This window comes from Ammospiza nelsoni, chromosome 20, assembly GCF_027579445.1.
Source record: "Ammospiza nelsoni isolate bAmmNel1 chromosome 20, bAmmNel1.pri, whole genome shotgun sequence".
In the NCBI taxonomy this organism is placed as follows: domain Eukaryota; kingdom Metazoa; phylum Chordata; class Aves; order Passeriformes; family Passerellidae; genus Ammospiza; species Ammospiza nelsoni.
The window spans coordinates 10,894,321-11,178,075 of NC_080652.1; the positions used below are offsets into that span (position 1 = coordinate 10,894,321).

Consider the following 283,755-nt stretch of genomic DNA (forward strand, 5'->3'; position numbering starts at 1 on the left):
GGGCTCCGCTGTCCCCGTGCCCTGCCCTGCCCGGGCTCCGCTGCCCCCGTGCCCGGCGCTGCCCTGCCCGGGCTCCGCTGTCCCCGTGCCCTGCCCTGCCCGGGCTCCGCTGTCCCCGTGCCCGGCGCTGCCCTGCCCGGGCTCCGCTGCCCCCCTGCCCTGCCCTGCCCGGGCTCCGCTGTCCCCCTGCCCTGCCCTGCCCGGGCTCCGCTGCCCCCCTGCCCTGCCTGCCCGGGCTCCGCTGCCCCCGTGCCCGGCGCTGCCTCGGAGCCGCGCGGGGGCTGCGGGGCCGGGGCTGCCGCTGCCTGCAGGACCCGGGCGGACCAGGCTGGATTTAATGAGCGCGTCTTTACTGACAGATTCATTATTTGTGTTCGGTCGCTTCAAGTCAAAACTGATTAGTTACACTTACTGCAGCAAAGATTTAATGATTTTATTGTTTATCTTCAATTTATTTTGATTAACATCTCCGTTCTTTTCATTGCAAGTGCAATTAGGTGTAATATAACGGCGACTACTTTAATTTTGCTGAAATTAAGATGAATAAGTGACGGATTATGGCACTTTGTTTAACAAATAAATCATAGTTAAGAGGACTGTATTAGTAATAAATGAAAAAACAGGCAATCTAATTAAAATGCACGGAGCTGATTGTTCAAGTTTCCAGAAATGTAATGAATTTTCATTTTGGAAATCAGCTAGATTTCGGTGTAGTACTTATGTATTGACAGCAGGATGACAGAAAGACACATTATTTTGTAAATCATCTTAATTTATTTTATTATATTGGTAGAAGGAAGTACAAGCAATGAAATGAAGATGCACATTTAATTTTTTTAGGAGCTAGGATTATTTTGTCAGAAAACACTGCAATTAAGGTATGGTAAAAAAAGAGACTGAGGGGTTGAAATGAGGGGAAAACTCATTAGTTCAATTCTGACATGTTCAGACTTCAGCATTTTCTGCAACAGATGAATATTCTCCAGGTCCCAGCCACAATTTTCTTTCAAGTTCATAAGATTCAATTCACTGCCACACAGCCACAGCCTCAAGACGTAAGATGGAAAAAAGAACTAACATGAAGAAAACTGAACTCAACAAACAGTGAGCAAATCAAGATTGCTCTAGCCAAGCATCCCAAATCATGGGGCAAGTAGCAGGGCAGCAATCCCAGAGCCAGCTTACTGTGGGGGTCGGATGGGCTTAACTCCTGATTGAGGAAAACCAAGAGGAAAACGAACCCTTCAGAATCAGAAACTTTATCCCTCTGATGTTTAAAAGACCTTGTATTTGACAGGACAGCTTTGAAGATAAAGACTGAAGCACTCTCCAGCTACAGGCTTTTCAGCACCCCACACTGCTGCCTGCAATGCACTTCAGTTTCGCACAGTTCACTCGTGGAGAGAGGAGGCAGGGGAGACATTTCTGACTATATTGTGCTGTTTCTCGATGCCACTGTGTCTGCCCAGGCTCTCTTTACAGAGCCTGCAAGAGCTGGGCTCCATTCTGCGCATTTCCATCATCCCTCTTTCCCACCCCACTGCACACTGGCCAGTTGCTCTCAGATGGCCAGATGTGAATGTGGGAGTTCAGACAGGCGCTGCCACCCCTGGCTGCAGCCCAGGACGTTGGCACAGAGCGAGGATGAGAAGGGACTGCTCCCTTTTCCTTAAGTGCAATATTCTTTTTGGGGGGGAGTGTAGGAGGATTTTATTCCAGAGACTAAGGTTAAAGGAGATTTAAACAGAGCAATATATACTCTGTTATGACCTTATTTTGATGTTTTTCCCCCTATGTATTAGGAACTGGGGGGCGACGTGTGGCCAGGAGAGAAGAGAGGAAACAGAGAATGCAATTCCTACAATCACAAAATCTGCAAAAGAGTACTTTGTTCTTCCTAAACTTTTAAGCCCTCTTCTTCTATTACTGTTTCTCTTGTAACTGCTTTAAAACGCTTTTTCAGATATTCAGAAGAAAGCCATCATTGAAAGAGGTACTTATTAGGATTTAGTAGCAATTTTTGAGGGTTTTTTCCTACTTCATTTAGAGCTTTATTAGTGTACACTTCTTGAAATACAAGAATTTCAGTAGCAATGCCAATTTGTTTCAAACAAGGAGCTTCCTCATAGCTTAAAAAGGGACCTAATATCATATTTTAACAAATGTCTGCAAAAAAAAGAAAACTGAAAAATAATTCCTGTCCTATAGGCATAGCGGGAAAAATCACTGAGGTTAGTTTTTATTGGTGTAAAATAAATAAAGGGAAGGAGGAAGTGAAGTGAGCATCTTGTAATGCCTCCTTTCTTTGTTCTAGATTATATGATCAGATCAACTCATTACATTAAAATAAGTAGCTCTTCCTAAGAGTACAAAACCAAATAAAAAGATAAATCTGGATTCCTTTAGCAAGGCAGTATACCAACTTATTTGCAAATGTTTCTGGTTATCTCAATCCCTCTTCTAATATTAGTTTTCAATATTTAATAAATAAATGGATGGTAGGTAAAGAGAGAACAAGAGGGGGAGATAGAGAAGAAATGATGCTAATGACCAAATCAACCTGTAAAAAGCAGCCCTGCTCTGACTGGAGCCCCCGTCATCAGCTGAGTGTCATGTAGGAGAGCCCGAGGAGCCGGGGGAGGCTGTGAGGGCTTGCTGAGCTGGGGACTGGCAGCACCATTGCTTTGAAAGGGCCGTGATTGATTTGTCACCAGAGGCCCATTTGACTGGGCGAAAAGCCTTTCTGATCTCCATCTCTCTCTGCCTCCTTACCTCTGCTGTCCCCTCTCCCTTCTCCTCGCTGGGAGGCTGGCACAGCAGCTGGGCAAGGGGGCTGCAGCTGGGGCTGACACACAGCTAAAGGGCTGAAGGTCACGGCTGCTGAAACTCTGTAAGGACTGGCAGGGGACATCCAGCTCATCCCACTTCTCCCGTTCTGTCTTGCCTTTAGAACTCCAGAGGTTTGCAAAGCCCCCAGTACACATCCACACAAATACACCAGCACTCCATTCCCCAAGCAGAGACACAACCAAAGCCTCTCTCTGCCTCTCTCCTTGCCTCTGCCTCTGCCTCTCTCGCACACACTCACACACTCTCTCTCACACACACACACACACACACACACACGCACACGCACTCTGTCTCCCCACCCCTTCCACCTTCCTGTTATCTGGCTGGCAGAAACCTCTAGATCTACAAATATTAATTACAAAGGACAACGAAAGGTAAGAAGGCGTCAATTATCCAAAGGTGTCGTGATGTTATTTCAAGTCAATTGCAAATGTGCGAGGGGGAAGATTTCGCCCCAGTGATTCCTGTCTGCTTGGCTGATGGGGACCGGAGCTGATTCCCTCCCAGAACTGCTGCAGCTATGCCTTAAACCACACACTTTCCAGCAGGAGCCATCAGCATGGGCCTTTCTGAATTCTCTTTTTATTTCATTCATTAAGGGCATTAGGCAAGTTGGAATTTGTATGAAAAGGATCCTATGGGAATACTGTCTCCAGGGTAGGTATTTTCATGACTTTCCACATCCTGGGGCTCTCTCTGCATCTCTTCTCTTTCTCTTTCTCTTCTGTTAGATGGAGCTTTAAAGGAGGCTGCCCTCATCTTCCACCTAATCTGGGGAAAGGAAGTATTTTGAGCTGCATATATTGAGTGACAAAATATTTTATTTCTTTTATGAAGTGGAAGCTACTAAGAAATTGTGGAACCTTTCCTGCTTAATTTTGTTAATGGGCTTTGTATTACTATTATTCCTATTCCTGTGTTCAGGTTTTTCTCACAGAGGAGTTTCTAATGACAATTGCCTTCATTATCCAAAAAGAAAGAGATAGCAGACTGGACAACAGCAAAATAATATTAATCAAACAAAGGCAGAGTTTAAATTAAAAGGTCTGTTGTGTTCTCATAAAAGCAGGACAATCTCAATACTCTAGCTCATTTCACTTGGCAAAAGAACGTGGCATCAGTTTTTTAACTTTAAAATAGTTTAATGAACACGAATGGAGAAATAATTTTTCTGTGTATTTAGCAGTCTATAAAGAAGAGAGAATGCTTTAACTTTGATCGCCACAATTAGTTCCCTGGGTATCTAGAGGGGAACAGGGCAGCCCTGGGAGCCTCAGTTCTTTAGATACAAAAGCATTTAGATCGCTTTAGAGCAGTTAATCCTGAGACTGGCTAGGGTCCCTTTTGTTTTCTAACTCCATTGTGGGTTTTGTTCAGTTTTTTCTATTCGCATGATTGACTGCCCAATGGATGCTAATTATCCAAATGTCGCTTCTGTCCTTTGAGTGACTTTCTATGTATTATGGGCAACTGTCATGCATTCTGTCATTCTATATCATATTACATGTATTATCATATGAAAATGGTACTCTGCATAAAGGAAGGTGTCTGAACCAGCAGATGCTGCAGATATTTAGAGGACTTGCCTAATTTGAATGGATTTTCTATAGAAAAAATGGTCAGAAAGCATATAGGGGAGAGTCAGAAATGGAAAGTTTATCAGGTAATTATTTTTGTCCTTTTGCTGTTTACATGATAATGTACAAGGCATTAACTGTCTCTGCTTCTGAAATCTGCAGCCACCTTCCTCCTCCCGAACCAGGCAACCCGTCTGTATTTATTAGAGTATGACAGCTTAAGCTAATTAAACTGATATCTGTCTAAAATAATAAGCCCAGAAAGTTAGAATAAACATTATGATTATAAGCAGAAAAGGCAGCTATACAAATGTAGCATCAGTGTTATATTTTAATGATAAACTAAAAATTCCTGTATGAAAAACACTGGACGTAGAATTATGAACAATAATAAAGTTCTGCAAAGAAATTTTTCACTGTAAATATTTTTGCTTAGGTTTTTATCTCTTTCCATGATATTAATAAGGCTGAGGACTAACACAGCTGCGAACGTGAATATTTTTTATTTTATACATATGTGAACATACATTTAAAAGGATATCAAGGGAAAGATTTTTGCTGCAGTTTTTCTGCTAAAATAAACTTAATACACCTCAATGAAATGTGCATGCCAGCACTTAACAGGAATGCAAGATTTATAACGATAGAGCTTTTTAGATTTGCACTCTGGGGTCCATTGAATCCATAGGCACATCCAGAGTTCCCTATCCTAAAATGTGAGGATAGTGTTTTATATTTGCCATTCATATGAAATACTGTGGATATATAACACTGAAATTCATGATCTTGAGCTTCATCAAATATATGTGCAATAAGTTCCCATTAATGGTAAAGCTAAATCATGGGAAATGTGTGCTTTAGGAAATAACACAAAGCTGCCATAGAAAGCCTTGCTCTGCTGTATCAAGGTGCTTTGAAATTTTACATGATCAAATATACATGATCAAGCTGTGCTTGTTAGGGTACGAGGGGCTCCAAATGGTCAATGGCTATTGATCAGGCTGTTAAGTATTTGTTCACGATTCTTTATATCCCAAAAGGTTCAGGGAAATGAACAGTGAAAAATTGCATCAGAGTCCACCTTTGTTTGAGATTGATGTATCAAAACAGAGAATTCATTTGCCAAATCTGTTGGAAAAAATGTGTAGTAAATTATGACATAAAGACTCCATGTACAGAGTATTTCCCTTTTTTTAATTATCTTTGTAATATTTTAAGTGCTAATTAAAAATGTAAAGACAGAGCCTTTGTAGAACATGAATAGTGAATTATTGATAAGAGCAGATTTACACAGCAAAAACAGAGATACAATCATAGCTTATCAGTTGACCTTTACATTTTACTTTACATTTTGCTCATGCCAAAAATTTTTTAACTGAAGTTGCAATAACAGTGATGCAGGAGAATCCATAAAGCAAAAATGGAAATTTCTGTTACTCTTAGAAAATAGCAAATATTACTGAGATCAGTAAGTTACTATCTTTTGCTACCTTTTAGTAATTGAATACATATTACTCTTCATGAAGAGTTCAAATTAAATGTAGTGGGTTTTTAAATTATAATGTCATTTGACAAACATCTCAAAATATTTGAATAATAATTATTCTTTCTTGAGATTTCTACAGTATGTATTTCTACAAGTTCATCATATGTATTGTTTAATTTTAAAATATCTGTAAAGTTGGTTACATCATTCAAAATATTACACATGTTGAAAGAGAATGCTAATGTATAATTCTTGCAAAATCATACAAGGCATACTTTATTTGATTTCATAATACTATACATTACATAAATTCATAAGATCTTTCCTGAGCACAGAAATGTCTGAAGAGAAACTTACTGCACACTACAGAAAACTACTGAACACAAAGAATTATTTCTGCAGATATTTGCCTCTAAGTATTTATAACATATGTCTGTGTCTGAATCTGCAAATAGATAGATGGTTACACACACATATGTTCATCCACACACACACAGCCTCATAATGTGATATATCTTATACATATTTATATAAACAAATTTACATACTGCATCTTTGGAAATCTTCAAACCAGCACTACGTATTTTGTGCCTCATTTTCGGGTGGTAATTCCCTTAAAATTACTTAATATTTTCCAAATGAGAATTACATTGAAAAGCATCAGCCACGCTTATATAAAAAGTTTGCAAAGTATAAAATGAGTAAAATGGTAAAATGTCTGGGATTGGAGAGAAATGCCCTCTCACCTTCTCGTGTCTGACCTGCCACTTAATTAATGTGCTCTTGTCTGGGAGCGGGCAGCTGGAGCGAGGGCAGCTCAGCACAGAGCCTCCAGCACTCCCAAACTTCTCTGTGCATTCAGCTCCTAAAGAAAATCACCTTACTGCAGTCCATGTGTGAGATTTCATTGCCCTGGTTCAGTTTGCATCTTATCTAACTTCCTGCTGCCAGTATTTGCACCCAGGGTTCCCCGTGGGTCCCTGGCCGGTCCCTCCTGTCCCCAGTGCCCAGCTCACACCGTTCCCCCTGTCCATACCTGCACCCAGGGTGCCCTCCTGTCCCCAGTGCCCAGCTCACACCGTTCCCCCTGTCCATACCTGCACCCAGGGTGCCCTCCTGTCCCCAGTGCCCAGCTCACACCGTTCCCCCTGTCCATACCTGCACCCAGGGTGCCCTCCTGTCCCCAGTGCCCAGCTCACACCGTTCCCTCTGTCCATACCTGCACCCAGGGTGCCCTCCTGTCCCCAGTGCCCAGCTCACACCGTTCCCCCTGTCCATACCTGCTCCTGCGCTGGGAAGGGCTGCAGAGCCCGCCGGTGGCATTCAGGTAGTCCAGAGAAGGGTTTGGAGTGACAAAATATTGACTGGATTTGGTATTCACTTATGGAGGATGACGTTAGTGCCACAAAAATCCCTGTGATGTACAGGGAATAGTTAATTAATTAAAGGACCTGCTAATTGCTACTTGAGGTACTGTGCGGAGCTGATGAAGAGTGCTTGGTGCAAGGTTAGGTTCTCGGTTTTGAGTGAACATTTTCATTTAAAAGATTTCTTTAAAGTACATCCTAATTTTTTAATGTTTTTTCAGGTTACTGTATCTAGTTCAGATTCAAGTGTTCAATTGAGCTTCAATTAATTATAATATATAGTCAGGGTTCTTTAGCTGGGATAGATTGATGGAGAAGCTTTGTTTCATTTGGTGCAGGTGGCACTGTTTAATAAGCACAGGAGAGAGTGAATAATGTAGTGTTTGCAAAGAGAAATAAATGCAAAATAGAGAGGTGCAATTAGATCAGCTCAGAGAAATAAAGGATAAATATTAAATGGTCAGGTATCTTGCAAATATCAAATAAAATAGTAATAAGTATCCAGTTGAAAACTGCCATTTAAATTTATGACTATCTAAAAGCACTGCTTTAAAATAAATCTAATGAGCGAGTCTTCTGCCTTCATTAAGCAGGCACATTTCAATATCTGGAAAGCACCAGACTACTAATTTTTAAATGCTACACATTGTTTTTCTGATGCTGAAGTATAAATAGATTCTAAATTTAAAATACAAACACAACTACTTCAAAAATTCATTTCCAAGTTGTATTATAAAATGCCTTAACCTTTGGCATTCTTTTTTTTTTTAATTGGAGCTCTGTTATATTGGGGAAAAAATAATCCCATGGAAAATTAATCTGGGGAAATTTGTAAATCATTATCAGTAATTTACTAGCCAATAAGGGGCTTCTTTGCATGCACTAAAGATGAAAGAAAGTTGCAGAAGATTATTGAAAAGAACAACAAAATTGTGGATTAAAAAAGTAAAAAAACCAGCAAAAATGGAAATCTTCTAATGGCACACAAAACCCCAGTCCAAATATATTGTCCTGAAAATAACAAATAAGAAAAAAGGGAGAAATGTTATTTGACCTTAAAAAAAAAAATCTGGGTATCTGGTAGCTAAGAGGATAGTCCTGTAAGCCACTTAACAAAAGAATGTAAATGTATTAGGCATTTCAGCAACACTTCTGCATCTAAGAATTTCAGCTGTAGACAGATTTTCCACAGACGATTCCCCCCTACTGCTAACCTCTTAAATATACCTATAAAATACAAAATGTTCCAAATCACCTCCAATAAAGGAAGCTTCCTTACATTAAATGCATTGAATATTTGTGTTAGAAATCTGAAGTGCTTTCTGATGTGGTTAAATTCACAAAGAAATGCGGTTGTAGAACAGAAAGGAATGTATTGAGCACATCACTCTGAATATTTGCAGATGGATACAGAGCTGGGAAGTTTACTTATAAAGTATGGAATTAATCATATTCTTGGGCTCTGAGCACTCAGAGGAGGCAGTGCTATTGGAGTCCTTTCTGTACAAACCTTGTTTTTGTCATGCAGCCGTGTTTACCAAATCCCGGTATGCCCAATCGGGGCCGGCTCCCCGAGCCGCGGATTGGCGGATGCTGAACTTGTAAAAGCTTTATGAGGAGCGTTTGCTGCTGCTGCTGCAGCCGGGGTGCCCTGCTGCCAGCCTGGGGCTGTGCACGCTGCAGGGACCCCACGGGGCAGCGGGGCAGCCTCACAACCCACTCAGCTCCTGTGGGCGTTTGGGCAAAGCAGGCTTCACCCAAATAAATAACCTCCCAGTTGGTTAAAAAAATTCAAATCTGTCCATTTACATGAAAAACGTGCTCCTACAAAGGACCTTGCTACCATTATTTGAGCTCTAACTGTAGAGTGATAAGATTAGTCTGCAGTAAACAGATTTAAAATAATTAAAAAGAAGCAGCTACGCTGCTAGATGCAAAAAAGAGAAATTTTTGCGATCTTTGCCATGTCCTGTGCATGAATTTACTGAATTTCTAGTAATTGCCACTTCGTATTTTGTAAAAGTTATTCTAGTTACGTTATTTATTATAGTAGATGCTTGTCAGGCAATCAGATCTAAGCACTTCACAAAAAATGTATATTCCCCAAAATAAAACTCCAAAGCTCTGGTAAATATCCAGCTACTGACTTTCAGAATCGTGTTTTCTGTACCGATTCACTGTAATAAAAATGAACATTTTGTCATCACTTTGGGAAACTGTGCCAAACACCTTAAAACACATGTCACATGCCAACTTTACTTCATTCTTGTCCTCAGGGAATAGATACATCTGGAATCATAATCACAGATAAAAACCTTGACAAAATTGCACATGAGCCCAGCCCTTCTCTCCAACACCTACCTTTTCATAACATTTAATACAATATTAATATCGGTTACTAAAAAGGCTTCCAACCTTTACATTTCTGACATAACATGTTCAAACCCATATTTCACACTTCTTGTTCTGTTTTAAGTTCAGTGGATTTAACAGGACTCTGGAGAGAAGATCATGTGGTTGAAGATTTCCCTCCCTCTTTGACACCCGTAGAGGCAGTTTTGGAATTGTTTAAATAGCTGTGGCTATATAAACTGAAATATGCGAGACATTGGACATCTAATTTCTCTCTCCCATCTATAGATACGTGCTTGTATTTTCCTCTGAAATCAATTGCTTGTACCAGGGAACAACAATTTCAACACAACATGTGGGCAAAACCTTCAGAATATTTTCGTTTTAAACTGTATTTTTTTCTCTTTCCTTCATGTGCCTGGTTTACCAGATAAATACAATTAGCTAGTATATATAATAACAGTATTTGGTCTTTTTTATCTGTGATTGACGGTTTTTCAAATCAAAATAAAACACATTCTTAGTCGATCATCTTCTTGAGAGTGCACTCCTGTTTTGAGCTCGGTTTGCTTCTGAAGACAGCCAGAGATCTCACTCCATCAGGGGTAAATGGTGGAATTATAGATCCAACAGATCCCATACTCTCTGAAAAATGTTTGGCTTAATATTGAATAGCTAATTCCTGAACTGATGCTTTTACTGCATGTTTTTATCAAACCCTCATCAGCTGGTATTGCAAAGAAAAGGAACGAGAAAACTTTGAAAATTTCCATTTATGATTGTGTTTGTAATTAATCCCATGCTGGAAGTACCTCGGGCAGCTCACTGTATGGCTTTGTTTGTGTCAAAATGGGGAGAGCAACCTCTTTTTGTTACATATTTAACAGCTTTGAAAGACATTTTTTTAAACAGCAAATGTACTAGACAGCTTTAAAGCAGAGGACATTAAATAGGGGCCAATTATTCATTCAGCAGCTCTACGTGCATCAAAAACATGCATACCACCAAATTTTCCTGAGACAAACCACCTAATTTCCCATGACTCAGATACCATTTCTGTACTAACTAGATAAGGATAGCAATCATTTACAAAAAGAAAGAGATATAACAAGTTTCCTACCCTGGAATATTTTTAAAAATCTTTTAAAAGACGTTCATTTACAATCTAGGGACAGCGTTGGTGGCAAGAAATGTCCTATTTTTAAATGGAACAGTGTTCCTGGTTAGGATAATTTCATTATTCTCTTTCATTTTCAAATGACCCAAAGTGTCTAAGTCAGTATATAAGAAGTGCAGAAGGTGATCCATGATTGGAGCAATAATTTGCCCAAACCATTTCAAGTGAGACCACGGAGCTGCTGGTCTGTGTGCAGCAACCTGGGGAGAGGAAGAGCTGAGCTGAGCTCCACTTGCTGACAGGAAGCAAACTGGCTCACATTTTAGGAGAACAACATCATTGCCTATAAAAATGAAGAAGAGACAAAATATATAAAACCGGTTAATGTTGTAGTTAACTTGCAAATCAAGTAAATCTGTTGGTACAGTATTTTAGAAATAAACCATAACAGCATCACACCAAACACACATTTCTGAACATATAAGCATTCTGATTTTGATTTAATGGTATCTCAGCGTCAACTATTGCTTCCTTTGCTGGTACACACTTCCTGATGCCTACTGTGAAGGGTGCCCATATTTACAACTGAGTAAGATGATTAATTACACCTTGTCAATCACGGTGCATGAAGACATAACACCACAGCAGACAATGAAGAAGATGCCTGAAGCTACAATTACATTTTAATTCATAGTTTATTGTATGTTCCCATATATTGCAGTCTAATAACCGTAGGGGCATCGAAAACATATGAGATATCAATCACTCTGCCCCCTGGTCTTTCATGTTTATATTATTCCACAGTCTTTAAATTACCATAAGTAGTTGCTTATTTTCTAAGCTTTCTTCTCTTCTGTCTTACCTTTTGCTTCCATTTATCTTTTATTCTTATCATCTTTATCCAACAGCTATAAGTATTTGATGGAAGTTTGTAGCTCACTTAAAATCTGTAACAGACAACCTGAAACCCAGCAATTAGCAAAGACAGCTTAGACTTGTGTTCCTTTGTTGAAGGAGGCGTTGAATCTTTTGTTCTGATTTAGTCACGGTAGCTGGGTGGAAGCTGGTACCTCATTATGTGGTTGGTCTGTTTGTCTGGTAGGTAGCAGATGGTACTGGAGATGACGTTACCAAGAGAGGCAGGGTAGAGAAACTCAAGACCTGTGATTTGTTCACCTGTCACCTATAACAAAATACAGGTTAAAAGACTTTATTATTAGCTGCACCGTTTTTAAATGAAAAACTCTCATTTCAAATGAGCCTGCATTTTATTCTGAAGACGATTTTGCTCCAGCAATTTTTCTGTGGCTCATTATTTGAAAGTATCCTTGATTTTATTCTAAACAATGTAAATGCCATTCATGTGTCAGTGTGTACATTAGCAGCTTTATGTTTACATTCTGTTACTCTCCTTGTGTTTTGGTAGCAAGGGTTGGATGTCTTCTTGTGTTTGTATATCCATTAGAAGATAATCAGAGATATCCTGCGAACTGGAGGCCGTGCCATACTTTTTCAGCGTGCTCTTGGTATTATTGGTTCCATCCACTGAGGCAATTCTGTAACATAAAATACTGTACTTTAATTCTGTTAAATACCTAAAATCTTTTTGATAATTAGCTATGTCTGATAGAGTGTACAAATCCATGACCTTTCTTGACTGCAAAAAGTACGTCATCAATTCGGTGATAGGAAATGAATCTGGTATTGGAACGTTTGAGGACAGCACGGTGCACAGCTGTGAGAAGGATTTCTGCAGCAGTGCTCGAGCAGAGGTGCGCCAGTGCTGTCCCACCTCGGGTCCGTGCTGTCCGGTGAGCAACGATCCACAGCTGCTCCTGGAGGCAAAGCTCCCAGCACAGACGGGGCTGGAAAACCTCTCGCAACTGTACAGAGAAGGGAAAGATGATTTTATTCAGATAAATGCTGTACAGAGCCACTAATGGTGCTGCAGGATTCTAATCTGAATTCAAACATGAACTTCCATTGTTTCCAAGGTCTGATTTTAGGACAGACTTTGGATAGTTCCCACAGATGCCAAATTAGCTTGTATTCTGTATGGTTTCTTGAGGGGTCTTGTGGCTATTTCATATGCATTTCTACAAGAGACACTTTGTTCTCCTCTGTGACATGCAAATGACTGTAACTACTCAGAGCAATCTCAACAGAAAGATGATAAAAAGCATCAATTATTGTAAGAATGGAATGTATAAACCCAGCAAAGTTGGGCTATAAACAGAAGAATTCCAGTTTTAGCAAGGATAATCTTAACTGCACTACACCTGTAAGAGGCAAATCACTCTGTCAGAAAACAACACCTGATGGGAATGAGCAGAGTGATGTAATAATTCATAGGCACGGATGAGGCAGCGAGTCTCATGATCTCAGATGTGCAGTCAGATTTACCTTCCGTTGTGCTACCTTTGCTAACATAATTAGAAGTGCGATATTTGACATCTTTAATACTAATTAGTCCTTCCTTACTACCCACCTCCTGGATAAATATTTAGACACCATAAACAGTCTCCCCGTGCACTCTTTGTTTTTCCTGGAGAGTTTCTAAAGCTTTTCCTCAAGTTCAGAGACCTTCCTGGCCTGGTTTTCTTACAGTCTACTTGGAAATCAGAGATGCAAGAGGCCTTGGTTTGTGGAAGGCTCCACAAACCGGAGCGACTCAAGTTGTTATATTCTAACAGCGAATTTTTTTCATAACGAAGAGTTATTGGGTGCATTCAACTGGTCGTGAATGTTTGGGGTATCGTGAGACAGACTCTAGAACGCCTGCTTCTCGCGCGCTGGAGAAGTTGTGCCCCGGCGCCTCTCCGGCGCCATGGCCCGACGCGTCGCCGACGGTCACCGGGCGGCAAAGGCCGAGGTCGGCGCGGGGCCGGGCGGCTGCCGAGCCCTCGGAGCGAGCGGGGCGCGGCAGGGCTGGCGGTGCGCGGGGACGGCGCGGGGACAGCGCGGGGACACCGCCCGGCCCCGAGCACATGCCGGCGGCCCGGGCGCGGCGCAGCCAATGGCGGCGGGGCAGGACATGATGTCAGAGGGGCTGTAGAAAAGGCGCGGAGCCCCGCGCGGTGCCCGCGCTGCAGACGCGCCGCTCGCAGCTCCGCGGCGGCTCCGCTCCGGCTGCGCTCCCGCCGCGGGCCCCGCGGGCCGCGCCGCTTTAAGGACAGAGGGGGGCCGCCAGTGCCCGTCCCATCTGGTGCCCGTCCAACTCTTCCTCCTTCCCCTTGGCTTTTTCTTTTCCCAATGAGCTCCAGCGGGCTGGGGGAGGAGCGGGGGAAGGAGCAAACTTTGCCCCTGAGCTGCCAGCCCTCTGGACTGTGAGTGCGTACGGTGGGCATCCGCCCCAGCCTCCTGCAGCACCAGCCTGCTCTCCGCCTGCTGCAGCCTCCCTCTCCCTTGCTTTCCTCCTCTAAATTTCGCACAGTACGATGTAAGGGGCTTGTCGTAATTTTTTTTCCTAATTCTTATTTATTTCTCACCGAAGATGGTTTAATTTTTTTTTTATATTTCTACTATTTATTAATCCCTCCCAACCGTAAGCCTGCCCAGCTTTCTGCCAGCTGAGCCAGAGCATAAAGCCTGGGACTGCACCTGGGGCAATGAGCCCCGCACTGAAGAAGCCTCCTAGAGAAATGTGCCGGGGCCGCGCAACAGACTAGATCCAAGCCCCGAAGCTCACACCACCAGTTATCCCCTCTCCCTCATCCCCTTCGCCCGCCTTTTCTGCACCCCGTCCCTTGAAACCTCGGATCAGTGCCTGCGCCGCGCTCCGGAGAGCTCTGCCGGGAAAATCCCGGTGCCCAAGGAGAGACGGGGCGGCCGTGCTAGATGCATGGGGGAGGGCTCCGGTTAATGCAAGTTCTGGGCTCCTGCAGGGACCCCGACAACCGTCAGCAGCAACAGCAACTCGGGCCCTCCTCCTCTGCTTCCTCAGCGATGCTTTTCCACAGCCTTTCCGGCTCGGAGATGCACGGGGTCATCGACGAGATGGATCGGAGAACCAAAAGCGAAGCACCGGCCATCAGCTCGGCTATAGACAGGGGAGAGACGGAAACGGTAGGAGCCGAAGGAATGGGAGAGTCATGCACCCCCCTAAACATGCCAAACCCCTCACAGATACAGCTTTTCCCCTAAAATAACAGACTGGGGGGAAGCGTATGCAAAATACTAAATCAGAAGAAAATTAAGCATAAAGGCACCCTAAAAGATTAAATTAAACCGTGGGGAAAGGCATGAAACTGTTAATTATTAATAATATGCATAGTAATAGTAACACTTGGGTGAAATGAACGGTACTGCTCTTGTGAGAAAACAGATAGACCAGCCTTTTGGTAGCGTCCAAGAACTCCTTCCCTTCCCCCAGCCTGTCCGGCCTTCCAAAGTTTTTAGGAAGAGGCAAAGTGTGGTTTTATACCGGTAACATTTTGGCACAGCAAATTTTTTTGTCTGCAGAATGGAAACACAAACACCAAAGAATCCAATTCTGTGTAATTTTTCAGGTAGGATGCCTTCATGGAGATAGTCGTTATAGCATTTATTTAAGAAAGAAAAAAACAAACACGAGTGTCTTTAAGTTATGGGTTTTTAAAATAATTTTAATATGTGGGTTTGTAAACATGGCAAACAGAACTAGAAGATATGCCTCAGGAAGACGGATGGATGGGAATTTTTATAACTTTACCACATTTCATCTTGTCTGCTGATGCGTAGACCTTGTATATTAATACATTTAGATAATTTAAAAGATGCATTCATCTAACCAGCATTAAGCTGGCAAAGTGGAAGAAATTTTCGAAGTGTCTAAAGTGATTTAGCAATTTATGCATACTATTTTTTTTTAAGAAATTACAATTCCGAAGTGAGATTATCTCATACGTTTATTAAATGCTGTCTTGTAAACTGATACAGGCGTATGCAAGGAAGATCCGTTTTCAGGTTTTCAAACTTCATCTGTATGTGTTCTTTCTTGTAATGTTATATGAAATTTGCTTAAAGGTGACAGTGAGACTATTTAATCTTGAAACATCATCTAGAGAACGGCCTTTGTACTAGAAGGGTGGGATGCGATTTCTAATCTAAATGGTTTTGGTTTTCTTTTAAAAAGTTGATATTTCTCCGTACAATTACACAACATCCAATGATCTTTGCTGGAATAAATATTGTGGCGTGATAGTTTTATATCTATATAATCTGTATGGATACACGTGTGTATGTGACAAATAGTGGGTTGGAATACTAGATCCTTGAATTCCATTTCTAGACCGCAGAATATTTTTGTTACTGGAAGAGCGAAGTAGAAAAAATCGTTATTTAATTTAAAGTGGATTTACAAGAAACTACTTTGGTTATAAAACGATCCCTGCTCGGAGTTCAGTTAATGCCTTAAAGAAACAAGCTACCGGTGGGTTCCTGTGACTAACACCAGTGGAGTGCCAGGGTTTTATTTGTGCGGAGTTCTCCTAGTGGGAATGATGCGGTGCAAACGGGAGCGCTCACAGAGATGGGATTTTGTGATCCCCGCAAGCACAGGATGAAAGCAATGGGTTTGGCATGTGCTGGAAAATCAGCCTCGGTTCATTTCGATTTCCTCCGATTAGCTGTCTTTGCTTTTGCTTTGCGCGAGGATTTAAGGCTCTAGAGGAGGTAAAAGCAAACAAACAACTTCTCCCCCGCCCCGAACCAAAACAAACTGCGCATTGGGCACAGCTGTAAGGAAATGTTTCGGGTGCTCGTGCACAAGAACAATCTGCCGTGGGCTTTTGTGCAAAGCGGGTAAGAGTAAGTTGGGAGCGAAGTGGAAAGCAGCATATTGCAAGGTCTGCCCCGGACGCTGCTCCGCCCGAGCCTCCTCTCCCGAATGCTGTTTTAAGGTGCCTGCTGAAATAAATAAGCATGCTTACACGGTTCCGATATTTCTTCCTCTTTCTTGTTCGGTAGAAGTTGACAGGATATGTATGAATTTGGGGTTTTTTGAAGGTTTTGACTGGATTGGGATTTGACACTAAACTATTAAATTATATAGGGCTTATATTTAGTTTTATTGCTTCCAAGTTTATCCTAGCATAATCTAATGTGCTCTCTTGGTTTTAACCCGCTCTCATTCCTGCACGTTTCCCACTATTTCGTTTTCCTGATTAAACATTCTGCACCTCGGATTTAGTAACGCTCATCTCCTCCGCAGCTTTATTTACTGATCCCTTTAGCGCTTTGGGTCAGAGCAGATCGCGATCCGTGTTGTTTGGAACCAGCTTGCAGAGAGCTGTGTCTGCAGCTCTGTGACTACCGGGGGTTTGATCGTAATTCATTCGGAATTTTATAGCTAGGAAAATACACACACAGACACGCTCCACATACACGCACTCACACAGCATTAACTAGGCAGACACTCTCAATATTTCCGTAATTCTAAATTTTAAAATGATCTATCTGTGATTTGCCCTGCTCTATTATTATTGTGCCTGTTTATTGAACGGCGCCTTTTCTTGGTTTGAGACTGGAAAATCCACCAGAAAAAAAAAGTTCTGGGTCCGGTCTGGACGCCTCCCCTAGAAGCCAGGGTGGTTTTCTGTTTGTCTCGCCCGCCTCCCGCCCCCTCCCGGGAAGGTGGGATGCGGCGGGACCCTGGGGAGCGGGCCCGGGCCGGGCGGGGTGGGGGGCTCGGAGCCCCCGCTGCTCTGCCAGGGGAGCGGCAGCTCGGGCCCGGCCGGCCAGGGGGAGGGGGGAGCCCAGCCGCGCTCCTGAGTTTCTCCCTCTCGCTAACGGTCTGTAATTGTTTTCCCCCAGCAGACCATGCCTTCCATCAGCAGTGACAGGGCTGCCCTGTGCGCCGGCTGCGGGGGTAAAATCTCCGACCGTTATTACCTCCTGGCTGTGGACAAGCAGTGGCACATGCGCTGCCTGAAGTGCTGTGAATGTAAACTCAACCTGGAGTCCGAGCTCACCTGCTTCAGCAAGGACGGCAGCATCTACTGCAAGGAGGACTATTACAGGTACAGCCTGCCCTGGCCGCCGGCCGGGACGGGGGCACTGCCCGCCGCTGCGCCCCGGAACAGAGCCCGTCCTGACGGCACTGCGGAGGGGACCCGTGGCCACGCGTGGGGCAGGCTGCGAGCTCCCGAAACCTCCCCCTGGGGAGGGAGACTGGTGGGGAGGATGAGTCCCGTGCTGCCGAGAGGGGGGCACGGCCCGGGCACGGCTTCCCCCCGGCCTGCTTTGGCTGCTGGGGCCTTCCCCAGGCGTGCCCTGCTCGGCCTCCTGTGCTGGCTGCGGGGCCGGGGCCCGCCGCCGGTGCCTCCTGCGGCCGGGGGTGCGGGCACATTCGCGGCCCGGGGGCCGGTGCCTTTCCTGGTGGGGTCTGGTGGGGCGGGAGCTGCGCTGCGAGGTGGGAAACGGGACGGAGACTCCCGCGCTTCCGTCCCGGGATGCGCGCCCGGCTGGGCTCCGCAAACGTCCCGGCTTTGTGCCGCTGCCCCGGCCGAGGCGGCCGCCCCGGGGCTCGCGGCCCTTTGCCGCCCTCCGGGCAGAACCGGCCAAGGACGGGGTGGGGGCAATGCGCCTCTCACCGTCTCCTCTGGCCTTTCTGTTTTGCAGGAGGTTTTCGGTGCAGAGATGTGCGAGATGTCACCTGGGGATTTCTGCCTCCGAGATGGTCATGAGGGCCAGGGATTTGGTATATCACTTAAATTGCTTCACTTGCACCACTTGCAACAAGATGCTGACCACTGGCGATCACTTTGGCATGAAGGACAATCTGGTGTACTGCCGCCTCCATTTCGAGACTCTCATCCAGGGGGAGTACCAGGTGCATTTCAATCACTCGGATGTAGCCGCTGGGAAGGGCCCGGCTTTGGGAGCGGGCTCTGCCAACACTTTGGGACTGCCTTATTACAATGGCGTGGGGACTGTCCAGAAGGGGAGACCCAGGAAAAGAAAAAGCCCGGGGCCTGGAGCAGATCTGGCAGCCTACAATGCAGGTAAGAGACCCTTCCCCCAGAACAGTTCAAATGGTCTGTTTCTGTTCACTTCCAAAGGGGGATTTCCGTTTATTTTAGCTTAAACTGTTAATAATAGTTTAGCTGCAGCATAATTATTGAGATCAAGTGCTGTCAAACTGCAATTACAGAAGCTAATATTCACTTCAGCTGGAAATAAAATGTTTTGAAGCAAGGTCATCTGGTTAAGGGGAGGGAAGAAGGGGGAGTGCAGCCTGAAATAAAATCTGGAAACCAGAGATTTTAAGTTAGCACTTCAGAGGCCCGTGAATTTTCTTTAGTGGCTACACTCTAAAGCTGCTGACGGGTGAATTGTTCAGCCCTGTCCTGAGCTCTTGCACTCCAAAGCTTTGGAAGGAAAGAGAGAGAGGAGGTGGCCGTTTCCCAGGGGCTGCAGGGGGGCGGTCGGGCTGGCTGTGCCCGGGCAGGGCCCGCGGGCAGCAGGTGTCTGCGGGCAGCACAGAGCCTGCTCGCTCGGGGGCGAGTTCCGCTGGAGTTTTGTTCATGAGAGGTGACTCGGAGAAGAGTCGGGAAACTCGCAGCATCCCCTCTGAACCGAGCCCAGCACAGGAGGGACGGGAGCGAGCCTGGCAGCAGCCAGGGCTCTCTGGATACAGCAGCAAACTTTCCGACGTGTTTCCTCGTTTAACCTCCCCACCGCCACAGCACTGTAATTTTACAGGCAAAGGAATTCGAGCAACCTCCTGCCCCCATCCCTGCTCCCCTCTGCCCCTCGCTCCACTTCTCCGTGTGGCTGCCATCAGAACGGCTGCCATCCCGGGGGCTTCCTGCTCTGCTGCTTGCATGCAACAGGGAAAAATGCTTGGACAAAACAAAATTCTTAGCTGTTGGTTTTATTGGAGGACTTGGAGGCGGAGGAGGGCTGCCCCCAGCCCGGCGTTTCCCGAGCTGGGCGCTCGGGCCGTCCCGCCAGACCCTGACACCGAACTCGTTTCCCTGCGTCGTTCTGTGCCTCGGTGCCCTGTGTGCTTCTCCGCCCGTCTCAAACTGTTTCAGACTGGTTTCTCTTCCAACCTGCCTGCTTCGGACGTGTCCCGTAGGGCACAGATTTACCTTTACCACGTTCTTGTTTCCCGGAGAGGGCGTTCGGTAAAGGCCAAGTTGGCTGCGGTTTGTTCCGAGCCGCGTCTCGGCGCGCCCCGACAGCTGCGGGCTGCGCCGGGCGGCCGCTCCGGCCGCGCGGGAGGAGGAGGAGGAACGGGGGAGGAAGGCGCGGGGGACACCGAGAAGTGCAGGGGTGGCGGGGAGCTCGGGCCGCGGGCCGGGGGAGGCAGCTCGGGACCGGGGGGCTGCGGCTGTTTTGCGCCCGAAGGGAGTAACAACAGCGACGAAATGGGGTGGTTTGTGCTGAAAACGGCAGGGAGAAAAGGCGCATCTCTAACCGCCAAACGCACCTCGGGAACGAATTTGCCAGCCATTATTGGTTGAACTAATTGCTGAATAATTTGGAAGTAGTGCAAAAAGCAGTAGTGGTCCCAGTGGTGAAGGTTGATGAAAAGTGGATGTAGTGTTCTCGCGAATAACAGTTCAGCTTTAAAACATGCATAAAATATACATTTTTCCCGTTAAAAAACGTCTCCTTTTCGGAGGGATTAGCTTTTAATTGTCCTTCCGCTGTCTCCCTGTGCAGGGCAGATGTTCAGATTCAAAGGACCTGTAAACCGAATCAGCGGCATCTGTCCTGGATGGGAGCACAGCCCGAGAAAGTCTCACTGCTCCCTGACGTCCTAAATAAACCGCCTTTAACTGCATTTTGAAAAATTCGTTTACAAAAGAATTGCCGTCTGACTTTTAGTGGTTGTTTAGAGCGTGCTACTGAAACTTTAGAGATCTTCTTTGAGTAACCCTTGGCTTCTTCGCTTAAGCTATTTATCTACTTAACTATTTACTAGACCTATAATCGACTAATTTATGCGGTAATAAGTGCCATTGATCTTGGAAATCAGACTGGGTTACTCGTTGATGTAAAATTCCGCAAACCAGTAAATTATTGCAAAGCCTTGGATTTTGTACCTTTAAAAGATAAACCATCTAAAAATGTGATAGTTTCTCTTTTTATTTTTAGTGGAACTTGTAATTTCCTTCTCAGAAATGCACTACAAATGCATAATGTTGTCATCTGAGGGGATTTGTTCCTGGTGATTTGTGTAGAATAATTTTGTAAATAAATCTACACCCAGAGGTGGTGGGAAAAGGGGGACCCATAAACTTGGCAGAGTCGAGACCGAAATAATTTTGTAAATTGCAGCAAATATTCATCTGCAACACGAATTAGACTGACTTTTTTCTTTTTTCTTTTCCTACTTAAACGAGACTCCGTTTGCAGGGGGATGATGGGTTTAGATGTGGATAGAGCCTGACAAGTGGAAAATGGCTTAGAAGGATGCTGAAACTTCAAAAAGACTTCTTTTTCTTTCTTTTCTTTTCTCTCTCTTTTTTTTTCTTTAAGTGTGTTCCTGTGATCATAATTTCCTCCTTCACTTGTTGGAATGGAGTTTGATGGTTTTTTTAGGTCAGTAAATCAATGGCTGAAAGCTTGCTGAACACAGAAGCACCTGTAAAGAATTCTGAATACTCCCTTTGTGAATTAGACCCCAAACCTCCCACAGTCTGCTATGTTTTATTCATTTGTATCTAGTCTGGCTTTAAGACACTAAAATATCCCGGAAAATGACAGATGTATTGCGCAAACTTGGGGCACGACGGGCTGATAAAATACCCATAATCTGTACAAACAGCCAAGATATTAAGAAACACTTCCTTCCTTTGCTAGCAGGAAGGTGCCTCGTGCTTCGCTGCGGGGTGACGGAGCATCCAGGCGGGGTAGATGTCCAGGCGGATGGGGACGGGGCTGAGGGCGGCTCTTTGCCGGGGATGGGAGGGGAGGCTGCGGAGACGCCGACCCAGCTCCGGGCAGGGCTCGGGGCAGCGCCGGGGACGCCTGGAGCTGACCCCCTCGAGTGGCTGTGTCAAAAGTGGTTTGGGGTTTTTTTCCCTGACAAGAATGCGAAAAGCCTGGAAAGTTTTGTAGAGCGAATCCCTCTTTCCTCCTCCTTTCCCTTGGGACTAAAAGCTCACAAGAAGCTTCCCTGTGACTACTGTGACAGAGCGAGCAGACGGGAATCGCGGCTTAAAACCGGATGTCTTGCAGAGATTTCCTAGGGAAAATTAGGGTTTACCCCTTTCCCCCCCTCCCCTTGCTTCTCCCCCTTCTCTGCCTCCTCCCTGGCTGTGGTCACCTTCGGGCTCCCCGGGCGCATGTGGCCCCTCCCCAGGGGGCTGGGGCTGGGGTCGGGGCCGGGGCAGGCGCAGGGGCTGGGCTGGGGTCGGGGCCGGGGCAGGGCGCGGGCATCGCTCCAGCCCCGAGGGGCGAGCGGGGCCCCGGGAGCGGCCCGCGGGAGGCGGCAGGGCCGGGAGCCCTGGGCAGCGCAGGGGTGCCTGGGCAGCACCCGGGGTCCCTGGGCAGGCTCGGGGTCCCTGGGCAGGCTCGGGGTCCCTGGGCAGCACCCGGGGTCCCTGGGCAGCACCCGGGGTCCCTGGGCAGGCTCGGGGTCCATGGGCAGGCTCGGGGTCCCTGGGCAGCACCCGGGGTCCCTGGGCAGCACCCGGGGTCCCTGGGCAGGCTCGGGGTCCCTGGGCAGCACCCGGGGTGCCTGGGCAGCGCCGGGGTGCCTGGGCAGCGCCAGTGTCCCTGGGCAGCACCCGGGGTCCCTGGGCAGCACCCGGGGTCCCTGGGCAGGCTCGGGGTCCCTGGGCAGCGCCGGGGTGCCTGGGCAGCGCCAGTGTCCCTGGGCAGGCCCGGGAGCGGAGCCCGCCGCAGCCCCTTCCCCCGGCGGGGCGGGCAGCGCGGAGCGCGGCTCGGCCGGGGCCGCCCGGGTTAATCGCGGCGCTCAGGGACTGACCGCGCACTCGCACCGGCCATTCAGCGCCATTCAGCTGGCTTAATTGAGGGGAAAAGCCCTGGCGGCGGTTCCTCCCGCGGGGCCCGGCCCGGCCGCCCCTCCCGGCCCCTTTGTTCTCCCGGCCCGGCCGCGCTCCCCCCGGGGCCACGGCGGCCGCGGGGCCCGGGCCTGGGGCGGCCCCGGGGGGCACCGGGACGCGCGGCCCCTTTGTCCGAGGCGCCCGGGGAAGGCCGGAGGAAGAGGGCTCTAATCCTGCTCTCCTCCGTCCTGGCCTTGCGATGCTCGGCCTGGGCTCCTTAAGGCTCACTGGCTTTATCTCCTCAGAAACACTTGAAATGTCAAGGTTGAGGCAGCGCTGTTGTGTCTGTTGCTCCGTGGCTTGGCGGAGAGACGCTCCTTTTAGTGCTGCCAGGCACCTCAGGAGCAGCCGGGGATACCTTGCCTGCTCCCAGTGCCACAGCTTCACCCATTCTAATGCCTGTGGTGAGAATGTCAGGAATCTGTCCTCTCTATGTATCTTCTCCTTCCTCCAAAGAGAAAAACCATGTCTGTTCCTGTCCCAAGTACCACTCTGAGGGCTCTGTCTCACCTCTGTCCCCTTTGAGGATAAGGGTACCACAAAGTCCTCTACATGCCCCGAACCGAACAACAGATGCGGCTGCACCCCTGCCTGGTCTAGTTAATCACAAGTTCCCTCTCCAGGCAGCAGGAGGTTAAAACACCCCCTTGACTCCGATTACAGAAGGAAAGGGGTGTATGTTCCCGAGCCACTATTGAGAGATAATGCACACACAACGTGTCTCTTGTTTCATCACTCTTTCAGAATCAGGATTAGTTTTCTTTCTTTTGGCGTAATCTAACATGTCAAGCACAAGCTACTAAGAACAAAATTTCCCCCAAAGGAAATTTCTCTTTCTCATCTTCATGTGCCATAATCTTAGCAACCTAGTAACTGCTAAGCACACACTTTGCCCTGAGTCCCAAGCCATGGGGGGCTCTGGTGATCTGAGGGTGAAGCAATGTTCCCAAGTTCTCCCCCTCTAACAGACTTTGTTACAATAGCACCAGCACAGCCTGGTCTATGCTCTTGTTGCTGGGTTTAGGGAGGTGTTATGCATTAATCTGCAAAGGGTATTTTGGCTACCAATGTCAAAACAAAATGTTTTCCTCTTAGTCTGTAGGGATGCAGTGATGCTGCCTGTGGACACCACCATCCTGTGGCCAGGATGGGCTGAGGCTGTGTGTGCTGCCCCTGCTGCACCAGCGGACGTGGGGAGGGCAGTGCCTGGGCTGTGGGGTCTGGGGAAAGGCCTTAGAAATGTTCTAGGGTCAAAAAAGAGACTTGGCACTGCTTCAGAATTTGTTTTATCAAAAAATAGAAGTGAAACACTCATTAATTTAAGGCTCCTCTATTCGACTGGAATTCTACCAATTGTATTTCTGAAATCCCAGCAGGAGCCTGAGATACTGCAATGGAATGGAAATGTTACATATGGATAGTTCAGCAATTCCTTTGGGAGATGCACAGGACACCACAAAAGAACAGGGAAGACAGTGCCTGAAAAACAGAGGGTTGCGTGAGGAGCATGTACAGTGTTAGTTTTACACCCTGATGCCTTTTGCAGAAACTCCTCAGCTCTTAAAATCTCCACTTACACCCTTGGCCCGTTCCGTGTGTCTGTGCCTGCAACACCCATGGACATTGCAGATTCTGTGAGAGATGCAGATAATATTAGACTGAATAAAATAGCCTGTTGGGGATGGTGCCAGGCACCACAACCAAATACAAGAGGGGAATTGGCACCAGCTAGGACTATTTATGTCCTACTGGGTGATGCCTGGGAGCAGCCAAACCGCTTGCACAAGACAGCGAGCGGCACACGCCCTCGTGCACTTTCAAAATCTGTGCTGCAACTTCCATCCCAGACAAGGACATTCTGCCACTCTCAAGTGGTGCATGCCTACTGTTATTTTAATACTATTTTTACTTAGTAGGTAATGAGGTAAAATGCTGAGAAATTCCCAGAGTAAGTTGTTCCTTTTCCCATCAGGGTTTGATGAAAAGCTGACACCCTCATTCCATTCTAAGAGGGTTTAGAATCAGTTTTATATCCTTGGATTCTGAATGTATCTCATTCTCTATGGGACACATTAAAATCCAGCTCCTTGCAGCCCTAGGCTTTGTTTTGTTGCACATTAACAGGAACCAGACCTCAGTCCTGCAGACAGATATTTTGATGCATTTCCTCCTATGTCTGTCTTGTTGTTTCTTGGAGGGTTCAAAAGCCTCTAAGATGACGCACAAAGGTCTTTTCCATTACTAAGATCTAAAATTCTTTGGGTACATTTTAAAAACAAGCATGATTTGGTTTTACATTTCCATAACAGAATTTTCTGTGAGCATTATTATGTTATTTATCCCCTTGCTCTTTATATCAGGAATTGTGGTGATGAAGGAGGCTGGAGCACATGCCACGACTCCAGATGGGCAACTAGGTCCCAGATCTTAAACCCAACAAGATTTGGCTACATCCCAAACAGCTCCATTACTACTCCATTGTTACTCTCTCCCTCGAAGTATCTTACACCTTTTAAATTCAGGTGCTTGCAGTTTTCCATGCTGCAGAAAAACAAGCAGAAATGCTTCTTATGGCCAAAATTTGGCACAAGATCCAGAGGTCTGGAAAGGATTTATACAAATGTATGCACATGCACGCACACACGCACAGAGACACACATTTCTATGTACAGCACCATTTTCTTAGCTACTTTTTAAATTATAGGAGTACAGAAACACAGGAGAGTTTGAGGCTTTGGACACTTTGGGCATATCTGTTAAACAAACGTGCTTTTGGGCTTGGAGCTGAATTTTTGCAGGCCTTGCTCTGTATTGTGCCACAGCTTTTTAGCAGGTTTTGAAAGGCTGAGGATTATAAAGCAGCTACTGTAGCTACTGCAAACCTGCTTAGGGAACCTGCATGCATCTTTACTTAGGAATCTGTGCATTTTATTATCCGTGTGTTTTTTAAATCTGTTTTTAATACATGCCTGTCAGAATGTATGTGTTTTCACTAGGGCTGAGACCCACTGATGGACAATGAATTTAGACAACATAGGTGCATGAGATGTACTCAGTTGTAATTAAACAGCAATAGTGGACAATTGAAAACAAGCCTGTTTTCATGTTTAAGAAACTAACCAACAATTCCCATTCAAAAGAATTTTTGGTTGTTTTTCTCACACTGTGTGGAACAGAGATAGCAATTTTTCATTACTTTTAGCATAAAACTTGTAGGAAATGAAGAGGGACTTGTAGATATTTGGTCAGGAAAAGCTAATTAACAACAGTTTGTTAATGCTAATTTTCAGTTATATTCCTAATTTTATGTTGGATTTAAACTCGGTTCTTAATGTTATTTTAAGAGGGTTTCTATGGTTTGCTGTATGCACAAATAAATGAAAAACTACTTTTGGTCTACAAGATTATTTTGCTTGGCATTCAGTATTTAATACTTCTTGATAATTTTTACAGTGTTCTTTTCTCACAGACCTTCTTCTTCAGCTTGATTTTTGCACGTGTATCAAACACTGCCATTCCTCGATTTCAAAAGGATATGGCAGAAATGATAATTCAAACTAGTATTTGCAAACACTTTTCTAAAAAAATTGAAATATAAACATATAAATAATTAAAAAGATTTTTCATTTGGCATGCCAGTGAATATGTTGTATTAACAGCTTGATTTCTTTAGCTAGTCAGATTATAGTCATAATTTGCTGTCTGGTAGCCACAAACTATTTCTTTTATAGTGTTTCATTTAATGGTCTCCCTTGTACTCTACAGGGTTTAGTTTGATGGAGGAAATAATTATGATTTTAACTAGTCTGTTCCATTGAGATTTAACTGGAGTGTATTGTGCAGTTCTCTTTGTGTGTTCCAGTGCAATTGATGGTGAGACCAAGTACAGTAAAAAAAACCCTTTACAGAGCTGAGGACAGCTACTGTCCTCCTACAGAAGGTGGAGGAAGAGCTCTGTGGAGGTGGAGAAGAGGGGAAAGGAAACAGAGCTGACATTTTAAAAGCCACAGAGGGGAAGGGCAGGGTCCTTGCAGGCTGGTTATTGTGAGGGAATGGCTGGAAGGTGCAGAAATATGATCCAGCTGTGCCCAGGTGGGCAAGAGGCCAATGGCCCCTGGGCTGTGCTCACCCAGTGCTGGCACTGCTGGGGCACCCCAAGGGCTGGGGGCAGCTCTGGGCCACTCGTGGCATGTCCAGGGTAGGGAATGGAGCTGGGAGGGAACGGAGCCCCAGGAGGGGCTGAAGGAGCTGGGCAGGGGCTCAGCCTGGAGCAAAGGAGGCTCAGGGGGCCCTTGTGGCTCTGCACACCTCCTGCCAGGAGGGCACAGCTGGGGACAGTCGGGCTCTGCTCCCAGGGAACAGGGACAGGAGCAGAGGGAACAGCCTCAGGCTGGGCCAGGGGAGGGTCAGGGTGGATATTGGGGAACTTCCCCAAAAGCAGAGGTGAAGCCCCTGTCCTTGGAGGGGTCTCAAAGCCATGTGGATGCGGCACTTGGGACACGGGTTAGTGGTGGCCTCGGCAGTGCTGTGTTAATGGCAGGACACAATGACCTCAGAGGGCTTTTCCAAACCAAACTGCCCTACAAAGCCATGAAATGGAGCAAAGGCAGGTAGGGTTGTGCCAGTACACGCTGCGGTGTGTCATTTTAATTGCTGCACTTGGGGAAATTGGAACAGTATTGGTTGTGGAGCAAGAGATTTAGAGGCCTTTTCCTCTTGTTGCCTTCAGCTTTGAGCTGCAACGAGAACGATGGTGACCACCTGGACAGAGACCAGCAGTACCCCAGCAATCAGAAAACCAAGCGCATGAGGACGTCCTTCAAACACCACCAGCTGCGGACAATGAAGTCGTACTTTGCTATTAACCACAACCCTGATGCCAAGGACTTGAAACAGCTAGCTCAGAAAACTGGCCTCACCAAAAGAGTTCTTCAGGTAAGAGCCGTCCTGTGCCTTGGAAAGTAATCAAAATATCAGTTTTATATTTAAAAAGCCATGGCTTTTGCTGCTTTTCAAGATATCCTTAGTCATTCATACCTTCTCTGAGACTAAGTTAATTCCCAGAAAGTATGAGAAGAGTTATTTCTTTTCAGTTTCTCTCAAGCAGATCACTTGGGTTCTAAATTTAATGAGAATTGTGAAGGTTTGGGGCCCTGTTTGTTTTCCTGGAGTTCTTTAATTCTGGTGCATGTTTTAGCTTCCAAGCTGCTGTACAAAAAAAGTGACTTATTTTAGTTAGTGTGCTCACTGTACATAGAGAGCTTTTAGTTTAGAAATTCAGAAAACATGTCAATGCTTACGTTTGTAAGAAATTAATCAACAGTTTGAATTTGTTTTATCAGGACAAGGAGGAGGGGTTCTTGTTAATAACTGAAGTGGATGCAAATTAAATTTTTCAAAAACTTATAGTTTAGTGACTTAGAATGAAATGAAACTGCACTTTAAAAGTACTTTGTCTTGCTCATGGGAACACACTCCATTTGAGCTATTGTGGGAAGGAAAAGGAACAGTATTAGTTGATTCAGCTGCATTTTAATTCATAGTTCTGACTCAAGAAGTAAATTTTAATGAGCACTTACCCAAATGCCTGTACCTGGAGATAAACTTGGGCATAGAGGAGCCATGGCGTTCCAGGATTTATTTCTGAAAGTTTTAAATGGGTCTTAATTGTAGAAAAAGGATTTGTGACCTTCCTAGAGACAGGTAGGGCTGCGAGCCCCATCCTGGGAAGCATCGTGGACAGCTCACAAGTCACAGCCAAGTGGAGGGCAGGAGAAAACTGCTGAGGAAAACTGAATTCACTGGAGGGACCCTGGAGCTCTCAGAGCTAACACCTGCCAGAAGAAGGAACAAAGGTTTTGTAGGCTTCCCTTTAAAATGACAAACTGTACGTAACGACTTCTGGCTACATCCTCACAGCTGGATTGGGTTTGTTTTTCTGAGCCTGATTTGCTGTGCAGGAACAGACTCCTCTGGCAGGTGAACAGCAGCTGTCCTAAAACCACACACATGGCTGAAGTCATTCACTGCATTGGTCTATCCTTAGACTGACCCTTCTCCTCTGTTTTACCCTCAGAATTCAGAGACTTTGGTAATACCAATTCACACCTGAATTACCTGAGAAACGACACATCAGTGTCTAGGAAGTGTCTTACGATTATCTTTCTGTTCTCTCTTGTCACTCCACACCAACTTTGATTTCCATCTCTCTCTTTTCACTGAATGGGTCTTTCCTTGCCTCTTTTTTCCAAGTTGTTGTCTCTGTTTCTTGCCATTCAGAACATATTTCCTTGTCTCCAAAATTGGACTTCATCCCATTACTCCTCTCTTCCTCCTTCAGCTTCTTCCTTGCTTCACTGCTTCTTCATTTCGTCTTACACGTCACAATTTGCAGTTTTAAAGTTCTTCTTTTGTTTGTTGCAGAACTTCACAATTCCACTAAAGTTTTGTTGTCATTTTGGTATTTGGTGTTTCACTTCTTTTACTCTCAGAGTTAAATACTCCTTTATGTCCAGACTCCTTTAGCTGCAGTGGTGGAAGGCAATAGTTGGTGGTGAGGATGGTTCCCTGGGGATGATGCTGTTGGAGGCAGTTCTAGAGAATGGAGTGACACTTTGTCTGGTATCGCTTGAGTTTTCCCACCTCTTACAAGCACTCTCTAGTCACGGATGTTTTGTTTGAAAATTAATTTGGGCCATGAGAACACAAATTTGTATTTTTTATGTTTCAGAACCTTTCTGCCCAGTTGGTTTATCTCTACCTGTGAGTGACAATTAAGTTCACATATATGAGTTTTAAGGTTGCTCTTTGTTGGGAAAGCTCATCCTGATGCTGGTTACTGAGACAGTGTCACTTGTCAATTCTTTGGAGCCAGAGAGGCTGGCATCCATCTGTGTCACTGATTGAACACAAAGTGATTCACTGGCACTATTGATGGAATCAAGCACCACTAGCACCAGCCTGTCCCACACCCAGAGGTGATTGCAGGTGTAGGGGCACACCTGGCAGGAGCCAGAGCTCTGCCACACTCCCCAGCAGGTATTTGTGAGCTCTGGCACTTTCTGTGTGCTCAGATCTCCATCCAGCTGGTGAGGGATCCTGGCTCTGTGGACACATTTCACAGAATTTATTCTAAGAGGAAATGCAGGGCACAGATCAGGAGAAAGGTGTACCTCCGAAACACACGGAACTGAGCTCCTGGTGATTTAGGGAACAGCAGCAGTGCCCTTGCTGTAGAGACAGCCCCACATGTTGTGTGATGAGGGGACTTTGTAGAGGAGCAGAGAATTTGAGGGTTTTCTAAATGTTCTGTGATACTGGAGTTGGAAGCCCTGGCTGATGTCTTTGCTTTATATACAATTTGTCACCAGCTGCACATGTCCAGTGATGGGATGGCTGGAAATGTAACCCTCTCTTCTCAGAATGCATTTCCTTCAATGTCTTTGTAATGCACACTCAAAGTAGCCACATTCAAATACAGCAAACTTATTTATGTTTTAACACCTATTTTTGTTTTGTTTCCTTCCAATTTAAGTTTGCAGTTTAATTTATATATCTCTTGCACTACAGCTGGGGGACACACGCCCTTTATTGGAAGCTATCATTAGTAATTAACAGCCTCAGCTAATTGAGCTAACTAACATAACTGGCATAAATGCTGCTCTCTGGGGAACTGACCTTTCTGTGTGTGAGTTCAGAAAAGGGAGGTGAAGGTAGGTAGCCCTGAGGAGGTGTGATGTGTTAGCTGTAGGTATGTACCTCTTCTCTCCCCAGGTGTCAGGAATAAGATTATCCACGGCCCAAGCACTTCAGGAACATAAAGCATCATTTTTCAGTGTGTGTCTTGTACACCACTTATTTTTTCTTGAATCAGTCCCCAGTAAAGTCACTACCAGAATCCTACAGAAATCACTGCATGTATTTGGACTCTGATGGTCCAGTTTCCAGTAGTGAACAAGGCTAAAATATTTCCATCCCATGTGGGGATCTATGCTGCCCTTTAGTGAAGGTTGGCTTTGGGCTGCAGGCTCTTCCTGAGCCCCCATTCATTAAACATCTCTTTGAACAGTTGTTAATTACAGCAGAGTCATCACAATGTATGTGCAGTGAGTGAACACAGTCTGCTTTGTGGTGTTACATCCTCCATGTACATCCTCCACTTACTTCTTAGTGAAACTCAGAGAACCTAAATGTCTCCAGGTAGCTGTGTGAATGAGCAAAATTGGTTTAAAATTTTCTTTTTAGCAGAAGCTGTTCACACAGCTAATATGTAACAGATGCAGCAATGGAGGTGTTACAAATCAGAAAATAAAGTTATCTAAAGTGATGATCCCATCAACTTCAGTATCCAAATCCTCTTAGTGAGTTTATTTTCAACACTCCCTTATCAGATTTGTTATTTCATTCCAATTTGACTTGGTAGAGACAAAGAATTTGCTCCACAGATCACTGAAGAGGGAGTGCAATGTTTTCCCCTCAGTAAATCCAATTCTGCCTCAGTGCTGAGTGCCCAGCTCCACGCATGCAGCCCCGCTCGCCGGAGTGTGGCAGCAGCAGTGGAGGGTCCTGCAGCTGCTTCTCATTTTCCACTGGCAGTTTTGGTCTGTATCTTCCCCTTTGATTTGAAATAGCTCAGCCTTGTACTGATGCAGTTGGACGGAAACCCACTAAACACTTCCCAATGATTTTGTTTATTCCTCAGTCCTGAAGGAATTGTGTAATTGATGTGAGATAAGTCCTTCTGGAAGGATTCTTCCAGTTCTGTGTGTCTGGGTGGTAATTTCTGCCTTGCCCTTCCAGGTGCACGGCCTGAGCTGCCCATGGGAGCAGTGGGGCAGCCTCAGGAGCAGCCCCATAACCCCAGGAACAGCCCCACAGCCCCAGGAACAGCCCCACAGCCCCAGGAACAGCCCCATAGCCCCAGGAACAGCTCCAAAGCCCCAGGAACAGCCCCACAGCCCCAGGAACAGCCCCATAGCCCCAGGAACAGCTCCAAAGCCCCAGGAACAGCCCCATAACCCCAGGAACAGCCCCACAGCCCCAGGAACAGCTCCAAAGCCCCAGGAACAGCCCCATAACCCTAGGAACAGCCCCACAGCCCCAGGAACAGCCCCACAGCCCCAGGAACAGCCCCATAGCCCCAGGAACAGCCCCACAGCCCCAGGAACAGCCCCATAACCCCAGGAACAGCCCCTGGAACAGCCCCATAACCCCAGGAACAGCCCCACAGCCCCGGGAACAGCCCCTGGAACAGCCCCATAACCCCAGGAACAGCCCCACAGCCCCAGGAACAGCCCCACAGCCCCAGGAACAGCCCCACAGCCCCAGGAACAGCCCCATAACCCCAGGAACAGCCCCTGGAACAGCCCCATAACCCCAGGAACAGCCCCACAGCCCCGGGAACAGCCCCACAGCCCCTGGAGCAGCCCCATAACCCCAGGAACAGCCCCACAGCCCCGGGAACAGCCCCATAACCCCAGGAACAGCCCCACAGCCCCAGGAACAGCCCCATAACCCCAGGAACAGCCCCACAGCCCCAGGAACAGCCCCATAACCCCAGGAACAGCCCCACAGCCCCTGGAACAGCCCCACAGGCAGAGGAACAGCCCCACAGCCCCTGGAACAGCCCCACAGGCAGAGGAACAGCCCTAGGACAGCCCTGCTCCTCTCCCACCACTCTCTAACACAAAGGCTTTGCTGAGGATGTCAGATTTAAAGCACATGCCAGAATGTCACTATGGTGGAAATAATGTTATCCCTTCTACCACAAGACTAGGTGTTTTCAGAATTCAAAGAATTAGATGTATTTTCAGTAATAATACAAATATTTATTATTATACAATTTCAAAGAGCCTTGTAACCATTAACTGATTAGCCTTGCCAATATTCCAGTGGGGAAGGAAGTAAAAGCAGTCATATAATCTCTATTTTCAGGTAATATTTGCAGGATTATATGATATTTCCATGTCTAACATGAATTGCCACTAATAAAGAGACAATGAACCATGTTGTATGTGCAGCTCCTGAAAGCAGTATGGGTGGTCACTGGTAAGGGCAGCTGAGCTCAGGTTTTCATAGGAGTGGAAGATGAAGGGAAATCCATAAACACCAGGAATCTTTCTCACTTGATGCACTACATCTTACCAGAGAATACCACAGAGTCTCTTGCCCTGGTAAGGTCAAGGAGCAGCTGGACATTTAGGAGAGTGTCATGTTTCCCATATTTGGGACTACTGAATATAAAAATATGGGTATTTAAATGAACATAAATGTGAAATTATGCAGAAGTAAGTGTATCTACAGCTGGCCAACTGGTTTGTCTGTTCTGTTTTAATTATGCCATGGCTACATGAACACACACAGCGACAGCAGCCAGCTCCAAACTCCGTTTCACAGCTCTTATCCTTTATACAGTTGCCAGAAGGTATTTTAAAGAAACCAACCACTAAGTTATTTTGTGGAACAAGTAGAAATGATTTCTGCCTGAAAGGTAAGAAGTCCTACCAAAGTTGCAGTTGCTGTTTTTGCTGTTCCTGAGCAGTTGGTGCTTGAGCCTTTGTGGTTTAAGTGACCAGAACAAAGAGCTTGGCCTCACCCACAGCCCCTGGCACAAGGGGCTCTGCTTGGAACCTGTCAGGCAAAAACATCACTTTGGGCTTTGCCCCTTTTTGACCACATTGCTGGTCTGTAGCAGGGTCACTGCTATACTGGACTCTGATACAATCATGGGAATATTTTTACTTGTGCTGGTTTAAAAGAACTTTTGTATATGAAACTGATAAACAGCCTTTAAATGAGGTGTTTTAACAAAGCAATTGGCAATATAAACTGGTCTAAAATACTGAGCTCTCAGAAAGAAGGACCTGTAGGGATGTGATTTATGCATGGCCCTTGAATTTGTGCCTGAGGATTATTTCCTGGTGGCATTCCCTGGAGAGAGCGTGAGAGACAGGGTGTGCACATTAAAGACCTTTGGCTGAGGGAGAAAGCTTTCCAAGGCAGGAAGAGTGCTCAACAGGGGGAATTTGGAGCTGGAGCATCCCTAGATGTGAAGAAAGGAGGAGAGAGGTGAAGCAGCCGAGGCAGGTCCATCCGCTGGGACTGCAGTGGGAGCTCCGCCCGCCTTCCTTCCTTCCTTCCTTCCTTCCTTGGGCAGCAGGAGCCCGTGGGAAGGCAGGGTGCCCTGGGCTGTGCCAGCAGCACTTTGCTGGGAGATGGATGTGAGGTACAAGGGGGAAACTCCTGATTTTGTGCTCATCAGGTGCACGGTGTTGGCCTCACCCAGACCAGTGCTGCTGGGATCGAGGGCTCTCAGGGATTCTGCATGCTGCCAAATTTCTGTGCATCCTTTCACACACCTTGTGCAGTCAGCTCAGCCTGCCAGCCTCCATGCCCAGCCCGCTCCTGGCCTGGGCACACTGTTTGCAGGGATGGAAGGACAGGGAAGAAGGAATATTCTGCAAGCAGAGGCCGTTTCTCATGGCTAGAACTGTTATCTGTTACCAGTAAAAATGTCTTTCCCAATCCAGTATTGATGAATTTGTGAATATGCTTTTGCATGCTTAAACTCTGCAGGTCTTTAAGTGCTGCACTGTTATATTAAACTGTTTCAGGTTTGGTTTCAAAATGCTCGAGCCAAATTCAGACGGAACCTCTTACGTCAAGAAAACACAGGGGTGGATAAGACTTCAGACTCAACCCTCCAAGCAGGGACCCCATCAGGTCCTGCCTCAGAAATATCCAATGCCTCCATGAGTCCATCCAGCACTCCCACGACTTTAACAGACTTGACTAACCCCACTATGCCAACTGTGACGTCCGTCCTGACATCAGTGCCCGGGAGTCTTGAGGTTCATGAATCTCGAAGTCCTTCACAGACAACTCTTACAAATCTTTTCTGATGACTCTTTCTTAATAATTTCTTTAAAAAAGAAATTATTCTTAGCTGAAATTCCAAGTGTATTTTAATAGAGGCTTTGAGCAACTGACTAACCACAGTTAGGATCTCTCCTAAAAAACAGAAGGAAATGTAGTGTTCTGGTATTATGGAGTATGGACTGAAGAATAACTTGGAAGATCTATTGCAACACAACATTTGTGTAACTGTACAGTTTTGTGGACTGAGCAAGGGAAACAGCAATTAATTTAAGTTGGCTAAAGCTTCTGTATTTTCAAAGACTGCCATGTGCCTTATATACTGTTTTATCTACATTCTTTGGATTCCATGTCCACTTCTCTCTTTTTCTCTCTGTATATTTATGACCAGGGCAAAAAATGTTAAAGAGTTTGTTACTTTGAATAGTCCTAAGCCTTTCATTGGTTGCTTTGTTGTTTTAGAATTTTAAGGTCGAAGTCTGTTCGAATACCAGAATTTGTAAAATCTAACCAGTAATAAAACCACTTATGGAAACTACTTGGTAATGGCTGCAGTTACATTTAACATTAGTGTCACAATCCAGGTAGGCTGACTGGATCCAAAAGGGTTAGAAAAATGCACTTCAAACACAGTGTCTGCCTAGGAAAACCCCTAAATATGATGTACACTTTCCTCTGGTTCCCAAAGTATTTCTGGGTGAGAAATCCAGCTTGTACAACGGTCTAGGTACCTTCATTGTAGAGAAATAATGTTAGTTGCAGGTAGAAGTGATCAGATAATGTTACAACTCAAATAGAAGAACTATGGTTCATTTTGCCACGTGAAGGAAACCTGACTTTGGCCAGCATGCAGGAATCTTGCTTTTGTGCAAGGCTTGTCCCATGTGCTGGAGGCCACAGGGCTCCATCAGCAAGGTGCACACTGGGGGAGCTCTGCCCCAGGAAAGAGGCTGAAGTATTTCAGGTTATTTTACAACACTGGTGGGCAAAGTTGAGGCAAAATTATGTTTTATAAAGTCACAGCCTTACATTTTTTGTAATGTTTTGAAGGAATAAATAGCCAAGGAAGAATATATTATTGACACTAAAAGTGGTTATTCCTTTAATGATTATGGACCTTTCAACACAATTGAATTCCTTCTCCCCAAAAATCTCTGCAGAATAGAACTCATATTTTGAGTTTTTTTCCTATTGTTTTTAAAATTGCTTTTCTGTAATAAAAGAAATACCTCAGCAAAGTTTAAATATGTATAAGAAGGAGTCTACACTATGCTGTTTGCCCAGTAGGTTTAGAGGTTTGGAGTGGTACATAAGATGCAGATGGTTGTTCCTTTTCAAACCTGTTCCAATCAGTTCTTTCAGTCAGATGTTGGGTTGTACTGGCCAGCTCTCTGAAACTAATCCCTCATTCCCATTGGATCAGAATTGCTAAAAGATTATTCTAAATAAACAGCAAGATAGATGCCAAGATTTGTGTCCTTTGCCCTTCTCAGGGCATTGAAGATGATTTTGTAGGCTGGACTTTTTCTGAACAGTGTTCTGGTTTTAAAAACGCTACATTTATTCACCTTTCTGAGCTGCAAATTTGCTATTCTTGTGCAAGCCAAATTCCTATCAAGATCAGGGAGAGATTTCAGAGCATGAGGACTATGGGACAGAAAAGCTGACATAATTGGGTCATTTATTAACCTTTTTAACACTTCAGCTTAAAAAACCCCCGAGGTGAGCTATGGGCAAAGCAGGACAGCCCTCAAGGATGAGAACTGGTTGGGATCTGCGAGAGGGATCGGGGTCTGGTCACCAAACCCACGGCTGCCAGCGTCTGTTGAGTTTATGCACAGTGATGAGACACTAAAAAGGTGGTTTGTGTTGAATTTATAAATGTTACAGGTTTATCCAGGACATTTTTCCTCGTGATCCAAGTGTCTGATAAGGATGTTGTGCTGGTTGGTGGACTGTAACAGGTACATATCTGCCTTTCAAAGCTGTTCTGACACGGACATTCTGCTGTTTGTAACATTTTGTTCATTGTCAATCACCTTGGAGATTTTTTTTTTACATGGTAAGCTGGATCTTTTCTTGATTTAAAAGGCAATTTTGGTCCACTGTTAAATGGTTCCAGGCCATAATTAAAACCCTGTGTATTAACCTGTGAACAGTTTTACAATACCGAATCCTGAAATCTGAAGTGTTACGGCAAATGTAGCGCAGAACAATTCCAATGGTTCTTTAAAATTGTACTGCTATTATTTGTGATCTTGTATCTTAACTACCTGAATCCATGTGGATGGAAATACCTTTCAAATCAATTCTCAATATTGCCTTTTCAAACACCTGACCTTCACGAAGGGGAATACTCTCATGTTAATCTTATCTGAAACCTATACGAGACAATTAGAGAAATTGTCTGGTTTAATCAAATCAGGGATTTTGCATATAAATAAGAGACAATATTCTATGTAGGGTCTTTATGTAGGTGCATTAGGATTCACTCTGGCTCCGATGACCTATGTTGTCCCCATGACTGTTTCAATCCTGTGGTATTGTTTGGTTGTTTAGAGCTTGTTGGTTTTGAATGCTGTACATTTTTTTACTACTGCAATCCTAATGTTTCTTCACATTCTTGTACAGTTCCACATTTGATGTATTAGTCTGAAATTCTGTTAAAAACATGAACAAAAATGGAAATGATATTTCTTTGGAAGTGTATTTTTACTGTATATCTAATTTGAACTAGTTGAACATACTTCTTTACATTTTGCATGATAGGTGTGTAGTTCATTTTTTAAATATGAAAGAGACTTAAAAGTAACTTAGAACAAGAATATAATGAAACTATACAAATATGGAAATACATACAATGATTTGCTACTTTTTGACTCAAGAAGCTTTTTGAAATACATTTTACCTAGTTTATTTAAGATAACACAGATATTCTGTCTCTGAGTTCATACATAATGCAGAATAAGACAAGATTATGTACTAGAAAAACTTTCAGGTCACCTTGGTACTCACCAACACACTGGATTATTCTTGTCAAACAGACAATGGACAATATATTTAAAGAATGCTGATATATTTTGATCTACAGCAGAGAGGGATGGGATGGCTGCAAGTGATATTTAATCACAGCTTAAAATTTATTGACTCTATTAATGGCTACATTTCATAAAACTTAGTTTTTTTATTCAAATTATCTAAGTTTGGGAAGAGAAGACCAAGGATCATTATAGTAATGAAGAAGGTGAATGTGTGCCCTGGAAGCAAAAGTCAATTTATCAAACAGGCTATGGATGCAGAAGGAGCCCCCAAGATATTTTGGTTTTCAAGCTACCTTTTCCTCCTGGCTGTTTAAAACCCCACATAATTAGGCTGCTTTCCTATAAGTGTTTGCTCTTTTTTGTCTGTTGGAAGGAAGCTTAGGCACCTGTAAGAGCAATCTTCATCTAAAGGAAAAGGAGAAAAAGACACAAATCAAACCAAGAATCAAACCAAGCTCCGTACTTAGGTGTGAGTACTTGGGTGGAGTTTCTCCTGCTCCCACAGGGATTTACATTTACCCCTCCTGAGTAAAGAGGATTTACACCATCCCTGGTAGCAGCTAATTTGTGCCTGGCTGGAATCAGCCCGTCCATGGGGTGGCCTGTGCCTCTCTGAGGTCCCTGCAGCTGCTCTTGCACGGGCTGCAGGTGAAACACCTCTGCACACAGCCAAACAAATTCCTGCCAGCATCAGAGCTGTCCATGGCAGGGACACAGAGCCCAGCCAAAATCATTTCCACTGAAGCAGCACATACTGACAGGCCTAACAGATAGAAATTTATATTACTGCCATGTCTGCTCCAATTGTACTCTCCCCCCAACCTTTCAGACTCATTAAACTCGTGCTCCACCATTCCATATGGGAAAACCAGAGCTGAGCTGGACCAGGGCCATGGGAGGCATTTATCAATTCAACAGTTCCTTTTCTCAAGGGCTGGGTAAAAAGATACACTGGCCATTTAATGGATTTCTTCTCAGATTAGGACGAAGTTAGCAGCTCTTTCTGGCCTAATAACTGGATTTTTGTAGCCAGTAAATATTTTTTTGGGTTTTAATTTGAGCAAAACATAGTACTCAAAATACACAATCTGCTATCTCTAAATTCAGACCTTGCAATATCATTTATTGCACTAATGTGTGACGCTGTGCAAATTATTATTTCTGCAGAAAACCACTTCTGTGCAAATTCTTCTTTGCTCTGTAGAAGGCATGGCTCTGCACATGTATTTACACAGCTTGTTTATATGCCACTGTATCAATTTATTACATTGTAAAATTCAGCACTTAACAGGAAGTTACACTTTTTCAACAACGTCTAGAAAAAAGGAAATAATTAAGCTTTTTGTTAAAGAAAGAAATCTGTTCTTTCCCCTGCATAGTTCAGCCCAGCAGCTATGGGTGGGAAAAAGCAACCAAAACAAGAGGGACACAAATATTTAGAAAGCATGACTTCACTCTGTGGGGACCTGTTTTAATTGATAAATCTCAGTGATGCCTCTCTCCAGTGCACCCACATCCAGGGTGGCTGGTGCTGGAAAGCCACAGAGGATCTGCAGCCCTGCAAACACTGAAACCACCACGGGTCCTTCTTGCAGTGCCACCAAACTGCTGAGCTGTTATCTGCCCATGACACAGTCATTACTGTGAATGTCACACTCCTTAGTTACTGCTCAGAACCAGTGAGAAGATCCTCAGGCTTTGGTAATTCAGTGTTCCTAGGAAAGGATGTTGATTTTCCGTGGGATGTTGGCCCAGCACTGAGGGGCAGTGAAGAGGGGCTCCAGTCCATGGGCTGTGTGTGCTGGCTGCAGCCTGTGGCACACAGCCAGAGGTGAATCCTTCCCTCCACAGAGCTAACCCACATTCTCCCAGTGCTCTCCAGGCACAGATCACACCAGCTCTCCTTGATGGCTGATGGCTCTCCTTTGTGGCCTTCATTTCTCTGTCTGTCTTTTCCAGCTCTGCCCCTATTGTGTGTATGGAATTCAGGAATCCTTGTCAGATTAATCTAAAAGCTGTACAATGGTATTTTCTGTTATTCTTTACTCTTCAGCTCCCTGAGTGCAGACAGTTCCTACTCATGTTTTGTGTCCATACTCTCTTTTTCCATCACTCCATTTTATCCCAGAGATTATAGATTGTGCACATCAACACTCACTGGCACTGACAGGATTCTCCAGAGTCCCTTCTGGCTATTCCAGCACAAAAGAGGAGTCTCAGAAAAGACATTGGCAGCTATTTGTAGAACTTTCTCCTCACAAAACAGCTCCAGCTCCTGGGGATCTGTGGTGGGAGCACAAGGTGTGTTGCAGCCACTTACATGCAGGTACCATCATTATCAGCTGCCTTGGAATAGACCAGAAGCTGGCCTGCTTTTACAAGATCTGCATAAAAATATAATCCATTTTAATTCTAGAATTATACTGGAGCTGATGCCAGGCATTAGAGGGAAGAATGTGTTTCTGGCAGGACTCCAGGTATTTCTGTTCTTTCTCTTTCTGCCTGTTGGCTGGAGCAGAGGCCAGGGCAGCCCTCCTGCCTCCTGCTTCCACCACAGACGCTCTGTGGCCAGCACAGGGAGGCTGGCCAGAGGTTACTCACTGTTATATTGAGAAAGTGCTTTGAAGTCCTTGAGTGAACAGTGCCAAAGTGGAGCAAAAGGCAAAGTGGAAGTCATTACACTTCCCATGGGAGGCCATGAGAAAATGGCACTGCAGCAGATGAGTGTGACCACACGTGAGCGCCTCCAGTCTCACCTCTGAGTCCTGACTGCTGCCCATGACAGGAGGGCCTGGGCTGCTTTACTTTGGAGGACAGAAACCACAAACTGCTGCACCTCCCTTTAGGGATTTGCAAGGTATGTGAGAAGGCACAAATCAATCCCACACAACAGCCTCAGAGGAATTGGGATTGGAAGGTACTGAAGGGGATCTCTGTTTCCCAGGAAGGAGGCACTAGATCCTAAGCATGGTACCTGGAGATGAGAATGCAGGGACCTGTGATGCAGGGCTGTGGGAACTGAGCACAGCCAGCACAGGTGTGCCTGAGAGCAGGAGCACTCTGTCCTCTCCCTTCCCTCACAGACAGGTAAGTCCAAGGAGCTGTACAACTGAAGGAAGGCAAAGACCCAGTTCTGTACAAAAGCCACTGAGCAGGGTTTGGGAAGAGCAGAGGGCCTGGAGGCCAGGATTCAGCATTCCCAGGATAAGGAGAAGTCACTGTGTTGGAGGTGATGCCACCTCTGGCCTCCAGGAAGGCTTTTGGTTTGAGGAACAACCTCAGACTCCTGCACAGGTCAGGAGGAAGCCGCTCTGGTGTGTGTGACAATACCTGACAGTCCCACCCTGCCCTGGGGGCTCAGAAGGGAGGAGGTGCAGGAGTGTCAGAGGGCTGTGTGCTCTCCTTCACACTGCCAAGTGCTCTGTCACAAATGTGAAGGACACACACCCAGTATTGCACGTGCTGCCTTTGTGTCCCAAACTGCTCTTTGCTGTTGTAAGCTGGCTCTCTTCATTAAATGTATTTACTTAGCAGCAGATCTGTTGGTACATATGAATAATTGACAAGGAAAATGTCACTTACTGCACGGGTGCCGCACGATTCTGGCTGCTGAGCTTCCAACGCTACAAAGCCTGGAACAGGAAGCTCTAAACCCAATTTCACCTTTTACAGAGTTTAATTTTGGGTATGTTTCTTATCTTCGTGCGTTACCAAACTGTTGAAAGTGACAAAACCAGATGTCATAAAATGCAGGGAAAATGCAGCTGGATTGAACCTCGAGTATTAACAAAGCCAATTCCCTTGACAGACACTAATCTTATACCTTCAAACCCAGGAAAGATTCAGTTAAACTCACAATCGTTTTATAGTCTCTGTAGAACCATAGCAGCTTAGGGATCCTTTGTTATTCCTCCATAAAGAGGAAAGTTATAGTGAAAGTGCCCTTCTTAAGTTGGGTGTTTTTAAATACTAACGTTTATTGCTCTGCAGTTTCTCTTTATGTGTGCACGGAGAACAAGAACACACCTCACTTCACAGGCCTATTTTTGGAAACAATAAAAGAGCCCTCTGTTAATAACTGGTTACTCTTTTGCCATTTGCATGGCTGATCACTGTTAATGACCCAGCTAACAGATTCATTAGGGAGGATGCAAGGCCTGGGTTCTGCAGGATGGGCTGGGGGTGCTCAGGAGTGCAGCAGGTTTGTGCAGAGCTGTCACCTCTCTGGGAAAGCTCCTGTGGTGGGACACACCAAATCCCCTGTCTGGGTCCTTGGGCCAAACCCGTCCATCCCCACCATTCCATTAATTTCCAAAATTGGGCTGATGGGGCCCAGCTGCAGCAATTTCTGTGGATTAACACCAAATCTCCAGATTCTCCTGCTACTGAACATAGTCCTTCCCAGAGCTCCTGCTTTGGGCTTGCAGTTCTCTACATAGAGGCACAGCAGCAGGAACTGTGCTGGTGTTCAGACTTCCCAACAGTTTCTAGGAACGTTTAGGATGTACGAAGAACAAGAAGTAAATACCTAAATAACAGCTCCTTTACTGTCCTTACTGCTTTTGGACACAGACCAAGACTAAAAGCAGCAGTCTGCAACACATGACTGTGGGGGTTTATCAGGAGACCCCCTGATCAGCTCTGTGGAGTCCCCAGGCCCATTCCCAGTTGGTGGCTGCCCCAGCAGCCCTTGGCCCACAGCCTCCAGCCCCAGGCTCAGTGGGATCCCCAAACAGGCAGGTGGAGCTGGCTGGGGAGCCCCCGCATCATCCCCTGACTACTGCATTGAACAAAATATCTCTTAAACAAAGCAGCTGAAACAGCTGTGCCTGTGCTTTCCACAAGACCATCTCTGCTGTTTTAAGGGGGCATGAATGAAAAATGAGTTTATGTGTTCTTGCCATGGCATCTAGATTGTCAAAGTGTTGCACTGTCGACCCCGAGTAAAGGTCTGAATTATGACATAAAAGGAATACCAACAGATCAGTTTGTGTTGTTGCAGAGCTCAGCCATAGATCCGTGTGTAGGGAACACAATACTTTGCTTGCAAGCTGAGCCCTGTGCATCTCACAGGACATTAATGCAAAAGTGGAAAAAATCCAATCTTAATCTTCTAGAGAGTGAAACACTGATACAACATGTCATGCCCTGTCATCACCTGTTGCTAAGGGTTGAGATATTCCCAGTGTCAGAAGGAGACTGTGAATGAGGAGTGCATTTTGATGAGTGCTGAGGAGGGGAGATTCTCAGGAACTGTTGGAAATTCTGCTGTTTTATAGTGTATAAAATATACCTGACCCGAGGCAGCGGATCAGCAGGGCAGGCTGAGGTGCACACACTGAAAACATCTCCTTTTGAGCTACTGACACATTTAGCAGCTGCCAGTCAAGGAGGCGAGCTGATCATCTCTCAAGCAGACCTCCTCACAACCTATTGTTGCAAAGCCTAAAACGTGGCTCCTTCTCCAGCGTTCCCTTGGCCCAGATGGAGCATCTCTTCCAGCTTCATATTCTCCTTGCATTCCTCTTTTCATCTTTTGTGTGCCGCTGTCTCGCTTCCACCTGCCTCCTCCCCACTGCCACCTGCTTGCCTCTGTGCCTTGGGCTGCTTTGTTCGTGTCCCTTGTCCCTGCTCCCCGAGGACGGCAGCCCGGGGTGCATTGTCCCAGGTTGCTCCCCCGGGGCTTTTCTTGCCCGCTCGTTATTGCAAGCGCAGCCTGGCCTTGCGTCACCGGGGCACGGCGGCGCAGACAAAGCCGGAGCGGGGAGGGAAGGAGCCCCAGCAGGCAGGGTGCCAGCACGGCAGTGCACAAACACACACACAGCCCGGCAGGACCGCCGGCCCCCGGGGACAAGCAGGGCCACAGAGGGGCAGCAGCACAGGCCCGGAGCTATGGCAGCTCTCTGCACCTCCACACGGAAACATATGGCAAAGCCAAAGAGTCGCAACATCTTTATTTCATAACCAAACCTCCATCTTGCCATTCAGTTCTGCTGGCAGCTCCCTTGTCAGCTGCAAGAGTGGGGCTGAAGTGCTGCTTCCACCTGCATTTGGCTGAGTCCTTGGATCGTGAAGGGTTCTGTGCTGTGTGTGCCCAGGCCCCTGCCCAGGTGTGCCCCACACAGCTCTGCTGGTACCACCACCATGCAGATCAGTAATATTTACATTGGTAGGGGTTCCATTACTGCTGTTAGTAATAGTAGCAACCTAACACACTGTTTTCTGTGCTGTCTGGGAAACAGGGATTCCATTTCTAGGATTTTATACCAGGGATTGGAAATTACAGTCCCCAAGTGCATCCGATCGCAGCTCAAACTATAATGACAGGATCACAGAATGGTTTGGGTGGGAAGGGACCTCCAAGTCCACAGTTCCAATCCCCTGCCACGGGCAGGGACCCCTCAGCAGTGAGCTGCAGCAGTCCAGGCAGGGCTCACAGGGTGTGCTGGGCCAGCATGGGCCTCTGAAACCACACCTGACACCAGGCCCACACAGTGCACAACCTCCAGGAGCCGCGGGCTACAGGAACAGCGCAGCCTCGCTGCTGCGGCTCCTGAGCGCCACTCCTTGTTCCCCAGGGAGTTTGAGTACAGGATGCAGCCCCTGTCTGCTCTGCAAGAACCTCCTGGGGGTGAAAATGCCCCTATTTCTCTGGAAAGTCAGGCTGAGATTGCCTCCCTCTAAACCACAGAGGCTTTTGCAGCCTCGTTGCCCAAGGAAAAACACGAAGGGAAGTTCTGACTGTGTCACTGCAATAGGGAGGCTCCAGGAGGCCCTGCCCGCTCCCGTGTCACACTCACACAGGGTGACACTTCTGTGTGCTGCCCAGGGCTGCCCAGGGCTCTGCTAAACTCCTGCAGACTTTAACCCCCCTGGTCTGAGGTTCCCTGACCTGGAGAAAGGCCAGAGGCTCCCCCTTTCGCACAGCCTGCCCGAGCCTGCAGTGTGTGTAAAACCTGTACACAGGCAGTACAGCCCCGCGTTCGTGGGCACTGAGCAGAGCCCAGCAGAACTGAAAGGCTCTCAGAAGTGGGGGCTCAGCGAGTCTCATTTAATTATGAGAGTGGTGCTGGCTCGGCTCAGCCCCACCCACATGCCATTTCACGCCTGATTTCTTCTCTGATTTCTTTGGGGAAAGAGAGGGAATTCGAGTGCATGTAATTTGGGTTAACAAGACGCATTATATGCAGCCTCATTCTTGTAAAAACTTTCACAGGGAAATCACCCAACCCATGGAGAGAAAAAATTCTCTCCTTATTGTAATTTTTCCAAGGCTAATCAAACTCTCACCATTATCCTATTGATCACAGGGAAGGTTTGATTTTCTACCGGTTGCCTAGTTAAGGTACAGTAGCTGTTGCTTGGCTTACTCCATGCTGTGAGTACAACAGAGATCAACCCTCCATTTCTATGCTCCTTTTTGTCCCTTTCCTAGATCCCTTTTCCTTCAAAGCTCACCTGCCTTTTGCTTTTGTGGTGCTCTACCCGCATTTTGCCTTCTCCTATATCTGTGGAGCAACAAAAGGTGAAAAGCTAGGTTTGCACAATTAAAATTGTCAGAGTGAGAATGGGGAAAAGCAAAGATCCCGAACAGGTTTGGAAACAGGAGGCAAAGAAAAAGTTAGAGGTGAACGTGGCATCCCCCAACAATACGGACAAAAGGATGCCGTGTCCGGTCCCCGCGGGGGTGAGGAGCACGAACTCCCCCGGCTCGGAGCAGCAATGACAAGCGCGAGCCCTGGGGGCGGTGAGCGGCCCGAGCCGGCTCTGAGCGCCGAGCTCCGACCGTGCCGCTCCCGGCCGCGCTGGGGCCCAGGGAGCGCGGCCGGCTCCGTGTGGAGGCGCGGGCCCGTCCCTCCGGGAGCAGCTGCTGTGTGTCAGCGCGGCACGGAGCCCGGGCACGGCTGCACAAGAGCGCCGTGCTGGGGAAAGGTGCAGGCTTTGCTTTGCCTTCCCATGTGAGGGCTTCTTTGGATGTGTTTTGTGTCCCTTCAAGTCACTTGGGAGTTTCGGAGAGACAGAGAGAATGGCTTTTTCTGTCATTATTTGATAACCAATACAGTTCCCTTTGACCCTCTCCCCTCTTCCCAAAAAAGAAAGACCAGCTCAGCATTGTGTTATTTTTCAAAGCCTTTACAAATTAAGACAGTAACATGGAAATCCTCGTTGGGTTTCAGTTCATACTTCCTCCCATGCTGGGCTGAAATGGGGATTCTTTTGTGATGGCTGTGCTGCTTATTTTTTTAAAACCTCCTGAATTTGGCACACTGCCCTACTTTATTTTCTTTCCATTCTCTAGTGCTGCTCCCATTGGGAGGCTCATTCGCTTCTAATGCACGGTGTTATCTTTTGCAAGTTGAACTCTAAATCCCCGTGTTGTTTTTCCTTGCTTGTTATTCAGGTGTGGGGAATCTTAATGATGTCTCTTTGGCTGGTGGATGCTCTGGCTATGTGGCTTTAATTACTTTTATTAATGTGTTTTATAAAGTAAATTACAGATAAATGTAGATTTTAACTGCAGCTTAGAGGTGGCACATCTGTGAGGCTGCACAGCTTTCATTCGGGGGTGAAAGGCACAGTAACACCTTCCATAGCGAGAGGACGTTCCCAGGTGTGACTGAGAGAAGCTTTACTGAAGCAAAAGCTCCAGAGCGACAAACTGGCACCTGCTGTGCAGAGGGACAGCGAAGGGAGAGGGCAGGGGCAGGACAGCGTGCCAGGCCGTGCTGGCAGCCCCAGCAGGGCAGCGGAGGCAGCAGCCCGGGCTTGGCGTTTGCTGGGGATCCCTCCAAAGCCCCGGGGGCTCTGGCCACGCTCAGTGCCGCTGCTGGGGCCGGTGAGGGCAGGACAAAGGGACCTGCCCGTGGCTCCATGGCCCCAGGGTGCATTCCTGCCCGGGGAATGGGCTCAGGGGCAGCTGGGCAGGCAGTGAGCACTGACCTGGGCAGGGAGAAGGAGAAACACGATTGGCATGGAGAGAGGCTGAATCTCTCCGAGTGCTCCGGACTGAACCAGGATCAGAGGATTTAGCAGAGGAAAATACGTACTGGTGTCTGTAGTTTGTCTGGTGTTTTATTGAACCAAGGGTCCCATGTGAGCCATGCAGTAAGCAAGCAGTAAAATCATCCAACAATGCCTTGAAAACTGTTCTGTCTCTGAACACTGCTCCTCTTGGGCACTGGTTGTGTTCTTCATCCCAGGAGTTCCTGTTACCTTGGACAACACACAGCCATTGCCAAAAATAAATAATGAAAGCTGGATGGTGTCTGAGTCATCGATGTATTGAGAGGATGGAGGCTGGAAAACAAACCGATGGGTTTTACAAAGTGGCAAATCTCCAGGCTGCTCTCGCCTTCCTGAGCCCTTGCCCTTCATTTCTATGCAAGAGACATTCTCGGTTTGGGGGATTCTTACCAGGAGCTTGTGAGAGAAATGTTGAAAAGGGATTTTTCCAGGTTGCCTTTTCCATCTTCCTGCTGCATTAGCTGCAGGTGGTGAAGCTGCTGTTTCGGCATTTCTTCTTCAAAAGCTACATCACGTAATATCGCTGAGATCACAAGGAGATGAGGAGAAAAATGGCCCTATAGGATTTTTGTTAAAAAAGGATCCATCCATAAAAGATGAAAGGTTAAATTGCTTTTAGAAATACAGCAGCGTTTAAACAGGTGAGGATCCTCGGAAACGGAGTTTGGATTCAATAAAGTAGCCATGCAGAAGGGCAGGAGAAAGCCTTTCTTTGGAGGGAAATGTCACACTTTAGTGTTAATAAAATGTCTAGTGGTATAATAATAATGATAGCAATCAGGAGCCTTTATTTTTCACCTGGCAGGGCTGGTTCATGCGTGTTTTTTCAAAGCTACCTGCAATTCAGGAAAGAACAAAAAAAGAATCAGGCATGCATTGACTGAAAAATATCAGAGTGGAAGAGAAGAGAGCCAGAGCGGCCCAAGACTCCTGAATGTGACTGGGGAGATGAAGAGTGTTGATCCCAGGTGGCAGGACATTTTCTTCCTCAGCTTTTTAGATGTTGCCTCCTCGCAGCTGTGTTGTAAAGACATCGCAGGAGATTTACAATCCTAAAAGAACACACAATGAAAATGTCAAAAGGAAAAGGCAATTGCAAACAATAGTTTTGCTCTGGACTGGCCCCCTCTCTATGCTCCTTAGTGGTGATGTAGCACAAAGGCAATGAGCACACAGCATTAGCTACTCTTGCATCTCTTGTATATTTGTCAGGTTTGATGTGTCAGAAGTTGGTGGAACAAAATTTGTTCCCCACCTGCATAGATGACACTTACAGCTTTCTGTGAAAAGAGAGGAAGAGCAGGAAACACTGGTCTTTTAGGGGCAGACAGTGACACCAGAGGGGATAATATATAACACACCAAGAGGTCTAATTATTGATTATCTGTACACATAAAAATGTAAAAATATCACTTTTCTTGCTTGACCTCTTTTCCCCACTAGCAGTTCGAGGCACTGCTGGCTGTGCCTCTGTGGCACCTGGCTGATGTGTCACCCCAGCCATGGCAGGGCAGGGTGGGCAGTGCAGACACTCCCAGCAGTGTGTGACACGTTTGGCATGTGAGGAGCTGCCAGCCCTGCAGTGCTCACGTGTGCAGCTGATCTGCAAGGACCTGGCTGCTGCCTCCCACAGAACCAACAGGCTGCAGGGACTTCTCTGCTCTAAACTCTCCTCCTGGCCTCATGCAGCAGGCCGTGTTAGCTGCAGCACTCATATTTGTACTTTAATATTAACATCAGATCACATACTCCAGCCCTGGGAGCCAAAACTCTTGAACAGTGCTTGCACGCTGCAGCCACAAGCACTCACTCCAGCGTTTCCTTTGAGAGACTCCTCGAGCAGAGATTTGCTGCTCATGCTGGCCCAGAGTGTGTGTTGATGGGGAAGGTGCCAGCTCTTGTCAGTCACTAGTGTTGTCATGAATTAGCAGGGGCCACACAGGGTACAGCCATACGTGTCAGCCTTGTGAATGAGCGCTGGAGCAAGATGCAAGAACGTGAGATCCTGCTAAGACAGAGTAGCAGGGAGGAGAGGAGCTCCTGTGGCCCAGGAGCTGGTGGGTCCTGCTCATCCAGCATGTCCAAAGCACGAGCAGCCTTCCCCCACTCCTCCATCCAGCTGCTGAATAAAACCTGCTGATAGCACTGCTCCTGCAGCAGCTGGGAACATGGGGGACATTTCTGGTGTCAGCAAGGCTTTGTCCTTGGGTTTTGTGGAAAACAGTGGGTTTGTGTATATCGGGACAAATAAAATCACATAGGTCAAAGAGTGTACCAAGTGCTAGTAGTGACACTGCCCCAGATTGTTTGTGTGGCAGAGCTTCTGTCATCCAGAGCTGGAGGCTCTTGGGCATGCTTTGGCCTGGTGCCCCAGAACACACAGCCCTTGTTGGGTTTTACAGCCAGTTAAACTCTAGACATGTTTCTGTGACAGGCTGACTCACCAGTCCCTTCCACCCCTCTGGCTCTGCTTCTAACAACTCGCATGGTTTTGTCACATGCCGTTGGACAATTTCTGGTTTTTCTTAAAGCCCAGCTGTTGGACTCAAGACACTGTGTGAGGAATTGCAGTTGAGACAGCAGGGGAAAAAAAATCCCAGCACTTAGTTTTAAGCTGTTGCTATTTAGTGCTTTGAGTTACTCTTTTGTGGGCTTGTGAATACAAACGCATCAGTTTTAAAAGCACTTACTTGTAACAGCAAAAGAAATCTCACACAGTGGTAGAAGTTAGAAACATTAGGGCAAGTCTAATAAGACTAGAAACCCTCTGCAGTGTGTGCTGCTCATGTTCCAGCAGTTCCACCTTTCACAGCCATGGTGGCTGCTGGGGGGTGTGGACAAACATCCAGCGTTTGTGGCTGTGTGTCCAGCACAGCCCAGAGCTGCTGAGGGCTCTCGCTGTTGATTCAGCAGCAACACACTTGGGAGAGCTCTGGACTTATCTTTTGCCAGGGTAGCGTGGCTTTGTGACTAATTCTGATCCAGAATTTTCCTGGAAAAGAAAAATAACGCCGTGTCCGCCCAGATCCGTGTTGTGCTGCATATATAGTTATCTGTGTATGTGGGTCAAATTCCTTTGCTTCCCTGTGTCCTCTGGCAGGCACACAGTGAAGTATGTGGAATAAATTTACACCCCAAAATCAGAAGCCAGATTACTTTTTTTGAAGAACATCAGACAATTTTCATTCTGAAACTTACATGGTGTGGAAATAAAAATAAGTGAGTAAAAAGAATTTATGTGTTTTGAGCAAAAGATAGTGTTGGCTAGGAAATTTCACTGATGAGGTATTTGCTACCGAACATCACAACTTTGTTCCAGCAGAGCTCAGGACAGCAGAGTTCAGCTTGTGCTGCAAGGCCCCTGGAGGCTTTCCCCTTCACCCTCCTTGGAGTGATGATGTGCTGTGCACAGGTGGGACTCTGGCTGCTCCCAAATTTCTCAGTGCTCTGTTCCAGCAGTGCTCAGGTTTGGCTGTAAAAATGTAGGGGCACTGCCTCTGCTCTTCCTCACTCTCACCAGCACTTTCTCTGGGATCTGGAGAGGCTGAAGCAAATAATAGATACAAATCATGACCAAAGAAGAAATGATTGTCATTGCAAAAATGTATTTATTAATGATCTTCACATAATTCTCTGGGAGTGATATTCTGCAAGACAGAATTGTGATAGATTTTCACCAAATGGGAATATTTCCCTCCAGAAATGTGTAGCATTAAAGGGAGTGAAGAAGCTGAATGTGTTTCCTCCAGTCAGGGAAATGACGGATCAGGGACAAGAGACAATACATTAGTAAACAATATAAAAAATGTACATTTTGTCATTTTGTATTCCTGAGTTATTCTAAATCTGTGAATAAATCGAGAGCTTAAAGTCTCTGGAGCTGTTTTGAAGTCTCTTGCTTTCTATAAATATTGCATTTGCCTCGAGTAAGAATTTCTGACATGTATTAAAAAAAATATACATTAGTAAAGCTTATAAAATAGATATTTGGAATGCTGTTATTGTTATTTTTTATTAAAAATACAGTTTAATGGAACAATTGAGTTCTACTTCAAAGTGTCAAAACTATTTTTCATGCTTTTTTCCCTGTGTTCTTTGAACTTTCTGGTTGAAGCTCTAATTTTCAGCTTTCTGATTTTGTCCCTGTTTGAAGCAGCCATTCCCCTGCACAGATATCGCTCCCTGCTTCCCTTACTGCTCCAGTGGGATCCTCACGCTGGGGGCTGGTGGCAGCTGGCCCTGATTAGCAGAGCTGGGAAGGTCAGGCCCAGCGTGGCCTGCGGACAGCTGGGCAGTGTCACCTCTCTGGAGCAGACCTGAGGAACATCTTACAGCTGCTCCTGGGCTTCTCATGGGGAATTTCGGGGGAAATCAATGCCAACACGAGCCATGGCCTTGGTCAGCCTCACCAAGGGGGCGAGGGCAGGTCTGTAACAAACTGACAAGTGTGGCTGCAAGGGGCGAGTCCTGAGGGTGGTGGCACTGAGAAGACAGCTCCAGATTCTCCCCATTGTGACACGGTTTCCTCGCCCGCTGTTCAATGCAGAGGAGCTGACAGTTATCGTGTGTTTGCAACATTTAGTGCAGCTAAAGTCCAGAATGCTGGTTTTTTTGTGACACTGACCATGTACTGAGCTGACCTCCAGCTCAGGCCACTGGCACCGTGTCTAATTGCACATTCCATATGGAGCTGGCATTAGGCAGCAACACTGGATGCCCTGGCACGGAGCGGCTCGGGGCAGCGTTAGTGTGACCTGCCATCACCTGCACACCTTTCTGGCAGGTGGCTGTGTATTTCAGCACTCAGAGCATGTCTCAGTGAGCCCTGCAGCAGAGGCAGCTCTGGAAGAGCAGTCTGTGTTTCTGAGCTCTGCAGCCGCTTTCCCCATGGTCACAAACGAACAAAACATCCCCGAGCAGCCGCTTGCAGCACTTGGCTCCGTGCTGGAAAACCAGAGCTGGGAGAGCCTTTGGTGAACCTTGGCCAAAGATGGAACACGGCCACGGCCTTGCACGGGTCTGCACACATGCCACCTGCAGAATCACCTGCAGAATTTTCCCTGGTGATGGGAAAATACAGGAAACTTTTACAGGAAAAAATCTTCGCCAGTACATGGCTAACTTCACCTGGAGCAATTTTAAGAATTTGCTGGAGGAAACATTTACAGCTTTAGTTCCAGAAATACACAGGCTGATGCCGAAACTTGCAAGCAACTGACATGAACAGAACATGTGTAACTCACCAGAAAACAAAGTCAATGAACAAAACACAAATAAATAAATAAAACACAATGTAAATGACCAGAACAGGGTAGAGGTTGCAGCCAACACACCGGAGGTTTTATGTGGGTGTTATTTGCACTATGTGGCACCAGCCTGAACCACAGCAGCAATATCAAAGAGCTCTTCAACTTATTCATAATTAGCAGTGGGAATGCCCAGACTTCGTTTTGTGCTCACAAAGGACCACGGGCTGCGTCGAAGGGAACTGGAACTCTTTAATTAACTCCTTTCTAGAGCTTTCCTTTGTTGAGGCTTGCAGGCCCTGGCTGATGGAGGGAGCCCTGTCCCTCCCTTGGGCCGTTCCGGGCGCCCCCGGGGCAGGGCGCGCTGCGGGGCCGGGAGCGGCGGGCCCCGCTCCGCTCCCACAGCACCGCCGCGATCCCACACGCCGCTGCCCCCGGCCGGCCGTGCCCGTGAGGGCAGAGCTCCTCCGCCGCCGCCGCCCCGCAGGGTTCCAGCCCTGCCCTGCGGAAGGTGCCGGAGCTCCTGGAGACGCAGCGGGTCCCGCTGTGAGGGCCGGGGTGGCCGGCAGCCGGTGCCCACCACAGGCTGCCCACAGAGGCCGCAGCGGGGCTGTGGGCGCCGTTCCTGAGGGGGCGCCGGGCTGCTGAGGCCGCCGTGTTCCGATAAGAGGCGTCCCACAGAACTCGGGACCCTGAGGGGCTGCCGGGAGGAAGCTGCGGCATTGCTCAGGTGCAAGGGGCTTTGGGTGAGGCTGTGGCCTCTGCAAAGGGAGTGATTTATCCTCAAGGGGAGGAAATCCCACAACTCGCTTGAGCACTGTGACCGCTCGCGCAGCGGCAGCGGGGGGAAGCTCCGTGAAGCGCCAGCCCTGCGCCGTGCCCTGAGGCGAGCGGCCGTGCCACGGAGGGCACCCAGCGGAGCAGCAGCGGCTTACGGTGGGCACCTTATGAGGAAACAGCGCCCAGAAGCCGACACCAGGTAAGGCTGGAGGGGAAAGCGGCTGGAGGTGTGTGTGGGTGGATGCCCGGTGGCTCCTCAAGGTGGGCTTGGCCCTGCGCGGGCAGGAGGAGGCCATGAGGGCCTGGGTGGGGATGCACAGGGGCCTGGAACTTGGGCTGGCAAGCTCACAGACCTTTATTATGAGGGACCTGGAGTTTGGTGTGTGTCACACCTGAGCCCTGTGGAGATCGGCGGCTGCCAGGCCGGCAGGCAACAGCGGGAGCCGGGCTGTGGGCATGGTGGGGTTTGCCCTGGAGCAGAGTTCAGCTGTACTTCAGGCTGATTTAAAACAAAGGTTTGTGTAAGTCCTGTATTGGTTTGTGTAAGTCCTGTATCGGTTTGTGTAAGTCCTGTATCGGTTTGTGTAAGTCCTGTATCGGCTCTGTGCTTTGGCTGTTTCATGAGGAGGTGCTGGCGCTCCTCGTTTCCCTTCCGTTGCAAGGTGTGAGGGGCCGGCAGTGCTGGCAGGTGCTGCGTTTGGCTGCCTGAGGTGTGCGGGTGCTGCCTGAGGTTTATTTCTGTCTTCTAAATGCCAAGCAGCCTGATGTGGGACAGTCGTGGAGCCAGGCCCAGCAGGGTCAGGGATGCTTAGGCGCTGGGGTTGAGCAGGTTAAGGAAAGGACTGGTGACATGTCACTCTGAAACCTGGAGAGCTGGACAGCCTGTCAGGAGACTCAGTAAACCTCATTTTGACCAGACCACTCCAGCATGTTGGATATCCACTTATTTTCTGATGCTTTCACACAGCAAATCTGCACCAGAGCATCGGAAAGTATGAGGTTAGGTGCAGAGCTGTTCTCTTTGTGCAGTTATGTGAATTGCATCATTATATTTCACTTAGTTTTTATCCACTGCCCACTTGAGTTAGTGACAAAGGATTTCAAGGCTAAGCATGCAAATTAAAGCAAGAGCTGTATTGTTTTTTCAGATACCTGTCAGCCCTTCTTACTCAACCTAACGCAGACTGAATTTGAAAGCAGAGGAGCCAGGGCTGTGGTATTCCTGGCAGAATGATAGCTGACAGGCTCCTCACAGCTCCAGAATAAGAGTCATGTCTGACACAGAGGAACATGTGTTGGCAACCTTGCTTGAGCCACGTTTCCAGAGCTGTAAAGAAACTGGAGCATTTCCAGGGGATGACAGGAAAGCTGCTGTTTTAGGGGAGAGCCAGAGGCCATGTCATTGTCATTCTTCTCAGTTTGGCAGTCTACTCAGATTCCTTGGAAGAGCACCTGAGAGCATTTATGGGACAGGAGAAGTAATAAAAGTTAAAGTGATGGCTCAGTACTAGAAAGAAACTTAGTAATGCAACATTTATGGCTACAAAGGTGCTCCAGCCCTGCATGGGCTTGCTGCCGTTCTTTTGGGGGGCAGAGTAGTGCTGCTGGAGCACAGCCTGTGTGATGAAAACCACAGCAAGACAAGAGCACTTATTTATTTGTTCTTTGGGAATCTGGCGCTGGTAGATGCTGGTGGCCCCTCCATGAGGTGCTTGTCATCCTGTGTGTACTGTGAGTGCATGGTGAGTGCTGCCAGGGGTACTGTGACAGATGGAAAGATCCTGCTTAGTACCAGTGATTCACAATGCTTTGCTTTGCTCAAGATGCATCTGGAAAGCTTCCCAGATTATACATCTGCCCCTTTGACACTGAAGCAGCAGCGCAAGTTGGAGGCCAGAAAGAACAGAAAACAGATTTAGTCTGGGCTGTTCTTTGGGGCAGGGATTGTCTGTCTCCATGCTTGGAAAGCAATTGGAGAGCTACCCCAGCCCAGAACAATTCCTACAGCAATTGCAGGAGAGCTGGGTGCCAGCAAACGTGATTGGGGAAGTTGCAGTGCTGGAACTGAAATTGTTGATTTCCCATCCCTGCAAGTGCTCCAGTCCAGGCTGGATGGGCCTTGGGGTGACCTGGTCCCTGCCCATGGCAGGGGTGGGGAACGAGATGGTTTTAAGGCATTTTCCAACCCAAACCATTCTGGGATTGTTATGATTGTTTAATTCGTTTTGTTGTGATAAAATTTATAAGAATAGAAATTTATTTTAAAGCAAATACAGCCTGGGTGTGAGGGCCTTGCCTGAGCTTTGCTTCTTAGGAAGGTGAGACCAGAAAAGTTCCTTATTCTTCATTGTCCACACTTTTGACACTGAGCAACCTGCCCCATATTAACTTTTGCATTTCTCATCAAGATGCAACAGACTTTAAATAGCATGTGCATGACTGACTCTTTTTTTTTTTACTCCTATGGAGGCTGATATACAAAGTACCTCAAGTGGCAGCTGTCACCGGTGAGGTGGCATTTTTCTTCACTGAGGCTGACAGCAGCTGTCCAGGAGAAGTATGAATGGAATGAGAATGACATCATGTTTATTCAGGAATGACATTCCCAGCCATGGATCAGTGTCAGCAATATTTTGATAAGTTTTAGAATGAGAAAACATTTCTTGAAATGTTCCCTGATTTATCCTTTGTAAAATACACAACACAAAAAATAATTGAAGAGATTGCATGAGGACAAAGCAGGGCTTGCCTATCGTATGTTTCCACACAGTGTTTTATCCGTGCTGCAGACAGTCCGTAGGCACCAGGACTCACAGCAGCTTTAACTCTTGCCAGCCCAGCTGCTTCACTCCATGTGCTTTTCCCTGCACTGCTCCTTGCCCCAGCCCAGTTTGGAACTGGGCATAGTGGATTTCATTGCTGTCAAAGACAACGAGTAGATGTTAGGCAAGTCAGTCAGCCACAGCAAAGGAGGCCTGGACTAGTTTTTAGGATTATCTTTTAGGATACTGGGACAGAAATAGGAACAACTTGGCTTGGTTCTTTCCAGTGCAACTAATGGGACTGGTATCTTAAATATATATAGATGGTTCAGTGGTTCAGTCAGGGTTATCATGTGATGACTGATGAGTCTTTTTGTGGCTGTCTGACCTGGATGAAATCTCTTCTGCTGCTAGAAGCTGTTCATCCTGAAGCCTAATAAAAAGTTTTAGGCATTAAGGACACAACTCAGTGGATTTGAACGCCTGAGTCTCTCAGGCCTGGAGATCTGGTTCTTATCTTTATTGTATTACTTCTTGTGAACTTTCTTTGTACAATGGTACAAGTTGCCTCCTTTACTTCTATGAACACATTTTCTTGTATTTTTTTTATGCCTGGGCTCCTTAATTACATTTTTGCTAATATGCACACACTAAGTTCTGGTCCTTTCTCAGGTCCAGCCACCCAAGCCACTCTCCCCAAACCACATTTTAAGCATTGTTTGAAAACTGGCTGGCAGGGCCACCCACATCAGGAGAGAGCCCAGAATGAGCCCTTGGCTGGGATTGCAGCACAGGCTGCCACAGGCTTTGTTGTTGCTCTCTGACATTAACTAAGAACTGATTGTTATTGTCAGTAGGCTCCAAAATTAGTCCTGAGACACCTGCCTTTTCAGAGCTTCTGACTTGCCCTCTTGTACCTCAGTCAGTCAGACACTGCTGTAAGTGCTGACAGGTCAGGGAGACAAATGTTGGTCTGAATTTTCATTCTGTTTGTAAAATTTGAAGATTTGTGTGTGTCTGCCTAGTAAGAGACATAAAGCAGAAGGACATGTAAGGGTGACCTCACTGCAACTAATACTATAGCTGAGCTGAAAAGAAACAACCCCAGTGTGCGTCGGAGTCAGATGTGCAGCCGGGTGTTAACTTCGCAGCTTTAAATGTATTTGTTCAGTTGTGATCTCCTCCTCATTCTCTCTCTCGCCTCCAGCCTCGGTTCTCTCATGGTATCAGATTCAGCAGGGCTATATTTAATTCGAGTTCAACAGAAGGGCTTATTTAAATATAAACTTGGGGAGTGACAGCGCGCTGGCTCAATGTGCAGGAAGATGGATGTATGGAAGCGGCTGGTGTCTGGAGAAGGGTGGGAGGAGGTCACAGCATGCCATGTGAGCAGCCAGTGCAAACAGCAGATGGGCACCTTACCCTGAGCACAGCCTGAGCTCTGAGCCACTGGGTACCTGCAGACACCTGCTCGAGGTGATGTGACAGTTCAGCACAGGTGCCACTCAGCTGAGAACTTGTCCAGTGTCTCAGCCCTGAGCAGATCCTCAGAGCCACCTGATGCAGGTGTTGAGCTGAACGAGGCCGCCCTGTGAGCTGCTCCCACAGCCCTGGGTGTGACCTGGAGCTCATCAGGAGCACCACAGCGGGATGGGGCTCAGGTAGTGCCTTGTGCTGATGGCTTGGTAAGGGATGCCTGAAGGTGTGGCTGTCTCTGGGGGAGCTGCTTTCCTTCTGATGCTGATTCTGTGCAGGGTGTCAGTTGCTGCAGTCAGGCCGGAAAGCAAACCATAAATAACCGAGTACAGGAGGAGACGTTTCAGGGAAATGTTCCACTGCAGCCTGGAGAGGAATTACTGACTGAATGGATTTTGTCTTCTGTTTTGTAGGTTGTTTCACACCGTTTTTTTAAATCTCAGATTTTTTTTCTAAACGGAGAAATATTTTCATACATCATCATTTGCATTAGCATATGTAATGCCTTTTCTGACCAAAACGACATCATTGTCATGAACTTGCTTCTAGTTTTGACTGAAGGAGGATCTAGAATGTAGAGTACTTTTGTATCCATGACCCGATGCACAGTATGTCAGAAATTCCTGTGTTACACATACACGTGTTCTTTTTCCCATAGCAGAAAAAAGAACTATAAAAAAATATACAATGTTCATCTAATTTACATTTCTAGATACACAGCTTGGGGAGGTGTTGGGAAAGAGCAAAAGCAGTGGCTGAAAGCTCTGGCTTTAGGATCACCATGTTTGCAGAGTGTGAAGCTGCTCCTCTGAGCGTTGAACGAGTCTTACATTAAGTACTGAGGAAGCGGCTGTTTCATCTGTGCAAGCTGTCCAACTCTGGAAAACAGATCACTTGGTTGATCGCTTTACAACTACATGCTAAACATTCTAAACAATTTATGCATTTAAACTGTATGTTTTTCTCTCTCAAAACTTGCTACTCTGCAATGTTCCACAGATCTTGTTTATAACACATTCATCTAAAATTATCTCAGTGCACACAGCACCCTCCTATAGAACAGATGCTATGTAACCTGAAGTTCTGTTTTGATCTCAAATCGACGTGTTTAAGCTACTTGTGTGAATTATAAATTGAAACTAAACTAAGAAAATGAAATTGTGGTTTTTTTTCCATGATGCTTCCACAGTTCAATAGTTCTACTCATTTTAGAGTGCTTTTCTGGTGTGATACTTACAGTTGCTATATAAGGTTTAACTATTTTTATATTTAAGGATCTTCTGGGTTATCTTAAAAAAATCTCTAAAAATTAACCTTTCCCAGCAACATTATTGAACTTTTCTTGGCTATCTTCTCAGTTTGTTTTTTGCATCACTTCTGAATTTAGATGAGATTTATATACAAGAGACATTTTCCTTTGTAATTAGCCTACTTATATGTCTTCAAGCATCTTGAAAGGATGGCTAAGTATCTCAGGAGATTAGCACTTGCATCCTGGGGCCTTTCCATTGCTAAATCGCTGGTTATCATCCTCACATAATTATTCATACTTATTTACTATTTATATTACAATAATTCCTAAAGGAATCTCCCAGGTTGGGCCCTGTGTGCTAGGTGCTGTAAGTGCACGAATGAGACACGTGGGCAGCACTGACCTCCATACTGCTCTGTGAATCTCCTTTCTGTAGGGAGATCACATTTTGCAGTCCCACTCAGCAGAGAGGATGGACAATGGCTTCCCCTTTGCTCCTGTCCTCCTGGCTTCAGAGGCCTGCCAAGACTCTGGAAAAGGTTTTTTTCTGCACTCTTCTGGCCTCAAAATATTTCAGTTTCTTAAGGTCTTGGGTTTCCCTAAGGTGGAAATAAAATGATTTCCCCTCCCAGAACCTTCTGGCTTACAATGGAGCAGTACCTTTTCACTGTCCCTCTTTTGGACACCAATGTTCCTTTATAAGAGGCCCTCATATTCTTATATATGAATGAAGAGCTGAAACCAGGATTGCTTTAAAGCAGAAGTGTCAGATTCACTTTGGTTTCAGTATTTCACTACGGGAAACAAACACATAATCAAAACAGGGGCAGTAACAAGGCTTGTGCTGGGTTTCCCCTGAAACTGAGGCATTGCAAACTCTTTGCCTCTTCAGACCCCTGCAGGGTCCCACAAGAATTGGTTCTTTTCCAGCCTTCCCTAGGTTTATGGGAATTGTGTTTCCTGTTTCCTCGTCCCTCCTGCAGTGAGTAGAGGTGGCAGCTCCTGGCTGTGATCCTGACATTGCTGGGGGCTCATGCCTGCAGGTCTTTGGGAACGAGGGGGAAGAAGGTGAGTGAGAAGGAGAGAGAGCACCTGCTAGCAGTGGGAAAACTACAAAAGCAAATAATGATGCTGTGGCCAGAGTTTCCAGCCAGGTGCAAGGAAACCCAGGAACAAGGAGGCACCTAGCAAGAGCTGCTGCTGGTACACAGCAGGCAGATGGTGCAGACAACCCGACCAGCCATGGTGTCAGCTTCCCCAGCGCTCCCTGCATCAGCCAACGTGTGCTGCAAGGCCATGGGACTTAGTGAGGTCATCAGTCACTTCCAGAGGTGAGCAGCTCTGCCTCCCCTGCACGCCGGGGACGCCAGCCCAGGCTCGACCTGGTGCTAGGGAGAGAGGCAAAGCGTTGGAGAGAAGTGATAGCTGCAGGCCCTGGTGCTGCTAGCGAGAGCCCATTCACAGCTCTGTGCTGGGGAGGCTGAGGCACTGCATGAATGGAGAGGGCTGGTGCAGCCATGCTGAAAGGAATATAAGGAAACTGCTTTTGCATCCAGCACAACTCCAGAAGGACCATGGCTGGGTGAGCAGAATGTGCATTTTCCTGTTGGCTATTGTTTAATTAGGCTGTTGCTGATGCTGACACTGTGTATTTTCTTTGCTCTATCTCCTTTCCTTCTTTATTATTTCCTACTTTGGTTTGATGTTGTTGGTATATAAAATTTAAAGAGCTCTAAATTTTTTTAAAGGCCCCTAAAGGGAGCGGTGCTTTTTTTGTGTTAAAGTCATTACATGAACACCTGTGAACTGTTGAGTTTAATTGGGCTACAGCTGTTGGGGAGCGAGGGGGGATTTATTGGTTTGATAGGCTGTCTTCAGATTGCGGTGTGTTGTCACGCACTGCCCTTCCAACATGTCTCTTTAAACAGAAGCACGTGTGCGTATCAGGTGCTTACTGCTTACGGGGACTGGGATCGTAGGGATGGGCCTGTCCGAGCAGAGTGGATGCTGTGGCCGTGTGAGGACGCAGAGGCAGCCAGCAGAGAGCATGGGAAAGCTGTGTCAGCTGGGGGAGCAGCAGATGGCCGGCTGGCCAGCCCGCCCCGCCGCGCTGGAGGGGCTGCCAAGCTCCCAGAGACATTTCTGAGCAGTGACTGATTGTGCCGTGGGGTTCCTGGGCAGTGCTGGAGAGGACAGGATGCTTCCTAGTGGGAAAGTGAGGTCCTGTCTGGAGCATCACATCTGCATGGGCAGCAGCAGAGGTCACACAAGAACTCTGTTAAGGAGGCAGGCAGCGGGAAAGCCAATAAACCAGGGCACCTCTGGGTCAAGAAGTCCTGCTAAGAAGAGGGATCTCACACACAGCTAGGGCAGTCACCTGAGCTCCACAGGGAACACAGGTTCTGAGATAGGGAGGAGCCATAAGGAAACTGCCAGGGTCCCACTGAGTACCACAGAGGCAGCTTGTGTTTGGTTCATTCTTTCCCGTAGGGTTTGGCCTAGTGAAGAACACCCCTGCCCTCTCCCTGAGGGTGCATGGCATGGGGTGGGGAGGGTGACCCAGGGCGGCCTGAGCTCAGGTGTGCTCTGCCCCTGCAGAGGAGGCAGCTGGTGCTGTGCTCACCCAGCTGGGTGGCACCTTTGGACCCTCATGTCCTCTGGCAGAGCCCTGCAGGCACTTTGTGCCCATTCCCTGCCTGTGGGAGTGTGTCTGTTCTCAGCTGAAATGTCTGATGAGCTGAGAGAATGTTCCTGCTCTCTCTACAAGTGTCCTGTCACCTGCACCTTTGTGCCAGTGTCCAGACTCTCAGGGCCCAGTAGCACCCTGGTTACCAGCTGATTCTCTGCTCTATTGTTCTGAGTCAGTTCACTGTGTGTGTTTGTGAAGGATGTGGACAGAGATACCTCTCTACCGTGCCTCAGGGTGGGGGGAAGGGTAAAAAAATTCCTTTTGATTCCTTTTTTTTCTGTTGTTTTCACACCATTAGAAAATAATTAACCTCCTTAGTGAAAGCATGTCTCCTTTTCACCTGAGTAGGAAAACCTTAAAATATACATACAATATTTTTAACACTAAGCTTAAATTATGCAGTTGCTGCATTTTGATGATAAATATGCAGATGAGAAGATTTCTGCCTCTTTTATCTTGTGGTTCTAACTCTGTCTAAAAACAGATTGTCGCAGTCACCCTAATTCTGAGAAAAACAGCCTTTTGTGCATTGAAAAGCCAAAACAAGCAAGTCTGATGATCAGATCTTCTCTTCCTAGCTGGCATATGTCTGCCATGCTAGTGAAGGAATCACTTATTTCTCATGGTGACGGCAGTTGGTGCCATCAATTCCTGTCAGCTGGGGAAAGGAATGGGAAGCCAAATTCATACACTGGTGATTAATTCTGGGAGCTCACACGAAGAAAGACTCTCTGAATACCACTGGAAAGCGTTGAGATTGCCCATTCTACTGCAATGCAGATATATTCTATACAGATGTGATTAGATAATCCTTGTCTTTCTGCATCCTGGGGAGAGCCCTGAGTGGGAATCCACTCACGTGAGCTCTGGGCTGTAGATGTCCAGAGCAGACCAACACGAGATGGGATGGGTGAGTTGCAGGCATTAGGAAAGGGCTCAGTCAGCACCAGATCTTGTTCTGCATCTGTGCTTACCTCTTCCCTGTAGTTTGGAAAGTCATTGAAGGCCACAACTACTTGAGCAGTTTGTGGACGGGGTGACCCATTCCTCTGTCTGTGGGAGGCAGAGTTTTGGAAAAATCGCATGGTGCTTCCACCTGTTCTTCTCCCCCTTGTCTCATGTTTTCTTATATGTCTTATTGTCATATATACATGCAAGCAGTCATTTTGTCTCCAAAACAGGCCTGGTGCCCTGCTTTTTGGTCTTTCTGGCCATAGTAACATCCTTTCTGGTACTACCTATCACAAGCAACAGCGAGTTGCTGTGTTTGTCATCATCCCTTTGCCTTCTCCTGAGTGATCTCTGTGGTCACTGGCTGTCCTTGGACTGGCCACTCACACCACGAGCTGCAAGCTGGAGGCAGCTGCTGGGGTGCTGGTGGCAGGGCTGACAGCCTTACCTTCCATGTGACACTGAGCACAGCCACAGCAGACAATGCCTGCCAGAGCCAGCCGGGCACATCCTCCTCCTTCCCTACCCAGGAAATGCACTGTGCGTCTCTGACATTGGAAATGTGGGTAGGGAATCTGGCAAAGCACAGCGAACAACACTGAGCAGATCTGGAGTTTATGGGCCCGAGCTCCTAATCCCATCCTTTGATCACTGTGCAGCCCCATGCATTTCTCTGCACACCTGTCAGATTAGTGCTGCAAACATCACCTCAGACCTTACCTCAATCAGCAGAGAGGCTGCGGAGTTGGGACGTACCTGAACTTACACAGATGATGGGCTCTGGTGAAGCCAATTGGCCTTGAGCTACTTGTACAGAAACCCCTGTAATGTCATGGTTTCCAGGTAAACAGCATAAAATCAAAGAAGTGTAAAAGTCTGCAAGGATTGTGAAACCTTGATCCCAGACAGGGTAACTTCTGATTTGACCCGTTCAAATCCCACAGTCAAACATGAAGAGCTTTGGACTCTTAACACCATCTGTGGGAATGTGATCCATTGCCTAGTTTGCAGCTGTTCAGCACTCTTTCAAGATACACTGGAATTGCTAAATTCAATTGAAGTAGGCAGTGAAAGTAAGTGTGAAGGGTTTTAATATCGATCTATGAATATTATAGTGTTCATAGGCAAATAAACACTCTTTTGTTATATTTTTTTGCACATAATGTGCTTTTATTTTAGGCTGAGGAAAACTGTAGTGAAAAGGAACAGAAGGCAAGTCCCCATGACAGCACGGGCTGTGTGTCTGCACACACATGTCTGTCAGTCTTTTGCAAATGGTTGCAGACACTGAAAACAAAAGTAGCTGTACAGAGGAGAGTTCTTACAGCCATACAGATAGAAAATAATGGGCACTCGTGCTTTGGGCTGCATAATCCATTTGCACTCACACTTTCAGATATCTGAAAATACACTTTCTGATCTCCTCAGAAGACCACCCCCCTATTTTAGGCTGTTGGGTAATGAGGGTGAGTCAGCCACATTGGGGCTTCTATTCATCCTATTTCATTGTGCTTAAGCAGGCAGTAGCTACTGGAATTGTACAGGCCATCTCTGCACCAACTCAATAGCGCTGCTTATTTCTCCACCTCTTTTAAAGCCTGTGCAAAAGTAAACCTGCTGGGGCTGTTCATTGGTTTTCTTTTCACTCCATAAGCTTTTCCTTTCCCAAGGAGCCCAGCACCTTGCTGCTAATCGGCTCATATACACAGTATAAAGTAGAACTGTAGGAGATTCTGTGGAGAATCTCCACTAGTTTTTAATGGTTTTTTTAGTATTTTCTTGATTAAAGAGTTCTGTCAGAAGAGCAGTGGTCCTGAGGGCATCTTTCCTCAAGAGACTGTGAACAGTAGTTCCTCCTCTTGGCACCCAGATCTGGTGTCTCCTTTTCAGTACCACGAGTCCTGCATGTTTAGCACATTACAAGTTCTGTTTAAATTGAACTGGTATTTCTGCAGCTGCATCATGTGATCATCCACATTAAAATGGTTGTGCTTGGATTAATAGTTCTTTCTCTACCTTTTGGACTGTAGCTTCCTTTTCCAGGAGGGGCAGGAAATCACATCCTGTGCTTTACATTGGCAGTCTTGGCTCCTTCCCAAAAAAGAGCAGAATCTAGTGCTGCTGATGCTTGCAGCTCAGTAAGACTGTTCAGGGAAATGGAGAGTGTGCTGTCCCCCAGCGGGATGCAGGGGAAGCAGGGGAAGCGACATTTTGACTGAGCTCTGCTGACTTGGGGAGTGTCTCCTGGAGCAGGGACGGTGCTCCCGAAGTTCTGCCGAGCGCAGAGCGCAGCCAGCGGGGTCACGGCCGGGGAACGGCCCTGCCACGGCCCCGTCCAGACAGGAATACACGTGCATGGGCTGCAGGTGCAGGAGCGCAGCACTGCCACTCAAATGCTGGCCCTCCGCAGTGAGCGAGCTCCGGCAGCTGCCGGGGCCGGGCTGCCGGGGGAGGAGCGCCCTCGGAGCTGAGCAAGCCTGGGGGGAGCGGGGCTGCCCGTCACACTGGTTATACATAGCATTAGCATCCTTCCGACATGACGCTTGACACATCTCACTGGCCTCCTAAGTGGAAACCAAGAAGAGTTAAAGCAGCTCCTCTTTGTGTTCAGAGCTCAAGAGATTGTGAATGTTTCTCCAATCTCAGCATTGCTGCTATGCCGTGTTAGTGCGACCACGCCAGGAACCCACGGTGGACACAAACTCTCCCCTTGAGAAGGGCAAATGATTCTACACAGCACAGCCTCTGCCTTTACAAATGGCTGCTTCCAACCTGAGGTTCTCCCTGCTTTTCTCAAAATCTGCTCTTGACACAAGTTATGGATGAGCTGGATATTGTGTTTGTTTGATAGCCAAACGGTGTCGTTTTCCTTATCTAAGTATCTTTGACTTCCTGGTTTTGACCTAAGACAGCCCCACTGTAGTGCAGCCACCCAGCACTCTCTTTGCTGTGCACTGCTTTGGATGTGCCACCTCCAGTGCTCACAGTGCTCCAGTGGAGTGGGCTGCAAGGCTCACAGAAGGGTTTGAAAACCCTAAAAACTAGAGAAGTTGAATGAGAGGCCATGTAAGGATCTACACCAAGAAGCTGTGTGCCTTTTGCAAAACAGAGCAGAGCACAGAGCACCATGAACAGCCAGGCTTTCGCATGCTGGGGTGTGCTTTAGTGAAACCTGATGAAATGCAACAGGATAGAGAGGAAATGAAAGAGTTTGTACAAGCTATAGGGGCAACATATGGCAGACTGGGGATGGGGAGGCCTTGGAGAGCAGTTTGTGGCCACAGAGATACTCAGCTTGTTTTACAGCACAGCTGCTCAGAACAAAAGAGTCTGTCTGGATCGCTCGTGTGTTAGCTAATGCTGGTGACAGGAAGTTTGGGAAATGTCTAAAATATTGCTCATTAAATGGGCAAGTGCAGTGCTCAGGTTTGCAACATACTGATCAAATATATTGGTCATAACGGACACGTCATGAGATGGGTCAACAATTTAAAGGAGTGAATGGAAATGAGGCAAACAGAACCAGGATAGCAAAAGGAAGCAATGTCTTGTTGGTTAGCACACTTTCAGGAGAAATTTTCCAGTGTAAATCCATGTAATTGAAGAAGGCAAAGGAGAGAGGGTATATACGGATGAACCATATGAATGGACCTCAGAGTACCTCAGCTTGGATTCTAGGAAAGTGGATCAATGAAAATATCTTTTTCTGGAGCTGAGATTCACAGTCACAAGGAGCAGATGGTTATTGGGTGTCACAACCAAAGCAACCTTGCCCATGGTGATTACCTGATCTACTGGAGTTTCTGTAATTGAGCCCTGATGGTGCAAAATGTATTGATAAGTTCTATGAAAGTGTAATCTTGGAAATGAATTCTTCTGGTGACAGACTTTGCACATTCAAAACTGGGGATCAGTAGGATCCACTATATTTCAGCTGAATTTGCTATGGGGCATGAAATAGTATCATCAGGTGAGGAAAATATTTTCAGTAATGTTTGCAGGATTTATTCTTTCCTGACATTCTGAAAGTAATAATGGATGAAAAGGGTTTTTGAATCTGGGTACACAGCACTGCTGCTATTTTGAGTGCACAAACAACCCTACTATTGGGGAGCATTAACTTGAATTGCATGAAAATGAGATTTGTTGTGATCAGCTCTGTGTTACAGTCTGTAACTACTGTGCTACAGCATACAAGGGAAATTAACTACCTCAGAGTTTGTTGTGCCCTGTACAGCAGCATGGTAAAATCACAGGTTTTTTTGACATTAAATAAAAATGTATCTATTTTCTATTATATTTGAAGCAAGGGATGTTTCCCCTTGCAGCTAAGGGAGAATTCAGAGCTTTCTGTAAAATTACCATGGCATTGCTGCCTTTGTATTCCTGCAGATGCAGAGCAATTTTGGCCATCCATCTCTCTGGGTGTGGGGTGGGCAGCTGCCTTCAGCATCTTGGCTGGAATTTTGGCTCAGTGTGACCCAGACATTTTGCAGACCCCTGCCACATTGCAGTGCCCATTGCTGACTCCAGCTCCTGGAAAGGATTTCTACTTAGAAAAATCATTGGCATGTAATGAGTGAGGAGTGCTTTACCCAGTCTAGCTTAGATCTTTGCTCAAGAACTGATTCAGGATAATAACAGGCTGAGATAAAATACAAATGGCCACTTTGCTAGACAAAGACAATTGCTTGTGTAGAGCTTTGGCTACCATGCAATTAATTTCTTTTCAGAGCCACGCAGCTAATATGTAACAGTCATTTGCAAGACATTGCTGATTTACATAGTGCCCCCACGTCTCCTGTAGCCAGCACTGAGAAAACGAGATTGGCTGGAGGCTTACAGAGATGTTAGCAATGAATAATACATCATCTGCAATCTGGGCTTCTTTAGCCATGTTATTTGCAGGCTTCAGGGTTTTTTTTCTGGCTTAAGCAATATGTTTTTAGCGGATGTGTCGGAATCTTGTTTTGTCCCTTCTGCCATAGCTGTGCCTGGGATGTTTGGACCTGCGCATTAACACCAGGAGCTGGTTTACACAGTTGGCAGCACGTTTGTAGCTCATCTTTGTGCTGTTTAGTGGTGGGACGGAAACAGGCGGAGGGACGGAACCCGGTGAGGGAACCATCGTGCTTGGTGTGTGTCAGCCCCGCGTCCCCGCCCTCCCGCTGGATTTGGGCGCCCCTGATTTCAGAGCCCTGGAGGAGTCTGGCGGTCAGCGTGCGCAGTTCGGGCTGTGAGTTTGCCATCTAGTGGCTACTGGGTTGGATATCGGCGGCCGGAGCACCCCGGCTAAAGCCGCCTGGTTCAGGCGCTGCTGCCGCTCCCGCTGGACTGGCGGCAGCGCAGGGAGAGCCGCCAGCCGCTGCCCCTTCACCCGCTGCCGTGCTGGTGCTGCTCGCGGCTCCGCTCCCCTTTGCTTAGCGGCTGGCTGGCATTTGAGCTTCGCTTAAAGGTGAAACATGCTGTCAGGCCAAAAAGTCCCGGACTGGAGTCGGAATTTGGAAACATTTGTGTCAGGTTCAGCCCTCCAGGGCCAGGAGCCAGCTCCGTACACAGTCCTGCTGTGCCAGGCTGACGCACTGAGGTTCCTTCCTGGCCTCAGCAGCATCTCAGTCTGGCTGCACTTTCCTGAAGCAGAACCAAATTCTCCCCACTGTAGAGATCCAGCAGCTTATGGTTCAAGTAATTTTCCTCCTGGCTTTGTGAACGAGAGCAAAGCTGTTGTGTTGCTGCCACTAAGTCTCCTGTGCCAAGGAAAGGCTTTTCAGGCTGGTGATCTGCTGTGTGCTCATGTGTATGTATACACAGGTGAGAAAGACTCTCTCTAGTGACATGAAATTGTTTATTTGGAGCAGCCTTTGCCCTGCTGATATCATCACACGGTGCAGTCTGTGTGCTTGGGTGGGACTAGGGAGGAGCACCAGTACAAAGAATAGATTTTAATTTGGGTAGAAAAAAGAGCTGTGCTGGAGAAATGTCCTCTGCCCATTCCCCCACTGGCGTTTACAGGAGTTGCACTTGTTTGCTGTCCCAGGTACCAGAAGAGATGAGGTGCTGCTCTCATGCATGTCTGTTTTGTGCCTGACTCTCTCCTCCATGATCTCATGTGTGAAGCAAAGCTTGCCTACAGGTGGTGATCGAGCCCAAAAAGGCTCATCACTTACCAAAGAATCGTTTGCAGCTATTTGTTTGTCCTCTGCAGCCAGCTTAGTTACTTATTGATATCAAATGTTTGTCTTACCATGTTGTAATGAAAAGGAAGAGATAAAAGCCCTGTTCTTGCTTGAAGTGCCAAATTAGCTAAGAATGGTGACATTCTGCTACTATTTTCTTGTGCTCAGATAGAAAGGCATAAACCATTGCTCTTTATACACTGGGGTAGCTTGTTACGCTGGTACAAGGCTGGTGCGAATGCTTGAACTGTGAGCCAGAAGCATTTGAAGGATTTACTAGACAGTTAAAATACAGGAGATGCTGCCTCGTGCACTGGGCATTGCTCCAGGAGCCAGGATGAAGGAAACATTTCCTCCAGGGTAGCTGCAGTGGAGCCTAAAGCCAGCAACAAGGCCAAGGGTTTGCTTTCAGAAATGTAGTCCTAAGGCACTTGTAGAACATCCTGAAAGAACAAATGCCCATTGTCTGAGCGAGGCAGCACAGGTTCTGCGGTGGGAGCACAGAGGCAGCGCCTGCTCTTGCCAGCAGCCTGCGTGGTGTGGTGCAGCATCTCGGCATCTTCTGGGGGTGCAGGCAGACTGCTCCAGGCAGTCTGGTTGCACAAGTTTCTAGTTTGGGCCCTGCTGCAAGTCAGTGTTTAAAACCCCCAGGGATTTTGTGTAAATGTGCCTTGTAAAATGATGTCTGCAGACATTCTAAGCAGACCACAGCATTTTGATGGAAGCCAGGGTTTGAATCAAAACCACCTCATTTACCTCCAAACCCTGTCTCTCCATCAGACTTGTCTGGATCCCGTTTGAAATGTGTTAATCAGAGAAAAATGACATATGCCTCTACTGTGAGGTCTGTATAAATTTAGTGTGACATTGAGAGAGACCCAGTGCTCCATTCTTCACCAGGCTTGTACTCCTGCTGTAAATGCAGGAAGATTGGAGATTCTTTTTAAATAGCACTACATGTAATATTGGAAATATTTTCTTACAGGTGTGAGAGAACTGTCAATCAAGAAAAGCCATGCTTGTGTTCCTCAGGGTTTTGGGTGGAGGCAGCAGTGAGAGCAGAGGGTTTGCTCTCTGACTTTGCCTAGCTGTTCCTGAGGCAGAACTTGTTATTGGAAACAAGGTGCTCAGATCATGCCCTAGAAGAGGGCTCACTGCATCCTGTTGATAGTGTGACTAAATTCTGTAAGATTTGATGGGAATTTTTTTTCTTCCAGATGCTGAAAGAAATGGCTTTTTGTGCAATTTGAGCTCTTACATTATGAAAGATATTTCTAATCTTTGCGGTTTTGTGAGAACGTTTTAAGACATGAAATGAATTCAGCGAATGGACCACAAACCAGAAGGCAAAGAAAGAAAAAACAAAGTATATTTCTTCTCTCCATTACGTGGTTGATTTGGGGAGGAAGAATGAGTCACTATTTTTTAGCACATAAAAGTGGCTGTGATTACCCCCGTTCCAAACCTGCCAATGTGCGCAGAAGGAAGGAGCTGCACTCAGCACTTGCCCAGGCTCTGTGGAACTGGTCTGCCCTCCCCTGGGAGGTGAGGACACCGGCAATTTCTTGGCAAGGGATGGGAGAAGAGCGCTGAGGCTCTGCCCCCTCCTGTGCCCGAACCAGCGGGGCTGCCCCTCTGCTGGCTCAGCTTCCTGCTCACCATGCCTAACCTACTGAGGAGTCAGTACATTGGAACAAATTCACATGTTGAGTAGTCTCTCATTTTAATTGCTTTCTGTTAGTCAAAATTATCTTGCCTTTTGAGGCAGATAAAATCAGGACAAAGATGGATACATGGGAAGAGCAAGCTTTTAAAGTTAGAGCACACGTCGTTTGTTCAGTGTGAGCTCCCCCTGGAACTGAGAGTTGGAGGAATCCTGCTGGGCTGGAAAACAGTAGTTCATCAGAATAACTACGGAGCTGGGGAGAAGACCGAGGTGGAGGCTTCAGGTCTGCTCTGTTTACAGCCAGGGATGGGAGCAGAATGGTTTTCTCTCTCCTGGGGTTTAGTGCCTGTATAAACTGCCAATATCCCACTTTCCTGGTAAGGGGCTGTTTGTCAAGTCAGAAGGAATCCTTGAAGGCCCTTTTCTTGAACTTAGAGAAAGGTCCCAGCCAGCCCAGAGCTGAAGCAGCATTTTTTGGTTGTAGTTTCCAGATTCATCAAGTTCTGCTTTAATTCTTGGTGCTCACAGTTTTAGTTTCTAAAATCCTGCCACTTCACGATCTCCACCTCTGAGATGCCTATTATCCCCGTTGTGCAATTACTGTGGATCACAGTTGTATCTATTTTTACTCTCTTGTTTTTCCCTTCAGTTTGTAATGCCTCTGGGAGTGAGTTCTGGGAACAATCTGCTTTGGTTTTAAGCTGTATGGTGCTGCCTCCTCTCCCATTATCACTCTCCGGTTTCAATGGCCCCATTGTGCTGTCTGTGCTGGCACTTTGTTTGCTTTGAAGTGTGGGTAAGAAGTTGCTCCGTCCCTCCAGTTTTATTCCGTGACCTGCGGCACTGACCTTCCTGCCGGGAGCGGTGTGACAGAGCGGCCATTGCTGCTGCCCACCTGAGGGCCCTTCAGGGCAGGTACGAGCTGCCGCGGCTTTCCCGCAGCCCCGCCGGCCCCCGCGCCTGCTCCCTGCGCCGGCTTTGCCTTGCTCTGGTCCCTCGTCCTTGGATGAGAGGAGTCGGGGATCCCATGGATCCCATGTTTTTAGTACTTTGACAATGAGAGTTTTTCCTTGTGAAATTTTGGCTTCTGCCATTGATCGAGAGAGACAAAAAATTAATTCCAATGAGGCAAGAAATGCTGTAAAGCAGAATTGTTCTAATGTAATTTCTGACTGCATTAAACTCCTTCCACTGTGCATTTCTCAGGCTTTATTGAATCCCAGCCAATTTCCTTCAGCTTTGTCTCATTTCCCTTCAAAGTTGGCGTTTCTCAGCTCCAAGATATTTGTGTTGCTGCCCTTTCTGCAGACCCTCATCTGCATTTCAAACCTGGTGAGAGATTACCATCCCTGTATCTTAGGTATCTCTGTAGTCATTTAGTACACCTGGCTCGCATCCAGCCCTTGGACGCAGACTTCTCTCTGATCTGGCTGACAGTGTAAAGCAGCTGCTCTCCTGTACTATCCCCAGGAACACAGGCCCTTCCGTAAGCGTCCTGTTGTTTCCCAAATGAAGGAAAATCCCCCCTGGACCACACTGCTTGCCCTGTTGACAGACCTCCCAAGTCTTTTCCCTTCCCTTTCCTTTTCTTAGGCAGCCACAGTCACGCTGCTTGGTGCTCTCCTCGGAGGCTGTAGCTCTGTGCCCATATGTTTGGCTGCAGCCGTGGCAGGTCCCAGGTGCTGAGTGCTCTGCTGGGGCACGGGGACAGGCCAGGGATGAGTCTTTGTGTAGGCAGGCACTTGGATGTGCTTCTGATGAATATGTAAGATCTCACCGTGAGCACTGGGCTAATGAATTGCAGTTCTAGCATTTACTGAAGAAGTGTCACAAACATAATGGGGACAAAATTTGCTTAAAATATGTTTTGAACATCTGTGGCATTTTTCTCCCAGTTTATTCAGCTCTGATTTTTGTGCATCTTATTTATTTTGGACTGTGAAACTACACTAGTTATTTTAACTTTGTTTGTTTGTTTGTTTTGAATAAACTTTCTTTTACTATTCTGGAGACAGAATGGTACCACAAACTGTTTGCCTTACTTCCAGGAGACATTATGTTATTAATGCTTTCTAAAACTTTTGGTTTTATTTCTACTAAAGCTTGGACTCGAAGCCTACAGTTGCTGTTCAGAAGAGAGGTATTAGCTGTGACCCACGTGTACTGTGCGGAATGCAAAGGTGGGATTAGATGGGGAGAGTTTTCAGTGTACTCTGAGTGCACAAATCCTGCAAAGCTCTTATGGTGCTGGTCTCTCCCTGGATGACTCCCTGGCAGAATTTCTCTCAGTCTGCCCTGAAGGCCCATCCCTGAGCTGGTTGGATTGTGCCCTGTGCTCGGGCTGCTGGGGGTGGCAGTGTCCCATCCCCCTGAACTTGTCTCACAAAGCAGTTCTCAATTGAACAGCGTTAGCCCACGTGATGGGTGAATCCAGGTCAGAGAGCATGGTCCCTTCACATCTGCTCCGTGCTTGCTGCTGACATTTTCATTCAGCCTGCCTGTACTGGGCAGCAATGGAGGTCTGTGAAGGGGGGACAGAAACATCTTTCTGCTGGGGGAGGACAATGGCAGGACCTCCCAGTAACTGCAGCTGTGTCGGGGCTCTGAATACAGCGGGCCACTCTTGGCAGTGCTACTGAGGTCTGGCTCTTGGAAAGCAGCACTGTGATTCAGCTGTCACTCACCTCCCAGCAAAGGGAGCTTTGAAAAGGCGCCTCTGCTGCTCTCCTGGAGTAGCAAATATTTCCTAGGCCTGTGCTGCTGAATGGGAGAGATTGCCATTGTCCTCCTTCCCCTCTCAGGCTTGCTGGGCTTGCTCTAAATGGGCCTTTTGCAAGGGAACAATAAGCCCAGCGAAGGGTCCAGGTTGCACATGTCTGAGCAGTGAGAACACTCCAACACTTGTTCATTGGCTCCTGTGATGTGAAAAGCTGTGCTGCCGACAGGGCAGGGGTTTTCCAGCCACAGCTGTGGTTTGTTTTCTCTCTCAGGTTGTGCTGCTTTGGGTGTACATCTGCATGTTTCAACTAATTTCCTAGAAAATATTTTTGCCCCAAGATTTACACTGTCCTCAGAAATCTGTTTCCTTTTGCAGCCGAAGCTCTGTGATGAGTTTGCAGTGAAACTCACCAGGCAGGTGGGAGCTGAGTTCAAATGGCTCTGCTCTGATAAACTTTAGCTAAGGTTTGGTAGAATGTCCCCAAACTTTCTATTGCCTCGTGGTTTTGTGGCAAAACCACATCCACCTCTCTGATTCAAACCTGGCCGAAATCTGTGGCTTGGGCTGACATTCACAATGAGCTTCAGGGCTAGAAGAAGTTGCTTCTCAGGAATCTGTATAGAGACAAAGGTACAATTTTCTTCCTGGACCATGGAACATTTTCTAGTTTTCCTCTGACCTTCTCATGAAACTTTCAGTGTCACAGAATTACACACTGTTTTTCTACACAACTGAGGTTACTCCTGCCCTCTTTCCCCCTGCTGCAGCTGAAATAATGATTTTTGTGTATGTAGCATTGATTTGCAAGAAGGTCTTAGTATTCTGAAGCTTTTATTTATTGAGAAGGAGGACTAGGTCCTACCCAAGGAAGAAATTGGTTTGGTCTCCCATTGGAAGCATTAAGCTGTACAATAGAATACAATAAAAACTTATCACAGGGAGACAAATATAAACATATCGTGTTACAATCTGGATTTCTCATCTGAAAATCAGAAATATAGCCATAATCATCTTTAAAAAAAAAGTATTTTAGTTTTTAGACCCCACCAAGATCCCAAATATAGTAGAATATATTCACTTGCTCTACCTGCAGTATTTCTTTTTAGGGGTCATTTAGCAATGGTGTGTCTAAGAATGCCTTAAGACTAGGAGCAGCATTTGGTGGCTCACAGTGTCCTTACTCCTCCGAAGTGTGGCTGACACGATGGGCTTTGTTTCCCAACATTGCCTGTGTAGATGCCTGAGGGATTGGAGAATTTTTCAGTATATATAATCTCTACTTACATACTCCTACAAATCAATGTCAGCTTTTATTTAAAAACACTATCAGAAAAATTAAGTCTTTCTTCTCTTCAGACATTGGATGGTCTGATTTTTCTCCTGTGCTACTCTTGCTCTAGTGCAATTTCCGCTGGTGCTTTTCCTGATTTAGGCCTGTCTGAGTGAAAGGAGAATCAATGCTGCCTTTGCCAAGTGGCTCGGACTGCAGCCTGGCCGCACCACCCGTCATCAGGAAGTTTGCAGAATTGAGGTGACCGCACCCTGGCTGCGAGTCTGGGGTTCTGCGCTGTGGCGTGTCCTCCAAACGCCAGTGAGGAAAATCTCTTTGGAAGTTTCTGCCTTGCTCATCCCATTTACTGAAACTAAATTTCAGGAAGCTAATCGGGCAGAGAGTGCAAAGGATGAAATGTTAGAAATCAAATTAATGAAGCTGAATCACCAATTTGTGACCTAGAAGACTATTAGGAGTGATCAGAATTAATTAACTCTCCTTTGCAATGCTTCAGAGGAGGCCAGCGAGCATGGAGGCAGGGGACAAGGATGGGATGTGACTACCTGGGCTGGGCTGGCCCCAGCCGGGCTCCAGTGGCCACTCATGGAGCACAATTGGCAGGAGCGGGCAGGAGAGCTGCCATGGTCCATTCCTGTGTCCTGCTCTTCTCTGCTTGCTCAGGGACGTGTGGATGAAGCTGTGAAGAAGCAGCCATCCTGTTATTTGTGATGGAAGTGCAGGGCGATCCAAGGGACTGAGTGGGATTTTGAATTTTCTAGTAGAACGATACTGACAATTCCTAGGAAAGGTCTCATCACTGCTCCCATTCTATGACTTTGTTTCTTTGGCTCAAGCGCTGCTTGCGGGTTGAGGCTAGAGGTATCTGATGGCAAGTGGCCACTTCACATTCCATCTTGGAAGCCTGGCAGCAGCCACCAGAGGCAGAGAACCCATGGCACAAAATCTGACTGGTATTTTCCTGGTTTAATCAAAGCCAGGATTGAGTCCTAAACACTTATAGGGAAAGATGATACATGTATTAAGTTGTAGCTTCTTTTCTTTCAAAGGTCAGAGTTTCAGACAGGTCTGGTTGATAGCTGCCAAAATTAATTGGTCATTTGGGATACTCACTGATATGAAGTCAACTTTTTATTGAAGTGAATGTGAAAGGTAATATCTACTTTAGTAATATTTGGGATTTTTAAAGAAAGTGAATATTTTCCTCACCATTCTTTTTGGGACAAATATGGAGAAAGAAGATACGTAATCATAATTATTTTCACTAACTAGAACTGCAGTGTTTCTTCTTGCATCAATAAATTCTTTTCATATTCTAAACTGCCCATGGGAGGAAGAATTGGTGAAGAGATGGCTCCAGTTTCTTGAATAATGCATTGTTTAGTAAATGGACTGTCCGATCAGGAAATAGTCCTCTGAATATGATCAACATCGACATTGCTGGCTGGACAACTTACAAAGGAGCATTTTGAAATTAATTTGATGATTATGAAAATGTCTTGGATCCTTTGCTGAAGGCTAAATAAACACAATTAAAATATTCTTAGTTTTCAATGTGCTTTGTTCAGTTCATTAAGTGTAACTAGAGCTTCCAGTTATCTGCATTTAGTTTTTCAAAAAATTGGAGGGTATTTTTAGAGCAATGTAAAGCTTATTGCTAATTACACCTGGGGGGGAATCTCATTAGATATTCATTTGCTCTCAGAGCTTAAAACAATTCTAATGAGCTGCATTAGTTGTGATAACACTAACTGACTCTCTCTTGTCTGCTCCCTCTGGCTTGTCTGAAACAAACAAAGATTCTGTGGAGCCTGGAGCTCAGCAAATGTGACCTTGGCTATCTTTTGGGCCAAGGGGAAAGAGGTACAGTCCCGAGGACAGGGAGAGTCTGCTGCAATCACGGCTTGGAGCTGAATGACCTCACAGCCAGGACACCAGAGCAGGGGAGATGCCTTGTCCTGGCCCTGCTGCAGCCCTGGCTGTGCTGGGGAGGGCCAGTCCCCCTTTCCAGCCTTTCCTGCCACCTCTGCTGAAAGGGTGGTTTAAGATCTCATCGAGGCCCTAAGAGGCAGCCTGGAAAGCACCTGTGAGAGGCCTGACTTAGCTTCTCCCCTACAGACTGAACCATCCCTAGGCCATGCCTGGCCAGGTGGGTGCAGCTGGGGAGCTCTTGGACTCAGAAGAATTCAGGAAAACCCAGAGGAGCAGCTGTTTTTCCACTTCACATGGCTGCTGCTCAGAGTAGCCCTCAGTGTAAAGCTTTGTCAGCCAGGCTGTCTGCCTGGAGCAAGGCCATGAAGGGTGACAAGCTTGGTTCTCAGTCCTCTGCTCCACCAGCTGCCAGAAGAATTGCTGCTTTGTTTTGCCTGCGGATTGGAAGGGTTTCTGGCAAGGAACCATCTCTGCCTTGGATGACCTAAACACAGGACAGTGAAAGAGAAGCTGAAGGGAAGAGTTGCCTTGCCTTGCCTTGCTTTGCCTTGGTGGGAAGGACATGGAAGTCAGAACTGTTTTTACTTCTCCCTACACCAGTACATTGTGGATGAACTGGGAAGCCTGTGAAGAGTTCAGTCCTTGCTGGACTTAGAAATTATTTACAGCTGGTCCTTCTATTGCTTCACACTAAGCACCACCAATGACTCAAACTCAAAAACAACTGCCTAAATAAGTGTTGAAGTTGCTCCTTTCCATTTTATAAATGTAGTGTCTTTGTCCAGGGCAATGAGAACACACAGAGAAAACAAACTGCAGCCACTCCCCATGATGGACTGTAACAAGCCCATGAAACTGTGGGAATGTGTTTAAATCAGCTCTTTCTAATCATGCAGAACAACCTATTGGCCTGGGAAAAAGCCTGTTTATGTAGCTCTGTAAGCAACATAGGATATTCATCTCCTCATGTGGTGTGTGAGGAAGCTTCTTGTTCTCACAGGTATCTCAATAAGTGGCGTGGCAGAAAAGTGGCTGTGAGTTGAGACACTCCTTGGAGGCCAGGGAGACTCAATGTGGGTGCAAAGTGGCACACTGAGAGGGTTTACTGCTGCTTCTGGGAGAGGCAGGTAATGGTGTAGGAATGATCACACACAGAGCAGGATATATGGGATTCTTTGGTAATTGGGGACATTTTGGCATTGGAGCTGAGCAGGAGAACAAACTGCCAGAGTCTGCTCGTCAGCAGGAAGAAAAGGGCTGGCTGCAAAGATAGAAACTAATTTTGTTCTAATCTATTGGTTGTAGAGTAGGGGAAAGGCAAGTAGAAATATCAGGCTTGGCTACTGGCAGAGAGAATACACCTGAGTCAGAGAGAAGCTGCCTGGACCAAAGTTGTAAGTAGAAAGGTGGAAACCAGACTTTATTCCTCAAAGGCTAAGAGAGCACAGAAAATGAAGCTTTCAGGGAGCTGAAGGGTGTGAAGTGGATGGTTGGTACCAAACCCCCTACTCCATGGCTCTCTTATTAAAGAGGTTAAAGGAACTGTGGGTCTAAATTGGAAAGGTTTTCACAGGCACTTCACAGAGCTGAAGTGTTTTGCAGGAGATTCCTCAAAGGTGGAAGGCGGACAGCCTCCCACCATTATTTAAGGAACGACCCAGATGTGCACCAGGGTCTTGCAGGGAAGTTCGTTTCCCTTCAGGTGAAGACAAGTCTTAGAAAATGTTTTAATAGATGAAAGGTGGCCTGTTGAGAAACGCACAGCTTGACCAAAGATAGCCAGTATGGTTTCCGGAAAGGACCTTTTCTGCCTCGCTAACTTTTGGAAATTTCTTTTTTTAGAACATACACTCCCGTCGGCATAGACAAGAGGCTAAGCAGGAGTCAGGAGAGGCTTGGATCTTCAGACGGTGTTTGACAGGGTCCCACGTCGGAGGTTAATGTCTAAAGGTGGGGAGTTGGAAAGGGGAAGAATTGGCTCACTGATTGAAAATTGGCCAGAGGACAGGAGCAGAGTGGGGAAAGGAGGCATAAATAGAAGCCTTTCAAGATGAAAGACAAGTTAATAAAGGAGCGTGTACTGTAGGAGACTGCACTGGCAGATCCTGGTCTTTCTGATAGTTACAGTGTATGAAAGACTTGGCTGAGGACATAGAAAGCAAGATTTCCTAGTTTGCAGATCACATCAGATTTGGGAGGAGTGGTGAATAATGAAGAATTCCAATACAGGCAAAGTGGAGATCACTTCTAGGCTTTGATATGATGACAAATACAGACCTAGACAGAGCAAGACATTTTACAGCCACATATTGGGTTACTGGTATCTAACTTCTTTTTAAAGAGTCTGGGATGGTCATTGGTTTTAATACTTCCCAGTAGGTTTTATTTCTTGCCAAGCTGCTGGAAGAGGCTCACCGAGAGTCTGCTTGTGTACATCATAAATTTTATTTTGTGTTTTGGCTGGTAGAACTCATGATAGAACAACTGCACATGTTTGAAAGAGCAAAGGCATCTTGAATTGAAAAGGGCAGAAAGTAAGACTGAATGGACCAGTTTAGAAGGAATATGCAGGGGGTCCTTTGAGGTTCAGCCCAAAGGTCAGAATAGCTCAATGACCTTGGAGAACAAACCAAGTCCACCAAACCCACACAGTAAAACCCATCTGCCTCAAAGTTGAAGTGGCATCTTTCCAGTATGTCTCGTTCCTGCAGTGGTGAACAATGCTAGCCAAGATGAAGCCTTTTAGGAGCTCCAGTCACACTGCACAGCTGGGGAGGTAATTCACATGTCTATGTGTAACCTAAAGGAGCCTGGTTGATGGTGGGGGAGCAGATCTGTGAACTGGTCTATCTTGGCTCTCTTGAATTCAAAGGATCAATGACGTTTTCCACTGTCTCACAGTAAATACTGTGGTGGTGGAAGGAAGGGGTGTCTGTGCTAATGCTTAGGTTAAGTTTCTCTAAGGCAGCTTCAGGCGTTTGGAAAGAACTGATGAAAGAGGGGGATTCTTGGAAGCCAAGTGCTGCGATGAGAGTCAGCCCCCTGCAGCCAGGCTGAGCATCACCTCAGTGCCTCTGCCAAGGCAATGGACACCAGGGCCCCCAGTCTGGGCTGGAACCTGTTTGGAGATTGCTGACATCAGCCACATAAAATCACTGAGCTTGTGGAACGAGATGGAGTTCAGCTGTCTGATTATGGCACAGAGACTCTCCTTGAGACCCATCAGAGCTTCTCCCAAAATGTCTGTTTTGAAAGTTAAACCTCTGAGTGTTTTACATCAATAGTGAAAGTGTCCTCACTGGGGACTCTCCCCAGGCCTACTCCTCAGTGATTTATTTCTTGTCCTCCAACTAGGCTTGTGTAAATTCCTTAGGTTATTTTTTTGGGTACTAATTAACTGTGCAGTAGAAATCATATTATACAACTGGTAATGAGCAAAATCCCAGACACACTCATACACCAACCAAACCTTGGCAAATAGTAATTAGCTCAGGAGTTGATACTCCCTGATTCTGCATTTCATTTTTTTTTTTTTTTCCTGAGGAAAAAAAAGCCCTACATAATGAGCTCTTTGAACCTAAATCAAACAACATTTTCAGTGGGGACAGGTAATGAAATGTTAGTCAAACCCATTGCAATGGGCAGATCAATCACTGCCTTGTAAGATCTGAAAGGAACTCTGAGATAATGGTGGCAGAATGGCTCCCATTGCAAATCTTCCAGTCCCAGCCTCTGTGGCTCACCCAGGTATGGAGCAGGGAGCTCTTTCTTTCAATCCCAGCACTCAGAAAAGCGAGTTGCTGAAAGCAACGGGATTGAGACAAGAAAAGGGCTTTCACTTTTGGATCAAGCCAGCAAATTCTCTGTGCCAAGAGGGAACCTGGAAAGGGTATTAAGTCTAGCAGGAATGTTGAGGGAACTGAATATGTGTTCTTGGCCTCATGGCAACAACAAGGGAGCGTATAAAGCAAACAGTTGTGAGCTACTGAGCTCAGCTGTTCACCAGGGAGATGAACGGTTTGCTGGAGCTCCAGTTTCCACATTAGCATCATACAACAGCCTCATCTATTAGTACAGTGTGCTCTCGTGTCACAGATGCTGTTGCAGCACTGAATCACTTCCCAAGGCACTAACTTTTTAGTTTCTCCTCAGCAATAAGGCTTTTTGGAAAACAAAATATTGGTCCCTCAAGAAATTCTAGTATTTCAGATTTTTTTTTTTTGGTCCTAAATTGTGATTAAAATCAAAATGTTGAAATGTTATATTAGTCACAATAGCTGAAATATTTCAGTTGGGAAAAAACCTGCAAAGTAACATTATCAAACCATTACAAATCTCTTATACTGAAGCATTTCTTTGCAATAATTTCCAAGTGTCAGAGATGATATATAGCAGTAAAGTATATAGAGATACACAGTTCAGAATGGAGGAACAAATTGTTCAGAAGTATTCCTATTTCAAGCTTTGTTGAGCTGCCCACGTTCCCAGGGAGCACTTCTGTTCTTGATGAAATAGCATGTCCTGATTTTTGACATTTGGTCAAAAGCATTTGGAGCATCTCTGCTCAGCAAAAGTGGCTGTGGTGAGGGCAGGCACAGCTCTTGTCACCCAGTTTGTTTAATATTTGTTTTTGCTTCAGCTATAACCCTGAAAGTCTCTTACTCTTGCTGTACCTTTAGCATTATCTCTCTCTGCATTATTACTGCATTATTTGGAAATTAAATCCAGGCTATGACATTTTGTCATGCATGTTTGGAGGATTTGCTTCTGGAGCAGACACTGGCACTGATGGCATCAATGGCTGTTTCAGTGTCCTGGTCCTCTTTACTGACAGGCACTCCTCACCTGTCAGTGTGCTACTTACTCTCCTCCAAATCCATGGGACACTTCATCTGTCTATGTGTCTGTCTGTCTGTCTATCCATGGTCTTCTAACAGGGCTGCTGAGCCTTGGTGCCTGAGAGCACACACCTTAGGTGACATCATTAATCACCTGCCTGATTAGCTGTGCTTTGAATTACTTGAAATACATAAAAGTGCTGCTGGTAATTTGGTTTTTCAGAGTGTTTCCCTGGGATTCAGATCATTGTGCCTGGTCCCTGGAGGTGGAAGGAGGAGCACCATCCCAAAGCAACCTCTGAGGAGGGGTTGTATTTCTGTTTTCTCCTTTCTTGGGCAGAGATGCTGGTGCAGGTTAATCCTTGAGCTGGGCACCTCCACCCTTTGTATTTTATTGTCTGGCATGCATTTTGCAAGCCAAATTGATTAGTGTTCACCAAGGCAAGAGCCCAAGTCTCTTGGCCTCTGCAACAGGCCTTCCCTGACATTCAGACAGCCTCGGGGCCTTTACTATCTTTCTAAACACTTTCCTTCTCTCCTGTAGAGCTGCCTTATTACAGCAATAAAAATAACAAGGTCCCTGCAGACCTCTTTATAAAGAACAATTTAGAGCCAGGAGTAAGTGTGAGGATTGGGATGAAAATAGGCTATCACAGTGCTAATGTGATATACAGGTACGATCTGTGTATTATATTGGCACGGGGAAGTTGTGTGTCTTGGGAAGCAGGGACTCAGTGTGTGACTGGTTTAGGTGGCTGCAGACAGACAGAAACAGTGGGTTTGACACCCACCCTTGGGAAGGGCCTGGGACAGCATGGGGTGACCGTGACAGGTTTGGAATGCTTCTGTCAAATGTAGGAAATGCAAACACCAAAAATAATGTAAATCTATCCAAGGACAATATTAATGTTTAGATGTGTTAGACTGGAACAACAAATACAATATGAAATCCTGGATCTCATGTTATTCCCTCATTTCTGTGGGCATTTTCAAGTCCTTTTCACGGCCTCCATCAGAAGCAGCTGGGTTGAAGAGAGATGTAGAAAACAAAGGCAAAAAGGTGAAACCACTCCAGATCCCACCTCCTACCTCAAGTTTTGCTGTGTGTCTGCCCCTCTGATCTGTGTTGCTTCAGACAGCTGAGGAGACACAGGTACAAAGCAATGGCAGATCAGTTACTGAGCTTGCCCAGGGCAAAGCAGAGGGTTAAATGGCTTGCAGGGGTGGCAAGAAAAGGTAATTGAACCTTTTGCTGCTGGTCTGGGGGAAGAGGAAAGGAGAATGGAGTGGTGTCCCTTATGGAAGAAGTATTTCTGAATTGAGAACCTGCCGGTGGTGGAACTGCTATTTCTTCCAAAGGTCAAAAATCCCAACTGGTACATGGAGCAAAAGAATGGGCTCAGCTGCAGCAGGGGCAAGGGCAGCCACACCATGGAGACAAAAGGCAAGAACTGCAGAAAATGAAAGGATTTTACTCTCCTCTCCTGCTTCATTTCAAATGGAGGGTGAAGACGAAACAGACTAGGATTCCTAAGGAGGATTTCAGGCACGTACATTGCATGCACTTCTGTCGGGAGGGGAGCAGTTTGAAGGATGACTTGTGATACTGGTACTAGCACAATATTTCTGCATTATCTTTATTTTATTTTAAAGACCCTGTATGCATTGCAAGACGTGAAAAAACAGCAGCTGCACACATCAGTGAGGTGGAGCAGATAGAAATATAAAGGCTTATTAACAGAAGGTTGATGTATGAATCACAGCCACATGTTTTTCTCCTCCTGCTCTACACACAATTTTTTTTATTTTATGTTGTTTTTCAGAGGAAGTGAGGTGTTCCTCTGCTTACATAGAAATTTTGAGTACCTGCTGCAGGGCTGTTTTATTCTGTGATCCTTTCTTCCAGAGTGGTTTCTCTCCAATACCTCTCAGTCTGAAAGGCTCCTGCTCTGCCTGGCAGCTGGAGGAGAAAGTGCTCCAAGCACGGGAGCCCTGACAAGGGGGCTCTTCTACTGACTTCCACTGAGGTGTGCTAGATTCCAGTGTTTGCTGTGCAGCTCAGGAGAGCAGGCTCTGCTGGGCAGGAGGAGCTGCCCAGCGCTGGGATTTCCTGTGTGACATCTGCCCTGCCGGCAGTTTGAAACACAGCAACGTGAAGGTCCTGGAAAACCCAGAATGGCTTTACCTGGAAACCTCATTAAAGGGAAATGAAATTGCTCTTGCTCTAACCACACTCAGTGATAGCTGTAGCAGCTTGGCCTGTCACTTCCTGTTGCCACCCTGCTCCTAGGGCTTGGCTTGGCTGAAGAGCTTGCAGTGCTGTGGGACTGCACCCAGAACCTTGGGCGCTTACTTGTCCTGCATCTTCCACATCCAGGTGATTCAAAGCCAATTCTAGTGTTGCAGCTGCATGGACATAGGAGAGGATTGAAGTCTGTTGCTTTCATTTTTAAGGTGTAATGAGAAATTACAATCCCAACTGAGGAATTCAGAGCTGAAACTACACTTTTCAAGGGGTGCAGTAACACCTGGTGATCACAGTGGCAACTCTTGTCCCAGCACAACAGCTGGAGTCTCAGACAGACCCTGGAGGCATTGCACAATTTTATAATAAAAAAGATTGATGTGAAAAAGTGGTTTTGTCACTCAGTATAGCTAAGGGAGAAAAATCAGATGACAGAGGAGGTGCAGTTTGCCATTGTCTGGTGCAATTCACAGAGCCACATGCTTGGTGAACATCTGGCCTCAAGGCTGTCGTGGGGATGGAGGAGGGAGCAGGAGAGGAGTGAAATGAGGCAGCAGGATAAGGCTTTGTCTGAAGACTTTGAAATACAGGTGTACATAATGCTGAAAAAGCAGAATGAATGGTAACCTATTTTGTGGCTTTTTGATGTCTAACTTAGCTGCCAGTTGTGGTAGCAGCTTTGTTGGTAGCTGTCTTAGAACAGAAGGTGTGTTGTTCTTGCTGTCCTGCTCGTGCTGTTGTTGGGAAGAGGGTTTGCTCTGAACATTCTGGATGAAAAGCAGTGGCCCCTCTCTCACCCAGTGACCCCCAGCACCAGCCTCAGAGGCCAGGGCTGAGTTAGAGCCTTTCTTTCAGCAGCAGACTTCATGTCTCACAGACCTGCTTAGAAGTGCCCCAAAGGGCTGAACTTCAGCTGGATGGCCAGAGGGATGTTTTAGCTGTGGGCTTGCCAGTGTTTGCCAGGGGACCAGCTCTGCTGGCACTGAGCTCCACTGTGGCAACAGGCTCTGCCCTGCTGACCTGGCAAGTGGGATGGGCACAGCTTTCGCAGGCCCTGTTCTCCTGGTCCCATCATTGGCCACGTACCTGGGCAGCTGAGGCCAGGGGGAACAGAGTCCTGATTTTGTTTGGCTCAGTACTACTCCATGTCATCCTCTTGTTTTTGTCCTGGCTCATTCCTTGGCTCCTCTAAGATGTAACTTGGCAGGAGCACAATGCCCAGTGCACACACTTGGCAGCCCAGCTCTTGCTCCATGGCTTGAGTGTTGCTAAATGAATGATGCAACTGACTTCTGAATCCAGGCCTCTCTTGCATATTAAGTTACTGTTGCCTCCTCAATATGTTTTTCTGTACTACAGGCAAGTCCCTCTGGTCTTTCTTTGTGCTTTAGTGAGGATTATCTGCCCCCTATAAAAAGCCTACCAGAGCTGTCCAACATTTGGACTGGTCCCAAAGAAACTTAAGGACCCACAGGGCACTGTTTAAAAAATATAAAACAATGTCTTTCTGTGCTATCCTCCACAAAACCTCCTGCTGGCCAGCTGACTTGTACTCCAGGCAGTCACCCTACAGCCCCCAGCTCTCCCAGTGCTGCTCAGCAGGCCATGTAGCACGCCAGGCTGTGGCCAGCAGCACCTCGTTTGTCCGTGGCTGGAGGCGAGCGTGCAGCGCTGCTCTGTGCCTGCCCTGCGAGGGGCGGCTGCCGGGAGCCCCCTGGCAGAGTCTCCTCCTCGACTCGATCGAGGCTTGCGAGCACGAGATTGCTGTAATATTGAGCAAGGTTTTCCAACACATGCTTTTCTCTGGCAAATCGCCACCCACAGTGCCGTGTGCCAACATAACACTTTGACTTAAAGAGGGAAAACTGCCAGATAAATGTTTTAGTTGCAGGCCTGTTTCATTGTTGAATTCTAAAATCTTGGCGAAAGCCTTTGCCAGTGGATGGGGAAGCAGCCTTGCTGTCGATGCTGGTGAATAGGGACTAAAGCAAATGTGCTCAGGGATGACATTTGGTGGACATCACCCACCAGCTAATTACGTTCTGTTCCCTGCCTCTGCACCAAAGGCATGCAGAGTGGATCAGGGACAACGGAGTGAGGGACCCTTTAATTGTCCAGTGATCAGCAAGCTAGAAGATTTCTTGTGATTTTGGGGAATATAGCAGTGATTTGGGGGTACTTTCTGAGTCTGCAGATTGCTTGCTCAGTGAGATGTTGGTCTTTCATGGTTAGGGGGATATGTTCCTGGGATCAAGCAGTGCTTCACTGGGGCAGAACAGTAAAAGAGCCAAAGGAAAATTTTCATTGCACTTGAGTGCCTGTAATGGGGGGGAGCACAGCTCTGCTCCCTCTGTTCCGTGCTGGAACCCACCTGCTGGGGTGTTGCCATCCCCGGGCTCTGTTAGCTGCATGCAGCCTCTCCAGCCACCCTGGACACAGAGAAAATGGGGCTAGGTGCACAGTCCAGGCGCAATGTCATCAGCAGATCATTCTGAAACAACACGGATTAATACTACTTTGCTTCCCTCTGCCTGGAGCTGAAAGCACAAGAGGTGTCAGAAGAATCTGTGCTCTTCTGCCCCAGACCCAGAGAACCAGACATTAGCAAAATGTCAAAGAGTTAAGCAATAGGAAAGAAAATGCTGAACTTCCCTGTGAAAGCACTACTTGCAATAGAAAAATCTACAGTAATTGTTGTTTTCTAAAGAAACCCTTGTTTGCATGGCCTGTGTCTTCCAGGGTAGCCACCTACACAGCTAATCTTCATCAGGGATCATTTATTTTGTTTTCAGATCATTGTCTACACTAATTGTCTTAAACAAGAGTAACTTCCTTTCTCTTTATTCCCTGGTGGTCTTGATAGGTTTTAATTACCTTTAGGTGGTTCCCCGTATAATTGCGCATCAAGTTCATTAATGATCACAATATGTTCACCTAATAGGTTTCCATTAAAATCCAATGGGTTCCCATCAAAATGAGTTATGGGAACTGACAGAAAACTCACTAAAATCCCAGTGTCTTTAGTTACAGTGAATTAAACATTGTGTCTATTAAGAAAGATAAAAAACAAATGTCGAGACAAAAAAAAATCATCTCACAAATTGATAAATTTATTATGTACACAGTTCTGCAGAAACTAGCAAAAGGCTCTTATTGCTTTAGGTCCAGTTGAGCAGTGAAGTTTTGCTACCTTAACCATATCACTGAAGTTCAGCTAAATGAGCAGGAAAGAGAAGCTAACTTCGTTCCAATGCACTGGTTTTGGAGGAACAGAGAAGTCTGGATCCCTTGCTGATCTCAGTTCAATCCACGGAGAGCACAGGGCTGGGTGTGCTGGGAGTGAGGAGCGAGTGCAGGTAAGAGCCAGCCGGGGTGAGAGAACGAGGGGCAAGGCCAGAGTGTGTGGATGGAGCCATTCTGGGCCCTCCTGCCCCTGCACCTTCCGCTACAATCAGGTCTTGCCTCTCTCATTTGCTCCATCCCCTCTCACTTTCCCTCACTCCCAGCTGCTGTAACCTTCTGAGGCCCTGCAGCAAACTGGAGGAGCTATTTTTCCATTCTGGTCTCTTGACCCTTAATCTCTTCAGTGACTGGCAGCCCAGGTGCTTTCCAGGGATGGTTGGAAAGGAGAGGTCATTCCTGCATTTTAACTAGGAATGTCTCGAGGCTGTGAGGTGATGTCAGCCCTGGGGCTGTTTGTATCCTCTCATTCCATCTGGATCTTGTAGGCTAAGAGCATCTTTGAGCTGACAAAGTGCCCAGGACAAACCTTTTCATCTGTACCTGAGCTGCCCCTGCAGTGCTGAGCTCCACTGAGTGGTTCTGCTGCTACATGTGAGCTTCTGCCACTTCTGCTACAGCAAGCAGGACTTTGGAGAAAAAAATCAAACTGCTCTAAATTCCAGTAAGCAAATCTGTGACTCTTCATGGCAACTCCACATTATTCCCAGGTTGTTTGCTATTTTCTCTGTTCTTCCTTCCCTGCTGCCTTCATTATCACGCTGAATATCACCAGGGCAGCATGACAAGAATCTAGAGAGACACATTATTAGGACAGCCGTGTTCATACCTCTGAACTGCAGCGTTTGTTAACAATTCTGAGCTTGAAGAGGGGGAGGATAGCAAAATCTGCTTTGCCAAATTAGAAAGATGTATTTTAACAGCGTGTCTAAGTGACATACGTACTCCAGTGGCTCATAAGTGACACTCAGGGACCTCTATTGCTCCGGCACATAGAAGGCCCCTTGGAGTGGCACAGACTTGGCAGGGGAGTGTCAGATGTGCCCCTCCAGGTGTGCCACGCAGAGCATCTGCACTGTTACCCTGGCCTGCTCTTTGCACTGTAGGTCCTGTTTCCTGTGCCCAGGCAGCCTGGCCCCACACAGCAGTGACAGGGCATCGTAGAGCTCTGTGTACTCAGAGCCAGGACGGTGACTGGCAGAAGAACTTCAGCAGCACTGACCAACAGGCTCCTTAAAACCAGGGGCAAACTTGCAGTCCCTGCTCTGAGCCTGCATGGGCCACGCTGGCAGAGCAGGGGCAGGATGGCAACTGGAGTGGCTGGAACCTCAGGCAGGCGTGTCTGAGGCTGGGATGTCGACACTTCAGTGGGACCTTATGTGACCTTATGCCAAAGGACTTGATTTGTGATGAGTTCAGCTTTCATTTTGTTGCCACAAAGGTTGTCTGCCTTTTAATGTTTGTGAGAATACTGCCATGAGTGCAGAGGGCAGTACCTGTCTGTGTGCATGGACAGCTTCAGTCTGGGCTCAGACTGCCTCACTCTGGTCCTCCATGGAGATTGGCTGCATCGCCTTGAGAAACAGAGCGTGGGAGAGGAAATCTGGGCATTACTTTTCCTCTTTTAATTCCCTTGCGTGTCTGAGTTAGGAATGCAGAGCTGCCGGACACAGACCTGTCCTTTCCTGTTCCAGCCAAATGCCAGCAGCCTTTCAGGGACTCCCCAATACCCTCAGCAGGAGACAGAAAGTGAACAGAACTGGCTTCCTGCCACAGAAGGGCTTTTGTGCCTGTTTCAGGCAGCTTCCTATAGTTCCCTTGGTGCCAAGAGGGGACCAGAGGAAGTTCCTACAGACAGAAATGTGTTATTACTATTTCCTGTTATGAAAAGCTACCAATGCAACAAATCTTAGAGGCTTCATTTGTTTATCTCAAAATCTTAATTTTTTTTTTCACATGTAATTAACTTAGAATTTTTCTCTGCAGTTGCTGGAGGTAATTTAGCATTTTAATTAGGTCTAAGCTACATGCCTGACCTTAGAAAGAAACAAAAACCTGTTTTCTGGCACTTACAAGTAAATAAAATAGTCTCCTCTTGCCATCATCTTTTATTTAGTGCTCCTAAAAGGTACCAGAATGTCAGCTTTGGAGATTGATTCTCCGTCCTAGCCTGGAGACTGTATCTGTTCCTGAGGAGGTCAGTGCTGTTGCTGAAGTGCAGTGGGTTCCTGTGCCATGCTGACCCTATCTGCTTGTTACACTCAGTCACAGCTAAATAAGCATGTGCAAGAGAATGCAGCAAGGGCAGGACATGGAGGGCAGTCTGAGCTTTGCAGAACTGCCTTCTCCCCTCCTCATTCCTTCTTTTTCTGTGCCCTTCCCTCATTCTTTGGCTGCAGATGTTTTCAAGTCATCCTGATTGCACTGGTCTCCAGTTGGTCACATTTTTTGTTGACTGGCTTTTTTTTCTTTCCAGGAACACATGTGCTTTTCTTTCTCTCCAACTCTGTCACTTTTTATTAACTCAAACAAAATGTCGGGAAGCAAACACCTCTTTGAAAATACTTTCAGTCATTTGATATGATACTGTCTGAGAAATGCTGAAACCATTCCAGGGCTCGAAGAGAGCAGACTGTGGTGGTGTCAAGGAGAGCTTTCCAGCACGTGCAGCTGGGGGCACAGCTCCTGTTACAGCCTGTCAGGGCTGGGGTGTGCAGCCCGCTCTGCTGCTGCTGGGAGTTCCAGCAGGGATCGCAGGGCAGCGCCTGCTGCTGCCTTTCAGGCCATGGACAGGGCGTGCACATCACGCAGTCACTTGCCCCGCCTGGCTTCCTGATAATCCTATCCCATTCAAGCCATCTTGTCTCAGCTTGCAGGCAGTATTTTATACATTTGGAACGCTAATATGGGCCAGACAGTGGACAGCTCCACAGTGTCCTTGCCAAAGCTGGATCAGAGCGCCAGTGTGAGTCTGTGGGTCCAGCTGACCTCAGTGCAGTCCGGCTCATTTACATCATTTGAGCGTCTGGAGTATTGGGAATACAGTGGGCTTGGCTTCAGAGCTGAGGAATGGGGACATGGAGATCTGGTCTTGCAGGGTTTGTGCTTTCAGTGAACATAAGGCACCTCCTGGCTGTGACAGGAATTGTGAGTGCTCCGTGCTTCTTAAAACCAGACCTAGTATCTGACTTAACACACCCAGTTGCACAGTAGTGTATCCTCCTTGAGGCAGACTGCACTTAACTTTGGCATGGCCGAAGAGAGACAAAATATTTTAACATTAGGAAGAATATTGATATGTCAAGAGACATTGCCTAGCAGTGCAGACCAAAGTAGGTAGGTGTGAAAGCCACACACAGGAAGGCTGAGCTGTGCTGCAGTGCCTGACTTCTCCTGATGCTGCACGAGAAGGGAAAGCCGTACAACATGTGTGTGGAGCCCCAGCTCTGCTCCATTTTTTATGGAAAAGCTCAGGTGTTGTCCAAGATCAGACATGAGATGTTGTTTGACACATATGACTGCCAGACCAGAGAGGAAAGATTATGTTTTCATATTAACAGTTCTTGGCAAGCTCCAGATATTTCAGCTTTTCATGGTTTGCAGAAGTGCCAAGAATGGAGGCAAACAAAGGGTGAAAAATATTTCATTCATCCTGTGAACAGTGAGTTCAGGGACACCCGTTATTAATTGAGTCAAGTGCAGAGCTCTGGATCCAGCCCTGGGCAGGAGTGCTCTCTTTTGAGACCTGCCTTCTTTGGATCTTTGAAAAGAAGAAGAATGCTTTCTGCATGTGAAAGCAGTAAGTGGGATGGAGCAAATGCAGGGACAATTTAGTGAAACTCTGCTTTCTTGTCAAATTGAGCAGAAGATGTAAGTTTGTACATACCAGAACTGAAAGGCACTTGCACTCCAGAAAACAGTTCATAAATTTCCTTGTGCTCCACACCCTCTCTATAAGGTCCACAGCAGAGAACCCCTTTTTATTGCCAAGGGAGACATATGCCCCAGGAATGCTTTAAGGAATCATAGCTACCTCCTGAATCTTCATTAACCTTCCCCCATTTCAGCACTGGGGCAGTTTCCACTACTATGAAAACTCTTGCAGAGACAATGTTCTGCAAAGCAGGAGTCTTAAGATAACAAAAAAGAGAGTCTTCTTTATTCAAATTATCCTTTGAATTTGGCAAAATTATCGTATGCAAAATAGGGCAAAAAAAGTTATTTGTCATCTCGGTCTGGATTGTCTCATTACTCCTGTAGAATAGTGAGTTTACAAACACTAGTGGTTCTGGGCTTGGTACCCAAACCTGGCTGCTCAGGCACGAATCGCCCTGAGCTGAAGGGTCAGGGGAACTTGTGCCATGGGCAGCACCCTGGGCAGCAGCACTGGCCCTTCTGTCCCCGGCAGCTGTGGGCACAGCACCCTGGGCAGCAGCACTGGCCCTTCTGTCCCCGGCAGCTGTGGGCACAGCACCCTGGGCAGCAGCACTGGCCCTTCTGTCCCTGGCAGCTGTGGGCACAGCACCCTGGGCAGCAGCACTGGCCCTTCTGTCCCCGGCAGCTGCCGCTGGCCGTGTGGGAGCTCCAACCCGGCTGCTGGGGAATTCGGGGGTGACAGCACCACGGCTCAAGCAACACCCTTCATTGTTGTGGTAACATCCAGCAGTACAAGAGCTTTGTTTGGCTTGAAAGGCACAGGTGCAAACTGATGGGGATTTCAAACCTTTGTGAGCAAAATACTTCTTGCTCTTCCAGCCTTGATATATCAGACGAGTTCCAGCTTTCAAAAGCAAAAGGTATCAACAAGCATGAACTGCAGCCAGGCACAGGAGAAGTGGCTTTGCTGAGCAGTGTGTTTCAGTGGAGTGATTTAGGGAATCTCTCTGTGTACAACTTGTGAACTCTGGCTGAGGTTACAGAACTGCTACATGAATGTTTCAAAGAATGTTGTTCCACGTGTCACATATCTTTCAGATCAAGCATAATGGAGGTCCCTTATGTGTGAATAGGTCCTGCTAATATGACAAAAAGGAGGGTTGCAGCCTAGGAAATGCCTCAGATGACTCTGTCTGAGAGCTGGCAGAACTGGAGAGCCAAATAGGGTGTAATGCTGGGCTTAAACACAGCAGAATCTGAGAAGCTGAGGAAGAATTCAGACTCCCTCCTGCACAGAGAAAGTGTGATTAGGAACACAGTGAAGAGATTATGCTTTCATCTGATGGAGAATGTTGTGTCCTTTATGACCCTTGAACCAGCCACATTAAAGGATAACATTTGCATAGGAGAGGAAGAAAGAACTAAAGATATTTTACTGTCCTTTGGAATGAAGAGCTATTTTCTGCTGTCTCCAAACACCATTTCTCAAGCATGCTTCCTGGTGGCTTTCAACAAGCCACTGAGTTACTTTACACACTTAAAAAGCATTCCTGGTAGCCACTTTTCAGTTGCACACATCATTTTTGAGTTAATTCAGTTTCTGCAGACTCATGATAGGCTGCCACGGGCACAGAGAGCTTCAAGTAGCAAGGTGTTGAAGAAGCAGACTGGCTTCTCTGAAGGAAACACAGTGCTTGAAGTACTTCAGTTCTGAAGGCCTCTCTTATCCAGTGGTAATACTGCTGGGAGTAATTGGCAGAGCTAATAGCATGTGCACAGGGAAAGATTTTGCCTGAGTTTCCCTGTGCTCATGTAAATCCAGGTCCAGCTAATAAGAGAAGATGAACACACTGTATGGAATGAGCTCCCCAGGTACAAATGGCAAGATGGATGTTCCCAGCATAGGTGGCACAAAGTGAAGGGAGCACACACATTCAAGGCTCTTTGGAGAGCCCCTCTCCAGAAAACAGAGCGATCTGATTTCTATTATGGGAAGGAAACCAGGGGGCAAAAGCTCAGCTGGTCACTAGAGAATGACCAGCATGCACAGGCAGCATGTCTTGGAAGTGTGCAGGAATGCAGCCTGGACATTCAGTTTGGGATGCCAGCTCTGGGAATGGGCACTTCCCAGGGAGCAGCAGCCAGGGCAGAGTGGTGCCAGGCTGTGCAGTGCAGAGCCATCCCTGAGTGTGCTCACAGTCAGCAGAACCTGTGCTTTGTGCCCTGCTGGGGCTCAGCCAGGGCAGACCCCAGCTGAGGAGCTGGGTAAACACAAGGGGCTGAGCACCACCATGCTCAGAGTGCAGCAGCTGCACAGAGCTGGGATGCTTAAATCCTGCCTAGCACTCCTGCCACGGAGCCCACTTAGTCACTGCAGTGACTGCAGTGTAGGCAAACCCCATTAGAAATAATGCATAAAGGTTAATGAAATACTTGTAGCTGTTTTAATAAGTGATTAATCTTTTATTACATACTGTTACACAGTCCAGCAGAGCAATAGATTGCTTTTAATTGTAGCTTATCATTATCTATGGTAACTTGCTCTGATGTGCTGGTAACCATTTTGAACACATGCTGCTTATATATAACAGGCCAACCACTCCAATTCATTATTTATTAATGCCTTTTGAGCAGTGTAAAATTGGGACTGTAACATGAAGCATAATCAGGGCAGGTTTGTAAAGTGTCTGTGATATTGCAGGACTGGCTGGGAATGCTTGGAAAGATAGCAGTGTTTGGTAGGGACACACACAGCTGGCTGCAGGAGAGTGTGAGCAGTGGGGCTGGGAGTGCTGTAGCACTTTGGGAAATCAGGAATGCTGCCATGCTTATGAGGGAAATTCCAGCTCAGCCTGGTGTGTCTTTCCTTGCATGAGCCCCTAAATGAACAGCTGACCTGGGTCAGCCCTAACAGACAGTGGCCTAACTTTAAACCGTGTGTAGACATCTGTCTTTGGCTACTGCTGGAGATGGGACACTGGCTCCATGAACCTCTGCTGTGGCCACACACGGCTCTGTACCTCTACCAAAACCTGCCAGTGCAATACATGAGTGTCTGTGGAGGCTCCTGCAAGCGTCCTGCAGGGTCTCTGCCATGGTTTGCTGCGTGTTTCCAACTGCAGTGGCAGTTCAAGGATGTGTGACACAGAAGGAGCCCATCTGGCAGTGAGATAAGGGAGTCTCCCTTATGCTCGTGGTTGAATGCAGCCTCCCACTCTTCTGCTTTCAGTGGTGCCTGAAATTTGCCTAGCAGCCCCTTTAGTTTTGGAATGTAGATCAGTGATTTGGATTTACACACTGCCTGGGGTTTGTGTGGCTGTTCTTGCAGTGTGAACATGAGTGTTCAGTTTTTAGGTCTCTGTGCACAGAGAGCAGTTCTTCTCATTGTTATCTCTGCTTAAATAAAAGCTAGTCTAGAAACCTCTGAGCATGAGTCACTATCTCACTCTCTGGGTCTTGAAGTCACTTCTTAGAAAATGAAATGGGGAGATACTGTTGCATCCCTCTGATAATTGTTAGCAAAGAGGGTGATGTGAGTAATGATCTAATTTTAGCACGTTGTGGTTTGAAGTGGCATCAGGCTGGTTGCAGGTCTGCAGTTAGAGTTGGCTGGCATGGGGTATCTGACACAGTCCTCACCAGGACTGAGGCAAGGTGGAAAACAGAGCATGAAGGGGACACTCAGCTCAGGGTGCTTTTTGTTCCATCAGGGAAATGCTGGGTGTTCCAGGACCAAGCAGTCTGGTTACTCTGATCTCACTGTGCTTCAATAAACACCAAAGTGATCATTAGCTCTTAGGAAAATTCCCTCTTTTCAAAGCAGTGTTGCTCTGAGTGGTCCCTTTCCCTGTGTGACCCTGTGGATACATGGGCAGCTGTCACACTGAGTCCCCTTCCCAGTTATTCTCCAGCTTTTGTATTGTACCTGGCTGGATGGGCTGGAATTTGCCACATGATCCTTAAAAGTATCAAAGAAATGAGACAAAGGGCAGGATTCATCCAGCTTATCCATCAGGATTACTTGCATGTGTTTGTTCTCAGCCCAGTTTCTGCTACTTTGCAAATCCCAGGGAGTTGTGGTGATGAAGATTCCTGTGGAGTGGGTAGTCCTCACCCTGTTGAAGAGTCTGTTTGAACAACAAAAATTTTCTTGAAATAGCAACATCAGTGGGCAGAAAAATGTACAAGAGGTTTGGTTTGCCACAGCTTTCCTGAGGAGCAAGGATGTGAGTCAGCTGTAAATAAAGCATTTATAGGGACGCTCACCTTGGGGCAAATGTCTTGCCTAAGGATGCTGAGTTGGGACAGGTGGGGACAGCAGAGGGAGGAACAAAGACACTGGAACCTTCAAAACCAAATTACAGCTCTGCCTTAAGAGAGCATTGCTAACACATTCCTTTTCCTTCAGACTGACTCCAGGTCACACGACCCTTCTGCTTCTGCAGCAGTTTGATGAGTGTGTTTGTTAGTAATCCCATCTCAATGTGTTCTTTTTTCTTATTCCATCCTGCAATTGACTGCTTTTGAGAAACCACAGACTGATGTGGTGCTAAAAACAAGGGCAACACCTTGGATGACAAGAGTGTGCCAAGAAAAGGGTTTCCTTTTTTCTGGAGATGGAGAGAAGGCAGCTGCAGTTCAGCAGGCAAAGAACGCTTTAGATCTAGGAGAATAAAATGCAAACCAATTTTTGTTATTTCAGGATCATGGACCCAGTTCTAGACCTTGTCTGAAAATCTACCGAGTCCTGAAATTATCCTAGGAAGCCTTTCCTGTTGATCCTGGGTCCCACCCATCTGGCAGTCCTCACAGTCACCCCAAACATCTTTGTTTAATGTTTAATTCAATATCTGTAGATAGGTCTCATTCTCATGCTGGAATGAGGACATGGAGGACAAAAAATGGAAGCATACACTGAGAAAATGACCTCTCAAGCACGCACCCACCACTCCTCTCAGCTGGGCCTTGGGGTTTAGGTGCAATGAGAAGCACCAGGGTCTCACTACCCCCTCCAAGTAACATTAAGTATCAATAATGGAAGTGCTTACAGATACCCTGTACAATTCAACCCTTATCTTTTATTTATAGCTGACAAAGCTCAGAGAAGGAAAAAATATCATCATACTTTAAATAATAGAAGGTAGAGGTATTAAAACTACCCAGGCAGTTACAGTAGTTGCAGAAATGTCTCCCAGCAGACCTGAGTGTGTGTACACCGACTGCATTTTTAATTTTTAAAACATATTTCTTTCAAAATTATTCAGCAATACAAGAAAGCCACTTTTATGGGGTGATAAATTACTGTAATAAAGTGTCTTTTGTCCAAGCATACAGACAGAAAGCCATTGCAGGCAGCAGAGACAGGCGTTAGCCCCCAGAGAGCCCAGACCCATAAGCAGAGGAGCATGTTGATTTGTCTCACATGTTTTTAATTACTTTTAGAGCATCCTCTCTGTTTTTTAACTGCAATTTTGCTCTCAGTTAACATTTATATGAAGGTTTGATTTCTCTGTGAGTTTTGAATGCAGCATTAGACCTTTGCACAGGTTCTGGAGGGCTCTGCTGCCCCTTCCCTGCAGCCCAGGATAAATGACTCTGTACCTGTCATTTACGTGCAATTAGAAATACTTTGATAAGATTTATATTCCTTTGAAACTTTAGAAACTTCTTGCGAGCGTTAACTGAAAAAGGAATCGTGAGTGATAATTAGGGGTCTGATGGAGCTCCCTTCAGGGCCAGTGTGTTTTTATCACAGCTCTGTCCATCGCTGCAGCAGGCTGCTGGGTATTGCAGGTGCACATGGAGTCACTCGACTCTCAGTGGACTTAGTGCCAGTGGACACAGGACCTTTCCTTGTCCCTCTGGACAGGAGTGTCAATCTTGTACCCTTTGCATCTCAATTAATCACCAGCATTGTTACTTGGTAAACCCAAGCAGAGTATCTTTAACCCCAGTCCTATATATACCTTATCCATGTTCTGCACGTAATTCTTGCCCCCAAAGCTATGGCGTTTGAACTTCACAGAATAAAGTACATTTAATTGGACCTATTATTTTCTTGCAGAGGCAAAGCCTTTCAGATCAGGCTTCAGCCTCTCTGTGCCAATGAAAATACACACGCCTAATTATTTCCATTTTTCAAAGAACCTCAAAGGCAGCTGATGAAAGGAACCTTTTGCAAAAGCTCACAGCAAACAGAGTGAAGTCACCTAATGTGCAGCGAGAGGAAGCAGTGATCTCCTCCTGTGTGCACGGGGCCAGCGACTCTCTGCAGTGCCTTGAAAGAGGGTGTCTCGCTGTTGCTTTGGAAAAGAAGATTGCTGGGAAATCGCTGAATTCATGTCACCAAAGAGGGTTTTTTTGAGTTTAGAGCTTTTAGGGCATCAAGTCTTTTGAGATAGGACTAAATGTTTTACCATGCTGCTGACACCTGCACTCGCAAGAGGCACAGTCCACTGCCCAGATTATTCAGATGTGTTTCTTCCTCAATTTGAGAACAATTCTCTTCAATTGTAATTTTTATCCTAAGGTCTTCGCCTTCACTGACAATGTATTTTCCTTCTCTAGGTGCTGTGTACATAGTGAGTAAGAATTTGCTGTTGCCCTGAAAGGCTCATGGTTTAATGAGCAGCTCTGTCGATATCAGCAGAGGGTTGTGTGATCAGTGGTTCTGTGCAGTTCCTCCCTCTTGTCCCAGTATTGCCCACTGCAGCCCAACAGCCCCAGACCACCCTCCCCAGGCAGTCCAAGGGTATCTTACTCTCATCTGGCATCTGTTGCCCTTGGCATTGTGTGAGCTGAGACTCCATCCTTTTCTCTTTGGGAGCCAGGTGCCATAACTTAAAACGTAACACAAATTTCCTCCACTTAACAGAGGTTCAAAACCATTCCCTATAATTTTTATCCTACTCAGATTTTAACATACCCCTAGGCCATGGTCTCACCCAGGCAAGTCCCTAAGCCCTTCCCTGTTTCCATGGGCTGGAGGTAGGTCAGACAGACAGACAGACAGACAGACAGACACACACACACACACACACACAAGCGCACACACGGTGATGGACCGGCAGGGAGGAGCCCTCTCGGCTCTCTCCCCCTCCTGAGCCGTGGATTCAGTGCCCTGATGGTCCGGAACGCGCTGTCACTGATCAGTGAGCTGGGAAATCTGGGAGCAGCCCGACAAGGCCCTGCCGGCTCTCTGAGGACTCTGGCAGCTCAGGGATCCCTGTGTGTGCTGCCCAGCGTCTGCCCATGGCATCCCCTCCTGCAAAAGGAGTGCCTTCCCCCGGCGGGGAGGGGAGGGACACAGAGATCTCCTGCCCTTCCTCCCGTGGGAGAGCTGCAGGCCTTTCTGCACCCCTCTCAGCAACACAAGTGTGCCCCAGCTAGGAGGATGGGCAGGGAATGGGATCCCACAGAGTGCTGGACTGCTGCCCAGCTCAGGAGGAGAAGGGAGCAGGTGGGAGCTCAGGCCCCTCCTGCATTTTTTCATACAAAGCAGAGGAAGAGCAGCTCCTGTTCAGCTCTCTACAGACACCTTTGCTCCACTTGACTTCTGCTGGTGTTACTTGTAACTGCTCTCTCTCTCTTTGGCTGTCAGTGGAAAATTGAAAGCTTTTTTCCCCCATCCTTGAAGGAGAGTGTTTATTATGAATTTATCAGAGAGAGCTTTGTATAGGCCCAGACAAAGAGTTTTGTAACAGCAGGACTTACTTGAAACAAAGAGTGAACTTAAATTAAAACTATTATGGGTTTTTTGCTCAGTCTGCAATCGTTTGCTCAACTTTTACTGACTTTCCCTTGTCTATCAGAGGACATTTTTTCATCTGGACTTAAGCCCAGCTGAACTTAAGCACATGCTCAAAGCTAAATATGAGTTAAATTACTGTGCTGAATCAGGCCTTTTCTTCTTTTTGAGTTATTTTGCTGTGAATGCATTTTTGGCGCACATGAATATCAACTGTAGCTGTTATGCTAATAAAGTTGAACCTCCTGATTTTAATATTCTATATTTCTTTTCATTCTACATGGAGACGGTGATGACTTCTTTTGTATCTGAGATTTACATGCAGTCCCATATTTTAACAGTGACACATAATTTACATGTGATTAGATCAAAGTATTTACTTCCACGAGTTTTAAAACAACAAAATCTGATATTGAATATGCCTATTTTCCACACCTTTTAAGTGAATACAGAATGGAAATAGCAGCTTGAAGCAGCAGAAATTTCAAGAGATCTGAATTTAAGAGAGAAATTTCACTGCACTCTCCTCCTTTCAACTGCTGCTGTCATGGCTGGGGAGTGAAAGTGGCAATGTTTTTAGAAATGTTTCATGAAATATTTTATAAGTGCAGTTTAAATTATTTTTAAATTGGGTAATCTGCCAAAGCTTTACATTGTTAACAGAGAAGGAGAAATTGCTGCAGAACTGAGTGGTGCGCTCGGGAAATGGAAGTTTCTGCCGGGAACACACTGTGCTTCCCAGAGAGCATTCCAGCATCTCTTAGCTGTGTCCAGAAGCAGCCCTACCTGGAAAAGGTAAGCATGTTTTCTGAGCAGCACAGGAAATCAAAGTACGTCTGCAAGGAAATTAACCCAGACCATGTGCCCTCCCAAACGGGATCCCCATTCCTTTGGCAGAATTACCGCTGAGCGATGGGTGTCTTGTACTGCCCATTTCCAATCAAATTCAACTGCAGAAATTCAGCATTCCTGAACCTGCTTTTTCTGAAACTCTACTTAAGCCCTCTTTCTGCCAGGTGGGTGAATTGTCGCGGTGGTTTGTATCAAGTCCTCTGTTCGCCTTTCGTTCGACGCCGGCTGAGCGAGTCCGGCAGGGATCCCGACTGGGTGCCCTGGGGCTGCCCCGTCATCCCTGAGCTGGGCACGCACAGCTCCACCTCGTACCAGCTGCGGGGCTGCAGAGGTCACCGGCTGCATTGCAGCTCCTTGCTCCTTTTTGGTTAGGACGGGGCTGAGCAGAGCTCGGGCACTGCCGCCGGCTTCCCGCGGTCCGTCCGTGCAGGGAGCCGTGGGAGCGGCACCTTCACCGCGGGGCCGTGGGCTGCGGAGCGCGGCCCGGGGCTGTCCTGCGGACTCAGCTGCTCGGTGGGATTGGTCTGAGCGGTGTCAGGCCCTTGCAGGAGCGACCCTTCCTTGTTTCAGCACCGCTCGGGGGTGTGGACACGGGCAGGACTCCGCGCGCCTTGTGCAGACCTGAGCCGTGCCGGGCTGGGCCGGGATTGACTTCAAACACTGAGCGAGCCCTAATTCGTCTGTTTTAGAATTCCTCTCCTAACACAAGGGAATGTCTCTCTCCACTCTCTGCCCTGGCACAAAGAGCAGATAATTAATTCTCTAGGGTAGGGATGAGGCTCTGGGGAGGCTCCAGACGCAGAGTCCTGCCCTTGGAGAAGCAGGAACAGCTGCACTGGCCCTCCTGGTTGGGGATTTTTTTCCAGCTTACCCAGATAATAAGATCCTTTCTCCTCTTAACCTCTTACCTAGAGTGCAATTAGGGGTAAACTGAGCCGGCTGCTCTGTAAAGAAAGATGTGTCCTTAACCTGGTAAGAACAACTCCTTAATTATTAAGCCAGCAGTGGGAAGAGTAGTCTGAGTCTGTCTGAGCCAGGTGAGCAGGGGAGCCTGTGAGACTCACCTGGCTCAGTGTGAATGCCACACAGTGCTTTGATGAGATTTCATCTGCTCAACAGGCTCTGTGAAGGAACAAGCTCAGCGAAATGAGTCCTGACCAGAGCACAGAGCCCACCCCTCCCTGCAGACCTGCCCCCAGAGCCCATTAGCACAGTCCGTGCGAGTGCCCAGCAGGGCCACACGTCCTGTCCTGTCCTGCTGGCAGGGCCACACATCCTGTCCTGCCGTGCCCTGCCCAGGGCTGCTGGTGTGAGCAGGTCCCACCCTGTGCGTGTGCACGGTCATGCTGGTTAACCAAATCCAGCAGTCTCTGTGGTGTTCCTGTGGGAGCAGGCACAGTTAAATGGATCACAGGACACTTCCCACCTCTATTATCTGATTTCCCCTGAATGCATTTGTTCAGGCTCTGCTGCTGTTGTTTGGTGACAGCTGTGCTCACCCAACCATTTTCTAAAAGCAGAGCACATCCAGTTTGCCACTTCACCTGGTACAGCAGTGCTCAGGCTTGGGCTGGGGAGCTCCCTGGGAGCTGCCTCTGTGGGAGCACAGGGTAAGGCTGGTGCTGAGGGGTCAGATGGACTTACAGCACCATCATTCCAGTGCAGTGGTCCTGGCGCTTTTCTGTGCAGGTCTTTTGTGAGTTTTCTTTTTTTCTCCTACAGGCAAGTAGCAGACAAGATAAGCTGCTACTGCAGCAGATGACTTACATAAATGTTAATGAGCATCTAATGTGTACATAATTTTCCTGCAAAAGGTGATCAAAGGTAGGAGAGTTTTGACAGGCCTCATTCCAGGGAGCAAAGTGAGGCAATCTCAGCCCAGGGGCCAAAGCTCAGCACTGGAAATGGTGCCTCCAAATGAAGCTGCATTCCAGCTCCATTTGCCTCTTTCAGGCTCCCTTTTTAATCTCTGCTTCAGCTGCCTTTCAAGTGAGCAGGAATTTTTTTTCCCCATGAAAGAAATCCTACTCTCTGAGGCTCCTTTTTACAGTGTGTTGCTGCTAGAGCAGCACCATTCCCATCCTGCTGCACCACCCACCTGCCTGGATACCGTGAGGACCAGCAGCACGTGGGCAGACCTGGGAGCACACGTGTCCCTGTTTGTGCCATCCCTTCCTTCCTGAGGCAAGCTGGGTGGCTGACATGAAGCCCTTTGCTGTCAGACAGAGCACAGGGAGGATGTGAGACACATCCTTAATTTTTGTGAGGGAGTGAAGGCGTCTTCAGCACAGCATCCAGCTATTCCCACAGACCGTCACTGCTTTGTTGTGGGCAGTGTCAGCAAGTCCATGGGCTAGAGAGGCTTTGGGTGTTGAGCTCCTCCAGCACATTGCAGGGCAGGGTTAATGCCTGGCTTGGCTTCTCCAAACCCTGCTGGTGCCCTGTCTGTTGTGCCTGACTCCTCCCTGCCTACAAGCCTGCTCGTGACACACTGTCTATTACTGATCTTTCTTACACCTTTTCTGGGTGTCTCCTTAGTCGTCAGTAGAGCTGAAACTTCCCCATGCCCACCCATTGTAAATGCTGAGCTGGGACCTGAATTAGATGGCATTGCAGTTCAGGGCTGCAGCCTTCATGCTGAACTGCTCCAGATGATAAATACTGGTTGGGCTGATGTCTGTAAAGACTTTACAGCTTCTTCTTAACTGAAAGCAGAGCTTTTCCTTCTGATTTCCTTCTGGTCCCTGGAAAGGGAAAGGAAAGAGGATCCTGCTGAGCCCTGCCTGTCCCCTCTGGATACACCAGACTTGGAGCAGGAGTCCCTGAGTCGCCCTGGCTGGTGCAGATGATTAAAGGGACTCAAATGATTTAAACATCCCATTTCCCATTTCAAGACGTCCATGACCCTGTAAGACAAGATCTGGGAGATTAATTATTGCAGATACTGTTGTCAGCAAATTATGCCTCTTTCTCTGTTATCCCTGATCAGATCATGATAATTACATTTATGCTTTGAAATGACTGAGGTAGTAATGAGGAGCTCTTGGTCTGCAGTTTGTTTGTGACAGGAAGCTGCCAGCCGGTACAATTGAAGTTTGCATTGCTCTGGTTTGACATGCAGTGCACGTGGTAGCATTTCCCTTCCCAAACCAGGGGAGCATAACTCATGGTATCAGGTGCAAAAGCTGGTTTATGAGCCCATAATTCCCTTTGTGGAACATTCTTTCAGGGTGGTTTAGGACTTGCTGGGCTGTGATCATTCCTACCAGTAAACTGGCGTTCCTGGGATGTTCGCTGCAGGCTGATGTCAGAAGAACATTTTATCCCTCAAATAACAGCCTCTACATAGTTTAAAAAACTTTTTTCTGTAATGCAAAAAGTAACAGTGAAAAAATTGAAGCATTAGGCCGTTTTCTTAACAAAAATACTTGGAACATTTCCATTAAAAACATTCCCTAAGAAAAGAACATTTTCATTCCAGACCTCTGATAAGCATATTTTGCACAAACAGTACTTCTCATTTCCTACTCACTTTATGACCAGTCCAGGGTCTGACTCATTCCTGTCCATCCCACCTGGCCACTGGTTACTGGTAAGAAAACAGGCTAATAGAGATGAGAATGGCCAATTTTTCTCTCCAGAGGACAGAGGTCTCTTGTTCTTTGCTGTGGTTGTATTTTCACTGCTTTTTATTGAAACATAAATAGCCTTGAACAGCTCTGCTCTCCTGGAAGCTGACAACTGACTGTAGAGGGACAATGTTATTGTTTCTCTGCAGGTAGTTGAGCAGACACCTTGCAAGTGGAGTAGGAAAGAGGATACGGGGTTATGTATGAGCATGGGCAGCTCAGCCATCTCTGCTGTTAGGTCTGAGATTGAGTTCTGGCAGGAGAGCAGGAATGTGTGACTAAAGAGAAGGAAGTTGTATCTAATAAAAGGCCAGGCGTGGGAAGAGATGGCAATAGAGAGGGTGTTGGGTGAGGAGACAGCCCCTGCCTTCTCGTGCCTGCCACAGCGACCCCCTGTGCCCCTGTGGAAGCAGGGGCAGGGCCGCCCCCTCCTCCCCATCTTGTGTGTGGAGGCAGCAGATTGGTTTCCCTCCTGGTGCTTCCTCGAGCAGCTCTCATGTGGCAGCCTGCCTCGTGCAAATGAGCTGAGCTGCAGCTGGGCAACCAAAAGAGGTCCCAGTTTGCTCCAACAGAGCAGATCTGGCTTGCAGGTGGCCTGCACTGAGTGCCAGCATGCTGGAAACTGCTACCAGGAGCAGGGTGGCAGCCGGAGCTCGCTGGACCTGCAGCAGTGGCTCCGTTACCCGGCGCATTGGAGCCAACTCTGCTCCTCTCAGTTCCCAGGCACGGTGACATATGCTGTCTTAATGCCTCTGGCAAATTGGAATCGGCTAGGCTTTTTCAACAGCCCTTTCATACAAAGGGGTGACATTTTCTGTGCTTTATTCTGGAGCTGGTTTAGGTTGTTAAAAATTAGACCCAGTGGGTAGGAGCTGCCATGCTTCCAGTTCCTTGTGTGGTTACTCTGTATTTTATGACTCTTTTAAAAAAAAATTTATGTTGGTGTAAGGAGAGGAGAACACTGTTTTGAAACAAGTCTGTAACAAGATTGTAACAAGACGTTGAAATAGATCTGGGGAAGTGCAAGTGGTAAATACCTGTCTGAAGAACAAACCCCCCCAGCACCTCGAGGACAAGGCCTCCAGCTGTTCAGTTATTCTGCCTGGATCATGGGCTCCAGCTGTAATTTCTGTTTCACTAGCTTAATTCTACACTTTTTTATACTGGCTTTTGAAAAATGCATATTTATTCTCTGCCATTCCCCATTAGCTGTAAATGCCTTTCAGTGGGTCACACTCTCAAGTGCACTTGTGTTTCTGAAGCTGTGCACGGTGCTGCACTGGGACACTGAACAGCAGTAGGAGACAGGCACCCAGCATGGACCTGGTCCACCCACAGGGCTGAGCCCAAATGGAGCAAACATGGGAACAGCACAGCTCTCTTGTCCTGGCTGAATGTCACACCCAGAGGCACAGACACACACCCCCAACAGCAACAAGTGCACTGCAGGTCTTCACACTCATCTTCCAACATACCCTGGGAATGCAGGGTGTGCTGCCTGCCTTTTCCTTGGATCTTTATCCAATGTTTTCTCTCTCATTTAGTGGAGCAGCTCCTCTTCATGTACCTTGTGGCAAGGCTGGTGGGGTCATTTTCCCAGCAGAGAAACCAAGCAAGGCTATGGAAAGAGATGTGGGGCAAAAAGGTGAATGGAACCCTCTGGACAGGTGTGTTCACAGGGTTTTAAAAGGACATAGCATTGGAGCAGTGGTAGAAATAGAGAGGAATTGGGAGAAACTGCACTGGGCTGGGAAGTGGGGTGTGCACAGTGAATTATTTTTCCCAGGAAGTGGCACTGTTTCAGCCCTGTGACTCTGTGCTGGCCAGAGCATGAGGGTGCAGCAGTGACTGATCCCCTCCTGTTCTGTGCCTGTTCCTGGAACATGTTGCAGTGTCGGAGCAGAGCTTGCACTTCTGTTCTGCAACTATTTCAGACTCTCTGATTCCATATATTGATCACAGATATTCCAGACTGCAGCTCTGCCCTTTTGGCCTGAGGGTGACATTGGCCACAGGCTTGTTCCTGGTGCCTAGACTGGGGAGGCTGAGTGCCTTGTGTGGGAGGGACAGGTTGGGCTGGTGAGTGAGTGATGCTGACTCAGGTGACTTTGAAAATTTCTTTTCCTGATCACTTATGCCAAGGACTGCTCCCTGGAGTCGTCCAATAAATGCAGAGCTGCCCCAGAGGAACGAGTCAAAGGGAATTTGAAGTGCCCTGATGGTGACTGTATTGTGGGGGACAGCACAGAGCAACCTGGGGCTGGGCTGTGGGGCTGTCTCTGTCCTGACCCGCCACAGCCTCAGCTGAAAACAGTCCTGTCCCTTCCCTGGGCCAGGGAAACTGTGCCACACGCTCCTCAAACTCCTTCCCTAAGAAATGCAATGTGGAAAATCCCCTTCCCCTGCTACGTTCACCACAGAGCCCCCCTAGTTGTGGCTCCCTGCCACCATGTCCCCTCACAGTGTCCCTCTGTCTTGCTTGCAGGGAGCATTCTGTCCCTGAGGGTAGGCAGCTCCTGTCATTAAGGGACTGCATCCTTGCTTTTCTGTTTGCCTAGTTCCTGCATTAGCTCAATCCCATGGGCCATGTAGAGGACCTGAAGCTAGAAAGGGTTGATTTGTCTTGTTCTTGCATAGTCTAATGGCTGTTGCCCCTTTATACCATGCTCTGGAGCTTTAGTGAGTCCACTCCGGTCCATTAGATCACCCCACTGAACTGGAGAAAATGAAACGTGTCCTTTCTTTGGCAGTGGCTCTGTAAACAGTAAGAAAAGAAGAGAATTAAGTTCTCCCCAGTAGGCAGATTGCTTTAACAATTATTTACTTTGAGCAGGCATATCTATATTAATTTGCTTTGGGTGTGCTTGGTTTTCTTGATGAAGATTACAGAAGACAAGTTTTAGGGGAAAGCAAATTGCTTAATTGCCGTTCAATACCGGGGGTAGGTCTTGGCTTTCTGCATTTGCAGAGGTTTTTAATAGAAATACTAAGTTTGGGATGAACGAAATATGATTGGAAGTGTGTGTGTATCTGTGGGTATGTGACTAAGCAGCAGCTTATATTTAAGCACATCATTAAGTGGGTTAGTGAGGAGGGCAGAGTTGCTCCACCAGCCCGCTCATCCCTTTCACAGACATGCATGGGTGGGTATTTGTAAGGCTTTTGTTGCAATTTCCTAATGAACAGTGGGAAAGAAATAAATGCTGTGCAAAAGGCATTTCAGGTGTTTCTACCTGGAACAATCCATAGGATTATGGCAGTTCAGTTGCAGTTCAGCTCTGCAAATCTTCAGTCTGAAGACAAGAGATATTTTGTATTTCCTCTTTTAACTTGACATTTGACAACCTGAAATGAAATATCTTCCAGTGGTTGTTTGTGTTAAAGTGTGATTCTGGCAATGCCCTCCCAGATTTCTGTGGTCTTGGTTTTTTCTTTTCAGTGTTCTGCTGCTGAGCATACAAATCATTAAACTTGTTCTTGACTCCTTTGGTAAATTTAATAACTGTTCATGGGACTCGATGAGAGTTTTGTAGGGTTTCATTTTAACTTTCAGCAGAACTTCAGAAGTACCTTTACATTAAGCTTAAATTTCAGACTGTCCTTCAAATTCTGATTTTCACTGAGGAATAGTTTAAATGAGAGGAGGTAGAACAGAAGCCTCAGTGAGTCTCACAGCCCCACATGGACACGGGCACTCTCCGAGCAAGTGCCCAGTCCCAGCCTGGTCTCCGAGTGGGGTGCAGAGCAAAGCAGGACAAAGTGAGGAAGGGCAGCATGTGTCAGTCTCGGCTGCAGGAGCTCTCAGCTCCACGACTCTGACACTGGAGATGAGGCAGAGTTCACTTTTTCCATGCCTGGGTCACAGCCCAGCTGCCCTCCTGGGTGTCACTCAGCCCTGACTGGTGCTATCTTGGAGTTCTTCTGACTTGACTAAAAATAGGCACTCTGGACACCTCCTGAGAGCCCTGGCTTTGCACAAGTCTCTCACTGAGATCTGCAGAGCAGCAAGCACACGAACATTTCTGTTAAAAATCTTCAAATAGAAAGAACTACCTTAGCCTGTGGGATTTTCCCCCTCAGTGCCCAGAGAAACATCTCCTGCCCTGGTCATCCCTGCCGTGCTCGGTACAATGGGGATCTTGCAGAGCTTCCTTATCTGGGAGCACATGGCAGCTCCTGCAGCTTCAGTTGTGAGGGCAGCATAGCAGATGAGCATTAGACCAGGGATCCCACTGTCCTGTGGTTCAGGGACCTGACTGTCCCATGGCCCTGGGGCTCACCACGGGGGCTGTCAGCACGTTCCTTGCTCTGCACAAGGTTTTGTGACTGAACCTCCCTTGGTGCTGCCTCCACCCCAATAGATCAGCTCTGCAAAATGCCTAAATACATGCTTCAAAGCTTTATAAAAAGGTGATAGGTGTCCTAGAATTACCAAACTGAACCCCTTTTTGTTATTTTGCCCTGTAAGCTGGAATAGACCCAGATAATTTCAGCATTTCATAGTGTCATCTTCAGTTTAATACACAAATTACTTAATGTGGAGTTGTGACTGCAGGAACACATTGCTGTTTCCTGTCCTGGTCTTAGCAATATTGAATTTCCCCAGCGCTACCAGGACTCAGCTCCTCATGCCAATCACAGAGATTGGTCATTAAAAATGGGAGACAAGAAAACAAGGAACTGTTCCTGTAAGCCGTGTGCTGCAGCTGATGGGAAAGGCAGGAAGGAGGAGATGGGCTTTGCTCCTAATCAGCCAGAGACGCTGCACACTGCAGAGACAAACCTCACTGTGCTCAACACAGAGCCACAGACCTTGCTGGGGCTGGACCTGGGCCTGTCTGTCCTGGCTCAGCAGCAATCCTGGCATGTTGCTGACACGTTCTCCTTCTCTGCCCACAGAGCTCACACTCCCCGGGTGGCTGCCCTGTCCAAGGTCAGGGGAGGCACAGGGAAGGTTGGACAGCAGACTGGTGCCTGGGGTGGAGGAAGGTGTTTTTATGGAGTTTAGGGAAAGGTTTTAGTTCCACAGCCAGGAAAGCAGCCATGTGCCATGTGCTGTGCCAGGGCTGTGCCCTGAGCTGCCCAGGGGCTGTGGGGGCATGTTGGGCACACCAGGGACTGGCCCAAGTGCCACAACGGCGCTGCTGCAGCAGCACAAACACTCAGCCTGGGGCCCCTGTAGCAGGTTGTGGGAGCACAGCAGGCTCTGCTCCACTCTGACAAGCACAGGGAGTGATTAATGAGCCAGAGAAAACAGGGTGACACATGCAAATACTAGAGATCTACAGAGGAAATGCTGAGGATCAAGTCCACCTTTGTAAACAGAAATATCTCTATTATTGCGGAAGACAAGAAGGGAGCAGAGAAGCTCCGTGAGTTTCCCAGACAGTCTCTAATGATACTTTCTGCAGTTTGCATCAATCCAGATTAAGCTTTGGGCTGACACACACGGGTCCTAACTAGGCTCTCCTCCAATGGAGTTGCGTGTTCCTGTCCCCCGCTTTCCCTGCTGCTGAGCTGGGCTCCATGCCTGACGCGGAGTGTCTGCACATCCCCTGGAGCAGCTAACCCTGCTCCCCTGATTGCTCTGCCAAATGAGGCTCTGGTTTCACTGTGATCAGGAGTGCTGCATTGATGAGGACAGTCTGTGTGCGGGAGGAAGTGGGTTTGGTCTGTAACTTTAGTTGTTCCAGGCAGAAATTGGAGCAGCTCAGAGAACTGCTGAAGGAGGCATTCTTGGTCTCCCAGGGTATCTCTGCCAGTGTAAGGCCACTGACATTGCCAGCCCCTGAGAACTACTGCTTCATTGTGGACTAAGCCTTAAAAACATCTCCCAGTGTGGGAAACAAATCAAAGCAGAGTTGTGGGAAATGGGAAATGCCACTGTAGAAGCCTGGGATGTGCTGAGCCAGGGTGGGATGAATGGTGCACAGCAGTGCTCTTTCGACTGCTGTGTTGAGAGCAGGGAATGTGGCTTCTGGTCCCTCTTAGCCTGGAAAAGTTCACATCAGGTTCTGCAGTCTGCACAGTGCACAGACCAGCCCTGTTAGGGCAAACCTGGGCATTTGGCAGTCCTAGCAATGCTCTGCAGGCACTGCTCACTAACAACTGCTGCTTCTCAGAACATCACCAGCAACTGTATTCTCTTTTGGAAAGAGATTTCATTGAGGCCTCCAAAGAGGAGAGCAGTAATTATGCCTCTGCTCTCCATCTGGGGAGGAAAGCCTTGACCTCCTGGCACATGGTCAGACACTGGAAACTGTTTCCTGCCAATACAAACTTCTGAAAATTTCCCATGTCGCATGAGAGGGGAGGCTTTAGTATGAGATTACAGAGCTGTTTTGGAGCCCGTTTTCTTTAGACAGCAAATACTGATGGAATATCTGTACTCTGGTATAAATAAGGCTGAATAAGGAGGAAGTCCTTGAGCCATACTGCAGTTTGCAGGGACTCATCCACAGACAGTTGTGGATTCTTTTGCATCACCCTGAGACTTCTCCCTGTTCCTGCTGCTCACACAAGTTGTCCCAGGGCTCTGTGGACACCACTGTACAAAAGCAGGCTCTCAACACAGCCTGGTAAACATGGAGAATTGTTCTGGGGCAAGTGGGGACATGATGAGCATGGTTGAACATGCCATGTGTCAGTCAGCAATGCCATACCTTTAGCAGATAAGGGAACAAGGTAATTGACTTTTCCAGGCTTGTGTTACCTGGAAACTTTCTCCCAGGTGGGGAGTCTGCAGTAACACAGAAGTGTTGGTAATTGCGATCAGCATGGTGCACATGCTGCTAAGGTGAAGCCTTCTACCTCTTGAGAAGGCGTGAGCTTGGAAGGGTTCTGGGCTTGATTGTCATTCTAGGCAAGTGTATCCTGACATCCTTTCTTTTTTACTATAAATCAGAAGCAAAATGAATAAATTAGTTATTGAAGTTCCTTGTGGGCTTCATTGATGCGATTGCAGGTGGAAAAGACAGGTAACATAACCAGAGGGAATTGGTGTCAAGGCTGCTCCTTACAGACCCAGATTATGTCACCAATCAGCTGGTGAAATAAAGAGATTTCCCGCGTATATTTAGTAAATCAACATGACAATGTCATATACAATCGGAGTTAATTAGGCAAACCTTCTTGCTGTATGTAGCATACCTCATGCCTTAGAGGTAGAGAGGCTTCTGTCAATGCTGCAGCTCTGGAAGCTCAGGGGGAACGGGCTGGGTGCAGCTTGGTGTTCAGAGGCCTCTCAGCACCCTCCTCCTCCTCCTCCCCGGGTACTGCTCAGGGTGAGCTGGGGCTGGGCGGTTTCATGGCAGCAGCTCTGAGACCGCAGAGGCCTGGCTGTAGCACGGGGCACTGCTGGGGTGTGACACAGCGGGGAGGCAGCAGCCGTGGCTGGGAAGCCTCGTGTTCCCCTCTGCCCCCAGCACTCCCCAGGTTCCCTCAGCGCCCTGTGACTGTGACCTGCTGCACTGCCAGCGGTCTCCGCTTGTCCCCCAAGAGCACACACTGCTCTGGGGTCAAGGAGGGACACGAGTGACAGGAACCCCTGCCCTACTCGAGCTGCTCACAGCTTCCTGCCATGGCTGCAGCAAAAGGCTTTGATCCCTGAGGGCCTTTCCTCGCCCCTGCCCCGGGGAGGACAGGCTGAGTGTAGGGCAGTGGAGGGGCTTGTCCAAGGTCAGCCCGTGTCAGGGCCGGGAGCCCTGCGCCATTTCCTCCTGACCGTGGGGCTCCCATCTGGTTTGATTCAGCTGTCAACCCTGGAGCAGAGAGTGGCAGTAACAAAAGGCTTTTTCAGACGTAATCCCACTAAACGGAGACAATCCTGTTATGTTTCCAGGCGACAGGAATTGAGACTTTAGTGCCAGAGTATGAGGACTCTGCCCTAAGGGCTTTGTTTCAGGACTTAATGTCAGGTGATCTCAGGGCCAGCCTGGTCTTCGTGCCCTAAAGCAGCACAGATTAAGCCCTAAAAATGCATTTTTAAACTGAGAAAAGCCCAAGAGGTGTGATAGACAATCTGGGATGGGGAGGAAACACCAGACCAGCATCCCAGTAAGAGGGATTAGTCTGGCCAAGACAATAGGAGCCGTGAATCTCCGAGGGGCATGGCCTGACGTGCCAGCTGAGGGCTGGGCTGCCCTCCCCATGCCAGCTACACCAGCCTGCCAAAGTTCAAATGTCTGACAAGCATCACACTGCAGCTCCTGTATTCCCAGCCCATGTGTCCCTGATCCCCACCAGAGGCCAGTTAATACCCAATTAACAGGACTCTTTCTAATGAACTGAGCCTTAACTGCCAGCCACTTCATCCTTTAATCTCTCCCAGGCAGTGGAAGGGCTTGGCAGGTGTCACTTCAGGCTGGGGTGATAGGGCAGATGTGGCCTGCCGAAGCACAGCCACATGGTCCCTGTCCCCTCCCTGGGGCCTTCTCCCTGAGACACCACTTACCCCAGGGCAGAGAGAATGTCCCTGTTTCCATGGGCCCTGCAGCTCTGGAGTTCATCTCTCCTTGTCCCTGGAGCTAGGAGCTGTTCCCTGGTCAGGGCAGGTATCCCAGTTTCTCTCAAATGACTGTCTTGGTCAGTCACACTCTGTCAAACACACTCTGTTCTTCTTCCCCTGTTCCCTCTTCCCTTTTGTAGCCATGCTCAGTGTGAAGGACCCAGTGCCACTCTGTGTGCCCACGCAGCCCCAAATGTATGAGTCAGCAGTCCCTTGTGAAAGGCCAAGGATGAAAGGAAAAACGGACTTCACTTGGAGATACAACCATTCTAGAGCCCTCATCAAACAAACTAGGACTGGCTGTCTTAACTTGTAAGTTTTTAGAACAGAGGGAAGCCACACCCCGGTGTCACGGGTCCCCTCAGCACCCCAGAGGGCTGGATCTGGCTGTAGGAAGCCTTAGGGGTGAGCAGCTCTGGAGTTACCGTGGCTTTGGGAGCATCAGGGCAAAGCTGTTCCACTGTGCAGAGCAGCTGCCTTGCTTTACAGACTGGTGTGCAAACCAGACTTTCCCTTCCATGCTCATCCCAAAAGTAGAAATCTGTGATATGGAACAAGTTGGGAAATCCTCTGCACATCCAATCTCAGCTCTCCCAGCCTTATCTCTGCTCACAGAGAGTGTGGGCATGCAATGCACAACAGCCTCGGGCAGGGCAAAGGGTGAAGATGCAGCACAGTGTGGGTGCTGTGGAATTTGGGGTTGGGGCCAAATGAGGCCATGGGGAAAGAAGGATCACATGAATTGTAATTCCTAGAGGCTAGAGACATCCCCTGCTTCTCCTGTGCCTCTCTGGCTTCATGTAGCAGCAGCAGAAGCTGGGGGCGGGTTGTGCTGTAGCCAATCCCACCCTGAGCACCTGATCTACCCGGGAGGTGCCTCAAGCCTCACCAAGAACTGGTTTTCAGTGGGGAGTCTGGGAGAGACAGTGCTTAGCATATGGAAATGATGTTATAGCACTCAAATCATCCTTAAGCTTCTGCAGGCTGGGCTAGCGCAGAGATTGTTTCATTGCATTTTCCTGTTTCTTTCACCTGCAGATCTCGCCATGCATCACATGCACTATTGCAGACACTGTCCTGGGCAGGGCTGGGATAGCATCAGCCCGGCTCACAAAGCGGGAAGTGGAGAGCAGGAATGCATTCAACATTGGCTTCTGTCTCTGTCAGGTGCATGCAAGAAGCTGGGCCAAAAAGTATCTGCTTAAAGCCCCAGAGCAAATGGCTGGAGCAGATCACAGCCACAAAATAGCTCCATCCCATTACTAGGACAGGAGAAAGTGGGAGAATATGATTTCCTAGGTCACAAGGCTTCTCTAGACTTTTGGGGAACTAGTGGCACAGCCCCAGTTTTGGGGAACTGTGGCACAAGCTGCTGGCACTCCTGGTGCTGTGACAGGCTCTAGCCTGGCCTGAATTGTGTCCACTGCCCTGATGTTACACAGAGCCAGGCAGCTCCTGCCGTGTGACACTGCTGTACCCCAGCCTGGCACAGAAAGGTTTGAGCTGTTCACTCACTTGTTTTCTAGAGCTGAAGAAGCAGACTGGATCCTAAGGGGTCACTGAGGATCCTGTGGGATCTATACTAACATATTGCCAGAGCAGCTTGTGCGGCTCCCCCCACTTTGCAGCCAGCAGTGTTGAACAGCAGAATTGAGTGTGAAACAGCTTCCCCGCAGACCCCATTAGCCTGAGCTGGAATTGCCAACATAAGGCCGGGCCCCCAGCCCTGGAGAGATGCTTGAGCTGAACAGTGCATCCTGTCAGAGCTTCCCAAAGCAGGAGGGAGTGAGACTCTATGAGAAACGGCAGTGCCCTTTTTGCTTTTAGGCACAGGGCCACCACTTGCCCTTTGCTTCCAAGCAAAGCCCTGGTCCCTGCCCCATGCCAGCAGGATTCTCTGAAGGATCAGGCTGCACTGAGGGTGTCCTTCTGCCTCTGATGGGGTGGGGCTTCTCTCTGCCTTAATTTCCTCCCAGATGAATTTCTCCTGTGCCTCTAATTAAGCTTCCTCTTTGGCTTAGGACTGTGGACAGTCTGAGCATTTGTAAATTAGCCATCCACCAGACAGGCTTTGTCCAGCTCTCAGCCCTCTAATTACTCTGCTCAGCCCCCAGAGATGAGGGATCTGTAGCAGGCAGACTGAGCAGAGCAGATCAGGTGCGACAGACCCTGCTTGGACAGCAGCCCTGGGAACCACAGTGCTGCTGCCCAGCACAAAGAGCAGCAGGGACACAGCCTGAGCCTGGGCCGAGCAGAGCTCTGTGCTTGCACGTTGGGAAGAAGAAAACTCTTTACTTGCATGTCTGGGCTGTGTCAGAGTCCCCCAGGCCGTGTGTGCCACCAGCCGGTGCTACCCCATGGCCCCACGTCCTGCGGAAGCGCAGAGCTGTGGCAGGTGCCCCTGGGCTGTGCCCAGCCAGCCTGAGCCCAGTCCCCTCCTCCTTGCCAGTGTGCCACTGTGTGCCCTGATCCCAGGGAACAGGAGGTGGCTGTCCCTGACTGAGGCCTTGACCAGCAGCCAGGAGCACCAGAGTAGGTGACTCCAGTTTACTGTCTGACTTCAGAGAGCTCTCTGGGGCAGGACAGCACCGTGAATCAGTGCAGTAGGCTGCTTTGGGAGAGTTCGGACTTTTATATAACACAGCCTATGAGACTCAGTTCGGTGTTTGAAGGAGACACACTGCAAGTCATTTGCAATCTCCTCTGCAGCTTCTTTACCAGCAGAGCTTGAGCAGCCCTTGCTTGAATGTTTGGATTTGTTTACAGAAAGTATTTTTACAATGCAGCAATTTGGGTTTTCTGTTTTTTTAAAAACTAACGTGCAGCCGGAAGTGTTGGGCTCATACACTGAGCTTTGCAAGACAAGGACTAAAGAAACTTGTCTGGCTGGGCTTGACTGGGGAGGCACTGAGAACACAGAGCCCAGTGACTGCTGCTCCGGGTGGAGGCACAGGCAGCCCTGCCCAGCGCCTGGCACTCACTGCCATGGACACAGCAGAGGACAGGGGCATCTCTGGGGGCAGCAGTGTGTTTGCCCTGTCCCCCCTGGGGCAGGGCAGCTGCTGCAGGATCACTCTTTATGCATAGATTAAAAGAAAAAAGTGCTCCTCTCTGAGCTTGCTGCTTTGTCTAAGTCTTGAATGATTTTCTGTCACTAGGTATCAAACTGCAGTTGAAAGGATTTCCCGTTGACATTTAGCAGTATTAAATTACAAAATAACCACAAGTCAGCCACTCAGTATGATATAAACAGTGGGATTTGACAGAGCTTTTTCTGGCCTTGGGGACCAATTTACTCATTTTTACAGTCCCAACTCCAGTCATCCACTGGTAATGCACAGTGCCTTTTGGACACCACCTATTTGGAATTAGAGACACATATGGCAGAGTGTAATTACCTATTTACTCTGCTGCTGAATCAGCAAACTGAGGCTAGTTAACATTACAGCTCATAAGCCCCTTTCATAAACATGGGTCAGTGCTGGAACTGAGCAAAATTAATTCAAAAGAAAGAAAGAATTCCTCTCAAAAGGGAAGCCAAAAAAAAAAAAATCGGATGATTTAACAGGGAAAAAATGGACCCTCAATGCTTTCTGTAAGGAAGAAATCTGAGGAACCCCAGGCAGGCTTCTGGGAGGAGGGGCCTGGACCATCGTTTATTCCCACTGGTGTAAATTGGGAGTAGCTGTGGAAATGTCTTGCTGAAAATCTAAAATAAATGAGAGGGAAATCAGGCACATTGGCCAGAGCTCCGGCTCAGCTCCCTGAGGAAACAGGCAGCTGCTCTGAGCTCTGGGCTCTGCATCCTGCTGCCCCACGGGGTCCAGCTCCTGCCAGGCTTTGTGCTGGCTTTTGGGGCTGGGCCGTGAGTCCCACTTGTTTGCATCGGGAACTTTTTAGCCCCTTGTCAGCAGTGGGCTGAATGTGCACGGGTCCTGGGTGAACACCCCCTCGCAGCCCTGCCCTGCGTAACAACCGGCAGCAGAAAGAGCTCTGCAGCTCCGTGAAGCTCAAACATTTCCTGGTGAGTAAATGCAGAGCAGCCAAGCTGGGGAACGCTGCCCGGGCAGGAACGCTGCGGGGAGGCACCGCTTGGCTGGCACGGCACAGGGGCTTCCCCAGCCCGCGGGCACGGAGAGCCCCAGCCGGTGGCACCCGGACAGCCCCAGAGCTCCCGGAGAGCCCCAGCGGGTGGCACCCGGACAGCCCCAGAGCTCCCGGAGAGCCCCAGCGGGTGGCACCCGGACAGCCCCAGAGCTCCCGGAGAGCCCCAGCCGGTGGCACCTGGACAGCCCCAGCCTGAGGTGCTCCTGAGGCGCTCCACCAGCTGCAGAGGTGGCACTGGTGGCATGTGGAGGAAAGGGCTATCTCCCACCAGTACCAGCTGCTCCCAGCAAGAACCCAGGAGCGGTGTCCTGCCCTCTGGGCAGACCAGCAGAGGGGAATCTGTCCAATGGGTAACTGGATCTCCCAGCCCTGTGTCTCGAGGGCACTGGGAGCTGCTCTGTTCCTGTTAAGTGGTTCATGTTCGGCACTCCGGGGAATTTCAGCGCCCATCCACTCTTGGCTGCAGGATAGAATGGATTCTGTCTTAATCCAGGCACTGGCATGTGGGTGTGGGTGTTGTGTCTTTGTTCCTGGGGTTTGCATATTCACGGTCTCCGATGAATATGAGCATCACAACAGCAGAGCTCAGCGGGACATGACTGGGAATGTTGTGGAGCAGAAAAATGTCCCTGTCAGCCTGGGGTGTGGGAGAGGTGCTCCAGTGTTCTGTAAAGTTTGCCAAGTTGCAGTATGACACGTGTTGGGCTTGTGGCTGAGAAGTGGGGAAAGGTGACCCTTGGGAGGGCAGGGAGGACAGCTGAACAGCTCGGACGTGGAGCTGGATCTCTGCAAGGGCAGTGTGAGCCCCTCGTTCCTCTGGTCACTCCAGTGGCCTGCAGAGCTTGGCAGCTGCTTGGCCGGTCAAGGGCAGGCGAAGGAAGCGGCTTCCCCTCCTCTCCAGATGTGCCAAACAGGCAAAATAATAGGAATATAAGCTGGCAGCAGAAAAGTGAGAGACACTTCTGGAAGGCACCATCTAAAGCTGTAGGAACATGTTTCTCCTCCCACTGACTTTCAGGGCTTTGCAATGATTAAGACACATCACTGCCAGGACTCCTCTGTAAAGCTGCTCTTAGGTGGTTTCCCTGTGGGACAGGGTGAGGTACAGGACTTCACAGGGATCTGAGGTGAGATAGGAGATGAGGTGTTGATCCCTGGCTCCATCCATGGCTGGTCCTGGCTCAGGTGTCTCTCCTGTGGGGAGCTCTGTGGGTCCTGGTGTGGAAAGCACCAGTGAGCTGTGCTGTTCACAGGGCAGGTGGTGGCATGTTGCTACCCCTGGCCTAATTTGAGTCTCACGTGGCTCCTGCTATTCCAAAATGGAAAGGAGCCATTTTAATTTCCTCCCTCTACATTAAATTTGCCATGGTGACCAGTCATTGCCACTAACAGAAGGAGAGAACTGAGTTCCTTGGCTGAAGTGAGGGGCCACAGCTGACAGGGAAGGGAGCATCAAAGCAGGGTGGGCACAGCCACCTGTGTCTTTGCCCTGACAAACCTCATGGTCTGCACAGACAAGTTCCCAGTTGTTCCCAGCACCCTGGTTTGTACAGCTGTGGTTTGGGGACAGCAATGACCATCTGCACTGCAGTGCTACAAAGGCTGATGTTTAACTTGTACTTTAAAGTGCTTCAGGGTAAGACATTACTGTGAAGTGAGTGTGGCATCCTGGAGCAGGGTCCTGCCACCAGCACCACTGGAACAGGAGTGGCCACCAGCTCCTAGAGGTGCACCAACTTGTGCTCCTTCTCTTTTTATTTCCACTCTTCACAGGGCTGGGCATCTCCTGGGCAGGTATGTGGGGAGCTGGGATTTGAACTCGTTAGCTTTGTGCAGCCTGCAGCCTGAACATATGTCTGCAGCCTATGGAGAAACAATTTTGTTTCTTGGTTTGGTTTGGTTTGGTTTGGTTTGGTTTGGTTTGGTTTGGTTTGGTTTGAGAGGAGAGGAGACCAAAGAGAGAAAATGACAAGCACTTGGGAAGACCAGCTTGTTCTGGGTGAGGTGCTGCCCAGTAGGAGCAGCAATGCCTCAGAGGCAGCTGGTGAAACTGTTCCAGGGGGCAGGACTGACATACCCATCCCTCTCACTGAGCTGAGGCCTCATTTGCAAAGAGGAATTGTGCTGGGCAAGCTTCTCTGTGGCTGCTGCTTGGACCTCTCCTGCCTAATGCGTGCGCAAGGCCAACCCATGGTGCGTCTCCAGTTGTGGAGGCCTTGTTTGGTACAAGCAGGAAATAACACAAAATTTCTTCCTTTTTGTCCCATCCTCCCTGCACGGGGACTGTGTGGAGGAGGGGGAGGCTCAGACCATAAAGCTGGGTGACTGGACTCATGTGTCTTTAGTTAATATTCTCACTGCTAGCACGGATTTTTAACTTGAAGCATTAGTTTCTCAATCTGTAAAACAGAGATGGAAACTAGAAGCCTCACAGGAATATTCTACACACTTCAGATGAAATTTGTCTTATCTGAATTCACATCTCCCTGCCTCATCCCCACAGCCCTCTATCTTTTTCTTTCTCTGTGATTTCAGACAGAAATAAATCTTGTTCCAGGCCTAAATTAAAAGACTGCTCAGAAGTCAAATCCCATCTGTGGCATGCCCTGTGACCTGGCAATCTTCCTTTACATCTCTTGAAGCTGGCAACATCCCAGAGTCTCAGGGAAGTTCTGCAGAAAGATTGTCAGGCTCCTGGGATTTAGTTTAGATCAGGATTTCCATCCCCAAAACCTGTTTTGGGGGGAAGGGAGAGAAGAAACAGTTTAACGCAGAGTTCTAAATCGGCCGTGTAAAGTCCATACACTTAAACTGTGAAGTAGTCTCTTTTATATTGGAATTTGTTGGTTTCTCTTAAAGGCTGTGGAAACTTAACTACAAGAAGTCCCCTTTCTCCCACACTTGCTTTCCCTGGGTTCTGTGTTCTCTGAGCATCCTGCCCTGGTGTGCGCTGCAGCCACTGGCAGTGGCGGGGAAGGGGCTGCAGCTTGAAATCCTGAAACTCTGAGAAGTCTGATTTTTTATCTCAAGTAAGTGTTTTTTTAAATGTCTTTATTTAATACCAGCACTTTGAAGTGTCTGCGCACTGCATCAAATGTACCTAAAGAATGCAGAGGAACAAAAATAACAGCAGGAGGCTGTTTTAAAAGCAACAGGAGATGTGATTGCACCAGGGCAGGATCAGGCTCCGGCCCTGCTGCCCTGCAGTAGGGGTGCCAGCACCATCTCCGCAGAGGGAGACAGACTTGGGAGCCACTCCAGGACTTTTCCATGGGAATTCAGCAAGACCTATTTTCTGATGAAGCTGAAGTTGGCAGCACATGTAACCAAGCCAAGGAGTTAACTCCAGAACATGGTGATTTTTAATAAAGTCACAATTGCTGCTCTGTGCTGAATGAGTCATTTTAAAGTCAGTCCCTCATAAAACAATCACTTCCCAGATCCTGCTTCCTTCTATACATGTCTCACCAGCACAGCATGCTTTTATGGCATAAACACCACCTTCGCTTATATTGCTGCTCAACAGTTACTGCTTGTTCTCAGCGATTTCTCAACAGTGAAATCCAGGCCGTGCACAATGCCAGGGAGCAGCATGCTGGGAGGAAGGGCCGGCAGCATCCACATCCAAAGGCAGCGGCGGGAGCCGCCGTTCCGGAGACAAGTGCCCTGCTGTGTGCGTGTGACACCACCCTGCTGGGCACCACGGGTCCCCTGTGCCCTGGGGCCGGGCCGTGCCCTCCCGGCCGTGCCCTCCCGGCCGTGCCCTCCCGGCCGCGGGGCTCAGCACGGACACTCATCTATCTCATCGCTTTCTAGCCCACTGATCTTCTACAAACTTTGGCAAACTGAATTCCGTGTTGGAGCCTCTTTCAGCTGCCTGCCAAATTACATAAAATTGTTTAAAATTGGCCAGTGAGCTAAAAAGATGGGGGGGGAGGGAGCTGGGGGGAGAAGACAGATGGATGGTGTGAATGCAGGAGTCTTGCGTCCTTAGGAAGCCAGGCTTAAAACATTCAGGAAACCGAAGAGGTCTCTGATCCATGAACTCTTTTGTTCCCAGGCACTAATCTACCCAACCAAGCAAGCTGTTGAAGTGCAGGATGATTTAGTTTACTTTGTTTATTTGCTTTTTGAGGAAGTGTGGGCCAAAATGATGGTTGAGAGTATGGCACGTCTCGCATTATTGACTGCGGATCGCAACCTTGTAAAACAGCATTTTTGTGAAATACACTGTGAGCATTTGTAACCTGAACACAAACTGCCAAACACACGTTCACACAACTCTGGTATTTGGTTTAATATGTATATATTTTCTTTTACAATTTGGACCTAATGAAAAACATGTGGTTTGTGCAGAGTAAAAGGAATAATAGAACTTTGTGCCGGCTGCGTCGGTTCCTGCTGGGCATTACTGACCGCATGTGCTCTCTTGCTGCCTTGTGACTCCAGATAGTGTGGAATGACTTGAACATGTTCCTCATCTCCACCCAAACCTGAACATTGCGGTTTTCAAAAACGCTGTTGTCTTGGCAACCTTCCAGATCCTTTCTGGGCATTTAAATCTTGGCTGAAACTAGTGGAGCAAAAGCACGTTCCAAGTATTTTCCCAGGCCTCTAGCACAACACCTGACTGCAACGCTGCTTTATTCTCAATACTCTATTGCTTCAGTTGTCTTTGCTCTTCTTTCAGCAGCAGTGGCACCCCTGTGGTACCTCCCCGTTTCCTTCCGGTTTAAAAGAAAGCCCCATATCTGCCCAGCATTTAGGCCAGGGACACCAAAACATTTTTGTTCTGTGGTTATTCACATCTGAGAACTGCAAACAGTGAGGACAGCGATGCTTCACAGGCTCTCCAGAGAGCTGAGTCAGCACTTTCAACTTCCTGAGTGGTACAGACTTAAGAGGGCATGAAATAGGGCTGCTGCTTTAGAAATGGCACAGAAACCCTACAAATGCAGAAAACTGCTCAAAGAAATGTAAATTTGAATGAGAGCCATTGAAACACACAGGAAAATCTTTCATTGTGAATGTAAATTTAAACAAAATCGTCTACCTCCTGCCTTCCCACACAAAGGAAACCTGCTGCCTCTTCCCTAGGAGAGTGTTTTACCAAGCTCATATGAAACTCTTTTTACAACATCCCTTTGTCTCTCTTGGAACCTGACCAAGAACTGTAAGCCTTTAAAGAGAGCTTTTTGCTTGTTCAGGCCCAAGGGGAGTAGCTGAGTATAAATAATAGATTGGCCTCTTCTGTCTCCAGTGTTTCTGTTCTGCTGCTCCTCACAGACACAACCTGGGAAAGGTGTGGCGGTGCCTGCAGCAGCACAAGAGCAGTTATCTGGTCTCCCTGGAAGAAGCACGATGATAAAGTGAGAAACAGCTGACAGGACCAGAGCTGGTATGTGCAGCCCAGCAGACATGACGTTCCAATTTTGGAAAACTGCAACTGGGGAGACTTGCTAGCTCACTGGACCTTGCTGCTGTTTTCCATACAGGGAGCCTCGGGAGAGCAATGCCTTATCTGTCCAGCCTGCTCAGCAGAAACAGCCCCTCATCCAGGCAGCTGATGGTCAACAGTTAATACCTTTGGAGCATACACCTAGCTAGTGAATAGTGTTAGGGATTTGCAAGGTACAGGCAGGCAACATGAATTTGTTTTTCCAAGGTGAACAGCTCTACCATGTCGTCCTAGAAAGCCACAATTGTCACTTGTTTTCAGTTTTGCCAGTGTTGCATTTTCAGTGTCATCCTTGCCTGTGAGCAGCACTGTTGTAACCCCAGGGGTCTGAGCTGTCCTGCTTCTCACCCGCCCCACTCCCACCCAGCCCTGCCTTTCTTCTCCTTTTATCTTGTGCCTTCTCAACTGTTAAAACCCACCTCCCCACCTTTGCTAACAGCTACCCTTTAACAGTTGTCTCTTCTCCCTCAGTGTCAGATTCTGCCTTGAATTATCAAGTTTGACACTGGCAGTTTGTCAGAACTCCCCAGCCGCTCCTTCTCCACTGCTGTGGGTTGTAGGAAGGGAGGTAGGTGCTGTTGGATAGACCCAAAAGGAAAGTCTGTATTTATCTCTTGGCAAGCAGAATTAGGAACCTGAGGGAGAGTATACAGGCTTCTGCTTACTCCTGCTCCTCAGTTCCCTTCTTGGTCTCTCTGGGCAGATTAAGGCTTTTGTGCTGTTTTTACCAAGGTCAGCGATCTATTCTTTTGTATTTGCTGTTCTCCACTCAATTAGTTGAGGGCGTTTAACATGGATTTTTCATATTTGCATCGCAAATTCCAAATGATCCATGAAAGGCAGCTGTTCAGAAACTTCTGAATTCATTATCCCCAGTGTCTCGAAAGAAACTTTGCCAGCCATTTGACTGGGGCCCTGTGTAGTCAGTATGATAGGAAACTGTCAGTCATTTATAGTCTGCATTGAAGAATTAATGTGATGCTGTGGCATCTGGTTTCCATTTTACATTCCCTGCAGCCTCTTCTTTACCTGACTTGCCATTTACTAATAGTTGTGTTGACTGATCAGTAGGTGGAGAGCTGTGCTGCAGCCCCCCAGGCCTTTGTCAGCAGGGCCATCACAGTCCTTGCACATCTCACTGCTGTGCATGTGCTGTGCACCGCGGAGAACAGCCCATGCCAGCCCACAGCCCCCTCCCTGCTCCCAGGGACACGGGCTGGGAGCGGGCACAGGATGCACAGGTACAGCTGCAGAGCACTCCTGATGCTCTTCTGCGTGACACACGCGCGTGCAAACACACCTCACAATCACATGCACAGGCTCCCAGCTCTGCATTCCCACCCCAGGTCTCAGCTGCATTCCTTGCTGCAGGAACAGCATAGCTGAGAGCCAGAGCCTGCTCTTGCTTTCTCCACTCTTTCCTTCCCTCCTTCCCTCCTTCCTTGGCCTTGCTGGGTGTGACAGGCTGAACAGAGTTGTTTATTGCCTTCGGTTCCCCGTCTAATCAGATCTCTTTCCCTGACATTATGCAGCTCAGCACAAGTACTCCAGGTGGGATGAATCCAGTTCAGTGCCCTCCTCCCACCCTTGGCTGCTCCTATCACTAATGAACTGCAAACAACCATGTTCCCCATGTTCAACCTTCACCCTGTCCGATGCATCCATAATCTAAATATAGGCCATAATTATTCTGCTGGCGTCTTTTGGCCCATTGACAGAACTGACAGTGGCAGAGGTCAGGAGACCCTTTGCACCTTTAATATATTAACCATTATTTAACCATTTCCCTGCCGCTGATTGTTACAGTCTCCCTAACACCCAGTAAATGGCTGGGATTTGTTCTTTGGCTGTTCCAAAGCTGTTCCTTAGTCTGCTCCATTCCTTTACCACTGAATGCTGATTATTTTCTTCCCTCTAATTGGGACACTTGGTTTGTTTATCTGGTTGTGCAATCAAAATGTGAACCCAGGATGCTCTTTTCCAGCCAATGACCTGCATCTCCCCCAGATGCAAATCCCAGTGCCGGAGAAAATGAGTGCAGGAATCGATCTCTTGGCCAATGCACTGTTTCCATGTTGGAAGCAGAGGCACCGACTTTCCATATTATTATTTTTATGGCCCTGTGGAACAAACAGTTGAATATGGTGCTGTGGGAGTGAACAGTGGGGAGAGAAACTAATTTGTGCTGTAAGTAATTTGATCGCAAATCATTTGGAGAATGTAAATTGTAGGGGAGAGATGTCACTCCCGGCAGAAGGTCACCTGTGTCACCTGTCAGACAGTCCCCAGTGGCGATCATGAAAATTTCTTTGTGGGATTATTAATAAATAAACATAATGCTCTGCATTTCTGCAGCACCTTTCAGTGCAGGAACAGAAAGCCCTTCAACCTTAAGAGCTATACTCTGCAATTATTTTAACTTCCTTTCAAAATACTATTTTAAAGGTTAAATTTGTAATTTGTTTGAATGTTTGAATGTTACCATCATAAGATGGTATTAAATTTAAATGACATTATTTCCACCTCCACCCCAGCTCATTTTGAGCTAAAGTGCAATCTCCATTTGACATCTTGATGAATTAAGTGAAGTTACAAGTCATTAGTTCTGAGACGTACTTTAAGTATTTGCAGCGCAGTAGCTCTTGGAAAGCACAACAGTGGTCAGGAATCCAGTGTGCTCCTACAATACACAAAGTTTTTGCACAAAGTCCCACAGAATTTATAGTTTAGTTCAAAACTATGAGCAGCATTAGAAGAGAAAGAAGGTTGGAGGTTGAAATGGTCGTGGGCTGTCCCACAGCACACAGAACACGAAGTTATGATTGCAAAGTTGTTGTGCTGTCAGTCAGCGTGCAGTGACGTGTGGCTGCTCTGCCAGAGGATGGGCCCTGGCTCTGCACCTCGGTGTGGGCATCCCCAGAGCTGTCCACAAGCTACAGGATCACCTGGGACAGGCAAAGAAAAGATGGAAGAAGAGCTGTTGATGTTGTCTGATCCCTGTGTGTTCTGCTACCAATAGTGCCTCATTTTTCATTTGCATTCTTTTGTCTCTGTGGATCCATATGATTAGTCTGAAATGTAAAACCACCCACAGCTTTCTCTGGGCAGGAGTCTCCTTTTGTCCTAGTTTTTTTTTTCACAACAACAAGCACAGCTTGGGTCCTGACTCATGAGTAGGACCAAAAATCCTTCAGTTACCAATCTGTCCTGCTGCCATTAAAGTTTATAGCAAAATTCATCCCACTTTCCTTAGCTGTGAAATGATGCAGCTTTGGTGCTATGAATCAATCTTCAGAGCAAAGGAAGAGAACAAGTCACAAAAGAAAAGTATTACCCAGAATAGATTCCTCAGAAACGATTCCCCGTGCAAGGGGCTGGGAGTGGGAAGGTGCATGCCTGCAGTGTCTGGCAGGATCACCCTGCTAACATCTGGCTGTGAAAGCTGGGGAGCTGTGCCAGCTCCTGTGGAATAACGAGGCGAGCTGACGGAGACAGAGCTGTGCATTCCTGCGAAACTCGCCCGGAACACTTGGAAAGGGTCACCGGGAGGAATGTCAGCACAAACAGGGGCAGGGCCTAGGACTGTTAAAGCCAGAGCTGCTCAATCTGGCTTCAATTGCCTTTCTCCTTCTCTTTTCTCTGTTTCTTTCTTCTCTCCTCTTCTCTGCCTGCTCAAGGAGGGGCATTTGAGCCTCACTAATGACCAGGGACACTATATAAACTATATAAACTGTATAAACAGAGATCAACTTAAGGCAGTTCATTAAGAAAACAGGGAGACAGAGCAATAAAGCTTGTGTCTTGCTTACACAATAATGAAGTACTTAGAAGGGTTTATCTTCACTATCAGCTTAACATATGGTTTGAGTTCACACCTGGGCCCAGGCTCTGCAGTTACCCTGCTGCTCTGCAGCCTCAGTGAGCCACATTCACACCCTGCCCAGAGAAGTGAGAGGGAGGCACCCGAATGAAGGTGCTCCAGAGCCCAGCAGCAAGGGCAGGGTGAGCTCTAACACCAGGCCTTAGTGGCAGCTCCAGACTCGCACAGCTGGAGCAGAGGGACAGCTCCAGGGACAGAGCTGCAGAAAGGAGAGCGTGCGCGTCAATATTCATCCATATATTCATGATCTGTAGGCTTGGGTGCTGTGATGCTCATTATCTAGGCATGACCTTAAAAACTGCACTTGATTGAGAACACGGCAGCCCATCTGCTTGGCAGCCCAGGCTGCTGGGGGCCTCACCCCAGCACGCTGCTCCCTGCACTGCTTCTCTGCTCTGCTGGCATACAGATTGAAGGAACAGGCTTCATCTCCAAACCTTTTGCTGGGGCTGAGACAAGGCATCCACAACCCTTTCTCTCTCAGGAGCACAGTGAGTGCTACCTGTGTGTGCAGGACACATAGCTTACTCTGTGTCTCAGCTCCAATTCCATGCAGCAAACTTCCTCCTCCTCCTCCTCCTCCTCGCCCCAAAATGAGCTGCAACCACAAGACTGGGTGCTTGAAAAACTCCATCTTCCACTTGTCCTTCCACAAAAGCAACAGTAGCAGCTGCCCCACAGCCCCTGTGAGGCAGAGTGGAGCTCATGCTGTAACAGTCTGCAGTTGGGGTGGTGTAGGTACCAGCGAGAGTGTGCAAAGGCTGAGGTGTTCCCTCCACTGGGATGGAGCATCTCTGCCAGCTGTCCTCTCCATGCGGGACAATGAACAAATTCATGAATGAAAATGCTCAATTTCCTGCTCTATGAGAAGAGGACAACAGGCCTCTTCCACTTTTTCTGCACTGCCCCACCCTGGTTTCAACTGACCAGAGAAATTAATGAGAACTGTTTGCTGCCACTTCATCATTTCAAACACACAACCACCAGAAAAGAGGAAGCGATTTTCAGTTTTCTGTCCATGTGAAAAATCCTTCTGCTCCTTCCTCCAGACACCTTCCTGAGCCTGTTTTTGAGCATCCCTTCTTCTTTAAAGGAAAACGTGTCTTTCTTCTAAGCAATTAAACTCTATAAAAAAGGCCATTTTCCCCATCATACTTTCCCATCTCCCCTTTCCTGGATGGCAGTCACATCCTCCAGATCTCACGCTGAGAAGGATATTCTGCCACTGGTCACATCTGGTTCCCTGATGAGATCTGCAGGCGGCCGGGCTGGAGCGTTCTGAGTCACGTGGTGGCTCTCAGTTCCTTATCTGCCCCAACACCGACGCTTTTTAATCTGCCTTGATTCTGTTTCTCTCCTTTCGGAGCACGCTTATCAGTTTGAGACTAAACTGCTGCACAAATGCTCATGAGATCAATCTACAGATCTTAAATATGGTACAAAAGAGGTGTTTCTGTGAGCAATCTGTTGGAGAGATTTTGTGCTGCCTTTTCGCCTCGTTCCACGCTGGTATGCATTCCTTCAGCATTAATGCTTCCTCTGGGACCCAACCTTATGGAAATCTGAGCCGGAGCGTGCAGGCTGCAGCCGCTCTGTGCAGCTCAGCCTGCGTGGAGGGAGCTGCGGCCCTGCCTGTGCAAGGGGCAATCCACAGCCTGGCTTCTCCAGCTACTGCTGGAAGGCTGGCTCTCCTTAAACTCTACAATTTACATTTGAAGAAGAAGGTTATTTTGGGATTGTCTTTATTTTTGCTTGTTTGTTTGTTTTTTGTGTTGCTTTTCCTCCCCTGAAAAAGAACTTCCAGCAGTCTGCTCTCTGTGTGCTATTAGGAATGGAAAATAAATAAGTCAATAGGCATATATTAAGTCAGTAAGGCCAGGAATTTATCGATAATGGACTGAGAATGAAGGATACAGTGACAGTTGCATTTAGCACTCAGGATAAACTAAATCAATCGAATTGACTATATGTTGATTTAAAATCCTTAAAGATTTGGGTCAAGATCGTTGTAGTTTTCCCAAAACGGATTTGTGAATCTCCATACCCACAAGTAACACAGGAATGTTCCTGGTTTAATGTTCTCAGCCCCTGATATTACAGTGCTCCCTTGCTGTGCTTGGCTCTGTTGGATCAATTATCATGAAGTGGCCTCACTCCCAGTGGGTCCGTGCTACAACATTGGGCTGTAAATAGTGAGGAGGCCGAGGGTGCTCTACAATCCTGTGAGTATTGGCTATAAATGCATTAGAGGCATAAAAAATTATTTCTTTGTGTTTTAGGTTAAAAAATAAGTTATTTAAATACTTTTATTTAGGTAATTCTCCATTCCTTACAGACTCACAGTAACTACTAAGAATTCCTCTGGACAGTTGAATCAGTGTGATTTTAAGAAGTGCAGATTAAGATGTACATCAACCCATCCTTGAACTGTATAAGATAATTAACTGATTAAATGAAATTATTAGCTGGGATCTGTGAATGATGCAACCCTCATTTAGATGCGTGTGTATAAAATACATTTTTTACACTTCAGGAGACTTGATCTGTGGCTGATCCTACAGACCCTGAAACACATAAGTAGTAACGTAAACATCTGAAAGTTCTCACTTCAGGGGGTGTTTGAAAGAGAATTTCACACAGAACTGTAGCACAGATATGAACAAAAGTCTATTTCTGTCAAGACTTAATTGAGGAAATTTAATTTTCTTTCTTAACTGAATTGCTGTTGATAATTTAAATTAATTCTGTCTGGTCTGTCTAATTTAGCCATGAAAAACCTGGATCTTGGAGCTGTGCACAAGAATGTAGCAGATTTTAAAAACCAGCTTTACTGAATAGAAAGACGGTAACTTATGGCAGCCTAACAATAGATATTTCTTTGTTGTTTTGATGTAAAGCACTTAAGTTCTTCCACCTCAATCCACTGACATTCTCATTTTAAGAGAAAGAAATGCATTTTTGCAAATGGTATATCAACAGACTTTGGGAAAATTGAGTTTGGAGAAAAAAAATTGAATTAATTTTGTTTCTCTAAGCACTTTCCCATGTTTCAGATTTTGTACTGATAGATTGATGATATGATTTGCTTTAAAACCAGGTGGCCTCTTAGTTTCCATCTGTTGTGTCTATTGCTCTGTCTCTAGTGAGAAGCATTGCAGAGCTGTGCAGGCATCTGCACCCCGGAGAGAAACTCTGTGCCATCAGAAATGCTCCAGGAGAGAGAATCGACTTTCTCTGTCTCTTAAATGTATCAGAAACTCAAGCCCTGGCTCTTGTTTATATTCACCCAAACTGATAGTGAATTTCTATAGCTAGGTGTAAGCAGCTTTATAACAAAACCAAAACTGAGTGATGTTTCCAGAAGAAACAGTTAAAATCTTCCCAAACAACCACGGCAGTTTTGGGTCTCTCTGGATGCTGGAGGTGGCACTGCTTTAGCAAGAAGGTTTTCCTAAAATATGAGTTTCTATGGATAAAAGCCATTTGAGCAAAGATCTACCATCATGTTTCAGGTTCTGTAAAACACACAATTATTTTGAAGTCTGTAAGTGGAGCCTACTGGAAAAAGTGACTTATTTGAACTGAAATGTCTTGGGCAGCAGGTTCCCCACAGCTCTGGTGTAGGTGGGGGTGATGCAATCAGTCGAGAGAGAGGGGACAGAGCAGCAACACGCCACGAGGGCTGCAGGCACTTCCTTGGAACACGGGCAGAGATGCAGAGTGGGGCCTTTCCCGCTGCTCCCGGGAACGCGCTCAGCAAATCCCCGGCGCTGCGGGGCAGGGCGGCTCCGTGTGCCGCTGCCTGCTGCAGACAGCTGCAGCACACCTGGGGCACTGGGAAGCGGCGGGGCCGGGGCACGGGCAGCGCGGGGAGAGCTCGGTCCTGTCCCGAAGCACGGGGCTCACCCACCGCGGGGCCCGGCCTCAGTCCGGGGGACTGGGCTGACCTTCCCCGTCCTGTCCTGCGGGACTGGCTCCCTGCTCGCTGCTAGGGCGCTTCAACTCGTCTGCCCTAGAGGAGTGATCGGAAAGAAGAAAAAGCACTTTAAAGTAGTATTTTTACTAGCAAAGGGCTGCATGGAAATGGTTAGAGTGGCAAAGGCGCTTTTGCTGGCACACCATGTTTCATTTGTGAGCTGCTCTAGGGCTGCTGTTAGCACTGAGCCGTGCCAGCGCTGGGAGCTTCCAGCCGTACCAGCAAACATCTCCACGGAAGTTTGACAAAGGTGACAGCACTTGACAAAATAGGAGCAATTGCCCTGGTCCCGAGCCCCGCCGCTGCGCAGGGACCACTGCTGAGCCTCGCTCGTTTGGTTTGTGTTTATTGCCACGTTCGTGCTCACTTGTGAAAAAAACCTGTTGAATTTGAGGTTCAAATTCAATCTATGCCGAGTACTCATGCCTTAATTTGCAGACTGAGGATTTTCTATCCCAAAAGCTGGATAGATTCTGGAGCCAAACCCGTTCAGGCCGGCTCGTGCAGGAACTCGGCTGCGCCGCACTTGAGGCCCGGGGCTCCGAAACGCCTGGGCCGGACCTGCGATGGGTCCCGCTCCGAGCCGAGCGGCCCCTGCCGCCCTCCCGCAGCCGCGGCGGGAGGGGATGCCGGGCCCGGGGAGCCGGGGGGGGGGAGCGGCGGGCGGCCCTTGGGTCCCGCGGGGCAGCGCCGTGGGGCCGTGGGGCCGTGGGGCCGGGGCCGGGGCCGCTCCAGGTGCGGGGCCGCAGGTGGCGCCGAGCGCGCACGCGCCGCCCCCCGCGCGCGGCCCCCGCCCGGCCTGCGTGGCAGCGGCGGCGCGCGCGCCCGAGCGGCGGCGCGTGCGCGGGAGCGCGGGGCGGGCGCGCGCGCGGCGAAGTTCCGTGCGGGACGCGGCGCCGCTCGCTCGGTCCTGCGGGGCTCCCGCGCCCCCGCGCCGGCACCGCCGCGCCTCCGCCGCGCCGCAGGTGAGACTCGGGGCCCTGCGCTCCGCCGGGCCGCGCCGCCCCGCGCCGGGGGTGTGTGCCCGCCCGCCGCGGGCCCCGGCCCCGCGCGGCGCCTCCGGGCAGCCCCGGCTGGGCCGCGGCACCGAGCGAGGGGCGGCGGGGGGGATCGAGCGGCGGGGCCGCGCGGGAGCGGGGGGTCCGGGCCGCGGGGCCCGCACGTGCCCGGCCGGGAGCGGGAAGCGGCCGGGAGCGGCACCGGGCGGGTCAGCCCGGCGCCGCCGGACGGGCCGAGCGGCGGCCTTGCGACTCGAGCAAAGTTGAGACCGTGGCACCAACACGAGCGTTTGCGCGCTCCGGCGTCGCTCGGAGGCTTGTGGAGGTTTGGGGGGTTTCCATTTCAGCAGCAGCTCTGCTCCGAGCCCACGCTCCCCGTTCCTGCCCCGCGCCCCTCCGAGCGCCGCTGCCCCCGAGCCCGGGATGTGCTCGGCTGTGCCCTCGGCGGTGCCCGGGGCTGGCGCAGGGAGCCCCGGACCCTGGCCGGTGCTGCACGCTGGGGTCTCCTGAGAGCCGTCCCGGCCGTTCCCCGCTCCCTCTGCCGCGCTCTCTCCGAAGGTGGGAGCCCGCGGTAACCCAGCTGCCGGAGGAGGATTACACACGGCGTGGGGAGAGCACATGGTGCAGCTGAACTATCAAATACCATCTTTTCTCTCCAAAGTGTGATTTATGCTTGGTTCGAATAACGGTGAATTTCTGAGCCCATCTGTTTGTCTGCCTGTTCGCACACATGGAATAGCTCTGCCCATGGTGATTGCCTATGGCATTATTGCAGGAGAAGTAGTTTGATAGGAAATATTGTAGCAATTAGAAGTCCAGTGATGCAAGTTCCTGACACATTGAGGCTGTCTTGCTGTCAGTTCTGTATCTCCTTTAAAAGTTCATTTTTTTGGTGAATCACTGTAAGCAACCGTTTAACTTCTGCAGCATTTCTACAGCTTTCACATTTGAGACATCTCTTGACATTGAGTCAAACTCTTTCCACTGTTATTTTTTTCCTGTAGACATTCTTTGTGACAGTCATGTTCTGTTAAGCAACAACAGAAAAAAAGAAGGAACTGCTTTTAGATAAGACTGTTGCTGCCTGTTTCCTCTGGCTCTGAGTCTTAGAGACCTAAAAAAATGGGAGCTGTGAGAAACTTTATTATGATGGAAAAAGAGCATCTTCTGTGGGAAGTGAGATTGTAGATGGAATGTGAGGACTGCTGTCACCCCAAAGGAGTTGTCAGAGCAGAACCAAACTTTTGCTTTCTTAACACCTGTGATGTATAAAATGTTTCTGCTTGTTTAATTTTCCCCTCCTTCCTCTGGAATTCTGTTTTTTGACAAATAGGTATTTTGTGAGAGAGGATGGATGCCTAATTGGAATGTTTTTATATACCTTTTCAAATTCTTCACTGTTCATTTTGTTGGGAGAAAACCAGAGGAAGATTAATAACTTGAACCCCAAGCCCATATTGGGAAACAGGTTTTTTTGTAACACTTGCCCTCTGTGATCCTGCCTGAAAAATTTTATGTCAGTCTATAACACTGATTTATACATTGAAAATATTGAGCCTACACTGGCTTTTTCTTATTTCTTGCAGTTATCGAGGCTGTACTGGAGAAAATAGAGATTCTGATGCTTCTCATGCAATGTATTTTTGGGCTTTATTCACACCTACCTGTTGGTCTGAGGGGCTCTTGCAATGGCTTGAAAGAGGTTTTTACATATTGAATGAGCTGTTGTTTACTCAGAGTAAAATGAGTATTTTTGTTTGAATGGGGGTAGGAGGCAGAAATGCCCGTGTGGTCTTTTCTCCTGCTCTGCCTCTGCTCTCTTGGCTGTAAAATGGGGGTGGTTACCAACAAGTCCCCTTCCTGAACACCTGCAGCTTTCTAGAAGTGTAAAGGATTAATTAATGGATGTATTTTAGCATCTTTTCTTCCTTTATGTGATGCAAAATATATTTGACCTCAAGGCTGTGAAAAATGTATAATAACAACCAACCTGGCAGAACAGACCAACCCGTGTGGCTGCAGCAGCCAACAGCTGGGGCAGGTGGGAGAAATCAAATGTATTCAGTCTGAATTTAAAGCAAGAAAAAAAGGAACTGTGGCTGGAGGAGCAGAGGAAGGACTTGCAGGAAGATTTCAAAAATGAAATTACGAAAGTGGAAATCTGGGCCTTGTAGGACATTTGCTTTGTCCTAAATGAAAGCTTAGATGGGTCCTTAAGGAAAATGAGTTTAATAGCCTAACTTCTGCTTTAGTGTTTGTCATTCTGACTTGCTTTTCTTAGAGGTTCTTGTTGCAAAGGAGGTTGTTCGTGGTGATCTTCAGCAATGAGAACACTAAGTACACGGAACCTCATTTTAGAAGCTGGGCTCACCTTCACCACTGAACAAACCTGTTTCTAATTGCAACTTCCACAGTTTTACTACAGCTCAGCACTTGTATAGACAGACAGTGGTTGTGATGCTTTGTGTGGTTTGAGCACAGAATTATGGTTCTGGAAGTCATGAATGGCCGTTCTGCCCATGACACACACTCCTGCATTTGCCTTGGAAACTCACTGAACCAGTCTGTTTTACCTTTTATGGGCAGCTGGTGACTAACCCAGTGTACACCTCCCCAGGTGCTCGACTGGGGTGTTTGTAGGAAATTATGTGATGTGTGTCCTTGTAGCCAGTATAAATACAAGCTGCAGGAAAAAATCTTGTAATATTGAAGGCAAAAACTTCATAGTCATGCAGCTGAAATATAGTTTCTGGTGATGACCTTGATACCACTTGTCACTGAAGATGCTGACAATGTAGCAAGAGAATGGTGAGCTGCTCTGCTCCTGGCTGTGGGACAGGCACGGAGGCAGAGGAGGCTCTGTGCCCGTGCCACACTCCATGGACTGGGCAGAGTGGCCTTTCCCAGGACACAATCACGTGGAAGTTAAAGGTTGTCTAAAATGGGCAAAGTGAACACTGTCCTCTTAAAGGCAGAGGCCTTGAAAATAGTTTTTTTTCTGTTACCAAACGCTGTTAAGCTGTGTTTATTGTACTCACCCTCTGTAAAGCTTTCAGCACAAGCACACGCCAGTACTCAGGCAGGCCCTGCTGCTCTCCTGGCAGGTCAGGGAGCGCTCTGGGAGATAAGAGCACCTTATCTCCAGCTGATGGGAGCAGTGGGGAGGATTCCGTGTGTCAGCACCAGGCAGTCTCCGTGGGCTCATGTCACTCACTGCTGCTGGCCTGGAGGGTTCCGTGGTGTTCCCAGGCTGGCATTCCCCATCCTGTGGGCTGCCTCAGCTCTCTGTGAACTGCTGTGGAACCAAGGAGCCCAAAGGGGCTGGATTAAATCAGAGAGCTCAGGGCCTGGCTCTTTGTGGCTGGGAAGGGCAGGTGGTGCTTTCCCAAGCTGTGTCCTTGCCTTTTCCCCTGGTGGGACTGAGGGATCCAAGCCTGCTTTTGGGGACTGGGATGGGTGCCCTGGGAACAGGCTGGACTCTGGGTCTCTCCACTTGTGAATTCCATGTTTCACTGCAGAGCTGTGTCTCTAAAGTTAAATGGAGGAACATGTAGTATCTAGGAGGTGAAAGAAGAGTTCAGAGTGTTCAAGCTGAGAGGTGATGGTGGCCCAGTCAGTGTTTTTCTTTTTGAAGAAAAAAACCCAGAAGCCAAAACATTTGCATGCAAAATCTGGATTTAGGTCTGACTGGAAAGTCATAGTGCTTTTTGGAATTGCTGCAGTGTGTCTAAATTACATAGAAAATTAAACTGCACAAAGTACTTATAATTCTTTTCTCCCAGGTTTTGGGGGTGCTGAGGAGGTGTGTGTTTCTAAAGCCGGGCTGGGAGCTGCTGTCCGGAGCTGGCTGCAATGCAGGACGGGTAGAGCTGAGGTTCTGAGTGTGAGACCAAGTGTCAGTTCCAGAGCCTGGCAGTACAGTTTTGTTTAAAACCAGAAAAGCACAAGGAGTTATTTTTAATAGTGGTTCAAATGCAGAAGCCTGTGAAAGTGTCAGATCTTTTTACAGGTAGATAAGTATTTTTCTATCTTGACGTATTTTTTATATGCACCTTGAATTTAATCAAGATTACTTCAAGTTCCAACCTGTTCTAAGTATTTAAACATCTGGACTCACTGTAAGCGCCATTGCTGTCCAGACATGAGGAGGCTCTTGGATTGTTTTTTAACATTTTAAAATATTTCAGCAAAAAGCTGCATTTTCTATTCTGTTAAAACAGTATATGTAGTTTCCAGTGTTAAATCTTGTGACATGGCTTATAACATGGCATGATACAATAAATTGCAAATAATTGTACAGTGTCAGTACAATTAAAGAAATTAAATTTCTAAATTATTTACTTCAGCGTGGTGCTACTTTAAGTGTCTGCTATCAGAGATTCCAGGCAGTGAACAGCTGTCTGTCGCAGATGGGAGAGGAAAAAAACCCTTAGCTTCTTCCTTCTAAAAAGGTTTCCATATAAACCCTGTAGTAATGTAATACAACCTTTTAGTCAAATTTGAGTTTCCTGTTACATGTTTAAGTGAACCGACAGCAGACTCGTATCTATTTGAAACCAAGTGGTGTAAGTGAATGCAACCTTGGGAATTTTGTACTCCAAAGCATTCTTGAAACCTCAGAGATGCTTGTTGAGCTGTCAGATGTATTATTTATTGCATCTTAAAAAAAAAAAAAAGGCCTTGCAGGTAGTTCATGCCTTCTATAGTCTGCTGTGTTTTGGTGAGATCAGGTGGTGCTGTCTGTCCTGTGCTTGCACTGTGTTTCACCCGAGAAAATCGGGTAGTTTAGAGACTGTCAGAAAATCCACATTTTTAGTCAAGTCCAGGTATAAGTAAGTCTGAAAAAAAATTTCAGGTTTCAGGTTGAGTGTTTTCTGCTGAGATCTTGAGATGGCAGAAATGGAGTTTTGCACAGAACTGCATGAAGTTTGGGATTATAAATTGGATGTGCTAGTTCACTGTTCTATGAGCTAGTTCACCATGGCAATTATAAACTTATTAAAACAGTTAAAACATGTCAAATCACAAAGTGCAGAAGATGGTAGGATTATTCTTTTTAAATGACAAAGTTGTTGCTGCTGTTGGTATCCAGTGTCTCGTTTATAGTGATTTCCTTGTTGTCTTTCTTGGTTTAACCCCTCTGGACTATTTATAGGCATTTTACAGTTCTTAATCACTTCTTAAAGTTTTTGTGTTTATTTGTTTTGAGTGACTTTGGTCTCCAGTTCTGGACTCCAACCTTTGAATTGTGCTTCACATGATGAATCAAAGTATGTTCCAGTCCATCCCCAGACCTTGGGCACCAGTCTGGACAGATCAATGCATTTGGTTTAGGAAGGCAATTAATTTTTTTGTTTTATCCAAGTACTGCCTGGTTTGGGCTGTAGTGTGAGGCAGTTCTCTCTGTGAAGCTGTTGAGCTTTCCCTGTTGGGAGCAGCGGTCCCTGCTCGCCTCAGCTCCCCAAGACTGCACCTCTGGGTGGGCTCGTCCCAGTCCAGGGTGTAAAAGGCTTTTTTCTGAATTCAGCAGATGGATGGATGGATTATTTGTATAGCATCAGTTGGAAATGGTGTTGAAATGCTGATTTCCCAAGCGTGGAGATGCTGCTTCCCTTTTGGAAGTGAGCCCTCTTAGCAGGCAGGGGCTGCTCCTGATGTGCTGTTGGTGGTGGCAGGAGGACATATGGGGGTGTATGAACTCAAACCATCCCAAACCAGCCAAGCTGGAGGAACCAAGGGTGACAAACCCGAGTGTGGCAGTGCTGGAGAAAAGGGCAGAGATTCCCCTCAGAGCAGGGTGATAACATTTGGCACTGCACAGCACCTTCCAAAACGAGTGGCTGTCAGAGTGTTCCCTCCAGCCAGGGCAGCACTGCCAGCAGACCTGAGGGACCTTCCAGGGGAGCTTTCAGTGTCTTGTTGCAGTGCATCCTCCCACCTTTCAGCCCAAACACCCTTCCCTGTTTGATGTGGTGGGACTCTGGGACTGGTTGTGCTGTCCCTTTGCGGGAGGCTGTTGCCATCGTGCTCCTCCACGCAGTGTCTGCAGATGAATCACGGTCTCCTCAGCACGTGGGTGGGATTGCAGGGCCAGAAACCGCTCTGATAAGGGCTGTGACCCGGTCCCAGCTCAGCCTGCTGACAGAGCAGGTGTTGCTCCACACCCTGGGGAGGATTTGCAAGTCTTTCCTTTTGCAGAGCTCAGTGACAGATCCTGTTCTCCAGTTACTTTTGTCGTTGGGTCTTTGGGAAGCCCTCTTGCTGAGAGGTGGGAAGTATCCACCAGCCTGTTAAAAACTCATGGTTTTTGGAGTGCATGGAGTTTTAAGTCCCTGCTGAGAGGAAAAGCAGATGCTGGGTGGTTGGGACTGCTGCCTCTGAGAGCTGGGGGTGGCACAGCCCGAGCTCTTTCACCCCTGCTTGGTGGTGCTCACTTCCCACACCACCGCTGTCTCCTGCCTCAAGTGGTCCAGGATAATGTAAGTTCCGATTTTTCTTCTTTCCTTAGAGCCAACTGTCCCCTTTGACTTGGGAGAGTGACTTTTTTCTTAACTTGGTGATTTTTAAACTGTGGAGTCGGAGGGGAAAGTCCCTGCAGAGGGTGCAGTAGTTGGGGAATGCCCACCTACAGCACAGATGACAGCTTCAAAGTACATTCAATACGATCCCTTCAGGAATTTCAGTGTCTTGTTGCTGCCATCCTGTAAAGGCATGAGTTTTCTCCTTGTTGGAACACTGTTTTCCTGTTTTCTTTCCTCTGAATGTGAAGCCTTTCTTGGAGGGTTTGTGGTGGGCTCTGCTTCTTGAGGCAAGTCTCTGTCATTGCAGTGAGGAGAGGGGAGAAAAGCTGTAGGTATTTTAAGTTTCTTTCCCCAAGAGTAGGGTTTCAGGGTACACAGATACTAAACATGAACACAAAAATTCCTTCCTCTTTCATGGAGATTCTGATTAATTCTTTGTGCTGCTGGTGTTTCATTAGCTCTTCTATCAGAGTTGTAAAAAAAATGAGAGCCTCAGAAATATTAAATTGTAACAGAACCCCCCAAGAAACAATTAAAAGGTTTTAAAAAACATGACTGTATTTTAAGGAACCAAGTAAGTCACAACCATGTGTCTGTGTGCCACCCTGTGATCAGCTGGGAAACCCAAGGAGTGACTCTCAGCTGTCAGTGTATTAAGAAGCAGTGCTGCCTTTTGTGGAGTCTGTATATACTGAACTCAGGGCCATGGAGTAAATATTCTTGCTGTGTGTTCATAATCATTCTACTTAGAGTAAGCGCTTCTTGGGTGGGTATTACAAACCTGTTAATCTTTATGGTATTTATAGGGTAATTTTTAACTCTCTTGAGCTCTTTACTTCCTTGTGGGTCAATTACTCAATTTATAACATTGTGTCAGATGTAAGAACTTTACCATCCAAGAGTAAACAGTGTTGGGGATGGTTCTCTACCTGTGTTTGCACTTAGTTCTTTGTGTATTAAGGTATGCAATAACTTATTCTGTGACTGACTTATTGGGATTTCTTTTAGTTCCCGTGGTTTGTGCTTTGAAGTGACTGTAATGTCTTATTTTAGCTTTTCTGCTTCACCACTAATGCAGGAAGAGGGACTGTTCTGCTTTTGCACTTGCCTTGCCACGTGGCTTCCAACTTCCCTGGTCAGGCATAGCTGCACCTGGATTTTGCTGGACTTGAAAAATTTCTTTTGATGAGTTGTAGTGTGTTATTCACAGGTATTAATAAGGTGTCAGCATTGGGGAGATTAGGAAAGAAATGCAGGCTGGGCAGGACTCTTGTTTCCATGAGTAAGCTCATGGTTTTTAATAATCTGATACTACTGAGTTTATGCTTCAACACTGAAGCTTATTAGACCAATAGAAAATGGTTACAGAGGGCAGAATATAGTGGGAAATGTGATTTGTCTCTTATACAGAGCTTGCACATTTAGTTATAATTTTCTTGAAAGGTTAATTCCCAGCTTCTCTTCAGAACATTCTGTGCAGGCCTCTCTGTAGGGAAAAAAAAATGGACCCAATTTAAATAGACAAGTCTTGTGAATCCTGAAAGAATTTGGGCATTTAGCCCAGGAAAGGGAGAGTTCTCTGCAAGAACTTCATTAACCCTGTCTGTCATCAAAATAAGTAATAAAAGTAGCTCTGCAGACATTGTAAAGAACAGATCTTCTTTGTTTTACCCTGTGGCCTTGGTCTGCAAGGTACTGGTGAATGAATCTTGTTCTTTAGGGACAGCTGTGCCCGTGTGGGAGGGGAGATGGAGATGTGCTGCATGCAGGGATACAGAAGCGGGGAGATGAACCAAAGAGCTGCATTTGTTTTTGGAAAACTTGTGCCATCAGTTGCAGGTACTCAGGAATGTGCAGGGAAGCTGACTTTTATTTAGTAGCAATATTGATAATGCAGTCTCACTCACTCACTTTTCCGCCCCAGTTATGCTGGGGTGGAAAACCCACAGATGCTATTTCTAGCATAGCTATTTTTGTAAGTAGAGAAATGTTAAATATTTTTACGTGGAGAAGAGTTTCTGCTTCCGTTTGGCTGTTGCTTGCAGGATCCAGATGCTGTGAAGCACTTCCTGCGATGCCAACATCTGGCTGCCTGCACATTTTGGGTAGAGTTTTATGAGGTGGCTTTGAAGTTGCTTTTGGATTTGAATCACATGAATCTTTGGATTGGCTGGGCTGCACAATTCTCAGCATCATTTCCTTTTCCTTCTGATTATGGGAAATGTAAATACTTCAAGCTGTTGTTCTGATGTTTTGAAGTTGGGGGAACATATATCTCTATTTTCCTCCATTCCTTTTCCCTGGATTAAAGATATAATTTGAGTCTTTAATAGCCAACAGCACGGCTGTAGAGAGAAGCTGCATGAGCCGAGTTGGTTCCAGCAGGTTTTGTGGATTTTGAGCCCATCTGACATGGGCTTGCTCTTGTACTTTGATCTACCTTTCTCAAACATTTCAGAAATTTCAGCAGTATTTCAGAAGTATTTTTGTGAGGTTTGCTTAACACTTCTTGAGTGCTTGGAAGTGTTCTAATTAAAAGATATTTGTAAGTGCTAAGTGGTGGTGTTTCCAATCATATATGTACATAAAGATTTATAGAAAACTTTGTTAAACTTTCTGAGGACGGGCTGGGCTGAATGGATGCCACGTTCAGTGTTTGCCCCTTTAGCAGCAGAGCTGATTGAATTTTTTTTTTAACTTTGGATCTTGGTTCTGGTTTTGTCTTACCAGCTTAAGATGGTCTGTTCACTTGTGCTCCTGTGTGGGATGGTGGTCACTAAAGGTGTCTGACAGGATCCAGCTGTGGAAGCAGTTTGCATTCTTTGCTGTGTCTTATAGAAACTTATTTTAGGGGGTGGTTTGGGTTGAGGGGTTTCACCACAGCCTCAGAACAGTCCATCTGCCCGAGTGCTTGAGTTTTGACTCTTCTCCTTGACAAGGGTTCTTCAGGTGCAGCAGGAGAGTGGAGCTGTGTTTCAGTGTCATTGTCACCTGGCTGGGGGCTCGGAGAGATGTTCCCTCCTGTGCCAGGAGCCAGCCTGGAACGGGGGTGGTGCTGCTGGTACAGACAGTGTGTGTTCCACGGGATGGGACTCATTTCAGTTAGCATTTAATGATGTGAAAATGTCTGGCAGTTTCTGTGAACATTTACGTTATGAATATATTTCCAGCCTATATTTAATCTTCCCTTCATCAGAAATGAATGAATTCCAAGAAGGATAACAGAAGTGTTCTTAAATAATTTGGCTTCGTGTTTGAAAGCTTTATTGCATTATAAATTAAAACGTGAGCATGTTGTCACATGCTTGGTAAGCAGTACAGTAAAATTCCAGGTAGATTTGGTATGTGTTTATTTTTGACATGTGTGTCATTACCAGCAGTGGCCTGAGAGATCTGGCTCTAATGGTTCAAAGGTGATAAAAAATGAATACAGTGAATTTTCTGGAGGGCTCAGAATTCCAACTGCAAGAATATAAATTAAAGTTGGCTTGTTACTTTACTGAAACACACCTAAGTGAAAACTGCTAGGGGAAGAATGCAACCTGCTGTTGCTGTACCATGGTCACAGTATCACCTTTCTTCAGAGGAAGTATTGTCCCTTTAAATGCTGCTGACTGCTATCCATCCTGACTTTTGGATGTGAATATGTATTTGATGTTTACATCCTACACAAACATCACACATAAATATTTACATGTAGTGTTTACTAGGAAATTGAGTGCAGTGGAAGAAGGGGTGGGAATAGTCCAGTTAAGCTGGTGAGAAGGAACATTTACCTTAAAATATGAATCACCAAGTGCTCTTGGAACTGATCCTGGAGCTGTTTAATAGGAGCCCTGTGAAACCATCCCTTGGAATGGATGGATCTGCAGAGCATCTGAAATATGTCCAGAAGACTTAGACAATTATGGTTTTTGGTTCAGGACCAAATTCTAGGGAGCTGGTACTACAACACAGGAAAAAACTGACCAAACAAACCCAACCCGTAATTCTGCTAAAACTTTTAAAACTTAAAACTAAAATTAGAAGTCAGCTGCCTGCCTACCTGGTGAGAGATGGGCACTTGAAATGTTCTCTCAAAAGTGTTGTATTAGCTCAAGTGGCATCCTCAAACACAGTGATCCAGCCAAGCACACTCTGCCCAACCTCGCTATTTTCCAGCCACTGTACTAGATTTTCCCCCAAACCAGAAGACAGAGTATTTGAAGTTACAATGTTGCTTGCTTAGAATGGGAATACAGACCTGAGCTGGGTGTAGGTAGTGATTTGAAACAGAGTGGGATGTTTCATGCAGTTAATTATTGGCAGGAAGCATTTGTTTTATTGACATCCACAGAGAGATGACTCTGCGTAGCTTTAAATAGTTGACTTAATGTCATTTTGCTTCTAGGTATGGAACAGTGAATTATGGTGTCTGTCACAGCATTTGTTTAATGAGTATCAGTTGTTGACAGGGTATGAAAAAGCTCCAGGGCTTTTCAGCCATTTCACGGAAACATTCTCAGTTAGGGGATTTGGGGTCTTTGAGGAGCCCATCCCTTACTGGCTGTTGAAAATCTGGTTTGCACAAAGTCTTAGCAGAAACCCATCTGCATCTGCTCTCAGGGTAAATCCAACCCTCTGAAATGTGAGGTGTGACTAAACCACCATCTTCTCTTCAGTGGTCAGTTTGTTACAAGGACCCTCATCCTTCCCAGGGGGTTACAGATTGCAGGTAACTCACACTGTAATGTTTGTGTGTGTGACTCTAGAGATGCAGTTTCATCGTGATGCTGGGCCTGAAATTCAGAAGCTGTTTCTGGGTGATTTACTGGACTCTGTTTAACAGTTTTTGCTTGAATTCCCTCAGTGCAGCCAGAGCTGTTGGTGAGAGAGGCTCCAGTCCCTCTCACAGGGCAGGGTGGCCGTGCATGACCACCAGCCTCCTCAGGCAGCTCTTGCTGGGCACTTTTTTACTGAATCACATTCTCTAACTGTGCTCTTGCAGTGTTCTCTCCTCAAGCGTTTCAGTGCCATTCCTCGTCTTGTTTTGTTTAACATTCATATTCATTTTTTTTTTCAGTGTTGGCAGGTGTGTATTTCACATTTACATGAGGGGTTTTTGGATGTTAGACTGCTATTTGCTTATGGTAATTTCCAGTCATCATAAGGTGACTGTTGAGAGAGATGAGCAGAGAGGAAAAAAATTGTCAGGCATTTACAGTAAATACTCTCTGCTTTTGGAAACGCTGTCAGAAGTTTAATTGTTAGGTTCAAGTAAGTTTGTCATGTGCCAGACAGAATCAGTCTGCTGTAATGAACGGGTTACGCACTTCACCGGCAAAAAGGGAGAGTGAGAAACCAAGGGATGCTCAGGATTTCCTGTCACCTTGCACTGCAGAAGGAACAGGGTAGGCTTTTTAACCTAGCCTGTAATTAGGTTTTGCATGGAAGCATATATTACTGTGCTCGCTTTGCCAAAGCTCTTCAGTATGATGGATGAGATTTAAAGGTTGATCTGACTAAATTGCAATGAGAATACTAACGACAAAGATATTTCTGTTGTGAACTATTCCTACCAGGCATCATAGCTGTGACAGAAATGGTGTAAAGTAATAGACAATAAAAGTCACTAGAAAATAATATTTTCCTAGGATTGGGCTGCCTTCCCCAGAGCACCTACCCTGAACCACAGCGATAATGTAATCATAAGGCCAGATCATCATTTAAATATATAGGTAATCTCATAGAGTATCCTGGCAGATTTATTTTATGAGCAAGGAAGAGGAAGAATATTATTGGGCAGTAGAGAGGAAGAAAGTGGTGCTGATGTGGTTGTGTTTATTCTGTAAAACAGTTTGCATTGCTGCAGCCTTTGGGGAGCCTGCAGTGAGCAGCACAGTGGCTCCAGGAGGAGTGGCAGCCTGGCTGCCATGGCAGTGCATCCCTGTGGGTATCCCAGCCTGGCTCCCAGGGCAGTGGGTACCCAGGGATGGTACTCCCATCCCTCTGGGTATCCCAGCCTGGCTGCCATGGCAGCGCATCCCTCTGGGTATCCCAGCCTGGCTGCCATGGCAGTGGAAACCCAGGGATGGTACTCCCATCCCTGTGGGTATCACAGCTGCCTGGGGGCCTGGTGGGTGTGCCCTGCTGCCCTACCACACTCCCCATGTGTGGTAAAAGATGGACATTTGTGCATTAGGTTAAGTCGTGTACTTGACTGGTTTTAATCAGCTTGTGGATTTCTGGAACCATATATGACTTGCTGTTTGTTTCTGTTTGTTTTATGCAAGGTGCCCCAACAGACCTGCTTGGCTCCCCCACAAGTCCCTGTGTAGGAGGAGAAGAGAGGCATACAGTGACTGAGGGGGAAGCAGATTTGTGTGTGTGACATATCTGTGCTTTAACTCTCAGTTCTGTGTGTGTGTATCTATGTGTGTGTGTGATGGGCAGCAGCAGGGCTGAGCACAGGGCACACAGAGCAGCTGCTGTGTCTTGCAGGAAGGTGAAAAGTGCTGGTACAGAAAGCAGTTGTAACACTGAGCACAAGCTGCTGCTTTGCTGCCTGCTCAAGAGGTCCTGTCATGTTGATTATACATCTGGGAGCAAATAATTTGGCCTGCAGTTGAGTTGGAGGCATCCTGAGACACATGGTGATACCCGATCAGACTGGGCACAGCTGCTTCACCAGGAGCACCCGGGGCACCGGGGCGGCTGGGACTGAGTGCCAGGATGCTGATGAGGTTCTGCTCCTTAATGAGTGTCTTGTAACTAATGATCCTGGCCTTTGCTACCAAGTGCCCTGGGCTGTTCTGCCCTGAGAATCCCACCTGTCAGGTACCTGCAAGGTATCAGGGGTTTGATGGGATTTTGTGTTTTGCTCTCTACTGATTAGGTGTATGGACACTGGTATGCAGAGAGGAATTGCAGCTGGGGATGTGACAGGGGAGCTGACTGCACAAGAGAGTTTTTGTTTTCCCTGTATTCGGAAAAAACCCAGGTCACCTGTGAGTGCTGCTGCATGGAGTAATAACTGTACAGAGTAAGGTGACAGTAGTGTGGGAGAAGGAGCTGTTCATCCCATGTGGGTTGTGGCCATCTTTCTTGTGATGTTAATGATGATCCTGTTCTTTTATTCACTTTCTGGAAAGCCATGTGATGCTTCACACAATTTAAAGATGTTTTGGTTTACAGTCATAGTCAAGACTCAGTGTTAAAATGTGTGATACTGCAGAACTCTGTAGGAAATTTGGAAGCAGGAATAAAAGGGAAAGTGCAGAGCTAAGACAGTGCCAAGTAAAAACGGGCCAGTGTTCAGAGTGTACCTTGTACCTTTGCTGCTGCAGTGCAGTGCCTGTGTGTTGTTGGCAGCTATTTGAAGATCCTCTGTGCAGCCCCTTCCCGGGGATTCCCCTTCCCTGTCCCTGTGCAGTGCCAAAGCCTGGAATAGCCAAGCTGACAGCCTGGGCAGGACACGCTGTCCCGAGGTGTCAGCGGGCTCCGTGCTGTCATGTGAGCTCTGCTGGATCTCTTTTCAAAGCTGCTATTTTGTTCTTGCTCCTTCCTCTGCTTCCAGCTGCAGCACTTCAAACGAGCAGTGCCCGAGTGCAGCTCCTGCCCTGGCCCTGCCCTGGTGCTGCCTCACAGCAAAGATTGCTCCTCGAGTTTCCTTAGGGCCCCTGGGGACTGCCCAGACTGGGCTGTGGTCAGGCCGTTCAGGTTCCCATGTCCAGAGATAAATCAGTAAATGCCTCCCCTGTTTTTGAGTGTTAGTCCTTCAGAAGGCAGGACACAGTGGATGCCCAGTTTGATCAGTGTCAGGCTGCAGACACTTCAGTGGCACTGCCTGGATGTGTCTGTGCTGGGAATGTGCCCTGTCCAGGTTCCTGTGTTGGAACCAGGCTTTGCTCTGTGTGTGTGGGCTTGGAAGAGCGAGAACGTGTGGCTCTCCCTTCAAGTAAACCTTTCTCCAGATCTTGAATAATAAAATAATTAAGATAGTTCCAGCAGTATAACATAAGGTAGGAATTTCATAGGGCACTTTAGTGTTAGTATTGAGACAGTTTTATCTAGGTATCTTCACGTGGTTACTAATAAACCTACAGATGCTTGAGACTGAAAAGATCTTAAAGCAAATTTCTTCATACTAGCAGTGATTCTCCTTCCCCCACTGGAGTTCATGGTACTGACTTTGAAAAACTGTTTTTTATTGAGAGCAATCCGTGTGTTCACCTGTGTAATGTAGCAGGAGCTGCAGCTCTTTTGTCAGAGTGAAGGTTCATTTGCTTGAGACATGAGAAGAGCCTCTCTCTGCTTTCCCCCTGTGTTATGGTAGCTGGTGTTGGGAAAGATCTGCCAGAGCTAAGGGTTTATTTCACAGACAACTGTTAAAAGAATTGAGCACTACTTGCTGCAGAAATTCTTCTTCATCATATTTTCTCCCCCACTCCCACAAATATTTAAAATACCTTTGTATTTTAAACTAAGACTTAGTCATTGACCAAGTGCCAGGCATGCACTATTAATACACTAATGAGGTCAGGTTGTGTTCTTTCACTGAGTGAATACTTGCCAAAACTCTTGAAATAAGTTTCTGCAAATGCTTGTGTTGGCCACTAAATCTTCCCTTTTCTCCATTAGGCTTCAGTCAGTGCCAAGGACAGGAAAGATGCAACTGGGAATGGCAGGGTGTGGGTAAGGGATGGCCAAAACCTGTGAATGGCCTTTTCTGGGTGTATTTATTGTGCGTGTTCTCTAAGTGCTGTGACTGTGTTTTGGGGCCTGACTTTGCTCGGGGCCAGAGCCTGGCCCCAGAGCTGGTGTGGAGCAGGGAGTGCTGTGATCCAGTCCTGCTTCCCTGAGCAGCTGACAGAATTAGCAGAGTTTGTCCCCGAATCAGGCTTGAACACAAATGGTTCAAGTAGGGGTTTTATTTCCCAGAAGGGCTGGAAAATCTGGGTACATTCATTCTTTCTCTGCAGGCAGGGGAGGTGTCCCACAGCTGCCCCATCACTGTTGCCCACGGTGTTCCTGAAGTGTGTGCACAGCCCTGTCCCTGAGGATCAGTTAATCTGGGATCACAGTGTGGCTCCAGCACTGGAATGCCTCAGCTGCCTCTTGGGCAGCTCTTTACAGCTTCTGCAGCTTCTGGTACCATTTTTGAAGGGGATCAGACTCTCATTTCCCATTGCTGTGTTGGGCTGGCCTGAAACCTCTCCCCTTTCTTTTGCCTCAGCAGAGCTGAGAGGCAGAGTTTGGTATGATACCATGGAAGGGCAGCACAACCATCCTCACCATCTAGGGGACCAGAACAACCCTCTGTGCAAGCTGCCAGGGCAGGAATTCCAGCATGATCCTCAGGTAAGTGCGGGTGTCTCTGATCCCTCTCCCTCTGTCTTTTCTTATCTTCGTTCCATAAAGGTCTCCTGATTTCTTAGCATTTAGCTGCTTTTGTCCCCCTCCTTTTGTTTTTAGTGCAGTTGTAGCAGTTTTAGGGAATATCCAGTTTGGGATTCTACCAGACAGACAGTTTCCTGAACCCACTTTTTGATTATAATAAGAGAAAGAGGAAATAGTTTGAATTTTACTTAAAGCTAGTGTTTTTAAATCATCTTATGAAAACATACTGAGTTGGCTTTCTCATGTCTTTGACTCTTTGAAGAAAAGGCCAAAGTAAAATAGATTATTGTGTAAGTGAATAAATGTATTTTATCTCTTTTTATAGTAAGTGCCAGAGAAGTAATTACCAGATAAAAGAAAAAGCTCATTCTCCATGGAGCTGTAGGCTCCCTGCGAGTCTCTGGAACTCATCCTGCAATGTGTTTTGTCCACACTATAATGAAGTTTCACTGTAGCAGCTCCTCTCTCTTCCTGCCTTTCTGCAGAAGGGAGCTAAAACCAGGATTAACCCACAGTCTGTGTAATCATGAAACTTGGATTTTGTGAATTCTGGCTGCTTGACTTTTCAGCCTGTTTTCTGTTGATCAGAGCAATTCAGTTTTGCCCCTGTGTCGTATTAAGGAATGAACCAAAAGCAGCATGGAAAGCTGTCAGAAAGAAGAGAATTGCAGCAGTGGTGGGATGTGACCATGGGGAGGGCTGGTGAGCCTTTGTTGTTCCCACTGCAGAGGTGAGCAGGGTCCCTGAGCAGAGCAGGGCTGAGCAGGGTCCCCAAGCAGGAGATCAATCCCACTTTCCTTGGGAAAGCTCTGCCAGTGCCCAGCACAGCCTCTGCTGAGGGGGAGTTCTGTGCACACTCTGAATGCGCTGCTGGGAAAGTACCATGGTGTGGAGCAAAGCCCCCTCTCCTAATGTAGCAATTTGTCATATTAAGTCATTTAATAATAATTGAATCCCCTTGATTAATCTCCTAGAATTAGCCAGTTGCATTTTGAGCAATTAGGGTTAATTACTGCCTCATTTGGCAGGATAGTGCCCCTGTAATTATTTCATGAACAAGATTAGGAAGTGTTCCTGTGCAGCAGATACATTCATGGCATCTTGGAGCACATGTTAGAATTTGTAATGACATAGTTAAGTGTAATTAGTAGCTAATAATCTGTGTTCTGCTGTGATGCTGATGCTGAGTGGGCTCATTTTGCTGTATGGTCATTGTTCAGTGAAACCTCCCCTCAACTCTGGTAATACCCAAGTCCTGTTAATGGAGGGCTCTAGTAAACTGTTCTGAGAATGGTCTAATTTGGAATTAGAATTGCAGGAAGACTGCCTTTGGTTTTGCTGTCAAAATAACATAAAAAGACCTGAATAACAAAAATATACAGTCTACCAAGGAACTGGAAAAATGCATATAGAAAAGGCAGTGTTTAGAAGCCTTCCATTGGTGGCATGATAGGGTTGCTGATGACATATTTCTGTTTTTCCATTTTTCAGGAATATATTTATATACACTTTTTCAAATCTCTGATACTTTTTACCTGGATAATCTGAACTTAGATCCTTTCTTTCTTCTGAAAAGTCTGAGTAATGCAGACATGCTGTGTAATGGCTTGTGGGGGGGAGGTTTGGGAAGATAAAATTAACCAAACTGGTCTTATGAGAAATGTCATTAATGGCAGAGATAAAAACTTAAGCAGAAAAAAACAGAACATGAGTTCTTAGAGCCTTGGATGAGGAGGGAGCTTTGTATGGAACAGCCTTCTCTTCCTTGCAGCCCCTTCCTTACAAACTACTGTGCCAGCCCCCAAAAGTCCCGAGCAGCAACTCCTCTCCCAGAAGCTTCTCCTGTAATTATGCTGCTTCCTAAAGCTGCTTTTTTTGTCAGTTCTGACAGAGGTGTTGTTTCTGCTTTATAGCTCATCAGTACAGAATATGAGTCAGGCTTTTCTGTCTTTAACTGCTGTAGTTTAGCTAATAAGATGAAACCTTTGAGTAATGCTGGATACTTAGAAGTTATCTGTAATACAAACATTTTTTTAAAATGTCCAATAAAATGACAGTTTTGGCTTTTGGCTCTCATACCTGCCCAGAAATACCCCAAGGAAGTTCATTAGCAAGAGGGAGAACATTTTCTAGTAATGTTCCAGAATGAAGGTGTTAATTATTTAAGTCTCCAGATTACTTAGTGTGTAAACACTAAGTAACAGTAAGCAATAAAAATTATTTAGGAGTAAATCAGTGATATAAAAATATAGAGTTGTAATTTTTCACTTAGTTTTCATACTAAATAAACACAGTAACTCACTTTTAAATAGCTCTTTTATATACTCACATTTTAGCAGCAGAGCTGTTAAGAGATTATTTCTGTGGTAATTTTAATTTCTTTGTGAATGTCACCTTGTCCTACTGTTTCCAAGCTGGTATTTTTCTCTTCCCTTGTGGCGTAGTAGTACAAATGTCTAGATAGGCCAAGAATATCTGGATATCAGGATAGATCCCAATCATGCTGACAGGGATGCTGAAACTTTGAAACTTAAGCCAAGTTCTTCAGCAGACTTTAATTCCAGCTAACATGTCAGGTGAAGGATATTTTATGACTGTGTAGTCTAATTTTGAAGCTCAAATTGAAAAACCTGATGTATTCTTCAATAATTACTTGGCTACCTGTTTGAAGGATAATCCATATTTTAAAAGTTTCCTCATCTCTTGCAAGCTTAGAAGTTCCTTCTTTAATCAATCTGTTCTACTGTGTTCTCATAAATTCACACTGGAATTTCAGCCTTAAAGTATGCAAAATTCTTTTCAGGTAGGCATTATTGAATGGAGGCAGCTGTATAATTTTGGACATCCTAAAAGGGTTTGAAATACTGATGTTGATAGTAAATCATTGCTTATGGTGTGTGCACGTTCTGCAGGAGGGGCTGGAGCTCCCCCAGTACCACTGCAGATGTCTTTTAAAGGTGAAATTAGTTATAGTAAATGTCACTCAGATGAAGTATGCACTTTAGAAGCAAGGAAACCGTTCCTTTAAAATTAATGATGCATTGCAAATATCAGAAAAAACCTTATATCCAGCGTAAAGATAATTAAAATTCAGGTCAGAAGTGTATGACTTAGTCGGGCTAAATTTTTTAATGAGATTTCAGAAAATTAATTGGGCGAGTATGTTTTTACTCTTCTAAAGAATATTTCATTTCATGGCTCTACAGGAAAGATGCTTTTATTGGCATCTGAAGATTGGACTGTCTGACTTTTTAACTGTTGGTTAACTAATCCTAACAGTTTTTAGGTTGATTACAAATACTCTAAATGCCTGCAGCCCTTTGTGCAGGGCTGACTGGTGCCTGTTGTCCTCATGCCAATCAGCAGTAAAACAACTGACTTGATTATTAATTAACATTAGCACTGGTTTCTGTATTGTGCCAATTAGCAGTGAGCAATCCCCTTTCTCAGCCCTTGGGCTCCCTGTGCCTCTGGGGGAGCAGGGGACAGGCCTGGCTCTGCAATATTTGAGATATTTTGCTTTCACTCTCAGGGTGCTCCTTGGCCCAAAACAAGGGCTCAGAGGCTGCAGGCACAGCTGCTCCCACAGTTCTCTTGGGGCTGGTCAGCTTTTCCCTGGATCTTAAGTCATTACAAAGAGGCAAATGTATTGGCCAAGCAGTAATTGTTCTGGAGATGGAAAGTCTTTCTACAGAAGAGTTTTTTCTTATTCCCCATCCCAAAACACAAATTCTGGACAACTACTCCTGAAGAAAAATAAAACACAACAAATGTGTTCAGGGTGTATAGGCATCCTACCTGCCTGTCCTTAGAAACCTTACAAATTCTGTTCTGCAGACGATCTTGAAACACCTCAAAATTGGAGGCTGAAAGCCCTGGCAGGATTCCTCCTGACGTTCTGACAAGGGCTGCCCTTGCCTGCTTTTGCCAGCTTTGGAATTTCTACTCTGGCACCACTGGTTCCATCTCACAGAGCACATGTGTGCCAGAGGAGATGTCCAGAAGAGCTTGTTCTTGGAATGATCTCTGCATTTCTTCTTCAAAATGAATGAGTTTTTTATTTGCATGAGGAATTCTTTGGCGCTTTTTTTTCATGGAGTAGGAGAAGAATGAGACTTCCTTGTGTGCATGAAGAGAACAGCCTTTGTCTGAAAACAAGTTCTTCCCAGACTGTGCCCTTCCTACAGCTGCCCTGGGAACAGAACTGTGCAAACAGCCCAGTTTTTGTACTGTCCAGGGTTGGGGTTCCTTTTGCTTGGTTGGTTTTTTTCTTCCCTTTTCTTGGCTCATTTAGGTTTGGGTTTGTTTTTTTTTTTTTTTAATTCAAGCTCCATTGTTGACCTTGACACCTGATCTGTAGAGGCAGGGGCTTGATTTTACTGCAGTTATGGAAACCCGAGCCTAAATCTGTCCTAAGAATGAGAAAATGTATTTTTAATGGACAAGTTAGAAGATGACGGTGGTGTCTTACTGCACACAATTGATATCTGTACATGAAACTCTGAGGTTTGCAGAAATAAAGATCATGGGTTTGAATGAATAGGGATTGGTTCTTTGCCAGCTTTCTGAAAAATGATGGTGGTGAGTTGTGGAAGAACTAGAAAGCAGTGGAGAGCCCCATGTGAGGAGTCCTGAACTGATGCAGTGTGTGCCTGGGGAGGCAGCTGGGTCCCAGTGCTCTGGGTGTCCTTGCAGTGCTGCTCAGCAGAGTTTCCTGCCAGCCTTCAGCTACAGCAAGAAGGGAATGTGGCCTGAGATCAGAGGGAGCTTTCTGGTGCTCTTTGGGCTCACCTGAGGATGATTCCTGGTTTGTTCCACAATCGAACATCTCCTGCCCTCTCTGAAAGCTCCGTTACTTTAATTAGGTCTGATAGGTTGTGATAGCCCATGCAAATCTAGGTCATTGCATATGTAAATGTGCAGCTGCAGTCCTGGAGGTGCCAGAACACATCAGCAGAGGTGTCCAGGCATGGGCAGCATCACCCCCAGCACCAGCAGGCTCTGGGGCTCTCCGAGGCCAAGGGGCTGGGGCACATTCCCCTCACACTTGCCTAACATTTGTTTATGCTTTCAAGTTCAGGAGTTGGTAGATATTTCTCAGCTCGTGTTTGAAATATTAATTTACATGTAAGCACTCTTGGTGTAAACGCACACTTTAATGATTTAGGAAAGGTGAGTGGAAACTGTCCTTGATTTCGGTGTGAATTTCTTTCTGAAAAATAAAGTTTTGTAGTAGTTGCCTCATAAAACGCTGTTAGAAGTGCTGCTTCTATTGTGAATGGTGACTGCAAGTTAGAAAAGCTTTTGCTTTGACTGCAGTTAATAGCTGGTGACTTGTTCCAGAGTGCAGGGGAGACAGGAGGGTTCCTAAAGTGAACCATGGCCTGAACTGCTTGAAAGGAGCATGTGGAGAAATGACCTTCCTCTTTCTGTGGGACTTGCCTTCAGAAATAGCTGCAGGTCCTAACACTGGGCTGAAAGCTTTTCCTGCATTTCAGATGCCAGTTCCAGCCCTGTCCTGCTGCATTAGGAAATGGCAGTGCTAGCAATGGTCATTCCTTATGCCTGCAGCCCTCCCAGGACACTTGTGCTGGGCATGGCTGGGCTGCAGCCTGCCTCATCCCTGGGCAGCCCTTCCCCACCCCCTGTGCTGGGAACTTCTCTTTTTGGGGGTTTTGGTGCAAACTCTGAAGTGGCTCAAGATGCTGAAACTCAAAGTGTTCTACTTGGCACGTGTGCTAACTTGGAGTAATTAATTTTGATAATTTCTTTTTTAAGGACTGTTTGGCAGCCGTGCTGTGCCAGAGGAGCCGAGCGGGGCTCCCAGGAGCCCTGGGATCCGTGGAGTCCCCGCTCCTCGTCAGGCTGGGCCTCCCTGCCTGCCTGCCTGTTTACCTGGGGCTGCTGGGCTGCATCTCCCTGCTGACACAGGCAGGCAGAGCTGGTGGGAGGCTGTGGAACGAGCCAGAGCAGTTGGGGATTAATTAGTTACTTACACGGAAGGCAAGACTCTAACTCCTTTTGTAAAGGAGTCCTTTGGCTTCCTCCAGCCCGTGTTGCTGCTACATGTGCCAGGAGTCGGTGTGTTTGTGGTGGGATGTTCTCCACTCCCAGGGCCAAGGCTGAGCCCTTGGCCACGAGCAGGGGAGCAGGAGGGGCCGAGTGGCTCTCTGGGGTCCCTGACTGCCTTTCCTTTGACAGAGACATTTAACGTCGTACCCGTATCGCTGCACCTTGGCAGATTTTCAGATTGAGAAAAAGATCGGCCGAGGCCAGTTCAGCGAGGTTTACAGAGCTACTTGTCTGCTGGACAGGAAACCTGTGGCTCTGAAGAAGGTGCAGGTGAGCATTTCCTGCAGCCCCTGCTTTGGGGTGGGATGGGAACCATCCAGGGCTGGTGAGCCAGGGCTGCCAGCTCTGCCCTGCAGGGTCTGGTCCCTCATCACCCCTCAGGGGCTTCCTGTGTCCACGTCAGGATTGCACAGCACTGCTGCTATTTCATATTTATTTCAAATTTCACCTTTTACTTTGGGAAGAGGGCTCACCAAATAGTTATTAATGTGTGAGACAGCGAGGACCTGTGGCTGTGCTGGTGCCATGAGGAGCTGCCATCCCAACACAGCTGAGCCACAGGAACATGGAAGGAAAAAAGACTGGGGCTTGCTGGTGGAGTTGGAGAAGAATTTGTGAGAACTTGGATGTCAGAAGTGTAGATTTTTTTAAACTTGGCTGAAAGTATTGGACAGTATTGAGAACAGCATTTTGTTTGAAGAAATTTCCCTTTAATCCTTCAACAAATCCTCGAAACTCCCATATCCAGTGATTTACTGATCATTGCAGAATGCATATTAATGCTCAAAGTTATTGTTAATTATTACAGAGAAATCAGTGGAAGCTGTATCTGTTTAAAAGAGAAAAGTAAACATTTTGTCTTTTATTTACTATATGGAATTGATAATAATTAAACCAATGAAAATCACAGCAGCAAATTCACAAACTTGTATCTTTCTTTTTTGTGCTGGTTAGAATATTGCCTATGGGTTTTAAAATTAGTTTTTACCCCAATGTTATCCCTGTGGTGGTTTCAAAATAAAGAAAACATTGATCTTTCTTTGATCTGGGGATTGTGTGAATACTCATTACATCAGAGGATGTACAAACTGGGGAAGGAAACACCAACTGCTTGTTAAAGTATAAAGAAGTATAAAGTACTTTTTTTTTGTTGTTTCATTTTTATCTTCTATGCTTTTGTGTTTGAAGATTTTTGAAATGATGGATGCCAAGGCAAGGCAAGATTGCATTAAAGAAATTGACCTCTTGAAGGTAAGAATTTTTATAATAACTTTTTTATTTTTTTTTTATTTTTCTTTTCTTGGGGTCTTGTTTTTTGTTTGTTTTGTTTTGTGGAAAAAATTGTTTTCAGGTTGGCAAATAAAGCTTACATAGTAAAGGAGAAAGCAGTTTTGGCTGTGCATATCATATATGTGTGTGTATAAATATCATATATGGAAAATGATAATTTAGATAAAGGCTCTGAAACCAGAGTGTGTTTAAGTGATTAAAACAAGTAGTGATTTTGATGCCTTAGTAGCTTATTTTAAATTGTTGGTTAAAAACATGGATGTGTTGCACTTCAAATACCTATTTTTAGTAAATGTAACAGACTGCAAAGGGCTAAAAATTTAGTTTAGCAAGTCAAATTTCATTCTAAAAGTATTAAATAATTACTTCTGTGCCTGTGATTTTGGGGATTTCTGTTCAAATTCATGCAGTTGTAGCCTGAGTCTGTAGGCTGTAGGGAAGGATAAACATGAGCCAGTTGCTCAATATTAAGGAGGAAAATAATGCTGAGGTTTACGTTCAGAAAGAGGATCTGTGGTATTTTTGGGTTCTAGGAAAAAAATAAATTCAAGCATCAGTTGTGAATGTAGGAATGAGCTATACTGAAATGAAAGAGGGGAATTAGTGAAAAAGCCAGCATAACTAATCAGATACTGACATGTACAATTTGTGTGGTTTTGTCCTCCTCCAAAGTTTAATTTGAGCTGTTCTTTTAAGGGGCAAAAGACCTTGAGTACTGTAACCAACATCTGGGGGTTTGTTTCCATTTAATGGGGGGGGAGGGAAATTGGTTGTTGCTTAGGAAGGCATCCTTCAGGACATTGCTTTCAAATGTTTTGTAAGTTTGCAATAGAAGAGGTTGTTTCACTCTGTTTGGGTGGAATTGCTCTTTGCCAAGGACACCTCCAGGGTGCTGTGCCTGTGGGAGATGCTGTTTGTCCCAGGGTTTTGTCTGGAGCAGTTTGGCCCAGGCTGTGGGTGCCCTTGTGGCTCACAGGAGGTGCAGGTGCTGTGCCTGGAGTTGTCCTGACCACCTTGTAACTGCTCCTCTTGCATTCCCTCCCTCTGCAGCAACTGAACCACCCCAACATAATTAAGTATTTGGATTCTTTCATTGAAGACAATGAACTCAACATTGTCCTGGAGCTGGCTGATGCTGGGGATCTCTCTCAGATGATTAAGGTAAGGATGTGTCTGTCCTGGAGGTGCTGCAGACTTCCAGGATTAGGCAGGCCTGAGGCAGTGGGTGAGCACAGCTGGGTTAGAAACACTTTTTTACTCCCCTTGCAGTTTTGCACACCCATGGGTTGCTTCCAGACCTGAACCCAAGTGGCTGGTGGCATTTTAAATACCCCAGCCATGCCCTGAGTTTCTGGTCACTGCTGCAGAGGGAAGTGTCTGTGATCTGGTGGGACACGTGTGTTATTTGCAGGGTTGATTTACCCAGCCCATGATTGATGGGGACATTTAATTACTGTTGGGTTCACTATTCACATCGCCTGTCTGCCACTCTGAAGACATTCAAGGAAGTCTATTGACTTCCTTTGCAATGGGGATTTGGGTTTGAGAAAATGTTTCAAGTACTTGTTCTTCTTTTATGTTGCTCTTAGGAATACTTGTATTGCTGCAAACCAGCTTTAGTTAAGCTGTTACCACCTGCTTTTATATTTTCTTTGACATGTTAATCTTTAGACATACATCCCTTGTGAGAACAGATGTGTTATATCATGTTTGTTAGCACTCTCAACCTTCTCTCTATGTTTTACCTGGTTTTTGCCATCATTATTCTGTAATTATCATAAATGAATGTTTGGGAAGTTCTCCTCCTCCTTGTTGTCACAGTTAAAATATCTTATTAACAGATTTGTTTTCTTTGCCAGCAGAGCCATGAGGCACTAGGCCAAAGGCTGTCGAACAAGTTCCCCATTCAGTCCATAGTCAGTGGCTAAATTTCCAGGATCTGGGAAGATCTGCTGGGTGTGAGAGGAGAGCCCCTGGGCGAGTGCTGGGAGCAGCAGTTGGCAGAGTCACCCTGGGACAGCCCTGGAGCTCCAGTGCAGCCTCCCCCGAGGGGGAAGGGTTGCTGGGGGGGCACAGCAGCTCTGCCTTTGGCCTCCCTCTTCCCTTGGGGCTCCTGCTGCCTTCTGCCCTTTTCCCACCATTTCCTGGGAGACTTGCAGCTCATCTCAGGCCCTTTGTGCTTGTGGTCAAAGATGGAAAAAGCCCAGGGATTGTGGGAGCAGAAGTCAGGGCTGTGTGAGGCCTCTTTGGGCTGTGCAAGGGTTCTGCTTGACTTTGCAATCTTGGCTTACAAAAGTTTTACCTACAGAATTGTAAGATCTCATTATATGAAATATTTGTATTTTTTAGTCATCTGTAGTTTTTAGTTCAAAAATACTGACAAATACGTTCATTTGCTTATCAGGGTTGGCTATTTAAATTTTAAAAATAACTTTCTGTGTCATTATAATAAGAGTTACATTTTCCAAAACATAACTAATAGAGTCTCGGATTGGTGCCTTGCCCAGTTCTGGACTGTGCTGGCTTCCAGTGTCCACAGCTCTGTGTTCCCTCTGTATTTCAGACATGAAGAAGATCATTTCTTTTTTCAAGGTCATATAAATGAAGTTTTTCAACTGGTACAAATCTAGGAATTAAATTTTTACAATTTCTAACAGAGGTAAAAAACCCAAAACCAAGCCCTAAAGGCAAGAGGGAGCAAAAGCTGCCTCCTAAATGCAGCTGCACTGCAGCAGGGGAGTTTCCCCACCAGCTCCTCCGTGTCACCCTCTCCCTCCCTGGGAGCTGAAGCTCCTGTGTGGGTTTTTGGTGGAGCAGCAGTGACAACCCAGGCAAGGTGTGAGGGTGATAAACCCAGGGCCTGTCTCTGTCATGCCCCGGTGCCTGCATTATTTATGAGGGATGTAGAGCTGCAGGAAAACCCACTGGAGAGTTGGGACTTCCTTGTAAATGTCAGGCAAACCTTATTGGACATGACATTTAGAAAATTATCACTTGTGGTCTTGCATATCCACTCTTAAATATTTTAATGAGAATGAAATAATTTTATTGTGTATATAACACTTTCTCCCTCACCCTCTGTAATTCCTCTGTGCTCTCTCTCCAGTTTTGGGTTGAGACTGTTGCAATCTGTCAGATTTGCTGCCTGGGGAATTGCACAGTCGTGCCCCTTCACAGCTGATCTGCAAAAGAAAATTTGCCATTGCTTGAGTCAAACACGAGCTGGTAACAGCGTTTCACATAAAATAGGGAATGTGACAACGGACATCAGATGTCAGTGCTGAGGGGAAAAGCATGAGATGCAGAAAGGGGCAGCAAGCCATTGCCTTCCTTTATTCCTGCTGCAGGGGGGAATCCTCACGGGTGCCATGCAGAGGAAGTGCAGCTGTGCTGAGGCAGGAGGGTGCGTGGTGCTCCCAGTGCCACCCTGTGTGGCAGGGCTCGAGGAGCAGTGGGAAACCTCTGCAAGTGTTGAAGGGTATTCTGTTAATGCTCTGGCTGTAGAGCTGGCTCAGTGAGAAGCCAGGGACCTACGATCCAAACCCTGCAGTGTTGGGATGCCTGGGTGCGGTGCCAGACACGGCTGGGGTGCCCCCCTGCAAAGGAGGGAGAGCAGCTGAAGATCTGCAATGTTTGGCCTTCCCTGAAGTGTGCAGCTGGCTCTTTATTCCTGTAGTGGCTTGAAGAAGACTCCAGTATTGCAGGGAGCCAGGGCCACGCTGCCCTCGGTGGTGCTGCTTTGTGCTGCCCGTTTTTCTGAGAGCTTTGAGGCACCAGAGGTCCCTGGAACGGGGCCCGGCTGCGCTCGGCGCTGCCTGAGCACACCCAGCTGATCAGGAGAGCCTCTGTCACTGCAGAGTGCAGGGCATTTAGTATTCCTGTTATGCATGAAATGGAATATATTATTCTACCTGATCACAGAAAGAACACGGATGCTTTATTGATGCTCTGGCCATCTTTTAAAAAAGGAAAGCAGATTTCCTTATTCTTGTTAGTAGACAATGCAATAACGAAGGTTTACAAGGGGGGTGTTTAATGGCCTTTTGTTTCTTAAGGCAAAATATTTGAGACATTTGTTGTTTTGAGGCATTAAATATGTTTTGCAAGGTAATTAAGGAGATTAATGCTAATCATAATTGTGTCCATTCAAAAATGTCAAACCTATTTAAGCATATTTTTCATAATAGTTGTTAATTAGCGAACTGCATCGAAGTTTCCACACAGAGAGGAGGAGTTAAAAGCTAATCAGAAGAAAAGTCATGCAGCTGCAGATCTGGAAGACGTGAGCAACCTGCAGCTGACTAACACAATTCCAGGAACGAGTCCAATATGTTGCTTTTTCACTGATCTTTTATTTATTTCCTCCCACAGTATTTTAAAAAGCAGAAACGGTTAATCCCGGAAAGGACGGTGTGGAAATATTTTGTGCAGTTATGCAGTGCAGTGGAACACATGCACTCCCGCAGGGTGATGCACAGAGGTAACATTAATTCAGTCTCTTTTCACTGAATAATAATATAATGTTCCAATTAGTAAGCGCCTACATTCAAAAACAATTATGCTGATGTTCAGCCAATGCATGTTTAGAGAGGCTGGAGCCTGCGAGATGGATTTCTCCTTCGGTCTCTGCCTCATCGTTAAAGCATTCAGGCCGAAGTGAGGGTGGTATTAGGAAGATGAGCTGCTTTGTATTCCAGACACTGATATTAAGTAGAAGTGTCAAACTTGCCATTAGAAAAGTGTCAGAAATAAAATGCTGAGACTCCTGGATACAGTGAACTCTAAGAAATAGTCTTCATTATATTAGCTGTGACCTTAGAGAGTTGAGAAGAGTTTTCCTGTCTAGCGGGCTTTTCTGAAATATTAATACAAATATGTCCCACACTCTCATAACCTGTTCTCTATTTTCATTAATTATTTTTGAGTCTCTTGTCTCAGAACATCTTATAACTTTGAGCTCTATCCAAAAATTACACTATTGCTTTCAGTGTCAGTGAGGTGCTTTGGGAAGGATTGGACTCAGGAAGTGCAAATTTCCCAAAAGGTACCAGCACCCATCTTGGCTGCTTGTTAGTTCCTTCTCCTTTGAAGGAGGAATTCTTCACTGTATTTTTCAGCAATGTGATATCATTTTTGCTCCATTACACATCCCCTGGTGCAGTGTATCACTTGTACCTGAATTAGGGCTGTAATGGCTGAAATGGGGAGCCTCTCACATTGGGTCTGCTCTAACATGAGGAAAGAGCCTCTCAATCAGTTCTGACATGACTGCTTGGGAAACTGGGGTTGTAGTGATATCTACCCTCCATGAACCAGCTGGGCTGTGTAGAGCCCAGAATTTATGTATATGTGGAACAGTAATTACCCTTTTCATGAGGGGATGGTGGTGGGCAGTGCAGTTTCCTGTGCAAAGTGATCATTCCCAAAGAGAACTGGGCTCGTGTCTTTGATTTCCAGCAGTTAAAGAGGTTGCCTCTGTTCTCTTGAGCTGTTTCCTACATTTTCCCTCATTGGTATTTCTTGTGTGCTGGGAAGTACACTCTGATTTTTGTGTCTGTGCAGAACTGGAAGCCTTGGAAGGCTGAGCCTATCAAAGCTCTAAAGAAGCAGGTTCTGCTCGAGCCCCTTTGTACCGTGAGCGCTCCAGGCGATGCTTCTATTGCAGCATTAGAACCAAATAACCTTTTGTGGCTTTGACCTTTTACCTTTTTCTTCTTGCAGACATAAAACCAGCCAACGTGTTTATAACAGCCACAGGGGTGGTGAAGCTGGGAGATCTTGGATTAGGCCGGTTTTTTAGTTCTAAAACCACTGCAGCACATTCCTTAGGTAAGCTGTACTCGTTAGCAGGGCTTGGCGTGCGCTCCCAGCTCTGATGTTCACGTGCAGGGTGTCTGTCCCCCTGGGGTGACATGAGTGGGAGTCAGGCCATGGGGACTGCATTTTAAATGCTCTTTGCAGGCATTCATAGGTATCTTCTGTTTAAAAACCTGTTATTTTTTTCTGGAAGGCCTGGCCTGGTGTGTGTTTTACAGCACACATGGCAAATGCAGCTTTTCCACTCTAAAGAGCACTTTGGCTGCACGGTGCTTGCTGGAATTCAGTGTTTCCCCCCAAATACCTTTTACCTTTTTACCTTGCTGGTCAGGACTCTGCCCTGATAGGGCTGGGACTGCCTGAGGTGGGTGAGCCCTCATGGCTGATCTGTCCCAAAAAGGGACTTCACTTGAAATGTGGCCTATGCTTTGAACATCCAGCTTTTCTTCATACCTTACACATATCTCAAGGTTGTCTTCCTCATTTTTAGTTTTAACATTAATTCTAGTGCTATAGAAAATTGCATAGTTATGCAGTTCATTCTTCAAGTCTTACAGTATAAAGTATTTCATAATTGTCTCTGTAACCTCTTGAGAGGTGGCTGATTTTCAATTTTTATTAAGGGATCTGAATTTTTTGAGTCCCAAAGGTGCTTCTGTATTACAGCAGTGAAGGAACTTTGGCTTTTGGTGTAATATTTAAGCTCTTTTAAACCAATGTCTCTCAGTTGCCTTTGAAACACACAATATTTGTTTCACATTTTTGTTTGTGCAATTTCCTCTGCTGAGTGTGTCTTGCTGAATCCTTTCTTGGATGTGAACAAATTTCATTGCTAATCCTGGCCAGTAGCACGGGGCTTCTTAGTGCACAAGGAAGGAAAATACCTGCCTTGTTTTGTGTGTGCTTAAAAAATAGGAAGCATTTCTGTAGTTTACTCTCGTAAAATAGGAGATTTCAGATTACCCTTTGTATCAAAAGCTGTCCTAGGATATATCCCCACCATACTTAATAGATGAAAATAAATCCTCTTCACAGGAAGTTACAATCACATCATCTGAACAGGCCAAAATATGATCATGTCTAATTATATGATCTTATCCAGTTTGACTGCTGCACTTATTATATTAATAAGAATAAATTGGGGCTTGGAAACTGGCTGCACATGTAAGCCAAGCTTGTGACCTTTACCAGGGCTGCTCCCCCTTAATTGAGAAAGCTGGAGTAGGAAGAGCTCAGCCCCTGGTGCACAAACCCTGCCCTTCCTCACATCACCAGTGTCCTGCAAACAGGTGAGAGGTGCAGGACAGAGGGAGCGGTGAGAGGGACGGGAGATGTTGTGAGCGGGATGGACACATCACCATTTCCAGCGGTTCTTGGATCCAAGTGAAAAAGAATATTTTCACAATCGGAAAATACGCAGACGTGACGCTTCTCTCTATTTTTTGGATAGTTTGCCAGAGCTAGAGGTTTTGTAGCAGCAGGAAATGGACTGTGTTGGGTTTGGTTTAATGAAGACGTTTGCTGAAGGAGCTGTGAGGGACGGACACCCCAGACCAGGGCAGGGCGGGCGCCAGCGGGGCCAGGCACTTCCCGCTGCTGCGTTGCCCTGGCAACCGCCCCGAGCCATCATTTCTCTGGCTGCTGACCCATGAATTGAACGTGCGGCTTATGCAAATATATTCATCTCATTTCTCCCTTTGCTTGTATTTGCTAGCAGCAGACTGGCATGAAAGGGCATCAGGCAGCCCCGACCCGGCTGACAGGTGTAGCAGGGGCTCGGCAGCGCCCGCCGCCGCGGCGGGAACGGAGCCGTAATTAGAGCAAGGAACAGAATGAACGTCAGATGAATTACCAGGCAGCAGATCATATTTGTCAGGGAGGATTGCATACATAAAAATTAAGTGACAGTACATGCCGAGGTAATGAAAGAAAAATGAAAGATTTGCCTGTACACAGCTCGTGAGATGCCGGCGAGCGCCGAGCTCGGAGCGCCAGCGGGAGCCGGGAGCGGCGCCGGGGCAGAGGGACACCACGGGGCAGGGAGAGCCCTGGCCCCTGGGAAACCTCCGTGGGCACACCTGCCACAGGGGCAGCAGGGCACCTCCAGCTCTCACAGTGCGGGGACAGGCAGCAGGAACCAGCTGGGGCTGTGGGAGCTCACAGGGTGACACCTCAACTGCCACTGCTCCCTGGAGAGACAGGAGATGCTTCTCCATAGGGAAGGGCTCTTCCTGTACAAGCCTTACCAGCAAATTCATGTTTGCAAGGTACTGGGTGTAGCTGAGGTGAATTTTACTACTTGTTACAACATGGTGGTTCACCTTCCTTCCCTAATTTTGGACTTGGCAAACTTAACATTAATCTTGATAGAGCTTGTTTTAATAGGAGCTATAATAAATACAGAGAATTTCCATTAATAATACAATGGATAACTTTTTTGAGAACTGGTATAATGTCCATTTTTAGCCGAATAAACTTGGCATTATCCAGAACTTCTGACTGGCTTTACATTTTGAAGAAACAAGAGGAATAAGAAAAACATCCAACCAAACCCCAAAAGAAACCAATTTTACACAGAATAGTCTTGTTTTGGAGCAGATGATTTATTATTTATTCTTGGACAAGAATATACTTGGAGCAGATTTTCCTTCTGGGAGATTCACATAAGTCAAATCTTCCCAGTTTAGAACATGCCAATAGCCCTGGATTGGAGTACATGGGCTGTTACACGTTCCTTCTGGTTCCTGCTTGCATGTCAGTGTGAGCAGGGAGGAACTGAAGAGCTCTTCAATAAATGGACCATTTGTCTGCCTTCTTTTCTTTCTTTTGCTTGCCAAGCCAGTTTGCCATCTGAAACAAAATCCCAGGGCTTGGAGGGGCTGGTAATCAGGACTTGGTAAGAAAAAAATGGACACAAGAAATCCACTGAAAACATCACCAGCCAAGTGTGTTTGGAGTTCTTGGTTTGTCTCTAGTTCGGTATTTGTGGAAGAAAAGAGAGCTGCAGAATTGCTGCAGGTAGATTGTGCTATTTACATGTGAAGAACTCAGCCAGCCAACCAAAAAACCCAACCCAACCACAGAACTATAAGGAGTTTGATAGGGTTGTGTGATTCAATTATATGAATGAAATGAAAAAAAGAAAAAAAAATAAAGAGCTTAGGACAACAGGTCTTGGAACAACAGCTGCAATATTATGCACAAAATATTTATTGTTTCTCTCGAAGAGTAAGTAGATTTCATCTAGGGATGAGTTTCTGAGGAAGCATTGCTCATTGCTGAGCCATGTTTGCAGATGTGAGAGGAATGGAATTTTAATTTCATTTTTGGAATAACTTTGCCACCTTTGCCTTTGTTTTCCTTGTGAAAGAAGAGACTCTGATCCTAATCTTAACTGGGAATAATTAGCATTTCCTTACCTTGGATGTTGCAGCTATCCCAGGGCTGTTGTAGCTGCCCATGGGCAGTGCTGGGAGAGCAGGAATGCTCTGGCATCTCTGAAGTGGCTGATGTTCCAATGAAGGGCTCCAACTTCCAGAAACAGAGCAGGAAGCTCCTTCCTTTACCGTAATCTTCCCTGTGGTTTTGCGACCTTTATAACTTCAAATGCATTACTCTACCGCCTGGTGAGTAATGTTGAATCTGAGCAATATTTTGTATTTGCAGCAGGGCAAACGCTGAAGAAAGTTTCTGATTAATAGTCTCCGATTAGACTGTTCTTGTCAAATTGACTAATGGGATGCAAGGGCGAGCCCCAGCTGATTGCACTGGAAGCCTTGTGCAGCTTCCTAGAAGATGCTCATTACAGGAGATTCCCACATAATGTTGGACAGGCCAGAAAGAGAATTGGCCTTGTCAGTCTTTTATCATGGCAGTTATTTAAAAATTAATGCATCAGTTTGGAAACGCAGAGCCCTGCTTGTTTGTACATTTGCTGACAAGGCTACAGTAATGATAGGTAAATGTGCAAGGTGGGCTCCACGAAATGAGCTCAGGCGTGGAGCGCTCCCGGAGCCATTAATGGGCTGGAACAGCCCTGTGCCCCCACAGCGGGGCTGGTGACGCACTGAGCCGTGCCACAGCCCTGTCACAGCCCTGCCATGGCCCTGTCACAGCCCTGTCACCGCTGGCACGGCCGGGCAGGCGTGATCTGAGCCGACAGTGGGGCCAGCAGAGCTGCTGCCCTGGCAGCGGGGCCTGCCTCTGGAGCCCACACGCTGCTCTTGGTGCCCATGCAGTGACCTGGAATAATGGAGTGCCAGAGCAGCTCCTGGCACTGGCACCGCCCAGCCTGGGCACGAGTGGGGCTGCTGCCGTGCCCCTCCTGCCATCCCTGTGCCCTCCTGCCCGCCCCGTGCCCCTCCTGCCCGCCCCGTGCCCTCCTGCCCGCCCCGTGCCCTCCTGCCTGCCCTGTGCTCCACAGCTCCCGCACCTCCTGGCACGGCCGGCAGAGCAGCAGTGAGGAGGAGCTGCAGCTGGGGAAGTGTCTTATGCTGCTGCTCAGTGGGGACTTCCAGAAGTGTCTTCCACAACTTCCTGGAATGAATCACCATTTCTTCTGCAGCTGCATATTTTTAAGCAGGAAAATGAATCAGTGCTCTCCCAGCCAAGTCAGTTCTTGTACAGAAAGCTGGCAGATGTGTGGGAATTACTTGGAGATCTGTGCTGTCCATCGTGTGGACAGGGCCATGGAAAGCCTCAGAAGGAGTCCTGTCTGCTCCTGGTGTCCCAGGAAGTTACTCTGGGTAGCCCAGTAAGAATCCTTAACCACTGCCAGGGCTCAGGTCTGCTCCCCACACAGGGGCCTTTCACAGGCAATTGAACCCAGCCAGGCCTGGGGCTGTGCCAGTCTGACCTGCACCTCCTGAGCATGGAAACAAAGCCATCTCCCTGTGTTGTGGTTTTTAGAGAATTTGCAAAAATATAACTTCTCATTAGGATACTCTTCACATTGAAAGGGAAGTAATTTCTAAAGTGAAAGACCTGGAAGCATGAGCCGAGTTCATCACACAGGGCAGCTGATTGCTGAACATCTTGAGGGTTCAAATAAATTACCTTCTGTGTGCTGGGTCACATGTGCAGGTGCCAGGGCCTGGTTTTGCCTCTCCAGGTTGTTCTTTGTGCCCCATTTGTTTGAAATGTGTTCCCATTTGTTTCCCTCCATGGGAACGCTGGGGAAGGTGGTGGCTGCTCTTCCACCTCTAGCACCATCCTTCAGCTTATTAGTCCTGCAGCTGTCTTCAGGCAGCATTTCAAACAGAGAAATTGTAAACTGAATATTACAGGCAAATTAAGCATTTGCCATCTTGTGAGAAAAGGTCTTTAATTAGGAGAAGGATACACTGCAATGGCAAAAGGAAAAAAAAATTGACAGGGGACGGACAAGCAAGGGGGAAGCAGGAGAAAAGAGCATATACAGTCCTTGGATGTTTTAATAAATGATGTATCTGAGGATTATTTGATGTAGTTGAGACTGCCAGGATGTCTTGCATTTCCAGTACCACAACTGAAACTTATTTAGGATTTTAAAAAGAACCTTTTTGAGGTAAGGAATTTTTTAATAATTTCCTGTAACTTCTGTCCAAAATACTGAGTAAATTTCTTTTGATAAAATACAGACTTGTGGAAGTACATGGAAATCCCCTAGCTTCTGACATAGCTGCAAGCTGGAGCAGGGTTTTAAAGCTTGCAATTATTATCTTGTTTTTTTTCAGACAGGTTTTGCATTCCTGGCTGGTGCTGGGCTTAGTGTCCCTGCAGTGCCTGGTGACCTGTCAGATGTCCCCCTGTGACACTCTGCCCTGCCAGACCCAGTGGTGTCCAAGGGCATGATCCCTTCCAGTGGCTCTGTCCATCCAAGACACTCTAAAGGTTCTTGGGAGCCTGGAAGGGAAACAAAACGTTTCCCAAATGTCAGAAATACAGGAAATATTTTCAACCACATTCACCATTCTCTGCTCTGTTTATGATGATATATTTGATTCTGGTAAGCTCTTTGTGCTACAGCTGACCCTAGAATGCAGTCTCTGTGTGTGTGACACGGGTTGCACAGTCACTTGTGAGGCACTAACCCCTGCTTTGTTTGTTTTGCAGTGGGAACTCCCTACTATATGTCCCCAGAGCGAATACACGAGAACGGCTATAACTTTAAATCTGATATCTGGTCTTTGGGCTGTTTACTGTATGAGGCAAGTATCTTCTCACTTTTTTCTCTGGGTTTTCCATAACCACAGAGTCTGGGACAGGGATTGAGTAGGTCAGACTGCCTGTAGTCAAGTTGTTGAGAATCCTTGGAAGAAGCGTTTGGTGTCCATTGTGCCCCTCCTGAGCAGAGTGAGGGGGCTGTGCCACCCAAAGTGAATTGGGCTCACAGGAGGTGTGGAGGATGGAGCCATGAACAGGCAGCTCACTGCATGCCCCTTCCTGCTGGGAGCACAGCTCTGCTAGGGCAGCACAGTCAGAGTTTTTCCTGACTGCCTTTGTTTTGAAAATAGCAAATTCATTTGAATGCAAGGTACTGGTTTCTTAGATGGAATTCTGACCAATTGTGGTATTTTAATCTTGGGAGCTTCCGGTAAGGAAAAACAGAGGTTTTATGTGATGTGAAATCAGTGTCTCTAACTACTGTATTATGGCTGGAATTTTTTCTAATTGTACATTGTCTTACAGCTTGAGGCTGTAAGAGCAGACACATTTGGATGAACTGCCCAGTGTGCAACTTGTTCTTAAAAGCTGTTACATGTATTTTGAAAATAAGTGTTATGATTTAGTAACTGTGCTTTTGGTTTTATGATTTAATTTTTAGCAGGGATCAAAGGGTATCAGTGTTGTACCTCTTTATAATCTAATCTAAATCTTTTTTAGATGGATGCTCCTTCCAATTCAAGTGACAGTGCATGCCAGCATTTAGAAAGCTTTTATCCCCACTCAGAGAATTAAAAATCCCTGGGATATATAGTCAAGAATATTGCTCACATCCTCATTGGTTAACAAATTATGGGAACTGATGACATTTTGCTTCTCAACACAACTTCTGGTAATCCCATGAAATTAGAGAGTAAACAGAAATGTAATTCATTTTGTGAGCACTTCAGCTGGCTGATTTAACAAACGTTGTAGGACATGATAACAGTAAATTTCCCCATCACATGTGCAGGGCTCAGAGCTGGGCTGTGGCCCTGCCCAGGGCTGCTGGGAGCAGCCAGAGTGGGCCCAGTTGGACTGCAGTGCCCACTGCTGCAGTGCCAGGGTGCTCTGAGTCACTGCAGGCTCAGCTCCCGGGGATGGGATTCCAGATTTATGCAGAGAGAAATATTTAGCGTTGTGCTAAGATATGTTTTTGTTGCAGGCAATATGGTCCCCTTATGGCACAGGAGTCTTGGTACTCCTTGTATTTCAAGAAGCTGAATTAATTGCACACTAAACATAATTCTCTGGTAGGAGTAGCAGTACTACAGTAACATCTGAAAAATTTGGCATGTGAAGCATTTTAAATTTCCTTCCTACGTAGGTAAACCTTAACTTAGGGAACAGGAGCTGTGAGATACTGCAGATTCCAGGGAAGACTGGACAGCTACCAATTTTATGCTTAGTTGTTAAACAGCTACTTGACTTCTTAAACTTTCTAGAATTTTGAAAATGAAGCATCAGATCTGCGTGTCTTTGAAGGAATTATTTTATCTGCTTTTATGTCTTGTAAGGAGAATGTTTTTCCATTTGGCTTAGAAGTAAGGGAGGGATGCTTGTTTGGGTATGAGTCACTTCTGATATTTCTCCAGATAGATTGTGTAGATAAGCTGCAGAGAGATTTAATGTACAAATTGCCTTCAGAGACATGTGTGTCCACTGGAATCCACTTAGGGAACATTGAGGGCTTTGGGACATGATGCCACATAGCACCACTTAACTTTGACATTGATAATAATAGTGATTTTTATTAAATCTTATCAATATAGTAGTAACTGTCTTCATCCCTCACTTCCTGTAGATATCTGTCAGCAAGATAACTTGGAGGGGATAAAAATAAGTTGTTAATTCCCAGAATGTAGCTACAAGCAATGACTTCAGCAGTTCTGGCAAGATGATCAATTTAAGCACTAACAGGGATTCCCATCTCTGGATGTTTGAACCAGTGCTGCTGCATGGTGGGCGTTTGCCATGGAGATCTGCCTGGCCTGGGGTAATTGCTCTAATCAAAATGTCAGGAGCAAACCCCAGTGCAGCATCACAAACTGTAGTTAGTGAGATACTCACAGTGCCTGTGGTCATGGCCCTGCAGCCCTGGCTGCTGTGGTCACAACTGGGTGCTCTCTCTTTCCACTTTAATTCCCTGCATTTACCATCCCAAACCCCACAGTGTGTCCTTTTCAATCCTTTCCTTTTGCACACGAGCACTTAACTAAACCTGGAATGAAAAGTTAATGGGAATTGGAAAACCCCTCTCAACCCCCCTGGCATTATTGATGTGTGTATTGAGATCTTGGAGACCCTGTTTAACTCTTGCTTGCTTTCTCTGTTTTCCCTAATGTCCCCATTAGTGCTCTCCCTGGAACAGTCTGTGCTGGGTTCTCCAGTTTGTTTGAGCTGATTGAGAGCAGTTTGCTATCAGTCCTACTTGGGGAGCAGAGTCTCTAATTGGACTGTGTAATTTTTCTCTAACTGAGTTGCCTACTACTGTCGTGACAGTAATGAAGTAACAGTGACACCTTTTGCCTTCAAAAATCTTCCAGATGCTCTTGCCCCGTGCTGGGGTTCTTTGGGATCCTGTCAGGAGACTCTTCACCCTCAGGTCTGTGGGTTTGTGAGGAGTAACGTAGTGTTACTCCTGATAGTAGTGGTGAGGAGTGAGGAGGAAACATAATGCATCAGTCTTGGTTCCTCACTGTGGGGTGAGAGGTTGGAGGATTTGGTCTTGGCTCTCTCCAGTCCTGCTGGGAGCTCTCTTGGGTCAGAAAGAGCCAGAGTTCTCCAGACACTTCCACTGCACAGGTAAGGAGCAACAGACCATTAATCATCAAATACCCCCTTAATGTGCACTGAGAAGTATCAACTTCAGCTGGCCTGAGATGAAGCTGAGAGGAAAAGGAGCAGATTGATGAACATTTTCAGTAGTTTTGTTCTCATATCTGCCTGGGATACTCTTTTTTAAATAGCAGATTTCTGGCAGGAGATACATTTGTTTTGAGGTTGTTTAGGGGTTTTTTAAAAGATTAAGTACATGCTCATGCTTTCAAGATTCTTCATCTTCTAAGCAGCTAAATGTTCAAAGATAGAGAGAGAGGATTGTATCTGAGAGGGTTTCAGAGTTGTCTTAGAGCCAGCTGAGTTCTTGCTGATGGGCTGGTGGTCTGAGCATCCTCTTTCTTGGGGTTTTTTCTTGGGAACTCTGGCAGAGCCTGGCACCAGCCCTACAGGGCTGCAGAGCTGTTGGGGTCTCAGAGCAGCCTGGGCTGGGGAGCAGCAGCATCCCTTGCTCTGCTCACTGGCACAGAACAGAATTGGCTCTTGCAAACTGGCAGCACCAAGGGCTCTCAAATCCTTCATGTTTCTGAAACATTTTCTGTTTTTTTCTCTCCAGATGGCAGCTCTGCAAAGTCCCTTCTATGGAGATAAAATGAACCTGTTTTCTCTTTGCCAAAAAATAGAGCAATGTGACTACCCACCTCTTCCAGCTGAACATTATTCTGAAAAGGTAAATTGGGAGTGTGGTTGCAGGGGAATGGGGAGGTGCAGTGAAGCTTCTCCAGGCACAGGGAAAGGGAACCCAGGAGGAGAACCCCCCACATCTAGGGAAGAACAGGGGATGGCCAGTGGGTCCTCGGGCTGAGCAAATTACTTTTGTGGTGTCTGAATACTGACAAGGTAAATCAAGACAAAAAAGATTTCTTAATGTAAGAAATATTGTGAAACTGAAAGTCTATGGTACTGGCAGAAACCAGCAGAGAGCTGTAGGAAAGCCCTCTCCTTGTTTCCTTTCCCATGAAACATTTCATAAAAGAGCACTGATATGTTTGTTTATGAATTCTTCAGTGTGTGACAAAGTGGGGAAGGATTAATTTTAAGAAAAAAAGTAATTTAGTTTAATGCAATAAGACCTGTACAGCAGCTGTCCAGGTTTGTGTGTCTGGACACGAGGGACGGGCAGCAGCATCTGAAGCAGTGCATAAACCCAGTGTCCCAGTTCCTGCTGGCCCAGCTGCAGACACGTGTGCTGGGTTTCCTCAGGGCCCCTTGAGATGAGCTTGACTTTTTTCTGCCTCACCTAGACAAAGCAGCTGGATTTCCTTAACCTCCTCATTTCTTACAGTGCCTTCTCTTTGAAAGGAAATGGCTAATGGCATTCTGAATGTTCACTGTATCCTATGGGGTTTCTCTTTTGTTTCACTCTGCCTCAGCATCCTGAGGAGGAGGCAGGAAGCCGGGAGAGCACGGCCTGGCCTCCGCCCTGGGAGGGACCTGCACCAACTTCACTTTTTGCTTTGTTTTTGCTTGCCAAGTAACTCATGCAAAACGGTGCTTTAAGAACGAGGCTGTAGAAGTGAATTTTACCATTTTTTGCCCCAAGCTCCGTAGCAGCGCCCAGCTCCATGCTCCTTTGCTGTGCTGCTGCAGCTTGCATTTCAGGATATGCCTGTTGGCAGCAGGAATTAGTGTAAGTTGACAGATGTGTTTCCTGTCTTTACAATTACTGTCTGTTTGCTTCCCTCTGGCAGTGCTAAAGAGTGTGTGGAGTGCAGTGATACAGTCGGGGTGAGAAGGATGGTTTAGAGCTCAAAGGCACCGGGTCCCAGAGAACTGCAGATGGTTCATGCACTATTAACAGGATGCTGGGGAGGCTGTGCCTGTGGCTGCAGCTCCTCAGCTGCTGCTGGTGCTCACTGGAACAGCACAAACAGGGAATTAGAACAGGGCTCCAGCACCAACAGCATCCAGCGTGTACTTCCTTGGAACAAGAAAGAGGAATAAGGCAGTGTTTTTTAAGCTTTAGTTTCCTTTCAGGGATGTTCCTCTCCTCTGTGGCTTTTTGTGCCTCACCAGTCCACATCCTCCTGTGAGTAACTGCATACTGCTGGAAGCAGGAGGAGGAGCTGGGATCCAGCCAGGGTTGGTTTGCTATATTGGGAGCAGATTTGCTGGTAACTGGAGATGCTGATCCAGGCTCAGCCTGTGGTTCCTGTAGGGGCTGGTGAATGCCTGTGAGGACAGAACTGCCCGGGCTGTGTCTCAGTGCTGCAGGCACAGGGAGCACAGCTCCTGTTTGGACAAATAGCACGGGCCCTGGGCAGAGCTTTAGGAGCATTTTCAGCTGTTGGTGGGAGTTCTGTGGTCAGGGCTGATTCGTGTTCAGTCTTTGGGGTCTCAGGGTTGTGAAGGCTGCAATGTCCCTGCCCTGAGCTGGTCAGTCACCAGAGAATGGGGCAGGGCCAGGCAGCAGGTCTGGGCTGGGAGCAAGGGCTGGCCCAGCTCCATCCAGAGCTGGAATCCTCGGGTTCATTAATGCAGCTGAAGCCGAGTGCTTGATGGCTCTATGGCCATGCTTTTAATTACCGGTGAAATAATTGGCACTGTGGCTACTGGGAGGATGTGAGAAGATCAGAGGCTCAAGGCTGTTTTTCCTGGTGCCTCAGGGGTACCAGCAGCTTTCAGTGTCTGTATAATTAAAAGCTACAATCTTTCATGTGCACAATAAAGAGGGCTGGGAGGTGGGGACACTCCAGCCCTTCTGCATTTTATTTATTAGACGTAATCAATGACCAGTTTCTCTTCCTCATACAGGTTTTTTAGGAAGCACCAGGGTCTCATAGCTGTGTCCAGTAGCTTGGGATCCACAAGTGCTGGTCAGACTCTTCATGCTGAAGGCTGGAGTTCAGTGCTGGGTGCTGGGGATGGTGCAGGAAGGGCAACACAACTGCAGTTCCTGACAACTCTGCTCAGGCTCCCCCTTTCCTCACTTCCCTTTCACTGGCAGGTCCCTCCACACCTCCCACCTCAGTCACATCTTGGAAGCGATCTCAGGTTTCCTTCCTTCCTTTGTGTTCTGCTTGTGCCACAGTGCCTCCCTCTGTCCCATGCTCTCCCCAGCACTGGGTGCATAGACTGGGTCCTCCTTTAAGATGTAAAATATTCCAGAGTTGAGGAAGATTTAAGTCTTGAGTGAAGATTTGGTGGGAAAGATTCTTCCTGGCTCTTTTGGAGGTGGGACACACAGACACAAGACAGACACATGCCTGGACTCTGCCCAGCAGCAGAGGTTCCCCTCTCCTGCTTCCCACAGCACTTCCAGGAATGCAGAGGCTTCACTCATGTGCCTGTCCTGCTCTCTTGCAGAGGATTCCCTCACTGTGCCTGTCCTGCTCTCTTGCAGAGGATTCCCTCATGTGCCTGTCCTGCTCTCTTGCAGAGGATTCCCTCATGTGCCTGTCCTGCTCTCTTGCAGAGGATTCCCTCATGTGCCTGTCCTGCTCTCTTGCAGAGGAGTCACTCATGTCCCTGTTCTGCTCTCTTGCAGCTGCGGGAGCTGGTGAGCATGTGCATCTACCCCGACCCAGACCAGAGGCCCGACATCAGCTACGTGCACCAGATAGCCAAACAAATGCACGTGTGGACCTCGAGCACATGAGCCAGAGCCGGCACAGCTCAGTCTTACTTGAATTCTTTTTCTCAGCTGAACGCGACTGGTGCCAGGTCACACAGGTGGGAGGTTGAGCACTCGCAGCAGAGGCTCCATCATTTGCAGGTTATTTGACAAGGACTCTTACAGGTGGTTGTGCTTTAACGTGAAGATTCTGTGAGGTATTGCAAGTGATTCTTTTTATTTTTTATTTTTAAGGCAAATAATGTTACGGATGTAGATCATTTAAGGGTCCTTTCTTAAAACTGTCGTGTGTAATCTAGGATAGCAGCTACTACCGAGGGCTCAGCGTTTGCCAGACCTTCTATCTTAACTGTAATGTGAAATATTGAAATAATTCCTTCAGTGAAATCAATTTATACTAATGTAAGGATTACCATAGATTTTGTGTAATTTGTATAACTGCTACTTTGCCTCTTCTGCAAATGGTTAATAGCAAATTCAGTTTTTACTTGGCATATTTTAAAGCAGCCATTTATGTTTTTATTAATTTCCTCCTCTTCAGACTTAGGAACTGGGAAGGGTTGGGGGGGTGGGAAACCCTTTTGTTTCATGATTTCTTTTTTTTTAATTGAAAACTTAAGAGTATTTTGCTGATGCATTTCTCTGTCAGAGATGAGTTAAACATGAGCCTGGGGAAAAGAAGATAAACATGCCAAGCAAACCCATACCAGCCTTGCTCCTGCTCCTTTCCCTCATTTTTCCCTTTTGGAATGGTTCTTCACCTCCAGGTTCCTGTTTAAAACCAGTGTTTATCAAAGCCAACTCAGTTTTGGTGCAGAGACTTTGACACGTTCAATAGTACATCGGGTACTATCGGTGGAACTTCAGCAGTGTTTTAAACACTTGGAAAATTTTAAAAAAATAAATGAAATGCTTTGTGTATGGAATTCTGCATAGGATCAGCCCCTTCTCTCAAACTGTGAAAGCTCATTACAGAATGTGAATGTTTATAAAATCTCAACGTGATCTGAAGGAGTCATCGTCTTTAACTGCATGAAAATTGTCAACCAGCTAAATTCATTCATTGAATCAATGATTTGTTTCCTTACTGCCAATGGAAATACTCACTGCCTTAGAACAGCCGTGGATTCACGTTCCAGTGTCTCCATTCCATGTGCCTGTCAGGAGCAGCAGGGCTGTGCTCCAGAGGAAACCCTCGAGCCTGTGCTGCTCCAGTGCCCTGCCACGTGGGACAGGGGCTCGTGCCAATCTATACATTTGTGTGAGACAGTTCAAATGCAGCCTGTGCCTGGTTTGTTTTTTTAAAGAAAGCTTACAATCTTTAACTTTTTTGAACTAAGATTAGGGTTAGGGGGTTACATACATATATATGCTTTTAGTGGATTTTTTTAACCTACCTTTCTTTACTTAAAGGAAAACTGCAGTGCCATCTTCAACTACTTCCTGTAAAATTTGGGAATATTTGGATAGGGTACCAAGAAAAGCCATTAATTGCTGTGAATATGGTTGGTATCATTAATGGAAGATGCCACTTACTGAGGCTTCTCAGCAGAAAGTTGAGGCTGCTGCTCTCAGGAGAGATGTGGGAAATTTAAATCAGCAGGAGAATGTCGTGGAGGCACCAAATTGCTCCCACCATTTCCATGCCAACCAGCTTGGTTATTTATACCAGCTCTTTCAGCACTTGCCAGAGTTCAGCCTGAACCTCTCTGGTTCCACTGCAGCTTTCCTTGGAGCCATGGCTTCCAGGGAAGCTCAGCTCAAATACGAGTATCTGGAGAAGTCTGGTCACTTTCTTGCTACATGAAAATTTGTAGTGCTTATAAAGAAATGTATTTCAAAAGGTAATTTTTTGCAACTGTGCCTTTTTAGATAAATAAAAAAATATTTCCAAAATAAACACCTTTGTTTAAAAAACAAAAAAGTCCAGTATTAAGGTCCAAGTGGAGGTGAATAACAAGACAATCAGACTTGAAATGATGCTGGATGTGCCCTGCATATACAGCAAAGAGGGAAGCAGTAACAGCACCAGCCCCTGATGACCAGTGAGAGATACCCTGCAGTGAGGTAGGAGAGCAGTGTCTGTTGGAGGGGGCAAGGGCAGCAATTCAGAACCACCAATGCTCACTGTTTTTCTTACATTCTATTAAATCAAAACGTATCAAATTAGACTTCTGCAGAGCAGTTTTACTCCTGCTGTTTTTGTTCCTGGAGTGAGGTAACAAAGCAGCTCCTTTTCTGCCCCCAGTGCCAGGTGGTGCCTGGAGGGGAGCACAGCTCTCACCTGCTCATTCCCCTTGGGGTCAGTCCCAGAGCCCTTCAGGGCTGCTCGAGCCCCACCTGCTCTAAAGGAGGAAGGGAAAAGCAGCAGCAACAGCACCAGGTACAGACACACAGACAGTGGGCAGAGCCTCTTTATTCTGTACCAGCTGCTCTCTGAGCACCCACCAGGCTCAGGATGTGTCCATGGTTTGCACGGTCTCATCCACCACCTCGAGCTCCAGGTGTGCCACATGCTCTGTGAGAACAGCAGTTGTTCCTTTTTCACACTTGTACCTACCAAACCTAGTAAAGAAATGGGGGAAAATTAGTCTTGAAGATGGTACAGAGGAAAACTTGCATTTAAAATTTTAGAACTGATCAGCTTTAGACATTTCCTGTAAAGGTCCAAAGTAAAGAAGCTGTGCTTACTGCAAAATCTGTACTGACTGCACTAACTGACAGAGTTTCAGATAAACCAGCACTGCAGGAAACTGCTCACAAAAACACTGCCACATAACTGAAGGGGTTGTTATTGAAATCAGTGGGCTCTCAAAGTGGGGAGGGACGTTTGTGCTAAAAACCAAAGAACAAGAATTTACTTATTTTTGCAACTCTAGAATCATTCCACCAATGTATTTGCCTCTGTTCAGCTGCTGCTACAGCCGCTCCTTTGCAGTGTGCAGTTCAAAGTTCTACAGCCAGGGAACACTGCCAGAACTGGCATTACTGCAAACAGGCCCTGCCAGGCAGAGCAGGGACCCCACAAGAGCTCCAGCCCCACTCACCTGTCCCCCTTCCTGTTGGCCACGTCGAAGGGCCGCAGGAAGTCCAGCTTGCTCTTGCTGATGACGCAGATGTCGATGTTGCTGCCGGAGCCCAGGTCGTTGTAGATGCCGGCGGCGATGGCGTCCCGCACCAGCTGCTTGGCCTCCTCCTCCTGGGAAGGGAAAAGCTGTCACTGCCCCCGTGCTGGCTTTTCCCAGGACTCTGCCTGTGGAGGCTGACCTTGGAACAATAGATGATACACCAACCCTCCACTCACCTGCACTGCAGTCAAAATGCTGAGATTGTTACGTTTGTACCACTGAAGTGAAACAAAAGAGGAACTTTTGCTACATAATGGATCTAACTAAGACACAGCTACCAGTTAAAAGGAACCCCTGTGCAACAGTGCCCATATTACACAACAGCAGTCAGGAGTATCTAAGAAACATTTCAAAGTCATCAAAATATCCGTTAGACTATTACAGCAGATCTGTAAGATCACATTCCCCCCTCAGCAGTACCACATGCCTGGTGCTGCTGTGGAGGCCTGGGGAGCACTGATGGGGCTGGCAGCCTCTCCAGCAGCACTGGCTCCCCCTGCAGCTCCCGGGCAGGGCTGGGGCTATTCCAAACCAGCAAAGCACCACACTCAGCTTAGGGCCATCAGCAACCACCTGACATGGCCTCAGCTCCTGCTGTAACCTTTGTTGATGTATCATTTTAAATTGTGTCAAAGAACATGTTCTCGCTGCCAGAGCCCCTCAGCCCAGCCCTGCACCCTTCCCATGGCACCACAGGCCTTGAAGAGCCCTGCCCAGCAAGGGGACATCCTGCACCCTCAGCCCCACTGAGCCTGTGCCCGTCACCTGGCCAAGGGGTCAGAATGCAAGGAAAACATATAAATATGTATATGGACATATGCACACACCATATACGTACACAAATCTTTTCAGTAGCCTAGAAAGTACAAACCACAGAATGTGGACGCTTACTTTCTCTCAAAGGTGTGTTACTTGAAAACTAGAGCTGCCTATTCCAGTACACAAACAGTAAGGCTGGCACACATCCATGGAGACACAGGTGTGGACTCATCCCCAGGTTGTGCAGCAGTGGCTGCTCAGCTCACCCAGCAGATCCTGCTGGAATGCTGAGGCTGCCAGGCTCCCTCCTCACTGCTTTGCTGCTATTTCACACCTTGGAATAATCTTCTGCCACCAGACACCAGGAACAAGAGATGAGGTCAACGCTGAATTTGATAAATGCACCAGCTGTGAAAATGCCTCATTTTCACAGCCAGTGTGTGCCAGCTGCAGTGCCAGGGGCTGCAGTGCCAGGGGCTGCAGTGCCAGGGGCTGCAGTGCCAGGGGCTGCAGTGCCAGGGGCTGCAGTGCCAGGGGCCTCAGCCCTGACTGCAGCTGCTCCAGCCCCGAGTGTGGCTCAAGGAGCCCAGACCTCCTGCCTGCCCTGCCCTCCCTGCTGCCCCTCTGGACAGTGGCAATGGCAGCATTCCTGTGCCAACAGCCATGGCAGCAGGGCACAGCCTCCACCAAACTACAGAAACAGCAGCAATTCTTACTTCACTCCCAGTCTCACAACTATTACTCTTTATAAAAAATAATAAATTGAATTATGCTTCCTACCGAGCTGACTAGAACAATACAGCCATGCTGCAAAAATAATTCCTGTACCTTTCCTTCAGTGTTTTGGGCAATAAAATCCTGATAAGCAAGTAATTCTTCACTTAACTGACATAAGACTGTCAATAATTTGTTGCAGACAAAGGTTATTTTAGTACTATAGTGAAATAAACCAAAGAAGTATGTGTAGGTCTAAGAACTAAGTGGTAGCAAAAGCAGAGTAATTTTAAGCTATATGAGGGTTAGGTGTAAGAAAAGCAGCTTAGGAAAACTACAGCAGATAGGTGGAGTTTGTTCCACTCCTCCTTTTAATTGCATCCTTTTAAGTCAACACTGCAAACCTCACAGACTCCTCTAATTTAAATCTGATTTGCTTGAAAAATGAACTCTATCATATTATCAAAATAGTTCAAAAAATACCTAATAAAGTGCAGTTGGAAGAGCTGAGCTGTAACTGCACTGAGGCAGCCACTGCACAGAGAGCCCAGGCTGTAACCTCGGCTCCTTCACTGACACAGTGCAGCTCAGGCTGTGAACATGGAATAATTGTCATTAGAAAACCCTGCCTCAGTGCTGCTTCCTGCTCCTCTTCTGACAATTTACAAAGCTGAACAGAAGAGCCACAAGAAAAACCCCAAGTATTCCTTACAGAGATCCTGCACGGAGTTCAGCAAGGACTGCCACTTACAGTCACAAAATAAGGGGTTAGCAGGAAAGTGCTGACACAGTCTCAAGTCCAGGGCCCTCAATGAGTCACTATAATAATTAATCTTAAAAAACCCTAAAAGTTCAGAGTATATAAAAGGAGCACTTCGTGCTTTATGGTTGCAAAGACCAAGCTAACTGGGAATATCCTCCTCTGGGGCCCCCAGCGCTCCTTAAATGAGATTACAGCCGAGTGATGGAGTGCACGGCGAGGCTGCGGTGACAAGCAGCACTTTATGGGGTGATCTGTCTGTCCCCATCCCAGAGCCCACGATGTGTCCCCTGGCTCCAATGTGCAGCTCCATTTACCCGCGCCTGACAAACGGCAGCGCTTGGCGGCGGCGCTGCCACGGTCAGCACGGAGCTGGGGGACGGCTTCATTCCACTGACCACAGCCCTGCAGGGCCTGCCTGAGGAGCAGGGCAGCAAAGGCTAAAATAAATAACTCAGCGAGGAAGGCTCATCTGAAACGCCGTTTGATAAATTATTTATAACGCAGACAATTGTCTGCATTTAATATTGGCGCTACTGGTAGCATCTTTAAAAGATGATTTATGTGTTGTAATGCCATTAAGCTTTATATGGGCCCACTGCTGGCTATAAAGTCTGCTGAGATTTAGAGAATGAGTTTTAAACTGTCACTGCAACATCACAGTAGATAGAGGCTGTATTAAATCTTTACTTTAAACCTGTTATCTGGAGAGTTGCAGTTTGCAGACACTCAGAGCTGATGGATTGCCTCTCACAGCTGCTGTGCCACGAGTCCCAAACAGCACCAAGGAGCAACTTTTACACATTATTCTTGTATATGACTTGGATCAACTTTCTCTGCTCACTTGAGCAATTTCCAAATTTCAAGTGCCACTGAAGGAAAAAAGAGACTTTCCTACAGGAGATGAGGCTACTTCTACATTGTATTAATACTGTCTTCACGAATAACCTGTAAACAAGTTTATCATTATGCTCTAGCAGCAAAGGGAGCAGCTGGAATGGCTTTGTGAACACTATTTCCTCACATTTTGTAACTTCACAAGCAAGTTAAACAGGAGATGTTTTTTCCAGATTTTAAAATTTTAGAAATTCCTGATTTTTTTTTCTCTTACCAAAATAAAATTAACCCTTTCTGCAGGTCATCAGGATGCTGTTAGAGATGCAATACATTGTGCAGTTTTCCAAAGCAATTCTTAGAAAGATTTGAAATGCAATGCACAATCAGTACAATATCAACATAAACAAGTATTTTTGTAAGAATAAACAAATGCAAATACTTACCATAATAGTCTTTTACAATGAGATTTTTTCAAATACTATCACATAAAAAGTTGATATTACTTAAAATGAGAATCCCCAAGACTTATGTGGGAAGTGAAGAAAAAAAATCAGAAGCTTCAGGAAGGACAATGGCAACAAAAAATAAATCGATAAAGGAGTGTTGGGAATTTGGGGCTAGAAAGCAAAACCTCTTGAAGGACATAAGCACCTAGAGCAGCATAATTAGAGTCTGGAAGAGAATCAGCAGTGTATGGGGAGTGAGGGGCTGGGGTGGAGATCAGTCTGTACCTGCAAGAGATGCTGAAGTCTGCTCTAAGTCCAAAGAGAACAAACCTGAGAAGCAAAGGACTTTCTGTTTCTGCTAAGGGGAGGCTGGAAGGCTCCAACAGCAAGAATAGATTTGGTTTGGCTGTCAGGAAAGGGGCTGGCATGTGTCCTTCAAACCACTCAGGTTTAACAAGTCTCCCCCCACCAAAAAAGAGCATTTCCAGTCCTGCCTTAGAATAAGGAATGACCAAGAATAAGGAACTTGTCTCTTTTAAATTTTTTTTTTTAATTAGACCTATGTGTTTTATGTTTGGATTCATTGTGACTGAAGTGTCAGTAAATGCTTATTTTTCTAACCATCTTCTGCTAAGAACTTTCAAATAAACTGCTCAGTGGTCCCTGGTAATTATTGTCAGAGATAACAGTTTGCTGTTCTGAGGAAGCTGCCTGTGAGCGCAGGCTCATCCCCACCCCCTCTCTGATATCATACACCACCAGTATAATAAACCACGTTAATATTTCATACCAGGGTGAAATATGCTGGAGTATCAATTCAACATCTGCTGTCTTTAGGGTACTGGCGTCCCGCAGAGACACTTTCAATTTGTAATTGAGTTCTATACTGAATTAATCAGCAGTTTATCTTTTTTAGTAAAATAATGTCTTCCCCACTAACCTGGATTTACATTAACAATTTATGCCAAATTACCTGCCAAGACAAGAAACTTCTATGATTCGGAACTACTATTCAATAACATTAGTTGCTGTATGTCATTCCCTACACGGGGATTAGCACAATCCATATTTCCGATGGCACAGAATTAAATTACAAGCTCTTCTCACAACTATGGGATTTCTTTTAACACTATTCCCATTCTCTGAACTAAGAATGATTACAAAAACTCATTCAATCCATCACTTAGTAAAGTTCATGGGATTTTAGGGAACTGATTCTCAAAATTGGAACTGGCTTAACAGCACCAGAGCTGTAAATCCTGCCAGGCTGCAGCTCCTCCTCTGGCCCCTCTGTGCTGCTCTGCAGTAACACACCAACCCTCAGCCACCCAGATATGCAAACCCTGCAAAACACTATGGTTAAAGTTACTTTATGTTACTGTATATAAAAAAAAAAAAAAATCAAGCAATAACATGTCTGGCTTCAAATAAAGCAAACTCTGCCCATCAGACCACTGCTTTACCTCTGACAAAAGGATGGAAGGGGATGAAGGTCAATGTTTTATTTGGAAAAGAAGCCTTGGGCCCTCTGGTAATATATCCTTCCTAACACACCAAAATGCTCCATAAAGGCCAGGCTGGCTCCCTCCTCCTCCTCCTCCTTCCCAGCAATTGCCCTCAGCCCCGCCGGCCTCACCGCGGGAGCAGCGCTCGGGCTGCGTGCCATGTGAAATATCTTCCAGGACATTTTGCCTGCGTTCTGCAGTTATGGGAGATATACAAACTGGAACAATTTAAACTGGAACACCTGCTCCTGAGAAATGCATCAAAAATAATTACCTGCCCTCCCCCTACCCTGTGCCGTGAAATGATCCCTTAACACAGAGCCCTGCTTCTGGCCAGCTTGTCTACATTATTACGGACAAAGTTTAACTGTTACTTTCATAAAGGTGAAGAAATTGTTGCTCTTTGACATGCAGCAAGGCCCAATTTAAACAAAGGTAACATTTATTTCCCTTGATACAGTCTGCAATCAGCAAACTGGAAGGCAGCACTGCTGGGTATCCCTGGGATCTCAGACTGGTGCTGCCGGCAGTGTCCCCCCGACTTCAGCACACAAACCAGGCTTTCATTCCTTCAGAAAGCACCCCACAAAACACCTCTCCTGCAATCCCACCATGCCAGGGCATACCTAGCCGGCATATTCCAAATCAGCCCAGATTTCCTGTTTAACACTAGTTCCACAAAGGAAATCGATCCACGGCGCAGTTCTGTGAAAGATGATGAAAACAGTACAAACTGTCCAACATGTCAGGCAGAAACCAGGCTGCCACGGGATAATTGTGATCTAACCTAACAATAAGAAACAGGTATGATAAGCCTTTATTTTCTGGCTGACTGTATGCACTAAGACCTGATATTTACCCATGGAAATCCCTGTCTCCAGGAGACACGAACACAGCTATGTCAGGAAAGCTGAAAACTGCAGTGCCACAAAGCTCTGGCAGCAAGGAGTGAAGATATGCCACTAACAGCCTCAGTTGCTGTCACTGGATAATGAAATACACAGGCACAGAAACACAAAGTCCTGATTTTTGCTCACCAAGTCAGATTTCGTCTCATCTCCCCCCCCCCCATTTACTTAATTCCGTGTTTGACACCAACAGGGGTTCAAGTATCTCAGGCAGGCTCTCCAGCCTAACTCCCATAGTCTGGCTTGATCTCCATTGTCTGCTGCCAGAGTGGAGCCCACAAACCTCGCAGCAAGTGGCGACTGTCCTGCAGAGTCATTAAAGCAGCAGTGGCAGCTGCGGGATTGGCGCGGCTGCCACACCTGAGCCCAGAGCTGATCACCATCGCTAATGAACCGGGCTCATCTGCAGCCTGTCACCGCTCCCTCCCTGTCACACAGCACCAGGGCCACGGAGACAACTACTGCTGCACATCAGAGACTTGTGACAGATCCCAAAAATAGCTCAGCATTGTTGTCACTAGTTCATAAACAAAAATAATTCTACCACATTGAGGGACAGGAAATGTAGGAAGGAAATGTGAGCACAAGAACATTTGAAGGATCTGTGTGTCAGCTGCTTAAAAATGGAAGAAAGTTACGTTTTCATATTTTGTGCCTGATGCATTTTTTTACTGAAATTAGAGGTGCACAGCAAAAGCTGCATTAGGCTACTTTGCATTTCGATACTGCAAAGATCCCAGAGCACATGCAGCATCCTGAGGAAAGCTCTCTGTTCCTCAGCTACTTCACTTATGGCTTAGGGGCTACTCAGAAGTGCCTCAAAAACCTCTCCTCCCAAACGTGCCCGCCAAACTGCTCACCAGATGGCTCCCAGCCCATGCAGGTCCCACCCAAACAGGTGAGCCAAAGCCCCCACTGCAGGCGGGTCACTGAGGCACACCAGGGGACAGCCAGCTGCAGCTTTTGGGACAGCACAGCTGCTGCAGCACCGAGAGGTCTGTGCTCCATGTGGAACACCCTCAGAACAGTCCTCTCTTACTCATCTTTCTTACCCTCCAGGGTATTTTTGTTTTTATTCAGCACCACTTGATTTCCTGCCACACTTAAGAAATGGTCAAAATGACTGTAAGTATAATCTCACACCTTTGTGGTGATCTATCCTAGAAATAAATATCTGTCAGACTGTCTCCTATCTCCTGTCTTCCACCAGTTCTTCTCCTAACTTGCTACTCCAAGATTTACTTTCTTTTCTTTGCAAAAGTTCTGTTTTCTGAGGCTTCTGATTCTCTTCCTTTTGGACCCTCTTTTTATTAAACCTGGTTGTTTTGATGAAATACAGAAAAGAAATGAACTTACAAGCAACCTTTCCTTGCTTAAACAAGAAGTCTACAACGTAGCCCCACTGAGCATCAAGTAATTCTACAGACAAAATGCTTCTACTTTTCAAACACCAGAAATCAAATACCAGAAGAAAATATATCCCCCTCCCCATCTCCTGAGGAATTCAACCACCACAGGACACATAAATGCAGAATTCCAGCATTTAATACTGTAGACTTTTTTCCCCAGCTCACAATGCTTTCCATATCCACTGACTCAAAGTATTTCTTTGCTATTGTTTAACACCAGAAGGCACAAATGCATTTACAAAATGACTGTAAGGTTTAAAACCAGTGGTGAGTCTACTGGAAGAAAAATTGGCTCCAATGAAAGATCTAAGCTGGAAACACTCCATTAGATGTGCTGTTCTTCCACTTACGTTTTTTAAAGCAGATCTATAGCTGCCCACATGACAGATTAATATTGTTCCACAGTAGTTAGGTGCTTGGCATTACATTTTTGAAGCATCTAGAGGCCTTCAGGGCTGAAAGTGTTCCCATCCTCAGCGATCTATAATGGTTCCTCTAGAGGCCAGCCCTCCTTCCCCACAAACAAACCCTGCCTCCATAAATCAGGCTCGCGAGTGGCACTCGGGGACGTCACCATCCATCTCCAGAGCTCCCCTGAAGGACGGGGGGGAAAGATCCTCTCCCAGCACTGCAGCCAGGGAAGGACCATCACAGCTGGCACTGACAAAGCATGTGCTACTGAAATCTGAAGACACACTAAGTCTATGGAAAAAAACACATCCTGCTGGTGTTAGCATGCCTCAGGCACTGGGAGAAGCTTCAGCAACTCATCTTCAAAAGGCAGAGAGCCAGGGCTCTAGAAACCTGCAAAAATTGGCTAAGCCTGCAGTCTTTTTTTATTTTATTTTTTTTTTTTATTTTTTTTAGTTGAGCATCTTCAAAGTCTATGATTCTAACTGTAGGGCACAGCAGCTGCCACTGCAGATTTGATCCTCTCAGCTTTTGGCAGCTCTCAACTTGAAATTCTAGCAAAAGAATTTTTCAAGTTGCTATTATTGCCTGTCATGGATTTATAAATATTGTGCACTATCTGCTGTGGCATGGCTCTCCTGGGACACCAGTGCATGCCAAAAGCATAACAGAATGAAAAACAGTTCCTATTCTTCAAATAAATGCTAATTTTTTTTAACTGTGCTCACACGATGCATTTGGTGATCAGCTTCAATAGTACAGAATATATATCAGAGGCAAAAAAGCTGATTGTCTTTTCCAGTAGTATTCAGCTGCTACTTTCATTAAGCTTGTTTAATTACATTCCAGATGCTAATTTGCAAGTTGATACCAGAGGGTGCAGGACAGTTTGCCTTTGAATCATTTTTCTGTGATGTGATGGTCTTGAAGCACACCACTACCCTCCAGTAGCCCTAGCAAGCTATTCTGACAATTAGTGCAAAAGAAAGGAGCATTGATCTTGACAGAAAAAAATAATTTTCTACCAATTTTATTAAATGAATCTCCAGCAATTTTATCTTCATTGCCATTTTGTAGCCAGTTTTATGTAAAATATGCATAGCATATTTCATATTTAATTTGGATTCATTTCAATAGAAATATTTGTTATTTTATTAATTAATTGAAAAAAAAATCCCACATCTGACTTGGAATGTAAATACAAACTCACAGCCATAACAGAATATGAGAAAGTGTTTGAGTACCATTGAACTTTACCATATAAAACTTTGCTGGTTTGGTTAATACAATTCCTGAACTGTTATTAGAAAACAGATTACCCAGGAAAACCAAAGGAAGGGTTAAGGTGCATGCAAGTCTCAAAGATCTAAATATCTATTTCAACAAATTGGTAGGCTGCATTTCTACAGGCTTGTTATAAGTGACTATCTGCTGCCACTTATGGTTGTGTGTGAAGACAGTTTAATGAGGATGACCTTTCTAAATAGGAAAATTTAGAGATTTACAGGTTTTTGGTGCCTTTTTTGGTTGCTCTAACACAAGAAATGACTTAAAATCTAAGCTTGAAAGCTAGCTGAGAATAAATGAAAACTTTAGTTGCACAGCACAGCTCTTTGCCATTTGTATCTTGGAAAGAGGAGTGCTGTGCTGGAGCTGCTGCTCCCAGGGACTGCAGTCCGTGTTTGCAGCGGATGGCACACATGCCAAGTGCACAGTCACACAGGAGACTCTCATCGCTGCAGCAGCACGAGGGGAGAGGGAAAAACAGAGCCTTCCTCTCTGTCTCGTGGCTCTATCGGCCATCTGGTGTGAGGATCCTTCCCAGAGACACCTGGGAGCCCATTACACATACTCCAGTATTTCTGATAACAATTGTAAATACGCTGCAGGCCAGAAGTCCAGCATCTTCACATGCTGCCCAAATCACAGCAATCCTGATCCCACTGTTGTCCCTAACTTTGCACACCTACAACTCTTGCTTAGGTACTGACAGGAGGTGCCTGGGATAACTGGAGAACTGCTTTATACTAATGCTGAAGCAATTAACTAATGGCAAACTTCTCAAAACAAGGTGGGGCAGTTGACTGCTTTTTTAAACATCTGCTGGAATTGCACACTGTGATTTGTCAGGAGATGTACAGGAGATCATCTCACATTTTAAACTTCATTTACCAGCTTTGTAGAGAAGAACTGAGGATTTATAGGACCATCACTGACCCACATCAGCTGCATTACAAAAATGAGGAGCATCTGAAGACTTTTAGATGCGTTCTCTTTTCAAGACTGAGAGAGATGGATAGAAGGACAGAAAAGACAGAAAAACAAAAATATTGACTGTGCAAAGGCTGGTAAATTGCTGAAGTAAACTATAACCAGTAAGCTGTATGTTTTTAAAGCCTTCACCTACATTCAAATCACACATTCTCCCATACATATATACAGCTTCTTGCAAATTTATTTATTTTACCCGTCAATTTGTACAGCTTTGCAGAAAGCTGACATTAGTACATTTTAAGTGCAGCAACACCAGAGCATATTTATTTAATTTTAACAGTTTCAAACCTCCTAAATTCTTATGTGATGAGGACTGCTGAGAGAAGAAAGGCTGAGGTTCAAAAAGCCAGGACTTACCTCCATGTCGGGTTTGTATTTATCTTCAAACACCGCCATGGCCGCGAGCGATCCAGAACCTGTGGGACAACACCAGGACAGCCCTTCAGCCAGTGCATTCAGGTTTGGCACTTCTTTAGAGAAAAATACACTACATCTCATCAGCACAAACAAACCAAGCCCACCACAGCTTCTGTGCACGGTACAGTGTGTACACTAAGTGAGAACCCGATTTAATCTGGGGTACAGCTCTGGGCACAGACCCATGCTGCCTGCCTTTCCTCCTCACCATCCTGAACATAAGGTACAAAAGTGGGGTTAGAAACAGAGACTTAGGGGAATGCCACGGTTTGCAGTCCCCACTCCTCCATCCCTCCTGCAGGAGAGAGGAGATGGCTCCAAGGCTGGGGATGAGCAGCCCAGCAGTGGGACAGGGCAGGGGCTGCTGCCACCAGCACATTTCCCCTGCAGTTAAACAGTTAATTGTGCTCCTGCTCTGTGCCATTATTTTTACAATAATGAGCAATAACAGCTGAACAAAGTGGCAGAGACAAAGGCAGAGTTTAACGTTCCTCTCCAGAAAGGACCAAGTACAAGTGCAGTGATGGAACAGGAGCCATCTCTGCCCAAAGCACCGTGACTGCAGGGTTATAAATGTGCTTTTTGTCACATTTATACACAAAAAGCAGGATGGTACTATTTGAAACTGTAAACTTGCTTTGTTTAGAAAGAGTGAGCCTTCAGGAAGATTTTCTTGTCTGTCGGTGGCCCTACCCATATTTCAGAGAGCACTACTTTTGGGGAGTGAATAAAGTTACCTGCAATTTTTTACTCCAATTAGAAGATTTTTTGGCATTTATTACTTTTTAACTTGTTTTGCATAGTGCTATCTGTTTAGCTGGGTCACAGAGAAAGCCATATTTCCTATTTAAAATGATTTGTGTATATCGCTTGACCACCTCAATGGTTTAGTGAAAGCAAAAGGCAGCGATTAAACAGTTTCAAATGAGGTGTCCTGCTGATTTTATCAAGTCTGCTGAATGTATAATGAAAAAGGAGAAGCTGACAGTGACACTGTTGAGAAAATACAGACTACCTTAGCTGAACCATTTAAGGAGGTCCAATTATAGATCAAATTTAAAGGGTTGAAACAGCAGATTTACAGACACAAATCAATGAACATGGTAATCCTGATGAATATGACAGATATTCCTGTTACAGAATATTGCTGTGGTTGAGGATCATTACCTTTACAGTACCAAATACATCACATCTATAAGCAGTAGGACACTCTAAGTGTGCACTTGTATTGCAGGCAATGACTATTCATTTACACCTTGGAGCAATACACAACTCCATTTTTTAAATGCTGAAACTGAGAATAAAGAAGATTTTAAAGCAACTAATAGCAAAACTGAACTGCTGATGCAAACAGCTGATATCACAGAACAAATCACAAATAAAAGGAATTTTAGTGACCCTTCAAACAAGGTCAAAGCATGTGCCAAAACAAATAAAGGAACCTGAACAATAAAACAATAATTCTTCTGGAATTATACAGGAATATTTCTAATGAGAGGGGAAAAAAATCTGGGCTATGGTCTCAAACCAAGCCCACATTCTTGCTATTCCCAAATGAAGGCCGACCATGAGCTGAGTGGGAAGCCTCAAAGCTGGAAACAACCCTGTTCTTGGGGAAAGGTTTACAAAATCAGAGTACAAAGATGAGAAAAAGTGCAAAAAAAGAAAGCTCAAAATGTAATATCTGACCAAAATTACTACATTAGCTATTTACTTGGGGAAAAGTGATCTTAATTTCTTAAAACTTCTAGTGACAAATAAATAATTATTGACAACACAATTGCATACATGGCTCATACTGAATTCCTCCAGCTCCTTTTAAGAAGTTCCCAAAAGAACTATGGGCAGGAAATCAGTAACTTAGAGACAAAAACCAGAAAAATTAAAAAGGCTGGCAGAATTTTGTGTTACAGTACATGAAATCCTTTATACATAAAGAATTACACTTAATTATTTATCTCACTATGTTACCGAGACACAAATAAATGCCAAATCTACTATCAACCTTAAATAAATAAATCCAGACAGTCCTATAATGTAAATTTTCAAAGAGTTGTTTAAAGTCTTAACTTAATTAAACCTACATGGAGACATTTACATCTGAAAACCAAGATTCTAAGGAGGTTCTAGCAGAACAGGAAGCTGGAACAGCTGAATAGACTTGCTTCATTTTTTCTCTGGTGCTTATAAATCCTAAATTACATTTCAAATTTCCCTTAGCAAAAGCCTGCCAGCACAGCTAAGCATCCCTGTCCCAGCCCACTGGCCTTCCAAACAGCCCCACAATGTTCCAGCCTCTCCAGCTGCCTCCTGAAAGCTGCATTGTGACAGGAGAGCGGGCAATAAAACTGGGAACTTAAGTAAACACTGCAAGCACGGTTTTCTTATTGCAGCTCCTATAAAAACACAGAAAACTTGGATATTAAGGGTCTATGGAGAACTTGTTTGTGTGTGGGGAAACAGCTGCTCTCTTGTCCGTGCACTCAGTGGCCACCAATAATTCATTTTTAACAAGCATGCTTTGCCTTTATGCAGAAACAAGCCTCACAATTCCCAAACATAAAGTCTGGAGAAGGATAAAATCCAAACACAGCAAAACACCATCCATTAACTTGGGATGGATTCCCCACCTCATACACACGGTGAGCCACCACCAGGTCACATTCAGCAGCAGCTCAACCCCAAATCCATTAAAACCTCCAGGAAAGCTGTGTGATAATGTGTAAAGGATAATTAGCAAAGTCATAATTTATTTGTATTATATAGCACTCAGGAAGAAATCCATTCAGATCTTTAAAATCCACTATCTTCTAAGAATGCTTACACTTAACATCAAGTAAAAAATGCCATCTCAATTCCAAAGAATTTACTTTGCATATATTTGCAGTAAGCTACACTCAGAACCAAATATTCAGGAAGCATTAATCTAATACCTACATACATAAAAATATTGACTGCAAACAAATTCTACAGAACTACAGAAGCTGAACTACTCTGAGGCAAATGCTTTTCAGTATGCACCAGGTAAGTTAGGAAATTATAAGAGAATTTACTGTTCTCTTTTTTAAGTAACACTGGTGCTTTCCTGATTTTTGCCAACCAAGGTGTTAAATTTTCTGCATGCAACTCTAATAAAATGACTTTAAAAATTCCATCTGGTCTTCACTCAAGCAGTTGTGCCACTTCAGTACTGATTTTAAGTGAAAGATAATTATTGATACATAGCAAAGTGCAGCTCACAATAATTTTCACTGTGAATTAGAACTGCAGGAGCTTTTCTAAAGCAGATGCACTGGATCTTTTCAGCAGAACCTTCACTGAAGACAAGTTCTCATTGCCAGGTACAGTCCATCTCCTCACCCAAGGACCTGTTTGCTGCCACACCAGAGGATGAGCTGAGCTTGGAGAGCAACATTGAGCACTTGCTCATCCATCACTGCCAAGGCTCCCTGACAGGGCATTTATTCACAGGCACTCATTGTTATTCAATTTGCTGCTCATCCCAGGTAAGAATTCTGTGATCTCGGCAGCCCCTTGGACTGGGATCATTTTTCAGCTGGCTCCTGGCTGGGGGCTGGCTCCCAGCAGTGGGAGTTCTTGCTCTGCAGCACGACACTGCCACTGCAATGAAGAGCTGATTTATGAATATGAAGCACCACTGGCACCAGGGGAGCAGCTCCGGCCACCAGAGACTCCTGAGCACTCCGCCTGCTTCCGAAAGCTCAACTACACACTTCAAGTGCTTTAATTTTATGCATGCATTTCATTATAAGCCTTGGCCAGAAGCTTTCCTAGACAAGCCAAGCAATCAGACAATCTTGCATCGTTTGCTGAAATCCAATTTTGTCCTTTGTCAGCATAAACAGTTAAATTTGATGTTCTCGCTCCTGAGTAAGCACTGTGTACCCTTTAAATCTCTCCTGCAAGGCGGGACACCACTGTCCATCCAGACAGACTGGCACACCAAAATAAAACTCAACTTCTCAACCACCTTTCCTATTTAATTTCCAGAAGTTAATTGGCCATACACACCTTCCCTGATTTAATAAACCGCCTTTTGAACATTTGGGATAAAATACCCCAAAAACCAGGAGATTAGTCTAAGTAACTGAAATACATTTCCAACTATTATCTTAAATTTGACTTTTCATAGTTTTTCTGCTGTCTCAATTCTATCTTTTACCTATATGCATTACCTAATTTTTTATTAGAGCACCAGGGGGGGGGAAGGTGAAGGACCCTGATGCTGAGAGGGGCTTTGTCTGACAGCGTGGCCAAAAAGAACCACACACACCTGGTACTGCCTGCAGCAAACTGAAGTTTAAGCTACACGGAACTTAACCCTCTGATATTCTACGGCCCCCTCGTTTGAACTTAAGCCTGCTACTGTGCTATTTTTGTGGAGGGAAAGAGGAGCTGCCAGCATTTCCTGACAGGCCGCGATGTAAAGCTTTTAAAACTGAGGCAGGAAAGCCAGCATGTGCGGAGAGCAGAGCGGTTCCCACAGCCCGGTTCGGCCCGGTTCCATGTCTCCGTTCAGGCCGGTTCCCCGCAGCCCCATGGTCCCCTTTGGCTCAGTTCCACGGCCCCGTTCGGGCCGGTTCCCTGCAGCCCCATGGCCCCGTTCCATAGCCCCGTTCTGCCCCGCTCGGGCCGGTTCTGCGGTTCCATGTCCCCGCTCGGGCCGGTTCCCTGCAGCCCCATGGCCCCACTCGGGCCGGTTCCGCGGTTCCATGTCCCCGCTCGGGCCGGTTCCCTGCAGCCCCATGTCCCCGCTCGGGCCGGTTCTGCGGTTCCACGTCCCCGCTCGGGCCGGTTCCCTGCAGCCCCATGTCCCCGCTCGGGCCGGTTCCCTGCAGCCCCATGTCCCCGCTCGGGCCGGTTCCCTGCAGCCCCATGTCCCCGCTCGGGCCGGTTCCCTGCAGCCCCATGTCCCCGCTCGGGCCGGTTCCGCGGTTCCATGTCCCCGCTCGGGCCGGTTCTGCGGTTCCATGTCCCCGCTCGGGCCGGTTCTGCGGTTCCATGTCCCCGCTCGGGCCGGTTCCGCGGCCCCACAGCCCTCACGGCCCCGATGACGTCACGCGGCAGGCCCGCCGTGCCCGGCCCGCCGGCGCCACCCAGCGGCCGCCGCAGCGCCCAGCCCGGCCCGGCCCGGCGCTAATTGCGGGCGTTCATCAGCCCGGCCTCGCTACACCGCTACCCGCGAGAACAGCAACCTCCGCCGCCTCCTGAGCAGCTGTTCTAGCCAAAGATGCCAGCCAGAAACAGAAAATATTAATGAGAATCCATAAATGTGTATTTCCCCACCACAGAAGCAGCTCAAAAGCTGCACCAGGCACGGGCTGATTTGCTAATCTGACACAGTTGGTTTTCAGATTAGTTCTGTGATATATTTATTTGAACTTTTCCTTACACTTCCATGGCTATATCAAACACAAGCTTCCTTTTAAAATAACCCAAGTCTTCCAAACAATACACAAGTTCCCCAAGTGAATTTGTACACGCCAGGAGTTGGGACAACCTGCAAATCAAGTTTCTTAGGATTTTTTTTTTTTTCTCTCAGCAAGATTTTGGGAATCCCACAATTCTTGTGCTTTAAGGTGTGGAACACACAGAGCAACATTCCCAATATCAGTTTCCTGGCAGCTGAGCTTTATCCTAGCCCACGTATGTGAGGCAACAGAACAGTGCACCTGCCTTATAAACCCAGGTACAACTCTATCTTTGTGGTCTGATGCCCACCCAGCTCCCAGCACACAAAGGGCTCTACGTGAAAGCCCTGTAGGTACCAGCGCGAGGCATTCCGTGCCCTGGCCCCGGAGCAGCACTCACCCATGGTGACGTAGGGCAGCTTGTCGGTGGATCCGTGGGGGTGGATGCTGTACAGGTGGGGGCCCGTCACGTCCACGCCCCCCAGCACCAGCGCGGCCCCGATGTAGCCCTGGTACCTGGGAGCAAGGTTTGTCTGTGAGTCTGGGGCTGCTCAACAGCATACAGGGCTTGGGAACTGCTCCCCAGCCAGCGGCTGCAGCCCTGCACTGAACAGGCTGCGTTCACCAGCTGGCGGCAATAGAGTGAGAAATGTACTAAAATATGGCTTATTTCAGGGTCCAGCAGACTTTCCGAGGCAGTGATTCTGTTGCAAACCACTCCCAGCTTTATAAGCTTGCACATTACTCTGTTACTTCTCACCACAAGGATACACAGCAGTTTTCATGGGTGGGATTATGTATTAAACTAACACCCTTCTATTTTTGTTGTGTGATTGCTGCATAATTCTGTAAAACACCACAGACTCCATTTCTCTTCCATCTCAGTTAACAAGCCCAAGAAGCAAAGGACAATTATGAAAGAAGTCCTGAAGTTATGAAGGTGAAGCAGGCTGAGATAGGACACTCCTTAAGCATTATTTGGTGGTTCTACCAGCACAGGGGATGAACAAGAAACCCCCCAGTTACCTGAAGAGCATCTGCTTGAGCATTCTGTTGGCAGTGACCACTCGTGGGAGCCGGCCCGTGGACAGGGAGTGCAGCTCCAGGTTGGAGGAGATCAGCTGAGTGGTCATCTCGGTGTCTGCAGCTGTGCCCGCACCGCAGCAGCTGAGGAACGTCATCAGCAAGTGAGCAAAAGGAGACAGGAACCTCCATGCTTCAGGCAACAAGCAGAAACTTTCTCATTGTAAAATTGAGGGAATTAAGTTCTCACACAGACAGTGTGAAACAAGAGAGCCCGCTTAAGTGTAAATGGAATGCCATAAACCCCGAAGCTTTGCTAATAAAACATCATTTTGAAACTGAGCTTAGTATTTGCTCTTAGTAAAGAACAACGCTAAAAGCCCAAGTACCAACAATACGCAATAACGTACCCAATAAACAATTTACTACCCAACAAAGCACTGTAACACTTACTAGATATTAGGGGAAATGAAGTGTATTTTGGAACAGTTCTTGTCAGCAACAACCATCCCCTCAGTTGCCCTCGTATCCGCTCCGAGGACGACGCCATCCTGCAGGAAGGGAGAATTATTCCCCAGGCCGCGACCTCCTCCGGGGGCAGCTCGGGGGCCGGGATGGGGCCAGGACGGAGCGGGCCGGGTCGGTACGGGCCGGGCACACCGGGGCTGACTCAGCAGCGCGGAGCCGCCGCCGCGGGCCCGGCCCGGCCTCGCCGCCGCCCGCCTTACCTTGAAGATGACGCCGGCGATGGTGGTGCCGGTCTTGCGCGGCGCGGGCACCCGCAGCCCCTTCTGGGCGAGCTCGGCCTCCAGCAGCGAGTTCCTGCAACACAGCGGGCGGTGGGGCCGGGCGGAACGGTGCCGCCTCCGCCGCCCGGCCCGGCCCCGCGCTCCCCTCCCGGCCCCGTGCCGCTCCCCCCGCCCGGCCCCGCGGTCCCCTCCCGGCCCCGTGCCGCTCCCCCCGCCCGGCCCCGCGGTCCCTCCCGGCCCCGTGCCGCTCCCCCGCCCGGCCCCGCGCTCCCATCCCGGCCCCGTGCCGCTCCCGGCCTCACCGAGCGCAGTTGTCGAAGCTGAAGCCGCCGGCGGGCGCGCGCACCACGGACACGGCCGCCATGTTCCGCCGGGCACGGGAGGGGGGGCGCGCGAGCGCTTCCGGGGCAGCGAAATGGCGGCGGGGCCGCGCGCTGAGGGGCGGGGCCTGGCGGGGCCGCGCGCTGAGGGGCGGGGCAGGGATGGGCGGGGCAGAGATGGGCGGGGCAGGGATGGGCGGGGCAGGGATGGGCGGGGCAGAGATGGGCGGGGCAGGGGTGGGCGGGGCAGAGATGGGCGGGGCAGAGATGGGCGGGGCAGGGATGGGCGGGGCAGGGATGGGCGGGGCAGGGATGGGCGGGGCAGGGATGGGCGGGGCAGATATGGGCGGGGCCTGAAAGGGCGGGGCAGAGACGGGCGGGGCTGGCCGGGGCGTGAAACGGACCCAAAACCGTCCCGAAACCGACCCAAAACCGACCCCAAGCCGACCCCAAGCCGACGTGCTGGCAATGGAATCGTTCTGTGGCAAAAAAAAACAACCAGCCAAACAAAAAACCATTTTCAAAATTGCAGGAGTTTTGCTGTATGTCGCTAAAATTAATTTAGTGCTTTCTGAATAAACTACATCCAGCGTCCAGTTTAACATTTCCTCCGGTGTCCCGAACCATTAAAGGAATGCTCAGATGTATCCACAGAGAGCAGAACTTCTGGAACATCTGCAGAAAGAATGCGCAAAAAGCAAGGCAGAGTGAGAGTTTTCCAAAGTTCACGCACATTTGCTTTCTAGATATTATAAGTGTCTGAAATTAAAAACCTCATTGATTAAAAAAATAAAGTGCCCTTTGTTCAAAATATTAAATATTAATTATTTGACACCCTTTCTCTTGCAGGAAAATGAACCCAGGGTCCCCTGAGTCAAACCAGACCTGCATGTCTGCACTGTCCCTCCTAATTATTGAAAAATTAGTGTTCTCCATCAGGGTGTTCTCCAGATGAACAACAAAAACGGGATGGGTGGGCAAAGCTACTGGGCAATGTCTACTTTTCCCTCCAATGCTCAAAAACACCTGCCAATGGGAGAGAACAAAAACGGGGAAGAAATCCAAACCCCAGTGCCAGTCTTGCAGAAAAAAGCCACCAGACCAGGCAGGACCATCCTTCAAGTAAACACCCAGAGAACCTGTGCTCTGCACGCTCTTCTCCCCTCCTTTCAGCCCTTGGGTAACTGAAATCCCATGTTCTTGTGCACCAGTAAAGCTGGGAAACTGTCTGAGAGACAGAATATCCTGCTGCCAGATGCTCTTTTTTCATTCTAACACAGTTGTTTTTCTCTTCACTTGATAAAGTTAAAATAAACAGTCTCTGGGGTGAATTACAGGCATCAAAATTGGATTGGCATGTAAACTGTGGAGCAGTTGGTGGTGGGGAGTCTGGGGAAAAGGAAACAGCAGGTTTTAGCTAGAGGGGACAACAGCTTTATTTCCCTTTTGGTCCTTGACAACCAAGCAGATGTCCCACAATTATTGTTTTACCTTCCAGAGGCAGAGAGCCTCTCCCACCCTGCAGGTACGCGGGGCTGGCCCTTTGCAGATGTGCAGGTGCCTCTCCTCCCTGCTCCCGAGGCGCCCTGTGCTCCACCAGCCCCATCTACTGCAGGGAAACGCCTGCCTCAGGGTCTCACACAGCCCTGTCTCTCCCCCTGCTGCCTGGGATGCCTGTTTCCAGTGCCACTGGTGGAGATACAACTGATGGTGTGAAGGATAAAATCTTCTCTGATCGTCTGCCATGGGCTTTTCCACACCTGCTGTATTTGTATAGCAAAGTATTGTACACAGCAATGCTGGTGTGGCTGCAGACAGCAGTGTCTGCTGATGGCCTCCAGAGCCCCTTGGTGTCCCTGAGGCCATGGAGGGTGACAGGAGGCGTCCCTGGGCACCCTCTCGTGCAGGGCTGGAGGATGCTGCTGTTCTGACAAGCTGGGCAAGTTCAAAAGTCCATAAGAAGAATAAACACTGGGACGGAGAGTGCCAGGTCCAATTAATTGTTAATGCTCTGATCCCATCTCTAAAAAAGTGCTGGTTATACATCTGGGAACACTCAGAGGGCTGCACACCTCAGAGCTCACCTCAGCTTGCTGCAATGAACTGCACCCAAACCTGAAAAATGCAAACTTTTCCCTTTATATTTTTTTAAAGCAGTCCTGAAATCTGTTTCTAGCCTTAACAAAGCTGCAATCCAGGTTTGTCATCCTACAAGACATCTGACAGGGAAGTTAAATAGCACCCCAGACATGTTTTTTAAAACTTGCTTGGGATGGGAGAATGTTTGGTGCTATCTCAGCAGGTGCTGAGCTCTGTCTGTGTGTCATGTACAGACTCCCAGGTATTTTGGTGCCTGCACTGACACCTGCCTGCTTTCCCACTTTTGTGTTCAGTGCTTTCTCAAAGCGTGAATGACAAATGACATCTTGAATTCTTGGACCTTTTGAAGACACGTTGGGTAACTTGGAACGTTGAACAGGATCTTCAGTATGGTTCTCCTCCACGAAGCTTGCACCTGCTCTTGCAGTGTGAGAGGCAAACACGCTGTTGCAGGGTGACTACAGGAAATCACCAGCAGTTTTTTGCTCTCTAGAATGAAGGAGTTGGAAAAGCCAAGTCTTACAGGGTGAGGCTGGCCTCTGCACCACCAGCCCTGCCCAGGACAGGTTTCATTAGAGCTGGTCAGAGGCAAAGCAAACTGGCCAGGAGGGAGAGCCCTGGTGGTGCTCCTGACCCTCACCAGGCTGTGCCCGGTGCCCATGCCAGCACACTCCTGGCTGGTGTGTGTTCCTGACCCCCAAACAGCAGCTCCTGCAATGTCCCAAGGTGAACTTGTGTCAGGAGTGCAGCCAGGCAGGGAGAGAAGGGCTGAACCAGAGAATGAATGCACCATGTGTCTCTCCTGCTCCAAACCGCTCTAATTTCAAACATCTCGCCTCAACAACGATCTGTTAACGAGCTGCAAGCCAAGGATCTGTCAGAAGAATTTCAATACAATTCTGACAGCATCAGAACTAGACAGACTCAAACTTTACCAACCTGTGGTTAAACCAAAGCTAATGGAGCGAGTGTTTGCCCAGGCAGGACAGAAGGTGAGCTTACTGGGATCCTCTTCATTGCAACTGAAACTCCCAAAAGCAGACTTATTTGACATGTTTAAATTCCTTAGAGGAAATGGAGTGTTGATTTGAGTCCAAGAGGATGCCCTCATTACTCTGAAATGGAAAGAAGAGGTTGAAGCCGGAGCAGACAAGAGGTGAGATGGGGAGGAACCTGCACAGAGCTCCTGAAGAGCCATTTTCTGAATGGGAGCAGCCTCTGGCAGGGGTGTAGATGTGAGAGCAGACTGTCTCCTTCCATGGGACAGGATGGCAGCAGAAGGCACGTGAGGGGGGATTCCCAGTCCAGGTTGGGAATGCCCACCTGAGTTATCTGAGCTCCAAAGCTGTGGAGACCCCGGGCTCAGCTGGACACAACGTGCTTCCCCTTGCTCAGCATCTGTGCTCCTGTAAAGTGGTGTGGAACTGCTTCTGCCAGTTGTTTGTAGACCCTCCTGCCTGGTGGCTGGCGTGATGAAAGCCAGCAGAGATGGTTTCTCTGTGCCAGGCTCCTGCAGAAGAGGCTGGGCCATCTGCTGACTGGTCTGCTGTGTTTCTGGTGGCTGCAGCTCTGCTGCTGTGCAACAGCCACGTATGGAAAGCTTTAGCCTTTCATGTGAAAAACGGGAAAGACAGATGCAATCTGGGGCTGATATTGCTCTTGTATGTTTTCTCTCATCTCTCAGGAGCTCTCTTGCTGCTGCCTTTCCTCACTCTGAGCACCAGACTCCCCTTTTTACTCGATAAAGCAGGCACAGCCACTGTCCCCCAAGTCCAGATCCCTGCTGAGGGTGTTCCTCAGGGCCTCCAGAGGACAGGAACATCTCCCCACGATGGCTCAGCCTGTGCACATTGACACCTCACAGAAATGACTGTTTGCAGAGGTTTTCCTAGCTGTCATTCCAGGTTCGAGCAGATGCACAGTGGGTGTCTGGTTAAACCAGCAAACCCCCTTCATTAGAAAAGTATGGAAAAAAGGTATCAGACAGATTTAGGGTTTCAAAGAGAATCAGAACCAAATGCCCTGTCTTGCTGGTAGGAGGATGGGAGATTTAGGAGTAGCTAGCTTGAGGAAAAAAAGCAACACCTAAAAGATGAGTAATACAGGCAGCTCCTGTTTTTTCTATTAAGTTTCTGGGCTACACAGATTTGTAAATGAAGGCACTAAAAAAGCAGCCCGAGCTCCCTGAAAGGCTCTGGAATATCAGCAGCTGATGTCCCACAGAGCAGGGACACAATTGGGTCTGTTCCTCCAGACAATACACCTGTCACTGGGAACAGAGGGCTGGCAATTAACGGGGAGGCTCTGTGCTGGGCTTTCATCCCACACAATGGCAAGGGCCTGCAAGAGTGAGATTAAGGCTGGCATGTCCACATGAGATTGCTGAAACAAACCTCGCTGAGACTTGGGGGCATTTGAGAAGCAAAAACAGGAAAATAAAACCCTGGTTAAATCTAACTCTACAAACAAGTTAGAAAGCAAAATAGCACTGGAATAGAACCCTTTGCATTAGAAATGTGAGTGTGGGGTTGCAGAGGAAACCTTCTTCTCAGCTGAGATGTCAGTGTACCACAGGAGATGAAATCAAGGCAGGTTCTGCACTCAAGGGCTGCAGAGTTCTGGCAGCTCTGCATTGCTCAGCCAGGACCAGGAATGAGCAGCAGCCTCCACAGACAAGATTTTTTACTAATTAATGCAAGTTCCACACTGGGGACTCCATACCTTGCACTCTGAATGTTTAAAGGTCTCCCAAATGACTGACCCCACAAGGGCCCTGAAAGCAAAGCAGCTGCAAGGCTCTGACACAAGTAGTGTGTGACACAGGTAGTGTGTGACACAAGTAATGTGTGACACAAGCAGTGTGTGACACAAGTGGTGTGTGACGCAAGTAATGTGTGACACAAGCAGTGTGTGACACAAGTAATGTGTGAAACAAGCTGTGTGTGACACAAGCGGTGTGTGACACAGGTAGTGTGTGACACAGGTAATGTGTGACACAATGTGTGACACAGTGTGTGACACAGGCAGTGTGTGACACAGGTAATGTGTGACACAATGTGTGACACAGTGTGTGACACAGGCAGTGTGTGACACAGGTAGTGTGTGACACAGGTAATGTGTGACACAATGTGTGACACAGGTAGTGTGTGACACAAGCGGTGTGTGACACAGGTAATGTGTGACACAGTGTGTGACACACGTGGTGTGTGACACAGGTAGTGTGTGACACAGTGTGTGACACACGTGGTGTGTGACACAGGTAGTGTGTGACACGAGTGGTGTCAGTGGCTGCTTGTGACCAGCCCTGAGCCTGGAGGGAGCAGCTCTTAGAAAGGAACTCATTTGCTCAGCAAGTCTCAAACATTTTTTTCTCCTGGTGCAGTGTTCTTCCATCACACAGGAATCAGGAAAGCCAGAGGAAAATTAGGAAAACCTTCTCCTTGCTATCAGCTCCATGTGCCCAGGGTGAACGCTGGGACTGAGGAGAGCTGTTCATGTTCTGCGTGAGGAGGTGGCTGCTACAAGCAGGCTCTTGAGACCTCCATGGGCCACTCTGTCCCCCTGGGGAGGTATTGCTCTGCCTGTGACCTGTGCTCTCTCCCCTCAGCTTCCATCACCTGCCAGGCTCTGGATGGGAAGCCTGTAGCATCAGGAGGTTTGGGCAACCCTGATGTGACAGACCTGAAAGGAGAAGGGGAGAGGAAACTGAGACAAATAGACAAATAATGGCATTGCAAAAGATGTGTGTGTCTGGCCATAAAATCACATCAGTGCAGACCTGCAGTGTGCAGGTGAGGAACTCCTTGGGTCCCTGAAGAAAGCTGTGGATGGGAAATGGCAGCTGCCATGCCAGGTCCCAGCTGGGCTCTTGATGGCTGCTCCCTGGCCATCAGAGGTGGCTGTGCAGGCACTGACCTGTTTGCTGGGCAGGGGAGTGTGGGGCCAGGGGCTGACCTGTGCCTGCGTCCAGAGGGGCTGGGAGAGCTGGCTGGGCTTTTCCAGGCACTGCTTGATCCGTGTGAGGGTGGCAGCATGTGTAAGAGCCTGCTTGGAGTGCCAGAGATGGGATCTCCTGCCCTGAGGGCTCCCTGGCAGCAGGAGCAGGAGCTGTGCCATGGCCTGAGCACTGCAGTGCGGGGTTAATTGCTCCCTGAGTGCTGATGAATCTCCTTTTGTGGAGAACCCGCAGCAGCAGCAGCTTGTGAAACATTCAGATGTGTGAAAGGGTAAAATAATCGTGATATGGCAGTGGTGTGACACACTCACAGTGCTGGGTAGGGAGGTAAGTCTGCATCTCTTCTAGTGGTGCCTCCTGAGTCAGCCCTTGGGAAACCCTGCCTGGGGTCAGAACTGGTGCTGATGAAAGTTTGGGTGACACTAAACTGAGTGAGGAGGAGTTGGGTTAGAGAGAGTGTCAGTTCTGAGCAGCAAACAGCAAACAGGACAAAAAGAGACTGGAGGAGAATAACATGTACATCTGGGCCAGGGGAATGCTGTTTTGAGGGATAACTCTGCAAGGGACAGATTTGCACACGACTGAGTGATCTCTGACACGCTCTGTGCTTTGTTCCATTTCTCAGTACATCTTGCTCAGACACATGGCTTCTACTCCATTTGGCAAATATTTGATTTATAAAGATTAACATGTTGCTTGCCCATGTGCTGGGAAGGGTTGTGTGAAAGATGTTCCTTGAGGGTGGCAGCTCAGGGTTTACTCACTGGTAAGGAACATTCCCTAAAATGCACCTGAGCTGATTTTTTAAATTGACTGAGTGTAAACAGAACTGCAACCTCTCCCAAACCAACCTAACCCAGAGTGACAGCATTGCCCAAATGGCACAAAACAACTCGCCCTTTGCTCAGCTGCTTGTTAGAGAGATTTACCAGCATTAAAAGTGCTTTGGGATTTTGCCATCCAACCATCCCAAGGTTGTATGTCTGCTTGCCAAGGTCTTCACGTGCTGGACAGACACCTCTTAAGTCCAGGAACTCTGTCATCTCTGGTTTACGTTCAGATGTATGAATGGAGGTGATTCCAGAAGCTGAGCTGCCCTAAGGAGACAGCTGACTGCCTTTGTGGGAATCAGTGCTGGTACAGGGAGGAGCTGCCAGCACTGATGGCAAGGGATCAAACAGCTGGCAGTGCCCATGTGGGCACAGAAATCATCTGGGGATCCAGGAGGTCCAAAGGATCCACACTCCCTGGGCTGTGCTCTCTGGGGCCTTTCCAGTGTGATTTTGGGTGAAGCCAGTGAGATGCCAACTGTTGGTTCCCACTGGCTGGCTGTGACCTTTCCTTTGAAATGCCAGTGGTGCTTTCTTGCCAGGGTCTCCAGAGCCATCCTTGATGCCAGCCAAAACATCAAGTCTTATTTGAAAGTCCAGGGTATACTGATGGAAATTAGTTTATGTTTAACTCCAGGTAACTGGTGTAGGTGAGACTGGAAACCTGGGGGGCATTCAGTGAACACAGCAAACTTCCCTTCACCTCCCTGCAAGTGCACAGAGGAAGGATTATTTGAATATACAGAGAAGAGGGAGGCTGAGGGCTTGATCCCTTTTCTGATGCTACCAGGAAACTGTACTTTGTGCTCTTACAAAAGGTGATTGATTCCCTCTAAGACACAGGCACAAAGACCACAGTTTTGCTGTCTGCTGGGAAACTCTAACACTCATTAAACCTAATCCAGCCCTAAATTTGAAATAATTTTTCAGTTTCCCTCTGAAGTTCTTTGGTGTAAAGCTGGGCTCTGCCTCGTGCCCTTTGCTGTCCCCATTCCCAAGGGAAGCAGGATCCAGCGTTGGCCAAGCCTCGGTGGCAGCAAAGCCTCCTGCAGGGCTGCCATGCTGCTGGCAGCCCCTTGGTGCTCTGTGCCATGCTGCCAGGGGTGCCAGGCCACTTCCAACTGGCACCCAAGCTCCAGAGCAGCTGCCTCCAAGGTCCATTCTTCTGTGGGAGATTTATTGCCAAGAGCAGAGGCGTTGGGTTGGGAAAACTGCCTTCATTCCCAGGCGAAGACCCTGAAGAACAAAAGCCAGTTGCTGGTGAATCCGTGGTGTGCTTCAAGCATTTTCTGGGGTGGGAGGAGTAGGAGCTGTGTGCCCGTTGCTGTAGCAAAAGTGAGTGGGCATCACCAAAGGAGCAGCTCTGGCTGGTGAGCTGGGGAGTGCCACAGCCATGGGGGTGGCCTGGACCCCCCAGCCTTGGCATTGCCCCCGGGGCAGCTGCGGGCCCTGGCGGGAGGAAACGCCGGGACGCTGAAGCTGCTGGGTGAGGACATGGCACCAGGAGCCCTCTGGACATCTCTAGAGCTGCCCCTCTCCAGCTGCACTCCTGGGCTCTTTGGGCTCTCTCTGCTGCGAGGATCCCGAGTCACTACCCCACTCCCTGATTCCTTTGCCATGATCATGGGCCAGATTTTCTGGGGAGGTTTTTTGGGCACCTCTATGGAGCAGTGACCGCCGGGGAAGAGGATCCCGGTGCTGCCGGCACAGCGGAGCAGGGACGGCTGTGAGCGCTCTGCTGTGGCGATGCGGCGGGCTGGGGGCGGGTCTGGGGGCCGTGTGGGGTGAGGATGGGGGCAGCGGGGCGCGGGTGTGGAGTCACCGTCCCTCTGCCCAGCGGGCCCGGTGCGGGAGCGGCGGCACCTGCGGTGTGCGGGACCAGGCGGGGCTGCGAGGGACGGCGTGTGGGGAGCGGGGAGATGTGCGGAGAGGGATGCGCAGCGGGTGCGCAGCGGGTGCGGAGCCGTGGCCCCTCGGAGCGGGTGCGGAGCCGCGGTCCCGCGAGCGGACCGGCCGCGGCTCCCGCTCTCCGCCGCTCCGGACCCCGCAGCTCCCGCTCTCCGCCGCTCCGGACCCCGCGGCTCCCGCTCTCCGCCGCTCCGGACCCCGCGGCTCCCGCTCTCCGCCGCTCCGGACCCCGCGGCTCCCGCTCTCCGCCGCTCCGGACCCCGCAGCTCCCCGCCCCGCCGGCTGTCGCGCCTGTCCCGCCGCGGCCGTGCCGGAGCTCGGCCCTGCCCGGGCTCCCCCGGGCGGCCCCAGACCCGGGGGGCCCTGAGCCACCGGGCTCCCCCCCGGGTCACCGGCCTCTCCGCACCGCCCCGTTTCTCCGCCCAAAGCGGGTCCCAGCTCTCCCCGCACCATCTCCAGGGCCCTCCTTGGAGAGGCGGACCCTGAGGCTGCAGGTGCAGGCTGAGGAGAGGGAGATCGGCGATGCCGTGGTTCCCTCTCACCCATCAGATTTATACTTGTCCCTGGAGGGCCAAGAGCTGTGCTGGGTGTTTCCAAAGTCTCTGCTGAACTCTGAAAGACTGTGAGCCCAGAGCCCGGCTGCAGAGCGGATCTCCCGAGCCCCTTAGCAGCAAAGTGCTTAAATGCGCTTTTACAGCGCCAGGGGAGCAGAGATCACTCCCAGTGCCCGGAGCTCGGGGCTTGTTTGCTTTGGCGTTGCCAGCTTCCATCTTGTGTCTTTACGGGCCTCATCTATGATTTTACTGGGCTTTTTACTCTCTGCGCTCAGAGTTTCCTGCCCCAGGGGCAGAGGGGGGAGATGGGGATCGCTGCCGAGCCCTGAGCTCTGGGATGGCTCCGTGGTCCTGGGCTCCGTGTCTGGGCTCACAGAGGCTGGGTTTGCTGCTCTGCAGGGTCTGCTCTGCCGCTCTGGTCCTGCAGGCTTTAAGGACAACGAGAAAAGCTGCCGGTGATGCAACACCGTTAATGATGCCATTTATGGTGGCTTTTTTATTTAGTTAATGCGGATGAAGAGGCTCTGCGGTTTTGCCTGCTTCTTGACATTGCACATCTCTACGTTTTACGCTTAATTATTTTATATCCTGCGAACAAATGTTTAACTGAGACCTTAAGGTCTTCAAGAAGATCTGGGAATTCTTTGGATAAGATACTATTTGGTACAGGTATTCCAGAGGGAGTAATTTTCTCCTTTTTGTTTTGGGGCTTTCTGAGGAAAGCAGCATTATCAGGGAATGCCATTTCTGCAGAGTGCTTCTGTCTCCGTGATGCATCTCCAGTAACACTTTATTTATTCTAGCCAAGGGTGAAACCTTCCCAGCTGGTCAGCATGGTTAGGAGAGACTTGAGTCTTGATTCTTGCTTCTTCAGCTTTATGGTGAGTATTACAATTTTACAATTTTTATTTTTTTTTTTCCATTCTGGCTATTTGAGATAATATTAGTGTTTCTCTGCTTGTTACAACACGTCCTCTCCACCAGGTCTGTCTGTCCAGGAGCCTCCTTGCCTTTGCAGTGCTTGCCAAGAACCAGACCTCTAAAGGTTAGTGTTTTTATCAGCACTTTCTATGTGTTTTACAAGCTACATCCAGCACAGAGAAACAAAACGTGTCTGGTGGTGCAAACAAAGGTAAAGGAACTTTTTCTGTTACTCTGTTTTGTGCCTAAAATGCTGTTTGCAGAGCTGGTATTTGCCAGGCTGTTTGCTCAGCTGCTGCTCTGTGCCCCACTGCATCTGCAAACCAAACAGATTATTTTGTGCCTGAAAATTGCATCTGCAAGTGCAGAGGCTGGGATGAGCTTTCTGGGGATAAAGCAAGTAAAGTTGTTTATGCATAGCTGCTCTGAACAAGCTTTTCTGAGGGCCATCCCCAGGCATAGCAGAGTGAGCTTTTCCCTTGTGCTGAGCTGAGCACGGTCTGTGTGTCCCACAGGAGTGCTCCCAGCCCCAGCTCTGGGCAGAGGGGTCACAGCACCCTCAGTTCAGGTCCCGTGTGGCCTGGGCTCTGTCACACTGTGCCCAGGGGCTGCCTGGGGACATGGGCTCCTGCCAGCAGCTCCCCCAAGGTGCAGGAGGCAGTGATTTTAACTGTGGGATGGACAGTTTCTGTTTCCCCAGGCTGTGTGTGTGTGTGTCTCCCTCCAGGCTTTGCTCCTGTCACAATTGAGACCCCGAGGCACACGTATGAATATGTGGGCACTGCTCTGGACTGGTGGCAAGCTGGCAGGTACTGTGAGCAGCACTTTGCCCAGCTGCTCCTGGAGCCCCAGGACAGTGAGCAAGGCTCCCTCAGCACACTGCTGCAGTCCCACCACATCAGAGGCTCCGTGTGGCTGAAGGAAAGGGACAGTGTCCTGCACAAAGCAAAGAGGAGACGTGAGTATAAGTGGACATGGGATATTTAGAGATGTTTTCATACTGAAAAATATGACTGGAGAGGTTGTCCCTTGATTTTTTATTGTCACTTTATTGGCCTATGCTTCTTGCTTTCTGCTGACTGAAATTTCTCCTTCCAGGTGGCCACACTGCCCCAGTCCTGGTATTCAGAGACAAAACAGACACAAAATACGTGAAGGTGCTCTGTGACTTCCCGGCCCTGGCTGCTGTCACAGCCTGTGCCCACCTGCAGTGGGACACCAGGAGCCAGGACATCGCCACCGTGTTCTCCTACGCCGTGCCTGCTTTCATCAACGAGTTCCAGCTGCGTGGCTTCGTGGATGAGGAGGGCTTTGTTCGGTTTGCTCTCATTGTCCACGGGCACCATTCCCCCTACCTGCCCGTGTTCCGTGCTGATGGGCAGTGGCATCACTTCTGTGTCACCTGGCAGCAGGACAACGGCACCTGGGCCATCTACGCTGATGGGAAGAGGAGGGCAGCAGCCAGTGGTCTGTGCTCCATGGGACCCTCTGCCCCCCAGGCCATCTCTGGCCAGGGCACCTTCATCATTGGGCAGGACCAGGATTCCCTGGGGGGCACCTTCAGGGCCAAGGAGTCCTTCAGTGGGAACATCACCGACTTGCACATCTGGCACAAGGTCCTCAGTACCGAGCACATTGAGAGAGCTCGCTCCTGCTGGGTGGTAGAGCAGGACCTGCTGTTTGCGTGGAGCTCCAATGCCCTGGAAGTGGAGAGCACTGTCCAGACAGTGGCCATGAAGCTCCTTTGCCCAGGTGAGTCTCAGGATCCTCGTGGCTCTGAATGCCCAGCCCAGAGCGTTTGCTGTGCCAGGGCTTGCAGGAAAGGCGATGCCTGCTGGGGATGGCGTGTCCCTGGGAGACCCTTCTGTCTCTGTGTGTTTCCACAGGGCCTGTGGAGGAATGCAGAGTTTTGGAAGTTGGCAGCAGTGGATTCAGTTATGCATCTTGTTTGCAGCCTTTGCCTTTCATCTGTCACTACAGCAAGGGTACAGCATCTGTCAGTTATTCATGCATTGCTTCAAGCATGCACTCCTGGAGGTCCTGCCTGGGCTGCTGGCCAGGGGTGGGGAGGCCCCTGCTCTGAAGGGGTCACATCCAAACCCCTCTGGGGCTGGCACTTTGCTCCAGCTGCCTGCACTGTGACAGGGGTTTGGCTCTCCCCAGCTGGGATGGCAGTGGTGGCACACCCTGCATGGTGCAGGGCTGTCAGTGCCTCCCAATCCAGGCATTCCCAGGCTTATTGACCAGGGGAGCATGGGAAAGGCAGAAAGGGAGTGTGGAACTGTCTCTCCAGATGGGATTGTTAAAAATAAAATGCAGCTGTGAAGTCTCCTTGTCCTGCCTGTCCTGCAGACTTAGCCACCATCTGAGGACCCCGGCCCAGGCTTTGAACGTGGCATGTGCTAACCACACTGTGGCACACCTCAGCAGTGGTTCTGGCTCTGGTTTGTCCCCAGATGCATACTGGCAGCTGAAGAGAGCCCAGCTGGAGTCCAGCCACGCGCTCGCCCGCCGTGTGAACGCCCTGGCAGTGAGGACAGTGGTGAGTCCTGCAGCCCCAGCAGGGCCAGCTGGCACCTGGAGAGGAGGAGCTGCTGGGCTGGGCGTGTTGGCACCTGGAGCTGCTTGAGGTCCCTTTGCCAGCAGTTCTGCCTGGGACCTTTCCTGAGCTGCTGTTGGAGATTGTGACCAACACAGCTGTAACTTCTGCTGCCATCAAACAAGCAGCGTTGCTTCAGATTGACTCATTGCACTGAGGACAAGAGATGCCTTCCCCCAGGATATTCCTGTTGGCCAGACAGGTCCTGGTGCCAGCAGGGGCATGCAGGGATTGCCAAGGCACAGCTGAGGATCAGGGAGAGCCAGGGCTCTGCACTGAACTAAACTCTCTTTTCCATGACAGATTCCTGACAGTGTCTTCTCGAGTGGTGTGCAAGACCTGAACCTCTCTGTGGCTCTCAATGCTCTGGATGTCTTGGCAGCTGTTCTGAGAGAAGGAGAAGTGCCCGTGCTTGAGCCATCTGACCTCCTTGCAGTCCTTCAATTACTAAAGCAAGTTTCAGATTTGGAAATCCAGGAGGGAGATGAGCTGGAGATGCTGGAGCAGTTGGGCCAGTACTACATGGAAGTCACTGAGTTAATTCTGGAAGAGCAGAACAGTGGGACGTGGTCCCTGATCAGCCAGGTACTGGTGTCCCCAGAGTGGGGCTGAGTGCCTCACCTGCTCCCCCTTGGCCTGCTGCACCCCCACAGGCTCTTGTGCTGCCCTCCAGTCTCAACTTCTCTTTGTTTTTCTGCCAAGGACCAAACGTTTAAGGGAACTCCTGTGAGCTGTGGGAAGGGGGGCTGACGGTGCAGGTGCTGATTTCCATCACTCTCTCTGCCTTTGCAGGTTATCAGGGGGCCCATGGCTGTGGTTGAGCTCTGTGACAGAATGGTGTCACTCCTGGTCCCACTGCTGACCACAGAGAGGACAAAGATCACGATCCAGCATGGGAATATTGGTGAGTGGCACTGGAGGGCATCTCACCAAGCCCCAGATCAGCCACCCTGTCTGGTTCCCAGCCCAAATCCACTGCTGGCTCCTCTGGCTCAGCTCTGGCCAGCCCTGCAGCCTGCTCCTATTTCCTCTGTGCAGTGGCACAGTGTGAGGGCACGTCTCAGGCTGTGGATTGCAGGAGCATTGTAAGAAGCCTTTGGGCATGGCAGAAATTGAGCCCAGATGCTCTTGGTTTGCACAGAAAGCACCTCCCTGCTGCTGCTGCTGCTGTGGGTCCTGGCTGGCCCTGGCTGGCATTGCAGTGTCCCTGTGGCACTTTGCTGTGGCAGCAGCTCTGGAGGAAGGCTGAGCCCTGGTTCAGCACCTGATGTTACCTGTGCACAGGGGTGGAGGTGAGGGGGCTGGAGCTGAGCGAGCAGCAGCTGAGTGGTGAGGCCTACGTGGTGCAGACCTCTGAGAAGGGCAGGCACGACCTCATCGAAGTTCCTGCAGAAGAAATGCAAAGGCTGAAATCCAGAGGTTTGTAACCACACCTGAGCTCCCCCTGGCACCTCTGCATGGCCCTCCTGAGTGCCACAGACTCCTTACCTTGGCCATATGAGGTCTGGAGAAGCGTGGAGAGGGGACACTCCTGATGAAAGTGAGATGGGCTGTGCGGGAGAGGATCTGTGCAGCCCCTCCAGAGACACAGCTGGGAGCTGAGGGGGTTCTGGGCCCCCAGCATCACCCCCAGGGGAGGGCAGGGGTGTCCAGTGTGCCCTGTGCCCTGTGCCTGTCCCTGTCCCTGTCCCTGCAGGTCTGCGCAGAGTCACAATGAAGAACATGTGGTTTGGCTACGGCTCCCTGCAGCGCTGCCTGTCCAGCAGCGCAGTGTCCCAGGCCACGGCTGCCCCTGATGGGGCACAGAAGTGAGTGAAACTGAGCACCCACCCCCCCAGTGCTGCCCTCAGCACCATGGAAGAGCTCATTTTCCAATCTGCATTGGGCTGGTGCCCGGGTTTTGGGGTCACTTCATCCCTATCCATCTCACCGGTGTCCCCGGGATGGACGGATGGTGGCTGCGGGCTGGCTGCGCTCCCGGAGCTCCGGACGCTAGGTGGGGATGGCCGCCCGCGCATCCCCGCCCGGCTCAGCCGCTCCGCCGGAGCCCCGGGGATGCTCCGGTGCCCACCGCGGGCAGCGCCGGGCAGCGCCGGGGCTGTGCCCGGTACCCCCGGGCCCGCTGTGCCCGGCCCTCGGCAGCGCCCGGACCCCGCAGCCGCTCGGGAGATCCCGTTCGTGCTTCCTGCGCTGAGAGCAGCTCCTTCCCCGGCAGGTTCCTGGGCACCTCGGTGGGCACAGCGGTGATCTCAGCCACCCTGCTCAGCGACCAGCAGGAGATCAGCGCGGCGGTGCGCTACCGCCTGCAGCACCGTGCCCAGGTACCCCGGGCTGTGCCGGTGAGAGCGGCACGGCAAACCCACCTGGCTGTCCCGGCACGGCTCACCCCACCTGGCTGTCCCGGCACGGCTCAACCCACCTGGCTGTCCCGGCACGGCTCAACCCACCTGGCTGTCCCGGCACGGCTCAACCCCCCTGGCTGTCCCGGCACGGCTCAACCCACCTGGCTGTCCCGGCACGGCTCAACCCCCCTGGCTGTCCCGGCACGGCTCAACCCACCTGGCTGTCCCGGCACGGCTCAGTCCCCGAGCTTTGGGACGGGGCTGTCCCTGCCCTGGCTCTGTGTTTGTGCTGCTCTGACAGACCCTTCCCAGCCAGGGCAGTGACTGCACCCCTATCCTGCACTGACTGCACCCCTGTCCTGCACTGACTGCACCCCTGTCCTGCACTGACTGCACCCCTGTCTTGCAGTGACTGCACCCCTGTCTTGCAGTGAGTGCTGGGTGACCCCTCCTCTCCCCTCTCTGCCTGCAGGACCTGCCCAATACTCTGGTGGGACCCGTCTGTGCCTTCTGGAACTTCAGCCTCAGGTGCCTTGTCTCTGTTCAGGTCCCCAGATTTATGAGCTTTTTATTTCCACTGGAAAACCAAGCATCTCAATATAAATGTAATGGTAAGAGTAGAGATCTGGAATTTTTTGCCTCCTTTGCATGCTGACATCCCCTGTCTGCTGGAGCAGAATGCTTTCCTGGGAAGATTTCCTTTGGAGAAGTCACTCACAAGCAAGTGACCTGTAATGAGGTATATACAGCCCAAATGGAAAGCCCTGGTTAATGATGGTTGTTGCCTGTGTCAAAGAGGAGTTAGCCCAGGATACACACCCCAAAGACATGCAGGACCCCCAGCCTCATAAACCCTGCCTGGCACTGGGATCTGTGTTTGCTGGATGTCACCGTGGTGAGAACACTGTGGCTGTGATAAATTATAGATTGGTAATTAAATCATTCAAATGAAAAAACCTTGGGCTGGGATAGGCCTGTCCTGGGGAGCCAGGGGTGCCATGCTGGGTTTGTGGCACGCTGAGCTGGGGGGCAGAGCTGGGCACAGCCAGCCCAGGGCTGCTCTCAGAGCAGGGGCTGTGCAGGGACCCTGCCCAGAGCCGTGCTATAGCTGGGCTCTGTTAGAAGCTGCCATGGCTGAGCTCCACTCTTTAATGCACACATGGACACCAGATCAGTTATCACTGTGTGCCTGCTGGGTGAAGCAAAGCTGCTGAGACAAAGGGTGAACCAAAGGGAAGTCCAGGTGAAGACCTGTTTCCGATATCCTCATCTTCCTCCTTTAAACTCTGCTTTTCCTGAGACAATGCAATTGCCATCGTGCCCTGGTTTCTGTGGAAGTGAAGGGTCATTTCCCTGTGTTTTCTCTGGTTTTGCTGCACGTTAGCCCAGATGCTGGTGGGATGTGGTCCACAGCTGGCTGCTCTGTGGCCAAGTCTCTCTCAGACTCCACTGCCTGTTTTTGCAACCACACCACCAATTTTGCCATCCTGCTGCAGGTGTACGAGATGGAGGTACGTGAGGAGCCTGCCTCTGGGTGGGTGCCAGGCTGGTGGGGTTAACTCAGGAGGAATTTGAGTCTCCTGTTGTTTCATGTCTGGAGCAGAGGACCACCAAGGAAGAGTTCACCCTGCAGACTTTGACTTTCATTGGATGTGGAGTTTCCTTCTGTGCCTTGATTGTCACCTTCATTTTGTTCCTGGCAGTTGGGTAAGAAAAGCCTGGGCACTTGCAGCCTCCTCTGTATTTTCTACTTGATATTTTCCTCCCGAGCCTTTCTCAGAGTGTCCTTTGCCAGCGTGGGTGGGGCAGGTGTGTGGGAAGAGCTGGGAGCTGCTCCATGGCACAGGGGAGCGCTTGTTGCTGGCTGGAGAGGGGCTCAGCCCTGGCTGTTTCTGTGGAGATGCTCACTGATCTGTGCACACACACCTGCAGGTCTGTGCAAGGTTTCCATCAATTGCTAACGATGTTTACTATAAAAGCTGCTCTGCTAGAATTAAGTTTTATAAAATAAATGGAGCAAGGACTATTTCTTTGATTGCCAACCCTTCTGTGTCACTTGGCAAGCACAGAGCTCTGCCTTGTGAGCGTGGCAGGGGCTCCCTCCACCTCTGCCTCCCTGCCTGGAGCTGGCCAAGGGCTCAGCAGCTGCGCCCAAAGGTGTCCCCAGCACCAGGGGCTTGCACAGCAGGGCTGTCCTCTGCCCCTCTCACTGTCATTCTGCAGGGACGAGTGGCCCAGGCAGGCCTGCCCAGCCCCAGGGGACAGGGAGGGCCCTTCAGTGTGGCTGCAGCTCAGGGCTCCCTCTCTCCCTCCCCAGCGTCCCCAAGAGTGAACGAACGACGGTGCACAAGAACCTGATCCTGGCCCTGGCTGCAGGGGAAGCTCTGCTCATGGTCAGCGAGCTGGCCAAGCCCAGCCAGGTGAGCTCAGCAGGAATGACCCGCTCAGCCCACGAGGCCAGGCTCCAGCGCCTCTGTCAGAGCAACAGAACAGAAGTATTTGCTAATTCCCTTAAATTAATTAAAGTCTAATTACCTTACCCCTTTATTAATTACCTGTAACTCGTCTCTCTGTTGGAGATGCACATACACACGTTGTGCAGCGTGGTTTCTGCCCCTCCAGGTGCTGTGTTTCATGGTCACTGCCTTCCTGCACCTCTTCTTCATGGCAGCCTTCTCATGGATGCTGGTGGAGGGGCTTCTCCTCTGGAGCAAAGTGGTGGCAGTCAACATGAGTGAAGGCAGGAGAATGAGGTTCTACTACGTGACAGGCTGGGGTATCTGCACACTCCTCTGCCTTGGCTCCTCAGGAAAATACTATTTTTCTTTTCTAGTGAAAGTTTTGATAGGAGAGATGCACAATTGTTTGATTTAATTTAATATGAGAACTGGGTGCTGGTGCCCTTCAGAGCTCTCTGGAATTATTTGTCAAATTGTTAGTCTTAAAATATAAGTTGAGCGGCATTTCTGTTATACTTCTAAACCCAGAAGTTCATTTAAAAAAATGGAGGAGGAGATTTATGGTAACTTCTCGTTCTTGGAGAGCATCGCTCTTGTCTGATAGTAATTAAATATAAATGCGTTCCTCAATAAGCACCTTTTGTTCTGAGGGAGCCCTTTAGGGACATAGAATTATTTGAATAAGCTGAGATTTGTGTCAAAGAGGAGCCTCTTTAGGGATGTGCTGCTCAAGGAGCACACACCTCGTTGGACACTGGGCAACCACTTCAAGTATTTTGGATTGGTTTATGTCTTTGATTGTCCATTTTGTTAAAAAAGCAATCTGAGGAATAAATTGCTTTGGTCAGGACTCAGGACTTGGGATGCTTTATACCTCAGAGAAAGATGCTGACAGCTTGTAAATCTGGCTGTGTTGAGCCAGGACAGATTTCAGCTGCAGAGGATTGATGTTGCTCGTGGGGTTTTGGAGGCTCACGTTGAAGTCTGTCTGGTCAGGGGGGTTTTGAGGCAATTGTCTGGCGCACGGTGCCCTGCATGGGGCATCTCTGCTTTTCCCAGGGTTTAACCTGTGGGTTTTTCTGCAGGGCTTCCAGTCCTCATCGTGGGGGTGACCCTTGCCAGCTCCTTTGACAAGTATGTGGCAGCCAACCACTGCTGGCTGAACGTGCAGACCAACGTCATCTGGGCCTTCGTGGGGCCTGTGCTCCTCATCCTGGCTGTGAGTGCCAAACCCTGCTGGGAAGGGGGGACTCCCTTGGGGCTGCTCCAGAAAAGCAGTGCAGGGTCAGGGGTGCAGCCCATTGTGCCCGCTGCTTTTAGAGGAAAAGTGTTGTTTTGCTTTATATAGACTTCTGCAACACAAGTAAATCTCTTTAATCAAAAAAGCTTTTTGATAGGAAAAAGTGCTTTAAGAAAATTTTGCTGACCAGTTCTTGGTTGGCTGTTCAGTTAGGAATGTGCTGTGTGACATTGCCTTAGCAAAGGGTCTGATTTTAATACAGGAATATTTACATCCTTGAAATATTGTTATACATAACACAGCAGCAGAAAAAAGCACAATGTTTATGGGGTCCAGAACAGACCTTTACCAGGGAAGAGGTTGTGTGGGAGCAGTTTTGGGATGTTTCCTAGATTTCACTCCTGTGCAGATAGCTCTGTGAAGCCTTTTGGTTTCACTGCTTTCCTGGCAGGGACGTTTGTCCCCAAGCTGTGACCCCAGTTTCCAGCAGAGGAGGCTCACCTGAGGAGCTGAGGCTGCAGACGAGCCCAGCTCTGTCCCTCTGTCCCTGGCAGGTGAACAGCCTGGTGCTGCTCCGCGTGGTGACCGTGACCGTGGCCAGCGCGCGCAGGAGATCCAGGATGCTGACCCCCAACAGCAGCCTGGAGAGCCAGATTGGAACACAGCTCTGGTGAGCAGGGATGGGCCTGGCCCTCCCAGCGGGGCTGCCATGGGTGGGAAACCTGTGAGGCAGTGTTAGATACGAGGAGGAAATCCTTTCCAGAGAAGCTGCCGAGGCGCTGGCACAAGTTGGCCAGAGAAGCTCGGCCAAGTGAAGACAGTGAGGTGTGAGAGTGAGAGCAGCAGGGCAGAGGGGATTCTCTCCCCAGGGCAGCTGTGTCCCACCCAAAGACGGTCTCTAACCCCAGATGAGAAGCCCAGCCAACACATTCTGTGCTGGTCTCCATCTGCACTCACACTCCTCAATCTCACCCTTTGGGACAGGAGACCCTTGGCAGCGCCTGCAGAAATCCAAGCTTGGGACTTGGTGGGTTGAAAGTAAAGCTGGTGGGGGTTACACACACAGGGGGAGAGGCAGTGGGGACTTCTGTAATCAGTCAATACTGAGAGACCTCTATAAAACTGCTGCCTGAGTCATTGCTTTATCATGCTCTGTGAATTTTTATTGTTGTTAGCTGGCGCCGGATACCCCTGCTAGACACGCATTGTTCCCCTGTAGCATAAATAAATTTTCCCAAATTTACAGAAGCACAAAGATAGGGCATTGCTGGAGGGCAGGGTGACATCCATGTGCAAATAAAACAAATAGAGAAACCCTCCTTGCAGCAGAAATTGGGGGGAAATCGCTGTTTTCTCATGGCTGATGACGTCAAAGAGCTCCCTTCTCGCTAACTTGCAGTGATAAATGAAGAGCAGGGCTGGCACACTGGGGTCTGGGAGGTGAAATATTTGGTTTTTCCTGTCTTAACTTATTTTGTTTGCAGAGGAATTTGTTCCACAGCTCCTGCCTTGGTAGGGTTTCATCCCTGAAGTGTGCCCGGGTAACCCTGAACTCTCCCTCCCGCCAGGGCCACGGCCAAGCCCGTGCTGGTGCTGCTGCCCGTGCTGGGGCTCACCTGGCTCTGCGGGCTCCTGGTGCACCTCAGCATCGTCTGGGCCTACGTGTTCATCGTGCTGAACTCCCTGCAGGTGAGTCCTGCATCCCATGGGTGCCCAGGCCACCAGGGCATGGCCAGGCTGGCACCTGCAGGGCACTCTGCCTGCCCTTGCAGCCCTGAAGCCAGCCCAGCTTTCCCCAGGCACTGGGCCATTTGTCTGGGGAAACTCATTTCATCCTTCCAAGATACAAAATACAACTCTGGAGACCTTGCATGGCCCTCAGCACCAGTCTCTGGCAGCGTCCTGCTGGTGCCACAGGTTTCCAGTTCAGACCTTGTTTTTTGTGCTAGTTTTTCTCACATCAGTGTGGTTGCAAATTGGCAGTTACAAACTCATTAGAGTTTTTATTTGCTCCAGTAATGGGTAATTAACACGGTACCTGTGCAGCCAGATGGGGCAGGCATCCCTCCTGCTGTTTGCACCTGGGGAATGAGCCTCTGGTGCCCTGGGGCTGTTCCCAGGACTGGGGACGTCTGAACTCAGGGACACACGGTGACAAAACCCTCTGGAACATGTGCTGACACCTGCGATCCACAGCATCAACAGAGGCCTGCCAGCCTTGAGAGAAGGCAGCTGTAGATGGAGCCAGAGAAGCACTGAACGCCCCTGCACACCCCTGCACATCTCTGCATGCCTCTGCACACCCCTGAACACCCCTGCACATCTCTGAACACCCCTGCACATCTCTGCACATCTCTGCATGCCTCTGCACACCCCTGAACACCCCTGCACATCCCTGAACACCCCTGCACACCCCTGCACATCTCTGCATGCCTCTGCACACCCCTGAACACCCCTGCACATCCCTGAACACCCCTGCACACTCCTGCACACCCCTGCACATCTCTGCATGCCTCTGCACATCCCTGAACACCCCTGCACACCCCTGCACATCTCTGCATGCCTCTGCACATCCCTGAACACCCCTGCACATCTCTGAACACCCCTGCACACTCCTGCACACCCCTGCACACTCCTGCACACCTCTGAACATCCCAGCACATCTCTGCACATCCCTGCACGCCCCTGCACATCCCTGAACACCCCTGAACCCCGTGGTGGCCGTGTCACCCTGTGCACATGTCCCTTCATTACCAAGTTCAGGACAATCTGCCCCAGAGGAGAAATAAATGCTGCAGAGAAGCTGAGAGCAGAGAGTTGAGAGAAAGCCATCCTGTTCCAGCCCCTTTGCTTACTTCCTATGGACCACTTGGAATTTCCTTTGAGGCCGGCGTGTCCCTTCACGCGTGGGTCCTGCGCAGTTGTTCTGTGGTTGGGGTTGGGTTTTGTTTGACTCTTTTCCGTTTGCCTGCAGCAGCCCAAGCCTGTCCTCAGGGCTGCCCTGTGTGCTGGCACCAAAGATGAAAACTCCTTCTGCAGGCAGGCAGGGCAGGAACACAGACAGGGGCTGAGCAGCAGGAGGGAGCCCCTGGTGCTGTGGGGCAGAGCAGGGGCAGCAGAAGGGGCAGGGACAGGGGCAGGACAGGCTGGAAGGGGAGGGGGCAGGAGGGGGTCCCCCAGAGCTGCCTCTCTGCTCCCAGCCTCTGCTGCAGCTGGGCCTCCTCTCCTTCCCCCTCTCCTTCCTCCTCTCCTCCCCGCCGCCCTCCCCACGCTGATCCAGAATGATTCCTTCAAGGAAGACCTGCCTGGGAAGGCTGGCCAGGATCTGCTCTGGGGGAGTGAGCAGCGTTGCTGGCTGAAGGACAGGTCAGGGCACGGTGCCAGGGGCCTGCCACGGCCTGCCAAGAGCGCGCAGATGAGAGCAGGGCTCGCTGGAGGCAAGATGGATTGCATCTCCTGCTGCAGCTGATTTATCTAGCTGCGATAACAAAACACCCACAGATATAACATAAATCTGGTGGGCCAGATAGGGCTGCCTTAAGGCCAGCATCGTGGGTCTGGAGCTGTAATTAGCCCCAGGCTGTGGCCCCCAGGCAAGGCTCGCTCTGGGCACGTCCCTCACACAGCTGTGCCCGAGGTGCCCGAGGTGCCACTGCTCTCTGCTCCCCTCCTGGCGTGTGAGAGCAGCAAGAGCAGCACCTCTGTGCACAGCCTGGTCTCAGGTGTGGGAGGTTCTCCCTGTCCCTGCTGGGCTGTGCCCACCCTGTGTGCCAGCCTCACCCACCCCAGGGTGCCCCTTTGCTCCGTGCAGAGGAGCACAAACCAGCCGTGCATCTCTGACCCCTCCTCTGCTCCGTCCCTTCCAGGGCCTGTACATATTCCTGGTCTATGCTGTCTGTAACAGCGAGGTAAGAGATGGGCTCAGTCCCTGTCAGAGCAGCTGTGTTGGCATTGGGGGAGCTGGGTTCTGTGCTGCTCCTGCCCTGGCTGCTCTTTCTCCGTGACTTGCTGGAGCATCTCCAGCTGTGCTGGCGCTGCTGTGGCCTCTCTCATGTCCTTGCTCTGCTGCAGGTGAGGAATGCCATCCAGAGGATGAAGGACAAGAAGAAAGCCCTCTCATTCACAGTAAGCTGGGAGGAATCCTGCTGCCCCTTCATCCACCAGAGGAGGGTCCCAGCTGTGCTGTGGGTCTGCTTTGGGGAGATGATGATGGAAAGAAATATTATTTTTTAATGTGTGTCTGCGTTCTTTGTGGTCTTGTTGGACACCACAGACCCAAAGATAGCCTGCCCCCATTAGGCAGCAGCCTGCTCTGCCAGGGTGGGATGGGAGCCAAAGCAGGGATGATGAAATCCTTCTCTGAAGTCGGATCTGGGTGTAGCCAAGGCTCCTTGCAATTTCACTGTCCTGCATCTCCTGCCTGTCATTCCAGAACTGCTCTCATCCCATCAACTACTTATCCAGCCCGAGGAACACGAGCTCCTGGGACACAGGGAGGCTGAGTCCTGCCCCTGAGGCTGCCCTGGCCAGCCCAGTGCAGAGGGACCCTCCAGTGAAGAGCATCACCAGCAGAGGTGAGAGGGTTTTTGTTGTTGTTGGCCCAGGCTGGGTGCTCTCATCAGCATCATGGCAGCATTGCATTCTCCTGAGGCAAAAATCCATCTTAGTGTCTCAAAATTAATTTTCTGGAGGAAGAGCAAAGGTGACAGTTGAAAATAGGGGTTTTGGCTTTGGGGCAAAAGGTTTTGCATTCTCCAACCAGTTTGTGGGTGCAGTGATGCAGAAAACCCATTTGGTCCCTTAGCTGCAGTGGGGGACACAAAGCACCAGGTTCTTGGGAAAGCATAAACATTTCTGTTCTCTGGTCTGTGAACTCACTGTGCTGCTTCACCTTTAGGAAATTTTGGAGCCAGAATTCCCATGGGCATCTCATCCATCACGTCCCCCGAGAGGCCGGTATGTAACAGCTGCTGTTCCTCACCTGCACCCCTGGCAGGGCTCAGCAGGTCTGTGGGGACACCCCTGAGCTGGCAGGGGCACAGCAGGGACAGGAGTGGTCCCAGAACACTTCTGTGCCAAATCCAGTCAGATTCCAAGGCAAAGGCTGGCCCTGAGCCCATGGGGAGCCAGGAGGGGTCTCAGAGCAGGGCCCTGCAGGAACAGGAGGTGATGCTGAATTCGGGCCATAAACCCCAAGGCTGGGGTGGGTGTGGATCAAGCAGGGGGCTTTCCCAAGGACAGCAGATTGAATCAGGCAGTGGGGCAGGTGCCAGGGGCTGTGCTGCCTGCATGGGGATGGAGAGCTCAGCAAGGCACGGCCTAAGCAGGGAACAATTTAAATTTGACTACTCTGCTCCCACTTCCATCTCCTGCTTTTGAAATGATCATCAGTCCTTGTGCACTTGACATACAAGTGCTGTAATTCCCTCAGAATAAAATCCAGCACTACTTTCATGAGTCCCTCACTGAAGGATCTCTCTTTCCTTCTCTAATATTTATCCTTTGAAAACCTATGTCACATAGACAGCTCTTATTTATCCAATAGATAATACTTCTACAGCTGGCATATCGTTCTGGAGGCACTCAGTAAAATCCATATTTCCATCTCTGGTGATTTATGTTGTGGTCAATGCTGCAGCACTGGCCCCTGCACAGCACCAGGGCTCTCTCAGTGATGCTTTCCCCAGGCCCAGGTGCTGGCAGTGTGGGCAGGGTCAGGGTGAGCCCCTGGCACAGGTACAGGACGTGGGCCCAGGATGAGCCCAAGGACCCCAGATCCAGCAGGAGCAGCAGATCCCCTGAATGCCAAGGCCGTGGCATTTCCCAGCAGCACAGACACAAAGTGCTTCCCTCCCTGAGGGTCACCGAGGGCTTTGCTGTGCATAAACATTGCATTTTAATGTGGGGCTTCCCTTCTTGGCCGAGGCAGGTGCTGCAGGGCTGGGGCTGCTCCCGGCGCTGCTGCAGCTCCAGGGGCAGAGCTGGCAGGGCCCCTGAGCCCTGGGCAGGGCAGGGATGGGCACAGGGCTGGGCACAGGGCTGGGCAGGGCAGGGATGGGCACACGACAGCTTTGGGCATGGCATTGCTGGGCACACAAAATACTGGGCATGGGACAGTGCTGGGCACACAGAGTGCTGGGCATGGCATGGTGCTGGGCATGGCAGTGCTGGGCACACAGAGTGCTGGGCATGGCATGGTGCTGGGCATGGCAGTGCTGGGCACACAGAGTGCTGGGCATGGCAGTGCTGGGCATGGCATGGTGCTGGGCACACAGAGTGCTGGGCATGGCAGTGCTGGGCACGCCTGTGCCCTCCCCATGTGCCCTGTGCTGTGCTGTGCAGGGGCTGCTGTCAGTGCCCTCAGTTATGTAAGCCAGGCTGTTTCCCTGCTCCCTGGCTGAGTCACGGTGAGCAGCACACTCAGAATGTCACTGGCAGCTGCACAATAGTTTGGATGAAGAGAAGATGCTACTTAAAGGCGTTTGAAAACACTTAAAATGACAAAACACTGAGCGAATGGAGATGCAAACACAGACAAGATGTTCTTCGTGTTTCAGCTTTTTTAAATGTTGTTTGGTGGTCTTTGTTGTTGTTGTTGGACTGGGAGTAGGGATTTCACATCTCCCAGAGCATTACCATCCTTTGAGCACAGAGTTCAGACTGTGTGGGCTCTCCCTGCTGCAGCACAGGCGTGCCCTCATCCTTTCCTGGCTTTTCCTGTGCTCTCCAGCATGGCATCCAGCCTGGTGGGTGCCCACGAGGCTGGCAGGGTGCCCAGAGCAGGCGTTAGGACCAGGGTGTCAGCTCCCAGCTCTGAGGGGGGCAGCTGGGTCTGGGACCCTCTGCTGGTCCCGTCCCTGGGGCTGGGATGGGGGCTCTGGTTCCTGGGCAGGGACAGGGGGTGGCTCAGGGCAGGGACCGTGGGTGGGTGGGCTCTGGGCAGCCCTGCCTGGCCCCAGGGCTGTGCTGGGGGCAGCCAGCAGCAAAGCCACCACAGCCATACCCTGTGCTAACACCTCCTCCCTCTTCCAGGCCGTGGAGCTGACAGCGTTCAAGTGCTCAGGTAAATTTGCTTCCATCATGTTCTGCAGTTTTTGTTGGTGGTGCTGGCTGCTGTGGCTGTGTGCTGGAGGGCAGCTGCTCTCTGCCCAGCCTCCAGGACAGGATTATTTTATTTCCAAACTGCCCTGCTGGGTTCCTGGCCAGGCTGTGAGAATTCTGAGTCCCCTGAGCAGAGGAGGGACAGGCTGTGCAGCCCCAGCGGCACTGCCTCTCCTGTGGCTCAGCCAAAGGTCCCACCCCAAGGCACCTGCCTGGTTTCTGCCCGTGTCTCTGCACCTTTCTTGCTGCCCCTCCTTGTCTGCCCCAGCTCCTGGGGGCACAGGCAGGGCCGGGGGCAGAGGGGGCTGAGGCTCCTGTGCCGAGCCTTTGCCTGCCCCCGGCCCCACTGCTCTGGGCCAGGGCCTGGGGGGCAGCAGCTCCTTCTGCCTGGGCTGTTTCAGACCAGCAGCTGTGGCAGAAAGCGCTGGAGGGTGCTGGGAGTGCCACGATCCCAGAGAAGGGAGGCTGGGGAAGGTGGCTATTCAGACAGGGCTGGATTTAGGAGCTTAAAAGCAGCCACTGAGCTCCTTCTGTTTCGGGTTGTAGAAAGGCCAATGTCACCGTGGAGGTGGGTAGCATTAAAACCAGAAATCCCTCTAAGCCCCAGCCCTCTGCTGGGTGGCAGCTCCCTGCTGCCTCCTCCGCTCCCCAGCCTGGCTTTGGGCAAGTCCCCAGCTCCTCACAGTACAAATGCAGCATATTTCACTTTATTTTCTCTAACAATCACTGCTGGGTACTCCCAGTGCAGCTCCTGGGGGGACCCTCAGGTGGACAGTGCAGTGAGCACACACCAGGGGTGCAGTGACCATATTTCTTCTGCATTGTGACATCTCCTTTTGTCAAGGCAAGCAGTGCCTTAGCAGGTCTCTGATTTTGCTGCACATGAAGTGTGTAAGCAGGGCAGCCTCAGGCTGTTTTTGAGATGATGCCACCCAGCAGCAGTGCAGCTTTCCTCCCCACACTGACACCTGGGAAAGGCAGGAATGGTGGCACCCAGGAGTAGCTGTGCAGCTCTTGGGATATTCCCTTGTGCAGCAGCATTTTGGGCTGTGGGGTCTCAGAGGCAGCAAGACCTGCACCCACCACGGGCGTTTGTGCTCTGTCCACCCACCCTCACCTTCTGCTGCACATCTTATAGCCCACGTGTGTCATTAAACTCCAGCTGTGCAAAGATGTGGGTTGTGAACTTGGTTTTGTTTCCTCAGGTGAGCCCTCAGTGTGGTTTTAGAAGCTCAGGTTTGCACAGAGGGCGATGGAACACCAGGCTGGGCCAGGCTGTGCCTTCCCATTCTGCTCACAGAGCAAAGCCCTGTGGAGCCCTTGGGTGCAGAATGGGGACAGATGATCCCAGCACAGACACTGCCCCCCTTCTGTTTGTTCTCTCCCGAATAGTTTAATGAAAAGGGATGTGTTTAGCCCCAGATACCTTTATTTGAAAGCTGCCAGGGAGCTGATGAAATGGTGCTGCTGCCAGCAGGAGCTGTGGCAGAGACAGGAAAGGTGTTTGTTCCCTGTTCCACCTGTGTGTCCCAGGAAAGCTGTGCTGGGTCTGGGGTGGGAGCAGCCCCTCTCTACCCCAGGGCCTCAGTGAGAACTCTGGGTGTTGCAGTGGCCCCAAGTGGAGGGACAGACAGTGGGTCCGTGGGCAGGTGGGATGGGTGAGGATAAGGGTGGATAAAATCCAGGTGAGTGCCAGGCCAGAGCCAGGGAAATGGGGAATTTTGCAGCGTGGCCGTGGCATGAGCCAGGCAGGGCGTCCCCCCACAGGGGCTCAGTCCAAGGAGCAGCTCTGCAGTAATGAGCTCCAGGCAGCTGTAGGGAGCTGCTCTGTGCAGCCAGCCCTGCCTGCCTTCATTACACACATTTTGTGAGCAGGGCATGGCTGGGGCGTTCACATATTTGCACAAACAATAAGTCCCATCTTCCTTGTCTTGACAAACAAGGGCTCCAAGAGGCCTCCACATCCTCCATCTCCTCAAGTGATGGCTGCTTTGTTTCCCCACGATAATTTCATTATTCTGTTTGAATACATTTATATGTTGCTAAGCCACACATAGCAACATGGATCCTGTGTGCGCAGCCCAGCCTTCCACTGATCGATACCGAGTAGTTCTGCAACTCTCACCATATTGTGTTCCATGAGCTGGGACTGAAATAATGAGGAATCTGTGAGTCTTTGGGATTCAAAGCCAGAAAAGCTCCTGAGTGTCACAGGGAGAAATGCAGAGCCCATCCATGCCAGCCCTGCTGGGTGACCGTGGTGGGATCAGCCCTGATGCCAGGGCCCGTCCTGGGGTGTCCCCTGTGTGCCCTGGGGAGGAGATGCAGCCCACGGGGCACCAGTGCTCCTGCCATGGCAGAGCTGGTGTTGTCCCTAAATGCCATTTGAACCTCATTGTCCCGTGCTCCCAGCACTGGGTGCTGTGCTCAGGCTGAGGGGAGAAGGGTTTCCCTACAGCCATGGCCCTGTGCATGGAGGCTGCTCTGGCTCCCTGTCACAAGGACCCCCAAAGGGACAGGGGGTCTCTGGGGTGGCAGAGCTGTACCACTGGCAGGCAGGGTTCGCTGTGCCAGCCCATGCCAGCTGCACCCACAGCTCTGCCCTATGTCAGGTTTGGGCTGTGGGGTCCCTCCAGTTCTCCCCCAGGCCTGGGAGGGACCCCTGCCCTCCCCTGCTGCCAGCAGAGCTGAGACCTTCTCTCTTTTGCTTTAGGTTTCTGAGAAGTTTCTGGTGACGGGCCTGCAGTGCAGAGGGTCCTCCAGCAGGAAGGATGGCAGGCTGGAGGAGCTGGCTTCCCTTGGAGAGCTTCCAGCCAGGGCAGAGCTGCCACCCTGCGCTCCTTCCCAGCCCCACGTGCCAAACCAGGGCAGTGTGGGGTCCCATGGGGCTTGGTCTGCTGCTGACGACTGCCCTGCTCCTCCCCAGGGTGGGTATTTGTGTTCTGGGCTCCCCACGGCTCCTGCAGCCCCTGCCAGGGCAGCCAGGGCTGGCCTGGACAGCGCTGCCACCGCTGTCCCTGTCCCTGCTGGCAGCACTGGCACTGCAGGGTTGTGGCTCTGCCACGCCTATCCCTGTCCCTGTCCCTGTCCCTGTCCCTGTCCCTGTCCCTGTCCCTGTCCCTGTCCCTGCTGGCAGCACTGGCACTGCAGGGTTGTGGCTCTCATTGCTGGAGGAGCTGGAGCAGTGGGATGGGGAGAGCCCAGCTTTGCCCTGGGCAGCCGTGCCCAGGCAGTGCCCACGCTCCCGTGGTGATGGGGATGGGAGCACCCTGAGCTGGGACAGGCTGGGTATGAAGCACATGCTCTAGGGAAGCCAGCAGCTGGCTCCAAGCCCTTTCTGAGCCAGCTGACATCAACAGCACCTTCTGCTGCTTAGGACAGAAATCCTCTCCCTGCCTCTGCTTGGGTTCCTGCCCAGCTGGCCTGGCCCCTCTCCAGCTGGGCACTGCTTTCCTTCCCTCTCCTCCTATTACCTCTGTAGTGTTTAGGACACAGAAAATGTGGTGGGTTTTGCTGATTATGACAACAATAAATGCTGATTTTAAAGACAACCTCCTCTCCTTGTTGCACTGTGTCCAAGGGAAGAGGCTGAGCCCAGAGATGGGGTTTGGCCATGGTGCAAGGACCAGGGCACTGCCCACTAATTGCCCACAAATGTTGCTGTTCCTGCACTCACTTGTAAAACACTTTAAGAGTCACTGTGGCAATTCCCAGGAGCACTTTGAGCCAGTCTGGGGTCCCCAGTGCCCAGAAGCAAAGGCAGCAGCAGACCCTGCCCCAGCCACGCTGTCCCAGTCCCACAAAGGCAGGTGACACCCCAGGAGTGCCCCCACAAACACCCAGCCCTCCCCATGCCAAGCACCAACCACAAGGGTCAGAAAGACAGCCAAAAATACAAACTTTGCCATTTTAAATGAACTGCAAAATTTATTACAGTGGTTTGCTCCTGACAAGGAAGTTGGTAACCTTCTGCCTGGGAAGGAAGGGGGGGAGTGGGGAAGGGCAGGGATGAGAGGGAGGAAAGGATGTAAGAGACAGAGAGAGACACTTAAGGACACTTTTCATTTTCTGAAAATAAAATGTCTTTTACCTCCCAAAACATTTTCTCCAGTTAAGTCCACAAAAAGAAGAAGGTGAAACCAAACCACAGACTTCAGGAGGAAAATGCACAAACGTGTTAAAGCAGAGACAAACATGCTTTTTCTGCTGTGTCTAACAAACTCCACAAACGGCTCCTCAAGGCACCGGCTCTGCAGAGCTGCAGTGGCCCCTGGGCACAGGACAGCCCTGGGAACAGCCCTGGACAGCCCCAGCCATGCTGCAGGGCCCCAGGGCTGTGGGGCTGTGGGGCTGTGGGGCAGGGGCTGGGCCAGCCCCAGGGCTGGGGCTGAGACTGAGAGAAAGCAACAGTGAGAGTCCAGCAGAGCCCAGTTTGGGGGGTTGAGACCCCCAGTGCTCCCAGTCCTGTCTGTGAGCCCCAATCCCACGGTGGGGCAGGAACAGAGACTTCTTTGCCTGTGGCTTTGGCGCAGCATTCGCTGTCCCCTGGGTTCGTGGCAGAGCAAAGGAGGGGGCCAGGGGGCCCAGCATGAAGCGCAGGTCAATCCTGATTCCTCCTCACCCACTCACTCAGCACATAAATGCAGGGGGGCACTGCAGAGCTCCCCAAGTGTCCCCAATATCCTGAGCACATGCTGGAGCTTGCACCTCCCTCCAGCCTGGCTGCTCTGCCCCCACAGCTGTGGGCAAGACTGAGCTGTGGTGCCTGTGGGCAGCTCTTGGCTCCGGGCACTGTGGCTGGCACAGAGCTGCTGCCTCCAGCACCAGCAGGCACTGGGAAAATGCTCCTCAGCTGAGGGTTCAGCACTGCCTGCCCTGTCCTGGCCAGGGCACCTTCAGGACAGAGCTGGCAGCAATTGGGACCTGGCATCTGCACCTTGAGGTCCTGGCACTGCTGCATGGGGCCGACATCTCCAGCACAGCCCCCACATTCTGTGCGGATTCCTGCAGAAATCCAGCACCTCTGTGTGTTCCCCGGTGCCTGGAGACACCTCAGCCACCAGAAAACCCCAGCCTGGGGGATTTCACCTCCTCTCTCTCCTGCCCTGTGCACAAGGGCCCTGAGACATGGGCAGGGTCGGGGAGGGATGGTGGCAGTCAAGGAACAGCTGGTGGGGGCAGCAGGAGGAGCAGAAACAGGAGAAAAGCTGGGACAGGCTTTCCCCTTCCTTGGTGCCACTGGGCCGGGCTGGCAGGGGACAGGTTTGGGCACCAGGTGTGCGTGGAGCTGAGGTCAGCGCTGCCAACGGGGCAGTGCCAAGGCACGGCCCTGCAGCCTCACCTGTCCCTGCTGTGCACGGACCTGCTGGGCGTTTCCAAGAGCAGAGGTTACATAGCATGGCTGAGGAGGGCAGGCAGGGGGAGGCTCCTGCAGCCCTGCGCCGGCCCTGCCCCTGCCCCTGCCCCTGCCCCTGCCCCTGCCCCTGCCCCTGCCCCTGCCCCTGCCCCTGCCCCTGCTGGAGGCACTGCGGTGCTGCCGGCTCCTGCCTGGCCGTTCAAGTCCGCTTGGCGTGCAGCATCTCGATGAGGAGGTTGTTGCAGGGCACCTCCCCGCTGAGGTGCTTGTGGTACAGGTACTCCTCGGCCTGCAGGCTCAGCGCCCGCACCTCGGCCAGCCAGAGCAGCAGCTGGCGGAACTTGTCGGCGGAGTGCGGGTAGTGGCACACCGTGTACTCCAGCAGCGCCGCGTTGGCCTTCTCCTGCGCGTCCTTGGCCAGCGTGTGGTTCTCCAGGTACTTCACGTCTGCAGGGGGGAGCGTGGGTGTGAAATGGTGCCAAACTCACGGCTCTGCCCCCTCTGTGCCTCACCGTGCTGGGTGTGCCAGGAGGGACCCACGCTCTGCGTGAAAACAGTGCAGGAGGGTCCCACACCCCATCCCTACCCAGCCAGGGCTCTGCATCCCTGCCCCACTGCCCAGGTGTTCCCTGATGCTGGAGACAGATTCCAAACCCCCTGGCAGTAGGACTGCTGTCTCCCTGCCCTCGCTGCCCGGGAAGCTGCACATCCAGAAGGTGCTGCCAGCTGTGCCAACACATCGGGAGCCGCTGCCATCAGCCCTCTTTAATTCCTGAAGGTCGAGGAAGCGGCTGAATTAATTCCCTGATAAACCTGGTCTTTCCAATGTGGCAACCAGGCTCACCAGCCTGGAAACCCTAATCCTCCACGCCTGGCCAGGGCCACAGCAGCTTCCCATAATCCTGCTGCCAGCTTTGGCGCCAGCAGGACAGTGACAGCCCAGCAGGGCAGTGACAGCTCAGCAGGCAGCGGCACCGAGGGGCAGGCAGGGTCAATTGTCCCTGCACACAGATTTCTGTGGCTTTAGGAACCAGGGCTGGGCACTGCCCCATCACCACCTGCAGCTGCACACAGCCAAGGTCTCACACACCTGCCCAGCAGAGACCCCAGGAGCCCTGGCCCGGTCCATCCAGGCCAAGGAGATTCAGTGGATTCACTGCGCAGGACGAGGTACTCGGCAGCACTGCCTCGCTCACAGCCCCCTGGCTGCTCTGCACACAGACCTGATGTGCCAAATCCCCACTCACGGGCTGCAAACGGGGAAATCTGAGCTCTGGGTCTGGCCAAGCTGGGAGTTTGGGGTCCCTTGAAGGGACGGTGGCACCCACGGCTGCTGCAGCCCTGCCGGGGTCAGAGGTGTGGCCGGGGGGATTGAGGAGCCCCACGGAGGGGAGCCCCAGCCCAGGCATGGAAGCCGTGCGCCCCCGGGGAGCCCCAGCCCCGGGCCGTGCCCACGGCCACGGGCACTGCGGGGGCAGGCGCAAAGGGCACAGGTTGTGCCAAGATGCAGGGGATCAAATCACCCTTCCCTTTTCACTCTGACAGCACATTTGCTCCTATTGTCTCCTGCTACCCGGGTTGTTGTTATGAAATCTCTTTATCTGCATAAGGTTATTGTGCATGTCATTAAAAAAAAGAAGTTATATTGATAAATGTCAAATCTATCCCCTGAGTTGGCTCAACAATAGCTAGTTCTACTCGATGAACTCACCTGGTTCTCTGAAAGACCCTATTCACTGTTTAATTGAATATTTGAATAATCTTTTCATTCCTGCAAGGAATAAAGAATGTTGTCCAAATAACATTGACTCACTTCATTTAGAGACACTGCAGCAGTTGCAAAGACTGTCCTGTGACAAAGCCTCCCATCACACATACAGATATGCCTGGGATTATTTCTATGCCCTCAAGTGTTCTTCCTATTCACAGCTCCTTTTGTTTGGGAGAAGCTGCTGATAAATTGCAAACGCTTAAGGGAATGTGGGCTATAAAAGCCTCTCTTCCTCCCCTCCCCAAGAGTAGCTGCTTCATGAATGTAAGTCATGAAATCGAATGATAGGTCAATCCATTAAGGCTCTATTAAGCCCTTCTGTAGAACAAAGCTAACCTGTGCCGTCCTCATAAATATTGCTATTTTGAGAAGCCCTAATTTTAATTAAATCTCTTTACCTGCTCAGGAGAGAAATCTATTTAGAACTCAAATGGCAGCTCTTGTGAACAGGGCTTGGCTTTGACTGTGCTGTGGCAGAGTGGTAAATGTGGAAATTCTCTTGTTAAAGGCAATTACATCCTGCACATAATACACAATCCCGTCCTCTACAGCTGAGCCTACGAAGGGCAAATTACTCCAAGTGAGCTCTGCAATATGGAGAGAAAAAGTTGCATTTGGGGCAAAATTATGTAAGGGAAAACACGGTTATTGGATTCCACGCCCTCCCTGAAAGCCGCTGCTCGGGGGAGGCCGTCGGGGGGACACTGCTCCTGCTCGCTGTGCCGTGCCGTGCGGTGCTGAGCTGTGCCGTGCCGTGCTGTGGTGTGCTGTGCCGTGCCAGGGGACACGGGGGACCCGGGCAGATGGGGGACCCGGCTCTGCTGGCGCTGAGCCCCTGGGCAGCAGCCGGGGCAGGTCCTGGCTCGGGGTCCGAGCCCCCCGGCTCGTTCATTTCCCAGCCCGGGCACTGTTTGTGCCACACCTTATCACTGCTGGAGCAGCGAATTATCGGCTCTCCTGCTCTGGGTTTCCAAACAGCTCCAGAGGAAAGGAGAGCCGAGGAGGAGATGCTGCAGGTGCAGGACGGGGCAGCAGCGCAGCTCCCACCGCTGGTCCCTGGCCGGGACCCCGCGGGTGCAGAAGTGCAGGCACAGAGCCAAGGCACTGGAATGGGGCCAGGGATGGGGACAGGGACGGGGATGGGGATGGGGACAGGTCTGCCACGGACGGCGGAGGGCTCCCCATGCCCACCAAGCCCACCAAGCTCACCGTGCCAGCACCAGCGCTCGGCTGACACCGGGATGGATGCCAGGCGCAGGAGCGGGCTGTGCCACCCCGGGCCCGTTTCGGGCTGTGGCAGCAGGGCAGCAATGCCACGGCTCTGCAATTATTTAGTCTGGCTGAGGTGGGAGGTGTGAACGCGCCGGCCCCACCGCAGGCTCCAGGCTGAGCCTAATCAGAGCCGAGCCCAGCGCTGTGCCCGGCTCTCTGACGCAAATCCCGGCTGATAGGGCCGGCCCGGCCCGGCCGCCTCTGTCAACACGCCTGTTTTCCGCAGCCGTATCAGCGCTTGTTTCCCTGCCCCTGCCATGGGAGAGCCACCAAAACAGGCGGGGTGACAACGTCTCCTGCAGCTGGAGCAGAGCCCGGCCCCGCAGGGGGAGAGGCTTTGGGTCCCGGGACAGGAGAGGGCGACCGACAGGAGCCGGCTCTCGCTCCCGGCTCCCCGTTAAAAGCCCCTTTGTGACCCCGCCGGAGCCCGGGCCGTGTGTGCAGCACAGCCAGACCCCGGAGCGCTGCCCCAGTGCCCCCCTGCTGCACTCACCGAGGCTGAAGAGGATGAGGAACTTGAGGCAGACGAATTCGTGCCGGTCCACCTGGAGCGAGTGCAGGTGCAGGACGAGCTCCTGCGCCCGCAGCACCAGCGTGTTCAGGATGGAGCCGGCCTGGGCTGCGATGGCCGACATGTCCACCTGCGACAGGGACAGGGGGGCATCAGCTGCGGCAGCCCCCGTCCCCCACAGCCTGCTGCAGGGCACCTCACACGGGGCAGGAGCTGGATCCAGCCCTGAGCACCGACTGAGCAGTAGGGGTGTCACAAAAAGACTGATGGGTGGAATGGGAACGCCATTTTAAATAGGGTGCTGGAATTGCAGGCACCACATCTCCAAAAGCCACCTCCAGGGAGGGAAGGGGCCCCTCCTCCCATCCCACTGCTGACAGTACAGGTGGGGATGTTGGTCTCTCCTTAAGAGACATTATTCTCCAGAGCCAGGAGCTGTGTGGCAGGATGGGACAGGATGGGACAGGATGGGACAAGATGGGACAGGATGGGACAGGATGGGACCTTCTGCACAAGCAAACCCAGAGTGTAACAACACCCCCTGCCTGCCCTATGCCGAGTTGGCCACACTGGGATGAAAGAAAAAAAGAAGTCACTCCATTCCCCCCTGCAGCCCCTGCCCATCCCCACTGCCCCTCCACAGCACCCCCGCAGTCCCGAGGCCATTCCTCACCTCCTGGCCAGTGACCAGCAGCACGCTGTGCTCCTTGCCGTGCTGCAGCTGCCGGTAGATGTGGTCAAACACCAGCAGCTCACTCCAGCAGTTCTGCAGCAGCTTCATCTGGTCACCCACCTGAAAGAGAGCAGGAGCTGACACCCCCTGTGCTGCAGGGCACAGCACCCGCGCTGTGCCTGGCAGGAATCCCATGGGAGGGGCATCCCCTGGGGTGAGCATGGAGAGCTGGAGCTGCACCCCAGAAAGGGGGACCTCGGGCAGGTGGCTTTGCAGAGCTGGCTTCAAAGCAGCTCAACATGTTTCAGTGGCACTGGCTGGCTCTTATCAGCACGGGTCTTCCCCCAGCAGGCACAACCTCCTCAAACTGCACACAAATTTTAACAAAATGACTGCGGGAGGGGCACGCGGTGGCTGCACAAAGGGCCTGTGTGTCCAGAGAGCCTCTCTGGATACTTTAAAACGAAATAGGGTAGTGCCCATCCTGAGTCCTGGCCAGGATGGCAGGCTGGGGGAGCTGCTGGGTGTGGGACATCGCTGTGCCCTGCAGCTGCCAGCCCGGCCCTGCCCACGCACCAACACACGCACTTGTGACCGCGTGCCCTGCTGCACATGGGCACTGTGTGTGTGTGCCCAGAGAAACACCTGGGACTGTCCCTGGGAGGGGCTGAGCCAGGACACTGCCTGGAAAGGTCCCCAGAGGTGTCACAGGGCACTGGGACTGCAGGAGCAGCAGTGACTGGTGGGGTGAGCTGCCAGAGCCAGCAGCTGCAGAGCCATCACGCTGCCTTCCCCACTGTCCTGCCAAGAAACGCCACAGGTCACCGGCTTCATCGCCTCGGCTCTGCTCCCCACTGAGCCCCAACTCCTTCCCACAGCGAGCTGAGCTCCTGCCCTGCCTGACTCCCCTCTGCTGAGGGCCAGTGTGGGCAAAGGGTTGGGATTACAGAACTGCCTCCACCACGGCCCCGAGGAGCAAATCCAGTGCCAGCAGCCGAGCTCCGCAGGGCCATTGTGCTCCCCCGTTAATAGAGGAAAGACAGATGCAGCATCACAGGGCTGGATAATGCCCTCGTTCTGCTGAAGAGGCTGCAATAAACCCGCGCTGGGAGATTGCAAAAGGAATAGAAGCCAGATGAGAAAGAGCTTTATGGTCTCAGAGCCGGCGCTCCCCGCAAGCCGTGGGGATTTGTCTCTCGAGGGTGGTGGGTGGCCAGAGCTGGGAGTGTGGCAGGGCAGGGAAGAGGTGGGGTGGGAAGGCAGTGACTCCTGCCCACCTGTGGGGCCGTGGGCACTGTGACAGGGCTGTGGCACCGCTCCTGCCCACCTGTGGGGCTGTGGGCACTGTGACAGGGCTGTGGCACCGCTCCTGCCCACCTGTGGGGCTGCCCCTCGTCCCCCAGCCAGTGCAGCAGCTGCTGTTTGTGGCCCAGCACTTCAGAGTGTGAGGTTCCTGGTCAGCTGCTCAACAAAACCCTGGGGAAAAGCTCATTGTGCTCTAAACCAAAATAGAGACTTTCTGCACCCCTGGTGCCCCCTGCCAAAAGGTGAGTGGCTAGCTGTGGCAGTGGCCAGCCAGAGCAGAGATGTGTGGCTAACCAGAGCAGAGATGTGTGGCTAACCAGAGCATGGATCTGTGGCTAACCAGAGCATGGATCTGTGGCTAACCAGAGCAGAGGTGTGTGGCTAACCAGAGCAGAGATGTGTGGCTAACCAGAGCAGAGATCTGTGGCTAACCAGAGCATGGATCTGTGGCTAACCAGAGCAGAGGTGTGTGGCTAACCAGAGCAGAGATGTGTGGCTAACCAGAGCAGAGATCTGTGGCTAACCAGAGCAGAGATGTGTGGCTAACCAGAGCATGGATCTGTGGCTAACCAGAGCAGAGATCTGTGGCTAACCAGAGCATGGATCTGTGGCTAACCAGAGCAGAGATGTGTGGCTAACCAGAGCATGGATCTGTGGCTAACCAGAGCAGAGATCTGTGGCTAACCAGAGCATGGATCTGTGGCTAACCAGAGCAGAGGTGTGTGGCTAACCAGAGCAGAGATGTGTGGCTAACCAGAGCAGAGATCTGTGGCTAACCAGAGCAGAGATGTGTGGCTAACCCAAGCTGGGATCTGTGGCTAACCAGAGCACGGATCTGTGGCTAACCTGAGCAGAGATGTGTGGCTAACCAGAGCATGGATCTGTGGCTAACCAGAGCAGAGATCTGTGGCTAACCCAAGCACGGAGCTGGGGCCAGCCCAGCTGCACGGTCCCGGCCTCCGCTCTGGCTCAGTCAGGGAGTTGTTTTGGAAGTTCTTTCCTGTGCCTCATTCCTGAGCGGGATGAGCTCCAGAAGAGGCAGACAGAAGGCTTTGCCTTGAAAACCTTTTTAAAAAGTTAGCTTTTCCAAAGAAAGCACTTCAATAATTCTGAAATCTTATTTTCTTCCTTTAAAAATTACTAATCAGCTTCTCCCAAGCTCTGAGGGGTGTTTGGCTGAAGCCTGAAGCCCCTCAGCAGCACATTTCACCCTCCATGGCTGCGGCAGGGCAGTTCCTTTGCCAGCACGCTCCAATGTGCCGTGGTGTTTCCTGGAAACGTCGCAGTGTACCAGAGCCACACGGCCATGGCACGGGGGAATGGGCCTGGGGACACGATGGGGTGGGCTGGGGGCTCTGTGGGCCAGTCAGGGCTGGCTGGGCTCCGTGGGGCTGTGCCCAGCACCAGCAGGGTGTGCCGTGCCCAGGCTGGGTGGCAGCGGGCAGCCCCCACGGCCCTGCTCTGGCACTGGGGCTCTGCTGCAGGGGCTCAGGCTGGGGGTCCCCGGTGCCCCCCGCCCTGGCCTGGCCTGAAGGAGCAGGGGCTGCTAATGGAGGGCACTCAGAGGCAATCAATCCTCCCAGTAAGGTGAGGCGGCAGCACGCACACTCCCGTTAAAAGTTAAGCAAAGGATCTTCCTTTTAATGTCAAGGCTCTTCCTCAGAGTGCTTTATCAAAGGCCTGATGCAAGCTGTCTTTGAGAGGCAATCCTTATCTTTTTTTGAAGCGAGCATTTAACCCATTCACAAACACGCGGTGAAACCCTCCCCACCCTGGAAGAGCAATCCCTGATGGGCTGCAACCCACAGAAAATGCAATTCTCTGTGGGAAAGGTGCTGGAGGGGAGGCAGGGCATGCAGAGGCAGGGATGGTGCTGCCCAGGAATGGGAATGCAGGACCTGCATGTGGAGGTAGTTTTAAATCCTCTGCAACCTTCCCTGTAGGTTCATAGGTACAAGGTGAGGGAGTCCCTGCGAGTGTTGGGGCTCCCAGAGTGTGCCCAGGCCAGGCAGGGATGGTGCAGCCCCTCAGTGCTCCCTGCATGGCTGGTTCAGGACAGCCCCACCCTGGGTACCGCTGCTTTGGGAAGGAGAGTGGCTCACCAGCAGCCCTGCTCTGGCAGGAAGCCCTGAGCTGGTGCCAGGACATCCATCCCCAGCCACGGGCCCAAGCAGCACTCAGATACCCCTGACCTGTGCCCACCACACAGATGCCCTCCAGGCGTCCTTCCAGATCCCAGGATTTGCCCCACAGCCCTCTGGCAGGTGTGTGGCACATGCCAGCGCCCCAAGCAGCCCCAGCAATTCCTGAGTGCAAGCAGGAGCCATCACCTCGGCTACTGAGAAGTGTGGAAGGGGATTGGTGTCCACCAGCGACCCGCAATGGCAAACCCACACACGTCCAAGGTGTTAATGGTCAGTGCAGGTCCCCATTGCCCTGCCCAGGTACCGCCACGATGTGCATCCTAAAACAAATACCCACCCACACCAGTGTGGCTAGGCCAGGATACCATCTCCCTGCTGGCTCCCAGGCTGCTGCAGCCCCGGCTGCACGGGCACCACGGCTCTGCAGGCAGGGCAACAGCACATTTCCCCCAGTGCACGGGATGCTAAACATTGCTGCAGCATCCACCACCAGAAGGAGATTTTAAATCTGCCAAAAACGCTCTGGCCATCGGCCAGGAGATGGGGTCAAGATGACCCACATGTTAAAGGCAGAGGAGCAATTGACTGCAAATAGGCTTTGTGTGGCTCTGGGATCTCTGAGCACAGCTGAGGGAGGGCAGCCCAGCAGACAGACCCAGTGGCCTCAGGGACCCCTGGGTGAGTGGGAACAGTGCTGCCCTCAGCATGCCCCCATCCCTGGAGCTTGCCTGTGCATGGAGGGTGGTTTGCCCCAGGCCCTTGGCACAAAAGGGCTGAGGAAGGGGTCGGCACCATCCCAGCACCCTGCAGCGGTGCTGTGCCCCTCCAGCGCTGCAGGGACCCACTGCACACCCAGCCCAGCCTGGCCTTCGGGCTGGAACTGTGGCAATTTGTTTAACATTCCTGGCTGCTCATCCCAATCTAAAGGTCACTGCAACCCTGTGCTCACGATATTGATATGTAGGTATGGCAGTGACACCTATATAAACCAGGCTGTGCAAGACTCGCGTGTATAAACCTCACCAAAACCAGACACAATGTGAGCGTGTAAAAGCGCCTGCGTGCGTGCACATCCCTCTGTCTGTCTCTCCATATACATATAAAAAAATTACATCTGAAAGGACAAAGTTGCCTGAGACTCACAACCCAACAAAATATATTTCACCCCCGGCCTATATTTTTCTTCCTGAAAAGATGCTGCAAATCTTCCCTCAGTCCTGACACATCTCATCTAGACTCAGTTAAAGTTCGTATTTATGGGCGTCAGCGCTGACCTCTTCCCCCTCCGCCCGCGCGGCCTCGCGCCGCGGCTCTGGCCGGCCCTCGATGAGCAGGCGGGCCCCCAAATCCCCTCTGCCCAGCAGCGTTATTAGTCTTGCCTCCGAAGGCCAGCGCAGTCCGTAATTCTCCTCCTGGTGACACGGGATGAGCGCCGCGACATCAGTCTCCCGGCGGATTGGCATGGGGACCCTCGTTTGTCAGTGGCAGACTGACAGAATTACTGGCCCTTAAATGAAACGATATATCTGGGAAGTTAAATCTGTTTTCAATCTGACTGCCCCGCGCCTGCGGGCGGACGTGGCGTGCGAGCCGATGTCAAGAGGCCATTAGCCCGTGGCCCCCCTCCTTCCCCGGGCGCAGTGCTGGAGCCAGGGGGGCTCTCCCGATGTCTCCCAGCCCAGCCACCAGGCCAGGAGTGTGGAGACTGCAGAGCAAAGCACCCATTCTGCCCTCGGCAAATTGCTAGGGTGGGAATGGGAATGGGAACTAGACTGGCCAGCTCCAGGGGAAACTGCTCCCACTCTCCCTGGGCAGGCACCAAAGGCTCATCCTAACCAGGTGTGAGCCAGCAGCTCCCCATGCCCCTGAAGATTTGCTCCATCCTCTCCAGGCTCCCTGTGAGGCCCCAGGGAGAAGCCAGGTCTCTGCTAACAGCCCTGTGGAAGGAGCACAGCAGTGCTGGGCCAGCTCAGGCAGGGCAATCCATGATGGAGCAATCTGCCCACACCCCCCTTCTCACCTGCCTGCACCTCCTCCCATGTAGTGCCAGCCTGGCACGATGCCCTGGAGAGGTGTCCCAGCACGGTGCCTTTCCAGCCTGGATCCCTGCTCTGGCCTCGGCCAACAGCCCTTCCCTGCTGGGGCTGGGGACTGTCACCTTCACACAGAGCTTCCCAGGGCATGGAGAGGGCTGCTGCAGCCCTGCCCTGAGAGCCCCGAGCCCCCAGCAGGGACTGCCATGCCATCGATCCCGGAGATTGCGATGTTGCTCCGTGCTGGCTTTAGGGCAGAGCCATAAACCCTGCGCTAGCAGGAGTTCATTTACCGCCCCGGCGCCGCGGGCTTTATGTGCCAGGCAGGAGCAGGAATGGGGATTCAGGTTCTCAAAGCTGCTCCTGCTTCCAACTGGCTGCTCTCCCATGCCTGGAAAAGCCTCTGCCCTGGCCAGGGAGGCTGAGCCGTGTGGGGTGGGCAGGGGCAGCCCCAGGTGGGAGCTCTGAGGATACCAGGGCTGCTCTGTGCTGGGCTCGGCGCTGCCCGGGGCTCTGTGCACAGGAGGGAGCCAAGGACAGCCAAGCCTCATTCCCCCTCTGCCACTGGAGCCAGGGTGGGCTGTGGGCCCTGTGCAGTCCCCAGCCCTGGGAGGTGCTGGGAATGCACCCCATAATCACCATGTGGATAAGGCAAAAACTTGAGCCCCCAGGATGGCAGTGATGGATGTGGGCACCCGCTGAGCACCAAACCCCCTGAGCATGTCCTGAGCATGGCAGGGCACATGCCCTGCTCCCAGCAGGACACTGGTAGCTGTGCCCAGGTGAGGCCTCAGGCACTGCCACCCCCCCAGAGTCCCACGGCAGGAGGAGCACCCGCCAACACCGATTCACACAGGAACAGCCTATTTTGGTGGCACAATCACGCTGACAATGGGGCTACAAGGCTACACAGCTATACAGCTGGGAACTGAATTTACACTGTTTACAATATCTCCTGCAAAACAACAACCACCCTGTTCCCAAAATCCAGGCTGGACACTGATATGATTGAAACAAGCCCAACCCACCTCCACAATGCCATTTCCTGACACTGTTCTGAACGATGGGGGCTATTTTGAGCCACGAGGCTTGGCCACACTCAGCCCCATGGCATCCATGTTGGGCACAGGGAAGAGCCTGGTCCTGTCCTACAGCACAGTCCCACCGGAAGAAGGTGATTTTGGCCAGAGCCGGGTAGTACAATCTCATGCTGGAAACACAAGAAAGCACCTGAGTCTCATCACAGCTGCCCCAGTATGTTGCTCTGGGTTTTGGCCATGTTGCAAAATTTTCTCTCCTATTTTTGCACTAGTTTGGGATCTTAAGTCAGCCCAGAACATGAATGGAAAATTTCTGTAAGCTTGTCAAGGTGTGCAGGATGGCAGAAGCTGCTCCAGCCCTGCTAACCCTTCCCTGGCTGCAGTAAAGGTTCAGGGACATTTGCTAGAGGGGATGCCTTGGCAGGATGGAGCTCAGCTCCATGTCCCCCAGCTGGGCACACTCGTGGGCTGCTGGCAGCAGACACGGCTCTGGAGCAGGCTCGGGCTGCCCCTGCTGCCTGGTGCTAATAGCGCCCACCTGACCACATCGATTTTCCTCCTAAAGGCAGGGGAGAGAATTGTCTCAACTATAATTCCTCAACGTTACATTTTTCAATTATGTCTTGAGCTTGACACCACAGTCACTCTGCCGGCAATTGCCTCAACAGCTGCCCCTGCTGTGATGAATCTGAAATCATTAGCCCCACACAGAGTGGGAATCGCTCCGGCACCACAGCCTGGCCCTGGCACCTCCAGCCCTGCAGGAGCTGGGATCAGGACTGGCACGTGCCAGCAGATCTGCAGTGATGGCCCCAGGCCTGTGCCCACGGGTGTTTCCCCGTCCTCACAACATTTCACCTCAATCCTGCCCATAGCCACATCCCATCCTCGGGGATGGGCAGCCTCAACCCTGCCCCATCGTCCCCCCAGAGCAGCGCCCGTCCCACTGACAGCTCCTACCTCCAGCTCCTTGAAGAAGATGCAGCTCCGTGCCCACTCCACGATGGAGAAGAGGGTCTGGTCGGCCATCTTGCACATGAGGCCGAAGGTACTGAGCTTCTCGTGCCGGCCCTTGCCCTGCTCCTGCTGCAGGCAGGACAGTATCCGTGCCTTCACCTGAGCCTCGTCGGGCTCCAACTGCAGCAGCTTCAGGATGAGCTCGGGGATGTCGGGGGGCGAGCTGCTGGGGTAGGTCTCTGGGTACATGTAGGCAGGCACGGCCTCGTGGGCGGCTGTGTAGTGGTCGGGGTACTCGGACTTGATGGTGCGGTTGGGGAAGGAGGGGTAGTGGTAGCCGGGCAGGGGCGCGTGCCCGGGCACAGCCATGCCCAGGGATGGGGTCCCGTAGGGGCTGCGCTCGTAGTCCATGGGCGTCAGGGCGGCCGGGTTGGGCGGCAGGGGCTTGGACATGGCGTGGATGCTGTGGATGCTGGAGGACAGGCTGTAGTCACTCTGCACCGGGGACACGATCTGAGGCACGCTTTCCAGCTTGAAGCCGTTGGCTCGGATCAGAGCTTTCTTCTGCTGCTTTAAGGCACGGTCCCGCTTGTACATGGGTCCAAACTTGTTCCTCCCTCCACGCATCCGGTCTGCACGGACAGCTGCAGACAGAGAGAGGGCAGACACTGCAGTGAACCCACATGGAGAGAGATCAGGGCTTCCACAGGGCACAGGGAAAGTGCTGGGGGACACAGTGGCAAAAAGAGTTTGGGGAGCACTGGGGAAACCTTTGCAGAAAGATTGTGTCACTCCCAGACGAGCCAATGTCACCCTCAGAGCCTCTGGGGATTGCAGGAAACGAAGAGACTTTGGGCTTTCACTACGAAACGAGCTGGGGGAAAAAGCAACTTTCATTCCCCGTGGGTTGAGGGGACAGCCCTTAAAGCCTGGGCAGAGAAGGGGATTTCACACTCTAATTTTAACAACCCGTGTCACCAGACCAGCTCTGGCATTGTCCCTACAGAGCCTGGGACCGCACAGTCCCCTCGGGACCCTGGTTCCCTCCGTTGAGGCTGCACGTGCTACTTCTCAGCAGATCCCTGCCCCTCTTTCGGGCAGCACGGCTGGGATGCACTTCACCCCACCGGCCCTGGGATCCCAGCCGTGGCGAAGGCTCTGCTGGAGCATCCCGCTGGCAGAGTCCCTCTGACGCTGCAGCAAAGCAGATGTTCCACCAAAGCAAAAACCCCAAGGACCTGCCAACGTGCAGGGGAGCAGGTGCTCCTTTGCAGAAGGAGCTGTCCCGCTGCCCTGCCCTGCCGTGCTCCGGGGCTCTGCCCGGCCATCCCTGGGAAGAGCCCCAGATCGCTTCAGGCAGGAGCGGGGGCTGGAGCAGGGGAGCAGCGCGCCGGCGAGAGCAGCCCGCAGCGAGCATCAAAGGCAGAGCCCCTCCGCTATCTCGTGTTCCTGCTGACAGCCAGCGGGTCCCGCTTTGCCTTTCCGCTGTTACCTCTGCCTTTCTTTCGCCTACTTGTCCTGGGGCTCACAGCCAGCCCCCCCGGAGAGCTGGAGCGCCTCCCCAACGCTCCCAGGGCAGGCTGGAAAGGCGGAGGGTGGCCGGGAGCAGCAGCATTTCCAGGACGAGCAGGAATGCGCTCCCAGGAGAGCCGCCCTGGCTTCCTCCCTCATTCTTTATTCATGAAAACAGCATCTCGCTGGAGCGGGCTGCCAGCGGCAGCCTCTGAAGAGAGGGGTGCAGCGTCCCCGCTCCCCAGAGCCGGCCCACGCGCCTCTGGGCAGCGCAGAGCTGTCCGGGCAGCTCCCGGCTCCCAGGCCACACTCAGACCTGTGCGAGCCCCTGCTGGGGTCCCACACAGGCTGGCAGCCCCAGCTGGCACAGGCAGGTCTGGTAGCCCTGGCCACAAACTTCAGAGCACACCAAAACCCAAATCTCACACCCACTCCAAGTTATCCCACCACTGCTCCAGTCGGGCACAGTGACGCCCAGGGATGGCATCCCAAAGCAAACCCCTGTGACCCTGGGCAAGGGGGCACAGCAGAGACCCTCCTAGGGCTGCCTGCGCTCCCACACACAGCGAGAGCTGCTCACAGCCTGGTCTCACAAGCCCTCCAGAGGCAACTGCATACACCTCCTCCCCTCTCCCAGCAAGAACACAAAGGGAGAAAAGGCCTTCTAATTCCCTCCTGCTCCGCTTTTCCTGCCATTTGTGCCACACTTGGGATTGAGAACAACTTGCCATTTGCTGTGTCCCAGCTGACAGCCGAGAGGAAGGTGCTGCATCCCGACCTCCAGGGCAAGGGGGCTCAAGTGGAGCCACCCATGAAGCGCCTGCACTCCCAGCAACAACCCCAAAACCATCTGCAGATGATCCCAAAGGCACCCACCCAGACGGTGGCAGGAGGGGTCCCCAGCACCCTCAGCCCCTTCCCACCTGCACCGCCTTGCCTGCTCTCACCGCAGTGCAGAGCCCTGGCTGGGGCAGGTGCTGCCAGGCTCTGCCTCCCCTTTCTCTGCCTGGGCAGGGACCTGGAAGGTGCCATGGGCAGTGCCCCCAGGGCTGTGGGCAGCTTCGGCCAGGGCTGCGCTTCTCCTCCCGCTGCCACCTCCCTTCAGGCACTTTGAGGGGTACCTGTGTCAACACCGTGTTCCCAAAATCAATCACCTCGGGGGTGCTCTTGTTGTGTGGATCTGTAGACTCACTTCCAAAACATCACCTCAGATGCCTTGCCCAAAAATACTCGGAGATGAAAAAGGTGGTCTCGTTTTTACTACAAAAGAGAGGGTTCCATGGAATATCACTTTCGCAGGGTGATTGTCTCATCTGCCCAGCTCTGCTGAGGAGCCAGCAGCAAGAAACACACAAAAAGGCTGTTGGGACAGCTCTGGGGCTAAAGCACCTCCACGCATACACGACAGAAACTGCTGGAAAGGGACAAATGGAGATCGTGCCTTTTCCCTCTGTCCCTGCCCGTCTGCCGTGGGGTCTCCAGCCCCTGCCCAGGGCCCAAATCCCCTGGCGACATCGATCTAAACGGCCAGAGCATGCACCGACGGATTTAGGGCACCAGTTCACCCAGCCCAGGGAGGAGAGTAGAACTGGGATCTGGTTTGGAAGGCAGCCCACGCCGGGAGTTTGCAGGGGCTGAATCGATGTTGTGTCTCACTCCTGCGCTTCTGCTCGCAGGCTCCCACCCGCTCCCGGAGCGAGCGGCCGCCCTGCCAGGAGCCAGAACACGAAGGACTTTGCGATGGACCGCGCCGTGTCCCGAGCGGCGAGCCCGGCTCAGCCCCCCAGGCTCGGGCGGGGGACTCAGCCCGCGCCCACCGCTGCAAAACGCAAACGATTTCAGGGGAGATGTGGGGAGGGAGCGGCCGGCTCGGGGGTGGGGGGCTCCTCTGCCCCTGCCTTTGCTCTGCCATCCCGTGCCAGCGACCTGGCCCCTCAAATACATTTCGTTCCTGGATGCCCAGCGCTGCAGAGCCCGCGGCACGGGCTGTCGGGGCCCGACTCTGATGTCGGGATCCTCTGCGCCGACATCACAGAGAGGCGGCGGCTGTGGGGCTGGGATCGTCCCCCCGGGGGTCAGAAATCCGTTATACTAAATGTCACCGAGAGGAAAAATATAATTCGTGATGGGTCTGCGGCAGTTTTATTGCGATCCCCATAATTTTTAACGTTTTTTCTTAAGTCTCGGCTTCTGGAATTATGTGCTTAAGGAAAACAGTAATTTATTTGCTATTTCCCAACCTTCCTGCCAGCAAAAAAAAAAAAAATCCTGGAAAGTTGAAGCCGTAGCAGCAAGAACCCCGATGAAACAAACAAAATGAAACAAGGAAAAGAAGGAGACGACGCGAAAAAACGATTTTTCCCTTAGCTTGGGAGGGAAAAACGGAATCCAAGCGGCGGCGGGACTGACCGGCCCGGGGAGGTGGCAGCGGCGGGGACAGCGCGACCGGTCCCGGCAACGGCACAGTCCCCGCACAGTCCCGACCCAGTCCCCGGCCCCGCCGCCCCCCGGCCCGTGCCGGGCCGTGCCGTGCCATGCCATGCCATGCCTACCTTCCAGGCGCATCCCCACGGTCAGGCACTTCTGGAAGCGGCAGTAGGGGCAGCGCTTGCGCTGGGTCTTGTCGATCTTGCAGCTCTGGCTCTCGGTGCAGGTGTAGTGCTTGTTGTTCTGCACCGTGCGCTTGAAGAAGCCCTGCGGCGGCGGGCGGCGGAGATGCGGCGGTCACCGACACCGGCATCCCGGCACCGGCACCCCGTCCCCGCCACCCGCGCTCGGCACGGGCTCCCGCCGCGCTCGGGGCTCCCGTCGCGGCCGCGCTCCCCTCCCGCCGCCGGGCGCGAATCCGCCGCTAACGAAATCGGGCGAGAGAAGCCCCGCGGGCGGTCCCGCTGCCCCGGGCCCTGCAGAGCCCCCTCCCCGCTCCCTGCACAGCCCCGGTGCCCCGTCCCCGTGCAGCGCTCCCCCCGCAGCCCCGGCCCCGGCTGCGTTTCCCCAGCCCCGCACGGCCCCGGCCCCGCAGCCCCGGCCCCGCACGGCCCCGGCCGGTCCTACCTTGCAGCTCTCGCAGGTGAGCAGCCCGTAGTGGTACCCGGAGACCTTGTCCCCGCAGACCGGACACAGCTCGTCCAGGTCCTCATCATAGGAATAGTCCATCCCCTCCAGCGGCCCTGCTGCGGGACGAGCCGCGGTCAGCGGGACGGGATGGGACGGGCAAGGGGACGGACGGCGGCCCCAGCCCCGGCGCTGGGTGCGGACCGGGAGTGGGCGCGGTGGAGACCGAGCGGCAGGTGCGGGAGCCGGAGCTCTTTATAGCGCCTGGAAGAGCATCTCCATGTTGGTGCGGGCTCACGGCCAGCCCCCCGGGGCTGGGGAACCTCCTCTGGGAGAGCGGGCGGCTCGCGGCGGCACGGACGGGGCGGGGGCGGAGGGACCGGGCAGCGGGGACACCGCGGCCGGGCTGGGGAGCGGCTCGGCCAGGCCTCGGCAGCATCGGGGATCCCCCCGGGACTCCCCCAGGGACAGGCGAGGGGCACCGCTCTGCGGGAAGGGGGTGAGACCCTCCCTGCTCCCCCACACCGTCTGTGGGCAACAACAAGTCCCCCAGCCTCTCTGGAGGGTCTGGCCTGAGAGAGGCAGGACCTGCTGAGAACCAGGAGTCTCAGGGCTGGAGCAAAATTCACCACGTCTGGGCAAGAGCCTGCTCTGCTTGGTGCACAGCCCTGGACCACCAGCTTTCTGAGAAAGAAATTACCCCCCACCAGCAGCCCCTGCCAGCCCAGGGAGAGCTGTGTGAGGAACACTGAGGTGTGCAGCAGCTCCTGGAATCTCCTGTGGGGCCACCACTGAGGACATGAGTTTGGACCTAGCACTGGCCACCGACTAAGAGCACCCAATGGTGTCCTGGTCTGCCTGTCAGACAGCAGGTACTGAATCCATGCTTCACAATTAGGGTTTCTTGATGAAATGTTCATGATGGCAGCAGGCCAGCACAGGAGCACCCTGGCTCCCAGCATGTCCTGTTTATCAGGATGCCCCTGGGCCACACATCTCGCCTGGGGCTTGGCTGTGCGGAGCTCGAGGCTCCAGCTCTGAGCTGGGCACTGGTGCTGAGCCCATCCTGCAGGGCTCCCACAGAGGCAGGGACCCTTCGTGGCTGGTGCAGAGCCTGTCCCAGCATGGTGGGAGCCTGCTGGCAGCACAGCAGCACTGGGGCCGAGGCTCTGGGTTCCTGAGGGGCACAGCTGGGGACTGAGCTGCTGGCAGTGCCCCAGAGGAAGGGCATGGCTGATGGCCCCATGGCTGATCCTGCCAGACTGACCCTGCATGGTTTTTCTTTAGGGGCTCATCCCACAGATCTCATCCCACCCAGCTCACCCCACACACAGCTGCCCACGGGTGCAGTGGGTAGGAAGCAGCACTGGCAGGGAGGGCAGCAAGCAGGAAATGGTCTCAGTGGAGCATCACTCCAGAGCCACCAGGAATGGAGCCCGGGCTAAGAATAGCAGCAGAGCGCTCTGCAGCGCGGGTTAGCGCTGCTCAGCCGGGAAGGAGCGCTCCCACTGCCGGCACAGCCCTCGGCCAGGGCCCCAACAGTCACCACAGCTCCTGGGGGAGCTGCCAGGCAGCCACGGAGCAGGGCCTGCCATCCTGGAAAAGGAGCCCGGGAGGGGCTCTGAGCTGGGAGAACTGAGCAAACACTGCCAGGAACAAAAGCAACTCAGAGCTGAAGGCTGTGATCCCTGTCAGTGTGGGATGGGGACGGGACACGGGCCCAGCCAACCCCATGGGTCAAGGGGTCCCAGATGCTTCCCATGCCCGCTCCAGGGTCTGGAGGCTGCCTGTGCTCCAATGGGCAACTCCCAACCCTTGGGTGACCGGGGACCCCCAGGCACTGCCAGCTGGGCTCCCAGAGCCCCTCAGCAGCCCGATCTGTCACTTCTGACCAGCAGCTCGCCCGTGGGGCCAAGGCTGTGGTGAGGCCTCGCTCTGCTGCCCGTGATCTGCAGAGCCGCCATCCCCACACCCGCCGAGGGCCGGGACGGGAAGCGGAGGCCCACACACGACTCCCGCTTCCTCACCAAGCCCTGCCGCATCCCCAGCCCCAGCCTCGGCTGCCACCATATCAGGGAATGGCGGCCGTGGCGGGGCGATGGCCGGGACGGGAGCGGGATCCCCCCACGAACACGTACTCACCGTGAGGCGGCTGCACGGCTGCTGCGCGTGGGGCCGGAGGGTGGGAGAGCCTCGCTCTCCACCGGCCAGGGGCTGTGACCCGAGAAGCCTCCGTGGGGCGTGGGTACCGTGCCCCGTCCACGGCACGCTGGGGGATTTATGGGGACCTGCGTCTCTTGGGAAGGTGTTGGGGCTCTGGCTGCGCACACGCCGCCCCGGGCAGGACACCGGCCAATCTCCTCCCCATGGGGGCCAGGCTCAGCCAGGATGGACCCACTTCGGTGCCTTATTGGCTTCTGGAGCCACGTGACCATGCTGAAAAACATCATAATTAAGCTACAAAACGCTGCCCATAAACTAGCATTAGAAAGTGACAGCGAAGATAAGTGGAACCCCTGGAGCAGATAAGGTGCCCTGGGAGGGAGACCCCGCAGGGAGGTGGGGGGCACCAGAGAGCCCCAGCATCCATGGCCACCCTGATTTATGGCCCAGGGCAGGAGGGAGGCGGCCGAGGGCACGGGGCAGGACACCTCTGGGAGGAACGAGAGCACACCTCACCCACCCAGCACCAGGACGCAGCCACGGCCTCCTCAGCCCTGAGAGTCTCCTCTGCAGGGGAGGGTGGGAGGAGACTCCTCCACACTCAGGGCCCCACTCCCAGGTCCCTGGGGCTCACTGTGCCCGTGGCCAGCAGCTCTTCATTTGCCAGAACAGCACTCACTGAAAGCCAGTGCCCCTCCTGGGCCTAGCAGCCACGCCTTGGCTGTGTTTTTGCCATGTGTGATTCCCCACGTTTCACTGCCATGCTCCATCCTGCCCACAGGCACTGTGCCGGCAGATCTCGGCTTCCAATCGTCCTGTGCAACACAGGAACTGCAGTGCCACGGCGAGAGGCTGCATGAGAAACCCTTCCATGCTGCCAGAGAGGGGATCTGCTCTCACTGCCAGCCCCATGCTCCATCCATCCATCACCACGGTGTCTCCCCACGTTTGCACAGTATCCTGCTCTCCGTTTCATCCCACAGTGACGACAGCCTTGAGAAGGGGTGGCTGCCTCAAGCCCCACACCAGCCCAGCAGAGGCTGTGCCACGGCTCTGCTCTGTAACCAGGGTGAAACAGCAGGACCCACAGTCCTGGCTCAGGGAAAGCTTCGTCCTCTCTCTGTTTCAGCACAGCCCCGACACAGTGCGACAGTGAGGTGCCCTGCAGCATTCCCATGCAGAGTGAGGGAAGCAGCGAGCCCCGGGTGCTGAGGGGAGAGGAGTGGGAGTGCGGGCTGCACAGCCCTGCTTGTTTTTTCCTTGCTTTGCAGCTGAAGAGAGGAGAATAACTAATGAAAACAGAGCTCTGGAAGAAGCGCCAGGCCTGGAGTGGCTTCCGCCCTGATCCCCAGCAATTATCAGCCACATGCCAGATGTTCCGATGCGATGCCAATGTCAGAGAAAATAAATCTGTGTCAGGTTCAAGGTCCCTGCCGGGCCGGCACACAGCGCTCGCGGCTCAGCGCCGCGCGAGGCGGGACAGGGCTGCGGGCCGGCCGCAGCCGCTTCCTCCTGCCAGGCATTGTTCCCCTGGGAAGCCCCGGCCTCACACCGGCCACTTGCTATTTTTGCAGCAAGGTGCTTTCGGGGGTAAATACGTCCCTGCTGGCCTTGGGCACTTTCCTCTGCGCGGGCCCTGGCCAAGGCTGCGGCCTGGCTCCTGCAGCAGGCGTGCGGCCATGGTCAGGGCCGGTGCATGGGCCCGGCTCGGCCTGGCTGTGGCGTCAGGGTGGATTTCTGAGGGTGGGTTTGGGAAGGCCGCGCTGGAGTGGCTGCACAGGCACCAGGTAGAGCCGGCTCCCAGCGGCCTTAGGGGCTCCTGGTGACAGCGAGGAGGCATAGACAGGCGACATTTTGGAAGCCACAGCACCTGGAGGGAAGGATGAGGTGGGTCTGGCTTCCAGCAGCAGGGGACGTGCTGGTGAGGGGATGTTCAGGGATGGGGACAGGCCCCAAAGCTGCCGCCCTGAGCAGTGCTGTCCTGGCCATGGGAGCAGCACAGCTCTGTGCCCTCGATGGGCCCAAGCACTGGCACATCTGTCACCAAAGCTCCCACAGTTGCTTTGGAGTCTCCTGGTCCCGTCTCCTTCCCTCACGGCCGCGGCGCAGCCGGAGCCCGCGGACCCACACCACCCGCGGCGGGCCGCAGCGTGCTTTGGCTCCTTGCTGGTGCTTAGCCTTGATGCTCAGCAATGCATATCTCCTGCTCGGATTTTATCTCCATCCACTCAGCTTATCGGCGCGGGGCAGCCCTCCTGCCTGCGCCATGTTCCCGGAGCGTGCCTGCAGCAGGTGTGGCCAGCACTACTGTTTGCCAAACGCCGCTGCCTGCCCGCAGTCCCTGACTCTGGGGCCCGTGCTGATAATGTGCGTGCGGCGAGGACTCGGGCGATAGCGTTCCCCATGACATTACCTTGTCCCCCGCATTCTTCCGATGCCACACACGCCTGCGCTCGGGGCGCGCGCGGCCCGGCCGTGGCGGCGGGTGCAGATGCTGCGCAGGCAGCGCTGGGAAGTGCTGGTGGTCTCCTCCCGGGGGGACTCATTGACATATCAGTCACATAGTTCTGCATAATTGGGACTTGGATGCAGCCTCTCTTTATGTTTCCTCTTGGAAGTTGCCAACAACATGAAGCACTCCTGGGTCAAAATGACAGCCTTTTGTTTACTATTCCTGCTTATGTGCCTCATTTTCTTCAAGGATAAGAGCTCTTTATAGGAATCTTTATTGTGATGAGGTTAGCAGAGAGAAGGATTTCTCTCCAGCTTTCTCTCTCTCTTTCACAGCTGATTAGCAGGGTCGGCCCATGAGGACAGTGATGTGGAGCACAGACCCAGCATTTGTCTCAGGGTCCCCCAGCCATGAGGCATCTTCTTCAGCACAGCCCCAACCTGCTGGCCCCCCAGCACCCAGCTGCTCCCCTCCTACTCACGGCAGGCTGCAGGGAGGAGATCCACCACCCAATAAAGGTACTGAAAATCCCAACTCACCCCAGAAGCTTGGACAGGAGCTTACCCAGACCACACACCTCCCCTCCATGGTCTTACCAGCCCATCCATGGTGATGAATATCCATCATCTGACCTCTGCAGTGCTGACCAACCGCATTGGAAGTGTCCACACTTGGCAAACTGAGATGTGAGAGACTTGTGACGGACCAGACAATGGAGACCCACTAGTCTGCTGCCCTCAGAAGTCTGGTTTTCAGGTGTGAACTCCAAACAGACCGTGACTGGGGAAGGGATGATGAGAGATGTGGGAGCAGTTGGTGACAAGATGGGGAGAGTTCATAATAGACATGGGCAGGGTGGACATCAATGGAGAACCTTCCCCAGCTCTGGAAGAGGCCCCCCAGGACCATCCCAGCAGATCTTTCACCCACTGCTGGTCTAACTGCGGCGCTGCAGGGAGGCGACCCAGCCGACCCCACAGCCCTGTCCCAGCCAGTGCCCATGGGGTGACACTCCTGGGAACAGCCACTCCTGTCAAGAGGAAAGCAGCTTACCCTTGAAAGTTACTTAGCGAAGGTCAAGAGTAGGACTGTGACAGAGCAGGCTGACAAACACATCTCCCTAAGTCCTTGGGCCCGATAATGTATGTCCCATGCAATGTTGACACTAGTGATCCACCAAAGATCAGGTTAACAAGTTTGACGTTAGTGACAGCGTGATTTGTTCCGCGCTGGCTCTGAATTCATAGAGCCGCCGGCCTTCGGTGATAAACTATTGCGCCGCGCACGCGGGGCCGCCGCGGCTGTCACCCGCCCGAGCACCGAGATGAAAAGGAAGCAGAGCTCTAATCAAAATACAGTGGTCAGTAGGGGTTGAGCTGAAAATTAAAAGGTGCCGGTACTTTTCCCACTCCAGCCTGGCTTTCCAGGCAGCACCTCGTGTGAGTGCGGGCTGAGGGGACAGGCTGCCTCGTCACCTCTGTGCAGCTCCAGCTTCCTTTGCAGGTGAGGACAAACCTGGCAGCCCACGTGCACAGAGCATCCTCTGCCACCTCCCAGGGAGCCCCACCACTGCTGATCTTCAGTGCCCCTCGCTGGGAATAAACCCTGGGTGGCACAGTGCCCTTATCCCAGCTCCCAGCCACAGCAGCAGCCCCAAGGCCTTCCCCACACCCACAGCCCGTTCCAGCAGCACCCAGGGCAGCACCACCCTGAGACAGAGCCACCACCAAAGGGGAAGGCACAAACAGCCTGGAGACACCAGCGGTGCAGAACATTTCACATTTATTAGTTCATACAGCTAAACACTCACTAAACATGCATTCAACACTTATTGGTCACATTTCCACAGGTAGTCAAGTCCCAGAGCAGGGCAGCGGAGCAGGGGCGGGCGGGTGAGGCGGAGCCGCCGGCAGAAACATTCATTTGGTCACAGTGTGGGGAGGGGGCAGCTCCCGGTGCCCGCTGCCCTGCGGTGACACGGGGCCAGGCGCACCCTGCTGCCCCAGCCCCGGCTCTGAGTGCGCCAATGCTCACCGTGTGCCATGCTGAACATCCTGCTTCCCTGATTTACACAAGGGATTGTGGGAAAAATCAAGGGAGAAACCATCACTGGGAATGTCACCAAGGAGCCAGCAGCTGGCACTGACCCTCTTGGGAACATCCCTCACACCAGCAAGGGGCCGACACAGCAGCAAACTGACCCACTGCCTCCCCGGGCTGCCCAGGACGGACACACTGCGGGGTCCCAGGTCACACGGGCAGCCCCTGAGCAGGACTGAGCTGGAATGGGCACCCACAAAACCCAAACTGTCCCCAGGGAGGGACAGCAGAGCTCAGCCTCAGCACAGGACACACATCAGTGACAGGAGCCAGCCCACGGGAAGGGAAACAACTCCAGCAATCACAGCCCCTGCTCCTCGCTGGCAACAGACACTGGCAGTGTTTAGTTTTTCACACAATCCCTTTGAGATGATAAACAGGATGTCACACGAGGTAGTTTAGTTATGGAAATTGAGTCAATAATGTTATCAACTATTACAAGACATTTTATAAATTGAAAGAAACAATGAATCACAAAAGGCTTTGTTAAGGTTGATCGTCATCTGGTCTCAATTTCTGTTTCTTTTTGCCCTTGGGGGCATTTCTTCCACTGATCCATGTTGCTTCTTTCACAGACTTGTCAGAGGGCAGCTCACAGGAGCTATTTTTAATTTTTTTTTTCCAAGGGAAAGACACTGCCTGGATTGGCCTCCCCAGCTTTTTGTGAGGCTGGTTTAAACTCAGATTTGCAGAGTCTGGCTGAGGGTGCTGGGAAGGGGTTTCAGCCCTTCTAACTTTTGCTGACTCCTGGCCCTGTCTGTGGCTGGATGGGGCTGTTTGGACACTCATAGCAGCTGTAACCCAATCAGAGTCACACACCAGTGCCCTTCTCAAGCTGACTGTTCCTACACAGTGAGAAAGTTGAACTGATGAAAATTAAGAATTCATAAGCAACAGAGTAAAGAGCACTGCAACTGGCTGCCAGGGATACAATGAGAAACTCCTGTTTCCCCTTTTTCATGAACAGTCAAACATTTAGGATGAGGGAATGCAGAAATAGAGCCCCACAGACAGAGCTGGTCCCCAGCTGCTGGCTGGTGCAAGGGCACAGCCTTGTACAGCCCCGTGCACCTTTGGGATGCTCTGCCCACAGCAACACATCTGAGCCTTCAGCAGGCAAACTTCCCACAGCCAAACCCAGAGTTTTCCCCCCAAAATCCCCATTTGGGGCTTTGTCAGCTCTCCAGGGCCCTCCAGACAAGTCGGGAAAGAAGCAACTGTTGCAACATCAAAACTAGGGTTTCTCTGGGTCACATTTTAAATACTTATCCCTGAGCTTCTGTGCATTGAAACAACACACCGTGAACCCAGAGAAACACCACAGCTTGATACTGATAGCTATGCACTCCCCTCCATTTACACATCATCTACAACTTAAAAATTAGTTTCATACTTTAACTAGTTCCCCAAGTTTCCCCCTTTCTCCTGCCTTTCATGTGGCAGGGATGATTGCCGCTTATTATCCTGAGAAATAACAACATTTTCACAGACACCGAGCTTCAAAGCTTCAAATCAAAACCAAGAAGGAAAGAATGAATGGGAAATAGCACATTCACAGGAGAATATTTTTTTTTCTTTTTTTCCTTTTAAAAAATGCAGTAAAGATAAAAGAAATTCAAGTGTTGTTTTTTTTTTTTTAAAAGTTGGTTTGAAGGACAAGACTTACGCTCCGTTAGCTGAAGTGGCTGTGGGTCTGTGCAGAAGCCTGAGGAGCAAGGAGGAGCAAGGGCAGGTCCTGCTGGCACAGGGGAGGGTCAGGGCAGAGCCACTTGAGCCTTTGCACGGCTGGGGACGGGGCCACCACGGCCCCCCCAGCGATGAGAGCAGCCACACTGAGGGGTCAAGGCTCAGCCCCTGGCACAGCCTGAGCCGAAGGGGAAGGGAACTCACTCACTTTCCAGAAGGTTCTGTTGAGGCCCCGGGTGCAGCCCTGTGAGCGGGACCCTTCCAGCTGCTCCTCAGCAGCCTCCCCTGAGCACTTTGAATTTATGTCCCAAATCTCTGCTCGGATTAAAAGTAACTCTTCAGCTTTCTATCTGCACAGATGCTTTGAAGGAGAAGAGGGGGTCAGCCAGCCAATCTATCTTTCAAATCAGGGATAAAAATTGACTTGTCATGGCAGAAAATTCTACCAAAGACTATTATTGTTCATAGATTTCTCTATGACAGAAGGTCAGATAAGCAAGAGCAGATAGATACCAAAGATAATGAACTTCCCCCTAGTAGCATTAAGCACAAATAAAATATGAGTCCCTGTAAACTGAATGTTACATGAAGAATGGAACAAAAATTCCAACCTTTCCAGGGTGTCCTTCAAACCAAATTCACAAATACATCTACCTAACGTCTCTACATCTCTAGCTACATTCCTACCTTCTCATAATACCTGAGTTTGCAATGCAACACATTCACATTACCCTGTTTAAAAAATACAAGTCATTAGAGGACTTGGTGCAGAAGATATCAGGAATGACTGTCCTGTGATTCCATCTGGTCTGTTTGCTGCTTCCTTACCTGTCAGTTCAGGAAGGATTTTCTACTCCCTATGGCAAATGTGTATTTGGGAACGGATACTGCTGCCAATCAACCGCTGTAAAATTTGCTTTCTACAACAGAAAGTGGAACATTCATGTCTGTTTGTCATCATAACTGAATTTAGGTTTTTGGTTGTTGTTGGTACAGCATTAGTTTTGGGAGGCTATTTTGGAAAACCACAGATTACCCAATAGATTATTTTTGTTGGGTAGCTGGCAACAAGATTACTGCTTTTATGTACACTAATTAAAACACTTATTCATCAACAGATTATAATAATTCAGTAACTGTAGAATAAAATCACTCCTATGCAATTTTAACAATTCCTTGAGTGTATAGAACAGCAAGCCAGAAATAACCCGTAATAAAAAGATCATATCAAGCTATTTGGAAATTAAACTTAAAAGCTGAGAAATACATTCTAACTCACAAACAGATACACTACAATCTTCCCTGAACACGTGAGGTATTGGCTGTATGCAGAAGGCTTTCCTGAGAATACACACAGAAAGTAAATGAGATTTATGGAACCACCTTTGGGTGCGAAGCTCCACCGAGCTGAGCCACTGCTGTGCCCAGCAGCTGGTACCCGTAACCTCCTGTTTAAATAATGGAAAATGAACAGCTATGGACTTTGAGAAGAGGGAAACGTGGAGCTGGGAGATGCCCCAGCAGGATGGATGCCCGTGGTGAGGCAGCAGCAGGCCCTGTGTGGTGTGAGCAGGCTGTGCCAAACCCACAGGGCACAGCTGCCCTCGGGCTGCGGGCAGCAGCACCCGCTGGGACAGCAGGGAGGGAGGGAGGGACGACTTTGGGGAATGGGATTCTCCTCCAGCTCACCATCACATTCATGCACAGCAGCTGCAGCCCTGTGAGCTGTGCTTGCTCCGTGCCACGCAGCTGCCACCAGGGAAAGACAAGGTAGTGACTCATCCCTCCTGCCCTGAGGGAACAAAAGTTGTTCCCACAAGTATTTTAAAATCAGCATTCAAACACTTATTGAGGAGCCACCTTGCTAAGTGAATGCCAGATTTACATCTAAGGAGGCAGGGAAGGAAATCCAGCCAAGGCTGTCTAGGAGAGTGACAGAGTCTTTGAATATTAATTCCTAATGAAGGAGATGAGATCAAGAGCATCTCATCCAAACCTCCCCATCATGAGCAGGAAATCATGAGATCACTCATGAGAATGCCCAAGTTTAGCTAAACATCAGCGCCAACCAATCACTCAATCAGCTAATCAGCTACATTAAACCAGTTCTCCATCTGGAGCTGTGGAGAGCCTGTGAGATGGAAAATCCAAGCCTGGCAACACCTAGAACATGACAGGTAACCAAGTACAGCAGTAATGTAGTTTTTCCTGGGATTCCATAAGGAACAGAACAGTCCTGGCAGGATCTATCTATGGAACATCCATTCCCTGAGTCCAGCAGAGAAAGCCATGCCAGAGGACACTGGAGTCCCTCACCCCACTACATAGGCCCCATTTAACTGCTCCTAAGATGGGGATTGCTGCAATGCAGAAGCCTCAGAAGTCAGGTACCATGTTGGAGGAACACATTAACAGGGGCAATCCTGCCTCTTCTCTAAGTAGGCTTTTCCTGCTTTTGTAAACTTAGATGGATTTTAAGGAAGTGATGATAAAGTCCTTGCCATCCTCTAGCAACAGAAGCACCTTTGTGCAATGCCAGGAGCCTGTCCTGAGCTGCAGGAACACAAATTCAGAGGAATTGGCAGGTGTTGTGGCAATAGTAAGAGGGCAGCTGGCCAGGAGGGGCTGGGACAGACCCCCCCTGCAGCTCCCCAGACAGGACAGGGCCAGGGAGCCCCTCAGAGCACTGCCACCCCACTGAAAACCTGCATCTGAAAACTGCCAGGGGAAAAGAAAACAGCTGCCTAGACAGACTCCTCCTTCTCCACTCCTGTCTTTTCAAAATTACAGAAAAAGCTTGGCACTTCTCTAGCACCCACTTCTCCAAAGTCGTCCCTTTGGGATAATAACAGCTCTGCCAATATTTGCTCTCTGTGACAAATGCTTTGGATGCAAATCATGGAAAGAGCAGTGCATGAACAGCATCTTCTCCTTGAGGTAGTCTTAGTCATCTCGGTCCCCAGCCCCAAATACAAAAGAACTAACCCTAACAAACACTGTAACATTAAACATCTTCACATTCTGTAAACTGCTGGAGAATGCATCTGCTGCATTCTTACAGAACCATGTGCATCGTGTTGAAGATCATACATTCAACTCTGTCGTGAAATAAATATATAGGAAAACGAGTAAAAAAACAAAAACAAACAAAAAAGATTCTTGCTACGAGGGCAGGGAGGCGCAGTGCCCTGTCTCCTGCCTGGATGGCCCCTGCCCCTGTCCGGGTGAGCCAGCCCCAAGCTCTGCGCAAGGCACCGGCCGGGGCCAGCTGCGCTCACTCTTTGCTCACACTCGTCTTGCAGGAATGTAGAACGGCCTTAAAAAGGAGAGGCAGCTGCTCCAGAGGGACATTCACCATTTTTCCTGGTAAGAAAGAAACCAGAATTAGCAGCCACAACTGAATCAGATTTCAGAGACACCTAAGGCAGCAGCACTGGAGACGGTTTTACCTTGAACCTTTCTCAGAAACAGTTAATCATCCTACAGCTACATTAGACATTTGATATGCATTTGGACACAATATGATTTATTTACTGAATAGAAAGCAAAATAAATGGGCAAAGTCAGATCAAAATGATTTCTCCACAATGGAGAAGTATTTACAGAAAGTGGGAAAGGCTAAATCCCATCTCACCTCAAACCCCCTTGTTGATCTCCATGAGTAAATTACGAGAGCTACTCTGAGATTATTATCTAGTTCATTATGACGGAGTAGGATAAAGCATACGGAGCCTTGACACAGGGAGGCAAGCATCTCCCTTTGCCATAACATCCAGGAACAGTTTTAGTAACACCAGGCCTTGGAGATCTAATTAGCAATGCAACTGCAGTTGAGAATTCACCTGAGGATTTCCGAGGTCCAGATGAGGAACCCTAGGGGTTACACTGATCTGGTTGAACTCTGCTGATCACTTTCTGCTCAGTTCAGGTATCTCCCTAATTCTCATGAGATAACTACTCAAACCAGGATTACATCCTTTTGAGACAAAATGCACTCCATCTGGGAGTGAAAGGACAATAAGGGGAGACTGAAGAATGCACTTCAAGGGTGTCAGGTTGGAGCAAGGCCCCTCTTCCCCAAGTGGGACTAACCCTGTGCCCACCAGCACCACCAGGACACCTTGCCAAGAGCCCCTCAGACTGGATGAGCTCAGGGCAATGGGACGGGCTTAAAGATGGGCAGAAGCTCTGATAGGAAATGCTCCCACACAAACATCCTCGAGCAAAGTCCACAAGAGTTTCACTGCAGTAAGTTAAGTGTCTTTCAGAAGCACTCAGGTTACCTGCAATGTAGCGGATCTCTGGCAAACACATCATCAAATCTGGGAAGCGGTTTGGCTGGTGGGGGTACTTGTACTCTGTGAAGTCCTGGCAAACATACCAGTACCGCTTGTTCAGCTGCTCCAGCTGGGAGGCGTTGGTCAGACCCCTGATATCTGCAAAGGAATACAATCAGAGCAATGAGAACATGACAAACACATCTCAAAAGAGCGGCAGCCTTACACTTACTGCCACTTCTTCATGACAGGCTGGTTTCTGTCACTCTGATCCGGGCCCCTGCTTTGGAGACTGGCTTCCAGCACCTGGACCAATACTAAAATTCCCATCTCCCCTCCTGCTGTGCCTGCATCACAGATGTGTCTTTATATGTGTGTCTGGATCCAGGATTTCCCTCCACAAAAGGCTGGAAAGAGAACAGCTAATGTCCTACACTGCTCACCTGCAGCTCAGTGAATGCTCTTGGAGAGAACAGCCCCAGCAACCTGAAATCCCTGCCTGGCACAACACAGTCAGGTGTCAGGGTTTGGTCCTCACAGCAGATCAGTGTAACACCTCCTCACACAGGAACACATTGGTTTTAGGTGTATCATCTTGGCTGAGGACAGTGCTCAGCTCTATAATTAAAGATATCATCACATTCCTCCCCATCTGCTAATGAATTATGTCATGGGAGCTTTATAAACTTGTCAAGTTCTTCTATTTAAATTTAGCTTTGCCAGTGTCAGGCAGCACACACAGAGGAAGAAGGGACGGGCAGGATGTCCCACTGGCAGCGTGAGCAGCAGCACTGGCAGGTCCTGGGAGGACCCAGCACAGCAGCAAGGAAGCTGCGGAGCGGGCTCGGTGCTGGGAGACCATCTGACGGAAGAGGCATTGATCTACTGCCCAAAAGCTGACTTTTAAAAATAAGTCTCAGGTATTTCACATAAAAAATTGCAAACTTCAACTAAAAATAAAAGAAGACAGGAAGTTAATGAAAATACATTTTGGAAAACAATGGAGACAGCTCGAGAAGTGCATTATCCACTGTCAGGAAACTGCCCAGGGAAGCAAACCGGAACCTCAGCCCGGCACAGATTGAAGTGTCAGCATTATCTCCCTCTGGAAATGAGCGGGGGAGGAAGGAGCCCGCAGCACATTTTTACAGACTGCAACTATCTTTCACAGTACAAAAGACTTTGGGGACATTTATTTCCAAAATTACAGCTGAACACTATTGACTGAGCATTTGTCTCTGCGTGGATTTTGAAATGCCCAGGGTCTTAGAGGAGCCTGAACTGCCAGCTTTAATATGCTATTAATCAACAGGAGGATGCAGCCGTTTCCTAGGATGAATTCATGGCCTGCATGCAAATACTTCATTTGTGATTACCTTTCACTGTGAAGAGTCAGATTTAGGTATAGAACCTAAAAATTAGGAACCCAGCTAAGCAACCTAAGGATATATCCTTAACGTAAACATTTTAATGAATCTGAAAAACTCTAAAAATTTTAGAGAGGAACCAGTCTTACAAATTCACCCTTTGAGGCATAAAAACGAGCAAGTGTGGCTGGTAGCTCCTGTTTGCCTCACCTTGGTTTAGGAAGTTGATGGCTTTCATGCAGGCATACTCCTCGTTGCTGACCTTCAGCTGGTTGAACTTGCGAAAGAGGTAGATCAAGCGCTCCATCACCTCCATCCCCTCTTCACTGAACCTGCAGGACAGAGATCACATCAGCACACGGCCTGGACAGTGAAGGCATGAAACTCATTAAAGTAGCTTCAGAGATTTTAACACCTTGCAAGAGAATTTTTTTTAAAAAGTCATCAAAACTGCCTGAAGTCTGCAAGTACCAAAAATAAGGAGGAAAATGTCTCAGTTACAAATGCAGAATCAGAATCATGGAATGATTTGGGTGGAAATTACCTCAAAGCTCATCCAGTCCCACTCCCTTGCCAAGGGCAGGGACACCTTCCACTAGACCATGTTACTCAGAGCCCCATCCTGTCTGGCCCAGGGATGGGGAGCCCACAATCTACAGATATTTTTAGGAAAAAACCCTTTCTTGGTGATTCAGTTCACCACCAGCCTGTTCTAACAGCAGAGAAGGTTTCACAGAGGCAGGAATCTGCAGCAAAGCCAGTGACAGAGATAGGCAGCACAGGGCACACTGATGCACAGGGAACACCCCAAAACCTCCTGGAAAATTGCCTGATGGAGATTTTGTGGGTGCAGAACGAGGTCCTCCTGCTAAAGAGGGTGCCACACTTCATCAGGAGAAATACCCCACATGTGCACCATGAAAAAGCCATGGGGAAGGACCAGGCTGGAGTGGGAGGGTGTGGAGGGCTGTGGGTGCCTGCAGGCACCTCCAGACCATCCCACGCCTGCCCAGGGCCAGAACAGCCTCTTGGGAACACATCTCACAGCAACAACAGCCCGGCTTCAAAGCAGGCACATATTGCAGAAGCACTCAGAAGTGGGACAGAAGTGTTTCGGGAAGCTTCAGCGTGCTCTGGCATTGTGCAGCACAAAGAATAAGAGCACAGCCAGCAAGCCATCTCTGAATAGAACAGAAATAGAACCTTTTTCACTGAATAATACCTTATTTTGGCATGTGTGTTTGTTTACTTCAAAGTTATTTGTAAAATGCATGATGGGGTTTGACCTCTGTGAAGTGAAAACAAGCTGTCTGAACTCCAGGTCAGTTCTTCAAGAAAGTAATATTGTAAGTGATGAAAGCCTTGTCGGCTAATCTAAAGTTGTACAAGTTTTCTTGCTCTCCAGTTGACATTAAAAATCTTGCAGGTGCAAGATTGCAAAGCTCAAGAAGTTAATGAGCACAAAGACCACTCAGTCATCTGTGGGGTTTAATTGTTTTTAGAGCATGCACATTTTTACCAGCCACTCATCACTTCATAAATCCAGGAGAGCTCTTCTCTCATTCCCGCAGTTGAACTGTCTTACTTTTCTGCACATACTTTCCTCCCCCTTTCAAACAAAGCTGTTCTGTTTTTCACAGCCCTATTTCTTCTCGAGGACTGACTCCTCCACACACTTTTCCTCACAGTTTACACCAGGCAAGTTTCTGGCTGGGAGTTGTCGGCATCAGCTGGGGAGGAGGGGGAAGGGAAGCGCTATCAGGAGTGCTGGGGGAGGTCAGGAGTCTATTCATTTCATATTCATCTTCAGAAAAACAGCACAATAAAAGAAAACATTTGATCTAGCAGGCAAAAAGAACGTTTAGCCAGTTGTTAGAAGCAATTAAAACAAAGGAGTTGGGGAGCTCATTCTATGCCTTTGTTTGTCACCTATGCTTTAGCACTGCTCTTGTCATTTTGTTAAGAGCAGAAATTAACCCTGAAGTGCCAGACCATCCCTGCTCAGTGACATTTCTCCAGCCAGGTGTGAGCTCTAATGAAGTTCTCTTTGCAGTCATTCCTGACCAACGCCAGAGGAGCTGGGGGCTCTTTGAGAACACCCACAAATGGGACACCTCTCCTAAAGGGCCCCTCTCGAGTCCAAAGAGACCAGATATCTCATGAGTGCTTTGGACAGGGAGACTGATATCCATGAGCCATCCCACTGCTGCTGGAGACAGTCAAGCCATGGCTGAAGGACCATGAAGACCAGTGGGAGGGAGCCACACAGCCCCAGTCCCCTCATCTGTGCAGCTCCCACTAAATGGCTTTTGGGTGTGCATTCTCCCAGGTTACTAATGACAATTAATGACACTTGAAAAGCTAAATCACAAGAGGAGACTGCAGAAGCATTCCTCTCCCAAGAACACCTATTTTCATCCATGTGCACAGATCTTCTCTGAAGGACCTTCAAGGCGACCAGCTCTGAATTGCCGGTTTCTGCAGGGCGAGGACTCCTCCTTTGTCTCCTTGTCTTACCTCTCGCTTGTATTTATCACAAACTCAAAATGAAACAAACACTTCTCTTGTGAGGCTCTGACCAGGACAGCAGGAACAAAAGGACAGCTGAATGCAAGAACAAGTGTCATTGTGGTTTTCTATGACCCTCAGTGCTCCTCGCAGGAGCTGCACCAGATGCACGATGAATGGCTGTGCAGAGCAGCGCCGCAGAGCAACCTGTCCCAGGAAATGAGACACCTGGGGCCAGCTCCCTGCTCCCACCACGGGCTCAGCCAGCCAGTGCCTCTGCTTGTCACAACAGATGCACAAAGGAGCCCCCAGGAGCCACGAGACACCGCAATGGCCGAGGAGCACAGCACTGTTTAAATCTCTGCTCATCAGACATCCCCTGGTGATTCCAGCAGCAGCGTGAGCCCAGCAGGGGCAGAGAGCAAAGAGCAGGTGTTTAAATCCTCTAAATCCCACCTGTTCTGCCAAATTATGGTGAGACTGGGACTCTACTACCAAAAGAAGAATCTGTCTGGCACCAAGACTCCAAATAAAATATCCAAACCAAAAAACAACACCCTGACCAACATGATAAATGAAAGGCAGGCTCCTCAGAGCATCAGATAGTCTGTACCATGGAAAAAACAAGAGCTAAGTTGCAACATCTTTAAATTTATCTAATCAAAACAAAGAAATAGCAATTAATAATGAACACTTTGATAATACAGACAACCAGCTATGTGAACAACCTTTCCACTGGCACAAAGGGTTTTTAAATAAGACTTTGTTTCCTGTGTGTCAGGGTTACCCAAAGTGTTGGTCAGTTTTACCCTCCTCATAAATGGTGGCTTGTAAGGCTCTGTTGGAGGACAACAGCATTGCTACGTGGAACTCAAGCAGCCCCACACATCACTGTGCCCTTCCCTGCAGAAGGGAGTTGTGATCCAGCACTGACTAACCATGAGGTGCTTTCCAAGCCTGGAACAACTGTTCCCTAAAAAACAGGTACAGGTAAGTACCTGAAGAGGAAAACAGCCACAGGTACAGTGACCTGTCCCAGGAGGTGGTCAGAGGACACCTGTGTGTTGGGCTCCCATGGCTCCTCATCCCATCTCACCTGTGCAGCTCGTCGTCAGAGGGAGAGTACTTGGAGGTGACATCTGCAAGGTCACCAAAGATCTGCTTGCTGTAAACAGTGAGCGAGGAGAGCAGGATCAGCTCCTGCCACGTGGAGCTGAGCAGGCAGGTATAGTCCTTGATGGAGAGTTCACAGAAGAACGGCAGCTTCTTGATCCACGCAATCTGCCTGAAAAGCAATTCATCCGCCAGACGACACAGCAGCGCAAACAGCTCTGCCTGAGTCACTTTGTACCTGCAGGCACAGTTAGTACAAAGGCAGAAAAACCATTAAAAACATTGAATGACATCATCTGATGGGGAGCTTGGAAACAAGGCAAATGCTAAAGGAATTGGGTGTCACCTGGTGACAGGAGCCTGGGCAGGGGCTGAGGGGAGTCCTCACAGCCCCTGGGGTCACCCACCTGCCCAGCACCCAGAGCATGCAGCCTGGAGCCCCAGCCCAGCCCCAGCCCCTGCCAGGTCCACGTACCCCATCCCCAGCCCCAGCCCTGTGGGATGGGGTCAGGTTTGCTGCCTGCCCCGTGGCTGTGCCCGCCCCAGGGCTGTCCCTGCCCCACGCACCCGTCCTCGATGAGCATGGGGGTGCTGAGGGGCTCCAGGTCCTCAGCACACAGCAGCTGGCTGATGAGGCCGTGTGACTGCGGCTCCAGGCTGCGCGGCTGCGGCGCCACCAGCGCCGAGTGCGCCGAGTAGCTGAAAAGGTGCGGCAGGTACTGGTAGTGCGTGGACACCGGCGTGCCCAGGTACTGATCCCTGAGTGCGGCGAAGCCGTTCAGCTCCACCGACCTACTGGAGAAGGAAAAGCTCTTCAGTACACCCCCAAAACTCCACCTGATTCGGTGCAGTGGCACACACAGCTCCACCAGAAACGTGAACAGAAAGAGGGAAAGCAACTGCTGCACACCCAGCCTGGCTGGACACTGGTTCCATTTGATGGAGATCTGGGAGCTGCTGCTGAGCTGCCATTCAGGGAGCAAAGCAGAAACCCAAAACCCACCTGTGCCCAGCCTTTCCACCCCAGCCTCCTCACAGGGCCAGAATTTAGGACTGTACATTAAGTACTCGCACAGCCAGAGAACACAAACAAGGCCAAGCTTAAGCTGCCACTGAAAGCAGATGGGATCAGGTCTGAGATTCTTACAGTGTTTGCAATCAAAGGCTGCATCAGGAGGTTTGCACTCGCAGCAGCCAACTTTAACATAACACCACCCATTACTAACATAAATGGTTTTATTTTCAGAATCTGAGCAAAGTGCAGAGAAAGAGCTTATGCAGAATGAGCAATGAAAGGTGATCAAGTTCTTAACATCTGCAGAAAACACACACAATATAAACTGAGTATATTTTAAATATAATTGTATCTCAAGATTTCTTCCTTTGTTCACAAACATCTCATTTCCCAGTTCAATTCTTTTCAACCAGTGCCTGTTTGTCTTAGAACACAATCAGAGAGGTAAGAACCTGCTGCATGATCTTGTTTACACAAAGATGCACTCACATGTTTTCCCTACACTGACCCCAAGTATCACTCAGGGAAAGAAATCCAAGATTCCTGTAACACCAAATTCTTCATTCCCACCTTGAAGATGGAGTAGAAACAGGTGAAGGCTGGTTGCTCTCAGAAACTCCATTTCCAGGGGAACTATGGTCACTGTCTCCGTTGTTGCTCCATGACATGTTTGCCTCTCCCTCAAATTCTTGCCCAGACATAATTCTCTCAATCTCTTCCTCTGATATCTGTCAAATACAGGACACAATGGTTCGGAACAGAAAAGCAGAGCCTCTGTTTGCAAACACCCCCAACAGGGCTGAGCCTCCTGCCCCCCGGCAGGTACCACATCCTACCCCTGCATTTAACAACACACAGGGAAAATTCTATTTACAGGTGATCGTGGTGATCTCCAGCAGCACCATTCAAGTGAGGGCAGCACAGCAGACAGGAACTGACACATGAGGAGATGATGTCAGATGGACATGGCAGGGAGCTGTAAATCAGCCACTGTCACACCCTGAGAAACCTGGCAGTAATTGAGGCCAGGGCATTGGGAACATCACTCAGGACTGGCAGGGGGAATGGCAAACAGGAGGTGGGGTTTGATAAAGCAATCAAGAGAGGCAAGGTGACACATATAAAATCAGTCAGGAAAACATTTACAGGGAGACCGAGCTCCCTATTTTCCTCCAGATAAGAACCAGGTGACACCTGAAGTAGCAATTGAGCATCTAATACTTAAGTTCTAGGGAGTAACATACACAAAGCTAAAATAGAGTAAAGAAATTTTTACATTGAGTTCACTGTAATATAAAGTTTCAAGAAAGTGCTGGGCATGCCCCTGGAGGAATATTCCACCACTAATGGGGAAAATGCAACAAAAATTTAGAGGCTTTTTTTTTTAATTCTGTATGTGTTTTTTAAATTCTGTGTATGTTCCTTAATACGAACAGCAGAAAACAGGTTTGTGTGGTTGCAGGCTGTGTCTGACACTGCCCAGCAGAGCAGAGCTTGCTTGGCTCCTCACACTGTGGGCTGGGCTGAGGGCTCCTTCCCAGGCACTCAGACCCACAGAAATTGCTTTCAGTGTTATTTCTATTTTGCTAAAATAAACACTAAACTTTTAAAAGACCTCTCTTCCAGGAGCAAGCTGGAAATGGCCATCATTCCTCAGGCTGTGGCACAAGCTGCTGTGCTGAATTCCCTCTCTCTTTACAAGGCATCTCTGCACAAGCTGGGCCATCAATCAGACAGACATTTACTGGTGCCCTGCTTGCCACAGCTGAAGGGATCGCAGCAGGCAGATGAGATTTACTGGGAGTCAGGGAGGGACAGACGTCCTTGTGTGGCTCACAAAGGACAGGGTGCAGGGAGCCTGTCCATGTGTCCAGGCAGCACCCAGCTCCATTTACCATCTACAGCTCCTGATGTGTTCCTGACAGAGCCAGAGCCTGCCACACCATCAGGAGGCACGGCCAGGGGTGATGGAGGCTCAGCCCAGGAGACCAAAGCTGAAGGGAACCACGAGGGACAGCCACACGTGCTCACCTGGACAGGTCCAATGCTTTTGTTTCTGCCTCCTGGCATGCCATCCTCCCTGATTGCTGAAAGACACAACCAGACCTTAGTGACGAACCCTACTGCAGGGCATTAAGCAGATATCTATTTATGTTGAAAAGTTTTTATATCTTAAAAGATTCATTTTTTTTTCATTAAAGAAGTTTACAGAGAAACCTCCAGTGCATGAGCAGCACACAGCATGGTTCTCTCCCCAAAAGGCACAGACACATCAATGGGGCTACAAGCATTACTCAAGGATTTTAGTTTCTTCATGTGCTCCTTGAGTGACAGGTAATGAGGAAATAGCAATCCCTTATCACAATTAATTTCTGCATCATTTGAGAAGTGGAACAGGGTAAGGAACTCTATCTGACCCCTGGAAATAACCCAGGGAATGCCCAGGACTGCTGGAAAATGAGATGTGAGGCCAGCACGACCAACTCCACCACCCACAGCCCCGTGGAGCACCAGAGAGACACCCCCAGTGCAGCCACCAGCACAGACACACAGCACTGCACTGCTGGATTCTAACCCTGCTGTGCCTTCAGAGGGTCCCATCTCCTACAGCCACCCAGAAAACAGAAGGGAGATGTCTGACCCTGCTGGCTGCTTGCAAAGCTGCTGTTTAAACCTCAAGTTACCACCCCGAGCTGCACAGCTGCATTTCAGAGGGGCGGCCTCATTTCTCAGCTTTTTTAAGGCTCTTTAATCAATTTCCAGGGAGCGGCAGTGCAATCCAGCTAAGGGGATAAACCTGGAGCAGTTTCTGTACCTTGCCCTTCCCTCTGTCTGTCTCTGCAGAGGCAGCGGCAGCCCTGCTCCGTGTCCCCCCTCCCAGGCTGGTCCCTGTTTATCACCCTGATCTCTTTCCCACCACGACCTGGCCAGACTTGGCAGGAGGCTCTGCCCAGCTGCACGGTGACCTTGCTGCTGCACAGCCTCACCCTGCTTGGCACAGGGGCTGCAGGAGGCCCTCCCGGAGCAGAAAAGGACACAAAATTTGAGTGAAAATTTCTGCCCCACAGAAGCCACACTGCTGCTTGGGTTGAGATATCCTCAGCTGGAATCCTCCCCGTGTGCCTCGAGGCTGCTCCTGCAGCTCAGGGAGTGCCTCAGCAAGGCAGAGGAGAGGGCCATGGGAGCTGAGCTGTGCTGCCCAAACCCCAACCACTGACCCCAGCAAGGCACAACACTGGCTGTGTATTTCCTATGAAAGCTCTTTTTAAAAAATATCAGTTTCCCACTTAAAAAAAAAAAAAAAAAAAACAAAAAGTAAAAAAAGCTGTCATAGTTAGCTGTTATCCCCTTTAGGTTTTTTAAACTTACTGGAATTACAGGAATTCTAGGGGAATTTTTCTCAATTTCCAACATATTTTACCACTAACAGGGATTTAGAAGCTTCCCAAATTGCCTTGATTTCAGATTGATTTCAAAGCATAATTTTAGCAGAAAATAGCTTACACCTGCAACAAAATGTAGCAACGTTTTTGCTGGTGGTCCATCAAAAAGGCCTCAAGAATGGTTCCCACATACAGATGGACTCTCTAGAATACCATCCTGGTCCTTGGCGGCATGACAGCCAGACTCCTCAAAGCTGGTTTTCCTACCAATGCTAAGCTCCTAAGCTCTGTCCCTTATCTGAACACAAAAATTATTGTATTTAGACCTAATGTTGAAGGGATTTTCCAACCCAACAATGCCACAATTGGGCACCAGGGCAGGAAGAGAGAGCTCCAGAACCCAACACTGAGGACCTTCAGGGCTGCCTGAGGCCTCCGTGGCCTTGGAGGAGACACCAGAGGGGAGTGAAATTCACACGGTTGTTGGGGAAAGGAAGAAAGAGGAAAGGAGGAAAAGAGAAGGGGAAAGGAGGAAAATAAAAAGGAGGAAAACAAGGGCAAGAGCGGAGCAGGGAGGGCGGCGCGCGGCCGGCAGGTGGCGCTGCGCTCCCGCAGGTGAGAGCGGCCCCAGGTGAGGGACCCGGGCTGATCCCAGAGCCACAGCACAGCCCCGACCCCCAGGTGAGGGACCGGGGCTGATCCCAGAGCCACAGCACAGCCCCGACCCCCAGGTGAGGGACCCGGGCTGATCCCAGAGCCACAGCACAGCCCCGACCCCCAGGTGAGGGACCGGGGCTGATCCCAGAGCCACAGCACAGCCCCGACCCCCAGGTGAGGGACCCGGGCTGATCCCAGAGCCACAGCACAGCCCTGACCCCCAGGTGAGGGGCTCTGAGCCGTCCCCAGACCCACAGCACAGCCCTGATACCCCCCAGACCCACAGCATTCCTCCGTACAGGAATGAAGCAGCTCAGAGCTTAGTATCTGTGCAAAATTTTTAATCCATGCATGATTTTGCTTAAGTCTTGGAGTTTTTTTGCAGGGAGTTTGGGAGGCAGAACTGCAGTACAAGATGGCAGCTGAGGGAGGGGCAGCCCCCACGGTGGCAGTGTCCCCTCTCCCCGATGCTGTGGTTGCCCCACGGTGGCACTGTCCCCCCTCCCCATGGCAGCCCCCATGTGGCAGTGTCCCCCCTCCCGGCGTTACCTTTGCGGTTCATGCCCATCTGCAGGCACTTGAGCAGCCGGCAGTACTGGCAGCGGTTGCGCTGCTTGCGGGACATGACGCAGTTCTTGTCGCGGCTGCAGCGGTACACGCGCTTGTTGCAGATGCTCCTCTTGAAGAAGCCCTTGCAGCCCTCGCAGGAGATGATGCCATAGTGCAGCCCCGTGGCCCTGTCCCCGCAGATCAGGCAGGTTCGCTGATCCACCCGCTCATCTGCAAGGCAAGAGGGAGCTCTGAGGGGAGCCTGGCCTGGTTTCTGTCGGGTGGGTGTAACTGAGGGGCGGCCACAGGGTCCATCCCGCGGGGACAGCTCCATCCTCCCCTTCCCCACTGCCAGGCAGGGCCCTGGGGCTCTCCCCAGCAGCCTCCATCAACCTTCCCGCTGTTCTTAGCAGAGAGGAACAGAAACTCCAATGGGGAAAAAAGGGTTCTGAAATGTCCCACCTCAACTGCACAGAGTGCAAATACAGAAACCTGGCAGACAGCAGTGACTGTGAAATCCTGTCACATCTCACAGACTCCAGGGGCACCTCTGGGCTTCAACAGCCTCACTGCCCTCATGAGCCACTGCCCAGAACCTGAGAGAGCATCGTTACAGAAACCATCCTACAGCTGAGCCACAGTGATGTGATTTTACTGGTCCTTTTCCAAATCTTTGAAAAGCCTTTGGATGACTAAAAATGTAAATTTCAGGGCTCTCCACAACAGGAGCTGTCACATTAAATTCAGTATTTTAAGACTCCAACACTGCCTGAGGGAGAGAGCAGAGATGATGCTCGGCTTGGTCCAGACAGGGATGTCAAGCAGAAAGGAAGATGATGGTGAAGAGATCCAGGTAGGGCACCCAGACTCTCATCACCTCCTACTGCATAGGGAGGCCTAAACCTCACTTCAACCAAGTCAGCTTAAAATAATGCCAGCAAGTTGCACCAGCAGCTCTTCCTGCAGCAGATGTTCCACAGCTCAACAGTTTAACCCCTTGTACACCAGGCCAAGCTGCCCCAGCCCCCACTTTGTGTTTTAACCCCATAAAATCCCAACAGTTGCACACAGATCTGCACTGCAAAGGTGGGAGCCATTCAAACACATTCAGGGACACACAGATCTGCAGTATTCCAGTATTCTCCATGGGGAGAATACTCAAATGTCAAACATTACCCAGATGACTGGATCACCCTGGCTGAGCCAGGCACGAGAAGAGAAAGAAACCACACTCTGCTGCTTCTCACTCCCTCACACCTCTCCTAGGGATGCTGGTTAAACCAGGCTGTCTGTGGTGTTCCTTGGCCTGAAGGCAGGACAGTGCCATTGCCCACGGGGACAGAAACACCCATGGCCCAGCAGGACCCAGGAGGTGGCAGGGGCTCTGTGGCTGCCTGGGCACAGAGGAGGTGGCACAGAGCAGGGCACAGCAGCTCACTGTGCCCATCACCCACACTGAGAGCCAAGAGGAGCTCACAGTGGGCACACACAAACCCACACCATGCCCAGGGTGCTGCCCACACTCACTGCTCAGCCTTTGGGCAGCACTGACTGGTGGAGATGAGCTGGGTCAAACTCGCCCCAGCACAGCACCAAGCCGATTTTCCTCATTCAGATTTGACCAGGGAGTTTTGTGAGACAAAGGTGTTTATCTACAGGATGGATTTGTGGAGCAGCAGGAGGTAAGAGTCACAGTGAAGTCCTCTCCAGCCTCAATAAAGCCCAAGCAAACTGACAAACCAGGGTGTAGCTTCTTACTGCTGCAGCACATGTGAATGCAAGAGAAATGAATGAGCCAAATGTTTTGGGACCAGAAATTAAACCACTTTTCTGTTACACAAGCCAAGTAAAAAACTAAACCAGCTGCTCCTACTCACAAGCAGCTTTCTCCAGAGCTTAAACCCAGTGGAAACCAGAACCAATCTGTGTTAATCTCTAAAAGGTTTGCTATGCACAGCATGCACATTTGCACTGTTCTGCAAATTTCACTGTTCCAAAACATTAAAATAAAGGGATGAACAAAGGAAATACAAACTTTAAGTGAAGAAACATTCCTGATTTGCACCAAAACATCCCCAGTTTCACATGACAGACCCCCTCAGGTATGTGCTGCACCCAAAGGAATGTGGGTACAACCAGGAGTGGGGCTATCTGAGCATCTCTGAAGGGAGGCAGCTAAACATGACTTTGCAGCCACCGAGTGCGTAATCTCCACCTTCAGCAATCTGATAAGCGCGGGGAGGGGGCCGGGGATTAGCCAGGACAGAGGATCTTCTATCTGCAGGGTTTAGCTGAGGCTCAGCTCAGCTCCCGGCCCTCCCCCTGCTCGCAGAGCCGTGCCATGAATCCCGGCTCAGCAGCAGTGCCCGGCTCGGGGCAGCGGCACCGGGGATGGCAGCGGCTCCCACACACGGCCCAAGGCAGGACAGGCTGCCCCGGCCCACCGTGTCAGCGAGGGCTCATGCCCAGGCACTGCTGGTTTTGTTGTGGGGAGAATGGGGCCGTCAGCCGGCAGTGCGGGAAGCCCGGGTGACTGAAGCGAGGAAGAACCAGAACCTTCCCTCGCCATCGCCATCTCCATCTCCATCTGCCCAGCCCACGGTGAGAACGGCCACAGGAACTGCACTCACCTCCGGCAGAAACTGCTCCTGGGCCTGCGGGTTGGAGCTGGAAACAGCAGCGGCACACCCCGGGAACAAAGACAGAGCCCAGGGACCACAGAGGGGGCCGTGCTCCCCACAGACAAATGGGAGATGAAAAATGATGGCCTACAGAAAGCCTTAGAGGTTAGATCTTTCAAAAATCCTGCAGGGACCATGGCCAGGCCCATGGGTTTGCTGATCCTGACCTTTGCCAGTTTTCACCCCACAAAATGCAGCCCCTGGTGTGGGTGAAGGATGGGAGAGAAGGGGCAGAACCACAGGGAAATGCACAGAAATGGTAAAGCACCAGCAAACCTAAAGCAGTTTTGCACTGAGGGTGCTCTGAACTCCCTTAGCCTTGAAATTTCACTAGAATATCAAAACAGATAACAAGAATAGCAATTTTTAAGTGAATAAGCCCTCCCTCCTCCCTGTCACCTCTCATCTCACTGATTCCTCTGGTTTCAAACGCTACACAAGACAACACAGATTAGGACACAAAGCAATTGGTAAGAAATTTTTTCAAATACCTGTTTTATTTCAGAGAGAGAGCTGAGGAAGCCTCCCCCTACTCCCCTCCCCAATTTTCCTGACGGGTCTTACATTTAACAAACTCATACACGGGATATTCTGGCTTTGTTCTCCCAACCCATTGTAGCAGGGGCCACTAAATCAAACAGTTGCTGCTACAACAAAAGCACTCACAAAAATCTCAACCTCATCTTGAACCCTGAAGATTTTTATGGCTACTCCCTCGCTAGCCCCTCCCCGAAGCCACATTAAAGGATGTATTGTTTTCAGAGGTCATGGTAGGTTTCATACCACATACAATGTAAATTCTCCAAGAATATGATGATGTTACACAAGAATCACAGAACATGGAGTAAAAAGAGAAAAAAAGCTCTCCTCATATATGTTTTATAAGACAAACAGTAAAAGTAATACATTAAAATTTTCAAGAAACCGTCTTTTGCCCTCGGCAAAATGAGCAGTCTTGATAATTTTTTTAACAAAATTCCTGTGAATTTCCAAAAGGAAATTTCTTACAATCCTGGTGAAACACATAGCAAAGACCCGAACAGAAAGCGCTACAGCACGTGGATGAGATTCTAAACCACACAGCAGATTAACTGAGGCATGGGGACACACGGCCCTGTCACTGGTGCCACCTGTGCCAGCCCAGCAGTCCCACAGTGCTGGGAGTGGCACTGCCACATCCCCGGAGGGGACCAAGAGCTGGCTGCAGGTCCCCAGGCTGCCAGGGGCTCACAGCCACCCCTGCAGACCCGACTGAAAACTCTACAGCAGCTACAGCTCCCTGGGAGATTTACCTTGGAAACCTGGCGGGGTTTTGGTGCAGCCGGCCTGGGCGATTCTCCATAGCGGTGCTTTACGGTGGAAGAGAAACAAAGGCTTTAATTCCAAAAGTAAGGCCAAAAGTGAAGGCACAAGCCCTCAGCCAAACCCCAGAGCAGACAGTGCTGGGATTTGGCCTGCTGGAAAGCAAGAGGGAGAACGACGAAAGATGCCACAGGCAAAACCTCTCATTTATACAATAGAACGTGAATTTCCAGCTAAGAAAATCTTTTACAGCTGAAAAAAAATTACAGGCAACACTCAGCACTGCAATTCATTAATATATTTAACCTCTTTTCAGCTGTGTGCCAGTTATTTGCTTCTTGATTAACTGACCCTATCGCAGCCCCCTGCAGCACCCTTGAGTGGGGTTTAAATCTCAAGCTGCTAAATGCCAGCTGTTTGGGGAGGGGGCGGAGGGGGAGATCTCACACATGTGTTACTTAAATCCCAACCGCATCTCACTCTCCTCTCGCCTCTGGTGATGCCTCGAACACAAACAAACGCGTTGGGCTTTCTTTTCCCCTTTATTTTTTTCTAACGGTGTTTTTCGTTGTCAATTTTTAGTTCCAAGAAAACCATCCTGTGAAATTCAAGCCCCAGAACTGGAGGGATTCCCCCTCAGTGTGGAGCGCTGCATTGTAACAAGCCCATCCCCAAACCAGGCGCCTTTGCTTCAGGGGCCTTTTTTTTTTTTTTTTTTTTTAACTTATAATCGATGAACACAGGGATTAAATTTTCTGCGTTGGCCCTTGCTCGGGCCGGCAGAGCCGCGGCCGGGCGCACAAAGGGCCGGGGTCCGCTGCTGCTCCCCACCGAGCCCGCAGATGGGGGTCCCACCCCACGCGTCCTGCCTGGCCAGCCCGGCTCAAAGAGCAGATTGTGCTGCCCCGGATCAGGCCGGCCGCGGCGAGCGCTGAATAGAATTAACCCTCTGTGAACTAAAACAAAAACATTTGTGTGCCCAGCTGGGAGAAAGGTTAATTTAAATGGACAAGCCTCCTGTAAAAAAAAAAAAAAAAAAAAAAAAAAAAAAAAAAAAGAGGAGAGGAAAGAAAGAGGAAGCCTGCAACCTTATTCAGTGTACTGTAAAAAGATGTTCTACTCACAGAGAGTCTCATTTTAAAAAGCAGCAAGTGAGTACTGGAAAGCAAAGAGGAGAAATGCTGCACTAGAGGAATGGCCAGTGCATCTCCCTCTAGTCTCCCTTTCCAGTAATGAAATCTCAAACTCACAGTCTTATTCCACCCTGATTCCGTTTCTGCCCAAGTAGAATTCAATCAAAAGAAATCCCCCATTAAAACCCCCAGAAATCATCAGCTGCTCCTTTCGGCTCGGTATAAATCAAGAGCGTGCAGCTGATGAAAGCCATCACCCTTCCCCTGCCTGGGACACATCTCCATTTGCATATCAAAAACTCATCTGTGAAATGCAACTTCTGCGGGCAGGGGAGCCCCGAGCGCGGCCCCGCGCCCCACGGGCCGCACGTCCCGGCGGGCGGGGGCTGCGGGGGCACGGGGGGCTGCGGGACCCCCGCCCCGCTCCATTGTGCGGGACGGGGACGGGACGGCTCCTTCGCCCCGGCCGGTTGTTGCACAAAGAGTTCGGAACAAAAGCCCGCACACCAAAATGTGCCCGATGGCCGGGACCGCAGCTGGGGACACGCTCGAGGGTCTCGGTGGCGCTGCCCACGCTCACAGACCGACCCCGAGTTCAGTCGCTCTCCCAAGTGATCAACTTTCGCTGATCCCATTTGAGCAAAATAAAGCTCCGTGCGCGCTCCCTGCCCGGCTCCGGCGCGGCCCGCACGCTCTGGATTAACGACGGGGTTACCCCGGTTTGGTTTTATTAATTGGTGCATTACAAAGCGGTAGGATGAAGCCCTGACTTAGCTGCCCTAAAACCTGTTCTCTTGGCCCTGTTGAAGCTGTCTGGATGTGCAACCCCTGAGAAGGATGCTGAATTAAGAAAATCTGAAACTAACCCCACCCCCAGCAGTGCGGGCTGCGGGAGCAGGGCCTGGGCACAACAGAAACAGTGACTTCTCCAGCGTGTGCTGCCCAACACGCCATGCTCTCTCCTGAAATATCTCATCCTTACTCTGAAGGTGAGCTTTACCGCTGTCTTCAGCCACAGAGGGGAAAAAAGGCTGCAAATACCGGGGGGGGGGGGGGGGGGGCAGCGCCGGTCCCGGGAGGGAGAGCGGGCGCTACCGAGTGCCTCCGTGACCCCGATACTATCCATAATTAACGATACTAAAAAAAGCTCCTCCAGATGGTCGGAGGGATTAGGAAATTTAAAATATAAACAAATTAAGCCACAAAACAAACTAATGCCCTTTTTTTTTTTTTTAATTGCATAATCCTGCTCGCAGCCCAGGGCTACGCTGCCCGGCCCCGCGCCCCGGGAGCCGTGAAGAGGCAGGAAAGGGGAAAGCCCGCACGGCTCCTTCCTTGTTCCCGCGGTGCCGGGCGGCCCGAGCCGCGGCACCGAGCCCCGCACGCCGCGCCGGGACGGGGCGGCCCCGGGCCGGTAGCGGCGGGGGGCGGCGGCCCCGGGCCCGCGCACCTCCGGCTGCACCGCCCGGACAAAGGCCCGGTCCCGCTCACCTTCCATGCAGGTCGAGTCCCGCTTCATCCCCGGCCGGCTCCTAGGGCCGCCTCATGGCGGCGGCGGGCGGGCAGCCCGGCTCGGCCATCGCCGCCGCCGCGGGCCGCCCTATGCTAACGACGTGATGTCAGCGCCGCCCCCGCCGCACCGGCCGCGGGCGAGCCGGGCCCCCGCCCCCCGGCACAGCCACCGGCCGAGAGACAGACAGACAGAGCGACTGAGCCACCGGCCAGAGACAGACCGACCGACAGACAGAGCGACTGAGCAACCGGCCAGAGACAGACCGACAGACCGACCGACAGACAGAGCGACTGAGCCACCGGCCGAGAGACAGACCGACAGACCGACTGACAGACAGACCAACCGGCCGAGAGACAGACCGACAGACCGACTGACAGACAGACCAACCGGCCGAGAGACTGAGCGACAGATCGACCGGCTGAGAGACCGACTGACCGATAGACAGACCGACTGACCAACCAACCAACCAACAGACTGACTGACAGACCAACGAACCAACTGACAGACTGACCAACAGGCCAACTGACCAACAGACTGAGCGACCAAGTGAATGACTGACAGACTGACAGACAGACTGACAGACTGACCGCTGCCACCGCCGTGAGGCATGGCCTGGGCAGTTGCCAGGAGGCATCAGATGCTGGCCATCACCACCAAGCATGGCCACTGGCCACTGGCCACCAGCCATCACTACCGGCCACCCCTTGGCACAGTCCTGGCCAGGGAGGTTGAGAGCGCTGCTCCCTGTGCTGTAAAACAGGTACCACTGACACGCACACCAACAAAACCCAGCGATCCCCAGCATGAAGGTAAAAGCTGCTCAGAGCACCTGTGGCCGCTCCATCCCCGGACCTGTTCGAGGTGAGGTCTGCACAAGTGAGACACTGGAGCTAAAATGGAACACAATAAATCCATCACTGATTTAGCTGCCCAGCTCCAAACAGGTACCACTGACAGCACTGGTCATGGTGAGCTCTTCATCAGATACAGCCACGTGTGTCTGCACCAGAAAATATTCTCATGAAGTTCTTCTGCCCCTTCGTCCTCCCTCTGGGATGAACTCAGCCTGGGTTACAGTGCAGCTCATGTGTCCTTAGTGCCCAATAAACTGTCCTGGTGCTCAGCTGTGTTTGACTAGCCCAAACCAATGCTCACCACACCATTTAAGGGAAGGCCCAAGAGCATTTCTGCTGATGCCCAATCCAACCTGTCATCCAGATGTCTGGATCTCTCAAAACTGGCTCTGCTCAAAAGGCACAGTTTGCTTCTGTTCCTCATCCCAAGGACTGCAGCACCCAACTGCGCTCTGAGAAATGCCTGGCTTAGAATAAACAAGGCTCAGAGGCAACAAAAGAGGTCATATTTCACTCCATCCCAAGCCTGAAATTTTATTGCTTTCTGGTGACATCTAGCAATGCAGGGCAGAGCTCAGTGGTGTCCTCCTGGCAGCCCGGGGCCCCTGCTCCAGCTGACCCTGCTTGGGCAGGGGATCTGGCCCCCAACTCCAACCCTTCCATGATTCTCTCTACTCATAATCCTGGTTTTACAACCCAGCATTTCTGCACAGCAGGTGCATTTGCAGGAGCAAACTCTGTAAGCTGATGCTGCAGATCTGTGCAGCTCTGTGTCAGTGACACCCTCGTGGGACTGACGTCCCCTTGTCCACAGCCACCAAAGCCGGGCTGGCTGAGGAGCGGTGCCGCCCTGGCAGCGCATGGCCAAGGTAAGGCAGCCCTGGCTGCACTATTGACACAGCTGTTTGCAATTGTGCTGCTCCCAGAGCTCCACATTCTTCATCCCCTGCGAGCCCTGAGCCGGCTCCCGGCACCCCTCGGAGGAGTGTGACCAGAATGCAGAGTGCTTATTTTGTAAAGCTGCAGCGTGGTGTGGACACAGCAGGCTGAAATGAAGCAACTTAATCTCCACGTAACACAAAGTTGCTCCCACAACTGCTGTTCGGACCCAAAACACAGACACACCAAAAAAAACCCCAAAAGAAACCCACTCCCACCCCCCACCACCCCCCCAATTCTGAAACTGCAATTATAGACCAAGCCCGGCTTGGAAAAATTATAATTGTCCAAACTCACATTAAATACACGCAGCAGTTTATTCATACAAAATCCCTAAGGGCAGAAAATTATTGAAATAATTGCAGAGATCCAAAACTATTCTGTAAAATCACAGGCCAGCTGGGAATGGGCAAAGAGACGGGAAAAAGGAGTTCTGTTGTCTGACCCAAACAGCCATGCAGCAAGTCTGGGCAAAAGGAAAATAAAGTGGCTAGTTCTTATTTTAGTTTGTATCAGCCAATTCCTACCCCAGAGAGAAAAGCCTGATGCTACTGGAACCAACATCTAAGAGTTTATAACGACACCAGGTCGCAACAGTAAAAGCCAAAAGCATTGCCAAAAAGTGGGCAAGTGGCACAGCTGCTGCCAAGGGATTTATTGTCCTGATGTTAAAGCCATAAGGGACAGGCACAGGAAGCAAGAGGAGGTCCTGCCCCTCTCCCCCTGCTCCCCGGTGATGTGCCATGAGATCACCATTCCAAAGAGAAGGAATTCTCAAAAGATGTGACTTTTTCAGAAATATGGAGACAAAGTGGCATCATGAGCCATGAAAATAGATGGAACAGTGCCAGGCCAGGCCAGCACAGCTCTCCCAGGACACTCTTTGCCAGTACCATCACTCACCACAGCCAATCCCAAAACCTTGGATGAAAACCCCGAATTTGGGCCGAGCGGGGTTGGCAGAGCTGCGTGGCCCCAGGACAGGGGCAGCCCTTCCTTGAGCCCTTGCTCTCCCACCCACGGCCACAGTTCCATAATTCCCCGTGCAGTGCAGCAGCGGGGCTCTGCCCATTTTCATGACAATCGGGGCTCTGTTGTGTCCCCGCGGTTTGAGCCATCAGCCCCTTTGTGGCAGGAACAAAGTCCGGGCTGTGACAACAAAACGCAGCACATCTCGGCCTGAAGGCGACAAACCCAGGGCTGCCCCCACAGCGCTGAGCCGGCCACGGAGCAATCCACAGCACCGAAGGGGATTTGATTTCAAGCAAGGAAAAGATCCTAAGGAAATACGCGATCCTGGCTCAGTTTTCACGTTACCCACAAGGGTGCTGCTGGCAGCACCTCCGCAGTGCCTGAGCCCGCGTGGGTCGGCAGGAACCCGGGGAATGAGACCCAGCACCCACAGCCAGAACCAGGTTTGCAAATGTGGCTGAAAAAATTGATAAAAATTCAGATTAGCACATCTCAACAGCCTCGGTACTGTGGATGTTACTGCTTTCAGGCACTGCAGTGAGAGAGCTGGCTGGAGGTAAACACAGCATGTACTTTCCCCAAAAGATCTATTCCACTCATTATGTATGCAGCTATTTCAGAGAAAAAAAATTAAAATTAATATTAAATTGCTTAGAGGAGCTGTGGAAGAAACTGCAAGGAATGATAATAAACATCCACCTGATGTCTGAGCTGCTCTTGATAATGGTTTAACAACAGATCAGGTAATTCCTCTCCTCCCTGGTGTTAAACACACCAGGAGTGTGGTGTTAATAATTCTAGTAAAGGTGGTCACTCGGTGCACATAAAATTAAGCTATTTTCTCCTTCTTACTAGTTTGATAGGTCGTTGTGTAAATTGAATCCTTCTATCAATTTCCGGTTTTATCTGTTTATTTCTATTTTTATTTGCCTGGCTACCGAATTTGCCATCCCAGACAATTGAGTGGTTTCAAGAAGCGTTTCATTGCACCTCGCTTGGTGGGTGACACACAGCAGAGAGCAGCTCTGTGTGACAGAGGAAAAGGCAGGGGGGAGGTTAAGGGCTCCTCAGAGAGGTCGCCTTCAGAGGAAAAAGGGAAAACAAATGGGATTGTAGGCATGGGAAGTATATGGTTTTACTGCCTTAGTGGGAAAGTACAAGAAAGGGGAATTGCAAAGGGAGAAGCTTTACATTTCTATGAGGAGGCAATCGAGCTCCATTCCCTTCCTATGGGATGGCTCCATCCATTCCAAGAGCGCATCTCCTGTGACTCCCAGTAACCAAATCAGGTCACACAGCATCAGGGCTCACTGGAAAGCACGGGGAAGTCCTTGGGCAGGGTCCCGGCACCAGGAGAGCTCACAGAGCCCCAGCACTGCATGGCTGGAGCAGCAGCGGGCCCAGGGCAGGCTCTGAGCCTTGCACCTCCTCCCGTGGCAGCTGTTTCTGCCTGGGGTCGATATTCAGAGCCCACAGGGATGCAGCAGGGGGGCTTTGTCCCGGTGTGTCCCACCTACAGAACCACGCAGCCATCAGCCAGCGGGGACACAGTGAGCCCAAACTCTTCATCCAAACCCAGGCAGAAGATGATTTCAGCAGGGTGCAGGGACAGAGGAGAGGCCTGTAGGCCGGGAGGCAGAGAGTATCTCTCAGATTTGAAGAGGTGGGAAAATTCTGTGCATTAAAGTGATCAACTGAAAAGCCAAAAGATGACTTTATGCTAGACTTAGGCAAACTGCAACCACACAGATTCACCAGCCTGCTGCAGTTGCTGGTGTTTTTAATAATAGCAACAACAGCCCAAGTTTATTATAACTATAGTTATTATAGTTCTGAACACTATTTACAAATTCCAGCTTGGTGGTGAGCAGCATTTTTTTGTATGCCCAGGGAAAAACAAACAGTGAGGACATTTCCTCAAATTTCAGGTCAGATGGCAAAACAAAGAAGAAAAACCTTCAGAATTACAACTGCGGCCAACATGTTGTTGGAACTGCAGCAGCTTGGGAGCTTCTTTGGATCATCAGGTGTCGGGGAAAGTTCTGTTTGGGAACACCCCGGCTGCCCCATGCCCCTCACACAGAGCGGGACTCGGCAGAGGGACGGGAGGCGGCACACAGCACAGAGAGAGCCGCGGGATGCGGTGCCGAGCAGCGCTGTTGGGCCGGGCTGTCACCGGCACAGGGCAGCGCTTGGATGGGTCGGGAAACACCGGCGGATCCGCACCCACGGCTTACAGCGAGGGGAACCGCGCTCCAGGGCTCCGGCGGCTCCGGGACACGGACACGGCCCCGCGGCTCCGTGCGGCCGGCGCTGGACGGGAGAGGGCAGCACCCGACCGGGGACACGGCGAGCGGCACGGCGGGACGGCACACGGGAACGGGGCTGGGCACACCGGGAAGGGGGCTGGGCGCACCGGGAACGGGACACCGGGAACGGGACACCGGGAACGGGACGGCACACCAGGAACGGCACACCGGGAATGGGACTGGACACATCGGGAACGGGGCTGGGCACACCGGGAACGGGGACGGCACACCGGAGCGGGGCCGGGCACACCCAGCGGCCCCAGCCCAGCCCCTCCCGGGACACCCCCGGAGTCTCAGCCGGCTCTGCCCAGGCCGCCCCGAGCACGGCCCCGATGCGGACCGGGTACCGATGCGGACCCGGCCCCGATGCGGGCCCGGCACCGATGCGGACCCGGTACCGATGCAGACCAGGCACCGATGCGGACCCGGTACCGATGCGGACCCGGTACCGATGCGGGCCCGGCCCCGATGCGGACCCGGCCTCGATGCGGGCCCGGTACCGATGCAGACCCGGCCCCGATGCGGACCCGGCCTCGATGCGGACCCGGTACCGATGCAGACCCGGCCCCGATGCAGACCCGGCACCGATGCGGACCCGGTACCGATGCGGACCCGGTACCGATGCGGGCCCGGCCCCGATGCGGACCCGGCCCCGATGCGGACCCGGCCCCGATGCGGACCCGGCACCGATGCGGGCCCGGCCCCGATGCGGACCCGGCCCCGATGCGGGCCCGGCACCGATGCGTAGCCGGCACCGATGCGGACCCGGCACCGATGCGGGCCCGGCACCGATGCGGACCCGGCACCGATGCGGGCCCGGCACCGATGCGGACCCGGCACCGATGCGGACCCGGTCTCAGCTGCAGTTCTCGCTCCCTCGCTCCGTCCCCGGCGCTGCCCGAACATCCCGCAGCTCCCTCCCCTCCCATCCCGGGGCTGCACCGAAGGGCCCCGCTCACCGGCTGGATGGCGCTTCGGGTTCACTCCTCCTGCAATCAGCCGTTCTGTCAGTAGGAGCAGCTATTTTAAATGTCCCTTTCCGCTCCCAATCATCTTTAAGTATTCAATTTAACTTGTTGAAGTTTGTAATCTTATTTTCCACTTCTACAAGAAAAGGAAAAGTTGACCTGAAATGTCCTTCCAAAATTAACAAAAACGGGAACAAAATTATGGAGGAACTATCTGAGAAACCCTCAGACTTTGTACCCGTGTAACCAGCCAAGAATACATCCATGCAGAAAACAGCATATTCCACTGAAAAAACCCCATCACCTGAACTCCCAGCTTCTGTAAGAACCTCCTGCCAACACCTCAGCTTGGAGACTGATTTACCATCTACAACCATCTTTAAACAACAATTACTTATTAAGATGAATTCAAGCTTAAATCAAATGGTGAAATGTCAAAATCTATGGAAATTATATTTATTAGAAAGGCAAGGGCAATTGAGGACAACAGCATAGGACAGCAGAAGAAATCACCATATTCAAAAAATCCTCTTCTAGAAAAACACTCTCATAATTTTAAGTTTCTGCTGCTGTAAATGTGAGGAAAATGTCCCCATGAGCTACACAGTTTGTCCTGGCTGCAAGGTCAAATATTCCTGTGTCCAGCAGGTTGTGTGCTTCCAGCTCAACACTGCAGAGCAGAATGGTGCTGGGGAAGTTCTTTGTATCCTGCTCAGCATTTTGGAGCAGCCTGGAAATCTGGGGCAGTTCTGCACTGCTCCCCCCTCCTACTAATACTGGTTCCAATTCTGAGCGGGGCAAGGGCTGAATCCTGAAGAAGACATATGTTATTTCCCTGTCTTCCTCCTGCTAAACCTGATCCTCGTGCTTTCCTACTGATAAACTGGATGCATCACCTGCACCAGCAGCTCCCAGGCCCAGATACCACCCACCCCAGTTAGCACGAGGTTCCAAATTAAGATGTACGTGACTGCAAAGAGCCAATTTTATTAGACAAACACTAGGGGAAAAAATCTTCCACCCTCCTCTCATTTGTGAAGCCACACAGGGCAAAGTATTCCCATGCCTATTCCTGACAGGGAGCGAGGCTGCCCCAGCACAGGGGCTGCTGCTGTGGGTGTAAAGACTGAATCGAACATGCAGTATTTAAGACAATTAGGTTTTCAAAGAAACTACACTAAACATTTCTTTCATGTGTAATCAAATTATGTTAAAGCAAACCTCATAATTTAAACCATTCCATTGGTCAGCTCCTATTTGTTTTCCCTGCACCCTCATTTTTGCTCCAGATCTGTCACATTACATTAACACCTTTCCTACTCACTGCCTACAGAAATAACAGCCTTCGACATGCCTGCACAATCCATTTGTCCTGCTCTAATTACTTTTTGACATAGCCTCTTCTGCTGTTCTCTTGCCTTTTCTGACCTCTGCCTGTATTAAAGCCATTTAAAACAATCTTTACTCTCTGTATCTATTGTGATGTGCCTTACATGATAGTGCTGGAGTATCAGGCAGCGACATTTTGTAAATCAAATATTTAAATCTGTGGTAATACGATAATGTACTTGAGGAGAGGAGCCACAGCATAGTGGTAACAGCTACAACTGGCTGCTCACAACACGAGCTCCCAGGACTGCAGCACAATTTCAGGATGAAATTTCTATTGTCGTAAAACTGTTCTACATAAGGAAGCTGCTCAAAGACAAATGGGGTTTTCTGTGCACTGAGGAACTTCCCTTGATTTCACAAACGGGGAGGAAAGCAGGAGAAACTGAGAAAAGTGGTCATCCTGCACAAGAGAACCCAAACAACCTCCAGACAAATTGAGCAGACAGGAAGAGGATCAGGCAGGGTGCACCAACAATGCAACCCATGACAAATCACACTGTTCTTCAAACCCAGAGAAGAAACCATGAGTCTCTAATCCCAATATCCCTCTGTTTTCATCAAGCCCATTCAAAAACTGTGCCCTCATTTTCTTTTGTGGTGATTCACAGAAGATGAGCCTCTAATTACCAGCTACTTCCCCAGCTGAAGCACAGGAGGATCTGCTCTGAGCCAAGTGTCTGCTTTGGAGTCAAGAACTTTTCCACAGGGTGGAACTAATTTTTCAGTTATCAAGTTGATCCCGACATATGTATGTCTCACTATACAGTCTAACTACATCTTTACATGCTATTTTCCACATGATCCAGCCTCGTGCTCACTTAATTGGTACCTAGTCAATATTTCACTCACATTTCAAGAGATTCCTCAAACCTACATTTGCTCTGGTTCATTTGCAGGGTAATTATCCAGCTCACACCAAGTCTGGCCTTCCAGATCCAGCCAGTGCAGACACAGGCACAGCTCTGCTGGGAAAGCACAGCTCTACACTTTGTCTTCCAGATGACAGCACTATAAAACCAATGGGGGACTAAACCAGAGTCAATTAAAATACATTAAATGCAATGCAACAATTCTATGATTTGTCATAGAGATTTTATTCCTTTGAATTCCTCTGACTGTGTCCTCAGGACATTAAATCCCATGAATGCTGTGGAAAGCTCTTCCCACAACACTTCCTTATGCTCATTTTTATTTTTTCCTTTCCTGTCAGCAGCCCTGACCACAAACCTCAGCCTCATTAAGGCATCTAAACAGAGAAGGGACCCGTGGCTGCACGGCCAGAGCAGTCTGCTGGGAAAGCAGGAGCGTGAGACGATGCTGTGCTGGAGCAGTCATGCAAAGGTTTTTCAGCCATGGCTTTCCACAGCACATCCAACAGCCGGAGCGGGTCATGCCCACAGGAGCTGCTGAAACTGTGAGGATTTAGGGCACCAAAAGCAACAGACACCAAGGAGCCAAGGCCATAGAGATTTCCAAATTTCATGTCTTGTGTGTGAAGAGGCTCCAGTTCCTCTGTCCAGGGCACAGAGCAGCATCTCCTCCAGCAGGCTCTGGAGCAGCACAAGTCAGGGCCTTAACTCCCTGTGCAGGAACCTGGTGCTGGGAGCAGCCCCGTGCTGGGACAGGGATCAGTCCCTAACAGAGCCTCTGAACTGCCTGCTGGAGGAATCCACCGCTCCCCTGACTGCCTGGGGACACGGCCCGAATTAGGGGGGTTGATTTCCCCTCATTAAGCCTGTCCTGAGCTGCTCTCTGCAGGAACCAGCCTGGCCACAGCTCCCACCACGGCTCCAGAGACAGGCTGGAGCTCCAGACCCCAGCACGGCTGCTCTGCCTGGCTTTGGGAGGGGAAATGGCAGCTTGGCCAAACCAAACTGATCCCCTGCTCGCTCTCGGGGCCCAGCCGAGCCCCACTCCCAGCACGTCTGTGTGTGCAGCACAGACAGACAGACAGACAGACAGAGCTGCCCTGCTCTCTGCAGCCTCGCTGGCTGCCATAAATCCTCCCCAGCGCAGCACAGCGGGTTTAGCCCGAGGGATCCTCTGTACAACGAGAGGTGCTGCAAGAAATGTGAGAGGGTTTGAGAGGAAACATGTAAGATTCAGATTTGAAATTAAAATGATCTGCCCCGACAACAGCGCCTGGATTTCTGCATTAAATTTTTGACATTCCAATGGCATGATACCTTCGAGCTGCTCACCCAAGATAATCCCACGCGTTTTTTTAGGAGTTAAAAATTAAAATCTGCATTAGGGTTTTTATCATACATCTTGGAAACAAGGCAAACAGAAAACTCCCAGTGCTCACCACCAGGCATCTTATCAGCAAAGCTGCGGGGCTCTTTGTGCTGTGCTGTGATGACTTTGCAGCACACGTACTCCTGCAAACAGCCCCTGCTACTCACAGGAGGCACCCCGGATGCTCAGCCCCACAGATCTCACCGTGAGAGACACACACCTCATGGTGTGCCAGAACAGCCCAAATCACACTGACAGAGCTCCTACACCGCATTTAGCAAACTGCGCTTGCACTGCGTCTGCAGGAGCGAATGTGAGATGTTAGACAAGGGCCACACCAGGGTTATACACAGTCAGTATTTGCTTAAATCAGGAATTAGACTTATGAGTTCTGGAGATATGAATGTCAGTTAACCAAACAGAAAATAAATACCCACAGGACAGCAACCCTTTTCTTTAAAGGAAAAGACATCCAGCTTTTCCTGTGTGAGTCTTGCCAAAGACTAATTGCATTATTGCTTGTTATTTGCAACAAAACATAAACATTTCCTCACGCCCTGAGACAGCAGTGACAGGAACCCGTACACCCTCAGCTCAATACACGCTACTGTGCAAGATATAAAGCACTCTGATCTAGCCTCATCCACCCACTAAATTGCTCCAAAGTTTGCTTGCACATATTCTCTGTGAGTCCAGGGAGAAGCTGCTCTCTGCACTGGCAGTGCAGTGAGCAGGGTGACAGTCTAACATGGTGTCCTGCTGAGATCCAAGAATAGCAATGCCTTAAAAGGCAGCAATGTTGAGATCACAAGGAAAAGAGAATTAGGGCACAGCTGTGGAGTTCTGTAGGCTAAAACATAGACTCAATATGTCAGAGAAAATTAAATCACAAAGCTACATGTAATTTCTAGTCTCATTTGGAACTTTGCTGTAGCTGTGCAGAATTTGTGCTCGGGTCATACATGTGAGTCTCTGTTTCTGCACCCAAGAAAAAAGCATGAAATTAATTTAAAAAGATAAAACAAAGGAATTTAATGCTGCAGTAACACAAACAGCTACCTTTGAAAGGATGTGTACATGCTACTGCAGCTCACACACAGTTCTGTGGGCAGCTCTGGAGGCCAGACAGCTAAGCCCCAGACCAGCCTGTGACACAGCCTCACCTGCAGCACAAAACAAAGGCAAACTGATCTGACAGATCTGAAAAATGCCTGTTTTCCTGCGGCTGTCAGATAAGGGACCCTTCCTCAAAACTGAAGGTACGAAAAGTGATAACAAACTTTAGCATAGGCTTTTCCCCTTGAAGATGTTTCATTTCTCAGAACAGTCTGTAGATACAAATTTGCCAATATTTATTTATCCTTGAAGCCGAAAGCATTCAATATCCAACAGAATACAGTCCATTATCCTCTGCCAATATCTACTATCTCAATCTGTGTCCAACTAATGAATTTTTGGATGTCAGGGTCTGTGCCTGGAGCCAGGAGCTCGGTGCCCTCCCCAGTGCCTTCCCCATCTCCAGAGCTTCTCTGCTCTGAAAGGCAGCATGGCACAGACCAGCACAGTTTGATGGCAGGACTGTGGGTTCCACGGCAGTCCCTGGATGAAAATCTGACCTTTAGGCAGAGCAAGAGGGGCTCTCCCAGCCCAACCTGGACCCATGGAGCAGCTGAGCAGTGCCTCGCCCCACAAGAGACCAGGCTTTACCTGACCAGCAAAATTACCTCTTTAAAAGGCTCTGAAGGCCAGGGACAGATAAGAGAGAAGACAGAGGAGATAAAGCAGCTGGCAACAAGGGAGCAAGACTGATTGGGATGAGGTGTAGATAGCCAGGCTTTCCTAAATCCCTGCTACTTGAGCACTACTGTGGTACAGAACAGCAAGAAAGCAGAGGTTGGGAGCTGCATGTAATTACAACTGTGTTTAGCTAAGTGTATTTCCTGTGGAGCTCACAGGGCACGGCTGCACTCAAAGCTGGTGTGTTGGTATCAGCCCTCCTTTGTCCCTAAAGAGGGAAATTACACCTCTGATTTGTATATAAAGTTCAATAGCTGCTAATGGCTATGCTTGAGCTGCAGACAGAGCTGTGGGCTGACATCTCCAGGAGTTAGTACATTAAGAGATTTTACAAAGGGGGAGAGTTCAGCAGCCAGGAGACAGGGAGAAGCGAAAACAAGCCAGGGAGGGCTGTGCAGGGGCAGCCCGGTGAGGTCTGGCTGGGGGAGCAGGCTCGGTGGGATGGAACCCGTGTGTCCCTTGGCATGGGTCAGTGCCAGCCCTGCCCACAGCAATGCAGCCAGGTGATCGCTAAGGTCCGTTCCAACCCGAGCCGTTCCACGATGCTGTGACCCAAGTCCTGCCGGAGTTCCAGAGCTGTGTGCACATGGCAGTGCTCGGGAGAAGGAGGAAGGCACCGTGTGAGCCATCACACGGGCAGGGACACGGCAGCAGGGACGGGATGTGTGAGCGCAGCCTGCAGCGATGGATGGATGGATGGATGGATGGATGGATGGATGGATGGATGGATGGATGGATGGATGGATGGATGGATGGATGGAGGGGGGCTGCTCTGGGAACCGCCGGCACCGGGAAGGGTTAACGGGGCAGCTCCAGGCACGGCGCTGCACGCAGGGGCACACGTGCCCAGCACCATGTACTGAGCACAGAAAATGCCAAATGCTGCGGGTGCGTTGATGCATTGCCTTTCCCGAGCAGAGCGCTGCGTTACCTACTCTAAGCACAGCCCGGCTCGTACATAGGCGATGCTCTGCACAAACAGCCGCGTGGCGCGGGGAACAATCCCGTGATGGGGATGCAGAAGGAGGTCACGCTTCCCCGGGAATGTCTCCGGGAGCGGAGGGAGCCCGCACCGCACCGCACGCGATCCCGAGCCCGAGCCCGCTGCCCTGACCCAGTTTCCCGCAGCATTTCTGCATAGCGACAGAGGTCCGGGCAGGACAGCGGCACCTCCCAGCACACACATCCTCCGTGTCCTGCCGCTGCCATTGGATGTGCCCGGCCTTCACACAGGCATTGCACACGAGTGTCGGTAAACACAGGAACAGAAGGAATTGGAACGACAACAAAAATCCCGTTCTCGTTCACAACATACCCCTCGGAAGTAGATACAGGGCTGTGAGAGTGGCTACGTGAATATCCATCCCATGGATCCTCCTTGGGAGAAGCCTGGCAGTTCCATTCAGGTCAAAAAGCTCTTTTAAAGGGACTTTTCTCGTTTCTGGCTCATCTGAGCACTCCTGTTGCCCTGAACCATTCCTGCCCTTTCACTTCCACCAAAAGGAATCCTATTTAGTGAGCCACCCAGAACATTACAATTCCTTCATTAGCCCCAGCCAAAGCTCTGATGCTGTGAGGAAATGCATTTTCCCACCCTAAGCCCCACACCCCTCATGTACTGTCCTATTTCCTACTCCCTCAGTTCCTACGGAATTACAGTGTATTGACTGCAGATATACTGGCACTTCTGATGTCATCTCCAGGCTTTTTCTTTTTAATTTTTTTTTCTAGGTGAAGCATCTGTATTTCTTCTGTTCTGAAATTTTGCGCTGAAACTATAACAAGCCAAAAATCTCTTCAATGGGAAATTTCACAAACGGAGGATTATGACTTCAGCTCCAGAATAAGCAGCAGGAGCAGATGGAACTCTTCAGAAACAATGATTCCATTTTCATGCAAATTTCCTTAGTAGTTAAAAAAAGACGACGAAGAAAAAAAACCACCAAGATATCAGAATGGTCTCTAAATGGAAGATTTTTGAATGATGCTAAAAGCAAAGGGCTGGTAGCTCTCCAGAGTCCCAAGCATTTTAGCGGCAGCCAGGGTGAAAAAAACGGTGACAAACTAAACCCAGACTCCATCCCCACTCAGAGTCAGGATAAGGGAAAGGGAAAATGGAGTGCATGTGTATTTTAGTTTTTATGATTTCCAACATCCTCGGCTTTGTGCTAATGCACACTTCAGAGCTAATTCTTATGCTCTTTAGGAGCACAGGCTTCATTCATGAAGCAGCATGACAAAAATTCTTTATCCACTTGATGACTACAGAAGGTGACAGGCACCGAGAAGCAGCCAGCCACGGGGACCCTGGCAGAGTGCTAACCTGCAGTGCTGCTCCTCGGAGGACAGCGCTCCCCTGATTGCAGGAACACAGGCATGCATATTTCATAGCCCCAGTGTGCAAACGGAGCCAATCCTTTTGTTATTAATACTGGCAGCATACCCTAAAACACAAATAACGCACAGGGTTAGCAGACCCTGTTTCTGGCTCTTCTACTGACTTCTTACTCAGTTTTGGTCGTGTGCCTTACTTTCCCCCTCGTGTTTACTCCCCAGGCGAGAGAATTGGAGCTGCTCCCACTCTCAGCCTGGTGAGCACAACTGGCTGTGCCCAGCAGAGTGACTGTGCCACGCTGTGGTGCCAGCCGCTGTCCTGAGGTGCACACAGCACACACTCCTGGGAATAAAGGCAATGCTTGGGCAGGCCCAGGGAGCTCCACTCCCACTGAGGTTCCAAAGGCAGGAGGATGAGCAGGAATGCAGCAGCCCAGCGCTGTTTGTCAGGGGCAAATTGCAGCCAGGCCCCTCCTGGGCAGAGCTGCAGCCACCAGCACAGCTCCTTGAGACCAGCCCTCCAAACCCAGGCATCCCTGCTGCCACAGCTGCTCCCTGATGCTGCTCATGATGTTCTGCAGCGAGGCTTCACAAATGCCTATCAGTTCTATCAAACAATTTCTATCTCACTCAGTTTCACATTGATTTTTTAAATTAATTTTACCCTTC

The 283,755-nt window shown here is 49.4% G+C and overlaps 6 protein-coding genes across 12 annotated transcripts; 3 read left to right on the forward strand and 3 right to left on the reverse strand.

Moving 5' to 3' along the window:
- Positions 1–14,600: 14,600 nt before the first annotated feature.
- Positions 14,601–37,305, forward strand: LHX2 (LIM homeobox 2). Of its 2 annotated transcripts, none has more exons than XM_059486456.1 (5): positions 14,601–14,814; positions 17,542–17,747; positions 18,349–18,731; positions 27,481–27,686; positions 34,364–37,305. In XM_059486456.1, the coding sequence occupies exons 1-5, from the start codon at positions 14,611–14,613 to the stop codon at positions 34,649–34,651; spliced, it is 1,287 nt and encodes a 428-aa protein (XP_059342439.1). In that variant the 5' UTR covers positions 14,601–14,610; the 3' UTR covers positions 34,652–37,305. The 2 variants fall into 2 exon arrangements, with proteins under 2 accessions (XP_059342439.1, XP_059342441.1); XM_059486458.1 differs by having other exon boundaries at positions 14,680–14,814; positions 17,545–17,747.
- Positions 37,306–70,584: 33,279 nt separating this feature from the next.
- On the forward strand, positions 70,585–172,579 carry NEK6 (NIMA related kinase 6). 2 transcript variants are annotated; one of them, XM_059486217.1, is made up of 10 exons: positions 70,585–70,603; positions 144,721–144,842; positions 151,083–151,223; positions 152,142–152,204; positions 153,294–153,404; positions 156,615–156,723; positions 157,965–158,072; positions 164,154–164,248; positions 167,638–167,751; positions 170,569–172,579. In XM_059486217.1, the coding sequence occupies exons 2-10, from the start codon at positions 144,750–144,752 to the stop codon at positions 170,677–170,679; spliced, it is 945 nt and encodes a 314-aa protein (XP_059342200.1). In that variant the 5' UTR covers positions 70,585–70,603; positions 144,721–144,749; the 3' UTR covers positions 170,680–172,579. The 2 variants fall into 2 exon arrangements, with proteins under 2 accessions (XP_059342200.1, XP_059342199.1); XM_059486216.1 differs by lacking the exon at positions 70,585–70,603 and adding an exon at positions 128,825–128,949.
- A 460-nt stretch (positions 172,580–173,039) lies between these two features.
- PSMB7 (proteasome 20S subunit beta 7) lies at positions 173,040–191,868 on the reverse strand. Its single transcript, XM_059486218.1, has 8 exons — positions 191,730–191,868; positions 191,407–191,500; positions 191,132–191,229; positions 190,682–190,822; positions 190,056–190,171; positions 184,164–184,222; positions 173,703–173,854; positions 173,040–173,220 (listed from the first exon to the last, which is right to left on the reverse strand). The coding sequence occupies exons 1-8, from the start codon at positions 191,789–191,791 to the stop codon at positions 173,109–173,111; spliced, it is 834 nt and encodes a 277-aa protein (XP_059342201.1). The 5' UTR covers positions 191,792–191,868; the 3' UTR covers positions 173,040–173,108.
- A 10,059-nt stretch (positions 191,869–201,927) lies between these two features.
- Positions 201,928–218,721, forward strand: ADGRD2 (adhesion G protein-coupled receptor D2). The gene is given in 25 exon segments (XM_059486678.1): positions 201,928–201,975; positions 202,079–202,139; positions 202,743–202,973; positions 203,114–203,767; positions 203,902–204,000; positions 204,472–204,557; positions 204,918–205,199; positions 205,407–205,518; positions 205,899–206,033; positions 206,311–206,422; positions 206,830–206,935; positions 207,429–207,484; positions 208,341–208,467; positions 208,560–208,663; positions 209,274–209,376; positions 209,579–209,732; positions 210,501–210,634; positions 211,210–211,325; positions 212,224–212,344; positions 214,522–214,563; positions 214,727–214,780; positions 215,088–215,229; positions 215,553–215,611; positions 217,688–217,718; positions 218,645–218,721. Coding segments are annotated over 25 exon segments (3,246 nt in total).
- A 4,566-nt stretch (positions 218,722–223,287) lies between these two features.
- Positions 223,288–241,698, reverse strand: NR5A1 (nuclear receptor subfamily 5 group A member 1). 5 transcript variants are annotated; one of them, XM_059486634.1, is made up of 8 exons: positions 241,527–241,698; positions 239,385–239,503; positions 238,883–239,024; positions 234,822–235,462; positions 227,340–227,459; positions 226,649–226,796; positions 225,282–225,470; positions 223,506–223,559 (listed from the first exon to the last, which is right to left on the reverse strand). In XM_059486634.1, exons 2-7 carry the CDS (start codon positions 239,484–239,486, stop codon positions 225,310–225,312), a joined length of 1,314 nt encoding a protein of 437 aa, XP_059342617.1. In that variant the 5' UTR covers positions 239,487–239,503; positions 241,527–241,698; the 3' UTR covers positions 223,506–223,559; positions 225,282–225,309. The 5 variants fall into 5 exon arrangements, with proteins under 5 accessions (XP_059342613.1, XP_059342615.1, XP_059342614.1 ...); XM_059486630.1 differs by lacking the exon at positions 225,282–225,470 and having other exon boundaries at positions 223,288–223,559; XM_059486632.1 differs by lacking the exon at positions 225,282–225,470 and having other exon boundaries at positions 223,288–223,559; positions 239,385–239,500; positions 241,527–241,689.
- An 8,078-nt stretch (positions 241,699–249,776) lies between these two features.
- NR6A1 (nuclear receptor subfamily 6 group A member 1) lies at positions 249,777–269,268 on the reverse strand. Its single transcript, XM_059486679.1, has 10 exons — positions 268,983–269,268; positions 266,628–266,750; positions 262,655–262,885; positions 260,097–260,152; positions 258,636–258,793; positions 257,618–257,842; positions 257,034–257,288; positions 253,640–253,761; positions 252,069–252,221; positions 249,777–251,148 (listed from the first exon to the last, which is right to left on the reverse strand). The coding sequence occupies exons 1-10, from the start codon at positions 269,266–269,268 to the stop codon at positions 251,060–251,062; spliced, it is 1,698 nt and encodes a 565-aa protein (XP_059342662.1). The 3' UTR covers positions 249,777–251,059.
- Positions 269,269–283,755: the final 14,487 nt, after the last annotated feature.

Excerpts from the sequence above, each read along its gene's own strand:
- NR6A1 (XM_059486679.1), bottom strand. The coding sequence starts at position 269,268 with ATGGAAGGTGAGCGGGACCGGGCCTTTGTCCGGGCGGTGCAGCCGGAG. Across the intron at positions 258,794-260,096 it reads AAAGCATTGGACCTGTCCAG|ATATCAGAGGAAGAGATTGA; the intron begins GTGAGCACGTGT and ends TGTATTTGACAG. Across the intron at positions 251,149-252,068 it reads AGAGATCCGCTACATTGCAG|GAAAAATGGTGAATGTCCCT; the intron begins GTAACCTGAGTG and ends CTTTCTTACCAG.
- NR5A1 (XM_059486630.1), bottom strand. The coding sequence starts at position 239,486 with ATGGACTATTCCTATGATGAGGACCTGGACGAGCTGTGTCCGGTCTGC. Across the intron at positions 235,463-238,882 it reads CGTGGGGATGCGCCTGGAAG|CTGTCCGTGCAGACCGGATG; the intron begins GTAGGCATGGCA and ends CTCTGTCTGCAG. Across the intron at positions 227,460-234,821 it reads TCTTCTTCAAGGAGCTGGAG|GTGGGTGACCAGATGAAGCT; the intron begins GTAGGAGCTGTC and ends GCTCTCTTTCAG.
- NEK6 (XM_059486217.1), top strand. The coding sequence starts at position 144,750 with ATGGAAGGGCAGCACAACCATCCTCACCATCTAGGGGACCAGAACAAC. Across the intron at positions 151,224-152,141 it reads TGGCTCTGAAGAAGGTGCAG|ATTTTTGAAATGATGGATGC; the intron begins GTGAGCATTTCC and ends TTGTGTTTGAAG. Across the intron at positions 153,405-156,614 it reads ATCTCTCTCAGATGATTAAG|TATTTTAAAAAGCAGAAACG; the intron begins GTAAGGATGTGT and ends TTCCTCCCACAG.
- PSMB7 (XM_059486218.1), bottom strand. The coding sequence starts at position 191,791 with ATGGCGGCCGTGTCCGTGGTGCGCGCGCCCGCCGGCGGCTTCAGCTTC. Across the intron at positions 190,823-191,131 it reads TTCATTTCCCCTAATATCTA|CTGCTGCGGTGCGGGCACAG; the intron begins GTAAGTGTTACA and ends GACGTTCCTCAG. Across the intron at positions 173,221-173,702 it reads GCCAACAGGAAGGGGGACAG|GTTTGGTAGGTACAAGTGTG; the intron begins GTGAGTGGGGCT and ends TTTCTTTACTAG.
- LHX2 (XM_059486456.1), top strand. The coding sequence starts at position 14,611 with ATGCAAGTTCTGGGCTCCTGCAGGGACCCCGACAACCGTCAGCAGCAA. Across the intron at positions 17,748-18,348 it reads TGCAAGGAGGACTATTACAG|GAGGTTTTCGGTGCAGAGAT; the intron begins GTACAGCCTGCC and ends TCTGTTTTGCAG. Across the intron at positions 18,732-27,480 it reads TCTGGCAGCCTACAATGCAG|CTTTGAGCTGCAACGAGAAC; the intron begins GTAAGAGACCCT and ends TGTTGCCTTCAG.